The sequence below is a fragment of the Brachionichthys hirsutus genome, chromosome 21 (genome assembly GCF_040956055.1).
Source record: "Brachionichthys hirsutus isolate HB-005 chromosome 21, CSIRO-AGI_Bhir_v1, whole genome shotgun sequence".
Taxonomy (NCBI): Eukaryota; Metazoa; Chordata; class Actinopteri; order Lophiiformes; family Brachionichthyidae; genus Brachionichthys; species Brachionichthys hirsutus.
The window spans coordinates 4,028,207-4,316,564 of NC_090917.1; the positions used below are offsets into that span (position 1 = coordinate 4,028,207).

The 288,358-nt window shown below is 39.9% G+C and overlaps 1 protein-coding gene across 1 annotated transcript; it reads left to right on the forward strand.

The window, feature by feature from the left end:
• The first annotated feature begins 9,121 nt into the window (after nucleotides 1–9,121).
• On the forward strand, nucleotides 9,122–227,996 carry LOC137909924 (glutamate receptor ionotropic, delta-1-like). Its single transcript, XM_068754354.1, has 18 exons — nucleotides 9,122–9,203; nucleotides 21,560–21,715; nucleotides 122,114–122,398; nucleotides 154,579–154,784; nucleotides 183,108–183,161; nucleotides 187,564–187,737; nucleotides 189,546–189,707; nucleotides 192,594–192,713; nucleotides 202,017–202,115; nucleotides 203,617–203,739; nucleotides 204,361–204,435; nucleotides 204,574–204,916; nucleotides 206,794–206,932; nucleotides 212,835–213,030; nucleotides 216,563–216,729; nucleotides 220,863–221,103; nucleotides 222,886–223,024; nucleotides 227,551–227,996. The coding sequence occupies exons 1-18, from the start codon at nucleotides 9,122–9,124 to the stop codon at nucleotides 227,994–227,996; spliced, it is 3,207 nt and encodes a 1,068-aa protein (XP_068610455.1).
• Nucleotides 227,997–288,358: the final 60,362 nt, after the last annotated feature.

A 288,358-nucleotide genomic window follows, 5' to 3' on the forward strand; every position in this document is an offset into this window, starting at 1 on the left:
CATGTCTTGTAGCTGTTGTTTTAAGTCCATGGGTGAAGATGAAATCCTCTCCCTCCCCGACTGTGTTTGAAGTACCCCTCCATTCCCTGGTAAATTCCTCTAATGAATAGTGAATGCTGTTGTCAGGGCTGATCAGAAAGAGCAGCAGGGAGACGGTTCAGGAGCAGGGGGGTGAGAGAGTTTGGATCAGATGCTCAGGAGGAACAAAAAAGTTTTTGGTTTCTTATCTATCCGTTTCTGCAGTTCTTTGCCAGAGTCTCAACAGCAAAGGTAAACACACACTGACACAATCGGGCAAAACACCTGCAGTTCTGATGAAACTGCTGCATTCGGTTGACAACACCTATTCCACAGCATGTTGTTTATTTGTGTGCTGGTAAGCTATACAGGTTATCAAGCAACAATAGCTACAATTGCACTATGCTGACAAAGCTCGGACCTCCACAACAAAAATGAGACTATACTTTTGATTTTTGCTCGTAGGGGTGCAGATGAGCTGGTATCTCCCTGCACTCTTTGATGTCCATTGTCTATTTTTTTGTGTGTGCGTTTCAATCAATAGTGGTCGGTGACTACTGATACCGTGTGCATCTACAAACAAAGAAGTCACTAAAAATGTTGTTGGTGATAATAATGATGTCGGTGGTCAAAGGTTTGACCAGGCCATGAGAAAAAAAATTCAACACTGTTCTACAGCATCAATCTAATGGTCTGTATATCCACAAGTGTGCTGCAAAAAAAAAAAAAAAAGATGTCTTCATGTTTCAAATTAGCAAACAGGCCAACATTTAATTAGAGACTGAGCTAATAAAAAGAACAAGAGGAAATCGAAGGACAGGCAGCACTTCATCATCGGTGTCAGAGATTCCCTTTAAAAGGCAAGGATCTCCTTTTGGATGGCAATTAAATTTTAGGAAATAAATTCATAATTATTGAGGGGTTGGAAAATAATACCAACACATTTCCCAAGTTATATGGAAAGTCCAGTGTGTAGGACTTGTGGGGATTAAGTGGTAGAAATGTAATATATTTTTTTCATAATTCTGTTTTATTTATTCACCTCAGCCTATTTAGTCCTTAATCACTAAAACCAAGAAATGCTGTGTGGTCATTACCTTTTTATAATTGACCCTTTACTGATTGTCCTCCCTATATAGATATAAAGTTGCACCACTCTAGTTTTTAATAGCCAAACTTTGGGGAGTTGGTTCGGAACCTCACAGCCAGGTGAAATTAAATTCTACACAATGGACAAATAAAATTACCCAACCACCATGAAGGAGAGAAGCAGAGTCTGACTAAATAAAAAGTGACCATGCTCATATCTGTACGATAAATGTGTAGCTGAAGGCAGCAGCTGCTTTGCAGGTATGTCGCCTTTCACTTCTGAAGTGAACTCATTGATATGCGCACGCATGCATACACTTGTACAGACAAAGTCCAAACTATTAGTCACCATGGCAACCAGTCTGCAAAAAGCCGAATAACTGTCCAGGCATAAACCAGTGGGAGGCAGCTTTGTGTTGAGGGGCACCTGAAATGGACCTCAGCTGAATCGGTCCTCCAGGTTTCAATTGATTATCGATCTTTTCTCCCCATCATTTAGTTCCGCTTCTTCTCAGCCTGTTTGTGCTTCAGCTGTCCACAGCAGCCACGCTTGCTTTAGAAACGAGTCACAGGTGAAAAGACCAGAATTCACAGCCAAAGGAGAGATTTGCTTGGAAGATGAACTCGAGAGAATCTTTTCTTTAAAGCTGGCGATCAGTTAGTTTTCATCTATAACGATTTCAAATTCGAATCTTAAAAACAAGCTTACACAAAAATAAAGATGAGAATAATTTGATTTGACCAGAATGCAATACGAATATTTTGAGGTGTTTTTAGAGTGTAAAAAATCTTTGTACGAAAATCCACTTTGTTTTATCGTTCCTTCATTCATTAATTCATTTTATTAACCGGTTAATCCAAAATTCATGTCATGGGATCTGCTGGAGCCTATCCCAGCAGTCCAGTGGTGAATTTGTATTCAGGGTTAGGGTTAAGGTATTTGTATTCACCACTGCTTACATTTTGGGTTGATCTGACCCCACCTTGTGAATGTTGTATGTTTGCTTGACTTTTCACGTCTGTGTTGCATTCAGTCGGCCAACATTGCACCAGCTCATTTTCTCTTCTTTGCCTGACAGACTTCTTGAAACGCCACTAAAGAATGCTGTCTGCGTGGCTCTTCCTCTGTATGTGTATTCATATGGGATAGACGGCATGCTGAAATAATATGCAGTCTGGACCATGGCTTGAAAACTATCCAGTTTTCTATCCACTCCCCCACCATGCTCTAATAGTAAGACCACGAAGCTCTCATTGACACGTATTCTGTTCCTCCTTATATTTTGCGGAGTTGTAAAGTTGTATCTGCCCTAACAAAATACATTTATATTAATACAAAATCTTTAAGATGGGCGTACGTGTCTTTCCACAGCCCCGTCTGTTCTCTCTGTTGCGCACCTTCCTTCCTTCCTCTTTGGCACGTCTGTTCCTTTTTCCATCTTGATGTTCAGAGCTGTGCTGCGACGTTGTAGCAAACACGATGCCTCATGGTGCAGAAACAGAAAATTCAAACAGCAAAACATGACCCAACAGTGGGGTGGACGAGGTGGCGTGTGCTCTACAATCACGGTGTTGCGTGTTGTGCGCGTACAAAGCAAAAATAAGTCCAGTCCAATTCTCTGAGCTTTGTGCGTGGCGTCCCCGCATCCCTGGCAGCAGGCGCGTAACGCAGAAGTGGTGCGCGTTCAAACACACACGCTTGTTGTGATCCTTGTTTTCTTTGACGGAAGACGGAGAGATCAGCGCGGCCGAACACTTGGGGGGGGGGGAATCTGTGTGCAGAATACATTCTTAGATGAGGCTTTCTGCGAGAACTGCTTTTTTGAAACTGAGTTAACATTTGACTCACGTCCCTCTCAAACACAAATGCAGGAGAACTTTATTTGGAACCTCGTCTTCTGCCGTATTCGTTTAACACTGCACAGATGCGGATCCTGGAAAGGGACGTTTTAGCACCCCAGAAATCAGTGCGTCCATCAGTGTTGTTACAACGCAATCCTCGCCCCACGCCGGCACCGTCTCTGTTTGCGAGGAGCCACTGAGGCAGAAAATGGGTCGCATCCAAGAGGAGTCCACTATGCAGAGTCGTGTGAGTGGAATGGGAATGAGGCCGAGACACAGAAGGAAGAGAGTCAGTTAGAAGAAGAAACCGAATCAAGGAGATAGAGGGAGCCAGAGTGATAGAAGCGCGTCCTGCGATCATCCATGGAATTAAAAATTATGATGGGATCTTTAAAAGAAAGAAACCGAACCTGTATTTGACCTTTTTGTGTTCCTTGTTAATCCAAATTTTGTATTAACAAGAGAACACAATTGCAAATGGAAATGGTGAGTCTGACAAACAGAAGAGGCAAAAGCGCAGAAGAAATGTGTGCCAATTTGTAGTTGAGACTAACAGAAGAAGAGAAATGGGGTGATAAGTAGTTGCAGCGTTGTCAATATCTGACCCCCCCCCCCCCCCCCCCCCTGGCTAGCTCATTGAGCTCTGGTAATTCATTAGACGATTCACACGTTTTGGTTCGTGTGCAAAAAAGACTCAGAGGGAGACATAGTGAAAGTTTTTCGTTTTGTATATATTGTGAGTGTTAATCTCAGGAAACACGTTTTCACAATTATTTCACCCAGCAGCGTTAATATGGCCAGGAATATTGAAAAGAATTGTGGCACAGGGTGATCATTTTATTCAATGGCCTTCTACTAAACTCAGGAGCAAAAAAATCTGTCTCTGCAATTATTGTGATGCAGGACATTAAGGCTGTGCTAAATCGAGTAGCCTCGTCTAAAGTAAGGCTGCTTATAATGTGCTATTGTCTCCAAATGTCCCTTCAGCCGAAGACAATCAACAAAAAGTAGTGCAACTGGTCATTGATTTCTCAAGCCATCTTTCTTGGGTAGCCGGGTTGGGACAGCATGTCTGGTGAATGGAAACTCTCCTCCACCAAAGAAATCCAATAAGTATTCCATCCTGGGTTTTCTTTATCTTTGTTATTGTCTTTGTTTGTTTGTTTGTTTCTTTTTTCTGTCTGTCTGTCTTTCCTTCCGTTCAGCTGATCTATATTAGGCTGAACGTGTGGAGAGCCAGATGTTTTTAATCAGCATGTTGAACTGTCTCATGTCGATCTGCTGAATTTGTGGGGGGGTAAGTCTGTTGTCTTCAACGGTTGTTTTAAATTCAGGTTGTGCTTATGTGCTTATGGGTGAACTCTTTGAAAACACTGAAACTTAATATTTTAATTATTGTATTATAAATTACTATCGTTGCACTGTACTCATTCTCTAACTTTTGTTGTTGTTTGTGCTCAAATTTTCTATATTTATTTATTTTAAACTTTATTGTTGTTTTATTTTAAAATTTCAACTTTTGTTTAATGTAATGCACAATGAGCTGCTGCCATGTATGAAATGCGCTATACAAATAAAAATGCCTTGCCTTGCCTTACAAGACTCAAGAAACCCATTCAACAAGTAGCCTCAGACACATCACTTCTCTATCTTCAAAGAAGTCAACAACAGACTACTTGTTTGAAAAGTGGTGACCTTTCTATGTCTGAAGATCTGGCTCTATCACTTTTACCAAATAGTTGATTTTTATATTTCATTGTTTGCCTCGCATTGTGGAAGTTTGAAGGTCTACATGGGAGCCCAGCTGAATGCTTTGAGTTACCTTCAGCCTAGCCGATTCATCCTTCCATTCCATTGAGGACAAATCTTCTCTGCTGGATGTTGAAGCTTATCTTGAATCCCACTTGATGGAGAAAAGCATTTAATTTAGTTGAATTTAATTTAATAAATGACCTCACCTGCATGCTGTGCATAATTGTCTCAAAATGTAAAATGAAATCCAAATTTATTTATTTAGTTACCGGTACCATTTAAACTTGAACAGGATGTGTCACAAACATTTTTTTAGATGCGAGTATCTACTGAAAAGGTCACTTCTAATGTCAAACATAAACCACACTGCATACGTCACTTCATTCTGAATCCAAATACTCACTGCCAGTATTAACATATGCGGTGGGCAAAGTGAATTATTTAAATCTCATCCCCCTACTTTTAAAATGGTTTGAAAATAAGTGAAGTTAGGTCTTCAAATATATGATATTTTTCAGTGGCAGATCATCCTCAAAGGGAAATAAACTTCTTCAAAGTCAAGCAAAATGAAAAAAACATTCCTGAGTGACAGGTAACATCAGAACAATGCACTGGCCTCTGATTCTTTCTTTCCGAAAATAGACGAGCTCAGAGCGTCATCAAAAATCTCCTGATGTGAAAGGGAAGTTATTTATTTAAGATTTTACTTAGAATACATGAAAAAGCTTCTCAGTTACATTGACAAGAGTATTTATAGTTACTTTTTAGCCCTGCTCTCACACAGATGTACAATCCCGCACATTTCTGATGTGGTTTCCTGCACTGAAGTCTTATTGCTTTCTGCTTCAGACAGTCGTATCGCCGCTGATGGATGCCGTCTGAGCTGTCTCCTGTTCCCCCCCATGGCTCAGCATGATCTGCACAACATTATTGCTTTGCTTGGGAAGTTGATTACCCCTCCTCTACTCGTGGTTGACGAAGCAACGTGGTGTAGTTTGGATTTGCATTAAATGCTGAAAGCTTCATACACTAAACATAACTTTTGTGTATACATTTTCGACTAATCGCTCCAAATTTTTACGGCTTTCTATTCTATTGATCCTAACAAATGGCTCTGGGAATGTGATGTCCATGCACTTTTACTTTGAGCTGCATGGTCACCACTGTTGAGTTGTGACCATGTCTCTCACACAACCCTTGTCAGTTATTATAGCCGAGCAGGGAAGCAATGAAAGTGTGCAATGATGCCACCTGACAGCCCATTAAAGCGGAGAGAGATGAGGATGCAATTAGATTGTCATCCATGCTGGAGTTACCGCTGATGAACCAGATGGAAGGGGGAAAAAAAAGAAGCAATGATTTGTTTTTTCAGAGCGATTAATCCTTTCAGGGTGAGAGGATGCTTGGTTTGCAGACACTTGACACCAAATCAAAAAAGAGAGATGATAATTATTGCCGTGAACAGTGGTGTTTCTTCTATCTGGTGGCTCTGGGTTGATTCAGTTAATTGCTGAGCTTAAAAGATAATGCTTCCGTTGTGAATAGGTAAAGTTGATTCTATGTTCATGTCACTTCATCGTATAAAATATAACCTATGTGCTTTCACTGCATCACTGCATGTGTATACTTCTGTTATTTACCCTTTATGAAGTGAAATTAACAGAGTTAATTGATACTTGAATTTAATTGACATTTGTGTCTCTCCAATTTGTATTAACCTGTTATTGATGTACTTTACATTCCCATTATATCTCCTCTTTTCCTTCTTCTCTTTCAGCATAAAAGGCTCGCAGTGGCAGTTTCTTGCCAGTGGGAGGTGTGATGTTCCACCAATAACCGATAATTGATCCCTTTCAACCGTTCGGCTCCACGTGTGTGAACAATTCAAGTATATTCAGTTTTATGCCTGTATAGCAGCAAATCGTTCCGAAAAGAGGATTTACCCAGCAGCAAAGTAATATGTATACAAATTAATTATAAAAGTAATCCAACATGTGTTTTACGTTATTTAATATGATAATATTGTAAGATCATTCCTGTATTTCCGTGTTTCTGTATTTTGGAATTCTGGTTTCGTATATGAATAATTATATTGAACCATTATGAGAAATTACATCGTGAACTGCAATCCATGCGTGGGGGAGGAGGAGGAGATCATTCAAGGCAAGGATTGGAATCTAAGTGCTGAGACAGATGATTATTGACTTTTGACAAGAATCAAGAAGAGACTGGTGACAGGCATGCGAGTGAACGGATGGATGCTGAGGATACAGATTAGTACTCAATACTTGTTCTTCTAATTGGTGCTGAAATGAAATGCACTGATTTTAGTGGAGAAGATAATCCCTGCGTCGCAAAAATCACTTTGTAAGTGAAATAATACGTGTGGCCATCCATTCAGAGTCAACACCGACTGAACACACTCATCACGCTCCGTCACTAAGTTCACAGATCGTTTATTAAGACACAGAGTTAAAGAGAAATCAGTTCTTCCTGACGACGCCATTGGAGCTGTCCATTCTGGCCTGGTGCTGAAACGGTGAAGCTCAAGCAGGCGGGCACATGCTGAAGTTCTGCGAAGGTTTATTTCAAGATATTGGCCGGACTAAACTTGGCCAAACAATTAAAAGACATTTCTGAGTTACATTCATTCGCAAGAAATATCCTTTAATTGTAAAGTCAAGTGTAGAAAATGATCCTCGTTCCTTTGGATGGAAACCGGCCGTTTCCAACAGGTCCGTCACTCTCTCCACACGAGCCGAAGAAACACCTGCAATGACATCACAACAGAGATAAGTGACGTCACGCAACACGTCGGATGTCTCTGCGAAGCCGTCAGACGCACTCCACAGCAGACACACACATATACTGCGGGCTTCATTAAGCCTGCATTGTCAGATGCAGATCACCGTATAGTGGTCTAATGAAATACCTGAAGGCAGCACATTGTTCCAGGTGCCGCTGCTGACTTGTTGAAAACTCCCATGGCTCCATCCTGTCGTGAACTCATCTCCCTCCTCCTCTGCGCTGTGACGCCAGCGTGTCCGAGCCTCGTCGAATCGGCTCTTCGCTGGAGGATGAGAAGTCAGAGTCCCTTTCGCTGTCATTTATTCATTCCCTAAAATCCGCCACTGGCACGGCTCGCTGCCCCCCTCTGGCTTTTTGACCCGTCACACGATTATACAGCGCTGAGAAGGTTTTACGCACGCAATAATGGCAATAGCCTCTACTCACCCGGTATCAAGGCAACAGCCGGGCTGAATATTTTACGCATGTCGGAGCCGGTGGCTCCGAGACACCGCCATCAAAAAAAGTGGAAGCACGCTCCCGTCGTCGGGATCTCCTATTCGTGCGCAGCGCGTCATTCACAAACTCTGCCAGGGGGGGACATACCCCCTTACGAGGTTGTCAACTTGTCATCCATGGCCCGGTATTCTTCCGGAACTCGAAACATCAACATAATCACCCGTAGCCGGTCGGTTGTTTGTCTGTTGTTGAACTACCACGTCTTCCGCTTCACCTTTGAAACAGAAAAGAACGAGGCAAAACCAACATTGTTTTGTTTTTTACGCATGGGTACGGAAGTCGCAAGCACGAAAGTAAAAGCAGCTCATGCAACGTCTTTTTTTTTTCTTTCTGTGCGGCAATACAGCGGCGAAGGGTCCGAACTTCAGCCGGATGGGAGATCGCGCTCAACGGGTCAAACCTGAAGTCGGAATGTTGCACGTTCACTACCGGCACCTCATATCCTATCCCGGCATCCGTGTCATCCCGTAAAACTTACCGAGTAAGTGGGATCCCTTCCGGGACGCGAGTACCTCTGCACCTCACCACGTTTTCTCCGCGGTGCGCACCGGCTCCATCCATCCGTCCATCTCTCTCCATCTTCATCCCTCGCCTCTCTTTTCTCCGATCGGGCTTCCAGTGCCGTAGATAGAGGCTCTGCAGTCACGTGGGTGTTAGAGAATAAAGAGAGAGAGAGAGAGAGAGAGAGACGCAGACAGAGAGTGCGTCCCTCCTCCTCCTCCTCCTCCTCCTCCTCCGCAGTTTGCAGTGCGTTATGTCTCAGACTCGGAGGTAGAGAGTCAGAGCTGCTCGCCTGGCGGATCTCAACCTCTGAAACCAAACCCCCGGTGTCTTCTCTCATCCTCGGTTTGTTTCTGTCTGGAGCCCTGGAAGCTTATATTATTTCTTTGTTATTCTACAAGTCTTTCTTCATCTCGACTCCGACCAACAGTTTGGTCCTTGGGATTAAAAAAAAAAAAAAAAAAAAAAGATACTGTTCAGTGGTGATTTAATCAGTTTCTTGCTGCTGCCGGTTTTACGCACCGAAGCTTATTTTTGATTTCCTCATCGCTGGAGGAAACACAGAAATCAACGAGGTGGATCCCTGGATGTGCCTTTTTGGCTCTAACTGGAAATGGAAATGCTGACATTGTTATTTCATTCCTTGTGGATATTGCAATGCAACACAGTGAGCGCCGACTCCATCATTCATATTGGTAAGACATCAACTATAGGGCTTCTTTTCCGGGCTTTGTGCCGGGCTCTGGCTGAAGAGAGACAGAGAGAGAGAGACAGGCTGGTGGCTGCATTCAGGGACGGGTTTAAAACTGCGAGCAGAAAAGCAGTTTATGATTGGCTTGTGAAATATGGACAGGTTCATGTTCAACTTGTGTTATAGATTGATTTGAATAATCCATGCATGAGTTCATTTACAAATATCACCCCCCCCTCGCTGGCAAAGAAGACCCGACCTCACACCTAATTATCATTCCGATGCGTGCCAGGATACGGAATGAGTGGTGCTGCAACCAGGCTCAGACTCAGCAGCGCAGCTTGGTAGAAGAGCCCACAAAGTGTTGCGCCACGCCACCCCTCTAACCACCTCTCCATCCTCCCCTCCTTTCCAAGCAGGGAGAGCTCACGTCGATGCAAATTCACCTTCACAAGCAGAAGAATAGCCGAGGCTAGCAGGAGGAACTGTCCCGATGTGAGGGTTTCGTTTAATCCATCCATCCTCCCATTCTCCCTCCCATTCTTCCTCCGTGCCTCCCGCCTCCCCTCCTTACTTTCTCTCCCAATCTCTCTCTCTCTCTCTCTCTCTCTCTCTCTCTCTCTCTCTCTCTCGCCTCCTCTCATCTATAAGCCTGAACTTTGAATTGGACGTGAGTGAAATGTTAATCGAGCCTGCCAGGGGACGAGATGACAAAGGGGACAAACGCCGACTGTTTGGGCTCTGGAATAATGTTGGCATCCAAAAAGCAGTTGACGTGCTATAGGGGCAAACATCGCTTTCTGTTAGAGTCTGTTTCCCCCCCATTTAATCTCAGTTAAGTTACTTTGTTTTTCTCATATAAGCGAGAGTTGATGAAAAATACAATCCGGAAATACCAGAAGAAACTTTGAGAGATAAGTAGATTGAATACACAGAATCACGCTTTTGGACAGGAACTTTAAAAGTTGCACTAATTCAATTTAAAGGGTTTTATTGGCAGTGAGACCAGATGTAATTGGTAGAGTTACCCTGTTTGAAAAATGAGGATTAAAAACTTTATTAATCCAAACATTTGCTCATTTCTGATCTCTGCAGCAGTTTAGAGCATCAGCCCCAGCCGGTAGTACCACTGTGGTGTCCTGTGTGGTTTAGTCAAGAGAGGGGAAGTGATAGGAGGAGGAGGTAGACAACAGAGTAGGATGGATGGATGGAGGGAGGGAATGATGGGGGTGGGGGGAGGGAGCCACTCAGTTTGTAAGAATACATTTCTCACCTTCGCCAATTTTTTAAAGGAGACAGTGACAGATCGCCTCTAAAAAGGTTGCATCCCCATCATAAAAAGATGCAAGGTGATTGAAAATGAATTGGCCACAACATGGAGTAATGACAAACTGCTGTTACATGATTGGACTTTTGACTTCAGCACCAAAAATGAATTGGATAATCTGAATATTGGTGCATTTGAGCATTCTTCTCATGAATAATGGCTGTCTAATCACAGAATAATGCCCACGATGTTCCCCCAAAATACTGCCAACAGTAAAGCCGTTGCAAGTATTTTTTGGTCAATTTAGAGTACATTTCTAAAAATTGTATAATGGATGGAGTGCTAAATGGATGGACAGATGGACGGACACTTTGCTGTCTGTGTTCAGAGCAGCCATGGAAACAAGACAGACCATATTTAGAACAGAATAAAGCAAATACAACAAATAAGGGATGGCAACAAATTGTGAGACCAGACTGGACACAGTCAAGAAGCGACACGGACATTATTAGATTTTATGACTGCATGCTTCAGAAAAGAAAGTCGGGGGCTGTGTTGGATGTCCAATAATGAATCAGTTGTGTGTTCAGAAATTTGACTCAAGTGCATCTTGACAAATGTTGGAGCCTAACTGTTTTAGTATTTCTCTTCCTGCACACATCTGCATTGAAAACGCATCTCATCACTCTCAACTTATTTCTGTAAACATCAGTCTCTGATAGAAACCCGTTATCCTGCTTCCAAACAAACAATAAAAAAAAAGTGGCTGAAATGTGCTTAAAATAAGGAGGCGCTTAATATCAATGGACTGAAACACAAGCAGGTGAGAGTGAGTATACTGGTCAGGCGGCGGCTCCCCTGCTGGTTTCCGCGGTAGAAATCTCAGTAGCTTTGAGACTCGCTCCAGCAGTGCAGCGGCAGGAGAGCTTCCAGTCAGGTTCAGGAACAGCGATTCATTCGTTTGAGTTTTATCCAAACACAATGTTTCTCTGTGTTTTTATTTCTTTATTTTAAACTATTTGATGCAAACAATTGAGACACTCTTTTAATTTATGATAGACCTGATGATTCGCTTGTTTTTTGCAGTGCACCAATTTGTTTGCAGAATATTAATGAAGCACCAGCTGCTTCCCAGAAGCCGCTTGACTAAACATGTTTATCATCTGCTTGAGCTTGTGACTCCTAAAGTGACACACATTCATGTTAACATTTTATTACATTCTGATTGGTTTTATCCTAATCTAGTTACTTTTATCCTAATCTACTTTATGTTCAGTGAAACCACAGCATACCCTTCTAAAGTATACATTTATAGTAGTAGTTCGTTTTCCTTTTATTCCTTAATTCATTCATTTTCTTAATTGCTTAATCCGAAATCTGGATCGTGGAATCTACTGGAGCCTATCCCAGCAGTCTCTGGGCAAAAATCGGGGTACATCCTGGACAAGCCGCCAGTTCATTGCACGGCCTCACACAGATGATCATTCATGCACACACTCATGCCTACGGACAATTTAGTGTAGTCAATTCACCTAAGATGCATGTTTTTAGAGGTCGGAGGAACCCGGAAAGGACCCACGCAGCCACGGGGAGAACATGCAAACTCCTCACTGAAAGGACCCAAGTTGTATTTGAACCTGCAACCTTCTTGCAGTGACGCAACAGCGCTACACACTTTTTTTACTCTTAGTATTTCTAAAATTATCGTGTGACCTCTAAGAATTTCACCATTAGGCCTGATTCAGGAACCACTGGAAAAAGGTAACTTTAAGAAAAAGGGACATTTTGCATCAAATCATCTCCCAATGTTTTTCCTTCTTAAGTCCGATAATTATTAATTAAGAATATTATTAAAAATTATAATAACAATCTTGGTAACTTTTCTTAATGACAATCTTTACTTAAGTCATACTTTTACCAAATCGAATTTCAATAATGCTCAGAAAATCAAAATGCAACGCGGCATAAACTGCTTTTGATGCACATAATGTGATCTATGGTTGGCTAGCTGCCTTCAGAACCGCCAATGTTTCCCTGAACCAACTGACAGTCGGACTCTGACTGACTTGGCAGCGCAACAAGATGCCCAATCAGATGTGACAGTGTTCCAAACCTCAGCCCCGGAACTCCTGCCCGAGCATCTGTCTCATCCATCCGCATGGCTTTATCATGGGTGACATATCCTGGCTTGTTTGTCTCTTCCTCTTTTGGGTTCCTTGTAATGGATCAGTGGCAGGCATGGTGGGGGGAGTCTGATCAACAAAAGAGCTGATGCCAATGAGAACGTGGAGCTTGGACCTTCAGCTGACCTTCTTGAACATCCAACCGATTTGCTTTTATTTTCACACATCGGTATTGGAACAAAATCTGTGGAGGTTCAAGAATGTGCAGGTTTTTATTTCATCAATCTCAAACAGCAGCTGGTTTCACTAATTAGTCCCACCCCTACTGTTCGTTGGTTGAATGTGTACAAATCAGAGATAACAGCTGCTACAGGGCTTGGTTACGACTGGAAGAAGCCAGTGGATGAGCAGCGGTAGTTTTTATGCTTGAAGCTCAGAACCTGGAGCAGAAAACAGGGGGAAACAATTAATTATGGCCTTAATTACATCTCAGCTCTCAAGCTATCCATTAGGTCCACTCTGCATATGATGTGTGGTCTATTGGGACTAACAAGAACAGTTCTCTTTGCAGAAAAAGAGCAACAGAGTGCAGGTAGAATTCCCCCTACGCTCTACACAGCCTTGATCCAATACCATTGGAAAAACTGGGAAATTGTGTGTGTTCAAAAACAGAAATAATTTGTATACTGAATTACTTCATACACTGATCTGATTAGGTGCTAATCATGTTTGTGTCTATTTTTTTATTTTTTTTAATCTCTGGTTTTGCTCTCCACTACCTGTAGCTCTTTAGCTACCAGATGGTCCACATGGCTCATTGAATTTGTTTTGTTGCAGAATGTTTCTCAAATCTCGCATTTAACTGTTGCAGAAAACACATTTTATGTGAATGCTTAGATGGAACAAACGGCAAATGCTCTGTATGGTAAAAACAAAGAGCTAAAATTGCCTAAACTTACTTGGCTGTGCTAATTCTCGGTGGGTTCTGGACTTTTATATATCACCCAGCTCTATCTTCATACATTGCAGCTTTAAATAACCTCTACTATGGAGGGTATTTTATAAAGTTTCAGAGAAGTATTTTAAGGTCCAACCAAAAGTAATTGAGTAAGATACGGAATATTAATGAAGAAATGTATTTTTAAAGTGTAAATGTGAACACTGTGAACTTTGTTGGTATCAGCCTTGTGGATCTGATATTAAACTTGGTTTATTGCACTTTCTGTCCCCTTTGGGCAGTTTTCCAGGTCTCAGGGTTCTCTAAGTGCCCCTAAGGTCAAGCAGATAACAAGACACTTTTCATAAGGAGGCCTGAGGAGGAGCGATTACCCAATCCCATGAGCCAGGCAGCTGACAAGAGATGATTTACAGCACTGGTGCAGCAGCTATCAGTGGCTGTGTGAAGTAAAGGCAACTTGAAACTGCAGGAATCCAATCTTTTGAGGCCTGGCAAAGCAAATGAACAGCTGTGGTCTTTTCTGGCTCCATCACTAAATAAGATGAACTAACCTTGTTGGGAAACAACACAAAAGGCTTCCCGCACTGTCTCAATGAAGGCTTAGCCAGGCCATTTACCGCCCACCACACACACGCACATGCACACGCACACGCACACGCACACGCACACACACACGCATGCACACACACACACACACACACGGTCCAGATGCAAGCACCGGTGGCTGCAAAGTCATCTCTATAGCATATTGCAGCAGCCTCATTTGTTGGATTGAATAAAGATGACAGGTTTAACCTTACAAGGCCATTCACTTATTCTGTGAATGACTGTTTGTGTCCTTAAGATTCACAAACAGGAAATGTGAAGACTATGTGGGCACAGGGAGGAAAAGGCCTGACAAATATCAGCATCCAGAAAGATGATGGTGGTATGGATGGTATTACTCTCTTATATTGCAAAGCTGCCAAGACTCTGCTTTACGCTGATGCTGAATATCTTTCAGATGGATTTATTCAAGGCAAAAAAAGAAAAGAAAAAAGTGACAATGATGATTGATGTACTTGTCAGAAAAAAGTTTCTAAAAAGCTTAGTTTGGGAAACAGAAACATTCTCTTTTGTAACTATTTCCATTCACATTTGTTGTCGACCTAATCTGATCAGCCCAAGTTATTGTTGTTGTTGTGGTTCTTCTTTATTTCCGGCAATATGGACGCCGCCAGGCACATTACTGCCCTCCACTGGTCGGTTTGCTTCTCTGACCCTGTTTTTCCATGTCTTGCCATGTGGGCGTGGCCACGGGCGACACACCTGCCATTCATTTGCCACTTAGACTGGTTTGCTCTTTAGACACTGCCCTGCTGATACTTGAGCATCAGTTAATGAGTGTTCTCCCTCAAGTCCATGTGTGTTTCTCCAGCGTGTTTTGCCTTCTCTTCCGTCAATGTAAGATTTTGAGATTTTGCTTTGGCAGTGGTTTTGATTTCCATCTGTTATTCTGTATTTACCTTTTTGAGTCTATGAGTAAAGTGTTTTTTTACTCTTATCTTCTTGGTATTCTTGTCCTGTGATGCAATGGGTGAACGTTGCTGTCAAATAGCGGTAGGCTATTCAGCAGCCCTGTTCCCTGCAGTGTGATGTGTGATTTTATAATAATAGTAACTCAAAAGATGTAATGATTTTAATACACGTTAGTCCATTTTTAGATACTTAAAAACAAAAAAGTAACCAAATAAGTACTAATTGAAAAAAGGGCAAACATTAAAACCAGTTCTTGAATTTAATGAGATTTGTTGCAGAGAGTTTCAGAATTAAGTCCTCATCTTGGATGGTTTGGGTAGGAGGCAGCACTTTTGGAAAGACATTTCTTGTTGTGTGTTTAAGGAGAATATTGTTGCGTGGGTTACGTGGAGCTTTGTTGAAGACAACAATTTAAAACTGAATCTGCTTTGAGGCAAGGCAGCAGAAAGAATGTGTGAAGGAATTTGTTGGATGTACTCTAAGCAGCACTCAAGTCTGAAAGGCAATAAAGCCATGGATCAGAAGATCAGGGAAGAGAGACGGGCAAAGACAAGTTTTTTTTTGTTAAAGGTTTCGGAGGTATGATTGATGTGCTGTTTTAAGAGAAATTTGTAAGAAGGCCCGAAATCGGGTAAACGTATATTTGGGTGAACATCCATTTTCATCTTCACCTGATTACAACATGTCTAGATATGATTCTGTTGTTGCCCCATATTTCATATTGTTGGACTTTGCTGACCTTCTGGCAAAGCTACCCAGTTTTTATGGCAACAGCCTGAGTACCTTTACTTGGAGTATAAATCAGCAGCGGAGAGACAAACATCACATTGTCAGCAGATGCTGGGACTGCAGCAACGTTCATGTTGCCAAAACCATAAAGCATGATCTTTACCTGCATGGTTGCTATGCCTGAATCATTAATTATAGCTTTGATTTGTAGCATCATCCATTACCTTGATCATTCAGACTTCTCTGATATTTAACGAACAACCATAAGTTTTCATAACCAATTTTCAGACTTGATATTCAGCCAAATAATTTTGGATTTACACAAAGTGATGAAATTACCAGACACCAGTGTCACTGTCTCATGCGTGTCAATGCTTTGTGGTTTAATTTCATCTGTTGCGTTAATGTAGTTTTTCTGTCTAATAGATTCTAATTTCTGTGTTCAGTTGCTTTTATTTTTCTAATTTATGCAATCTGTCATATGCCCACACACACTATTCGGCTACACTGCTAAGAGAAATGCATTAGTGAATCTCGTAAGTCACCGACTTGAGCCAAGACTTGCTTGCCAGCTGGAGCTGTTTGAATTATAAGCATGGCCTAATTCACGATTCCTTTCACACTAGAAACTAGGGATTTATGTGGAGTTTTTACACCCTGCTAAAGTACTGTACATATGCAGTTTACAAAAGTTTATTCTATTTGTGTTGTAAAACATTGTGCCCCTGGCTTATTTAAAGGTTTTCAGCTTTTACTCGAGGTAAACTTTGTGTTTCAGATGTTGCTTGATGCTAATGGTTTACAATCTAGCAGCTGCAGCGGTTTGAGTCTTTTTGTCGATCGCATTACGGTACTTCCCCTGCAGAATTAGCATTTCCCATAATTGTTGGTTGTACGTGCCAAAGTGGCCAAATCATCTCGGAATATGCATTTAATTTCTCTCAACTTGTGATTATTGACTATCCAATAGGAACAGGATGTGTGAAAGCCTTTGAGGCAGCTAAATAAAAATGCTAAGAACGGAGTTCAGCCTCCAGCAGGTTCCTCTTTATTTCTGTAGCATTCAATCTATCTCTTGCTCTGCACAGCTGATGATGTTTGACAGTTAGGAAGCATATTTTGTGTTTATATGGAAGCAATCCATAAATAATCAGCTTGCTGTGGTGGTGATTTGTTCTTTTTCTCATTGTTTTGCAGCAGGTCACAGGACTGTAACATCACTTATTTGGATGTTTAATTATGATAATAGCTGTGCTGTATCCACCACTGCTTTTGGCATCTCAGTGTTATAAATCTTGCTTTTGGCCCTTTCATTTTGCAGCATTTTAAAGCTTCGCATTATTTCTTTCTTGTTTTTTGAATCATTGCTGGCTCTGGATCACCATAATTGAGCGCGTTTGAACACAGTGCCTATGAAGTCTAATTTCTCCCAATATCTTTCTCTGTTTGGTGGATAGCAGTTTCTTTGTTTCCGTTTTACTTTAGTAAGTAGAAAGCTAATTCTAAATCACAATATATTCTGTAGCCAGAGTTTTTGTCTCTATAATTGACCAAAGGAATGCTTAATATTACCCATTTGTTATTAGTTATAAAACTTTCGTAAGATCTAAAAGATGCTGCTTCAAAGAATGTAATAAAATGAACATATTAAAAATGAATCACTCTTTTCACAACCCTCCCAGTTGGAATTAACACGACATGTGATCAAGATCGATAAATTGTGAATTAGTAATCTACTCAATAACCTGCCGCCAAGGCTGAAAAGCCTTCATACATCTGCCTAGCACTTATAATGCTCGAATTCTCCCCTTGATCCGTGCTTTCCACTAATTCTTCACAAATGGTTGGTTTGATTTTGATTGAAAGGGATCTTCTCTGCCACAGTAAGACATGTCTCCCCACGGAGTTCACGCAGAGGTGGTGGTGGTGGCTGATGCCTCGGCTAAAACTAATGAGGCTGATGAAGTAGGTGAATTTATATAATCTCTGGTGATCGATGAACACGACATCTACATGCATGAACTAAAGTTAGAGAATCATATCTATTAATACAGCGGTGAGATAATGGGCTAATAATGGTGTGTCACACTGTAGTAGTCAAGGTTTTCTTTAGTACGAGCCTAATGGTTAATCAGTATAGACTACGTGAATGAGCTCATTCTCTACCATTAGTGTTCACTTCAAGTTTCCAGGTCAGTGCATCTCTGACAGGAAGGTTCATTCAGTGCTAGGGTGAAGTTAAACAGGAGGAAAAAGAATTCATATTCTTGCGTATAATTCGACCCCAAGAATCTGCAAAGTGTGTTTTATTCCCGTTATGGTTTTGCCTTCCAGTGATTTGCCTCATGCCTTTGCTTAAAGGTTTGATGGATTTCCCCTGTATGAGTGAGTGTGATGAAAAGATGAGTATGAGACTCGCAGTGGCTGTATGAGTGAAAATCAATTGACTAAAGGCTTCTGAGTGATCAGTCAAATTTGTCCTGCGCTAGATTTCCTCTTCTGAAAAAAAAAAATCGTATTTGTCAGGCTCTCCAGCAGCCGTCATGATGAGCACGTTTTTGTATACTCTGTAATGAAGATGACTGACGCTCTCTTTTATTTATTTTTTCTTCCCTACGTGTAAAACGAGGATGAGAATCCATCTTCCTTACAGAACGGCAAATTCCTCTATCCTCGTAGCCTGTCAAAATGAAAATCATTGAGAATAATATTGTTGTAAAAATGTATTCATATGTCAGCAAATCTCATCTGTGGAGCTTGACTGAAACCAGACCGAATGAGCAGGAGCTGCCATTGTGTTGCTGTTCTTGGTGCTAAGATGGAGCACACAACAGCGTGGGATGCGATTTTATTTTTTCTAAACAAAATACAATTAACACCAAAATATGACACACACAAAGATATGTATAAGTAGTGTATGTTATATTTGAGTTCCCAACAATATTTGGTTTCAGGAAAATGATAACCTTTATGCAAAGTAGTAGCACTTGCCTTTTAATTTAGTTGATTCTTAGAGATGGCTCGGAGGTCAGTGAATGCAACGTTTCTGTGACCATTTAAGTCATAATTTCATCAGCAATATTTTTTCTTACAAGGAAGGCATTAACTCTCACAATACCAAGTGTATTTTTGTTCTTATTGTTTACCACTCAATCAAATTACATACAGGAAATTTTTTGGGTGCTTCATCGGAACAACAAGTTGCATCAAGTTGAATGGGAAGCTAAATCCAATCAACTAGATCTTCTGCTATTTTAGATTAAAATATTATTCAATTTTAAGGAAATATAATCCTTTATTATTCCCGCATACATTTTCAAGTGGCAGCTTGTTGTCATAATGAAGGCTGAGGCTGCTGTCATCCAGTAAGGGGTCATTGCTTTCATGAAGCTTATGTAAGATTAGCAGATCCAGCAAGAAGCCAGGGGAGAAGAGTTCATGGTCCCAGATCAGAAAAGCTGCTAGAAGAAAACTTGCATGCATTTTCTGATTTTACAGCCTGAGAGGTTTCGCTCCCAAAGCTTCAGAACAGAGAGATGAGGAGGTTGAGTTAATACATTGTTTCTGCATCAGTTACAAACGTAATGCTTTTTGCGGCTGGCTGGCTGCAATGTTCCCACCCTGCATGTAGGTTAAAAAATTCTGCAAATATGCTTTAAAGGCCACAGACTGCGAGTCGCATATTTATTTTACGACTTCAATCGGCTAACTCTGTTTCTATGGCATTCATTAACCATTCAGGTCAGCTTAAAATTCTATGATTTGAACTCGAGCCCTTACAGCATTTTCAAGAATGTGAAATGAGTGAAAAATGTTTGAGTAAAGTGCCATTTACATGAATATATGTCCATTCGTGTTTCCTTTCTGTATAGACTACTGTGTGGCCTCGAGTTTGTATCGCTATATGCACATTTTTATATTCTTAAAGAAAAATACAAATGTGTATATAAAAACACCATTTACACACTCAGGCCCTTTGTTTTTCATATTTGTTTGCATATGTATTCACAAATGCTCACGTACGCACATCTGTATGTTGTACTGTAGTCGGGATGGTATTTCAAATGGCAGAAACCGAGATTCGCGACTAAAACCACGCGCTGGTGCAGGGGGAACAACATGCTGTAGCAGAATGGGTTGAATTTCGTTGGAAGGCAGTTTGATGAAGGCATTCAATTTGAAAGCTGCGACTGTTTGGGAAGCAAATTCTCTACTCGATGATTCAGCTGCTCACTAATAGCAAATCTTATTGGCATCAAAGAGGAGCTTTGTGTGAAAGTGGTGACTTTTTTCCTTTTGATTCCATTAAAACCAAAAACTGCTCTTTCAACCCGAAAACAAATGAGAGAATGGACCTGAACTACCTGATAATGCATTAAATTAAGATGTTCCATCCATCTTCCAACCGCTTATCCGGGGCCGGGTCGCGGGGGCAGCAGCCCACGCGAGGAGGTCCAGACTTCCCTCTCCCCGGCCACTTCTTCCGGGGGGTTCCCGAGGCCAGCCGCGATGGTCTCTCCAGCGTGTCATGCGTCTTCCCTGTGGTCTCCTACCGGTGGGACGTGCCCTGAACACCTCCCCAGGGAGGTGAGGTGTTCCTGAGCTGGAAAAAAAATCCTTCGAAGATCTTGACAATCAGTTACAAACTTTCTATAATTGACACAAAGTACCTCTTACCTTTTTGTTTTTGGTTAATGCTTTCACGGCAGTAAATTGGAGGGTTGCGTTAGCTTCAATCACCTATTGGGACGAGGTGGAGGCAGAACTCTCAAAGGTAGATATCTCAAAACCTTGAGAAATGAAACCCACACGATCTGCGGGGATAGATGCCACGAGTGGGAAGTGAGAAAATGTGTTTTTGTAAAATTGGTTAAACTAATTTAGTTGCCTTTTCTCAGTAGAAGACAGACGGAGGGAATTCATGAAAGTTGGATCCGGAGTGCGCAGAGGTGCCCGAGTCAGCCCACTCCTCTCTCAGCTGTCATCAATAATTAAACTGGTGGAAGTTTGAGGCTTCCCAGTCGGCTGCTGTGCGAAAAAATATAAACCTCACATCAATCCCCTCACCGAGCCTGTGACAGGTGCAACAAGATTCATTCGTGGACTGGATGATTGATTGATCAAGCCCGGAGCTTAGACAGCACCCCCCGCCCGCCCCCCACCTGCAAGGAAATCGGTGCAAAGGATTTTGGTGCCGCCCACAGTTAATTTGTTATTCAGGTGCACAAGCAGTCTGGATAATTTGATTCTCGTAAGCAAGGTTTCTTTAATCGAGCGAGACAAATTGCATTCACCGATTAGTTATTAATAATCAATGAATCGATTAATTATACAAATTTTCCATCTCTAAAAAAGATTCTCTAACTGGAAGCCAATCAAAAGATTCTTTATTAATGTTGAGGTTATATGCCTTGCGTATTTCAGTTTCTTCAGCAACTATGTCTCAGTGAGGTTGCTGCTGTGGTGCAGTTTAGGAATGATAATTATTCACTCTATTAATTGCTTGTGCACCGTCTTTGTTATAATTGCAATTTATACATAATTCTATGAGATAGAAAAATGTAAATCAAATTGCGTCAGTCTGTTCAAACGGAGCTAAATAAACACTTGGAAAAAGAAGACGGAAACTGTAACTACGGCTCGAAGAATTGATATTAATGCTCCTCTGGCAACCGGAGTCTCCTGCTGTTGTCGTCTGTCAATATCCGCCTGTGCCTCCTGCTATCCAACTGATCGGTTTCCTCTCTCTGTTTCCACCTGTCCAGGTGCAATATTTGAAGAGAACGCAGTGCGGGACGATGAGGTGTTCCAGCTTGCCGTGTCTGACCTGAGTCTGAGTGACGACGTCCTGCAGAGCGAGAAGATCACACACTCTATTAAACTCATCGAGCCCAATAACCCCTTCCAAGCGGTGCAGGAAGGTAAGGACACTGTCTGAAGCATGTTTACGTTCTGTGGCTTTTTATTGACTGCAGAACTTTTTGCAAATGTGTTGCTGTTGCTCGAATGTGTGTGTGTGTGGATTTCATACCCACTCACTTCCGATTGTTAATCTTTAGGTATAGCTGGTTCTGTCTCTCGGTGAAATATCCTCACGGTTAATGACCCAGGTATATCGACCTTCTAAATGCTGCTTAAATCCTCCATGCTGCTGTATTTATACTCTCGGAGGATGCTGTTGGCCTTTGATGCTGCACCAGAGTCTCTTCCCTCGCCATCTCATTCTGTCTTATCTCCTCTGAGACTGATTCTGCAAATCGCTCACTTTCCCTTTCCCCCCTCTATCCCTTCCTTTCTCTTTTTGCTGGCCCCTGGTTTTCTTCTGTGTAGAGGAAGCTAGGGGGAAGCACTGAGTTGTTCTGCACTGAGTTTAGCTTTTCATTTTCCTGCATAATTGCCTGCAGAATGGCTTGTAGTCATTTTAAGATGTGAAACAGGCTAATCTATTAGAGTGGATGCATTTTGTGCCAGAACAAAGAACGATGATTTTGCGGGTGGGGGGACATTATGCTATATGATGGTGAGAAAATAATTTGTTTTGCTCCACAAAATGAGGATAATGGCTGATTGTGAAGATGGATATTGATATTGATAATTATGCTGATTATGATGTTGAAGCTGAAGACCATCACGGTGATTAAAATCAAGACATCAATTCTGACGATAAAGAGTTAAGGCTTATTAATGCCGATTGTGATGAAGATGTTGCTGATAAAGACAGACGATGATTAAAGCTGTGGATGGAGATACTCATACGCTCTGACAGCTGTGCTGTTGAAGATGTTGCTGCTGATGAGGGATTGGTAAAGACTGAGTAAAATGATGATGTAATTAAGTAGAGACGAGCATATCAATGTTATTCACTGCCATTGTGTTTGTTTTAACTTTAAAATTGTTGTCCCTGGAATCAGGAAGAAATGGGAAGTAATCACAGGGACAGAGAAAATGCCACTGATGAACTAATTTTGATGGCACTTTTCAATCCTTAAGATACACATTTTGCCACAAGTTAATGCAGTTCCCAGACACTAATTATCTGAAAAAAGTAGGCTTGACTTCCGAACACTAAAACAGACGCACATGCTACCTGATGTTGATGAGGTATAATGGCTGATGTTCTGCAGAAAACACTAACGCCATTTAATCCAACTTTCTGTCCTGGCTGTGGTTCCTGTATTGACAACTTACTGACGTAATGAGCCATTAAAATCTATTAACTAAGTTGGCCTTTGTTTCAGGTGCACACAATTAAAATTAATTTCAAAACCATCCTTTGGAATTAAAGAGACTTTGAAAGTGAATACAGTCAGTTGGATGGGGGGGGGGGGGGCTTAATGATGCTGAAAGGTAAATTGAGAGAGAAGAGGGAAGGAGAGAGAAGGAGAGAAATGCTTAGAAATATGACAGGAGAGCAATTAGGTTGGTGGTGAGGAGAGAGAGAGAGAGAGGGTGTGTGTGTGTGTGTGTGTGTGTGTGTGCGCGCACACATCCACCCAGCTGGTTCCTCTCTCACCCTGACCTTTTCTGAGAGCTGCCATGATTCTTGGTCTTCGGAGACTCCAGTGACAGCCTGGGTCGGATTATGTGTTATGAGAGAGATTCACATTGCGCCCGTGTGTGTGTGTGTGAATAAAAAAAAACTAGCTTTTTAAAGTCACAATTGTCACATTATTCATCCAGCTTTGTTGTCTGGGCTGGCAGGAACATCCCACTGCTAAATAAAATGAATAATGAGCCGTGACTGTTAATGTTTAAAAGTGCTAAATTGTTTACACCATTTAAATTCAGCCGTCTGTCAGTTTATTTTGAGTTTTGAACTCTGCAAATATGACCTCCCTAAACAATCAATCCTTTCACCGTGAGGGCAGCTGCGGCAATCAACCTGAGTGATAAAATGAAATGAAGGTAACCTTTCTGTAAATTAAAACTGGGAGGAAAGGCTTCACATTTTGTCTGAGATAAAAATTGGTTCCAGGTTCTGTCCGCCAAATTTCGCCCTGTCGGCCCGTTCTCCTGCGAGCCACAGCGGGGATTTTCTTCAGCCACTCTGATGCACTTCTGTCACTTTGAATTTAACTTTTTTTTGTATTTTGCTTTTGAGTAAGTGTACTTGGAGGTGATGCAGAGCAAGACTCATCTGTTGAGTGTTGAATGGGCCAACACGTGTGTGGGTGTGTGTGTGTGTGTGTGTATGCGACCTTATGTGTAAAGTCGGATTCAAAAAAGCAATCATAACTATGGGACATGTTTCTACAAAAATCATAACCAGAGGTGTAAAAAAGGTTTTCTGTCTGGTTCCCAAAGAAACATCTGAGAAAGTTGCTTTGGTGCTTGTCTTTGCTATGAATCTAAATTTGAATTGCACGTCTCTTGTCTCCGTGAAAAACGTCTCATTTCACAAATGCATTGCTATTCTAGCCACGTTGTATTTAATAATGGCCTTTTTGCACCCCTTTCTGTACATAAAATGTTCATAACCACAACGGGGAAAGTAAATGCTTTAAAGTACAATACAGGAGGATGCACAATAGAATCCCTGATCACCACCATGTATGTCTTGCAATTTTCAAACAACCCTGTTGTAAAATTTGTTTGAGTATTACGTAATTGTCATGATACTTAAACGGAAATCAGTTTTCCTATTAATCATTGTTATCAACAGACTAAAACAAAATCGAGACCATCCGGCTGTGGGTCGGATGTGCACGTGCACACCGATCGACAGTGAAGCTGCTGGCTCCTCGTGGCTCTGCGGTTCATACGGTTGTTTCCACAAGAGATTCCTTAGTCATAATGGAGGCTGTTTATATTGATATAGGACCAGCTCTTCGTCCACAGAGGCAGATACGCTCCACTTCAGCCTCCAAAGGAATCTCTCTGAAACCATCTGTCAAACCAATCCGCTCACATTTCATGCTTGGAGTTTTCAACAAAGACGCTGAGACAGAAAGCTGCTCCTTTTGCCGCTCTAATCCCTTTTAACGTATCGGCTGAGTTTCCAATAAAGTCGTCCTTTCATCCCCGTGCTTGTTTCCCCGTCACTGAAGATGCACTTTGGTTTGACAGCCTCAACTCGCTGACCTGGCCGTCTGTGATACGGTTATAATCTGATGGACTTTCAGTCTGATTACTTATTCTTTAATTGGCTTTTCAATTCAAACAAATTAGGCTTATTATCTTATTATAATCGTGTTCGGCTCAGCTCAATTACTGTGTCATTAGAGGAGAAATGACTCGGCCCAGGAAATGAGCAGTGGAATGTCATGTTCTTCATTTTAATCTCCACTCCTCTCTTCCTCTCCTCTATGGCCATGTTTGTGTCCTTCCTATATCTTCGTCACACCATGGCTTTCACCTCCTCTTTTTCCACCTGCTTCATGTTTCTCTGCAGCCACACACAATTTCTGTTCCCTCGTTTCTTAATTGCTTTCATTTTCATTTGGTCGATTCTTTGCATCTCATTTCGGCTTCCCCTCCTTCTGATTATTTTTGATTTTCTGCCCAATTCGGTTGATTATTTCTTCTATGAACTGTTCTCGTTTTTAACGTGAGAAATTAGCAAAGCAAATGGGGAAAAAAAGAGAATTATACTGTAACATTTGACTGATTGTGCACAATAGTTGATAACCTTAAAGTCACAGCAGTACAAGCTATAAACATTGTCAATAAATGTCAACGCAGCCAAATGCTTCTCTAATACAACAAAGGCGGTAACTTCTCTATTGTGTGTATTGCATACACTTTTGGGATGAGACTGAACTTCATTAGTACTGTGAGAAAATTAATCCATCCATCTTCTTGGAGGGTCTGCTGGAGCCTGTCCCACTTTGCTACTGGCAAAAGGTGGGGTACACCCCGGATAAGACGCCAGCTCATCGTGGGGTTGTGACAAATATTTTTTGCAAAAGCGTACAAAATACAGATGATGCCAAAAACATAACGGTGTAAGGATCATTCAAATTATTCTATAAACAAACTCACTAAAGGACGGTTTGAACACAAGTACGTACTGACAAAATGGACACACGCGCGTGCACACACACTCAAAAAGCCCAAAATGATCAAATTAGCATACATTTTTCAGCTCTTATCTCGGTGTCTGCCTGGGAGGACGAGTTCATTTATAATGCATGTTAAATGCTGAACAACGTGTGTGTGTGTGTCTTGCCTGTCTGTCTGTATTTATGTGAGAGACGGCTCCTGCTGTTAGATTCCAGCATACAAATTGGCCTCATCTGTCCCAGGGCAGCAGGTTTACACACAAAGCTGACCAGCATCAGTGTTGTATGTGCATTAGACAAATGTTGATGTGTGAATAACCTCAGTGATATTGGATGAAATGCCATTTTTTTTCCATGTTTCACTCGAATCAGTAAAGAGTGATCATCACTAAATTCCATTAAAGCAAACTCGAAGTTTGGATTATATTTTGTTATGGCTGCGTTTACTCATGAGCATTGTTATTAAGTCAGTTTCTGTATCCACTTCAATAAATCTGTGTTGAGTGCGTGCTGTTCCTGATAAATACAGATAAGAATGACAGAAAACTGCAGACATTGTTCCTGCTCTAACTCGACTAATAACTATCAAGTGACTGAGATTGTTCATCAGCTCTTTGTTGACAGTTCTCTCCTGCATACAGCCTCTTGAATTCACTTCACCCTCTATTACCCAGCTGTTATTAGTGATTCAATGATATCAGTATTTGAAGGCTGTTTTTGGTTCTATAAAAAAGAAAACACGTTTGCTGTGCTGTTTATAGATGACTATTTATTCATCCATTTTCTTGCCGCTTATCTGGATCTGTTTGACAGGAGCCTCTCATCTGACATTAGGTGGGAGGCGGGGCACACCTTGGATAAGTCGGCAGTTTATCACGGCAATCCAAAACATGTGCATACTTTAATTTAATTTTAAATAAAGTAGCACAACATTAATGCTTAAAGCTTTAGAAGCATCCAGCCTACACAGAGTGAAGCAGGCACAACGTAAACGTTAGCACGCACTGTGTCCGTAAGTCAACGCGAGTGCTGCTTGAGATGAAGGCCAGTACGTTAATTACGGCTATATGAAACGGCTAGTGAAGAACAGTAACTCACTGTGGGGGCTCATTGGGATGTCCCCCCATAACCAGAAATGATCACAGAAAATAAAATGCTGCTGTCAGTTTGTGAAAATCTGAACATCATTCATTTTATCATCCCTATAAAACGGCAAAACATCAGGCTGTGTGCTTGGCAACGGGAGCTGTAATTTCACCAATCCAGTCCAGCAGGTTGAGATATTTTATTAGAGCCCTTACACATCGTAAATACTTTCACTTTAGACACTCTCATTAACTTGGAACCCTTTAGTGAGAAAAAAAAAATGCAACACTTAACCAATGACTCAAGGAAGGAACATTTCATAGAATACTCTATTAAAATACCTTAGTAGCTGTAATCATATGACAGTTGTCTGGTTTGAATGCACGGATCTGATGTGCAGGCATCTGAGCCTCCAATAGTGCAGCATTTTGTGGGAAGGCAGCCCAAGTTTGAAAGCTGGCATCACGTTTACGGCGAGGCAGTGTTCAAAGTGAAGAGCCATTTCAGCGCTTTATTTTGTCGAGAAACACACTTGGAGCTGCCAAGACGTTCTGGAAGGACACAGAAGTGTTTAATTAGCGTTTTGTTGTTTCTTCACAGCACAATTATTCAACATTAGCTGTTTTTATGTAATTTGTCAATGACACAATGTAATATCCGCTAAATTGTCATCAATTCAAAAGTCCATTATTCTTTTTTTTCTGCAATTGAGGCATTTAGTCCTCGCTACTAATCAGAAAGCCACCTCTCCGATCATTCTCTATCTGCAGAGTTGTATGTTCTATCTGGGTTCTCCGTTTTCCTCCCACCTCCCAAAAACATGCAATTTAGGTGAATTGGTTACGCCGAATTGTCTGTAGTGTATGAGTGTGTACGTGAGTGGCTGCCACACACAGGGCCAGGCTGGCAGGGCAGCAACAGGGGAAGCAGGCACAACTGGAGGGGAAAAGGATACGGTAGTTAGATACAGGGGAAAAAACAACAAGAGAAACGGCTGGAGATTCGGCCTGGGGTCACAAGAGGAAAAGCGGAACTCCCTGGCGGCGAGTTGAGTGAATGAGCTGGGTCTGCAGGAGATAGAACGATGAGGAAGAGGGATGTACCAAAACTCCAGGACAGAGCCCCGCCTCTGTCATCTGGAAGCACACATGGGAGGAGACGAGACAAACTGGGAAATTCAGGGAGTCACAGCTGGCACTTTCCCTGGTCTATTTAGTAGACTCAAAAAATCCATAATGGTACACAATTGATGGAATATACCAGCTCAACCACCCCAAAGAATGGCTGGAGAACAATCAAAAGTAATTTAAGGTGAGTTCATTTATTTGCCTGCAGGGCTCAAAAGTAAGCATTTTAGAGAAAGTTGTGAAACTGTGGAATAATATCAGACAAGCTTTTCGATGCACAGATGATTTAAATGACATTTTATTAAAATTTAAAGGACAAAATAACCTTAAATGCAAGTGCCAAGTCTTAGACAATTGTTTCCTGGAATTAGATTTCATGTATTCCAGATGTGCCTTTTTTGCCAAAAAAGGATTTAGATTTTTGGAATGAGTCCCTGCCTTTGAATTAAAGAGTCTTGACGCTCCCCAAAACATTTCCCTAATGACTAATCTCAGACGGAGTACTCCAGTGTACACTGGTCCATATCCTACTTCTGTTCCCATCTTTAGCCGAATACTTATGACTACATAAATCCTGCTCTGTCAATACCAAAAGCCATTATGAACCATCCTGAACTACCATTCATGTGTTAGGAATTTACATCATGCTACTGCAGGAGCAGCAATGGGCCAACGTTTCCACTTTATCATAGCTAAGTGGAGATGAGCCGACAGCAGTAAGCGCTTCATTGTTATGATAGATCAACAGTGGGCCACGGGTGCCTGAAAACACTCAGACGGAAAAGGTATCGTTCATACAGAGGCGAGGAAAGAAAAATGCTGCTGGACGCCAACCAAATTCCTGCTTGACTCTTGACTTGAAACACACTCGGCTAAAATTTTCACAGGAGGGCTTATTATTGTGATGGCCCAAGGCAGCTTGAAATGTTAATAACCCAGCATCAAATCCACAATTACCTTTATTTAAAACTGCAGTCACCCAGCTGGCAAATAATGTCTGTAGACGATGAAACACATGAGAGGGCCGCAGCAGCGAATGGCCTCCTAGATGAAGCGTGCTGGTATTAACTGCACAGGCAGTGGAGGCAGTTATTGGCGGTGCTGGCAGCAAGGAGGTCTGTTAAAACCTAATGAGCAGAATGGTTTGTCCATAGATCTAATTTATGAGTTACTGATATCTTAAAGCTCTTTCTCAGCTGACTGTATAGCTGGAAACCAGTGCATTCGGGCTGCAATCAATAGAATGTTTAAGTTTGAATAAATTACCGTTAGAATCAACTCGAAACATTATCATCTGGTAATGCATTTGTACGAGCTTTAATAGGAGTAGTGTTGTTTTGTGGTGCATTAATAGAAACCTGTTTACCTAAAAGCACTTGAAAAACACATTTCATTTTAATTTCTAGTTTTGCTTCTGTATTGTTAACTCCGCCTTGCCAAATGGATTTCAGGTGAGTTTTTATTTTATTTTTTTAAGAACACTCAATTTAGAAAAGGAAAATCATATCTGCGATACTATTTTGATTCCATGTGGATTTGCATCATGTCTTTGACATGATGCTAAGCTGGTGGACAGATGAGGTGTGAGGTAATTTCCTACCTCTATGGGTTGACATGGGGCAGGCACCTGCATGTCAAACTGATTATGAACCTTAAAATACCAGCCTAAGTCACATCTGCCTGCGCAAAGCACGATAATGCGATTATATATATTATAAATTAACAACTGTTAAAGGTCCTGAGAATTTATTTTGGGGGGGGGCTTATAAATCATAAATTGGACGGGAAAGCTAGACAGATGGTGAAGAGGCGGTAGGCCACCAGGGTGCTCTCTCAAACTTTTAAAACAAGAGTTCATCTTGGTAATGTTATTGTGTTTGCTTTCACTCCGTCAATAAAACAGAAATTGTGGACAAAACTTCAAAAGATTTATTTGATTTTTTTTTTCAGTAATAAGGATTGCTGTCAAGTCGTTCTGCTCGGTCCGTGTTTCCAACCGAGACACCACATGAGGCAATATGAATAATCTGCTTATTGTTGGCGCTGAAAAGAATAAATAGGAGGGCAAATGAGAAAGTATGAGCTGTTGGGAAAACAAATCAAAGGGCAGACCAGAATGAAATGTGGCTGGGAGATGGTTCGGGGTTTTATGTGGGCAACTTGGGAAGAAATGTTCTCTTTTTGGATGCATGATGTCATTAAGTTAAGCAGCTGAGGAACATTAAAAGAGGTGCAACATTCATTACTTTACCGACTGACATACCCCCCCCCCCCTCCACCTACACAGTTACTGAGGGAGGCAATTTGTAGATTTAGATTTGAATCCCAGAATTAATTATTTTTCCCCTCAATTCTGCAAACTCTTCCTCTTTGTAAAGAGGATCAGGATATGGCCGGGATGGGATTTTATGCTGGGATAATAAAGTGTGCTTTCTGACATTTGGAGTCCCAATGACTTGCTGGAATCAAAGCTGAGGCCAAACAAACAAGATGATCCCACCAGGACTGCCGTCTGGAGAAGATAAACCAATACGTCCTCTTAGATTTGGCCCAAAGCACATTCACTTGTATTTACTTGCTCCTCTGAGAGAACAACAAACCAACGTGCTCACCTCCAGAAAATGAGATGAAAGTGATTACACCTCCAAAAAATACATTGCAAGAATTACCCCTAGCGCTTAACCACTGTCACTTAGCAAGCAAGCAAGCGCCTCCAATTATCCAGAACATGCCCCCCCCCCCCCCCCCTGGTTAAAATGTTCCATTATCAGCTCAATAGAGTCATCACCGCAGCCAGGCTCGCAGGGCGCGGCCGTCGTCCTCCCGTGCGTCTCCTGATTTACTAACCTCTCCGAGGCAGTCTGAGCAAACAATGGAGGGTGACGTTCATGAATCATTTCTGTTAGGAGTCTTGGAAGAGCAGGAGCGTCAACACCACACAATGCCATTAAAAACAAACACAACCTGCAGGAATGGCTCCTCTCAGCAGAAGCAGCATGACATAACCTGGAAACATTTTTAGAAAGACTGAAAGACTAACAATAAAAAAAAAATATTGATATTCGACTCTTATTGATTCTTTTGGCATTTAAAAATCATTCAATCATTTTCTTGACCCCCTTTTCCAAAGTACGGGTTGCAGGTGTTGCTGAAGCATATCCCAGCAGTCTGTGGGTCAGAGGCGGGGTACACCTTGAACATGTGACCTTCCCGCTGTGAGGCAATATTGGCAAGCCTACTAAAAAGCAATTTCGATTAATACAGATTGAACAGACGGTTCTGGATCATCTCTAGAAGGACGATGATGCCAAATGACGGATGTGGTTTAAAGTGACGAAAGGAGGTGAACCTAAAATCTTCTCACACACTCTTGGTGTGTTTCCCCTGCAGCCTGTGACCCACAGTGATCTTTCTATTTATGGTAAGCGGTAACTTCTGTCCTCGTAATGGCTACAGACAACAAAGGTGCTGGTGTTGGATCTGTGTCATCACAGTGTACAGCGCAGTTTCTGTCTTGCACACAGCGCCTCTGGTGCTCTGTGAAGTCAACGGCTCACCCACACACCTGGGCTGTGCAGAGAAATGCTTCGGCTCTGCTGGCGGGTCACACAGCCATCAAGGCCTTGGACCTCCGAGACTTTGTGACTGTAGCCGAATCCTTGGTTATGATACGTCTCACCCAATCACCCAGCTAGCTAAATCTTAATTCTCACTCAGTTTTTGGTCTTCAGTCCACCCCAAGATTATTTTTTTTTCCACATCTAGAATGTATCTAGCTCCCAAGGTGGATAAATATGAAAAGTCTGGGATCTCAGTGGGAAGTTACGGGGCTATCAAAATAAGAGCAAGCGGTCAACTTGATAAACTGCAGGTTCAATTTTACAGATGATATCTGTTAATATTAATATTTTGTGCATATATTAATGTTAATAAATATAAGTTGATTTTACGAGCTTTGAAAAGTCTGATTCAGAAAACATTATTAATCCCAAAGGGAAATTCATTAAAATAAACCTAAGTAGCACCAAAAAAGATGAAGAATTTTAGCTATTTAGGTCTATTAATCTGTCATTATGCTTTATTTATGCTGTAGTTACTGGTGCCCACAGATCAGTGCACAATGCAGTCCATTCATCCATTATCCTTTTGTGATGTTTGCCTTAGTGCTTCTGTCAGAGTTGTTGAGTATCCGGCAGCAGAGTTCTGCCAGAGTAAACTTTTTGCAATTTCTAGAAAACAATATTCATTTCTGTTTGTCTCCATGCACTAATATGTCTCTGCTCATCTTATTATTAGATAGATGGAGTACGCCTGAGACAAGTCGCCAGTTTATCGCAATGCCACAGCGAAAGACAAACTCCACTCGTTTTTTAACTGCTTCCTGGTCAATATGATATAATACCAACTTTCATCCGCTACTGCAGCAGAAGCAAAAATGTATAATTAGTATGATCAGAAAACACTATTAATGGACTGCTAATGATTTAAAGGCTTTCGCTGATTTCCATATATAGTAAACGTTTGGCCTCTTCCTTTTAGGCTGAGTTGTATCAACTTGTCTTGTGTTTCCATACAGCTATCTTTATCATCCTCCCCTCACCATTTTCATCCCTCTATATTTTTTTTCAATGAGCCGTTTGCTTCATTTAAATGAACTGCTCATTATCAAAGCAATGAGACAATCAGCCTGCAGTCGGAGATGCTCTTGGGTCTTTCACTCTTTCTAATTCTCAATCCCCCCTAGCTTTCTTTCCCCACTTCTATCTCAAGTTATTTGGTTTGAGACTGCATTTGGGATGCTGAAGCACCTTCGTGTAATTTTAAGAGTAGGATGTGGAAAAAACAACCCACCACCCAGTATGAAGTACTGTACTTGGAGTTGATTTTACAGTATCAGTTTCACATTGTGTCCCCAAATCAGTTATGATTGTCGAAAATTAAAGTCAGTATTGAGGAAAAAATAAAGCAGTTGCTTCATTTAGCCTCATTGTCACAAAGACTAACCCAAAGATTTCACTGGCACAAAGTTCCTCAGTCGGAGTCCAAAGTTTGACAATGAAACGATGGTTGAGGCCGAAATTCCTACAAATGTCCAACCTGAGAATGTCACAAGCTAACAAATGTTGTCAATTCCTTTTGATTGTTTGATTGCAATGAAAGGAGGGAAACAGTCGTTTCATGCAGAAAATGTTAGTCAGTTATTCAGATGATATTTTCTAAGTCATGTTGCTAATTCTTCCGAACTAGAATCTAAATTGCATGGGAAGCAAGGAAGAGAAAGGAGACAATAAGATGTCTAGACTTTTGCAGCTGGAGATGGAAAAACAAAGAACAACAAATCATTTATTCTTGACTTATAACTTATGCAGGCCATTTAGCATTCAGTGTTTGACCATGTATTGGTTAAACATTGGTATCAGGGGAAAAACAACCACAACATAAATTGGTATTGACATTTGCTGTCGGCCTAATTTTTATTTTAAACATCAACCCAGATTTTCATTATTTGAACATCCCCATTTTAGGATAAAAAGTCTTCCTGAGGCCAAAACTGAAGGTGAGGACTTCCCGTGGTCATTAGAAGAATGCCGCTTCATGGAACAAAACCATTACATGTCAGAGCTGGCGGCATGGCCTCTCATTACCAAGATGGCTGCTGGTTGTTCCGTGAAGGATAAGAAGCCTTCAGAGCTGGATTACTGCAGAGAATCCCAATTATAGCCAAGAGCATCTAATGCGCACTGAGAAAAGGAGCATTTTTATCTTTTTTTTTTTAAATTCCTCTGAAGACAATACTTTACTCCCCTCATTCTCAGAGTGGCTGTTGTGTCACGTATCGCACGGAGATGAACGGGAAGGAAACTGAGCCACTGTGGTGTACTGGGCTGGCGAGGTTGTTTAAAATAGAGAGAAGAGGAAAATTCATTCGTCATATATTTATTAGAAGCTAAACTTTTTTTCTGGCACGTAAGAAAAAATCTATTAAAAAATAATCACAATGGAATGCAGAAGTTCTGTGTGTGTTTGTGTGTTTTTCTCCAACTACATTTTATGTCAAGAAGTCCTCATTAGTGCAGCTCCAGAGTATAGTGACCTTTTCCTATTTCTATGCAATAAAATAAACATGATACAATATCCACTTAAGAAATGTTCCATAGTTGTTGTTGGGAATACAACTGCCACCAAAGGTACTGAATCCTAGGCTGGATCATTAGTATTATTTTTAATGACGAATTGCTACCCCCCCCCCCCTCCTCATTTAATCTATAAGTCTGCAAAAGTCATATGATGAAAGTTCTTAGAGCACAATGTGACATTTTGTAGTGGGTTGCAAGAGCTCAATCTCATACGTTGAACAGCTATTCAGTGTATCTACAGCTTCACGTTTTTTTAGTCTGGTCATTCATTTAACACGAGAAAATTTGCCTGCAGCTCACATTTGTATTAAGAAACATGACACAAGGTATGGTTTTGTATAGTAGAAGTCTGTTAACGAAGTTGAGACATTTTGAAAAGAACCCAAACTTCTTGTTCAGATAATAAGACAATTATATTCCTGCAGTCGGATCTGATCTGAGTTGGTCACCGGAGGGTTAACCTTCCGCCCTCTCGGTTATTCTGCCCATTTATCGCCTCACAGCTTTAATTAGCCATTCGCTCAGAAGCTGAGAGCTTCAAACTCTTTTATTTTGGTCTCAAACTCAATGTCAGGTTCCACTTTTAAATTTGTCTTTACACCTGGAGGAAAAAAAAGCCCCAAACCCTATCATCCTTTCTTTCTTTAATTCTCCGTCACCATCCTCAAACCCTTTATCATTATCCCCAAACCATCCCGTCTTCTCTGACCGCTTCTTACCTCTGTCTGCTGCTCATCCTCTTCTTCAATCCCATTCATTTAACGCCAGATCTACCTTGAAATCATCTTTCCTTTTTTCCACATCAGTCATTCCTTCAGTAATTCCAGAGGTCTTTTGGTGTCGGTATTCATTGAGTGCGTGTGAGTAGCGGACTGGAAATGACTGGATAGGAAGAGACCGTGTCTGTATTAGAATATCTAACTTTTTACTGACAAGATAGTCCTGAAATAATGAGAGCAAGTGCTCTAGGTGTGTGCAGACGTGCGTGAACTCTACTCCCATTGTGTGTCATGAAGTAAAAACTCTTGATGAGACTTCGGTGCAATTGTTTGGATATGGATTTTGTATGGATGCTAAAAATCATCTGTTCTAACACTTTAGCATCCACTATTCTGCCATTTTGACAGCTAAAGTGCAGTTTTTCCAGTAATTACTTTATGATATGTGAAAGAGTACTTAATCCTCACATAACATACATATACATGACTATACATATTTTTAACCTGTATATTTCTGTACAGGTTAAACTTGAAACCTGAAGCAAAAGTATATACACCAAAAAATTACAAACTCATTAAAGTCAAGTTTAATATGTTAGTACTGGTGGCAAAAGAATAATACATTAATCTGACTACCAAATGAATATTAATCGTAACAATTCTGGACGAAATGTCTTTCCTTTTAGCCTCTGTAATTTCATGCGTAGCTCTAAAGTGGGATTGTTGCATTACGTGTTTCAACGCATGCATTCAGGAGATTTTCTCACAATCATCATCATCCCTCTTCTGCAAAGCTGAAACAGCATTTTTTTACAACCTTGAAAGTGGTTCCAACAGTGTGCCAACATTACTTAATGCCTCACCATTTAACAGAAGGACAATCAGCGAGGGTGCACAGCGGCATCAGCATGGCCAAAATGGTACCTGGCGTCTTCGGAGTTCGACTCCTTCTCTCTCTGTTGGCCGAGTCCAACTTTGTTTTTTGGCTCAAGTGTATATTTTTGGCAAGAAAATCAATGAGTGTCAGCATGTTGTTCCATCTCCTCCCTGTCTACTTTATAGACCTGCAGACTAATAAAACAAAGAGGAGGATGAAGAACGGTGAAATGAAGCCCGACCCAGTAGCCACACTCTGCTGCAATTCTCTGACAGCTGAGCAGCGGGGAATGATCAGTTTTTTTTTTTTTTTCCAAAATCAGATTTGGATAATTTTGATACAGTAGACAGAACATGACTGATAAATGACACCAATATGACAAGACAAATGGGCATCAACCTGCTGCTAAAACAATCCTCACCCATCTAGACCATTGCAAATCTGTGTTTTCCATTATCCACAAGTCTAGGCAACTTCTGTGTCGCAATTCAGCAAACATGTTTTTATATATATATATAAGTAAAATAACATGTATTTTGCCAGAATAACTCATGAACAATATTCTAATACGAGCTGAGTGATGTTTACATTTTAAGCGCACAGCTGCTTTACACCTAACAAGTTAAAGACACAGCTCTTTATTGGTCGATAGAATTCTATTAAAACTGCAACATGACAACATTTATTTTAGAAGAAACTCAGAATTGGAATTTGCTTTATAGTCATCTTCCCAGAATGGGCCCAAATGAGGCCAAATAAGGTCTTGTTCAGAACCTGAATGCATGTGATGGAAGGAGCTGAGGTGTAGGTCTGTCACACACAGGGCAGAGAGGGTGGCCACGAACTGTCCCGACCAATCACGGGCCTCGCTTGGTGGAAGCGACAAGCCTCTCTCGTGTGAGCAAACCTGAGCGAGTCATTAGTTAGATGTCTCGAACGATCAATCAAAACCTGTCCCACAGAGGAGACAGCAATACACTCATATACACACACACACCAGCATGGGCACATTTTGCACTAGAAACCAGAAGAGGAAGATAAAAGTGACAGAAGGATGGATAAAAGAGCAGGAGCCAAGAAAAGGACTGGATAACGAGAATAGAGATGGTACATTGTCACTTACTGTCTTTCATGGTAGCTCATCATTGGCTGTTTTTAAGTATTCTTGCTCCTCCCTCCTCCATATCTTCCTCTTGTATCATCTATCATGTAATAAAAGGTTGCACCTGCAACCACACACTAATAAATTAACCCACATGCACACACACACGCACACACGTGCAGAGGTCTGGCCGTTGATGGTGTCCCATCATAAGGTCATAAAGCCTAAGTGGGTGATAAATATCAGCTGAGTGATGCTTAACCACAACGCCTCGCGGTTTAGCCTGTTACCGTGGAGATGGACTCTCTTGTACTAGGATGAAGAGGAAAAGGTGGAGGAGGAAGCAACGTTTCTGCAGGGAATTATGCTCTCTGTCAGTACAGTTTATATTTTATTGACACTTCGAACCCCTGTTTGAAGTAATTACATGACACTGCTATCAATATGACACTTCCCCTGCTGTTGTATTTAAAGTACCACAGCAGGTGTTTGGTGTGTTGGTGCAGACATTTTTAAGATATTTTCTTCCTTAACATGCTCTTTTATCAAAAATACAGTGGTTTTCAAGTTGATTTCTTTTTTCTTTGTGATAAATTGCGGTGCAAAGATACAAGGGTCCTCTGGGAGAAGTATTTGTGCACGTGGATGGACGACTGCGCTTGTGCGGCAGTGCCAGACACTGATGTGTCGTTTCGTTGGCGTGGAGTCGCATGCTTTGTTTGGCAAATCAATTCACTTCTGAAAGGTCAGCGCCAATTGCAAAAACAGCAGAAGGTATAAAGGTCTGATAAATGCTCAGAGCTTCATCATGCATCATAGCTGATATATATCAAACCACAGCACGCCAAGGGCCGTCATATGTGGAAGAGGTGTAAAAGTAATTAAATGTAAAAAAACAAACAACTGCTGTTTTTAAATGTTTCAATAAAGTTGAGAGAGATTTCCTCACTGGTGGAAAAGTCAAGGGGTGTAATTTCACTAATAGCCAGCAACAAAAATTTGTTGAGTAAAGAGGGATAAATTGCTCCTGCTGTACAGACGGAGAAGCCATGACGTGTTTTCGTAGTATGAACCATAGTTCAGTTTATTAAAATGCAACTAGCAGTGTACTAATACTACAAAGAAACGTGAGAATACTATGTCAATAGGGGAGTGTTCCCTTGCCCTGTTAGAAATGTGTGAGTATGCATGTGTGACCAAGTACATTATAGCGTGTAAGAGTATTATACGTTTCTCTCTGCTTTCTGCAGGCACTCTTATTCTGTGCATTGAGTGTTAGTTTCACCTCATTCCTGAGCAGCGAGGAGTGAAATAAATCACTAAACTGTAAATGAAACAGAAAATTACCCCCCTAGAATTACCCTCAGAACTGAGACGCTGATCTCAGTCGAAGTGTTCAGAGCATTCGCCCTGAAAGCAAGGGTTCAGTGTGAGGCGTTGCACTTGTAAAACAAAAAAGTAAAGTCCTGATAATCCAGCCCTTGAAGTTTGGTGTTAAAGCCGTCAAGTGCAATTGGGTTTCGAATGCTGTGTAGATGCAAATACAATCAGCGAGAACTGGGGGAAGTTTGTCTGCATTTGTAATTGACTTTATCTTGTCAGAGATAAAACTCAGCTGAAAACTTATTAAAAATAATATGTGGTAGAAATTTACTCTGAACTTAAATGAAGTTTTGAGCAAATGGGAAATTAAATACTTCATTCTGGGAGACCTTACTGAGAGACTATCTTACAGATTCAATGCATTTTAAGAACACCACATTAAAAAAACCCTTGAACTATGTTTGGCAAATTTGATAAGGATTTTAGTATTTCCCCTGTCCATATCAAATACTGCAAACCTTCAGTGACGGGTTTAGCTCTGTACCAAGGCAGTGTCATTTCACACACTAAGCCCTTCTAGTTGTTTTTCAGTCTTTATCCTGAAGTACATCATCTTTCACTGTGATCTGCTGATAAAACTGTAAGAATATATTGTGTGTGTGTGTGTGGGGGGGGGGGGGGGGGGGAGAGAGAGAGCTGCTACCATTTTTCTGCAAGCCTCAGCAGCGCCAGTCAATGCTAATGAACAACATCACCACTCTTAAGTGTGATTGGGTAAGGGATGTGGCAAGAGAGAGGATGTGTACTTCACCCTTTATGTGTGCGCGTGATATACTCAGTCAAGACTGGGTTAGTGCTAAAACTTCATTTAACACACACACACACACACACACACACACACACAAAGAGCTTCTTCTCCAAACCCTTTAAAGAGTTGTGCTGTGGGAGGCTGGAGACTGAGGCTGTGTTGGTATATTAAAACTCTGGTATAGAAACGGAAACATTCCTCCTTCCTTCAATAATAGAAGCTGTGGTTGCTGAACATTTTCAAGGCCTATGGAGACACGAGAGCTTTAAGTGCAACAGCTGCTCTGTCGAGGGGGATCCACAAGCATTATCCAAAGTTCTTGGCTTGCAAGACAACGCAGCAGCTGGTTCAGTGATAAAAAAAAAAAAGTGGATTTGCAGTGACTTTGTTGTGGACCCTTGTGGAGATAAACGTGTTTCTGTGGTATATAAAATATTTCATATTTTTTGTGTCTGAACTTATTAGACCATTGCAGATAATTTGTAATTTATTTATTTTAAAGGATAAAACCCCATGAGATGAAAGATAGATAGAGATAATTATACTAAGTGCAATCTCTAAACACTGCATGTCTTCTCTCGTAGTTTGTTTATGATTTTGTTTGGGCAGGAAACACATATTGAATATTAAATAAAATGTTGAATATTGATGTGGCCCAGAGGCTTGCAGGCCTGCTGCTGCAGATCTGGAGTCACTTTCTTGACTGACTCATCAGCAGTCACAAGGTTTATGTAAAAGCATGCATTATCACATGACTATCTCCGCTTACAGATGCAGAGAGGGCGAGTGATTGGGTTTGCTCAGCTTGACCCTGAAGCCCAGGGGTGACCATACCTGTCCCTTCCGAGTGATCCCTCACAGCGCCGCAATTATCCTCCATGGCTGAAAGTAGTTTATACATCTCTGAGATGAGGAGTGGACATCTACTAGTGAGGTTATGGAAGTAGAGAGGATGGAAGGAAGCAAGTATGAGGAAGTGGCTAGTGAAATAATAAGGGGGGGTGGAAGCAAAGATGGAGGATGGACGTCAGATGCAGAGGACAGCGGTGGGTGTGAACAACATTATCTTTAATTTATGATGGTCATAACAGAAAATCATTTTGATATCCACTCTAAGATGTTACAGGTCATTTTAAAAGGAATCCAAAATCGGTTATTTTATTGTATTCATAGTGTCAGCTGAGTTAGTTATTATCCCTTTGATGCCGCAGAATTTCCTCCATTTTCATGTCAGTTAGTGAATGCAGTTTCCGCTATTTGTCTATTAATGGCAAAAGTTCTCCTTTCCTGATTCCAAAGATGACTTTTAATAGAACCTAATAGCATTCAAGCTTGGAATCTGTCAAAGGCTTGCATGCAAATATGAAATTTAATCTCAACAGAGAACTGCAGGGTCAGAGTAGAGATGGTAAGAACCCATCATTGATCTGCAAGGGGCTGCCACTATTACTTACTTTAAAGTGTATCTATTTTCCTTGAAAATGAATATTAAGCGCAGAGATCAAATACATTTCGTTGATAAAAAAAATTGTTTTCTGTAGCTAAACATATAGATAAATTATTCAGAGAGAAAGATGAACAGTAATAAAATTGAGTAATTATCAGTTTTACACCTGATTGACTTGGAGCATCTCCCTTTTATATAAAATAAAAAATAAATCCTTTTTTTTTTCCAGTGAGCACTGATCCGATAAATTGGAGGGGAAGATGTCTCAATTTTAAAATCGAATCGGCAGTTTGTAAATCAGTTTCGGCAACTTTAGTTAGAATTTATGTGCGACGACAGTGATAGCTACCCTGCCTTCTGACAATGGCAACACATAATCTGAGTGTGTAAAACATCTAAAACTGTCAATTCACCTATAATAAGTATTTAGTACAGATGATGTCTAAGGTAAACACACAATGAACAAAAACGGTTGCGAAGCAACCTGTCGCCAACATTCAAATACCGCCTCAGCATTATTTAGATGGGTTAACTCGGTATAGTTTCTTCAGGCAGATGGCGCCCTGTTCCATGTCTCACTTAATGTCAGCAAGTTGGATGAAGGACGGCATGCTGAGTCAGGAAAAACCTAGTTCAAACCAAGTTCACCTGAGCAGAGGGAATAATATGTGAGGCTAATGGAGCGAGATGATGGCTACTTACCGGCCATAAATATGCAACTCAAGACAAAACATGTACTTTGTCAGTTTTCCCAGATGAGAAAAGCAGCTGTGTAAAAAGAAGAGCAACTTTGATGTTGTTTTCTTTTACACTCTTTTTTTTCAGCACAAGGTTGATTTGAATTGATTTCCGTTGCCGCACATGTTTTTATGTATATACTTCACCTTATAAGTAATTCAAATGGATTTTTGCTTGTTAAAGTAATGCTGCATTGACACCACCAGGTCAGCCCCCCCTGTTAAAAATGGATAACATCAAGTTGTATACCGAGAGTGAATGAGTCATGAGGATCTACAGCAAAGACATTGAGGTGTCGTTTGGCCTGGAAAAATGTGGCCATATGGTGGTAAGGAGAGGGAAGGTGATCAGTACTGAGGGGATGGAGCTACAGAAGGCAGGGTAGCAGACATAAAGGACAGCTCTAAGTACCTTGGTATCCCACCAAGACAAGGAGGCAAGGACGTCAGCAACAGCCCCCCCAGAAAGGCAGCAGCATCTCTGAAGTCAATCCCAATATGTAGGAACGGAAAGTACTTGGTAGAGATTGATCTAAAAAAAATAAACTAATCCGTAGATTTAACAATGACAGAATCCTGGAACATTTTCTTCTGACAAACATCTGTAAAAAGAAGTTTTTCCAAACTCTCTGCTCCTCGCTGAGATCACATAGTCACAAGAAGAAGACTGAGTCAGATGATATGTGTCACAAATCACTGCAATAATCGGCCGTTATTTTGCACCATCCCATCTCTGCCCCCCCCCCCCCCATCACACGCACACACACACCCGCACAGTCGGGTCTCTCAAGGATAGGATTTATGAGCAGCGGGAGCAACGTGCCAGAACATTGAATTATGAAGGCTAACTTTCAAATTGCTGCCCCCCCCCAACACACACACACACAGTGGAATTAAAATATTACAAAATCTAGCATAGTTTATGCTGCTACAAATCCTCCTACATACAGTCAGCTGTACAAATTCACACACACATGCATGAACACACCCACACACCCTGCGAGCTAGTTGTGGAGAAAGACAAGGAGGTTTTATTTGACTCTGGAGGGCTGTTTGATAGAAGTCATTATCTGATTCCTGCTCGAACCTGATAAAACTGGATATTATAGTGTGTGTGGTGTGTGTTCCTCTGGCGGCGCTCTGCAGTGTATCTATATGTGCAGCCTTGCAGTTCCAAATTGCCATATAAGTACACATTTCCAGTCCTCTACGAACTTCCAAGGGTTGACGGCAGCACCTCACAGCAAAAAGGTCCTTGGTTCAATTCCCATTGGGACCTTTCTGTACAGAATTTGCATGTTCTCCATGTGTCTGGGTGGGTTCCCGCCGGGTTCTCCGGCTTCCTGCACCAACTGGTCACTTTAAATTGACCGTAGGTATGAGTGCATGTGTGAATGGGTGTTTATCTATGTGTGGCCTTGTGATAACTCGGCGACTTGTCCGGGGTGTGCCCCGCTTCCCGTTCCTAGTTAGCTCAGATAGGCTCCAGCCTAAACCAGTGACCCGGATTCGGGTTGAAGACGAGACAATCACTCATTGTTTCATCTTCATGAAAATGAATTCATAAGTTTGTATTTTTATTTTTAGTTAGAGAATATGATCACATTGTAGTTTTAAAACACAAGTGAATTCAGTCTAAGAAAAATTAGGGAAGCATCTTCAAAGTTTTGTCATTTAAATTATCTGTATAATTTTGAGGTAAATGTCTTTCTGTGTAATTTATTCATTGTTTTTTATGTAAAACCCTACACTATTTTGCATATTGTTTATGCTACAGTTATATAGTTCAATATTATACAGTGATATGCGCATATCATTGTATATTAAAATCTTTAAAAAAAAATCTGCATACTTGAAATGAATGCTGCAGGTATCCAAATTGTGTACGGGGGTGGACCAGACATTCTACAAACTTGCTAAAGGACTGTGTTGCTGTGAATGTTTCATACCACCGAGCTGAATTCAGTGGGGAGCAGCCAATCCTGCCGTTCTGACATTGGACAGGTTATTTCCTGGAGGGTGCCGCTGGACATTATGATGCCCGATAGAAGATGACAGATGTTTCTGTCTGAATTCTTAAAGGCTTTGCTGTTACAAGCAACAAAGAGGAAAATGACTGGATAAACAAAACAAAGATAAGTCATCATAGTAGCTTACTTGCAGTCACTTTCATATTTGTGCTATGGGCATCATGTATCAGGATTGACATGGGGGGGGGGGAGGATCTGCAGAAATACTTTAAATCTGGGTCAGCTGTTGGATGGAAACATGGTGTCGTACCCAATTAGTGCTGTCTTTTTTATTGCATAATTTTTTGACATTACCATTTAATTTGAGTAGTTTAGGGAGTTGGATACTGCTATCTTTCCTCATTCAGCCTGATTTAATTTAGATTAAACTTAAAAAAAAACCTTTATTTCTGTTGGCGATAATTTGAGGTTGAAAAAGGCCATCAGTGGAATTTATAAGATAATGGTGCAACTATGTTCAAGTATCAACCCTGATTAAATCAACCTCTTTGAATCTCGTTTAAATTAATATCAATGTCTCTCTGTCACTCGCTCTCTCTGTCTCAAGTGTGTCTGTAAGTTCTCAGGGAGAAACTGAAGATGGGCTGAAATTATTTAATATTCTGGCAGCGCCAACAATCAGATAACAAAATATAGACGATGACTTTTAGAGGTCTGGAGGAAATGCCTCAATAGAGAAATGCAATGAAGTCTCCCTTTTTGTAATATTTGATCAGTTTCAGGGCAGATTTGAATTTTTTTTTCCAGAACTTGCGCAGCCTTCAGCTACCATGCCGGGGGTTTCATGTCATCTGAACTGACAAAATGACACATCACCATAGTAACTGCGCATCACTCACATTGCTCAATATTATTTCAATATCTAGCAAGGATTAAAATCTGTCTCTAATGCTTCAGTGCCATTTTTACTATGTTTTGAGTGCAGGGTAGTTCCCCAATGGTGTGTTCTACACTATGTCTGCAAAGTGTTTGCAGCAGGCGCAGCGCTCGGTCTCTCTTTAAAAGTACTTGCTTGTTGAAACCAGCGGTGTGTGACGGGCACACTTTAAAAGTATAAGGACATAAATGACTTCCTTTATCGAGTTATGATTAATTCATGTTAACATTTGTGTTTTTTTTTTCAGGTTTATGAACATTAATATTCATACAAAATAGAAACACACATTCACCCTGACTTTATCGTAAATAACGACGGCACATTCTCTCAGTCTTATCTTTTAATTAGTTTCCTTTTGATCCCTGACAGTTGAGCGCAAACTTGGGTGCCTAAGAAGTTGCAGTTACTGTAACCTTTCCTGTATCCATCAGGAGAGGCAAACCAAGCCGATGCAGATTTAAAAACAAAATAATGAAAAGGGAGTCCTCAAATAGCCGTATTAGAACTCCATCAACCCCCTTAAACAGCTGACACTGTCGGAGCCTTTTCAGTTCAGTTTTACATTTTTGTTTTATTCTGGAAGCAGAATTCTCCACCAGGTCCTCGAAGATTGAGGCCATTTTCACCCTTCATGGTTTTATTGTTTCTGATCCTTCAAAATGCAATCAGAAGCAGGCACTCCTCTTTAAACTGATATGTTGGCAGGGAAGGAGGTAAAAAAAAAACGAGTTTTTTTTTGTGTGTGTGTGTGGGGGGGGAGGTTAATACAGATGACTAAAATTCAAACATGGTAAAAAAAATAAAAAATAAAGCAGGCATATTACGTTTTTCATATAGTTGGCCCATGTATTTTGAAAAGTGTTATTTGTAACAAGTCACAAGCTGCATCGTGCCTTTACCCCCAGTCTGACTGCTGCATTCCACAGAATGAAGGGAACAAAACAAGATATGACATCCAAATTCTAAGTAAGTAAAAAAAACATTTGTAAGTTTTCAACTTTAACCAGTGCTGAAGGAGATGGAAGATAATGTTTGGCACAAAACGGAGCAAAAAACTAGATATTTTTTGACGCTTTCTTTCCTCCACCTCCATCATCCTCAGATGCTGTTATATCTGGCTTTATTCCTCCATCACTGCCCAGTTTGTTAGGTCGCAGGTACGAGTGTACCTCTATTCAGAGCGAGAGACTAATTAAATCTGATCATTCCACTCTGAGACAGCCGAGCTCTATTCTAATCGCAAACAGCATTATCCTGGGATAATCACATTCATGCTGGGCCTGCGGGGGCGCATACGCCACCGTCAGTCACCAGCTCCTATTCATCTTTCATAACTCCTCGCTCTCACCTACACCTCTGCTTGTTCCCACAGCTATAATCTCCCCATTTATTTATTTATTTTTTGGCAGGTTTTAGGGGATTTTAGATGTTGAATTTATGTACTGGAAGGAAGGATCTACCCGAAACACTTCTCAACGAGGAAAGTGTCGCACCAGAAGTCCTTCAATAAGTCTCGGTGTTTTTATGTTGTCAGTCATTTTACATTTCAAACGGCAACTAGACACAGAACAAAGCTTGTTTATTTAGAATAGTATATTTATTCAGCAGCCTTGGACAGAAATAGAATCGATGCTTTCAGTGTTAAATCATCATCTCAGGAGCCTGTCAGTCTGAACTTCGGAGCGTCGGACCCCTGAGCCTTCAGTCTGCAGCTCTTCAAATTAGTCTTTTGTTCTTGTGGATGGCCCCTCTCCTCCATGCTGCCCTCCTCTTCTTATCTTTTGTTCCTCCTTCTCCTCCTCCCTCTTATCTGGTCTCCTCAGTACTTTTCTGTCTTTATTAGAGAACTACTTCTCCTCACCAGATTAGTGCTCGCCCTGCATGTGTGTGCGTGTCTGTTGGACTCGAGTATTCCCGAGTATATTTCTCTTGTTGACTGTTTTCTTTTTTTCTTTTCTTAAGCTTCAAATGCATTAAATTCCACAACATTTAGTTTCTTAAGTCTCCTAAACCAGTGGTCCCCAACCACCGATTCTTTTTTTTAAAATTTAATTACCCCCCCGGTCCACAAAAATTTTGCCCGGCATTAAACCGGCCCTTGGCAGGAAAAAGTTTGGTGACCACTGTCCTAAACCGACCAGCGCCCCCTAAAGGCCTCAATGTTCATGGCACCAATGACTGTGAATGTTGGTCTAAGAGTATAATGATTACAATTTTTTTTTTCTTGAAACTGGCTTAAGTGAATGAAAGTAACCAATTTACAAAATGTTATTCCTTAAAAAAATGTAATGGTATCCTTGAGTTTGAGGAATTCTTAGTGGGGGGAAAACACTGAATTAAAAGTTCAAAGTAGGATGAAAGATGGCTCCTAATGTATGAAGCAGTTCTGGGACCCCCTTCCACCTCATTGCCTGGCTGTAGGTATAATGCTCGTTTACTCCTGATATAATGGGATCCCTGTCTCCCAAGTACATCAGCTTTCATCTCATCAGTCTTTAGAATATTCCCAAAGGCTCTGAATGCCATCATAATTTGTTGTGACAGAATCCAGATAAGCCTTGATGATCTACTGGGCTAGCAGTTTCTCTCCTCACCGCTCTCCCATGGATACCATTATTATCCTGTGTCTTTTGATGAGTTGAGCCATGAACACTGACCTTTACAGATGCAAGAAAGGTCTGCAGTTCCCTTGGTATTTCTATGGGTCTATTATAACTTCCTGAAAGGGCCTTCACTGTGCTCTTGGAAGAATTTGAGAAGGTCGGCCACTTCTGGGAAGGTTCACTATTATTCCAAGTCTTCTCCTGCTTTTTAGGTAATGCGTCTGTGGGGCCCAATAGCCTTAGAAATAGCTTTAATGCCCTTTTACTGATGTACTTTGATCTTTGATTTTCTCCTCAGCGATTATTTATAATTTTGACAATGCGTGCCTACTGGTGAGAACAACTGGTAAATCACTTGACAATGTTCTATTTAAGAGATGCTTTCAATGAACAGAGATATATTTAGCCTGAGTCTAAACCAGCTGCAACCACTTCTTAACATTTGTGGTGTTTGAAAATAGTTTCTAATTACTTGTAAATTCACACAGTGACTTAGGTAGTGGATTACTTCCCCCCTCTCCCTTATTAAAAATATTATTTTATAAATGTTATACTTATGTTTGCTTAGGAGAAATTATTTTATGTTTCAACATCCAACACATAAAATACATACAGACAAATTCAGGATGAGGTCCAACGCTTTTGGCACCGCTGTGTATTCCCTGGGGTGGGAATTAATTCTGCCCTTATGTGTATCTATTATCACCAAATTGAACTTCCGTCCTTTCTTCCTCACTCTCTCTTGGTCAAAGATGACACAGCCTCTGGATGTTTGTGTGTCTTTTTTTCCATTTCATTCAATCTGTTCTGCTTTATTGATTTTAATTATTTTCTAAATGATTAACTCACCAAGCTCAGCACACTGTGATTGCAGATGCAGCATTGTGTGTGTGTGTGCGTGCGTTTGTGAAGTCAACCCTAGGTGCAGTGGGCGTGTTGAACTGTCACGAGCAGTAAATGAACACATTGGCTATACTCTGTTAAAGCCACACGGTTATACAACTGTATGAATGTCGTGTCAATTTAACATGTGTTATATTTTTGTTTGGGGCTCTGTGCTCAACTGATAATGTACTGAAAAAGTTTCATTTATCAATTAAATGTCTAAAAGGGTACAATAAATTGCTAAAATTAAATTTAAAATGTTAATTGCATTAATTGGGGATGCTCTGATGCCTTTTTTGTGGTGGATCATTGAAGTTATGGATTAGAAAAGACCCACTAAATGAAGCCAAAATCCAATCAATATTACCAGCTGACACTTGAAATGAGTATAACATCAATATGATGACATTATTAAAGGATTAGAGTAAGTAATTATTGGATCCAGCTAGGTTTAATCATGAGTGTTTTGAGCCTGAATTACCGTATGTGATACATTAAGGAGGGGATTATCATTACTTTATTGAAAGTGCTTCAATCTAATCTAATAATTCTAACTCCATATTGGTGTGTTTTGGCTCAGTGTGTACATTTGAAAGTGCTTGTTCTTCCAGTCTCCCCCCACGTCAAACTCCATTTTTGGATCTGTTTCATTTTACTGTCAAACTTAATCCCGCCGTTATATCAACTATATTCAGACAGACAAATGAGGTAAAGATAAGTCATTGCAGAATATGTTTTGTGATTAAAAAAGTGTTTCAGAAAGTCTTTGACTCCGAGATTCCTCGTGAAGTATGTGATCAAAGAGCATCAGCCCTGAGCGCCACCAAGATAATTCCCCCACAGATCCAGTAACTGGCGGTGGCTGGATGAGGACTGGGTTGCTAATGAGGCCGATAAGATGATGACGTTGGCTGGGTGCAGAGAGCGAATGATGATGGGTGGATATAAGAGGCAGGAAGAAAGGTATGGAGAGAATCATCTTTATCTGGAGCATGATGGCTACGATAACATTGTGCCACTCTGCTATTGGATGGATGTGACCAGCTGATATTGCAATACACAGTGACCGCAAGAAATGAAGTGCAAGCATACTTGTTGGTTATGAAACATTGTCCACATTGTCTACAAAAAAAATCATCTTGACCGAACATTGGCAAAAGCTTCATATAATCTCTATTCCTCCATTTTCTTTCTCCTTCCTTCTCTGTGTGTTCTTTCTCGCTCTGTTCGCTTCCCTCTTCGGCGCTTCGTGTCCTCCTCATTAGTGGGATTTGTAACGTGTTCTTACGCGCGGGGCGCCACAGAACAAATTAAGCACTCAAGCAGCAGCGTGTTTCTTTATCCTTCCTCCCTTTGCAATAATGTCCAGTATAATCTGTCTTTGGGCTGCCGGAGTTCCCAACTGGTCCCTATAATCCTCCTCGTAACAAGATGGCAATTAGAAGTCCTCTGCACGGAACCTGAGTTTGGGCATTTGAGGATGTAATGTGAGTGGAAGGTATCTGGGGGGGGGGGCACTTGGCTTAGGTCAGGATGATAATTACCTCTCAAAGGTGATGCTACTTGAAAGGTTGGTTGGCTGTCGCAATAAGTGCCTCTGTTCAGATTTGGTGACATTTCTAGTCAACAAAGGCTGAACGAACAGATGACCATGCATGTCTGCAAAGAATTGTGTGTTCAGTTTCATTTTTTTTGTTTTTGAATCTCCACGATTTTGATTGCATAAAAATAACCCGTTCTCTCGTCAGATCTTCTGAATATGATGCGATGTTCATAAAACTATATGGATAATGAATCCAGAAAGCCAAACATTTCTTGATGCATAACATATCGCCAAATTGCTAATATATATCCTCTATTCGTTTTCTTCTGCTTTTTGGCTTTGCAAGTCACGGGAGTTGCTGGAGTCCATCCCAGCTTGCTATTTGTGTACACCCCAAATGCGTCGCCAGCACATTGCGGCGCCCACACGGAGACAAACAACCATCCACGCACACACTCATGCACTAGGGACAAATTGAAGTAACTAATACACCTAAATTTTTGGTCTGCTATACCTGGTGTTACACCATGCATTTATCTACTACAGTATTATACAAGCTAGAAGGAAGGGTGCATCATGCACACCGGTGACGGTGATACGATGACAGCTTATCGATACAGGTCCTGACCTTCATATTGGGCCTGTCTGTTAACAGCAGCGTGATTAAAACCGTACCTGAGGAGGTGTGTGTTCAAACGCGTCCTCCTTTTTGACTGGTCGGGCAGCCTCGCAGTGTTGTCTCTCCTGTTCCCGCTGTCAAGCAGGAGCAGCGCAGCCGCAACCCTCAAGCAGCGGGCGGCGTCTTGGGAACCCGCGATAAAAGCTGTAACTTTTCTAAAAGAAAATGTGCACTCTGCCTTCAGCCTTAATTATGGTCTGTGTTTAGAACTGGCTCAATGTTGACTCGTCTTCCTGTGTATATTGCTGTCTCGTCCCATCACTTTATGAGTACAGGGGAATATAGAGAACTTATGAAGTAAAGTCACTGTGAATTGCTTTTATAATTTGTTATTTCCCCAAGGCTGGTCACAAGAACATTGAAATGGATCCCTAAATTATTTGTGAGAACGAATCAATACCAAAAGTTAACGGCTCTGTTATTGTTTCCTGGGTTGCTGTAGTGTGGATTAAGTTTAGAGTCAACAGTAGATGAAATGAGTTTTAGGCCATGAGGAATATTGCTTTCCTGCACTGGTTTCCAAACTTCATTTTTAGCTCCATTACTAGGGAGACTCTACAAACTGCTATACAATATGTATTCTCCAGTCTAGCATCATGCACATGACCTGCACACAGGAAAATTCGGGCATTAACCGTCCACTGCTTTCCAAACACACACACAGACAAATAAAAGAAAACTCATCCCCCTCCCGGCCAATCAAAAGCGATTTCTGGAAGTGCAACTCGTCACGTCGAAAAAATCTCTTCTGGCTTTGTGTCCTTCCATGTTGCTGCGTATAAAAATCACTCTGTATGATAGCAGGCTGTAATCAAGATAATAGCCTTCTGGTGCCAGATATAGTCATCATCATCCTCAGCTCTCATCGTGCTCTGGTTCTGATGCTGACGATATTCACACGAAGATGACGGGCTCATCCCGAACATTTTGACAAAGCAGATTTGGGATAAAAGTGAATGGACGGATTTACCGTACCTGGACACAGGGAAATCCGATTTCCTCATTCTCCTGTCGATGGAGATCAGAGCTGGTTTGTGTGTGTGTGGAAACAGCCATAAACCCCCGAGAGAGGTATTTGTGCCATTTAGGTTGCGACAAAAAGAGCCAGTGTGTGCCACATAGGGTTTCAGATCAGATTTGTTCACCTTGTGTAGATGCAGCTTGAAACAATTTGTGTAGTGCAGCCAGAGACACCAGCTTTCAGCTGTTTTGTTTTCCTGTTTTTGCATAGTATTTGCCACACTCTGCTTCTCATGCGATAACAGTTTTCTCTGTGCTTTGCATTTTTTTCCATCGGCTATTTTTCCATCAATCAATTTACCGCTCTCTATCCCCGCTTAAATCAATATTGAATGACACTATTGGGTTAAGACATGTCCAGATTAATTTGAAGAGTGCTCTTATTTGTAGCTGTTGTGAATAATCTTAGTCTCTGGGGCTGCGGTGGACCCGCAGCTTTGTGCCATTTCTTCCTCTATTTATTCACTTCAGCTTGAACTTCTTTCCTTTCAATAATTTCCTGCTGTGGGCAGTGAATGGTAATGGCGATGTGGAAAAGATCAGGATTTAATGTTTTTTTGGCCCATTTTAAAACATTGAATTGTCAGCCTTGGAGCGTTTGAAGTCCCTGCAGCCTGTCGCTGCTCTGCAGGATTCAGTTTAAATCTGTTAGAATGACGGCAATGGCTGAAATAGAAAGCAGTAGTAATGTTTCTGTTATCGTTCCAAAGCCCATGTGTTTTTTGTTGCTATCTGTTGTTCCATCGATCTATCTATCTGCAAGGTCATGAAATAATAACATTTTAAGAAGGAAAAAAAAGCATTCTCTGTAAATTACATGCAAACACTTCAGCATTTACCACATTGAAATTTTTTTTTTTTTTTTTTTTTTATCAGTAAATGGTCTTTCAATCATCATGTGAAAACTTCTCCTGAAATGGGAAAAAGAAAAACAGGACAAGTTCAGATATAAATAAATCAACTAAAATCCACAAATAGACCCGATTGTTTATGATTAGGAGCTTACAATAAAGATAAGGAATGCAATAAAAGAGACTGGCCCAGAAATGGGATCTATTTTATATTTCGGCAGGGAGGAAGCGACAGTGGCATGCTGGCATAAATAGCACTAACGAGATGCATAGAACAAGGGAAGAAACCAGATGAAGTAATCTCTGATCTGACGTGATGACAGTACAATATCCACTAAGCCAGAAATAACCTGAAAACCCTGAAAGATTAGTGATATATGGAATCAAGTAATGCATGCATTAGAACAAAAAGAGAAAGGAGGATGCAATTAAGAGGATATATAAAATAAAAATGAAGTTCAATGATATCAGAGTGACACACAGTCCTCGGTCAAGGCCAAATAGTCCTGCACACCCAACTGTTTTATTACAGAAATGAAAAATGGAAGTACAATGATTTCAAAGATGATTTACAAATGAATACATTACCATGATTTATTATGGATTACAGCCGTGCTCGTGCCGTGATGTTATTTATCGTTAGTTGCATGGATGTTTGAGCACTTTTCTCTATCTCAAGCATAGGTGTGTATGTTAAAACATTGAGGTCCTTCACAAGAGGGAATGGCTCAATATGTTCTTCACTGAAAGGCTAAGTTAATTTTAAGTATGGAAAAAAAACCCAGCTGCAGATAAACTATGTAAAGGAGGCTGCTGATAAGAGGAGGAAAATGGAAGTCATCTTCAAGAACCCTTAGCACCCTCACAATGATGAACTGATGTGTGGAAGAATACATTGAACCCCGAACTTGTACCGTCTTGGCCCATTACTAAGCTCCTTGGCCAGACTGCAGCACCAGCAACCATTAGACTCCACAGCAGACTGGTCCACCCACCTGTGAGACCTGACAGGATGCTTATACCTCCGCCAAGGCAGAGGTTATGTAATTACGGGCATTGGTTTGTTTGTCTGTCTGTCTCTTAGCAACAGAGATCCTGCATTCTGTATACATTTTTGTTAACATTGCAGTCAATGGAGCTTCAGAATGTGTTCCTCAATATTTCGATTGATTACCAATTTGACACAGTCATGTAGGGTGGGGATCTCTATTTTATCACCGAACTTCATCTGGATCGGACCAGAATTGCGGATACTGTCACATCCCTTCACAGATCACAAATTAAGATAAAAGATAAAAGCCCACAGGCAACCCATTTCGTTTTTCTATCAAACAAATCAGTAACAAGTTGTAATATTTTCTTGTCTGATGCATCACTAACCAACCAAATTTTTGAAAATTGGTGGGATAATTGATAGTAATTTCTCTGATACTATGGAATTATTATTCTCACAATTTTATGGTACTCGTAAAGAAACTGATGTGGCAACCGAGAAAGGAAAACGGAAGGGAGAGTAAGCTGCAACACTCTGTGGGACAAATAGTATTTACTGGGAAGTGACCATAAAGAAAAGAGAGAGAGAGGGATCTCCCATCAGCTCTAAATGCGAGTGGTCTGCTCGCTGTCTCCAAATGAGCTACATAAAAGTTTCATCAAATAAATTGTAGCTGCTTGCTGCTTGTTGGGAATGCGCTATTCATTCTCAAAGGCATGACATCCTTCATGATAAAGTGTCCTTCTTTCTTTCGCCTTTGTCTCTGGTCTGGGGTCATGCAGTGTGATGTGGTGGCTCTAACTGTGGAATCTCATTCCTACTTTATAACGCAAGACACTGCAATGATACGGCAACGAAGATGAAGACAAAAGATAAAAGCCCCCAGGCAGACCCATTTTGTTTTTCTATCAAACAATGCCGTTATTTGGAAATGCTTAGATGGGATATCTGTGTCCAGACTTTACCATCCTAAACGCATGCGTCTCTATGGTGATGACAGGATGTCCAGCTGATCTGGTGTTCTTACATCACTCTGGAAAAGGCGTTTCCTTTTTAATTGTCTCTTGAGTCATAAACTGATTTGCGTAAATGGCATCTGTATGAAATACAGATTTAAAACCTTTGCGTTTAGGTCGTCTCTTTAAATATTTTTAAAATCAGAAGTAGCATTTCCATTTTTATGAACTCACAACTGGATGAGTGAAATGTGCAAATATTACAAAACTTACAACTCCACTTATTTACCATTGACTGGAGAACAGATCTTTTTCAAAGTAAATGTTTTATTCTATGCCAGTGAAGAAGTGAAAATAAATAGAAATGATAAATCATTTAGTTAGAATTTAGAAAAAGAAATACAATCAATTTACTGGAGTAATGGAAACTGACAGCAAGGGAGAAATTAAGCAACAAAGGGAGTAAGAGCGTAGTAAAATGGCATCAGCTCGTCCTGATTTTCATGATTCATAAGATGGCCTGTAGCAGACGGGGATGATGGAGAGACAGAGAATGAAAGGGTGAAGTGGTTGTGTTTAAAGGCGTAGTCTTTAATCATTCCGCAGGTCTGATGCAGCAGGTGGCTGCAATCAGACGAGAGAGAAAGAGAATAAAAAGCTCTCTGAAACCCTTTTCATCCAAGACTTGATGAAATAAAACGAGGCAAGTCTGTTCATATTCATATGGAGAAGCTGGGATATTACAGCCGAACAAGATCCAGCAGGATCGACACAGGACTGGAGTAATGGAGAACTTCATAACAAAACAATCGCAGCCTGGAAAATAACATTTAAATTTTAGAGGAGCTCATTAGCTGCTGTTCCTGGCTCAAAGCCAAACAAATGTAGGTTTATATAAAAAGTGACTGCAAATGCCATTTATTTCTAAAAATAGTTTTATTTCTTAAGCAAATCACAAACTTTTAATAATGCAGGGTAATAACTGTTCTATCAGTTGTATTATCTTAGAAGTAAAACAAATAAAAACAAAACAATGCATAACGATGAAAATAAAACTTTTTTCTTTTTCTTTTTTGTAATGTCTCCATTTGTGGTTGTGGTGGAAAGTAGCCCGTAAAACATTCTCAAGTGAGATTTAGCTGATAATTCTTTAAAAGTAGACTTTTAATGGTTTTATTAATACACATGCATAAACTAATCAGGATCTGGCAACACTGATTCAATTTACAGAAGAGACAGTTGCCATTGATGTTGTTCTTGATTCTTGTCAATGGGCATCTAGGAATAAAGTTATATATTCAAAACAAAAACAATTAATTAAATAAATACAGACAAATAAATAATTACATTTCAGTTATTCCCAACATATCAACTAGCACCTCTCCAGCACATGGGAGATGTGAACATAATCTCCTGAAAAATTAATTAATAACAAATTAGCATTAAATTCAACTTGGAAATGGGGAAATAAAACAGATAGGTGGACTGATCTCAGGACAAACAAAGAGGATGGACATAATTAATTATTCTATATCCGTCTTCACTCCAGGAAGGAAGGAGGCACAATTCCAAACACATTTTCTAGTCGCTGCAAATCAATCAATCAATCCAACTATATGAAGCACCTTTCATACACTTTGCAAGCTATTCAAGCTGATGCACAAGCGGCTGCTCATAAAAAAGTTGAAAGGATGCAAAGATTGTTGATGCACAACGTTCACAGTTTGTGATTTAATAATAAAAAAAACTAGCGAAGTTGGCAAAGACCTGAATAAACGCTCCATTGATTTGATAAAACTCTAACAATTTCCTACATTAGAATATTTTGGTGATTTGGGCAAAAGTGCATTTGCTGTGTGTGTGTGTGTCACACAGAGAGTTGTTAAATGATGGACCTCTTCCAATGCTGTGATGGATTTCATGAATATATCTGCATTCATCTGCTTGAGGCAACGTAGCGCACACAAGCTCTTGCGGAAATGAAAATATACACACAATAGCCAATAAGCATTCACAGGGAGATGGATAATGTTTCCCAAAGAGTGTTTACTGCTTGAGGTCGACAAAAGCAGTTACTCCTTTATCAGGGCGGTAACTGGACAAAGTAGGACAAACACACACACACACACACACACACACCCCACGCACCGACAGCACCTGTCATTGTTAAACTCCAAGTCTACTGCAGTACTTTCAAACAGCAACATGAAATCCCTGAGGGGTCTCTGTCTGTCTGTCTGTCTGTCTCTCTCCGTGTGTGTGTTAGTATGTATCTTCACATTTAATAACACTCAACACAAGCACACAGTCACAGCCATTATTATATTTGTGATAAAACTCAATACCGTGTTTGTGCATTGTGTGTGTGCTACAGTTTTGGAGGAAGTATTTTTTTTTTGTAAAAACAAAAGGATAATGGTTGGGAAGCAGAGTAGCACGAGGGAAAAGAGGGAGTAAGTAGAAGTAATCTTAAGTTGTTTGCAGTTGCAGCGACTGTTAAATATTTAAACTCGGCTTGACCTGCAGATTGACTGACAGACACACACACACACACACACACACACACAGATAAGCAACCAGATGGATGAGGAGAATTATATTTTCAGTATAACTGCAAGTTAAGTTTTGAAGTCAGCACATTGGCTCCTCCTTATCGTTTCAATCATTCCAGCTCACAAGCTACTCTTAGCAATCACTCGAGCTGCTGTCTCCTTGGGTAATTTTGTGCTTTGCATGTGTCCACAAGGACATTTTTCAAAGCACTAAAGCATTTTTTTTCAGCGTGATGTCTGCAATCGAATAGAAACAAACGCTTACATTTCTTCTTATCCCCTCAGAACTCACATTTGCTTTTTCAAATGATTCGTAAGTGGAGCATTTAAAGTGGTGGAGGCACAAGTTGCCTGTTGGTCAGTGTATTTTTTTTTCACATTAGCATAAATGTAGAAAAATCAAAATCACAAGTAGTTTTGGTGGCCCGTTACTCTTTTCATGCTAGTAGAGAATGACATGACAACTGATGAGTGCTTCTATGGGACAAAATGATGCAGTCATTGCGGATTACTGCTGAAGACAGCCGTGATAAAAATGGGCATTTTGTCAGTCCAAACTTGTCCAGAGACGCATGTTTTTCATTCTCATCCCTACGTTGAACAATTTATTCCTTCACTTACGTGTATCCTCCATCCACCTCTGATTATTAAATGGGGTGGTGATTTTCTCATTATGCTGTAATGAGTCTTAGCCACCTGCTATGCCGGGGAGATGAAGGTGGCGCAAAGTAGGGACGGACGGATAAGGGCAAAATGAGATGCGCTGATGTGGTTAAGAAAAACATAGTAACTGTGATTGGAGAAATAAATATGATGGTGTCCTTATTCAATAAGTAGATACTTATACAATGTATTAATCCTCTTGAATAAATAGTGAATATCTGGACTGATTTAGAGCCCTATATAAACTGACCTAGTCTTCTCTTGCTGCGTATTTTAGGGTGGTCTGTTAATCCCACCATCCTTCCTTCTAACCTAGAGTTTATTGTTTGCCCCCCCCCCCCCCCCAAAACAAAAGTTCACAGACGTTTTTTTGGTCTTAATTAATCTTAATTATCAATCCATCTGAAATTTATGACACGGTAAAAGGTCACAATATATATTTTCCCTCCTCCACCACCGACGACTCTCTCTGAGCCACCCTCTCTTTTCTCCTCCCTGGCAGGGCAACCTGTTTGAAGCTCAGAAATAACCCAGCAAAAGGATAAAAGGCCAGATTATTAATGAAGCAGTGGTGAGGCTCTGGCCTTTAACACTTTCACTGCTGACAGGAGAACACAGAGTTTCATTGTAGACCCAGGAAAACAGGCCTGCCTCCACATTTAAATAAAGTTGTGTTGTTGCTTTTTTCCTCCTCCTTAAATCTCTTAATTTCAAGAGTAGCGTGGAAATGGTTGATTATCTAAGCACTGATAGCAAGAGGTATTTGAAAGATCTCCGCAAGAGACAAAAATAACCTGCTCTAACTTCTGCTGTCATCGGGAAGATGAAGACGGCACTTTAGCAGATTGTTGTGGAAGTCGGAAAAAAGGAAAAGGGTTAGAGAAAGTAGGTTGTTTTGAATTTCTTTTATCACTTTTTTTTTCTTTCTTGTAGACAGGCACAGATGAGCATGTGGAGCAAGTGAAGTGTTGTGATGTTGCTCTAAGAATGGAAAAAGGAAGACATCGTGATGCCTTTGGGTCAGCTCTTCTCCTTGCTCGCGATGACATGAAAGCAGATCATTCAGGTTCAGTTTGTTTTATATATAGCAGCTCAACAAAACACACAAGGTGGAGGATTCGGCGCCGGGGGGGTGGAGGGAATGAAGGTGTGTGTTTTGTGAAAGTCTTAATGTAGTCTAAATGGTAATCAGAGAAGCACAGTGCTGGCACCAACAACCTGGATCAGCGGCAGCTCCGTCTGCAGGGACTTGGCTTGTGTGGCCAGCCAGCTCAAGACCAGCATGGACCACAGTATGGATTGTGGACTGGTAGCTGCAGGATCCACTGCTGAGGCGTCCTTGAGCAAGGTACTGAACCCCAAACTACTCCCAGGATGCCACCTGGTCTGTCTAATCTCTTAAACACACCATGACTAAGCGATGAGGTATAATTCGCCAGTTGCCAATACTCTGATTTGATTGGTCGGCATTCCGCCACAATCCAACCGTTGCCACATGTGCCATGTTCACAAAAACTGTTGACTGCGGCTTTATGAAAAAAATGAAACAAAGGAGTGACTTTTTTTTAAACGACAACTCTGACTTTGTCAAAGTCGAGTATTTCCATATCATTAACTTTCCATCTCGGCAGAGAATGAAACATAATTGAACAAGAAAAGAAAAAAAACTACCGTACATTCAGTTACTTCCGACCTTAACGTGCGTCTCTCAACCAATTAATTGAACTGCAGCAAATGAAATCTTCGATCCAGTTACTGGTGTCCTCCTGAAATGTGACTTAAGACCAGTGTGTGGAACAGATGGAAGACAGAGCAGAGCTGGTGAAGGGAGCGCTTGTCAGGTGTTTAATGGTGCATATATGCTTTGGGTTTAGAATCTTATGCGTGTATTCTAAAACAAAATGTAAAGACGTATTTAGGACAAAACCGTAATATCATCACAGTGACCATATATTTTCCATTTGGATCCACTGAAAAGAGGTGATGTTAAGCACACGTGAGCACCGCTCTCTGATCCTTGTATTATGCTCAGGTCAGCAGTAACTGCGTGTTGCAATACCTTCTAATTAGCCCCACAGTCCCTGTTCTGGTGCTACAAACTCACTAGAGGGTCAAATGTGTTTCAAACCACCACTTTATTCATTTAGCTTCTACATCTGGTGGAGCTCAAGCTAAATAATTGGAAGTCCACATTTTCCATTTGTTAGTGGACACCAGGATCCAAGTAGAACAACTCTTTAATTGAATTACTTTGTCCACCTCAGACTACACACATACAAGGGGAGAGGTTGAGAATTTTTCCCAGAGGGTTATGTTATTATCAGCCGCCTGTGATCAGGTTATCAAAGTCTCCTGCAGATGGCCAGGAGACCATAAATCGGACACTGTCGCTATCAAACACACTCTTGTTTGAGTGTGTGTCTGTGTGTCTTTGTGTGTGCTTGGCTTCCAGTTAGCCTGTGGAGGATTAAACAGAATTGTATCTTTGATGTGGATTAGACAGAACCCAGGATGATGATTTCATTGTCACCGTGAGATTACGTGGAAGAGTGGGTACACTGTTAAAAGTAGTGCGTGTGCATGTGTGTGTGTGCCTGCGCTTATGACAATCTTCTCTATGTAAGTGTTTGTCCTCTTGTATCAATCATAATCAAATGACAATCATCCCTGTTTTGCATTAATTAGTGGAGTGATGGCACTGAGTGCGTGTGTGGACAAGTGTGGAGAGAATATATGTAACTGCTCTGATATATTTATGGCAGCAGTATCTGAAAAACAGAAAAAAGGAAAAACAAATCTCTATTTCTGAGAGATTCAGGTTTGGTTTTGATTTTGCATGGAAATGTGATGTTGGGTCTGTGCAAATATTTTACAGTGCCTTTTTTAAAAATAAATAAATAACCACTAGTCGCTGCACTTGACTCAGCAAGGATTCATTTTGAGTCCGTAAATGAGAATGTAGAAGCCTACCATCCATCAAACATGAAATATTTAGTCAGATTTCACTCGGTGGGATGCTATCGGCAGAATGACCAGAAAAAGTGATGCATGGAAGTACTGAGACACAATTAACCTAGACGACGGGATTCATCAGTCACAAGGAGAAAACGGTGTAGATTGATTCTCATAAATAAATTTGCTTGCAAATTTTGCATACGGTTTTTTGATACCACCAGGGCAAAGAAGATTATCTACCTCATGATTTCAAAACAATTTTTGTATTGTTTGTTTATTGTTTATTTTAAGATATGTGGAAGGAGGAGATGATGTGTTTTCTAATTACCTGTCGATTAAATGTGGTGGATCTGCACATCGCTGAATAGTTGCCTGCCTACAGCCGACTGCGGTTTCAGACGTGTCAGACTTTCATTGTGGATGAAGTTGATCATCTGGAAGCTTTTCCCTCTTGCACAGAACAATGTGTTCACTTCTTCTGCAACAACATTTGCCTTGTGTTTGAAACATGTCAATTGGACCGTAAGAAACCAGATTTTGTACATGCCGGTATTTGTCACACGTCAGGTTGGAGGAACAATCTCTAAGTGAATACGGCAGGGTTTTGGGTATAAAAAGGAAAAGAAAAACATTACACCACAAAAGCAAAAATTACCTAAAATTCCCAAAAATCTTTCAAGAGCAGACAAAATTTCATTCAACAGAAAGTTTTGGATTGCCTCAACAGAGCTGGCACACCAGCTGTTGATCCTCGCAGCGATACAAACGCACACACTGCACACTAAGCATGTTGTCCATTTTATCAGGTAATAAGAATGAGGACTGATCTGGTGTCAGCTCAGTTACAGTTTACAAGTGGATACTGACAGACTGCTGATGGTGGAGCTTCTAAAACATGCCAACACGGCATTCTCTGTGTGTGTGTGTGCGTGTGTGTGTTGTGGATTCTGGGATTTCACATTGCTTCCTGTTTGCCACTCTCCCTGCCAGCGAGCCATTTCAACAAACATCTGTCACTGCTGTTTTCTAGACTTCTACAATAAATATAAGCGACACCACAAATTCCAGTTATAGGGCACGAGCATGTCAACGTGGTCTTCAGGATTGCAGATGAAGATATTAAAATGCAAATGAGGAAGATGGATTTCAGGAAGTTGTCTATGAACATTAACCTAAAATGCGTCAGTTGAGGAGATTTACTTCTGAGATGAGATCTGAAAGATTTCATATAGTCACACCTGTGCTTCCGTTGCTGATGAGGTCAAATGTGCTTCAGACATCAGAAAGGCAAAATAATAAACACACTGTAAATACGGAGGAGGTCTCGGGTCAAAATTAAGCCGGTCCACTTAGCATTCCCCTTCCGTTATGTTGACGAAGTGTGCAATGTTTGTTTTCAGGGTCTCTGTTGACTTTGCATAATTTTCATATTAATGTGTTTTTATGTGTTAGCTTTCTGAAGCATGTCTCTCCCATGGAATTTAACGGTGGTGAATCAAATATCTTGATTACATCATAATGAGAACAATAAATGCTTATTAATCCATTCTAAGTTCAGAAAAGAAAATATTTTTTTTACCCCACTGACTCTCAAAAAGGGAGGCAGGTTCAGAATTGAAAGAATTACAAAAAAAAAATCCTTATCTCTTTATCTGGTTCCGCTACAAAATTGATCTCTAATCCTCACATTTCCTTAAAACCCATGAAGACTTTCTTGTGTAATCCTGCTAACGGAAAGACAAAGAAACAGAAATGATCAAAGCGCCATGGTAATTGTAACAAGGCACCGAAAATGATTGAGAATCAAAACATTACATCACGGATTACTCAGATTTCAAGGTTTGAAAACAAGCGAGCAAAATTGTGCAATTCCAGTTCAGTCTCTGCTGACACATCTGCCTGAACAAATCTGTTTATCACTCCTCCTTCATTCGCTCTCTGTGTGTGTGTGTGTGTGTGTGTGTGCTAAGCATGACTGATGTGGTTTTGAATAACGGCAACAGATTTGTCTCGTACATCGGAGCTGGTGTTTGTGTTAATTTGAAGACCTGATGTAGGTCCAGCAGCAGCAGAGACTAGAGGAGTCCATATCAGCCTCATTTCCCAAACCTCGTGAATCATTTATCAGAGCCAAGCTACTAGAGTCTTGGAGACAGTCAAAGGCCAAGGTGCATATATTAATACATGTCTATGTCCACGTGTACAACTTGGAAATGTTATGCTCATTCTACATAGTTTTGCCATTGTTGTGTTAATAACTGAATATATTTACATATTGGAAGGCATTGAGATATTTATATTGTATTTCTGAATTGAGACATACCTAAACTGTTGGTGTCACAATCAATGAAGTAACATCCATAATTTCAAAACTTGTTTCTTGGTCTGTGGCAAAGTTCTATCCCCTTTATTAAAATGTAGACGTAACATAGAAAATGCATGTCATATGATGAATTCATTAGATGTTAATGTATTTTTTTAATAAGTTTAATGTCAATATAATATGTTTAATGGCATGGGAAAAATATTTCTTTGTAATCATTTCATAAAAATGCATATGTTTTAAGCTGCATCTCAAACTTGAACATCTTGAAATAATAAATAATCCATCAATAGCAGGGATAAATGGCAAGTGAAACAGTATGCGTTTCATTTGTGCTTGGAAAAAAAGCCTTTTAGGTCAGGCCCACATGCACACATGCAAGTGCACATACATTCAAGCAAGCCTGTGTGGATGAATAAACTGAAGGGATGACCGACCAAACAAAGGAATTAATCACTCATGCTGACTGAACTATTCTTATCTACTACTCTGAGCCCTGATCAATACTATCTTATAGAGAGGCTTCCCACAGAAAGTGATTCATCAATAGATTATAAAAGTTTTCAAACTCAAAAGATTGTTTGTGCCAACAGACTGAATAAAACATGTCCTCTGACAATCTGCTGTGTTTGCATGATGTAGAGTTGTTGTATTTAAAGGCTACAAGATGAATATGTTTATTATTATGTCCAAACAGCACAATTCCAGAATCTGTCAGAAATGATGAAAAAGTTCAATCAATTCTCCCCTGGAAGCCAATTTATTCACTTCAGCCCAGCTGATGGAAACAGAATTCCTTTGGTTTTGGTTCAATTTTTTTTTTCCCTGCAGTTTGGAGAGGGAGAAATAGAGTGGGACAAAGAAACGTCCCATCTAGACGTCACTGCGGCTCTTCTACTAAATATATGAATTGCTTTACGACGCATCATTCAAAATGCCCTCTCCATTGTTCTTAACCCTATCATCATCATAAAGAACCTGTCCCCTGCTCTGGTTATCTGTATTAAAACTGTAAATAGTGAAAGAGCACTATTTAAGAGGTGGGTCAGGGTCAGTGGAACAAATCGTTAGTAAAATATAGAAAAAACAAAAACACACAGACACGCCTCAACAGCCTGAGGAAGACCAAACTAGCAGGTGAAAAATGAGTTTGTGAGGAGGTGAGAGTCTAAGATGGTAGAGTCTAGCTGCAATAATAGCCTCTGTCTCTCCAGAGTCATTGTGTTTTTGTGTGTGGTTGTATGTGTTTAAGCGCTTGCATATATGTGTTTCGCTTCATCTCCTCCTTATCGTGGCCGTCCAGGCCTCGGTTTGGTTGCTGCCCAGGGAGCAGAGCCCTAACAGAGAGAGAGAGAGAGCGAGCGAGCATCGGGCCGAGGCAGGGACAGCAGTATGCACTCATTGTTTAAAGCCCTGTGTGATGGACAGCAACAAATGTTATTTCTATATAATGGACTTTTCAGACCAAGGTTCTCCATTGTTGACGTTGTGAGCCATCAGCTGCACAGAAAACAATCCCTGGATGCGAAGGCTAGTGGGAATAATTAGGCTGCTTGGTGTCCTTTTGGAAACTGCCATCCTTTCTTGTATTCCAGGATTTTTGGAGATTGGTAGCAAGCTTTCTCTGAACAATTAATGTTCATTTTAAATCTAGAAAAGGTGTTTATTTGTGTGCATTTTTACGTGGGTGACAATTTCCCCCTCACCATTGGGTGAGGGAGAAATTAAACTGCGCTTTTAATGGAAAGGACAAGAAGAGAAGGAAATAATCCTCTCATTCCATGTTTGTGTGTCTCCACACTCGCTCTATTTGCTATGTTCATCCTTTCTCTGCCTCACCCGGCCTGTTGGTAATTTCCCTCTGGGCTTCAATGACTGTTTCTTTGCATATCTGTGTGAGTGGAGAGGTCATAAAAACATCATTCGGATACCTGGAGCTTCAATGAATGAAATCGCTGCAGTGTATAGACCATTAAACATTTCTTGCTTAATGGAAGAATTGCTCCGCTGACCTTGGAGTTGTTTGTGACACATTTTCTTTTCTGGAATAGCAGTTACAGTATGACAGTGGTTTCTATTTATTTTTGTTTTATTTGACTGCATACTGGGGGGGGGGGGGGGAGTGCAATTTTCTTACTGTAAAACTTACCAAGGCTTTCACTTGATCTGTGCATCTTATTATGGTTATTTTTCCTATACATATCAAATAATCAAATTAATGCATTTCAAGCAAAGCCAATTGATGGTACTTCTTCATGCTGTGAAGGTCCTGTTGTTGAAACAGAAATTGGGCTGACTGGGAAACGACACACAACTTTGAAGACAGGATTATTTAATTCACTCATAGGAAGGAAGATAACTTTTTACACTGACAAAAACACAATCAGAATTCTGCAAATTCAGCTCTGGATATACTGGTGTTGTCTCTCATTCTTTGCTGAATGTTTGTGTTAGTTGGGAATTACTAGGTAGCTTGGCTTAAATGATGATAAGGACGGTGAGCAAAATCCAAAAGGCTCCCCCACGAAACCACAGTTGGACTGGTATGCTATTTCCAAGCAATCCACGAGCATTATCAGATTTTGGGTCTGGAAAAAAAATAAGGTCATTGCATGGATCATCTGCTCAGAATGATAGATACATAATGCATGGAGGGTAGAAGGAGGGGTTGGTTCATTGAGGACAAATGGTAATTTTGTCCCCTGAACAGCCCTCAGTGATAAAATGTGGCCACATTCACTGAAGAAGCCTCGATTGAGATTGTTATCCTAACCTCACTTTGATGCTGTTTCATTATGAAATGTCACATGCTATCTACTTTTTACCATTTCCTGTGTGGCATTGTAACTAAAGTGTCAGTTTGCCCCCATGTCGGTAGATGCTTTCAGAATCAAAGCAGCTGATTCAATAACAAAGATTAAGCGCAGTCATATTTTAGGTTCTATACAAATGTGTAATTTAATCTAGGCCCTGCATATCAACTCCCCCAATACTGCTGAATTAATTTCAGGAAAAATACTCTGCTTTAAAAAAAAACACACACACACACACACTCTGTATTATATGCATTTTATGACGCCATCAAAAAGTGCTTTGGTTACCTGTGATCCTGCAGACGTCTGACATTCACTGAAAATGGTTTCCCTCACAGGAGATAATGGTGACTGCACTTTGTCTGAAAAGTGTAAATGAAGGTGAGCTATGAGGAGACTCCAAACGTGCCGGTAGAGAGCTGATGTTTGTCTAATGTTGGGTTGATATTTCCTTTCCTGTTTCGGTACTGCCTGTCACATGAATAAAAACAACATACAGCCAATGCTATTGCTATAGTTGTACTTTAAAACAACAAGTGCATGCATGGAAAGTATCTGTTTATTTTTTATTAATTAACTTATTTATGTTTTTAACTGCAGTTGTTTTTCTGATCCACACCATTTGGGATCTTTGATTTTCCCTCCATGAGGTTGCGTTCGGGTAAAGCAGCCCTCTGCAGCAAAGAACTGAGACAAATACAGTGAATGCATGCAAATGCACAATGTTAGAACAATCATGCCATGTTTTGACTTTGTACGTAAGTCTGTGTTGATTTTAATCTGCCTACTTGCAAAAAGCAGAGACTAAGACAACCACAAAATTGCTTTGTAACGGCTATAACTGCTGGAGGAGTATGACCAGGTATTTCCATCTCCATTGTTGTGGCAGCTCTTTGTCCAGAATCAACTCATCTAAATCACAGACATCTTTTGTTTCAACAATGAACACAAGCACCAAATACATGCAGGAAGGGAGAGGTCACCTTCTGGATGAAATAGTTTGTGTGGCTTTGAAAAGATGACAATGATGAAGATTGGGCAGCTTCACACACCTGCAAATATTAGGACACATTTTGCTGCCCGTATCATTCACACAAGTTTAAAACACATGACAGGTGTCAGTGACAGCTCCTCTCTGAGAGTGATTGCTCGATAGACCGGATTGCCTGACATTAGTCCCTTTGAGAGGTATCAACATTCTTGTCTTCATAGGGCTATTTGCTTGTTTTTGTATTCAAGCAGTGAGATTTGCACGAGTGTGTGTCCTAGCTTTTGTGCGTTTCCACGGTGTGTGCGTATGTGAGTGTGTGTCCCAGGCCTGAAATTGGTATGTTGATGGTTGACAGCTTTCTGATGTTTCCTCCGTGTGTTGAAGGGTCTCTAAGAGGTCTGCGGATAAAGATTGTCAACCAGGATTAGAGAGGGGGATGGGGAGTGAGTGTGTGTGTGTGTGTGTGTGTGTGTGTGTGTGTGTTTGTAGTCGATCAAGCTGCCTGTCACTCTGTCAGTGGTACTCAGTCTCTTTTCTCTGCCTGCTGGGGTTTATATATAGATCAAAATAAAAAAATGGCAGTGCATTCATTAAAAAGCAACTACAAAATACCATTTTATGGTTTTATTCTTTGCTCAAGAGATGGAAAAGAAAAAGATTGTTTTTAGAGCCTTTTGACTGATTGATAACGTAAATCTGCATGAGATTACAATGAGTGGGAACACAAAAGAACAACAGTATACAAAGTCAGGACCGAAATCTGTTGTTTGACAATGTGGAGGAATAAACAATATTGGAACCACGGAGCGCAAAACCCGAAGAATCAACTGCACTTGTTTAAATTTGATTTAAGACGTTTCACCTCTCATCCAAGAGGCTTCTTCAGTTCCGTGATCTTTATCGACTTTGTGATTTACCATGACCTGGATAACTGAAAACCTACAGAGAAACAATATTGGAACATATTTTAATTAATCCCAGGGATTAACAGAGAGCATAAACATTAATGTAGACCAATAATCTTCAAGGTATTACTGTGTGTTCAGGATCTTTTCGGAAGTCAGTAGTTTACGGATTCTCATTGAATGATGAATCACATTATTGATTATGAGAGCCGCACAACATTACCGAGATATATTGTAATTTATTCACTGCAATGCTCAAGTAGACATACTATCTTCTCAGGTATGGCATGCAGAAAGGTTTTGTATTACAACAGAGTACCATGCATAATACACAATAATACAAGTCCTAAGCATACTCAGTTTCTGACTCTTTTCACATATCTGTTTTCTGTACACACATTATCACTAACTCATTCAGAGTATTTTCTCTCTCTCTCTCTCTCTCTCTCCCCCAATTCCCCAAACCCACCCTTCCTTTTGCCGATCCGAGGATGTAGGATCTATTGTAATAGGCTTACAGTACATTTCTGACAGCCTTATAACTGAGCTGTTGGTTGGTGTAATTGGATTAGGTTTTGAGATAAGCTTAGTGCCAGTAATACTCTTGAAGTCTCAATCCATAGTCCATAGTTATGTCTGACCATTTATATGTTTCCCTTCTATTTGAAATGAAGCCTCTGTAAGCTGCTGTGGGTGAGTTAAGTAGTCCGTTTGTGTGAGTCTGACATGATGGAGCTGCGACCATTCGGACTGGCATAGTTCAAGGCTTCCATTCAAATGTGAAGCCATTCTAGACCCCAGAAGAAAAAGCCAGAAAAACTCAGAGTTAACAGTTAAATTGTGAAATGTCACGATTTGTATAACCTTGAAAAAGTAATGGCCTGTAATGAGAAGTTTTTATTGAGTGTTTCTGTCTGTCACTGATGCTCGGCTTATCTCAGTGACTGCTTTTGATATTGTTTTCAATGTGGTTGTGTTGGATGTCAGTTTATTCTATTAATTTTATTAAAATAAATGTTATATAAAATATTCATATTTGATATAAATATTCATTGCTGCCGCTAATTCCTTTATCATCTCATGACAAGGTGAGGCTCACTGGAAAGAGCAAAGCACTCAGACGCCCACATCAAATGGCCTTGTCGTGATATTATTAAATAGTTTATGGCATTAACATTCCCTCGGTTAAGTGTTTGATTTCTGCTGTTAGCCCCTGCAGTGTAAACACTTTGCCTCCTGCTGCTCCCAGTGATTGGGATTAAAAGGCATGCGCTGAGAAGGGAATCATACCAGAGCTTTATATTGGGAATCTCATGTCCAAATCCCACAGCATGAATGAAACGATTAACGTTCCCTTGGCCTGGGGTGGGATGAGCGATTGGAACATCAATCACCGACTCAGGCTTTATTGAATTTTACCAGCTTCAATAGGAATAATGTCTCAAGCAAATCACATTCAGGTTATAACGGAGCGTGATTAATTATATGAACAACCCTAATGTGATTATTAGTGTGAGGAATTATTCAATGCAGCAGTAACAGCTGATTGGTAGGTGAACATACACAGATGTTAGCAACATATTGTGACAGCAGTGAGGGGTGTATTGGTTTGGACATCTGCATTCACTCCTCTGGCTAAACTTTGTACATTTCTTTTTTCCCCTCAACATTCAACAAGGCTGCCACTTAAGATGTTAAGGCCCATTTATGAAGAGACTCACTCAGACTAGTAACCAAAAAGAATGACGTTTAATATAAGTTGTTTAGAGGGGAGAAGACACAGCACAATGAAATAACTTCCCCAAGTCTCAAGCAACCAGTGCAACAGAATGGCTGAGCTCCTTCAGAATGGTACTCGAATGATATTTTTGTAGATGTGTTTTTTTTTTTCCTCCATCGTGGAGCATTCAGAAACTTGCATTTACATAAGGCTATTTGGCAGATTTATTACCAGATCAGCATATTGTTGCTGGGAGCTACAATGACTGGATATAATGGCATTTTATGCTTCATGAATAACTGTAAAAACGGATTAGCTGCAGAGAAAAATGTGTCCATGTGAGTCAGCTTTTTGTGGGCTGACAATATCAAAATATAACGACTGGCCTCTTCCCAAAGCTGGAACAACAGATGGAGCAATGAACCCAACCAGCTTTACTTATAACCTCGTCCCCACAAAAAAATACAAATAAAATAAAGTGTTTTCCTAAGATAATCACAAATATTTTCCAGCATTCCGCATATTAAGCAGCAATTTGTAGCAGCCATCTGTCTTTATGAAGGTTGCTCAAATTACTATTGGTGGAAGATTAATTTCAGCAAATGTTGTTTAAAGTTTTTAAAATATTGCTTCAGATAATTTATTATGGAAGAGTGAGTCAGACTTTTATTATATTTTGCCATCTCCCATCTTACTTCCTCTTCAGTAAATTTTATGTTACCTAATTACTTAATTAAGTGTAATCCAAGCCTTGATTTTCCCAGATATCATGTATCCCCTTCCTCTGAAGGACATGTGGAGGTCACAGTGGCTCCCTGATGGCTGCTGTACTCCTGATACCACTTTTGTTGAGGCATTTAGAGGAAGGCTGAGCACTCATGTCAGCGGCGCTCAAGATCTAGAAAAACCTCCCTGGATTCTTTCTTATGTTTGAAATTGATGGAACTAAAATGCATTCAAATTTTGACGTCTCTAAATTTTCTTTTGTGCATTTTTCCTTTCTGCTCGTTTTCAGCTCTGTCGCCTGTCTTATTGCCGCTCTATTGGCCTCACTCAGTTTCTCTTGAACAAGACATTAATCTCGGTAGGACGAGTCAATTAAATAAAGCAAATGTGTAATGTGCCCTTGGTGACATCTTTAACCATTAAGTCTAAATGGAGAATCAGCAACTCCTTAGCTCCTCCTCCTCCTCATGGGCTTGTTGTATTTAAAGTGCTGCTCATAGGCCAGCAAAGCTCCAACACCGTGGCAGCGCAGCGACTCTCTTAAGGGACGTTCAGGATCATTTTACTGTGTAATTAAAACTAAAGCGACGTCCCCTTCCTCAGGCACAGTCTCTCTCTTCTGGCTCCAATTAGACTGGCAGCAGCTAGAGCGGCCCTCTGCAGAAGTCGCTGGTCAATATAGCCCCTAATTGTAACCCCTATTGACTTCAACAGCATTAGGTCTGGAACGTTACAGAACTAGGGCGATTGGGACACAATAACATAAAATTATTAAATGTGCTTTAACCATAACCAGTGAAGGCTGATGGTTAACATAATTTAATATTATAAATGTATTTATTATGTCTTACTCTTATTTAACAGACTATTTTGCAACATTAGGGCTTTTAGATTTTGTAAATCATACTTTAATGACATTTAATTGACTTTATTTAACATTCCTTGACACTATATTTGGCACTGGTAGTTGACCATTAGCGTGGCCAATCATATCCTACTGGTTTTTCTTCTCACTCGGCTCTGCAGTCATCTCCACCCCTGTTCCGTGTGGAAAAACTCTGAAAGCTGCTGATGCAGAGTTATGGCAGCAATGTGCTCACAACATAGCACAGTGTGTGACTGAGATATTGGAAATCTCTAAATCAGACTTCTTGCTTCAGCAGCTGACGCGAAGCGCTGCGGTGGCAGTCGTCCAACGGTGGCACTGCTACAGCTCTCGAGGACACAGTGACCTTTTGATGGCCAGTTTTGACACTGGCACCATTTAATACCCATTGATTTCAACAGTTATGCCATTATATTAAGGATAAGTGGGAAACTGAATGGAAAAAATATATATACTTCTGATAAAATATAGATAATTGATAATACTACTGATGCTGCTGAGTAATTATATTAGTGTTTTCTGTTGTGGGGGTTTATGTTCAGTGTCTCTAGTGACTCAACACTGGTGGCTTCTCATTTAAAACCCTCCAACACAAATCAATAGGGCACAATCAGGCCTGAGAGCATTATTTTTCTCCATTACCAATTACCTGGCCAGTCTGCTTGTGAGAAACAAAACAGCCCACAGACCGTTTGTGATACCTTGAGATGCGTGTTGTCTCTGCCACGCAGAGGATATCATTTTCTCCTTAATGATAAGGGATGTCTGGGATCACAACAGTAAATACTTTTTTTCTTCTCTTGTATCATCCACAACACTGAAACCATTTTACCAGGCAGGTATGTCTTTGGGCAGTAATGGACCCTCAAGTTATGAACAACTTCCTGCCAGAGTGCTGCTGGAACTGAATCCAATTTACACTTGTCATTCAACACTCTACAATATGCACTGCGATTTCAAAGTATTTTGGAAGGTAATTGTTTCAAACCTTTTCATCTTTCTGCAGACTAAAACAAGTATTATATGTTCTGGATTTAGTCAAACTAATTAATATAATATAATATATCTTTATTGTCATTCCAAGAAGTGGAACAAAATTACAAAGCCCCCAATCAGTCCTGTATTTCAGGATCTATAAACTCACGATGTTGTTTAGTGACTAATGAATGACTTGATTATTTATTTCTTAAAATTATCCCTCCAAAGATTAAACAATTAAGCTTGTGTATAATACAAACACACTAGCCAAACACTCCAGGGACAGTTTGATCAGAAGACAAGCTTTGACTTTGGATTTCTATAAAAGTTCTGAATACACAGAGCATTATGGCAGGCTCTGCAGCTCCCCAGAGATTCCCAGCCTTATTTAGCTTCACACTGCGATTTTAAAAGCATTGACTGTCTTGTTCAGTTTCAGCTCTTTCCACCCCCTTTTTTGCAGCAGCATCAGGCAGCTGTTTTCATCAAACATGATCGGATAAACCCACAGCACACAACACCTCCCAGCACCAAACAGCAGATATGGTAAGGAAGTGGCTTCTGAAGAGAGTGGAATATTTGGCAGCGCAATAAACAGATATTTTTCTCATCTCAAGTGGCAATAGACCTATGATAAATAGCTGGACTTAACTCGCGATTTTATCCAAAGTGCATCACATGTTGACTCTTATTTACATATTACACACCCACACAGACTAACACTAAAACACATTTATTTCTTGGCACTTGTGCTGTAAGTGGATGATTTCTTTTTTTATGAAATTGATATTAGTTTATCAGAAGTTGCTGTATTCATTACCTTTTTAACTTTGTTCTAATAGTAGATCTATTTATTACATTTTTGTGGTTGGGATGATATTTTACCTCTAGACAAGCACAGTTAATTAAAGGGGATACATGTGCAAGTTATCTAACAGTTCAATATTTCAATCCATAATTGATTAAAGCTTATACATAATTTACCCTTTGCATGCTTTTATTACACTACTGTATTTTTCATTTACATGAGCTATAGGTAAAGTGAAAAGGGATGTTCGATCTTAACTGGTTCTTTATTCCTCCCCCATTCAAATGGAACTGACACTGTGAAGATAATTCATGCACACGGTGTTGTGGAACATGGAAATATTTATTCAGCAATTCAACTGGATCTTTGTCAAAAGCACGGCGGTGAGTGAGGACAGCGTTAGAACGGAGCTGATCTGCTGTAAGAACTGATGAAAGCAGCAATTTGTGAAGAAAGTATAAAGTTCTCCCAGTGACGAGGCTGAAGATATTCTTCAAACGGAGGTTGTGTGCATGCTGGCTCAGGATTTTTCATGTCTAAATGCAGTCATTCCTCATGTGGATAAGCGCCATCGGTGGCCATGCACCCACCAAGCATTGATTGTGCAGAATTCGTTTTTGAGCAACACTGACAGCTGCATAGTGGCATTAATTTTTTGTCTTTTGTTAGTCCTGTTCTCTGCTCATCTTCAGCTGTGACAATCGTTCTAATTATTTCAGGCACTGATGCAGCTTTTTCAGTTTCATTCATGACAATAACACACAGTTTGCTTTTGCACCTCTTGGATGACACATTCTGCCTATTCCAGTAACTTCGCTTTTATGTGCTCAGCCTCCATTTAATTATGAGCTTCAGAGTTTTTGATCAAATGAAAACTCAACTGAACTGGTAGAATGCTGCAGCGCAGACGCTCGGGGAAGTATTTTGTCTGTCTTCCTGTCTCAGTCGACTGACTGCTGCTTTGTGATGAACGCTGGCGCCCTGCCAGCTCAGTGTACATCCTTTTTCCAGGGTAAATGAACCATGGCGCCACGGTCAAACAATTAATTTCTCATCCTAGTTCTCCTCCTCATCTTGTTCGCCTTCCCCGCTCCTTTGCTTTGAATTCTTATGGAATTCACAGTTCGGGCGACATTGCTGAGGGAAATGAAACTGTAACGGGTCTCTTGTTGCAGCTCCCAGAATAATGGAATAAAAATGTAATCATAAAGTAAACAGCATCTGCCGCTCCTCTCAACCTTCCTATGCCTTTATTTTTTATTTTTTCCCCACAATCCCTCTCCGTCAGTCTTGCATGGCATAGGTGGTGGGTGGTAAGTCAGCCGGCTTTGCTCATTAGTCATGACAACATGCAGCTGACTATTAACCGGTATTATATAAACCACCTGGCATGATATTACACTCACTCAAACTGACAAACTAACCCGCCAATTTGAGAGATTATAGCAATAAGAATTATTTATAGAAGAAAAAAGAAACAGACTGAATTTGTGGCTCTGTGACGAGTTGGACGCTGTGAAAACTGTCTGGAAATGCAATGATCTGGGTAAATAGAACATCATGTCAGAAATATTTGACAATTGTAAACAAATATTACTGAAGCATGAATCACTAGATCTGCAAAGTTAAAGTGAAGAATCTGTATGTAATGTAACAGCTAGCTAGCTCTTCCACCTACTCGAACGTTAAGGTTGACAGTGCGGTCCGACTAAAGGGAAGTTGAACTTCCTTCTGCCAGCATGAGAGCCAATAGAGTTTAGAGTGCTGTGAGGAATGGGCTGACCGTTGCGCTCTACAATGAAGTGTGTATGCCCGGAACTCAAACTGTAATAGAACAAATGATATCAGGATCCACCTCTAATGAATAAAATCGATCACACAGCAGAATATCTTGGCACACCCAGCTTCCTATTCCTTCCTATTTTAACATTGAAACCCCCATTTACGGATTCAAAATTCTGTTAAAAATAAACAACTCTGATTCACTTTTACTTTTCAGGGTTGGTGTGATACCAATAACAATTTAGAACCTTTTGATGATGATCCAGATGTGGATGGTGTAAATCCAATTATGAGGGGAATGAGCTGCTCGGCGGAGGCTTGCCCTCCAAGTGCTTTTCTAGTTCAATAATATTTTTACAAGACGTGTTTGTATACAGTAAGCTTTTTAATTGCCAACAATCAATGATGATAAAGAAACATAAAAATATATAGAAGCTGCAGTTTCTCTTTTTGTTTCTTTTCTGCTTTGTATTAGAAAGGTGGACAAATCTCTGTAGCTTTGTGACTCAGGTGAAATGATGTGAGTTTTAGACTGCTGCTCAGCTGCCGACTGTCAGTGGCATGCCTCTGGGATATGAAGCCCAAATAAGCGATTCAAATTAGCATGTCAAGCCCTTGATTTATTTTTTACATGTATTTGTTTTCTTTGCTTAAAATGAATCGTTGATCCTCTCACAGCCACTGGATCAAGATTTTTGACGAGTTAATGGGAAACCTTTTTATTTTGTTTTTCTTTTGGACATGACTAAATGGCATTGAAAGCACATTTCAGAAAATGTTGATGGAAATAATTATTTCCACTCATTTCTAACTTCAATTTTCCTGTTATTTCATAACACTGAAACTTATTGTTTTGAAAGTCATGGCCTGTCAGGAAAGGGAGGAATTATATCCACTGAGTTTACGGATTCAGAATTCTGTTAAAAATAAACATCAACTCCGATTCACTAACTTTTCATGGTTGGTGTATAAAGATACCAAGAAAAGTTTAGGACCTTTTGATGATGATCCAGATCACCATGGTGATGGAGTAAATCCAGTTACGAGGGAAATAAGCAGCTTGTCAGAGGTCTGCGCTCTCAGAGTGCGTTTCTAGTTCTTTTATCTATACAGTGTCAAAACAACATTATTTGCTGTGCATTCACTCACTCACACGCGCACACACACACACACAACATTGAACGCACTAACAGACACATACTTGTATTTTCCTCTTCACATCCATTCTTCTCTCTGTAGTAGAGTATAATGTCTCTGAACTGAACGCTGAGTCGAGACAGCTTGAAACACCAGAATGAATGTCTGATCTGCTCAGGGATTACAGTTCAGGGTTTATTTACTTGCGAATAAAAATGACAAACCAAGTGGGAAATACAGAGAGAACAGCAAATAGAAATGGTGTGTTTGAGATTAAGAGATGGCAGACCTTCTGAGGCACCTAACCTCAGAAGAAACAAAATCACGATGACAAAACTGCAGATTATTTATTAATAAAAGCTCTTAAGAAGTGTAGAAAAGTCCGATTTAGGGAGTGCCTTCTATTAAGGAAGGTAAAAAAAAACATATCTTCACCATTTTTAAATATCCTAACATCCAAGTTTTAAAACTAAAATCCATTTAAATTTCCATTAAGGCCCTGCCTGATAATAACACAAAGAAATTATGTGTGCAGTAGAAACTGAATAAGATCAGGCTCTTGCCTGAAAAAGTCTTCAAAGGCCTTTGGTGTGTCCAACATTTATGTGTTTAACATTTATAAAGAGTCAAGGAGAAGAACAGATCAGCTGGTTAGGGTTCATATCTAAGAAAAAAAAATATTGGTCTCCTTATTTTAAATATTTATTAGCTCATTTCACCCAAGGCATATCGCAGTGTAATGAGGGCTGTCAAAGGTCCTTGAATAGGATTAATCTTTCTCTACTGAACTGAATATATATTATGAAGTAGTTCAATGGTGGAAAAGGAGGTTTCATCATGTCCTTTCCCAAACATTGCTGTTTAACTTTAAGAAAATAAAAGAATACACAATAAGGATGAATGTGTTATGACTTTTATTATTTTAATTTGATGTATAAGATTTTATAGTAGTAGTGTGACACACGTAGTTAATCTTTGTTTGACCCTTGAGCTCCCTGATGTTGCGATTTCAAGTAAAAATGCAACTCATCTCATCGCTTCAAAGTAAATATCAGCACAAAACTTTTCCAGAGAGTTTTGTCTTGCTTGTTTCCATAACCTGCAGATGCCTCACATCCAATTAGCCAAAGACCAACCGTGATATGCCATCGGTGTCGCCTGTTAACTTCAGCTTCTACTTTCTTTAGCGCATCCTGTCTACCCATCGTCGCTAACTGTGAAATCGAATATGTTTTTGAAGCAGCACGCCTGAGAATAAGAGCGATTGTGACATTTCAGATCATGCGTGGAATATTTTCGCTTTTCCAGCTGGCTTTTCTTTTGCAGGATTGCTTCAGCATTTTGTTATTATATCACGGACTATCTATTCTGAAGAGATTATTAAAACCAACTGTTTTCACTCATCTTCTGCTGGTTAAGAAGCTTAGCTGACCAATGTATGCTGTCAGGATAAAAAATGAGAAGAGAAAAAAAACAACGGTTTCCTTCTTCCATTTGTGTTTACCAGCAGACTAACATATATATGTATATTCTATCCTGTCAGATCCAGAAAAAAAAATATTTTTATATTTATAGTAAAGCAGGAAAATCCTTAAATGCTTTCAGAATTTGTGTCAACCTTGCAACAAAGCATCAGTTCTAATGACAAACTTTGTTTTGACATTAAGATGAAGTTACTCTGGGTTTTTTCTTTCATTCTTCGAGACGATTTATGATTTGCATTCTTATTTTGACTTTTGTTGTGTACATTGGCTTATCTTGGCTCGTGTTTCTTTTGTACTGATTTGCAGATAGTACTCTATTCAAAAACCACAACAGCTTGACCATTTGCATCATTGTCCTGCGTGACAGTCAATGATCCTGCTGGCTTTAAGTGCTTGTTGACACCCATTATCTGTCACAGAACCCGGGTAATTGGGTTTTTTGTTCGAGTGATTTAGTTGCGGCTTTGTAGTGTTTGGGACCAGACGTCTTTTAATTCTTTGTGAATTTGTGTTTTCCTTAGTGTGGCCTTGAATGAATATGAGTCATCGGTAGACTGCAAAGATAATCACTCTTTTAGGAACACGGAGAGATTGTTACCCTTCTTCCTCATGAATGCCAAGTTCCCATTTTCCTGCATTTCAAATAAAAACACAAAGGAGCGCTCTGTTTATGTCTTTCCTTTGTCTCTATTGCTCTCTTCTTGATTCTCTCTTTTTTGCCTTTATCACTGTCTTTTTCACAATCCCTCCCCTGCTGGAAGATGCTACATCTCATGTGGAGAGTAAATTCATTGTCAGCCATTATCTGCCACCTATCATCAACCTTCCATTCTTTCCCTGAAGCCAAACATGCATTTTGCCCGACTGCATCACTGAGGAAACGACAATCTGTTTACCTGCTGTTTTTTCCCAGGAGACTTCTAGTCTCCTGGGAAAAATAACAATACTGAATAATTGCTTCCTCATTGGTCAGTCGATGCAAGGTTTAGACAATTTTGACTTCAATAAAGTTGCACAGCATTAATTCCACATCTAGAGCTCCATCATCTACACTTTTGTTTTTTTAGTTTTTTTCAGTTTTTTTAATCTGGTGTGATCTATCCATTAGGCATCAATTAAAAAAGAGAAATATACGTCCATCATAAATACTATACAAAGGGCAGCAAACGAAACAACAGCTGAACGTTAACAAAAGCTTCAGCCATTCAGTATAATGGAAACATCTGTTATTCTACTCGCCCAAATATATGTTACCTGATTGATTGACACGCAGTAGCAAAAGATCATTCCGGCATTAAGGTGTGTAGTTTGTTAAAAAGTTTAAATTCCACTCCAGTGGCTTGAACTGATCACCTCTGGAGAGCACATTGTTCAAATTTGTGTTTTGTCCTTAGCTCTGATTCCCCAGCCGTTTACTTTCTGTTCTTTGACCCTGGTGTAAACAGACCATTACTTTGTACTCACAGCTCTTCCTCTCGGGTTAATACAAGTCTGATGCATAGCCGAGCGTTTTCCTGCTGACTGTACATGCACTTTGGCAGTGCACCTGACTCTGATTGTTTGTGCAGGAAGTGAAGTATGTGTTTTGGTGGCCTGGGCCGGTGTGACAGATGTGACCTGGTTGACTGCTGACTCAGTCTTATAGCTCCCCGGTTTGTTCTGTTGCTCTGTCAACCACACACAGTACTTTTTGAACCTGTTCTTGTTATCGAATGTTTCGAGGCTCTACAGTGAGATGAGTGCATTTGAATGCAATTCTGTTCATGCTGAGATAGTGCGGAGGATCATCCGTATGAGGAACACAATTCAAATCCTGAGCCCACTGATGGCTCTTCAGAGAGAATTTAGATTAATTTAATTTAATTTTTCAACGCTGGTTGTCGAGTTTTTGTCTCCGCCGGCCCATCACTGTCCTGCCTTTGGCAGTCTCACAGCTCCACCACACTACAATCCCACTGTAAGCAGGATTAATATTACAAGTTCATCCATTATTCATTCCTGACGTAAGCAACTCACAATCTGGTAAACATGTTTCTCCTCAGCAGACGGCACAATCGCAGCTCCAACCTTCCTCTAAGACCTCACTGACTCATCCATATTTGGTGGTTTTCAGAACAGTAAATTAATGAATAGCAATATGAAAAAAAGTGACCAATGACCTCCAGTTCGAGACTAACAGAGTGGAACCATGTTTTATAGCTGCTATTTTACAGTACATTAATGTACGGAATACACAAGAACACCACACGTCTCATAACCTCCCCACATGCTGTGGTCATCAAATAATCATACTTGCATATGGGATAGCGTTTTTTTTTTCTTCCCCCCCCTCAGTGTAGAGTGAACGACCTTCACAGTGATGCATAAAGGCTAAAAGTTAGCTCAGCACCTTTTAGAATGAAGAGCCTCATCTCTGATCCGTAGCGCAGAACAAAGCAAACTTCCCTGCCCCTCTCTCCACTAGCTCGTGGACCACCCTGGGCCAACATAACACTCCTGAAGAGTACAGATTACGCACGACAAACACTGGAGTGCACCTCTATAGAGGATGGCTGCAAGTGTAGGAGGCAGGAAGTGTCTTTACTCCCACATTGCATTGTCTGTCATGGGACTTGAGCCTCCAGAGAATATCATAAATGATGTTTGATAGCCATTGCAGGGCTGTAATGAGTGACAGGAATTGCTTCAGGACGTTTATAACCAGTTGTCACATGGTTTCATCTCAACTTGGTGGAATAAGAGAGGTGAAGATAGCATTTCATTAATTTACTTTAGCTGCAGGTTCAGAGTAACCAAAGGTAGAGCTTAACTTAACTTAATTAAAGAAAAAAAAAAGAACAATTCGGAATCCGAATATTGTTGAAAACATTTGGGATAATCGACAATATTTAACAAAGCATATGACAACGGTCTTGCCTCTTCAAGACATTTTCATCCCAAAATGTTGCTTAATCTATTTTTGAACAGGCAATTCCTAATTGGATCAGCACATAAACCACAACACATTAAAAGTAGTACTCAATATAGAATACTTCATACATAACTGTTGCCAGTAAGGCCGACTATCAGATCATTAAACTTTGTGCTGCAACCCTAATGAGTTCCTTCCGACTGACCTGAGGTCTGTGTGTGAAGCAGCAACATATTTCAGTTAAATTCATCCGTTATTTAAGCCAAGTTAATGTGTGCGCTGGCCTGAATTTGATTTAAGGAGCATACCCTTGGTTGGTTTCTGCTTGTATAATATATGCATGTAGCACTCATGAGAGCGTTTGTCTTAAATATATAACTCGCATCAAGTTTCTTCCCACTATCCTTAGATAATCTCAAAGAGCAAGACTTTAGGTTCTTGAAACTACCTTGTTCCTAACTGAACTGATCTGGCCTAGCATGATTCATATTTGCATATTTGGATAAAATAATAATAAAATAATAAAATAACAAAATGCACCACAGGTGGCAGTGATCCGCCGGCGCTTGGCTCGGTGACTGAAGTGGATGGAAAGCCAATTATCACCACATTCTCAACAGAGCCAGCACTCAGGGCGGCCTGCTTCTTCCTGCTCTGCTTGGAGGATGCCACAAGACAGAGTTAAAACTCTGCTCTCAGCTGATCTGTTTCCTCAAATGGGAAGTCAGGTAGTCAGTCTATTGTCAGCAATTTGAGGTGCAAAAGTAAAACAAATACAAAAAAAGATCTTTAAGCTTCTTAATGAAGATTTACTGTTTATCTGTTCTTGTTATCCTTAAATTTAACATACTTTTTTTCTGCTGATGTCTTTATAGCTTCTTTCATGCAATGCTTTATTACTTCCCTAGACTGTATTTTCTTTCAGACTGTAGTCAGGAATTAAAAAAATAAGTAACGTATAGTGTGTAATAGCAACAGCCCAGGGCTGACTAATTGACCACAGTGTAGATTACATTTCTCACTTAAATACATCAATTATGTTACAATAAGAAACATATCAGCTACCTTTAATATGGGAATAAGGGATATCACCCAGGGCAGATATTATCCCATGTTTAAAAACATTTTAGACAGTTTATTTTTCTCCAAATATTCCAATACACATTTCTTACCGTTCCTCACAAACATGTTGTTCACAGTATTTTATTCAACAAAAGTCGAGTGCTACTCTTGAAACAGTCAGTCATGCATGTATCTGATAGCACAGATGAGAGCAGGAGACAGACAAATTGTGGGAGCAATAAATGACAAGAAAATTGGCGAAAGGAGAAACCATTGCTTTATCACAGTTGAGTATTTTCCACACTCCAGCAAAACACCCAGAACAGCATAAATTCAACTCTTTAAACTCCTCTGCCATTCTCCGTTAGAGTTGAGCTGGGAAACACTCTTTGCCCATTGGGGAGGATATCACTGATAAACGAGAGGTCAGCGTCACCACAGGGGGTTGTGCAATGCTGAACAGACCACAGGGGAGGGAGCCGATGGCTTGCAGCATCCTGCCACTGTGAATTAATGTTTCATCAGAACGGAAATACCAACAAGCCAGACCGACTCTTCTGACCTTAAATGCAGAAGAATGGCATCAGGTGTCTTTGCAGTTCAGGCAGGTGATGATTCTAGTATGTCTGCGTCATCTGCAGAGAGGAGAAACAATCAATTGCGGTTTTCTGCCTTCAGCAGATGGAGTGGCATTTATCCGAAAGTAATGTCTTCTGTGAGCTGTTCTTAAAAGAAAGTTTTAAAACGCTTACGGACACAAAGCTGTCCAACTTCCCCATGAAAAATGGCACGTTACTTTCTTTTTCGCCTTGTGGTTTCTGTAAGTGCTGGAAGAGTTTCTTTCAACTGGCAGCTCACAAATAATGATGTTTAATGGAAGGGCCTTAAATGAATGAGTGTAGATAAAACTTCTAAACACTATAATAAGTATAGATATTGTTATGACATGTTTGGTAAATACAACCAGATTTTAAAAAATCATGTGTTTTTTTTTTTACACAAAATCATGAAGTGAAAAATATTGCAATTTGTTGTATCATTTATATCTTTATATTTATATTCTAACTGATATTTTTAAGGTTGCTTAACCTTAAGATGGCAACAGATCTGTTGGTCCATTATGGAATTGATGTTGATAGCATTATGTAAGAATAATGAAAGCATCACCTTTTAAATTGGATCTCTATAAACATTGCTTTCACTTCGTAATTCTATTTACCCCCCAATCACAACATTTGGAAAATTAAGGCTAACTACTGATCCAATCTGTCGGATCTGTCAAGTTCCACAGTCCCTCAATATAACCGTCTCACCAGGAGATCCATTTAGTCACTGTTTCAAGCTTTCAGTCATGTCATATTATATGATTCAGATATGGGGATATATATTTCAAGTTTCAAATGATTAATATCTAAAAGTGCATGTGTGCATGCTATGGCGGCGTTCAGTGTGAAGCCTGTTTGCTCTGAAATAAGTGAGAAACATATTAACATATTGTTTTATCTTATTTTCCTTTAAAAAATATAGAGTAAATGTATCAATTTGACATGAAACTATTAGTATAGCATATACAATTATTTAATATTATGGATTCAGAATGCAACAACATATCTAATATTAACAATGCAACTACCTGAACCTCAGCAAACATCATTTTTACTGACGTCAGAATGCAGTTACACAAATACCAACAGTCACGTGAATCAGTATTGTTGGTTTTAAAAAGGTACTGAAAAATGGCAATATAAATGTTAAAAGAGGTAGACAAGCAAATGAATACATTTTAAATGTAATACTGACAAAATAATGTTGTAATTTATTTATAAGGTCAACCCAAGCAATTGCATGGTCAACTCTGAGTGCAGGTTCTTTGTCTATTTGAAGTGGCAACTTGCCTTGAGGAATGATAGTACAAAAAAAAATAAAAAAATGTGGTAAAAGGTTTTTGAAAAGTATGATTGAGTAGATAAAACATGGCAAATTACTGTATCTATTGTAACATCTAGAAAAGAAGCTATCGCAAATGTGTATTTTTCAGGATGCAGCAATGTGAGATATCCACTGAAGAAACAGACACAAACAAGCATGCAGATTGACTAGATTAAGGTTTGAGAGATATTATTCAGAGGTTTACCAAGCATATGTCAGACTGACCGTAGCGACATCTTGGCTAGATGAAATACAACTTTTTTTTAAAACAGAGTTCCTTTAAATAGCGTTCCATGCATGTCCACTCTCTCTTGCTCTCTCTTTCCCCCTTTCTTCTGTCCAACCGTGTTCATCATCCCTCTGCTCTTTCAGCCAAGGCTGTTGACAGTAAAAGGCATTAATAAACCCAGCAGCTGTACGGCAGTATGCTGTGCAGTATGCAGTTTCTCTCAAAGAAACTGCATGGCAGCAAATCATTGTGATCGAGGTGGGAGGGGGAGAGCAGGATGAAAGAATCATGATGAGAGGTGAGGAAGAGTAAGGATGGTTCATGGGGATACTGTGGGACAGTGAGGTTTGATTTCACTCATACCGTATAAAGAATATAATGTATAATATATATATAATTAAGAGCCTTTGTCTTACCGGTATTTTTTCCCTTTCTTTGTAAATACAAATGGTTTCCCGGACTACACCGATATCTTTCATCTCTAGAAAACAGTCACAGGTTAGTGTTGCAACCTTTTAGCCACCTTTATACAGTATAAACGTTTGCATTCAGGCTGGCAATGGAGATGTACAGGGAAGGTCAGAAGGAGCTGCATTGTCTTTTTAGATCTAGAGAAAGCCCAGAGAGGAACTGTGGTACTGCATGAGGAAGTCTGGAGAGGCAGAGAAATATGCCAGAGTAGTTCAGGACTTGCATGAGAGTTGTATGACGGCAGTAAAGTGCAGTAGGAGTAACGGGAGTTTAGTGTAGAGGTGGGATGCACCAGGGCTCAGCTCTGAGCCCCTTTTTGTTTGCCATGGTGATGGATAGACTGACAGATGAGATGCGACAGGAAGCCCCTTGGAATATTATGTTTGCAGATGACATTGTGATCTGCAGTGAGAGTGGGTAGAGGATAATTTAGAGATGCGGAGGTTGAAAAGAGGAATGGAGGTGAGCAGGAGTAAAAAAGAGCACATATGTAAAAATGAGAAGGTCCCAGGGAGAACAGTGAGGTTACAAGAAATAGATGTAAGGAAGTTAGAGGACTTCAAGTACCTCGGGTCAACAGTGCAGAGTGATCAAGAATGCTCAATCACAATGTATCTCACAATGTCTCTCTCATCTGTACTACATGGCACAGTGCCTATATATTTCAATATGGAATTGTATTTAATTTAGAATTTATGAATATCTGATATATAGCCCAGTTAAAAAAATTACAGAGCAGAAAAACACCTTTACAAAAATGTCCATGGGGGGACAGGGACAGGGGAAGGGGATGAAAGATGGGAAAGAGGGGGTGGGCAGACAGCAGATCCGGATTCCAGTTCTTTTAAGAGGAGAAGACTAGTGGAACGCTGCTGAGGATTGAAAAATTAGAGGATGAGGAGAAAAGAAAACTGAAAGGACAACACTCAGGACAGTTTGTAGACAGGGAATGCTTCAAAGGAGGACAGTGGAGGAATGATATGAATATAGAATGTGATTTCATAAATTTAATTAAACAGAAATGGAGTGGGTAAAAGGATTATTAACGTTTCCTCTGGCAGCTTGTAGACGAGTGAGAAATAAACAGATGCAGAGTCGAAGGTTCATCTCCCCTATATTTGATTATAACAGCTGACCTTGTACACACATTTACATTCATTGGGATCTTGGCATAATTAAACAGAGCCAATTAAATCCAATCTAAATTGCCAGCTGACTGTTTGACTGCTGTCAAATATTAGAACACCTTTGCAATGCGCTTAGCCTGACAATCAGAGTGCTCAGGTTTAAGTGGCGCTCACATTATCGCATTACAGTCTGTGTGAGGCAATAAACACATCTATGTATAGATGGTTAGGTTAAAAAACTGGCTTTAATGCCAGTTCAGTTAAACTAGGAACAAAGGTTATGAGGTCCAACACTTTTAAAACCTTCTATACTGGGCATTTCAAAAGAGTCACATACTTCTGTTCTTCCTCTAAATGTGTACGTTCAACCACGGCCCAGTTTCAGATAGATTAAGAAAATGAATGAATGAATGACTGGTTCATTTTTTGTCTGTCTGCAAGATGCAAATTTTCACATCGGATGCCTAATATGTTGTTTATGAGAATTTGTTAAGTTGTACATTGACATAGTTTTGGAGGGGAAATGTCATTAAATTCAGATACATGAATGAATGAATGAATGAATGAATGATTCGTTTATTTAACAGGGACAGCGCACATTAATAAACATTTCTGTCAATGTGCCAGAATTAGCCAAAAGGCTATTTTTCATCTGTTGTCCCTGGACAGAAATTCCATGGCCTCAAAATATAAATACATATGAAATAAAATTAATAAAAATACAGATATACAATAACCACATAATTAAAAACTATATCAACTAAAACAATTTCAAGTAACAGTAAAACTTAATGTCTATTAACTAAAATTTTATAAAGCAACTAAAATCATAAAAACAGCTAAAGTGAGGACTTTGAGGTCTTGGATGGAAATTACAGTTCACATGGTGAGACAATGTTGCATGCATTCTACATTAAGGTTTTGTCCAGCCTGCACAGAAATGCAGCTTATCACAGGAAACAATATATTTTATAACTGCAAAATAAAAACTCAAGAATGTTGTTCCACACACACACACACAGTAGCAGCTACAGGAGGCCAATCACACCTGGACCTGTGGCTGCAAGTTTTAGAAAGTCGTGTTATGGTTGCTGTGTGAATACATTTATGGGATTCAAAAAAACAGGATTTAAACATGATTTAAAATCCTGTGGCCTTGACTCCTGGAGCATCGCCTGCAAACATTCCCTCACTACCAGGACCAAAGCCTGGTCCTTGGCCCCTCGAGCTGCCCACACGTGGTTTGTTCGAGTGGGGGTGTGTGCTTCTACAGTTTGTTAGAGATGAAATACACACAGATGAAGTGCTGTGCTGGAGAATGACAAAATTGACCTTGGTTATGGCTGGACATTGTTCTCGCCGACCGTCTGTGATGTTTCTCCTGTGTGGGCGGACGGTCTGCTTCGGGGCAAAGTATCGCCCTGGTATAATTTATTACCACAAGGCAACATGTCCACCTCAGGCTTCCACAAAATACAGACATTTCCACAGCTGCAGACCTTAAGCTCTGCACTGAGGGATTCTGTTTTACCACTTTGCTAAAAATTAGATGTGGGAGGTCAAAAGACTCAAACCAGCTATGAGCATGCCTGAATCCATTACAATTGACTTATCATTATTTTCATCTTCTCCTAATAATCACTTAAATCAAGATATGGAAAAGCTTTGAGTCATGAGCTGGATGGGCAAACTAGTGTTACCTTTTGTTTGCAAAGACGCAGCCTATACAGCTGCCAGGATTCAACTTAGCATTTTTTTTTTTATCTTTTAGCTCTTTCATTGATTGAAGTAGTAGAAAATCACATTGAAATGCGATGACTGACTCTGTATTTAGAAACTTCTGTCCTTACTTATTTGATTTGCATGGATAAGCCAAGAGACGGAGTGAAGGAACAGGTTTTTGAAGGTAAACATCAACTACCGCTGTTCTTTATAATCTTATCACCTGCAGAATGGGATGCACTGCCCTCATTCTCACATAATTGTATTTCTGAATGCCTAGTTTGCTAAGTAAACCTCATTGGATATTGACCTTTTCAAACATTTGGATTCTTCTTGTTTATTGAACCCTATTAGGAAAGTAAAGTTCAGCAAAGAACCTCCAGATTGCCTTTACAGCAGCTGCCTGAACTTCCAAACTGAACTGAATCAATTAGTAATAATGGTTATTTACATCTGTAGTGAAGGTTTATCACTTAACAGTGCAATGTCATACATTTTAGCGACAAGTTTAAATCACTCTATAAAGCATTATTGCAAAAAGTTCAAGCTTCCTTATTCAGCATAGAATTTAAAGATACAATTGCATTCTTCCATTTTTGTAATGGTCATGTTTGAAATGAATAATTTCTGTTCTGAGGGATGTATATTTAAAGAAATGTCATCACGCTGCTCAAAGCAAAGCACACAATGACAGGCTCTCTTTAATTTTTACACAAGCAATGCACTCAGAAGGGTTGCACAGGCCAATTACTCAAAAAACACTTAGCAAAACAGTTGGCAGAGCATATGACTCCAATCAGGATCTAACTGATAGCGATCCAGATCTGTACCTCGATCGGCCCTTTACCTCCATTAGATTCAATTTAAATGAGTTCTGTGAACAGACAAACAAACAGATCACAGACAGATAAAACCATCCTTGTTGGAAGTCATAATAAAACGACAAATTTAAAATGTAACAAAGTGTCTCACTGGCGTTTTGTGTTTCACAGCCACACACACCAATCTTTCTGCATATTACTCACTTGACTTTGCCGAAGCTCGACGGCCGACAGAAACTTGACAAACAATGGATGATTTCTGCAAAAAGGGCCTTGTTGGCTTGTTGGCTTGCCGATTGCTGCGGCAACCTGCTCTTATGAAGCGTTTACTGGCACTAAAGTTAAACTCACTGGGGAGTTATCAGCAAATCATCTATCCTGAAAAAAGAAAATCATCAGTGGGAGATGCTTGTCTCTGTAATTTGGGAATAATTGAAAATTAAAGAGAGTGTGACACATCCTCCCCTGCAGAGACTGTGAATCATTTTTGAGTTTGTGCTATCTTCTTGTGCAGCCCACAAACAAGCTGTTTCACTTTGCCTTTTGTGAATGCCAGGTGAGGTGGGTGGCCAGTGCCTTGAGTTTGAAGAGAACAAGGCTCATAGTCCAAATGTTTGTTGGCTTAAATCCCAGCGTATGGGTTTTTTTTTATTGTTGCTTCTGCATTGTCTCCAATGTGGCAGTCAGACTGGTATTGCTGGATTAAATAACATCCCAGTTGCATCTCAAGATGATGTCCCAAACACAGTCAGTGAGGTGGTCCCATTGTCAGTTTGAATTGTTTTTTTACAAAGTTAAAAATGATTTATGAACAAGCCTGCAGCACAGGAACGGAAAAGCCACTAAGTGACATTAAAGCCCGATTCCCAACATTTTCTTAAAATTATATCAAGCTTAATGTACGTTAAATATGTGTCCCTTCTCCCATGTTGTCCTACTGTACTGCAGTTGATTAAATAAACCATAAGTATACTGAAAGAGAAGCCTGTAAATATGCTGACTGGGTGGCCTTATGAATTTTTAAGCTGTATAAATGCATCATATCTATTTTATTGAACAGGACCTAGAATTCAAAAAATGTTTTTATTTTCAATTTTTTTGAGTAACCTCACACGAGTTTCTCCAAAGAAGCATAATTCCTGAAACTTAACAGAAATATTGCCATCAAAAATGAATACATTTAACAATACCACACAAAAAACAATTTTCTGTTCCTATAATTTCTGTTGTAATGTTGAGTTTCAATCTAATGGTGTTTTGAGCAATGTGCAACTAGCTGATCATGCCCGATGGAGAGGCAAAACATTATTTTTCAGTCACATCTGCGTGAAATAGAAATTGCCATTCCCAGACACAAATATTATTGCTCATGGGAGATTACATTTTTTTTTTAAGGCATCTGTGTGGATTCGATAATGATAAAACATCACATCATTATCTTTTAATTAGTCTGCATGGGTCATCTGAAAACATTTTCTGAAAGATGACAGTCTGGTTTTGTCACTTGACAATGATCTCTCCTGAGACCTGGCTGCTCAGAGACCGATGAGTTTTGTTGAACTTCAGTGCAGTAAAGGGATGCGTCTTTTCCGTATAGAATCCGAACACGGTGAGGATCACACAGAAGAGCCGTTTAATCCACAATACAATCCATCAGGAGAAAAGAAGCTGGGACAAGAGGTGTACACACTCGTTTTGTTTGTCTCCCATCAGCAGCAACGTCTCCTCTCATTATTAACAAGCAAACAGCGGTGTGACCTTTGGTGTCACCAGCCAAGCAGGCCGAGGCGATCCATTAAAGTGACAGCAGCTGAGACATAGACAGGCAGGAATCATTAGCTCTGACAAATGGCGGTTATTATGTCACCTCTACTTACACAGGTTATTATGGTGCGACTGCGTAACGCAGTTATCAAATACATCATGATGAATGGGTCTGAGTGTGTGTGCATGAATTGCTAGCACTGCAGTATGCACCATATGTACTGTATGCTAATCTACCTGCATCCTCACATTCACAGCTAAAAGTTTTGCCAAGATGACGACAAACTTTATGTCCGTACTTCAACTCTCTAAAATTAAATTGAACTAGAAAAGCCTTCAGAGAGTGCAGACCTCCGCCAAGCAGCTCATTCCCCTCGCAATGGTACCTTTATACACCTGGTGATGCTGGTGCTGAAGTCTGGCCAAGGAGCTTAGTAATGGGCAAGGAAGGCAACTTCTGTTTTTACTCCACAGAAGCCATTTGATACAGAGATAACGCTGACTTGTCTGATGTAATGGCTTGCAAACAGGCATCTCCTTTATTGGTTGTAATTATTTCTGTCCACACATGTATTTTAAATTAACTTTTTTTTTTTTGCTAAATTATTAATGAACATGTTTGATGTGGGCTACACTGATTTAATGTTTGTTGATTGACGAAAAGCTAATCCATCCTTGTCAGTGGATGAAAAGCATCCATATTTGTTTGATGCTGTTCAATGTTTGAAACGTAAGAAGTGACATTGAAAGACACACACACACACACACACACACACACACACACACACACAATAATAATAAAATGTCTGTGGAGGCTGAATATGTTTCATCTTCCTTCGGACTTTCCTCAACACAGAGAATTATAATGGATGTTTGATTTCTTGTTTCACCATGAATTTTGTTTGCTTAGCATCCATAATTGAGAACTGGCAGTATGAACATGGCATTTAGAGCTTTGTTGGGTTCTCCACAGCTCATCTACAAGTGCATGTGTGTTGCACCAACAGTTGTTGGCTGAACTATACTGGAGTCATGGTGCTTCATTGCCCCAGGGAGCCAGTCATCCTCCCTGTGCCCTGGTGCTCACATTTCACTGAGTCAAATGATGATGACAACCATAACATTAATCGGCTCAAACCCCCAGCCTCCCGACTCCTCACATTTTAAGGTCCGCATTACCCAGAGCCATATGGTCACATTTCGGCACATTATCGCTGGCATCCAGACGCTCAATCCACAGATATATCTCAGTTTTCATAACTTGTCCGTGAGTTTTTTCTTTTCTTTTTTTTATCTCAGTTTTACCTTAGCGCTACTCACACTTTAATCAGCAAGCTTGAATAATATACAGGTCTTTATTTCCATGACACTGAAGACAAGGAGCCTCCAGTGTGTAGTGGATGTAACAGACAGCAGGAGGTTGGAGTGAACAAAACTACTGTGCAGTTTCTGCTGGAGCCACATTGGTCTATTCTCATGTCCGGAAACACTTTGTGCTTATTCAAATTCTAAAAAATATAAATCTTTCTTTCTCTTTTCGGTGGCGTCCTGCTGTGCTCTCAATCATGTTTCATCTCCGGTGACCCCCTCCCCTCATCCTGCATTGGCAACGCTAAAGGTAAGGACGTAAACACCTTTTTTTTCCACAATGATTTTAAGGCACACACGTTATACTGCTAAAGAAACAACATTGCATTGCCTCTAAGTATGTGTGTGTGTGTGTGTGTGTGTGTGTTCATGAAAATGGTATAGGTGTTGGTTCAAAGCTAGGGTGATTGGATAACCTTTTAAACCACCATTCATGTTATTCCTCTCCTCGGGTTGGTCAATTCACAAGGACGTATCTACTAATACTGAGCACATGTCATCCTTGACCGAGGTGAAGAGGAAAGATGAGTAAATCTTTCCTGTATTAGATCCAAGTTTGTAGCCTGAGTTGTTGTTCAAAGTGCTCTGTCCTTGACATGCCTGAGGCCTGATGGTAATATTTTGAATTTCAATATGTATGCTTTCAATATAGCAATATTTCACAATGAGTAATTGTTGCAGGAGGAAACAAAGGTGATTGTAATGAATATGTTTCTGTTATAAATGACTTAAATGCATCTTGAATCACTCATATTTTAATGCAAGGTTACTTTTGTGGTTGTTACATTCTGTCAGACAATCCTGATTTAGGAGCTCAACTTAAATCATTGTATCACACAAATGGCTGGAGCAGAGATGCTGAAATGAACTCATTCCTTCAACTCATTTCCATCTCCCTCTTTCCTATTAGCTGGAGGTGATTGTTTCTGCGTGAATCATCCTCAAACCCGCTTAATAGCATGAAAATTGATTAAGCAATTAGTGGCAATCCAGTGTATTTAGATCAAAGCTGATCATCACATTAAGTTGGGAGATATCAACACCACCTGGGGCAGAAATGGGAACTCAGAGCGCAAACGTCCGCCAAGCAGCTCATTCCCCTCAGGACTTTACGCAGAAGTAAAAAAAAAAAAATGCAAGAAGCAATTGTTGGAAAAGCAAATAGAAGATGATGTATTGATGCTGTTGAAGTTTACATTAATGAAAAGAAAAGTCTGATCTGGAGAAAAGTTTAACACAAGATATTGCAGAGGGACAAAATAAAAATAAAAATGAATTGGGTATACTTTTGTATTTGGTGGTTCAAAAGAAGCATTTCCATGCTCAAGACAAGGTCAAGGGAATTTAGAGCAGTGATGGGAAACCCTTTAAGTTTAAATTTATTGTCCCTGTCTATTAGAATCAAATGCTAGTAGTTTTTTCCTTTGTTCTGTTTGGCTTTGCACCATGACAAATTGTATCACCTTCCTCCAGCGTAATTCCTTGTCTTCAGGTGTCAGCATGCAGTAGGATGGGATTACATTCTCTACCACTCTGAAATAAAAGGCATAACAAGACAGGATTCAGATTTATGTGCACCTTAAATCTTTCTTTGAGTTGCCTGCCTGCTTCAGCTTCACTCCATCCAACAAGATTTGGACTGACATTAAGATTAAGAGCTCTTTATTGTCGTATGTATAATCACACATCAGTGCACGCACACAACATGTAATTTAGTCCCTACTACTATTGGGCCCATTTAACAATCCACACACATGTATATAGTATGTATGGACAACTTCTTTTTTTTATTGCGTGCACACTTAGTGATGTGCCCAGTCAAATATGACCCACGACTGCTCAAGTAATAAAAAGATGATTTGAAATACATGATATTCATGAATCTCATCCAGATGGAAGACTTCATTCGTTTTTAATCACTTTGATATTTGGCTTCCTTCTCCTTCCATCTATAAAAATATAGATACCAGATTAGTTGACCACCAACTATTTGTTTCAAGACGAGTATAGAGACAGATGGATTAGGTCAGCAATTTAAGAAGATAAAATATGTACATGAAATGCATTGGCTAGAATAGCCATAATTAATTTATATATTTAGCTCATTTCTGTCAACCAGAAGCACAAAACATCTGTTTACTGTGACATGTAAATAATGTGACAATGTGGTGATCCCCTGGATTATATATATATATATATATATTTATACTCGAATGCATTTTTCATAAAATATATCCAAGTTGTAAACATGAGGATGGGAATAATTAGAAAAATATCCCTATCACCTTTCTTCACAGTGTTGATGGGGATGTTTGTTGTTATCATGTTGATACCTACCAATGGAAGTGCCGAAAAACAGAGAATAATATAAACAATAAAATAGAGATAGAATATCAGACAAAGCAATTTTGTGTTTGAGCGAGGTGGGTAGTATTCCCTGTTCACCTGCTGCACGGTGTGATATCCTACCAAAAAAATCAGAGTGGAAATATAATTTTCCACTCATCAGTCATGCAGGATTAAACACAGCACCCTGCCCTTTACAAACACACACATACAGCACTAACACTGTGTGTTGGTGGCCAGTTATGGAAGAGCACCTTCGCATTAGGAGCTTTCTGCAGAAATCTATTCACTGACTGCCAGCTGGGGCATTTCTCATACAAATATCATCCCATACAATGAAGTCAGACAACAGAAAAACAATAGGCAGCACCCAGAGGAGACTCGATGCATCAGTGACACCCGTTAGGACGTGATTAGAAACCTTTGTGTGGGGATATGGGACAATACCTCCAGTCTGGTTGCTATTCAGAGTGAATTCAAATAGCAGGTAAAATCCGGTAACATTCTTCAGCACCTCACGTAACTTTAATTATTGTGTCTTTAGGATGATGGTTATTTATAAAGAAATATCCTTAAATATTCATAAATCATACAATTGTTAATTATGTCATGCATTTAGACTGTTTTATGGTAAAGGCAATGAACCCACAGTAATCTAAATATGAGTCTTTCTTTTTTATGTGAGTAAAGGTTATATTTTCCAGCTTGGTCGTCTTCGAGCCATTTTTTAAACTCCTGTGTGAGTTTTTTAATGATGTGTTTAAGCTGCCGTACAGCAGTAGACCAAAGGCCTGACAATAACAATAAAAAATACAAATAAAAAAAACACACTTGAAGAAATAAGAAAGAGAAAATAAAATGTATAAACTTTTCCTCCCAAGTTTAGCAATATCTCTGTGGCAACTGCCACCTGGCAAGATTTCAGAAAAGTGTGTTACCCATGTGACAAAACGATTAACAGCATCCATTTAAACTGTGAATGCACAGTGGGAGAGCTCTTCCCTGCCTGAATCATGTTGCATATAATGCATTGTATTTCTGGGTTTCTTGCATTTGATCTCTTTCCACTTGCTGTTCATCGTACTACGGTACCTTAAGAACCTTTTCATGCATGGCGGTTTAACGTGTCATAGAGGGAGAGCCACATTAAACATTCATAATGGCTCATCTCCATGCAAGTGAAGTGAAGCCCTATCAATGAAACAGATGTGCCTATTATCCACATCTTTAATTACAATATGCACTTTTCATACTCTGTCATGATTAAACGCCTGCAATGAAAAGCCTGCCATCATGTCCTGAAAGCACACAAGCCAAAATAATAAGTGTGGTGTAATAAAAAAAAATAAAAATTAAAAGAGCATCACAATTCAGAAACTGGATCAACTAATTATAGCGCTTCTTGTCTTTGTGATATTAGAGATTTATACTTCAGACTAGCCATGGCGCATTAACCTCAGCTATCAATATATTGATTTTGGACTTGTCATATTCCCTGTTTATTCTCTTCACTTTGAGTTCAATTGCACAGCAAGCACACTCCGCCTGACCTGGCAGAGCAGCAGCAGCACCATTCGTCTCAATTAGTTGATCAATAAGAGTCTTATTGCAAAACAATCAATATTGCAGGTTGCTGGCCCTCTGTTAACCTGCAGGACGATGAGCACCTGACCTTATCTGCACGACCATACGTGCACACACTCGTAACCATTCACCGAGTTCAAGTAGTGTCGGTAAGCAAACATACACACAAAATTTCAAAACAAAGAACCCTATTACTGCCTGCACGAGTGCACACAAACACAAACACACACACACTTGTCGCATGCACCTTGAATTGACAAAGCTTTTCAGAATAAATGTAAATCCTGCAAGGCTTTAACATTTCCTATACTGACTGATAGGAACATGCTATTGAGAGTCCCACTAGCATGCTGATGCAGTTATATGTGTAGCTGTAGGATAGTTGTCAAAGGAAAATCCCATTATATTAGGCAGACATGGTGGAAAATTTAAAAAGAAATGAAGAGATCGTTCAATGCTCGGAAACTAACAACTTAGTTTTTGATTGGCTTGTTAAACGGTCAACAGCTGAGCAAACCAGGACAGCTAAGACTCAATCTGACTGATGTCAAGCACAGCCATGACCCATTCCACTCAACTGTGTGGGGGAAATACAGGCAGACAAACCCACAAAAATGCAAATACATGGCGCAATACATTTGCTCAATGGCTGATGGCACTTTCCTTCTTTAGGAAGAGAAAAAAAAAAGAAACACGTGAAAGTGGAGCTGTTCTGGGTGTTCCTCGTCTCTCACCCATTGCCAGCTGGGATAGGCTCCAAAGCCCCCCAAGAACTATTTTCAGTAGTGGATGAATCTACTTTTTGTTGCTCTAGTAAGGGATTCGGATCTAAATGAGACTGGAATCATTTATTTGTGTTAGGAAACATTCAGCTTAAATTGAATATTGTCTTCCTAAGTGAACAAAAAAAACCATGACTAAATATATTGAAAAAAATACTGACTTGTTATTTAACAGAAAAAAAAAAAGAAACAACAGTAAATCTGGCATGTCTGTCAGCGGTTTTGGAGCTTAAGAAAAAATATTTTATTTGTGCAGAGGAGAGCAGATAGATTATTGAGGCCTCGGCCCCCATATACCATCATATTTAGTTCTGGATTGAGTGTCCCCTGAGTCTCCAAGTCATAATTTACATGATTACCTGGAAAAAATGCTTTACCGAGGCAGAAAATCATGATTGTGCTAAGAAGTATTCATGTGAAATCAGATTTTTTTTTTTTAAAGCCTCATTAGCAACTCCCATATAGACCCACTGCAGCATCGATCCTTCTTGCAGCCAGCAGGTTGTCATCAGTCACATTAAAGTCAGGAGGTGAAGCACTCTGATTGGCTAATATCGGATATTCAATAAAAGGCCCCCCATGCTGTGATCATCTCAGCTACTGTGTTAGTAACCGGTAGGTCAAGGTTACTGCTCCTCAATTATACATGAGTTTAACCTTGGAATTCCATCACTAGCCTACTAGCTGAGAGAGAGAGAAATTACTGATAACTGATGTAAAGTAGGGAACTGTAATTCTGTGTTCTTAAAGCATAGTCCCTAATGAAAAGGATGAAAAGTCACAAAACTGTTGTATATGATTGCAGCTGCACCATCCACAAAGCACACAAGGCTGAATTGATACAATTAATATTCTATTGTGTCAAATCAGAAGATATTTTGTGCATGCATTTGATCATCACATTATTCACATATATTTACTTGTGATGTCATGATTTATACAGAACACTTTCAGAAATAAAAACTAAAGTTACAGCCTTTACTTACACATTTGCGACGGTGTCTGTGTGACAAGAATCTTAAAAAGTAGTGTCAAAAAGTATGCACAAAGCAGCATTAAAAGAAACGGACTGTGCTGCACGCACAAAGCATGAACAATCATGTCATGCATTTAAATTTCTGTTCAGATCTGCCTCCGGCTCCAAGGCGACCATGACACCTGTGTCCCTTCACGGCTCAGTTAAGTTCACTGTGTGCAATTTTAGATTTATCCTCTCGCTATTGCAATGTACTTCTTCAAGTTAATACTTTGTGAGTGTGGCCAAAGGCATTTGACACATGCTGGTGTGATGCTAGTTTTTGGAGAGATTATTGGAAACATGTTGATTTCTGGGCATTTCAAAAACACTTCCTGTGATGTAAGGAATAATTACATTGTGTTCACATATCAAACTTCATTTTTCAAATGAAATCTCAAAAAGACTGGTCTCATACTGTTAACGAAAGGATTAATAATGCTACTGACTTCTAGCAAATATTTTGATCAGTCTGCCATGATATAATGTTATCACAATGGAAATGATAGAATACAATTGTCTGCTGGAATTGACAATGAAATGGAATAACTCCACTGGCCAAATCCCATCTGTCAGTATTTCAGACAGATGACTCAGTTGACTGACATTTGCAGTTAGGGTCATGTTCATATCTCTATGTTTCATGTACCTATTTGCCCCTCATGCAAGGTGTGTGTGAACTGTGTGTGTGTGTGTGTTTGACCTTGGTGTGCGAGAGATTTGGTCGGGATCAGATATGTTGTGTGGTGCTTCGATGGAATAGCTCAAAATGATTGACGGGTCTGAGACGAGTATTGGGCTAATACCAACCCTGGTCATATCTACCTGCCTCTGGGTGTGTGTGTGTGTGAAGAGAGAGATCATGATCAGAATCTTTTAGTATTTAAATAGAGACAGTAACTTCTTACTCACATCACCTTGGAATGTGTCTGTTAGATACGTTTACAAATCATGATGAATTTGTGTATAACATGCCATTATTATTATTATTATTAATAATAATAATTGAGGTATTCATCCATGACCTGTGAAAAAAGACAGTAGACTTTCAGAGTGAATTTGGATCACTAAGTCAAGAGCCATTTTATCACTGGCCAACGTTCCTGCTGGGAAACAAAAGATAGAATGTTACACATGTGGCATAGCCCTTCTGTGTTTGTGTGTCACTGCTGGTCAGCTCGTCAGTCCCAGTGTCCCACATGGCTGCTATCGTGGGGAATGGAACTGACACCATGCTGGCATGGTGGGGCTATGACCTCCTTAGTGTGTGTGTGTGTGCGCAAGCAAAGTCTGAATAATCTGCAGTCAGGACAGGAAACCAACATTTTTGACCAAAGGCACCAAACCCCCAGATCTCAGAGCAGCCAACCAGAATCAGTCATGGCTGATTCGCTGCCAAACTAACTGCTGCACAGGGGTAGCGCACCAGCTGCTCTCACTACTGTAACAGCCAGTTCGCGTGGTTCCGGATGCTGATTGGTCAGCTTTCGTCTAGATTCAAATATTTTGCCGGGTTTGGCTGGGAGTAGGTTATTTGATGGTTATTTTCATGTTACACACTAATTTCTTCCTTTATGTATGATAAAACTTTTTCTTTTTTTTTCGGTGCTGCCTTGCTGTGCTGGCTGTTGCTGCTGCTTTGCTTCCTCTTCCTCTTCCTCTACCTCCCGTGACCCCGAAGGTAAGCAAACATCGCACCCTTCCTACCCTGAAATTATTTGTTTGTACTTGTGGTAAACTGTTTGTTTTATGTTATCGATTGTGTTTAACTGAAACAAATGATCTGAGCTTTCTAAAACTTTGTTGCATCAGTTTGGGGACAATAGTGTTGAATACAACTGGAACACCAGCTTTTGTTGTGTGTTTTCTATAAACTATTCTAAAACACTTCAGGCAAACAATGTTTAATTGGTGAGGAGTACTGACTCGATGTATCTTTGTGCTAATGGTTGTCAATAGGTTAACAAGCAGGTTAATATACTGGAATAAGTCTAATCAAGTGATCATCTCAGAATGTTCAAGGACAAACAAACTGCATTCCAGACAAAGCTACACATCTTACATCTGATATGTTTTCTGAATACAAATATATCAATGAAAGTCTACATGTGTGAATCTACAATATGTGCACTGAAAAAAATTTAGTGCACATATTTGTGCTTGTTGTGCTTTTCTTTCTTGAACTGCCTCACCTCTACCAAAACATATGAATATATATCTTCCTGTTTAGCACACACACACAAACACACACACTTTGTCTCTCCATCAATATTTCCTGAAATTTCAATCTCGCTGTTATCTAATTTTAGTTCTGTCATGTCCTCTCTCTCTGGTTTTAGTTATTATTTAGTTAGTGTATTCTGACTGACGTATCCTTTTATGGAGAGGATGAGTAAATAAAAAATGACTTAAAGAGCCTTCACACGGCTTGAAACACATATGACATGCACTTTAAATCTCTGTCCCTCTCTTTATGGAAGTTTTTTGATGTTAATATCGGTCAGTTCTGTTTTTTTGTTTTTCATGATATTATGCAACTAAATTACATTAATTTTAAGCTAAGGTTTTCTAAAACCATTGTCAGGGCAAAAACATCTTACAAAAAGAAAAGCCACCTCCAAGTCCAAATAGAACAACATGCAACGCACATGTGCCATAACAAAATACGTCAGCTGCTAATGGTCATTATGATAATGTCGACACCACATTTGATCATCATTTTGATTAATTTGATAATAATAGTTATGCTTGCTTAAATTAATTCCGTCCTTAAAGGAGAAAGTGAATATTACCACAATACAGATTACTGTTAGCTGCAGTGACTTTAAGGGCACACTATAAATCAATGCAGCTCCCTTGACCCCAAATATCATCCCTCTGTCTGCTAAATAAACGGAAGCACAGTGTCCATCTTCCAGCCGGCCGGCCGAATCATTCACAAGGTTAATAGGGACTTTGGCTGCTCACCCATGGTCCGTTCGTCTTTTTGCCTTTTCGTCTCTGCTTTCGTTCTGGCTCGTTAGGAATGTCGGGACTTGTTACAGAGTCTTTACAAAGTTCTATCAATGAGGAGAGAAAGTAGTAGACCCGGGCATTCTAGACAGATAGAGAGAGTTTACATGCAGATATCCCCGCAACAAAACAGCACGACAGCCTCTGTGTGTGCATTGAATCTATTACTGTTTAATATCAATTGACAAGAAATAAGATGGATGAGGAATGGCGCCAATTCACACTGGAGGAACATAATGAGATATTCTACAGTGTTGTAGCTTGTTTTCAGGTCTACATCCTTAGTCAGCTGATTAATGTTGTCTTGCAGAGACGCATGTTTTGGTCTAAGAATATGTCATGGGTTAATATTGTTGCCTGCATGTTGCAGAGAGAGCTGGAGAGGATCATGTGCATCTGGATTATGAGGCAGCAAATGGTGCATTACAATTGAATGAGCTGATTTAAATCTACTCTTGCCCTGAATCAATGTTTGAAACATCAGGAATTGTGAACATGAAAAAAGAGCAAGTGGTGTATGTGCTCCTGTGTGATGCACATGTTCTTTTACTTGTATATATATATACTTGTGTACTGTATCTCTGCAGGGTACATGTGTCTATGTTATGTGTAAATTCCTTTATGGAATTCAGTTAAGTCACATGTATCCATACGTGTGCTCACAGGCTGTGTCTGTATACTATTGGATGCCACAGGGTGTGATGAGCCTCATGGCAACTCAATGTGAGAATAATGCATGTGGAAATTTACCCTTTCACTTGCCAGTGGGTGTCTGCTTCTTCCTGAGGCTCCTTGCTATGAAATAAATATGAGAGTATGGGGGGGGGGGGGGGGGGGGGGGATAATGCATCCTCAGCACCAGTGCACATGGACTGAGTGATGCTGAGGAGATGAAGGTAGAAAATGAAGAAATGGACAAGATAGGAGCGGCCAGAAGAGGAAACATGATTGAGAAGCAAGTGAAAGAGTTGGCAAAGGCAGCTGAAAGACAGCTGAAAGGTAGATATATGACTTACTAATGGATAATGGGGGGGTCGAAATGCTGTAAAGATGAAGAAGAAGAATATGGCATGGGAGGATGGAAGGATATTTGACACAATACTGCCTCAATGGCAACACATTTCAACAATAATTTAATGGTAATGTATATCCCTGACTTTTGTCTATGAACGTAACCCTTTGATTTACAGACACAGAAAAACTGGTTGCATTTTCACAAAATGTATCTTGTATTAAAATACCAGCAACGCCTCTCTACAAAACAATTCCAGAAATGTTGGTTTGCACCAACTTGATATATCTAATATGTATCTTCTCTTTGACAGTGAACACATTTTAAGTGGAATGGATTAGTGTCGGCTCTGCGTTCAGAGGCATCGAGCAGGGAAATGTCACTGCATGGCGCACGATGATTTCTCGCCTGCGAGAAGTGCTTCTGACTTCCGTTTAATTTTATGAATGTATGCGTGTCTGATTATGTGTATGCTATGTGGCCAAATCAGACAGTGGTTAATATGTCTCTATATGAGCTAATATTTCAAACCTACAAGCACAAAAAAAACATGCTTGTTTCTCAAGCACACACACACACATGTTCAAATGTCACGTAATGATCTTTGATTCATCACACATCTTGTTACAGTTAATTATAGTAAACTCAGGTCAATTTCTACTGCTATGGCAAGAAATTAAAACAAATTTTACCTCATGGCATTTTGCAAAAGGGTAATGAGACATCCTATATCGTGGCCTTCTAAGCTCACAGCAGCATTATTAGGAGATAGTCTAAGCCAGCCTTAACCCTAAACTTTATTAAAAAGAAAAGGATTAAGTCAATGTTTAAATGTAGAGGTTGTTGGATCCAGACTGGAAGATGGTTGCATAGGATCGGGTATTGATTACTATGGGCTCTGGCCTCAATTCTACTCTTGGATACCCTAAAACAGACCCCATATCCTAGGATTATTGTTTCCTAATCAGTTTTTTTCATATATATATTGGAAGGAAAATTAAAAATATTATATGCTGTATTTTACAGGGAGTCAATGTGAGAGAGTAATAATCTCTTATTAGTGGCAAGCCAGTAGCATTTTTTAATAGCTGGAACATTTTTAGAGATGTTCAGCGGTGTTTTAATGATATTACATAGGTGAATAAAGTCAGACGGAGAAATTCATTTTATGTGGAAGCTCAAGGAAAGATGATAAAAGGTAACTCCATTCCTCACAGTGAAGCTGGAGGCCAAGGAAATGCCACCCAGAGTAGTTATCGTAATAAATAAGGCTTTTCTGAGATGTTTGGGGTCCCAGAATCTACTACTGTACTTTCGGCTTGTCCCGTGAGGGGTCGCCACAGCAAATCAACGTCTCTCCACTTCACCCTGTCCTTTGCATCGTCCTCCCCAACACCAGCCACTCTCATGTCCTCCCTCACTACATCCATGCATCTTCTCCTAGGTCGACCTCTAGCCCTGTTCCCTGGCAGTCCCATCCTCAGCATCCTTCTACCGATATTGCTTCTCTGGACATGTCCAAACGATCAAAGTCGTGTCTCTCTGACGTTATCTCCAGAATGTCTAACCTTCACTGTCCCTCTTCTTGTCTTGAATGAAAACACCAATATTGTTTTGGTTTTACACTTAACTTTCAGACACATTTTCCGAGAAAGACAGCTTACACAGTTCTAGCAATTCTCCCACTACAGGTCCACGATCAGGTCCTCACTGATATAATCAATGCAAATTGGAAGAGCTCTTTGTCAAAGGTCATGCAGAAAAGGCTCGGTCAATAACTATCTTGCATAACAGCTCATCTTGACAGATGAGCAGCCTCTCACTTTCCAGATTACCTCCCCTTTCTTTCAATCTTAAATTTCCTCCCCTCTGCTCTATCACAAGCATTATGGGAATAGAAAAGCACTGGCCTAGCCAAAAACCAAGATTAAGTGAACACGTGCAAGAAGAATGTGGGTAAAGTTAAGAGTGTGTATATGCGTGTTTCTATGCAGGACTCAGTGTGATATGAAGGTAGCTTTGAAGATAATGTAAAAAGACTGAAATACCCACAATCCTGTATGCTGTTCTCTTAATGCAATTTTTCCTCCTTTCATCTCCTGACATGGCCTTTTCCTCCTTCCATTCCTCACCACTTCCCCCCTTTTTATTTTCACTATCTGTGCCCTTTCCTAACTTCTCCTGTCACTTGTTTCATCTCTACACTTCTCCAATTTCAACTGAATTGATTCTTCTTCTTCTTTTTTTCTTCTCTCTCTTTGATATCTTCTCCTCTTTTCCTCCCTTTCTGATCACCCTCTGTATTTTTCTTCTTTTCTATCATCTCCGTTTCTCATTTCCTCCCACTTTGACTTGTCCTTATCTTTCCCCTTACAGTACCTCTCGTTGTGTGTACTTGCTTATTATTAAATGTTGAGGACATGGTACTTAAAAACAAAACACAAAAAAACGAATTCAGACTGAAGCAGGATATCTTGTTCGATTCAAGCAATTGTAAATTGTAATCTTAATCTCTAGTCGGATGAGGAGTCACATGTTGACACCATTATCTCAAACAAAATCACATTAGTAAAACAGGCTTCATGTAATCTTCTACGCACACATCTACACGCCAACACACTTGCAGTGAAATTAAGCTGATGTGATTGCTCTCTCTCTGTTTGTCTTTGTCAGACTGACAGCATAGTCTGTTATTATCTATGTGTTGCAAGATGTGTAAAAGACCCATTGTATGCATCCAACACTAAATTATACTTCCAAGTATTGTAAAACCATCAAGTACTGAATTTTAGAGCTAATGCGTCATTGGAGAGCTGTGATATTTTCTTTTTTGGATTGTTTAACCATATAAATAATTATTTAAATAATTTATTCTAACATGTTTTATGGTATTTAGAAAAAAAAACAATTTTAACATCGGCCCATGAGATGGATGCATGATGATCCAATGCCATCTTTTTAGAGTTATTTGAAATCACACCTGAATCATTATTGTATCACAGTCAGGAATGCTTTGACATGTTGAATTAGATGTCAACTACATGCATAGTTATGATAAAAAAACATCCAAAACTGCAAAACATCTACTGGTAAATGCAATTTATTCAAAGGCAAGTCTCGAACACTGTTCACCCATCCACTTCCTGCTTCAACTTTGGCCTACTGTGCTTGATGAGATTCTTGAGTTCTTCTCACACAGTTGACTGAGCACGAGGACTGGTATTTTAGGTTCATGCACTTTCAGTTTGACATTCATGCAAAGTTATTAAATTCAGTTATTTTCAACTTATTGAAGTTGAAAGCAAACCAAAGCTAAAATCTCAAGGCTGCCTGTATTCCTATCCAAGACAGATTGACCTGTAGATCACTCACTACCATCACTTTCTCTGAATGTTTACATTTATTTATAAAGGTCACATGACGTTTACATTCCGCAGGGCCATATTCCTTATTAAACATTAATTGATAAAATACGTTTCAAAAATGCACAAGTTTGTCATTTTGATTTACAAAGCAGCAGCTAATCCATTTGAACCAGAAAAGTCACAAATAAAATATGTAAATTATTTTCAGTATATTTCAGTATTTTCAGTATATAACAAGAAGCAACTGTGGTCTGACTATTCTATTATGTCTTTCTTGAGATCGTATTTATGACTTTCTGGGGTGCGTGTTCTCTTAGCTGACAAAAATGACCAGAAGTTTTAAGAAAGTTGAATTTTCCTATAATAATCCAGCACAGGTGTTAAATAATTGATTTTCAGTCATCACTCATTCGGTCACTTTATCTTTTAAATTGAGTGGATTATAAAGTTTTGATGTAAAATGTCTGAAATGTAGCACTTAGCTTCCCACATTACCTAATGGAGCCCATCACAAAGTTAGATACCAAAGTTGGACTTTATTCAGGGAAGTAACTTCCAATGTCAATCACAGGCTGAAAACTCTTCAAAAAGTACAAGTGCTGTACCTTAATTCTCCTTCTCCCAACTGAGTCACCCGCCCCATGTGTCTATCCTCCACATCAAGTCCCTAACTTGGTCTCATCATTTAAAAATTCCCTCGACTTTTCATACAACATGTTTCAATTCTCTTCCCACTGGCTCTTCCTTTGTTTGATCGTCCCAGGGAAATGGCAGTGTGGCTGTTTGAAATGTTCTCCAAGGATGTGGAGCACAACGATCACTCGTTCCAAGTCGGGCTGGAAATAAGAACCAGCTAAATGGTTCAAATGGAGAAAAGAAAATCAGGTTGCTTGTGCCTCTGAGGAGAATAAACACTTTTTTAAAAGTTCTGAGCCGGAGTATTCTCACTTTGGAGAATTTAAGTAACACCTTTGTTGCTAAGTGCTGGTCTTTTCACTTCGACCCAATTTGAGATGTTCACAGTTGGTGAGACTCATTCATCGGAAATAAGCATGGATGGCATGTTAAAAAATAAATAAAATAAGATAAAATAAAGTAAAACATTTCCAAAATTGACCATTTCCATCTTGTTGTAATGACACCATTTTGAGTTTGTTTTGGAGCTATGAATTTGCGACCTCACTGGGTTCCAAACAGAGCAAATTAGGATTTTTCTTTTTCAATTTGTGCAATTATCCATCAAAATAAATAAACCAAATGATACTTGATATTAATGTTATCCTGCTGTGAATGCACAGCAACTGTCACTCACTGTCCACTGGATGGCTGACAGCCAGCCCCGGGACATTGGCTCTTCGCAGGCAGCCTCTATTTCTCACGCAGACTCACACAATGCACTATTTATATCCTTGAGGGGTTTAATGTGCAGAGATGGAAAGGATATCCAAGGTTGAGTGTCTGTATTTCAGTTGGAGCTACTCATGCGTTGTTGTATATATGCACACACTCCCACACACACACAAGTACCGGTACATTTGTGCATCAGTGCACCCATCACAAATGTGTGAAGTGGGGATATTATTGTCACATTGCTAGCAGGCTGGCAGCGCCTGTCCTAATAACTCTCCTGCTCAGGCTCCAGGCGTTCCTGTTTCATCCGAGAGAGTTCTGGCAAACCGAGGTCTGCCAGAACTTTCTTCGGCTTCAAACTTTCACTCAGCTGCATGACACTCCAAGGAAACCTAGCTTGGTTTCCAAGTGCAAGTCTGGGATAATAAAGCCTTTCAGCAAGATGGCTTGACAAACAGCTGGAATGGCAGACAGGATTTTTTGGAAAGCCATAAACTTTCACTAATGGGTTTTCAGCGGGTAGAGCGGCCATCCACATAGTGTCCAAGTGTCTGAGCAAGTCAATGGGGAATTTAACTGACAGATTTGGCATCTTTCAGCTTTTAACACACAAGGTCCAGACACTGTATCCAGGAGAGGGTGAAATTACTTATGAAAACTACACCCTTGTCTTGAGATGGTGATGAACAGGTTAATATATTTCAGTTATCATGAAAAAAAAGAGCACATCTTGCTGAGCAAAATATATGCAGGAAGTTAAATACATGTAAGATTGGAGTAGAATGTTTTCTACTCACAATCCAAAAAGTAGTAGTACATAGTACAGAGAGAGATAAATAAAAAGTTTATCCATGTTAAGTGCAAGGCCTATATTTTCTGCATTCATCCACTGCTGGCACAGGTGGAAATACATATCAAAAATATACTTTTGGAGTGGCTCTATCATTAAAGGCCCTAAAGCAAAAGCAGAGGATGTAGTCTTATTCAACTCAGTTGCCTAAAGGTGTTTAATGTCTGGCTTTGCCTCAGCTGTCTGAGCACCCAGATCTACTCCTGCGTGTGTCTATTTCAGGAGTTCGAGTGCTTCGGGGGTAAAACCACTTAATTCGACTACTTGGTTCTGTTATTAGCCTGAGAGATACTGCTGAGTCAGGACCAATGGAACTGAAATGGGGGAACTGGAACAAGGACAGTCAGAAAATAGGCAAAAATTAAGAATATGAGAGATAGTATGGTCTGTAGTGGGCATTATCTGAGTATTAATCCCTTGACTCTTGGTGGTCAGTCACCTTACTCACCTGCGTTTCATTTTCGTAACATAAGACAGGGTTGCCCGTTCCGTAAACATTGACTGCTCCGTTGTGTGAGTCAGAAAGCATTACCTGAAGACATCCTCACTGCATCTGCATTTAGTTTGTGTATTTCTAATTTTACTTGATCTGGAGACGATAAAAATAAATTGAGATATGAGGGGCCTCTCAAGGAACTAACATTTAAATCAAGGAAAGCAGGGTTTGCCCATTGTGTTTTTGGGTGGAGCATTTTGTTGCTGGCTGTATGAGGGTTACATGTTGATCAAAATGCTAATGCTGAAATGATAATAATTAAATATGTCATGATCAATATTCCATTTGTACTCAGCAAATGACTGCAGCCTTGGTTTTAAAAATTAGATAAAAGATAAGAGATTTTAAAAGACAACAAAGAAAAAATATAATCAATCAAACCACAAAAATTGCCATCACTTCTTATAAAGTTCCTGAGCTACTAGTGCAAGGCTGAGTGCAGGTTCATGATTAAAGAAACACCGGTGGTTTACTTGACCCACTGCTGGTATCAAAAATAGATCATCCAGCAGGGTTTGAGCATTAATTTCTAGAAATTATCTCGCTCATGTCTTTGAAATATATACATCCGTTCTCCCTCTCGACTGACGACCCTTGAAGTCAAATTTAGTAAACAGGCTTTTTATCACTGGACTGAAGTACATTAAAATTGTCGTTTCAAGAAAATAATATACCTCTGGGTCTTTTTGGGTTGTAGCATAAATTTATGGAAGCAAAAAAAAGAAAAAAATCAATGTATGGACCTATAACGATGCATAAACTTTATGAATCCTAGCCTACCAGTTCGATTTGTACTTAAAAAAATAAAAACAACACTGTGAAATGCAGACATATCTGAACAAACTGTCAAATATATGATATTCCTTGACTTGCATCGCACTCCTGCACACTGCCTTGATATTCCAGAGTTTCGCTCCCAGGAGAAAAGCTACAAATGCTGGCCTCAGAATGTGCCTCAGAAAACAAACACAGACAGTTTTGACGGCTTTCTGCAAACATCATCTCCCCGTTAGCAGCTGGATGTGAAAGTTTCACCCTTTTCTTCCCATCACACTGTTTTTATTCCTCTATTCATCCATTTTTTCACACATATGATTACTGTCATTGCTTCGAAGCAATAGTGAGGGTAGGATTTTCCAAAGGTGGGAAGGGAGATTTGGGGAAAATCTTTACTTGGGTTGAACAAATGAGTGATGACTTATTATTGAGAAAAAAAAATATTTTAATATGTTTTTTGTTCATTGTTTGTCGTTTTCCTCTTGTCTATATATTTGACCATATTAGACTTGGATTTGGTTTCCCTTCAACTTACTCTTTATGTGCTTTACTATTACTTCAAGGTCAAACCAACAGAATCGACGTGGACTGAAATATGTAATGAGGGAGATGAAAAATGAAGAGGGGGCGAAAGTAGATGGAGAAAGTGGGAGACACAATGTGTACATTGAGCATTTTCTTCTGTCTCATTGTTAAGGATTTTGTTTCCTCCAATCCTTGTGAGATTTACAACACAACAGACAGATATGGATTTGCTTCACTCTGTGCAGCTAAATAGTTGCCGACTCTGCATTGGACACATTTTATTTATAGCACCATGAAATTAAAAATCAACCAGCATTTCTCCAGCAGCATCCAGATCAGCAGAAAAAAAGATGGAAATATTGTGTGGCTGGCGCAGTGGCATGAACGATAGCCAAATTCAGTGATTAAATGGTTTTTGTGTTGCACCCATTAATGGCCAAAAACAATGGAAGCAGTTTGAGCCATCACATATTACCATTCGTATTTGATAATTTATTAAGTCATAAGAATCTATGTCAATAACACTGAAACCAAGGAATTTGGTCTATTGCTGCCCCATGTAAGTGTGTATATGAGAGGATTACAAATCACCTGATTTGCTTATCTGTACATCTGGAAAACGTAAGATCAATGGAATTGAAGAGGGAGTTCATAATATAAAATTATAATTTACAGAAAGGAAGAGATGGGACAACAAAATATCTGAGAAACAGGGAAATGTGAGAGTAGAAAGACAGAGAAGGAAAAGTACAGCAATTGAAGAGAGCAGTAAGCCGTGAGACAGAAGTATGCAGAAAATGTAGGAAAGAGGCTGGAGTGTAATAATAGAGGAGATGAAGGAGAACAGTGGAAACAGCAATTAAGGAGGTAGAGAACAGAATAAAGATGGAAACATAAATAAAACTATGAAATGTGTGAAAAAGGTTGTGAGAATAATATATAAATCTGAGAAGAAATAGATGTACATGAAGTCCCTAAGCATTAGAGGTAAATTTAAATCAAATTAACATGAATAATAACTAAAACTATCAGCTAAATGACAGCATTCCATTGCATTGCAGCTTTCAGTGGTTTGAGTGACACTCCTGTTACTTTGGGTCTTCGGGAGTAGCCTTGGTTTCATTACTTCATGAACTTTGGTGGATTTGTCAACAGCTCATTACAGCACTTCAGGCGAGAAGCACTTTTTTAATCATGTATAAAAAAAAATCTGAAAGAGCAATCGGGACTGTGATCTTCTGTCCTCATTTAATTTATTCTTATCGGCTGTCAAGCCCAAAGGAAACAGTTTTTTTGATTGATTCCTTAAATTAAATATTTAAAAGTGTGACAAAGCTCTGGCAAAAGGGTGGATACAAAAAAAAAATGGAGTCCAGGTGGTGGTTGTGGCTGATAATACCGTCAAGACTGATGAAGAAAAAAAAAAATACAGATAAAAAGAAAATCATAAATACATTGCAGATTAGGACATGAACAATGTGATCGGTGTGATGTCTATTGTCCTGTCTGAACTTTTTGGAGAGCTTTATAACATGTGTGAGTGAGAGATGGTTGAAAATGACTGATGGCAGGATAAAATAGGTGACAGAAGGGTAAGAGGGGCCGCGTTCAGTGTTCAGGGGATGATAGAGGTTGAAATGGATTATAGAATTGTACAAGGACTTTTTTAACTGCTTAATTTGGTAGAAGGTTATGGATGGGAACTTCAAAGGAATCAACTGAAGGGTCAGATAGATGGAAGAGGGATATGAAGATGGCATAATGGTTGAGATGATGATGATAAAAAACCTTTAGACAGGTTAAGGGGGAACTTGAAAGAGGCCGAATGGAGGACAGAGGAGTGAAGAATGGCGAGAGATCCAAATGATGATCATAAAGAAGGAAATGGTGAATCTGTGGTGGAATTCTACAACAAGGGTAACGTGAGTAAAGGGAGGTACAGGCTGAGAGAGGACAAGAGGTTGAAGGGGTTTTGTTGCAGTGAGTGTTGATGTGATATTGTCTTGCATGTATTGTGTCTGAAACATTCTACTTACATGCACACAAATCTAAATAAAGCTAAATAATAATAACGTTTGGGAAGATAAGTGTTCAATTCTAACCTTACAGCCATAGACATCCTGCCTGTGTTTAACTAAATGTGTTTCTGTGTGTCTTCTCACCTCTCCCGAAACACAAGTTTATCACCACTTACCTCTTGGAACCGCTCTCTCTATCGCTCTCTCTCTCTCTCCGTGTGGATTTGTGTGTGTTTGGTGAAAATGAGCCCATGTGCAATGATAGCTCATTACGTTTTTGCCTCACATTGCGATTCAGCAGGATGGCTGTTCATTTACAGAGAGAGGGATAGCAAGAAACGAGTAAGCTCATTAAAAACACTGACGGAGGAGAGAGAGCAGAAGGCAGGCAAGGTAGAGCAAGAGCAGCAAAGTGTGAGAATTAAAAGGAGAGTGAGATGGAGTGAGAGAGTGCAGCAGAGGAGGAAAGAAAAGACTGAAAAAGACAGACAATGAAGAGAGGATAGAGGGAGGGAAAGGATAATGAGGAATAGATGTTGCCTGAGGTAGAAAGAATGTGGAACAAGGAGGAAAGAAGAAAGTTGCACATTTCACGGTGCTTGGTTTCAAATGGGTGGTTATCCCATTTCTTACAATCTCGGTTTGTATTTTCCTTCGAGTAGAATTGCTTCAAGTTTAGGTTTGAATATTGTTACTCAGATTCTCGTGGCAGTGCGTTCAGTTCTTTTGATATGTTAAAGGAACTTTATCTTTAAAGGACCTTTAATTTTGTTTTACTCTGTTGTCAAAACATCAACTGGATGTTTTCATGCTAGAAGACGACAATTTCTTGTGGGTATTCATGGTCCCAGGACAACCAACTTCAGAATCATTCACACGTAAAAAAAAAAGAAAGAAAAGAAAATCCTCCTGACTACTTCACTTTTAACCATTTCTGACTTCTCGTCAGCAGCAAACAATTCTGTCGCTGGTATTAATTTGTGTCAAGATTAAGCATAAAATATGTGCTGGGACTTTTGTGTCTCTTAGATGTTATTGAGGTTGAGGAATGTTTATGCCACCAGATCAACATTTTGCACACCTCATATTCTTCTTGATTTGAGCGTCCTCTTTTACTTCTGCTTCTCCTCGCATTTCATCTTCTTTGCATATTTTTCTTCTTCTACCTCAAGCTGAAGTTGTTCATTTATCCAAAGATCTAACATTTATTAACTGCCAGATTTTCAAAATCCTGCTTCGTAGATCATGTGGAAACCGAAGCGAGTCTCTTTGTCTTCTTTGTGTTTGTGTATTAATAGGGACAAGTCACATGTTTCCAAGTGAGCAAACACAAATATCCCATTTTCATTTTCCCTTCCCCTGTCACCGACATCTGATATGATAAGCATCTTCAATGTGGCCTTGCTGAGGTCCTCTTCATCACCCAAAAAAATAGCAAAAAAGAAAACACGGTGGCACGCAGATAAGGATGGAATCAACTCTCAGACCTCAGCTGAACCGCTTCCAGCCTGTTAGCATTTCTCAATGTCATTTTTCCTTGAAGTTAAACATATCCAGAGGAGGATGATAAATGTGAGCATCACTGGCAAGGAGCACAAAGAACAATTCACAGTCAGATCAGTTTAAAAAAAGTCCCTGTTGTACTTATCTCTCTTGAGTTGCTGCAAGAGTATATTTAAAACACAGCCAGTTGCGTCTCACTGGTTGATGTCTGATAAGATGAAGCTTTTAATGTCACTGTGGAGTAACGCACTTCGGTTTAATTAACAATATACCAATAAAAACCTTTTCACTAATATAGTGCAGAACAATTTGAAGAAAAACAGTTAACGTCATTAGAATAGAATGAAATACTTGTGTTATTATTTTAAATTTAAAATAAAATTTGCTGTGCAGTTCTTAATAAAAATATAAATGAATTAACAAAGAAAAACAAAAGTAACATTGATATCTAGACTCACATAAAATGCTTGACATTCTATCACTCACTCTTTATTTTTTTTATCCATCAATCTGCTTACTCACTACCCGTTATTTATAATATAATATTTACTGACTGGTTTAATCGGTTGCTTGCTCACCGTTCAAGTTGTTCACTTTCTTCTTCATTCTTTCACTTCATATTTCACTAATTTGAGAATAATTCAACTGACTCACGTACCAATAACTTAGATCACGGCCTTTAGCTTTCATTTGATAGTTGTGTAATTTGCTAAATCATTAACGCAATCTCTGACTTACGCATCCACTCTTTCATTTATTAATGCATGTATCTGCGTAATTATTCATGCATTCAGTCCCTTACTCAATAATTGACATGCCCTCATTTTCATGCACTCCCTCAATCATTAGGTCATCATTAATTAATTCAGTGGGTCACTGTCTTTTTTATTCTTTACCTCATTAATTTATACATTTATTTATGAACGCCCAGCCTCTATTAATATGTTTTTTTGTCCTCCGGTTTGGACTGTTTTATCACCTGACTCTTAGTGTCTCCAATTTGAAATCCGTTCCATCTGTCAGCTCATCATCATTAGAATTTGTGTTGGTTTGTTGGGGAATGTGGCTGACTTTCATCCTTTCATTCTGCGATAACTAATTTGATGAATGATGCTGGATCGTGGATTGATTTCGGAGTTGTGATTGGATGAAGCACGCCAACCTGTAATGGAGGCAAATTAGATTTCTGAGCCTCGTACGCAGTAATGGATGGAAATGAGACGGAAAGGCGAGAGTAGCCCAGAACTCATCTGACCATCCAACACCTCAGCCAAGACCTATAACTCTGCTAATAGCTCTCTCACTTTGTGTGTGCATGTGTCTGTGAAAAATCTAAAATAATTGATCTATCCAAATTGTGCTTTTTTTTTTGACATATGACCATTTTTCTGTTTCAGTAAATTTGTATTTATAAGATGAAGCAATAAGTATGTGTTTCGAGAAGGGAGATTGAATGATGATAGTCCTACCACGTCTTCAACAGACATGAAATGCTCCACGCTGAACCGCAAACAACCATAAGAGGCAGTCTGTCATGTCCTGTGTGATTGCCAGACACAGACATCTGCTATCAGCAATAGCAACATGCTTTGTCTTTAGATTGGCACGGAGTAGAGGTCACATGGTTTGAAATTTCAGAAAACGCTTCAGAGCAGATGGAACTTATTTGCATAAATTAATTTATGGTCTAAACTGGGTATCATCCATCTAGACCCAACTTATAAAACATCAAATGCACCCAAATAGAGACAGAGCTTGAAGCAGCAATACAAGTCCGAAAATTAGATGCCTTATTGAACACGAACAATTTAATGTTTGCCAAACTTAAACAAATAGTCATTTCCAAATTCAGTAAAAATGATAATTTCACCGCCTACATCCAGAAGGAAATATCAGATGGCTGAGATGAATAAAATGCTGTATGTGATCACACCTGATGGAGAGACTGTTTGGATCCGATGGAAACCGACCGGCGATCAACAGCAAAGTAAGCGTGACTCAAATGTAATTAATCCAAACCACTGAAGTGGTCCAACATGAACTCTTTGACTGTCGCTAAGGAGACAGACGGATGGCAAAAATACCAAAAGGTGCAACTTTTTCATTTAATGATAAAAAAATAATAAAAAAATACTGAGTTAGAATAGAAAAAGCTAAATGAAATAATAATAAAAAACAGAGTTCCTGAAATAATGTTCAGATGTTCTGTCCCAAACCACATTTATTACATGCATATATTCACCTTCCAAACCGCTCTGTCCATTGCTGGATCGCCGGCTGTGCTGGAGCCTATCCTAGCAGTCAACGGGTGAGAGGCTGGGTTACACCCTGGCCAAGACACCATTTCATCACAGTACCGGTACATACATATGTTCCGCTAAATATCGCACCTGCTTTAAATAATCAGTGACTATTATCTCCCTATAACTCTCGGGGTATCTCATAGACTGTCATCGTTCCGCTTTTTAATAACTCAGTTCAATGGCCAATGAGAGAAGGCATGTTGGAGCAGCTGGGGCAAAACGACAGAAAACACTCTAGTCATTGGCGCTAACGAACACAAACACACTACTGCTGACAGATATTTAAGCAGTTCAAACATGACCTGCGGTTCTCGTTAAAGGACAGAGAAACTGTATCGACTGCGACTTCCCATCCGTCTCCTCACCTACACTCCTGTTTACTTGTTTTCTCTCTGCGATGAAGACCAATCCGTCACTTTGTTTACGTTGCACAGTTGATTCTCCAGACATCTCATGTGGCGGTGCGTTCATGGCACCCCGTGGCCCGAGTATCTCAGTGAACTCCTGCAGTGAGTGATGACACATTATTTTCAAATTTGTTTGAGATTTCAGGGGAAGATATTCTGGAGACTTTCGCTCTGTGTTTGACCTGATTTCGAAAATGTTTAGGATTTTAGTGTGTGAACCCGGCGGTTGCCTGCTTTGATTTTTTTCTTATTTTTCTCTCTGGAATTTTAAAATCAGCAATTGAAACTCAATGACATTTCTGGTCTAATATTCTCTTGTCATGTGCTTAACTGAACAATTTGTCATTGAGCTCTGACTCTTTTTGAAATACTGCTAACCTTGACTTTGCTGCAAGCTTTAAACACACGGAATCTCTTCTCATATATTATTTTTCTCAAACACACGGACAAGATGAGGTGGCTGTAAGATTTCCCACCACTGAAACAGAGTATCTTTTGTCTGAACCACTTCCACAGTTATTTCCATTAACCTTTGATCTTCATGCTGTAGATTTGAATAATACAGAAGGACAGTTGCATCATATGTAAAACAATCTGGCGCGCTCTCAGCCCTCTGCTCCGCTCAACTCCATCCTTTCGTGCTGCGATATTACGATGTGATGACCTGTGGGAGTGTTGATGGCTTCACCATCACTCTGGAGGATCTGCTCAAGCTGCTCAAACACTGTTTTATTCTCTCCTCTTTGGAGTTCACACTCCTCTTATCAAAAATAGATGGAGAGCTAGTTCCCTCTTCTCTGCATGGTAAAATAGTGGCTGCTCCTTTCTCAAGCACAAATCCTCTGGGACGTTCACATATACCGGTACTTGACTTTACCTTGTTTTCTCCTCCTGCCTTCTTTTTCCTTATCTCCTCCCTTTCCTCATTCTTTCCTCCTGTTTTCTATTTCCTCTCATATGTTGCCTCCCTCCCTCCTTTTCTTGCCTTTGGTCATCTCCATTAGTTTTTCTTTGCTTTTTTGTTTTGTTTTTCTTTATACAAATGTTATCTGTTTTTCCTTCTGTCCTTCTCCTCTTTTTTCTCATCACCACACACTGTCATCTTCTTCTCATTCTATAATTTTTCTTTTTATTTTGAGCTGATGCTTTTTGCACCATTCTTCTTGATTTTGCTCATTCCTCTTCTCTTCTTCCTTCTTTCCTCTTATGAAGTCATTGTCTCCTTTTCCTTCACTGTTCTCCTTGGGTATTCTCTTAATTTTTCTTCTTTTTTTTAAACTCTTTGTATACCCATTTTCATTCTGGTTTATTAACACCTTATTGTTATTTATTGTGTTTGATTTTTTCTTTTTCTTCTCACTGTCCAACTCTTCAAACTTTTTTCTTTCTCCTCCCTCTCTTTTCTGTCATGGATAAATGAGTATGTCCTTGTTCTGCAGGCTGTCCACTGGGCCATGCTATCCCAGACGGTGATCTTTTTCTGGGATGAGATGCTGACCTCTCACCCTCCTTATGGCTGCTTGTGAAATCTGACAGGAACCACCGGGCTGCTCTGCTCCTCTTGGAGTTCAGAAAGAAAGACTTGTTCTCACAACATTTTACTTTCCAATACAAATGGAAATTTTTACATGGCTATTCTCATAGCGAGCTCTACAGAAAAGAGCTTGATAGCTAAGCAGCTACTCACCAACAAACCCCTGTAAGTGGCTAAGATTTTATGAGACTTCTATAACCAAATATTTCACAAAGATGAATTCCTCTTGTTGCCTTTAGCGGTTTTACTGTGTGGGATTGTTTTGTTTGGGTTCAAGTGATTTATTGGCCAGACGAATCAGGAGTAGATAGGAATGTTTTCCAATTTATCATCCCATTTTGTCAGTCCCACCCTCCCTGTCTCAGAGTTGTCTTACGGCTCTGCATTTAATAAACCTGCACAACAAACTTTGCCTGTAGATAAGCTTCGCCACAGTTCTTTTTTTTATTTGTTAATTCAAACCTATAAGTGTCGTTTCTCAGTGATAGCACACTGTGTCCCTTGTGATATTATACCAGTGTCCTGAGGCGAGGTGGGCTCAGTTGTGTTTATTCCTGTGCAGCAGAATCGCACATTAAATCCAACAGCGGCCTAAATGCAAACTTCTAGACTCCTGTTGGGCTGGTCTGTGTCCTTTTTTTTATTGTGCATTGTGCCATGGTATCCACATTACACAGAAACACATTCTCAGCATAATGCCTTGCACCTCTTTGATGGAGGATTGAAAACTTCAGAAAACATTTCAAATAACTTTCTCTCCTCGTGAATTGTTTATTTTTTGGGGGGGGGGGGCTGATTCCGTCATACCCGACGCTTCCTTAAGGCATCCAAATCACGAAAATAAATTTGATAATGAAGACAAATGCCAAAATAAAAGAGGTGTTTATTATGCATTGAACCAAGTCGTGTTGCACCTCTCAGCAGACATGTCCTTCATTCTCTCAGCCTGCTTCCATATCTGCTTGTTTGTCTTTCCATTAATTCGACTTGTACCCCCTTCGCATCTCTACCTGATCTGAATGTGTCATTTACTCTTCTATTGAGCCACCTTACAGCCTGTTTGTCAGCGGCCTGATTTCCTTTGGGTCTCTATCTAGCTGCCTTTCTATTGCATGTCTCTCTGTCGGTTGTTATTTGTACCTGAGCAGGAATAATGGCTTTCTACTTTAGCTGTCCTGCATTGAGGAATTACCCCCCAGAGACCAGGCTGTTCTCACTATAACATCATTACTTCTTGCCTGAAAATGCTCCATTATACATTGTGATCTATACACATTCATAAATGCACACACTCCTGTCGAACTTTAGGCATCGGAAAAAGTGACACTGTTTCTATAGTCTTACAAAAAAAAATAAGTGTTTTATTTTTCTAGACTTCTGTCTGCTGCCCTGATCTATATACGTGTAAATCTGTCACGACCATGGATCCTCTAATGATATGTAACTGCCTCAATCCATTGTTACATCAGCAGTGCAGTAAATTACATTTAATCATGCAGAATGTGCAGCTCATATTGATAAAATTGCAGGGAATTATTACTGACTCATTAGGCATTTAAAGTAATTTGGAGCTTCTAGTTTTGTTGGAGCATTTAGCTGTTAGGGGAGCAGTTGGTGTTGTTCTGTTATAAATTGAGGAATGCCCTCCAAAGCTTCGGCTGCAGATGGCGGCAGGTTGAGATCAGACCATTTTACCTGGTGGCACGGTGGCGAAATTAGCAGAGATGGTGTTGAGGAATCCTGCTTTGCACTTTAAAAGCAATTGGACTGTTATAACTCGCTAATGTGTGCGCACGCATTAACACGCTCAGACAATCAGAGCTTTTCATCAATAATCCTGATCCAGAATAAATCAGCCAAGCTCTTTGCACTGCTGTTCAGAGTCTGAAGAGAATGACTTTAACATCCCCGTTAAACAGAGGCATCCAGTGGACAGAAGAGAAATGCACAGATAGAGATGAAATGAGAAGGAGCTCCTCTACAGCTAATGGCTTTGTTTTGTTTTGCACAGATTAACACTGTCCAGGCCTGAAAGTCATTACTGAGCACAACGTGTTCAATCGATAGTGTTGTTTCAGTCTCTGCTTGGGCTGACACAGCTGATATGTATGAACTAAAATGGAGCTGATATATATATATGTCCACCCTCTACCAGAGGCCTTGGAGCTTGAGGGTTCTACACAGGAGCTCAGCTGTCCCTAGGACTGCACTCTTCTGGACGGAGATGCCGGACGTTGTTGCTGGTATCTGCTGGAGCCAATCACCCAACTTGGGGGTTACTGGCCCTCATGCCCCCATCACTACTGGCACCAAGGTTACCTTCATTCCCCACATTTTCTCCAGCTCTTCCTTTAGCGCTTGGTATTTCTCGAGTTTTTCGTGTTCTGTCCTCCTGATCTCGCTCTCCCGTGATTGCTAGATCCATCACTACCGCTGTCGTCTGACCTTCTGTCTATGACTTCTGTGCGGATGAACAACTTTTTTTTGTTTGTTTGTTTGTTTATCACATTATAAGTCTTTGTACTGTTGTTTTGTAAAATGTTAAGACCAACACTGTGTCTTTTCCTATTATAAAAGACACATCACTGGTCTTTTCTCCACACCGTGTCCAGTGGGCATTAGCTTGTTGGAGGCTGGAGGTTGGTGGCCATAATAACACCTGGGTGTGTGGCATTATTAGCTTCCAAGGTCATCCATTTGATCCCCTCATTAAGAGAGACATTGCTGAGCAGCAGCTCAGCACTGAGAACAGTGAGAGGGTGTTGTGGTGGTGTTATGGGTAATGGGGGCTACAGATCCACGGAGATATATACTGTAATTAAGGATGAGAGAATTTAAGAAGGTGAAAAATGAGCTCTGTGGGTGGAGGGAGCCACGTTGAACATGGGAACAGGGGAAGTATGAGTGTGTGAAAGTATTTATTGCTGTTTGAGGGTTTGGTTTTTCTTTGAAATTGTACTTTCATATAATCTAATTTCCTCAGCTCATTCACCAGAGCAAGGCACTACTTCTGCAAGCACCAGGGTTGAGTTCCTCTTGGAGCCACTGCTGCTAAATACCCAATGCAGTTATGCTATTAAAAACAATTATACTGAAAGTATTGAGCTGAAATGAAACAAACAAGGACTAAGAGAGACATTAAGTTCAGTGGGATGGATGGAACAAGGAGCAGAGACTGGGGAGATGGGGGGAGGTTTTGGATAATGAGAAATAGAGGGTTTGGAGTAAGAGGGACGAGAGGATGATATGCGCTGATGGAGAAATTTACTTTAGAGACGGATAAAAATAAATACAGTAGGAATCAAGAAAGATGAGGAGGGGAGGGAGGGGAGGAGAAAAGGACAGGGACACCAAGATGATGAAATGGTAGAAAACTGTCAGAAAAAGAGAATATAGTCTCAGGAAGGAACAATGGAATGCACTTCAGGAACGGTATGAAGGGATGTGATGTTGATCCATTGAGGCATTTGCGACTCACGCTCACTACACACCTCCTGAGATTCATTAGAGGGCGGGTTATAAATTCATGTAAAGCTAGCTTTTACTTCCCTTTGCAAAAATAGCTCCAGTGAAATGAAGGCTGACTAGTAATCCCGTCAGGTTGGAAGAGAAGCAGCATTTTTGCTCATCTGCTTTTCCTCCATCGTCAACTAAATGAATGAACTCACACTTTATCCTTGGTTGCTGTTGCCTACCGTTGCTACTCTAAGGCGACATATATCTTTGCAACAGCGGTGACAAAAATAATTCCATGTAGTGGAGTGCTAGTACAATGTCTCCTAAAATGAAAACACTTGATGGGAAGAATACATGTTTTTCCACTCTTGCATTAGCTGCAGGCGATCATAGAAATATATTTTCAAAGTATTGTAAGCTAAAATTAACTGAGGTTCTGAGCCTCTGAAATTGTCTTTTTTAGAGACACAGGAAAGAGACACATAAAAAGGGCAAATATTGATCGAATTCCTTTTCCCATCAAAGACACCAGTCATCTGACAGCCCTCAAAAATCATCAAAAATAGTCTAAATATAGCCTTAATTTTATTGAATATTACTTACACTAGATTGTTCCATCATCCAGATCTTCAAATGATAACTTCTGCAAGTGGAGCTCAATGGTCATATTACCAACATTACAAATGCACAATCCATGGAGACTTTCAAAATAATTTTGTTTTAATGTTAGATGTTTAGTTGGAGCTCATTGTGAGAATTCAGTTTGAGTGAGGGAAATATTGTGTCAGCGTTGCATTTCTATGAAAAAATAGATTCATTTTTGCAAAAGAAGATACATTTTGGTTGAAATAAGACTTCACTTGTGACCACCTCCTGTCCTCAAATCACACGAGAGCAAATTAGATTGAAGAATGGGAAGACTGAGCTACAGGATGTGAAGACTGGAGCAAGTGGAAGTGATTGACAAAATAGAGCGGGAAGCATTTTTCTCAGCATTTTAACTTCTTTTCTATTTTCATTGCAAAATGCAACTTTGGTTCATCAAACATTTGCCAAATTTGCCAGTGTTCCGGAACAGGATGCACGGTGGCGCAGTGGATAGTGCTGTTCAGAAATTGAAAAATGTTGAACTCCTGTCAGTTGGCAGTTTGTCAGTGTTTATTGCATCTCTTGTGCTACTTCTTTTGAATCGGCAGTAACTGCAACACTCATCCTAATTAAGATATCCATTGTCTAAAACAAAAACAAGATACATTTGTGTAAGTGATAGGTTGAAGATATATTGCCGAGTAGGACAAGGACTGATTAAGGAATCCAGAATCTCTTTGTAAGCCTGCTTTGTCTTATGGCAGTGATCAGTTCAATAAGGCTGTGTACAGTCCAACTAATCCTTTGGTTTTTTTTTTGTTCCAATCTTGCAATCAATTCCCACTTCTTATCAATTAACTGTGCCTCCCCGGCCTCTGCGAGATGCATGACTAAATCTCATTTCCTCTGATTGCGGTGCAGTAACTTCAAAACAATCCAGCCGTTGTCTCTATGCATGGTTCCGTGAGCCGTAAAAAGGTCCAGGTGAGATAAAAACAAAGTTGCTGCAGGATATTTATGCAAATTGTTGGATGCCATCTTACATTGATTTAAAAAAAGGGTGTTTTTCAACATGTTGGCTCATCAACAGAGAGGACATCTTGTGTTATCTGCTGACTGTGGACAGTGTTGTCTCCACAACAACAACAAACAATTATATCTAAACTTTTTTTTAATAATTGGACATTAACTCTAAGTGGCTACTTGGCAAAGTCAGACCTGCAAATAGTAATTGTCCTTTCAAAAGTCACTATCAGAGGCAGTCTGGCAGCTCCATCTTCACTGTGGTAACTTGATGTAATATATCGGTGGATGCTTCATCTTCTGCCTTGGCACACAGACAGGTTAATAGTAGGTCAACGCTTTCTTGATTCACGGCGACTACTAATGGAGGTCGCTGCCATACGGAATGTGTTTTTGGCACTGGACAGCCTGGTGAGGTTTGGGATGCTGGCTCTGATCCAATCAGGGTCTTAGCTGCAAGTCACCTTTCATTTCCTGTCAGCGTTCTACTGCTGTCTGTCACAAGAAGTGATGTTATTATGTCGGCAATTTCTACATGTGTGTATTGGGTTTCACACACAAAGAAGGAAAAGAGGAGTAAGTGTATTACAAATGCTTTTTTCCACCAATGAAACCACTGTCAGAAGTTGATTGATACTTTTTTTTTTAGATAAAAATACAATCCATAGATTGTGCTTTACTCTGAAAATGCTTACACAGAGGGCATCAACACTGTATGTGATGCATGAACTGCAACTATGCCACCAAGAAGTTGACTGTGTGATGACATTTGTTGGAATATTCAAATTATACAAAATATGTTTGCATAACCACCTCTCTGATTTGGCATTTTTTGGAAAGTATCTGTTGACTTGCAAGCAGCTGTACAATCATTCTAGATACAGATTGAGTTTTCCTGAGTCTGATATTTAGACATCATGTCAAAGCGCGTCTCTCCTGCTGTAATACATTTAGACACAGTGCACCGAGGATAACAAGCAAACCCCACACCCCCTCCTCCTCGAGCTGTGTGTGTTTTCTGTGAGGTGATTACACTAAGATATTGATACAGATCACACTGATGAGGAGGAGCAGCATGAAGGAGGAAGATATTTGTCTTGCTCCGACTAATGCTTTGTGTCTCCCGCCGTCTGGTCGGAGTCACTCTGTGAGTGCTATTAGGATGCACAGGGAGTCGCTTCAGCTAAATATTGCGCAGGCTTCATTTAACACGGATGAAACCATGACTCACTACGGACTCATAGAGCAAGTGAGTCACGTCGCAAGCCTAAATCATTTTAGCTCGCTGCTGATCCCAGAAGCTACTGGCGTTGTGTTTCAGAAGCCTCCAAACGTATTAGTCCCATTTTGGTATATTATGCTAATTGGTCCTCAGTGATTTCAGTGCAGCTGGACTGACTGCAAATGTCTTGGATGTGCCAATGATCATTAAACATAGTATTGTTTGTGTCTTGTGGCGAGACATCAGCAAGGCAGGTGACTTGATTTATTGTAAATTTTTCATGTTTTTTGGGGGTGGGAGGAGGCCAGAGAACTGTGACCCTGTGACCAGACAGATGTTCTGCCACTGAATTCACTTTTCCCCCTCTTCTTTCTTGGAAGTCTACCTGACGATACTTTATGCTTCCCTGCCTCAGCGTGTGTGTGTGTGTATATATATATAGCTTGTGTGTGTTCCTTCTTCTCTCTGGGGTATCTCTTGACCTTTTAGTCTGGACACATCTTTTCCTGGAGAAAAAGTCAGCCTCTAACCGCGGATGAAAGGCTGTTGAGAGGCTTAAACTGTGGCTGCCTGCATGGAAAGGGTGAACACAGGAGGGGGGGCTCTCCTTATGGCTTTGCAAATGTTGGATGTGTTGTGAAGAAAAACTTATTTGAAAGGCGATGTCCGGCATAGTTTTTCACATTAAAGAGGACACAAGCTGATGGTTTACCTTGCATTCCTGTGTCGGTTTAGAAGAATGAAGACGTGGGGATAGAATTCAGATTACTTAGTTTCTTAATTTGCCACAACTGCAGTGCAATGTAAAGTCTTCAAACCTATATTACTCCCAATCTTGGTCAAAAGAGGACTTTTCCAGTAAATGGGAGTGGTAAATTATGTTTTATATTTAGAAATACTTGTGTTTTTTATACCAAAATATATTGTACTACTCAGCATTGTATAAAACCGTGAGCCTCTATGTTAAATATGCACAGGCTGTGAAAACAGATACAGACTATTAACTGCTCCCAACCTTTACCAAAATGATTTATTTCATAAACCTATCCTCACAGGGGATATAGGATGTATTGAACTCCCGAGCTCTGTGTACATTGAATCTTGCATGCAAACACTAAGTGTGAAAATTATCCACACAGCAATTATGCAATAACCCACATTATCCCCACTCTGTTATACAAACCTTAACTTAAGTCTGTACCTTCTTTCCTTCTCCCTCCAGCATGTGAGCTGATGAACCAGGGCATATTGGCATTGGTTACCTCGACTGGCTGTGCGTCGGCCAGCGCGTTGCAGTCACTGACGGATGCCATGCACATCCCTCACCTATACATCCAGCGGAGCAGCGAGGGATCGCCACGGACCGCCTGCCATTTCAACCCGAGTCCCAGCGGACAGCGCTACACGCTGGCGGCCCGGCCCCCTGTCCGCCTCAACGATGTCATGTTGACTCTGGTGGAGGAGCTGCGCTGGCAGAAATTCATTGTCTTTTATGATATTGAGTATGGTAAGTGCAGTTGCTTTGCTGGATTTACAAATTTTATGTCTTGATGAATACCAGGAAGTAAGATTATCTTTGAAATATAGCCATCTTTAATTTATACGCGACGGTAAGATGTTGTGAAATCAACTTGAGATAGTTGGGGTGTGATTATGAATGTTTTTTTCTCATATACTGACATGAAGAGATTTAGAGATTTAAGATTAGCTTTCACCTGCTCAATTGAATTGAAAGGGTTTCATGATGCCCTGTTTAAACACAGACATGAATGCAGGTATTTCATTATTGTCCAATTTGCATAAAGCCATATCCTATGTGTGTATCAGTCTTTCTAACTTTAGCTGAAAAGCATTCGTCTTTTGATGCAGGCCTTTTCATAGCTTTCAATCTCTTCATGTTGAGTTGGTTTGAGAGCCACAAATAATATTTCTGAGAGAATTAACAAAGGTCACAACATGACTGCCATAACTGTAAGACATTTAACTCAAGCATGCAATTAAGCACCACTGCCACATGTTTAAATCCAGAACGAGCTTTTCCTTTTTTGCTTGTGGAAAGCACAGTTTGACCTCGTGTCCTAAAAGCATGCTGAATACATGTTGACAAATAATTTGTTTTTAAACTCTGCATGAGCGGGTGTTTCAGATCGACTCTCCTGTCGCTTGCATTTTTTGTTTTGGAATAGCTTACTTTGACCGTATCTTAATGAAATCGCATTATGCTCAATGGATTTTTGACCATAATCAATACAGGATGGTGGCAATTACAATATAAAGATATGGACAAAGGCAGGCATTTAGCCTCCAGAGTGATTGAGATTAAGTGCATCAGTAGCTGTTGGCCAGAATCTGAATCCTTTAATAACAAACCAGGGACTCTGTGAATATTAAGACCAAAGAACAACAGTGAGGTTGCAGAGGGTAACTTGTCTTCTCCTGCTTCACATCATTTGACTGTGGGTATACTTGCATATTAATTTGAAAATACCTCTGTGCTGTTAACTCAAATAATAATCAAACTCTTTCTTGAGTGACGGATTGGATTTCTTTAGTCACGGCCTCGTCTCCCTGCTGCACATTTCCCATCTCAGAGAGGGGGACACTTGTCGCTTGCCTATTAAAAATGCAGTGTTAGAGATTTGCACTTCCAATAGCAGGCATTTAGGGACATTCAGGGAATTTCTACAGCACAGTCTTTAAGTTTGATCCAGTATGCACAAAGTGGTCATTCTCAACAGTCTTTGATTGCATTGAAATACAAACACTCTCAAAATGAACTCAGACATATCTCTGTTCTTTGGCAATCAATTCCTCGTTATGCCCAGTAACAAGGAATTGTCCGATCAGTTAATTAATTGCTCCAGCTTTGCAAATATATCCTTAGTTAAAAAAAAAAAAATGCTCTGTTGCAGTAATAGTTCTTTTGTAGTTTTCCTTCTTGGTTCTTCGCTATCACAATAATATTTGCAATAGAGTGACCACGTTACCAAGATTGCTCTGCTACATAAGCACTGCCCTCACTCTGTATGTAATGAGCACATGCTTAAATAGCGATGTAACAATCATCTTTTCAGCCCGTGAGCTGCCTCCTAATTTTATAGCTTCCATAGCAGAGCAAAGTGTTGCACTATTAAACAAAATTAAAGACTGTGCAGTAGAAATCTGTGAAGACGTAGTGCCCTTGCTGTGGTCATTATTCCACTTACCCTGCTGTGTTCTTTCTTTCTTTGCTCCCTCTGCAGTACCTTTATCATGGCCCCCATGTCTTGTCCAGTTGTTGCCGAAGTCGTGTGAGTGCTGTAGGCACATAATGGAATTACATACTCAGAATAAATTACTGATATAGTATCTTGTATTAGACTGATCTGGTGATGCTGTCTTTTATGCAAAATAAGATATAAATATAATGTGAAACACCACAGCTGCTTTTCAGCACTGGTGTGTTTACAGAGATTATTTTAGATCTTTTTTTTTTTGAGTATTGACAAGCCAATCTTTTGAGAAAACAGATGCTGTGCTTTGCCAAGCTTCCCTCTAACTATGATATGAGCAAGTGTCAAGAGGAGAGACGAGAGCTGAGAGTAGACCCCTGAACTACCTTATAGCAGAAAACTCCCACAGATAACACCACTGTTAGGGGTGGACGGTGTGGTTGTGGCTGACGAGGGTGAATAAACAGACCGGACCCTCGAGAATCACGCCAGCAGTGCACATTAAACCCGTCAAAATGGAATGGAAAAATCGCAGAGAGGATTTTTTGAAACCTGAAATAATGCAAAGGTGTCAGTACGTTCTCTCTCTCTCTCTTAAGGCATCATGTCGGACGGTAATTTTCTGGAAGAAACTGATGGATTTTTGTTGCCAACTTAACTGACCGCAGGTGAAATCGACACCATTTGGGCTCGTTCAGTGCATGGCGGAGCGTTAATGATTTCACTTTTTTTACTTCTTTTCAAAGTATTGACTCGCATGCTGTTAAAGTTTTATGATGTTTTGACATATAAACCCGCCTGAAACCTTAAGAGAAATAAAGTACTGGAGGAAAAAGGTTATACAAGGTTGGTTCAGAAATACAAGAAATGCATGGCCTCTTCTTCTTCTAGTGGTATTTAGCCATTGCCCACATTTTACGATATACTGCCTATATATGCAATTTTATTTGTAGAATTAACAGCTGATAGGTTTAAACGGCTTTCGACTGATTACTGATAGTCTTCTTTTTTAATACAGATGAAAGAATGTAATGTGTGTATTACAAATAAATTCCCATTCACATGGAAGACGTGCAAACTCATTAAGTCATGAAGCATATTAGTGCAGCAGGCAGTATTCATGAAAAAAGGGATAAAGTCTTCCCTGTCATGGATAACGGCAGGATACATTTCATCAATGACCATTGAGTTTGTGCAGCTACGATACAGTTATATCATATATTGTTGTTTCATCAATGTAAAATATTTAAAAAATGCATATTGACATTAATATGGGGCAATAACAGTAGTGGGAATAGTAGTCTGTGATGTTGGTTCAATCCATGTTCTCACTCGTAATAGAAAACATGAGGTGGCAGTTCGAATAATGTTAAACTTAATCATACAACACTATCCACTACTTATTTTCCTTATTTCTATCCTCTCAACCATTTACATATTGTTTCTCATTAATCTATCCTGCTCTTCAAATGCTGTTAATAGCTATCTTAGAATATTCATGTTCTAAATCCGACTTTCCTTTCATGTAGCACGAAATGCTAGGCCATGACACATTTAGTGACACTGTCTTTAGTGTTGGTGAAAGTTTCCTGAAGAAGCCACACAATGTCAACCAAGTTCTAACGCACGGACACTCATCCCATCGTCTTTATCCCCTCACGCTTCTCTTCATCTTCATCCATTTCTCCACGGCCCTTGTGATGAGCGACACCATTATAAGTGCGAAGCGAGCAGGAAGCTCATTTATTCATCTTACAGGCTCATTGTTGAGGGATACAAGAAGCAGATGGGCCTTTTCGCTTGGCTGTCTGGCTGTTAGGCCGAGTCTGTGCAGACTGACCGGGACTGTCATCCGGCTGTGATGATGATTAAAAGAGCTCTCTGGATCCTAGCCTCCTTCCTCCTCTCGTCCCTGTTCGTGACCTTCTTTTCTCCATTTTTAAAGGGCGATGAGTAAGATGTGTTCTCCCTCATGGGATGAAATGACTGTAATAAATCGATGGGAAAATGCTGCTGATCACTAATAGAGCACAGATACTGACCATCTAGTGCTTTGTTTTTTTTTTTTAAGGTTTTGTTACAAGGCCAGACATAAGACAGCACCACTGGGATTGTTCATGTTGTGTTATCAATAGAGTTTTCCTTCCAGGGTGAGGGATCCAATACATACACAAAGGGTGGTAGAGCTGAATAAAGGTTAAGAAAGGTCAATAAAGGTTACTGCTTCCCTCATGGCCTATTAATAATGTATCTGTTTTCAGACAATATTTTTTTTCTTGCTCTCCTGTTGCTGCCCCCGCACGATTTGTTTCCATTTTCTTCTGTTCTTCTTTCTCCTCCACCTTGTTTTGTTCACATTTGCTGTTTCTCAAGTTCCTCCTCTCTCACATTCAGTTTCCTTCACCCTTACCTCAAACAGTCTCCAGCATGTCCTTTTTGTCAGCCTTGTCTACTGACCCATTCAGTTGAGACCCAAATGTCTTTTGAACTTGAAGTGACACCACTCGGGAGTTGGGACAGTCACTTTTTGAAAAGGTGCCACGGCAAAAAAAGTTTTGCCGTGGCAGAATAAGAGAATTATTTTAGTTTTGAATCCATGCATGCTGAACACTTTGACTTTTTCTTACTGGCCACACTCATTTTTTTTTTTTCAATTTCCTGCTCTATAGGAGACTGCATCTCGCCCAATGATGTGAAGAGCCAAATTGATTCAGAATTGGAATATATCCTCTAGAAGCCTCCTCATATTACAATATATTTAAATCTAATGTGTAGTTCGCCAAGGTGAAATGCAACTCTTCAATCCTTCTGGTAAAAAGCCTTAGTCACAAATATACTTTTATAGTACAGTATAATTTCTTTTTTTATGTTCCTGTCAGTAACCCAAAGCTCCCAGTAGACTAATGGCTGAATCACCTATTCCATCTCACAATTGAAAACTGTTAGCAGGAACAATCAAGAGTAATGACTTGCTAATTTTAGTGTCTCAGCGTTGGGTCATAACAATTAAAAGTGTTTCTTCCCTCCGGAGAATCAATACACTGATTCAATTTAAAAGCAATCTTCATTTTTAAAATGTTTTTTTTGTCAGCGAGTAAAGCCTGAAGGAAAACAAAATGTAAATAAAATCATCCTCAAGCATGCATCAACACCCTCAACATATTTAGTAGCAATCGAGCCCTGTCAATAAGTCCATGTAGCATTTTCTTCTTAATTTAACTAAGGGTTAAATTAAAATGTATTAGTTTATTTTCAAGATTAGAATGCCCCGCAGCTAAATATATACTGCTGGAGTTTAGTAAGTTAAATGTGTTGGTGTAAAAACCCTTCATTCGGACAAACCAAAACACTTATTTACTAAGTGTTAGGGGTTGCACCAAATAACAAACTATCATTATTTTGCAGGGCTATTAGTAAAAGAGATAAAAGAGAGAGTGCGGGTGTGCGCGAGCACACACACACACACACACACACACAGGGGATGGATATCTACCTTTCAGGGTAGTTTTCAATATGACTGCACTGCTTGGCTACACTGAGCATGACGCAGCAACTCAGCTGCATCAAATATGCAGACCCCATATCTCACCCTGGCTGCACAACGCCCAGCCGACCGTATGGGTGGATAGACAAGCTGCAGCGAGTGTTGGGGAAACTGAAACTGAAACTTTTTCATCAAAACCCAATCAGAGGCAGCTATCAACCAGAACTGAATTCCATCCTGGGGAGAATTGTGGATAAAGACATTGACATGGAGACTGGAGTGTGTGTCCTGGGGGTAAACAAACACCCTCACAAAAAAGCTAAACCCGTGTTGTTGTGTATAACACACACTAGGGCATCTTATAATTTATTGTGCATGCAAATGTGGAAACTTCAGGAGGAGATGCATGTGAGCCACTGTCTTAACCTGATGTATTCTGAGAGGGAGGAAAAGGGAAACGCATTTTTCATATCACTCATCAACGTATGAAAAAAAAGAAAAGCGGCCATTTCATTAATTCCAGTGAGATCAGTGCTGTTCAAACCACACCCAGTCCTTTGTACAGCTGACTACTGAACTGTTTACATCTGATATTGATTGTAATTCCTAACCTGAGGATGTAAATTCTGTTTTTTAAACTGTGCCTTACATTATCTGGATTATAATTTAGCTATAAAACTACTGAACTTTGATGGACAGTGTCCGTAAATGCTTCTACCAGCCTCTAAAAACCTTAGTTTAATCAGTGTATGTCACTTTAAATAATAAGCTGTGACTTAGTGCCAAAGTTATTGCTGTATATATTTTACACCTAAGAACTTTAGTGCCTGTCATGTATTATTTAAATATTCCAGTCCCTGCTCTTCAGCCCTCCTCTGCCTCTTCTTTATCCTAACACAATGTGGCCAAGCTGAAGACCTGCTTGACAATTTTCTCCTGCCAATTCTCTGAACTGTACAATTATTTACACAAGATGCTTTGCCATCTCCTGAGAAATACACTCCTCTCATTTTGACATGAGCAAATTCTGAGCCGCTTTTCCTAAACTCTCCCTGAGGAGGAGAGAATATACCAAAGCAAAGATCAATCATATGGAAGCGATTCGGGGGGTAAAGGGGTAGGGCAGAGAGGCAGGAGAGAAAACGGAAATTGTAGAGGGGTTGGAAGTGAATTGTAGTCGGGTCTCTGTTGCCTTTCATTTGTGAACCTCACGTGCTGCTGAATTTATGTCCATACCTGTGGGAAAATTGTTCGGAATCACCTCAGTGTGGGAGTTCCGACCTGAGAGGAAACACGGCGTGTTCGGCTTCATATCAGTGGTTTAAAGGAGACACCTTCAGGAGGATAGTTGTATTTAGTTCAGAAAAAAAGTCTCTGATAGTGAATATGGTTCAAATTTGAAAGACATTGTGTAATTGGCTTGCTGCTCAGGTATGGGAATAAATATAAATGCATATACTTTAAAAGAAAATACAGCATGATGTGATCTCTCCTCAACAACGCATGTTGCAACACTACTTTTCAACACAACAATGCATTTCACACAACGACGACAACCATGCAAATACGTTGAAATGTTTAATGTTCACGTGTTTGTCTACGTTTCCACATAATTACTTTTCTCCAGGTGGAATCTTTTCTGAGGTCAGCAGAAATACTCACAATTTGTATACCTAAAAGCAGGAGAGAACATCCACTGTTTGAAAGAAAAATCAGGTAGCTGTAAAAACAGAAGAAATTATACATAGCAGTCTCAATATTATGCATAAAAGTGGACTTTGGTTCAATTTGGATGTCGATGGGATAATTTAAAGCATCGACATTAAGGTATAGTATATATACATTTAAATGAGTACATATATTCATAATATTAATGTATTGATTATGAAGTCGACAACTTGGCCAAACTCACTAATCACTAATTATGAACTTCTTTGGACTTCTCTTAAGCAAAGAGGGTCCAGCTGCAGTCCTCAGGGGAGCTGATCTATTCTTGCAGGCGAGCATGAACCAACCTGCCTGAGGGTTTCATGCATCTTTAAGCCGTTGTGTAAAGTGAAATAATTAATTCAGGGCATCAGACTTTTTTGAATCCATCTCCCTTTCTTATTGCATTTGCTCCCGTCCTCCATATTTTCCTTTTAATTACAGAGGACGAGTCTGAATGCTTCTCCGTCAATTGAACTTCTGTCAGACCCTGTTCACCCCTCATTGGGCTAAACTCCCCGAGAGGATTAACCCAGTCTTAAAGCCATTTAGAGAACCTCGTGTTGCTTCATGCATATTTAAGGAAGCACAAGGCAAGACAGAAACTCGCTACACAACGGCTCATTGGTTCGTAGCTCATTACCTATGTTTGTTGTGTCTCCGTAGGAAATTGCAAAAGCACGGATCCCTGACTTCAAGCCTTTCATTGCCACTTTCATTTCTGTGAACTTCACTCAATATTTTGAAATCTTAAGCTAAACCAACTTAAAAACAGTAAAGTAAAACCTTTTGCACAGCTGTTCTTGAATACAACAACTAGAAAATGTGTTTAAACACCTGACTAAGAGTCGTTACAGAGGGAGAAAACAGCTGGCAGCAATTATAATGTCAAGGCTATGACAAAATAGTCCTTTATAAATGAAAACCAGAATGCCACATACATGCAGTGTTGCTTTTTCTCTCTCATCATCATCATTTTAGTTTGCCCCCTTGGCATCCTTATGTGGTGCACACCGTACGCTTTAACATCTGCGCGTGTTGTGCATGTAGTTCTTTTAGAAAGCTTTCCTAATACATTGTAACCTTTAAGGCACAAGAATAATGTTGCATTTAGAAAAAGTTCTATCGAGTTTGAAACCGATCATATCGGTGATTATCCATGCCGCTGGGGTTTTGTGATAGAGGTGGAACAGTTCTTCTGTTTGTCTTTGCTCAAATAGGATGGTTTTTACTTGATGATGTATCTCATACTGACACTCGGGGATACCCTCTGCCTCTGGGGTAGATGAGGAGGGATGTGGCAAGTTGCCAAATGTCCCACTAGCAATGAGACAGGACTGTTGTTGTTGTTGTTCCTCGGTGTTATTAATACGTGTCAATGTGTGTAATGATTCTGGCTGTATTGTCATAAATTAATAAGACATTCAGCTGTTTGAGTTGAATGCAGTCATATTGTGTGGACAGCTGCTGTCTCCGTATGTAGTCCAGCTCTGTCTTTCTCTGTCTTCCTCCCTTTGATCAGTTCTTAAGATGCTTTCGAATTGCCCTGTCGATGGCAGCACCACAGGGGCGGAAAGCGGAGGTCAAAGGGGTTTTGCAAACCCAACACTCTCTGAAACTGGAGGCAGCCATCTCAGCGACTCGTATTCATCAAATTTCAGACTGCAATTTAGACACTATTTTAATACCTTCTCTCCATATTAAACAGCCCGAAGCAAATTGAAGCCAGTTTTACATTTGAAAACCATTGAAAGAACTGCAAATACCTTTTTTTTTTTGTGAGTTACATTTTTAGATATGATTTGATGTCTCAAAGCACTTTCTCTTCCAAACTGTTCAATTTGTTACGTTTTGCCAAGTGCAAAGGTGACATTTGTAATTGCAGTATACCATACTCGGAGCATGTGGTGAAAGATGACATAGCCTTTTTTGTTTTACTCTGCTGTACTTACAGCTCTCTTTCTCAGTCTATAATATGTTGTGTCTCTAAGGCCATTTGTAGAAAGCTTGAATGCACATAATGCTTTTTTGCCAAATTTTCTTTCAAGGATATTTTCACACCATCAATTGCACATTTTTATTCAGGCCATTCATTAAAGGATGCCGTCTGTCACTGCTGTTAAGAGTCAATGGTGTAGAAAATTGTTGTAATAAACCCAAAGATATTAGAGGCATCACTGTTTCCTTTCGTGAAAATTCTTGGGATTGTTTTTTTTATGATTTGATCAAGGTCCTTTTCATAATGATGGAGGACCTTAATATCAACAAGCAACTTCAGTTCAATAAGTTACAAATATATTCACTTGTGTCTATTTAGAGGCTAATGCTTTCAGTAGCATCAGTTAAAAATGAGAGAATACATTTCCATGAAACGTGATGGGGCAGCAAGGTAACTAAGATAAATTGGTGTATAATGAGGAGCAGATCCAAAATTTACATTTTTTTTAATCACGATGATTATGGTAACTTGTTATCTAAATCAGGCATCTTCTTGCATTTCACTCTAGTTGGTATTAATAGAGCCTATCAGAAAATACTGGGAAAACTAGAACTATCATATTTTATAAGAACACTAAGCACTTACCCTTTAGGATTATAATCCTAAATGTAATTGTAAACAATTAACACACAAGTAATTTGAACATTCAAATGGCTTTTACAGTGATAGTTTATTCAAACATGGCACATAGTCAAAGGCATCTCTGTCCAAAGTTCAAGAAAAGAGCTGGAATAAAACCTGAAGTCATGAAAAGCAAGAAACCAAGACTGAACCTTGAATCAAATGTGTTGATGATGACTGCCGTTCTTTGAGCACGGTGTTGAGTTTAAACAATTATTTGGGGTTCTAAAGCAAAGAACAATTTCAAACTATAGTAATATCTTTTAACTACCTCACATTTTCTCTGGCATGGTCTATATTGGACTATATCTGCAGTATTGCATTGCATTGCATGATCCTCATCAACATGTCATGGGACTACTGATATCATATTTTTAGTAACTTAATTCTTGTTGGGCTAAACTGAAACTGAAGTCAATGTGTTTGAAGATTATTGGTGTGATCGGATGAGTGACTTAACGGTGGCGAGATTGATTGCTTTGTAAGGTTCCGTCTTTGCAAAATATGAATATTATTTCAGGATATTGTGGTTCCCAAAGTGAGAGCCCCACAGATCCTCTTCTGGATGAGCGGATGCAGCTCCCCAACAGCGTGACGTAGATTCAGATGGACAAGATGATGGAGTGAACAAGACCAGAACAAGGAAGCAGAGAGAAATGGCAAGAGCGCTTTCATGCTTGATTTTGCTCTCTCGCGCTCTCTCTCTTCCTTATTTACACAGTGACAGGAAGAAGACTCCGCTGTGGATAGTGGATCATATTACAGTGTCCACGCTCAAGTCTTGCATCAGCTTTGATGTAAATTAGTAGAAATTAGAGCAGATTTAGATTGACACAACATAGACGTAGAAGAAATATCTACTACGCCACCATGCTCTCAACTAATTAACTGAATTCTAACAATGAAACACAGACACACAAACATTGAATTACAGAACGTTTGTATTATTTAACAATGACACAAACACTCAAATAACTTGATGTGAAGTAGGTAAATGTATCAATGCGCGTGAAGTAGAACTTGTTTTTGGAAAGATGCCATATAAAACTTCTAATACAGGTTCAAAAGTCCAATCTGACACAGAGAAAAGGCGGCGGCATCGAAAAAATGCCCACAATTCCCTGGACGCAAGGAGTCCATCATGGTACCATTACCCACTATAGCCATTATCTACAGCCAGCCAAGAGCAGAACAAATAGAACAAAATTTAGAAACCAATCGTTTTTTTATTATTATTTGAAAACTGGACCGTCTCCAGACGGCAGCAACAACTAGAGAATGTAATCAGGGGGGCAATCTTTGTGTGTGCTTTCAAGGATGGAATCTGCTACATTTAACTTTGATCCTCTACTGTGTATTTATTTATTTTCGATGTTTTTCACTCCAGGAATTAATCTAATACAGAATAATTCTGGGTCATAATCTGGCCCCAACCCTAACAATTTGGAGTAATACATTTACATTCACATAAATTTCATGTTTTTGGAGGTGGGAGGAAACCAGAGAACCCGGAGAAAACCCACACAGACACGAGGAGACCAAACAAACGGCGCACAGATGGGATATAAGACTCTCACTTTCTCTTAGTTGCTCTGACACTAAATGATTCGTGGTGGAATGCACTGTAAAGCAAGATGGCATACTCTCTCTAAGGGTACGTGGGTGGGCTATTAAATATGCTTTTTCTTTTGGCATGGACACCGTTTATAAGACAGTCCGTGACCTGTCTCATGGTGTTAGGTTCACTATTGCAGCCTCCATGAAAAATGAAATCTGACAAATACTCCAACATTTGTGTTCATTAAGAGTACTCTGTCTCTCTTTACATAAATTTGCATGAATATATGTAAATGTCGACTTGGTCTGATGGGAGTCCAGTGTTACACCTTCTGTTCTGCTTGGGATAAAAAAAAAAAAAAACTGAATTATTTCTTTACTTTCTACCTGACAGCTCATAAACAATCTTCTCCTCAACCTCTGTCTTTACATTTGTTCAGTTCAGTTTACATAGACAGGATGCATGTAATAAAACAAATATTTTTCTAATTCGTTTAGTAAAACTTACAATTTGTGTTTCTGCGCTGATCTTTTTTAAATAACAGCACACTGCAGTGTAGCCAAACTTTTTGTTAGATTAATTAAGTCGTCCTCATTTATCGCCTGTGTGAAGCTTGAGAATTGTCCTCCCTAGAGAACCACAGCATCTATTAATTCACCTACTGCCTTGGGAGCAAAGAAGGAGGCGTTCATACAGAACAGAAGGGAGTCCACAGAAGGCAGCGAGTGGCAAGATGGCGCCATCACATGGCAGCTCCTTACGAGCTCCTCTCCTCGGGCTTTTTCCATGTCACTTGTCAGTTATGTGGTTCAGCAAGCAGCAGCGAGTGTCACAAGTCACAGGCATCACTGGATGTACAACAGGACAAAGGCTGTGTTGGGCAAGCTACTTGGAAAGTGTAGTGAGCAAAGCTCTGCTTTAAATAAATTTCACTCCACTGAAGAGAAATGGAGCAAGCAAGCTAAGCTAGAGTGATGTGGGGAAGGTTCTTTACGCCACTGCAGCTATTGTTGTTTTTGTGGTTCGAGCTGAGGGGGTGAGGATAGACTGATTGGATATCTTTATGGAAATTAAAACCTAATCCTCTCCGGACTGGAAATCAACTCCGGAGCTTTTCAAACAGTGATTCTTCCAATTATATTTTTTAACAGAGGCACATGTGAATACGATCGAATCATCAAATCTCTGTATCTCGCTGACAGAGCCCCTGACACGGTCGTCTTGTAGCATCCTTCCATTGTCATGTAGAAGTGAGCCGCTTATCCACCTTGTGGATCACGGGTCTGCTGGAGCCAATCTTAGCTTGCTCCCCGCCAAGAGGCGGGGCCAAACGTAAGACGAACAAACACCCACGAGCAATTTTGATATGACCAATTCACCTAAACTGAGCCTATTCCAGCTTGCAATAGGCGAGAAGCGGGGTACACTTCGGATGCGTCGCCGGGCCACATAGAGACAGACAACCATCAACACACACTCCCACCTGTGCACGAGTGTGTGCTCAGGTGGGAGGAAACCAGAGAGCCCAGCGAAAGCCACACAGACATGAGGAAAACATAACAACTCTGAACAGAAGGGAATCGAACCCCGGAACTTTCTTGCTGTGAGGCAATCACTGTGCTGTCCAATCTTGTAACATAGATTATTTATTATTAAATTCGAGTTTTTGTGCTGAATTAATGTATTTTCCTTTAGTTACAAATAGCCTCGAAGAAACTGCAGCTTGTAAAAAAACAAACAAGCATCCCCTCGTTCCCAACTGCAAAGGATGACCAATACCACACAGTATAGCTTCTAATGTCTACTTAATTAAAATAAATAAAATGAAAGAACGCACATAAAATGTAACTTTCAAACATGATGATTGAGTTTATTACAGCAATCATGGTATCTAATCACTAATAAATGCAAGGCATTAAGGTACTGAGAGGCACAGCCTCCACCTGCCACTCAGAAAGGCCATGGAACATGACAGCATCACCCCCCAGGTAGGGAGGGAGAATGACATGAAGGACACAAACGCAAATGCAAATTATGTCTCAGGGTCAAAACACTTGTAAATTCTATGTGTTATTACTACGCATGATTATCCCATTTACCCACTTCATTTTGTACACTGAGGGCTTCTATATTTGTCTTACCATTTGTTCTCTGTACTATTCCCTTTTCTTATTTGGAGTGTCAGATGTTTAGATGTGCATTTTACAATGCCACTATTGTGATTGCATGGCTGTCTCTACTCTACACTTCCTTTTACCTGAACCTGACTTCCCGCCTTTGTCACAAATCGATGCCGAGTGACTGGCCAGGACAAGGAGGTGGAGAGAAATTGATCTCATTGAAGGCTTCTAAAGAGCAAAGTCAAGGTTTCTGTGAAGATAAGATATTTGAAAAAAAAAAAAAGGAACTGGATTAGAAGGCTTGAATTCGAGTTTGTCGCAGCTAAAACACCTTTCAAGAAGACATTTCACACTGACATATAGTTTGATATAATATTAAAATGATTCAGGAAATGGAACCTTTATCTGCTCATTTTAACTATTCAGTAGTAATATATGTTGTTTTTTTTGTTTTGTGAAAGCAAGTAGTTTGCCTGGTCTGTGGAGGATGGAGGAGGATGTAGTCGGTGGAGGATGTAGCAAAGGCACGGACCTTCTTAATTCAGTCATGTGTGGAATCAGAATATTAGCAACAACCTGCTGTACAGAGAAACATACAGTATCTAGCTAAGATCTGATTTACACTTTAACATAGTTTGAAATGTCTAGAATGGCGAAACATGCCATCATTGTCAATAAGCGAGAGAGAAAGATGAGTATAAAAGGTTGTTTTGGTGTCACTAACAGCTCATCTTGGCACAGTGGGTAGCGCTGTTTCCTCACAGCAAGAAGGTCCTTAGTTAGATTCCACATGGGGCCTTCCTGTGGGGAGTTTGCATGTCCCCCCCCATGATGATTACGAACACCTCGCCTTAAGTGAGATTCATGAATTTCTTAGAATGTTAGATGGATTGATTTAAAAAAGAATTCCATCTGTGAACAATTATATTTTGGTGTTTAAGTAGGAAGCGGAATTCCTGTCATGCTTAGGGTGGAAAGTTGGTGATTATGATCACTGAGATCCTTGTTGCTGCAGTTGTACTAATAAATTAAGCAGGAACTTGCAGAGGAGAGGAGAACCGATAGAGGGCATTTTCTTCGGCGTACTTGTGCAAAGTGGAATGAACTTAGTTACAAGCTGAGCAGAATACAAAATAGCCAATCAATGAAAGACAAATCACTCTAGCCACTGTCCATAAATTCTACCACAGAAATCATTGCCGAATAGGAATGGTTGCTGCTTGTCTCCCCTGTAGTGGTTCTTCATCGGAGAAGCCATAAAAACGTTGCGTGCTGAAGAGACCAACAAACCTTCATTATACACATTGAAGCCTTTTGTCAGCCCTGACGCTGTGGGGGTAATAATGGTGTGCAAAGGTGGTCTTCAGAATAACATGGAATTATTCCATTGCATTGCGTTACCCCACATGTGGTGACAATCTGCGATAGGAAGGTTGTCTTCTATGGTCTGTGCGGCATGTTGTATCACCACCAGTGATACAGATTTCAGGTCACGGTCAGCGTATTCTCAGATAACTTGTTTTCCTTTTCCATTTGGCATCAAAGAGGAAGAAGAAAAAAAAAAGTAACTTTAGCAGCGATACAGAGAGGGAGCGAGATAAGATAACCCACTGCAGTCAACAAACCAGAACTGAAGTTCTGTTTTTGTTCTCTTATCCACTCTTATCCATTTGCACTCAGCTGCTAATTCAAATGTTCAAGTCAAGCTTTGTTTCTATCCATCGTGGTATTTACAATTATTAAAACATACTGCAGCCATACAATAGATAAACAAAATCAATGTTTCACCTTTAAAAATTCTGACATTACATAATTGGATATCAAAGTTATAAGAATAAATGGTGAATTTTCTGGAAACTGTAGACTTACCCGTCAACACATCTGCATCTTGGAGATAGTTATTGTGTCATAATAATGTGTGACTGTAGTGGAAGCGTTATTCAGAGCTAACAAAGCATTACCCAGCTTATGGTATTAGACCATGTAATGGACATTCATATGATCATTTAAACAAATGAGGGCCATTCATTAAATGTAATGTTGATGCAGCAAAACGGAGCTATTATTTGAAATTGCTACATTGCTTTTGTATTACAGTGGATGTACTGTCACAATACACGATAATGACATCCCCAAATCACCAGACAGCACATGCACTCATTGAAGCGATGCCAATTTTGGTCTAAAACAACCTTAGTGCTGCAAATCAGGAAGTGCATTTTGATTGGTGGATGGCCATGCAGCTATTCAATATGTCTGTATATACGAGGAATAATCAGGAGACGTCACTACTTTATATTTTGACAACGAAATGTCATTTAGTTGCCCCAGATTTGATACCTGTAGAAAATGTACCACATTATTTATGATGCTCAATAAGTAATTTTTAACAGCAACATCATATCACACAAAACATTCACTAATACTGTAAGCTGATGATCTCTATTTGATTGTGAATACAAATGAAAAGGTCCTATGGATTTCACAATGATTTGAAGAAAACACTAATGTCTTTGCTTTATTATTGTAGGCAAGCAAGCACAAGCACCCCCCCCCCCCCCTCTCTCCCTCCCTCCCTTGAGGAGACAAACAAGAAACAAGCTGGGTGCAAAAACTAAATCATACACTTGTTGGTTTATTAATATCAATGAGCCTGCCCACAAAACTTGCAGAAAAGTTTCCCATAAATTATAAGCCTATCGGGCTTTAGGCCATTTTCTCCATATGTATGCATCTTAAATTCATAAGTTTAAAGCATTTGCATAGAGAGCAAGTACTGCCTGAGAAGTGACAAGTCCAACTGTCTCTGTAGATATTTAAACCAGATTTCAACACTTTTTTTTTGGTGGTAGAGATACGAACAAATATATTAAAATGGGCACATCAGCATTTTCAAAGAGCCGGTGCTGTTAAAATGATTTTTTTTTGTTTTTTATTAAACAGGTTGAAACAGTTCCGAAAATATTTTACAGCTTTGACCTTCAATTGAAGCTTGTTTTTATGTGCCATCTGTTTTCATTTCAAAAACAAGGATGCAGCTAAAGTTCATGCTGTTAATTAGTCATTATATGTGTTTCTTGCGTGAAGACTGATTGGCTCTGGTGGGGCAGCAATGAAGGCCACCAGAAGAATTGATACTTCATATGTCAATATGGCTGCTGTGTGATAAAGTGGGGAACAGTTATCAGTGTCTGGCTGTGAGGCCTTTGGGTACGCATCGTAAATATGTCACCCACCATACAAAGTGGGATGCTTCTTTTGCAAATCACCTGTAATGTGTTTTTCTCTCACTGCCTGCTCCGGCAGAATTTATTTAATAAAGATGACAGTGATGTTTATTTATGTATGTGTACATTAAGTTTATTAACTCCACCAGTGAGGTTATGTTCTTGCTTCAGTTTATTTGACAGTTTGTAGAACATCTACTGGCCTAAAAATGTGCAACATTGTGCAGCATGAACCAAAGAAGAACTTGAGATTCTGACCCTGGTTACACAACTACCATTCATCTGAATGGTCTCATGAAATGTAATGTAAATTGTTCAATCATATCCATTGGTATCTGAGATATACAACACAATCCATTTGCAAAAATATACAGGACGCTTTTATGAAGAGCTGGTTTAATGAGAGAACACATTTGCATCTCCCATTTCTTTTAAAATAGTCATATCATGCTCCTTAATCCATAATATGTTAATTATATAGAATGAACTCCACCAGAAGTATTATGGAAAAATATTCTTGCTTTATTTTTCTTAAACTTTCTGCTTGCAGTTTTGTATTTCACAGTAGAGTGGATTATTGGTCACATCAATGACCATCACTCTCTGAATGGCCTTCTGGTTTTATTTATAACATATGTATTTCTCTATTTCTGATACCTGCCACTGCTTTATAATTTCGTTTTTTAATTTAATTGTCTTACTTTCATTTTTTAAGACTTTCACTCAACATTTACTCAGTTTTTCTCTGTATTTTAGACTCCACACGTTTTAATATAAAGTTTGTACAGTACTTTTCCCATAATGCAGTTTTGCCCACTTGAAGTCAGCACTGCTTGTGACATCATGTTGGGATTCGCTGTTGTTGGTGCCGCAGTCAGGCACTGCTTCCAGGCTTGCACAAAAAGGTTGTGTGAGAGTTAATAAAGATGTTTGTTAAACATCTCTCTGTGGCACAGAGTGCAATTTATCTCCCTCTGCCTCCACCTTCCAAACACATGTGCGCACACGCACCTACACACGCACACACACACTCAGAGATGTTACACACAAATATATGAAGATGGTGAGCCATCATTGTTGTGTTTAAAGGATTCTGGACAGATCTTTAGGAAATGTTGGGAATGTTACATTTTGGTTTTGATCCAGAAGAGTTGATGTGTCTGAAGAAGAATTATGTGCGTATGAAACAGCCACGTGACAGTTCCCTGAGAACAGTTTCGGGAGTGTGGTGCCTTGCTTAAGGACGCTTCATCATTTGTCGGTTAGTTAGTCTGTCAGCTGTCTGCATTGGTTGGTAATTAGCTGATCCATGAACTTTTAGCTGAAAATAACCGACAGGATCAACCCCAACTCTTATTTAGATGCATAGTAACATGATCTTTGTTACAGGCCATGAATAATAAAGGAAACTTCTTTGTTCTGCTTTATCTTTGTGTATTCAAGACTTACGTTTTAATTCATCAAACATGTCAGCTCTATTCAGCGTCACCCAGCGAGTACACGCTGCAGTTTTAACCCTCTGTGTTAAACTGGTTGAGCTGTCATAGGTGTGATTACACTGTCAGTCTCTAGTAGGAAATGTCATCTTATTGTCTCTTTATTCCTAAAACCTTTGGGTCACCCTGAAGAGTCCTGTCAGCTGTGTTTAAGAAAGATCCTTCTCTCCCTGATCATCTGTCAGGGAAACTTTTATTTTAAGAACTGCAGGTCTACGCCTTTTCTACTCCGAAGGTGTTGAAGGAAAAGTTGGGGCACGCTGAGTGATGTAGCATACAAATATAATTACTTTTCAAGGCATCTCTCCATTTTGTGTCATTGTTCAGAACTTAAAACCGTTTTTGAAGCCGGGCAAAAACTCCAGAACATTTTATTTATAGAGCATACTTTATTTGTTCCTTTAAGATCTAATTGCTTAGCATTTTCCTTAATTAGCATTTCAGGATCTGGATGAGTGTCTCGATTTGTCTTTGCATTTATTAGAAATAGGGCTGTTTCAAATTCCTCACTGAAATTTGAAGTCTGAACTTTAAAGGGCATTGAATTTATTCACCCAGATAATTGTTTGAGTTTAAGTGTTGCCCAACTCCATGAAAGTTAACAGATTTAAATATTTTATATGGTGGAACTTGCACCCAAAAGACACAATTTAAATATTTATTTTGAGATTTTTTTTTTTAATGGATTCTATACATTTTCTGCCAGAATGTTGGGTCACAGTCCGGTACCTCGGTTTAAAAAGACGTTGCATTCAAATTGCAAGTAGCAATTAACTACTAAGAAGGTATCAGCTGTCAAACTGATTTGAGATGTATTTTTTGATTGATGGAAGATACAGAAGACAGGAGCGATGAATCTTCCATCCGCTTAAATGTTTCTCTTCCCTTCTGTCTTCAGTTTTCTGCCCTGTCCTGGGTGAATGCCTTAGCATGAGAGCTGATTGATGGGTGTAATGGGCTGTCTATAGACACAGCAGCCAACCAGTCCATTCCTGCTACTCTGAACCGGTTAGAGCAATGCCTGCCTGCATGGCGAATAAATCTGATATTGGAGAAGAACATGGGAAAGAAGGGGAGATGGATGGAAAAGAGAACTGTGGGAGGGAAAGGTACAGCACAATGCGTGTCAAGTTACTTTTAGTTCTAATTAAACCAAACTTCCGGTTTCTTCTTGCATTTATTTTGCTTCTATTGACTTTGAGCGGCCTTTCGGGTACAGCAGATAGAGGTAGATGCATTACACATGGGAATCAGTGAGCCAGGCTGAGCTCCACAGGATGGATTTTCAGGGCCATTCAGAATGTGATTTTTTTAACCACGTCTTATGCCTGCACACATCTCCTTAGTTTGCATTTTTAACACATGTATTTTTATCCACAGATTCTGTATCAGCTATATATGAACTACTTTGTTGTACACTTAGAGTGTACTCTCTAAAAAACATACAATTTAGGTGAAGTGGTTACTCCAAACTATCCATAGTGTATAAGTGTGTGTGTGAGTTGTTGTCTGTCTCTGTGTGGCCCCATGATGCGTTGGCGACGCGTCCAAGGTGTATCCTGCCTCTCACCCATAGCAAGCTGGGATAGGCTCCCACAGACCCGTCAGCAGATAAGCAAAAGTGGATGGATGGATGGATCTTACCGGGTAGGATCACTGAGTCTTACATCTTACAAATTTTACATATATCGCAATAGTACATGTATCAAAAGACCTGTAGTCATAGTAACCTACCTGCCATCGATTTCAAGGACACACTCAAGACGACAGAGAATTTTACTGTTGCGTCAAACTTCCATCAATGTCTCTGGAAACAGCAGCAAATAGCTATTCAAGCCTGGCTGTTAATTTGCATGATCATTACAAAACAGGAAGAAGCAGTCTGCTGCGTTCAAGTCCAAGGACACAGATTACGAGAAAGGCATATTATTTTCAAATGCTCCAAATAGAACAGATGATGAAAGTGTGACAGTATCTTCCCAGGACAGTTCATGTGTGACCTTGTTGTTGTGTATCAGCCCGTTACTGTTTAACTGTGTCTTTCTGCATCTCTGCCCATGATGTTGAGATTTAGCTATTGTATTTCCTAGAGTATTCAGCCACAAAACAAAAGCATTCACTTTTCCAAAGACCAATACAGGCCGATTGTTGGCATCAAAAGCTCTTCTGGCCTGCTTTCTCCATCTTTTACTTGATTTGTTTTTTTTTATATTCTATCCCATCTCATTCTGAGACCCTTCTTTTGGCAGGAAGCAAACAGATCGATGAAGCGTCTCAGCATTGCCTTTAAAAGATTGAAAATGTCTTTGCGATTTTTACGGGGGGGGCTGTCTTGCTTCATTTTTAATCATATTTTTAAACACACGCCCAGCGTCCAATTAATGACACAGTTGGTCACTCAACAACAAAAAAAAAACAGGGAGGAAGTGAAATTAGATATTGCCAACCCATCATCATCATCATCATAAGCTTCATTACTGAAAACTCCGTTTTACCGGCCGATGGCTGTGTCATCTCATTGAGTGTTCATCCTACTTCTTTCAGAGCTTGTGCTAATAAGTTGGCATGTAGATTTGCCTTTTGCATCTCTAAATTAATAAAGAAAGTCCAGCCATGGAGGAGAACTGCAAATGTGTCAACTGGAGCTACAGTATTGCCTTAAAAGGTCAGCTGACCCCCCCACATTTTCTTTTCAGTTGTTTGCTCTGATATAAAAACATCTCAGTGTATGGTGGCTGTAACGATTACAGCGTGAATATCTCAAACATATTTCATGCAAAATCATTAGCTGGAAGATACTTTGTGATTTGACAATGTCCAATAAAAGTGTTCAATAAAAAGAAATATTTTAGTGAGATTATGATGAGAAGTTACCTCCAGCCCCCACATGGAGGTGGTTTGTGTGTGCTCCCAGAGCTCGGATTATTTTACGACACAGAATCATCGGTAGGACTGCCCTCTTCTAAATCAGGACCTCGTGGAGTTACAGCCCTTTAGTGCTGCTATTAGCACTGGGGCCACTTTAGCGTTCACCTTCCACATCTGTTCCAGCTGTTCCTTCAACCTCTGGTACTGATTGCTTATTTCCTCAACTACTTTGGTGGTACCTCCCAGCGGGACTTGATGACTTTTAATCCATGCTCAGCACAGATGTTCCTTGACACTCCCAGCTACTTGTATATATCTGCTGTGTCAGTTTGCATCTCGCATCTGTGTTGGGCTGTTGCAGAGGCATATTGGCACATCCTACACCTTGGTTCTTGTCTATTATGTTATGCACCTATGGATCCGCTGACAAACAAGTTTTAGTTTTAGAATTTTTGGGTGTGAAGAGTTTAAATGTCTCACCATAACTGTCATCTAACTCATTTTGTACTCTCATTCCCTTTGGCTTGGTGCCAGGCACTGTCCTTTGTCTGCTAGTAGATCCATCTCTTCCCATATGCTTCTGCACAGAAGTCCCATCTCACTGTCTATTTTTCCTCCCAATGCATTATGAGCCTCATGTACGGTTAGGTATATTGTTGTACTCATCCCATATCGCATTACCAGCCTCATATCACTGTCATCTAGTGTATCTGGGTATCATTATTTACACTATACTTATCTTGACTCAGGCAAGTGAACTGATCCATGGATTCAAGCCCCTGGTAACAACATTCCCAAAACTATCCAGCTGCTGCCATAGATATGGTGCATACATATATGCATATCTGGTGATAAGATTATCAGGTTTTGCATGTTCTACACTTCTAATTGGGTTCCAGCATCAATCTTATTCTGCACCAACAAAATGTCTTATTTTTTTCCTCTTATTTATTTTGCCAGAATCGTTATGTACTGACGGTGATAGAAACAAACATGGCTGTGTTCAGTGTGTGTTTTTCTTTGACTGTATTTTCTAATGAAGATACAATTTTGAATTGCTGATTCTTCAGAGAATTCATATTATCTACTCTGAAAAGACTAGAAAAAGAAGATCGGAACACACAATGTGCTCCTCCAACAAGAATTATATTTCTGTCTCTGCCTGGCAAATGTTTCGCTGTGGACACTACAAGGGGCACTTAATATTAGTGTGTGTGTGTGTGTGTATGTGTGTGTGTGTGTGTGTGTGTGTGTGTGTGCCTTGAGAAGGGAGAAAAATAACACACACAAATTGTTTGGCCTTATCCGCCCACCAGTGATGTTGGAACAGTCTAGCAGACAACAGTGGTTTTGCTATAGTTAGAAAAAAGAGCACAAATCCTTTTGGAGGAACAGCTGCACCAGGTCCACGTGACCATGATTCACTTTATTTTCCATTTCCAATGAAGTTCTGGGACATAATGACTCAGTTTTCTTTCTATCTATTCTGATCAGAGTATTTATTTTAATACTTTATTATATAGTATAATACTACAACATATTAGCACAGAAGTGGTTGCAACGTATTACTACACGATATAAGGTAGTGTATTTATTCATATCGTATTAAATAGTGTGGGAATTTGTTCTACACAATTAGTCATACCGGTAACAAATAAAGTGTCTATGATGCGTGGTCGCATGTTTGTATACTGTGTATACGCTGGTACTTTTTATCAATTACAGCAGTGGTCCCCAACAACCGGGCCGCGGCCCGGTAACGGTCCGTGAGGCATTTGTTACCGGGCCGCACAGAAAGAATAACTAATTTATTCAATTTCTGTTGTATCGATTATTAGCGTCTAAAAGGTGTTATATTTTGATTTACTCCAACGCAACAATCGCCTGTGAATTTTCATGCGTGATACGTAAACAGACGTGAACTTTCCAACTGAGGAGGAAGAAGAGGAGGAAGAAAAAAAAACTTATTTTAACGGACAAACCGGTAGTCAGACTTAAAACTCGGGCTTATCTACAACAGCTGACTGGCTTCGTTAACGAGGTAGCGAAGGGGTCAAAACGGCTTCTGCACATAGAAATCAAGAACCCTGGATTAAAACACAAGAATGTGGAATTTATGAAAGTAAAAAACATGAACATGAAGGGCAGAAGTTTATTGGTAAAATCATATCCCCCCCCCCCCCCCCCCCCCAAAAGAATTGCTCGCCGTGGCTGGCAGGAGAAAGGTTGGAGACCACTGCATTACAGTATAAGATGGGTGGGAGTATATCAGTTTTACTTCTCACTCCTTTTATGTTCTATGATTTGCTTCATTTTGCCAGATTTATTCTATCATTTTGATTGTCTTTATGTGTTTTGCATAATTGCTATGTTAACATATTCAAAATAAACAAACAAACACTAACCGGGGTTAATAATTATGTAATTGCCAGCATCTGTCTGTCCGTTTGTTAGCAATATAACGCAAATATTTCTGGACGGATCTTGATTAAATTTTCAGGAAATGTTGGGAATGTTACCGGGAACATTTTACTAAATTCTTGTGATAATCCAGAAGAGATCCTGAATTCTGGATTACTTTGATTTATTTGTTAGCGTTACAGTCAATGGAGCTTCAAAATTTGTTCCTCAATATCTCAGTTGATTATTGACCGATGTTTATAGAATTTTACACAGATGCAATTTAGTGGGAAGATAGTTCCTCACCCTTACATGCCTGTGTAAAATTCCATAAACATCGGTCAATAATCAACTGAGATAATATTGAGGAACACATTTTGAAGCTCCATTGACTGTAATGCAAACAAATAAATCAAAGTAATCCAGAATTAAGGATCTCTTCTGGATTGTCACCTGAGAAAATTCCCAACATTTCCTGAACATTTCATCAAGATCCGTCCAGAAAATGTTGAGTTATATTGCTAACAGACAGACAGACAGACATAATTATTAACCATTTTGTGTTTGTTTGTTTTTTTCGATATGTTAACATAACAATTCTGCAAAACACAGAAAGACAATCAAAATGAATATCAGCATAAATCTGTCAAACTGGAGAAACCATCAACAGAGGAGGAGAATTAAGACGATCTATTAGCAACATACAATGCAGTATTGCCTCTGTCACCTGGATGCATCTCGACAAAACGCTCACCTGAGTCTGGTGGTGATGTTTTGGTCCCGGATCTGGTGGTGGGGACCAGAGTAGAAGGAAACTCCATTGTCAGGCTGGAGAACCCATCCCTGAACAGAGGAGGAGGATTAAGACACCGTCTATCAGCAACATACAATGCAGTATTGACATCTGTCCCCTAGGGGGATGCATCTCGACAAAACAGCTCACCTGGGTCTGGGGGGATGTTTTGGGCCCGGTCTGGTCTGGTGACCAGAGTGGAAGTAAACTGTTTCAAAATGTCTGATCAAACTTGAAATTTTTTGCTCTTGACTATTTTCTATTATTGTCTGCGTCTCTGCATCTTGAGGTCCACCTCTTAATCTGAGCTCTGACAATCACCTGAGGACATGATCAGATCAAAGAGCTTGTGCAATGCTATGAATAAAAGTGTTGCACGGGGAAGTGTAATATGTAATAATGAGTCAAATTAAAATAACCCCATGATGAAGTATGAGGTCTGTGGGAGGTTTGCTATGCAGATGGGCTTCGGATCTAGAAGTAAGCCCAGGTCATTCTGGAGCTTTACGAGTGTAGCTTCAAGAGAAGCTTTATAGGACATTGATTTCATGCTGTCAGAGAATAACGAGATACCCCTAAATTCACAATTCACCTCATTCCACCTCTGAATTAATTTCTGCAGGACAGCTTCTCGCTGCTCACCAGACATGTATTTCTTTGCCTCTATGTCACTCAGTCTTTTTATATGATTATCATGATCTTCTTTAGCTTTCTGAATTCCACGGAGGCGTTTCTTCAGGTACTCTGGTAGTGCGCCATAATCCCTTTTTTTTGTATATTTGGGGACAAGACCAGAATCCTCATAGATCTCTTTGTGTCCTGTAATATCCCTATATGCTGGCTCTGGCATTATTGTAATGAAAGGCTCCTCTATTGCTTGTTTCACAAAATTCTGTTCCCTGTGAATTATAGGAGGATTGTCCGTCCTGCTAGGAATAGGGGCTTTCCTCATGCGACAGGGACGGTCAAATTCCGAAAGCTGCTGTGGTAATACTGGTTCTTTAGAATGCTTCTTGAGGAAATTTTGTGGGCATGGCTTCTCTACTGTCAGCGGCCCCATCATCCTCATTGCATGCACTTTTTGGTTGACTGTTTGATTGTCAGATTTAGGACGATGCTGAGTGGGCTGATGGACCTCAACCTCGGTAGTCTCTTTTGTTGTTTTTTCCTCTTTTGCAGATTCACTGCATAATAACTGAATAATACTGTCAGATTCAACGGGCGTGTTCTGTTCGGTTGCAGGTGAATCGCTCAAGATGGGTGGTTGGTGCACATCCACATGTTTTGGATATTTGGAAAGCACTTCATAAAAATGGTGTGCTTTAATCAGTGACCCCGTTGATTCCCGTGGAGGCTGTGGTGGAATAGGGCGTCGGCCTGCATGCTTTTTCTTTGTAATTTGCTTTTGCATTTTCTTTTTGTGCAGCATGTTACATGAACTTTTACTCCACATAACTACTGATTGCTGCAGCGGCTGTCTATTTTTCTACATTTGCATGCTACTAACATCAAAGAGCTTTGATCTTTACATCAAAGGGGCTTTGAAGTGAATAAATCATTAGAGGCAGACGATTATATTCACATCATATATTTGTATATATTTATATGGTACTAGTTGTGATTGGTCATAATTGTTCACTTGTCATTTCTCTTTTGTACTTCCAACAGTTAAATGAGCTAACTTTTGTGGATTAATTTGGTCAAGGTGAAATCATGCTCTGTTTGCATAAATTCCACATATTCAGTCAACAGGACGTACTCTCATACGTGCCTTAGATGGGGCTTGACATTTTTTTGGCACCTCAAAGAATTTTGATTGGGTTAATTTAGATAGAACCCTGGCATGCAGGCCTGCAGCGGAGTGGAGGCAAAGCAGCAAGGGGCATTCAAAAGAACACGATTTGCATTTTATAGCGCCCCATGTATCACCACCATATTCTGATCATGATCTGCATCCCAGCAGTTAAATCATAGTGGCCTTGTATAATATAAGATGTGTTGCTGTAGTCTGATCAGTTGCTGAGAGGCAGAAGACAACAAATGGAAGTAGGGGCTGCACATACTGAAATTATATGGGAAGTGAATACAGGGAAGAAGAGAATAAATAAATAAATTATTCAGCACTTCGATGTATCCTTTGTTGTTCTCAGCAATATAATGAAGAAAGCACTCAATTCTTACAGGATCAATTGTAATATTAGGCCATAAAACTGAACATAAATTGCATTACTGTCATCTCTTTCATATGATGCTTTACAGTGAGCTCTTTAGAATAAAATAACCAAAGTAAAAGATGGACTTCTTGCTGCAGTTTTGATCATTTTAATCATTAAAACAATTCTGATATCCAGTCAAACATTTAAAGGAACATTGCATTAACTGCACAGTTGAGTGTTTAGTTTTTTTTGTAATACAAATGCTTATAAAGCTTAAAATACTGGATTGAGTGCAGGAATGTGAGTATTTTCACCTTATCTGATAGCACATGATCTATTAGCATTGAAGTGAGACTCTTGATTGGAAGATACAGTATATTCATGAAAAAAATAATATTTTATAAAGAAGAGTATAAAGCACACACACACACATGTGATTAAGAGCAAAAACATTTTGGAGAGGGGGAAAGATTGTGGTGCCATATGGACGGCAATTGCAATTCCGAACTGAGGTATAACAATATTCTGGGCATTGTTTACTATGTTACACACCTATTGCGCAACATATAGATGAAAACCCTAATATTTCAGGTTGGTTTGAATCTATATCTAAGCACTGGAGACACCATCAGATGTTGTAAAAGGTGGTCTAGGTGTCAGTCAGTAGTTAGATTGAACATTGAGATCACAGTGGCTCTGTGGGTGTGAGTGCAGCGTACAAAGACAAACATGAAAGTTGTGTTGTTGGCATACTGATTATGCTCCAGTCCCCAACCCTGTCCAATCCCTACCAATTAGGGAGCACGTTGACAGTGGCATGAAGTCTTGTGTTTTGAAGTAAATTTGCAGTTCAGGGGATGAACTGTCCACGGGCTCATTTGCTGTTCTAAACAGTGTTTTTGTTTTTTGTCCCGTTCGTTCCCTGCATTGGGACAGATTTTGCTACTTCCACAAAAACATTATTTGGTCCAAAAGAACATGAAAGGGAGAGAAATACAAATGTAGACAGGCACTGTTTTGATATGTTGAGTGAACACAAACATCTGTTGAAGCAAGTCAAGGTACAAGCCAATAGATGTGCTCTAGGCCAAAAGCTCGTCGGAAAGCTGCTGTAGAAGACTTCAGACTGTGAAGTGGCTTCACACTGCTTAAGAACAAAGCTGAGCTAATGAGATATTGGGAACCTTTAAAGGTTTAATTAAACAAGAATCAAATAATATGACAGCTCCAAATGAATGCATTCATGTTCTCTCTGCATGAAGGAGTTGAGGCTTGCTGGGAAATATCTCTGGCATGTCCATAAATCTAATTTTGATGCCATTTCCAGGATAAAATTAAATCCTATACAAAACAGTAAGCACATTTGTAAGAAGTTGTTCCATTTCGTCAATATAAATGTGTGTGTGTGTCTGTGTGTGTGTTTCTCCTGCCCATTAGTTAAAAAACTGTAAAAGGTTAGTGCAGGTGTGTTTTATGTTCAATAGAGAGAAGCCACTCATCCACACAGATGCATGTACAGAGCAGTAAGTGTGTGTTCCAAAGCTAAATGTCACACCTGCCTTCGGTGAAGTGGATGAAAAGACTCAATTATCTTGCCTCACAAACACACTCGGTCATCCCTCTGCATCTTTTCTTTTGTGCAGCTATGTTTTCCTCTGTTTTCTTTTGCATCTTCCAACATTTGCCTCTTCCTCTCTAATCTTTCCATTTTCCCTCTGTTTCAGGATGTGTAGGTAATTAAAATGTCCGTTCCAGGAGTCTGGTGATAAATGAACTCAGTCGTCTGGGAAGCGCATCCCACTATAGATTTGCCTTTTTTTGTTTGTTTGGTATTTTGTATGTGGGGTTGAGGGAATCTGCTTCATTAGTGTTCACACTCGCTCAGTATGCTCAATGGAAATCGAACGCCAAATAAAAGAGGACACATCGAGGCATTTCCACACTCCAGAGGACAGCTGATATAAATCAGGTCTCAGCAAATAGGGTAGACGTGCTCCTTTGAATTATTGTGGCGGTGGAGTTCCCTCTTCAATTAAGATTCATCCTCATGTTCAATGCTACGTATGCATTGAAGCTTAAACAAGTGTTCTTTAGAATGATTTCTTTTCCAGCTCCTGTCACATCATCGTTTAGTTTTTTCCTATTGAATTTAAATCAACAGGAATACATGATTCATTTGATGAGAAATAAAGAGTCAGTATGTCACTTGGCAGCGTCATGGTTATTTTATTCAATAAATGCTATAGAATGGGTGGCACAGTGGTGTAGTGATTAGCGCTGTAGCCTCACAGCAAGAAAGTACCAGGTTCAATTCCTATCTGTGTGAAGTTTGAATGTTTTCACTATGTCTGCGTGGGTTTTCTCTGGGTTCTCCGGTTTCCTCCCAACTCCAAAAACGTGCAATTTCAGTGTTGATTACTCCATATTGTCCGTAGTGTTTGTCTGTTCCTGTGTGGCCCTGCGATGGGCTGGCAACATATTTGGGGTGTACCTCACCTCTCGCCCATAGCAAGCTGGGATAGGCTCCAGCAACTCCCGTGACCCGAAAAGCAGAATAAAATGGATGGATGGACAGATGGATGTATCGATACTCTGATTGACCTTCAAATTGATGTGTGGGTTTTCTCACATACAACACATAAGTTGCCTCAAACTTGGTGACTACATTATCCATGATGCATCTCTTCGCCTGAGTCTCCATCTAACATCATTTAAGAAATATGAAATTGCACCCTCTGGAGACACAAAATAATGTGTACTACTTTTTTTGAAAATGTTATTTTGAAATATTTACTGATGTTACAAAATGGAAATGGAGAAATGGAGACTGAGAAACATTCAGGAATTGTGCATCTTGCTATTACCTGATGGAATAATAAATGATCATTCCTCCTCAGTATGAGAATCCTCAATGTCATAGGAGTGTGAAATGTATCGTGCCTAGTTTTTAGTCACAACTTTTGTCTCATGAACTAAGGAGTACTTTCAGCCTGTAGGCTTCCTCCTGTAATTAATCCACACTCATAGGAGAGGCAGCAATCCATCCATCCATCCGGTTTTCTGCTTTGCAGGTCACAGGCGTTGCTGGAATGTATCCCAGCTTCCTTTCTGCGAGGGGTGGGGTACACCCCAAATGCATCGCCATCACATTGCGGGGCATGAGGCAGCCAGTTGTTGCTTAGTTCCACTAATCAATATGTACAAGCACAGCCAAATTGAAAGGCTTCCCTGCCCCCCCCCCCCCCCCCATTATTTACATATGCAAATAATATGTAAATGACCCCTGCACTTGAGAGTTCCATGGCTGGGCGACCAGAAAATTAAAACAAAAGGATGAGTAAACCCGGGAATAAGAGAAACTTCAGCGAGACCGAGTTGGAGACGCTTTTAACTGAAGTGGAGGTGCGCAAAAATATACGGTTTGGTTCGCTGTCCTCCGGTATAAGCAGTAAGCGCGAGAGGAGTGAGTAGCGTGTGTGAGGCTGGTTAAGAACTTTCACACTTTACACGCGGGGCTATCAACGAGTTATCTGCACACAGAGACAATCATAGGCTTGTTAGAAAGATCTGAAGCTGTACTTTAACCACAAAAAACAGGAAGTCACTAAATTTAACCACTGACTAGTAGTGATGCTGTGAAGACGGGATATTATTTGAATGAATGAATATATTGATGCAGTCGATAGAACAGATTACTTTAGGAACACCGGGCTTCGCTGCAAATCGTGCTTTAATGTTGGCCTGTTTAGCTGCATTGTATGGGAATGTGATATAGCGGGCGGACACACGGATGATCCCATCCCACACGGCTGGCATGGCTCGGCTCAGTATCGGTCTGCCAGCTCCCCCCGGTTACGAGGAGACTCCCAGTGTGCTCAGCACCTGTATCGGTACTGGCAGCGCATGGTTTCTCGCTGTGTCACGCACAGTTCCGGCAGGATTACCCGCGGGACCCTGACGCGGCTGTTGAGCCAGTCGTCATCATGTGCCGGTACATCCGCGCTCTTCTAATTGCACCATTTGCGTTTAGAAGAGAGCAATTATTTTGTTAGTATCATACGTTCAGTTCTTTGACGCAGTACTTTGATCCAACACAACTCAACAATCATGTTTTGTTGTTTTTTTGACATTACTAAAGGCAGGAAGGAATTTGCGATAACAGATGAGCAGCTAACTGAAAAGTCTGCTTTTAGTTAATATATTTTTTTAATGTGGCGATGTCGGGTGTATCCTTCTCTACTTGTGATTCCTTGATGATTCATATCACCACTGGCTGTTTTTGAATCATTATGTTATACCTTTGTTTTGCTTTCTTTTTGTATTGGTTTGCATAACTTTTTTCTCATTAAGGAATCCATCAGTTTAACATTTATAGAAGCAGCTAATAAATAATCTGCATGGTTGAGTTAAACAGCATACCGGAGGACACCTAAATCTCTGGTTCTTATAAGTTAGGAGATACTGATTTAAAAATCATAGAGGCTCAGACGCACCAGGAAAATTTGGATGGACTTCCACATTATTAATGTTTTCTTTGTATATATTACAATAGTGGAAAACATTAAACCTCTTAGCGGCATAGATATGCAGTGTAAACGTTAAGGCGATTTGCCTGAGCTGCACCACAAACATTTCCAAATCATGTGAATCTAAATTAAATGTGGCCAGCATTCCACCTGCCAATTTCTTTTACCGACTGAAAGAGCAGAGATTAGTGTGGCTTTGATGGATAGAGATAAATGTTGGCATCTCTGTCCCCCACAGTGCCTTGCTCAATGTGGCTCTGGAAAAAAATGGAAGCCTAACTGCAGTTGAAGAGGAGTTCAGCAAATGGCTTTCAAGTTGTTCCACTTCTGTTGTTCCAGTGCTTGAGCTGGAAAAAAAAGCTCCCCTCAGATATCTTGAGGGGGAGTAATGACAGATGAGATGAAAGCAGGAGGGATGAAAATAAAATAAAAACACAGACAGGTTGAGATTGTACGTGCATACAAAATTATGGCCATAACATTGAAGTACAATTTAATAGTATAAGTTAATGTCTACCCCTTCATTGAGGGCTGTGCTGCAAAACACTGTGGCAGAATCAAATTAGTGTGCAACGTATTTCAACAGATATTCAACTATGCACTACTTTAACCCCTTTCCAAAGCAGATTGAAGACTCCTTGTCTTGAAGTCAGTTGGAAAATGTTAATAACTGAACCCTGACTTTGACATTTCAGGTCCGTGGTTAGATTCTTCCAACACTGACTGTTCTTTTTGACTCAAATTAACTGAAGATGGGCGGCAGACTAACATAGAAAATGAAATCCAGAACAAAAAAATCATTAATGTTAGGGTTGGTGGGGAAAAAATAAATACATATTTGAATGAGGAAAAAAAAAAAAAAAAGGATTGCTGGAGTAGAGGGTGGCAGTCAGGACGGGGTACAAGCCAGCTGTCAGTGCTAATAGACAGAAGAGGAATGAGAGAAGGAATATAGGCTGAGATATTCAGGCTAAACAACATGTCACCAGCTATAACAAAACGCAATGCAGCACAGCTGCCTTGTCTGGATGTGAGAAAGAGAAACTTCTTTAACAGTTTGGCGAAGAGCCTGCGAGACTCCGAACTAATACTCTTGCATGGATGTTTGCTGTCAGGTTCAGTGGCGGCGTTACCGAACAGAGACGTGATCGCCGTCAACTCTTAGCTCTGATTGTGGCATTTGAAAAACACGCCATTGACACTTTGATACACTTATTTTCCTCCTTCTACATCTATACGTGGTTGTTCTTGATGGTTGATGGATCACAATCATATGCCAGCGTGATGCTGAAACATATGTGAAGATGAAAACAACTTCAGTGTTGCAAGAAATCAAGACTTGCCAAATATGAAGGTCGACATCAAGTTGCTTCTACATGTGTGAAAAATCTGCCAGCATGTGGGCGTCTCTGCGCTAGAAAGGACATCCATAGTAATAGGAGATGTGTTTCTGTCACTTCACTTCACAAACACAGATATATTTGACGGTTGCTCTTTCTTTCTTCTCCCTGCTTCTCCAGATATTCGCGGCCTGCAAGGTTTTCTGGACCAAACATCCCGTCAGGGTGTGGATGTGGCCTTGCAGAAAGTGGACAGAAACATCAGTAAAGTCTTCACCAACCTCTTCACGACCATGAGGACTGAGGAGCTGAACCGGTACAGGGACACACTGCGCAGAGCAATCCTCCTGCTCAGCCCCCAAGGCGCACACACATTCATCCAGCAGGTCAGTCGTTATTTCGCTGCGTTAAAGTGATGTCTGCTAAAATAAGTGTGTGGTAAACTGATCAATTGAAAGTTAGCAGGAATAGAGAGGCGATGGTTTGCGACTAGGCTGAATATGTTTTCATTCAAGATTGCAAGTTTGTAAAGGGAACAAAAGAGAAAAGAGAAATAATCCCGTTGACGAGGTGCCGGCAGAAAGCTTGTTTGTGTATGGTGACGGTTGATCTTATGTGTCTGTGCACACACACCTTATACTTTATTCAGCTGCTATATGGTAGCTGGTGAGTCTCTGCCTCTGCTGTGGCGAGTGATGCATGACCTCGCACACACTTATATTGATGAACTGGAGCAACTTCTTACAAATCTTTACCTGCCAGAAGCGTGTGTGTTTTCCTCGTCCTTACAGACGTGTGTCTCTGGCTTTTCATTCCTATTAAGTGTTCCAGTCAGGCTGCACTGCAGTGGCAGCAGGGCTGAGTATTAGTGTGGCTTCCTATCACTGTTTATCTGGCTTCCATGAACAGACACAGTTGTTTTTAGATCGTAATTTGCATGTACACACACACACACGCATGGATGAATAAAGAGCAGAAGCATTAAAAACATTTTTTTTTTTACTTTTAGATTAAAAGAGCTGCTGCCAAACATAATTTTATTCAATATCAGAAATTTCAGCTCAGTTATAATTTCCGTGTTTCATTAAATTTTTGTAGATGTTTTTTTTTCTTTGCTCAAGTCTCCCATATGCTTTAGAATTTATTCATTAACATGTATTACATTTTACAATAACAGATGGTGCACTTGAAGGCTGGATAGTTCACAGCTTGTCAACATCTCATTCTACTTTGTGTCTGAAGTGAATTTAAACTCTTTTAATCTCTCTGCACACAATTTTCTTTTATTTCCACGTAAATTCATTAATTGTAAACACCCTATTTCTCTCATGCACACCGGACTAATGTCTGCTATTGCTGGTACTCATAGGGAGGAAGTCACCCTGTGTTTTCAGCAAAGGTCGTCTGCTGTTGTCTCAGTGGCTAATCAGTGCTCCATCTCTTGTGCAACAGCAGGTGGTGGAGGGCTTCACAACCTCCTATCACTGATCTGATGAGAGAGGTAGGGGCAAAAGGGAAGACATGAAACAGTGAAAACATGGGTTTAATGGGTTTGGGTTAATACACACACAAACAAACATGACAGCAAAAAACACACTGGTTATAAATCTTTCTACCAGATAGTTTTTGTTTTTCCTTGCTTCCACTGTTGGCATCTTAAAAACGTGGTTTTGTGGTGTTGCTGGCCCCACTTCATCTTTCTGCTCAGCTGATCGTGAGGAGATCAAATCATTAACACGCTGACATAACACTGCTGTGTGTTATCCCGCGACTCTTTTAGCTGTAGAACTTTCATCACTTCATTCACTAATAAAGCGAGATATTCCACATTCTATTACGTTACTTTCCTAGTAAGCAACGGCCTGGTGAATTATTTGAAAGCCGTTAAAGACAAGGTTACCGTTACCCACATGGTTCCATCATACTATTTCAACGTGTTTCATTATCATTGTTAATCACCCAGAATTGTCTCCCATCATTGTAGTCCTTGTGGAGTGCTAAAAGGACAGCGTCACTAATGAAGCGAGGGGCAGGAGTGGAGGCGAGAGGACAAAATGAGAAATCAAAGATGATAAAGAAGAACCCTTCATCCTGGGGAGGAAACGTGAAAAAATGGGAAGAAACAAATAATTAAAAAGCTGATGATTGTGTATTCCACCAGAGAGAGAAGATGAGCCTGAAGACGAATGAGTTTAATCTCAACCACATCACATCTCATTGCATCGCATTATATTGCATCATTTCGTCTTATTTTATTTATTTTGTTATTGAGGCTTGTTGTTGAGTTTTTCAGCATTCCTAAGTGAAACATCTGGGTCCTTCTATTTTGACTGATTGATCCAACTTTACCAGATATTTTGAATTTTATATTGAGGATAATGTTCTACAACAACTGAAATGTAATTTAATGTGTTTAGGTTTAGGTCCTTGTCCGTGGGCCTAAATAAAGTTTTTTTTCTTAAGGGGAAAGGAACAGAGCATGAAGGTAGGCATTGAAATTTTGTAAAAGCAAGTTGTCATGATCCTTGCAGAATCATAATTGATTTCACCCACAGCACCTCTCTCCCATAATTGCAGCACTAATTTTAAATGCCATGGCTGCTAGCTAATTGCCTGGAAGCAGGTGTCGGTGGAGAATTCTTGACAAGCATTAACGCTGATTGGAGATCAGCACCGGTGACATCGCCTCTGACTCAGGTCACAACCTTACGAACAGATTACAGATCACATATTGGCAATTTTAGCATGTGCATGGACATTTTTGATCAATGTATTATTTTGTACCTTCAGAACTCAGACGAGCAGACAGTTGATTTACAGAGAGACTAAGAACCTAAAATAGTACCTAACATAAAACATAGGCTGCACCATTCATTTCATCTTAGAACACATTATGTCCTTTGGATCTCCAGAATTATCACACTTAATTAAAAAAAAAAAAAAACCTGCTGAGGCAGCAAACCAGTTGCCGCTTATTCACGGTTGGCGGTCGTTGTAAGGGCATTTGTGTGACAGTCTACCTTTTGGCAGCAATATGAGATGGATGAGAGAAATGGCTAGGAGATGGGCTGACGTGTCGTTTGTCACAGAGAGAGGTGGCGGTGGGCGTGGAGGCCTGCTGTCGTTTGTTTGGCTGGCGGACAGCGTGGCTGATAAAGCAGCAGTCTGACGGGGCTAATCTGATATCAGCCCAGAGAGCCGTGGAAACACAGCACTGAGAGCCCAGGGCGAGTGACGCACGGGAGAGATATCAAATCATTGTTCAGTGCATTAACTGTGAAACCACACCTGTGCAGCTATGGCAGCAGAATGTTAAAACCAGCAGAAGTGCTGGACACCAGAGGATCTGGGCCACGGCAGCACTGACAGGTCACAGGACACGGTGATGTCTGTGTTGCACTCTGTCCATCCAGATAATCACATCTCTCAGAAAACTTTAACCCAGTCACAAACGTGTACATTGCAAATCAGTTTAAGTAAATTCTGAGGATTTTATGCAGGTTCAGCTATTTTACCTCCTTTTCACAGTGAAACTCAGACAAATATGGAGAAATATGTTTGCCTTGGTCAGCTTGCTGTATTGTCAGGTACTCGTCTGAATCCTAACATATAAGAGTCTGCTGCAAAATCAGGCTGATTTATTCATTCATGCCTTTGAAAGCTTCCCACAGTCCAAAAACACACAATATAACTGTAGGTGAAATGGTGACTAAATTCACACCCATGGGTGTGAATGTGAGCAAGAATGGTTATAATGTGCTGGCCTTGTGAGGAACTTAAGCTCTGTACACCATGTCTCTCACCCTGTGTCAGCTTGGGTAGCATAGTCATAGTTATATACTGTAAATAGTTAGTGTTGTTATGTCACACTGGTACACAACTCGGTAAACAAAACCCCAAAACCAATGCATGCATTCTGGTGGACATTAAAATGTTTGTGTGACACTGGCTAATTGAACTGATCGTCCAGTGTGTGCTCACGTATTGTTTAAAGATCAACAAATGCAACATTTGGCTCAATTACACAAGCCAACATTACTAAATGAAGAGCAGCAGGGAGCTAAAACAGCCGACTGTCTTTGCTGAGCTGAGCCAAATGATCTGGCTCAGTGTGAAGAGCTGCAATTTATATCGCTAAAAAGAAATAAAAAAAAGTCATGATCGCGTGAGGCGGTGTCTCCGAACGTCATTGTCAGATTGATGTTAAAAAGCATTGCTCTGTGTTTCCTCCACCTGCTGTTGCATACCTGTATTAGATCAGTAAGGACATTTTCTTCATATGCTTAAGTCTATTTACATTGCTATGAGTTTTATCTTAGAATCAGGGATAAAACTCTATCAGTCTATTGATAGAACTCAGGGGAAAAAAAGGTGGTGTACTGTATTTCCGGAGAACGGGAATGATCTGCTCCCAGATTTAATTTACGAATAGATTCTCATTACCAACTTGTCAAATTCAGTGACCACAAGATTCAAATGACGCTGTCAATATTCTCACTGTCAAGTTAACAATAATCAATTTAAACATACCGGTAATAAATAGTAAGGATCCAGTACAATTTTTACATGAGACCCAACCGTGACCATCTTATAACCTCTTCATTTTGGGTTCCCTCTCTGCTTCTCCCCGATCTCCCACTCTCTCTTACACCACTTTGTTTTTAGCCTTGTCCCGAGGGTCGGTGGCTCTCAATGTTACTCTCACCAGCCTTGCCACCCTCAATCTCTCTGTCTCTCTCTCTTTCTTGCACAGAAACATTTCGTTCAATGTTCTCTATGCTTTGTCATAATGCTTTGTGTGCACACAAGTACTGTTTTTTTTTATAAACTACCCAAACACAAAAATGTTATAATGTAATATTTTTTCCTAACCTCATTCTGGATCTGATCCAGAAATTATTTTGCATGATAGTTCATAGGAGACACCTTTATGACTCTGATTTTTGGTGAGTGAATTTAATTCATATTTTGCAAGATTATTTTTGTATTGCGGATGGCATGCCGAATACAGAATGATTACAATCGTCTGGTCTACAAGGAGATGAATGAATGAATAAAAGTGAAACTATGATTTAATTCTAATATTAAACATATGGTTATTAGGCCCTTGAAAAATCATTTCCTATTAAATTCATACTTATTCTACTGCATTGAAACCTGTGCTAAACTTTTACTATCGTATAATAAAATGTTGACGCACCATCCTTATATCACTCCTGACTTCTTTATATTTTTTGGCAGCCATGTGCTTCCATATTTTCCATCAACTACGAGCTGTCCCTGCATGGTCCCGTAAAAGAGATTGTATACTAAATCAATTACATAATAATAAAATGACCTACAGGATAAAATGACCACATCATAGCATTGTGATAAAAAGATTTGAAACTTGCTGTGTCACCAGCCTGTCGTTTGAAAGAGCCCCTCTTGCACCCTGACTCAACATTGTAAATGCGACCTCAATCGTTCGTCTTGAGGAGGGCCTCCGCCATCTGTTCTGTCAGAGCAATTTTTCCTAACAATGTTTCTCTCCTGCAAAAGAGCAGTTGCATCGAATAAAGCATGGTATTGTGGAACACTTCTTGAGAGCAGATGTTTCCTTAAAGATTTGCAGGGCCGTAACTGTTATTTTTTGTGTATTTCTGTCATGCTGGTGATGGGAGAATTACATCTCACTTTGGTTTTGTAGTTTTTGTAGATGGCAGCCTATGCTGATTATTCCGAGATGTAATAATGCGAATGCAATTTGTCATGGAGGAGTTTGCACGAGTGGAGAAATGACAGTGGCAAAATATTAGGTGGGAGAGGGAGAGGATGGGGGGGGTGGGGTGAAGAAATAAAATTATACTTCCCTCATTTATACTAAAATGAGGGAAGAGGTGATCGGTCATGTTGTTAGAGAGGTGTGTGTCAGCCAGGCTGCGTTTCCTGTTGCTGCTGTCATCCCGAAAGGCTCCGTTTTGTCTGTTGGCACGTGTGGTATGTGTGGTTATGGTAATGGTAAAGCTTGACTCCAGTTTCATAATAGGCGACATTATAAATGAATTTCCTGTTGTTGAAAGACTGTAATAAAATTAAATTCTTTATATGAAACATGGAGAAATGGATCCTGGATTTTGGCTCTTGCTCGATTGAAGAACACTTGGAGATTAAATGCATGACCGAAACTTATTTTCGGTCTACGTTCCTGAAGTTCAGTTCATTTTAGTGTCACCTTGACATGGTCAGCAGTCAGCGATCATCGCGTCAGGCATCAGACTCTGTTCATTCATGTCTGCCACACTGGTATTGATCGGAGTCCAACCCCATTATCTATATTCCCAGAGAAAGCCAGAGCCCATTATACCTTTTTCTTCTGCCAGTTGTCTGTCATATGATGCTCTCTTGCTGTGTGAAAATAAATTGCTATTGCTTTATAGAGAGCTGAATTTTGGCTGTCGGAGATTCTTTCTGATTATTGATTCTGACTATACTGTAGCACTCACAGCCGACACTAAAATCCCCAAACACACACACACATACAACACATACAACACATACTCAGAAGTCAGCTTCTTAAACATTATGAGTTTTCAGAGTCTTATGTAATTCCATTAATGATCCTGGATAAGGCTGTAAAGGCAGAAGGTTAAGCGTGGTATTTCCAGCTCATCCTGGGGAACCCTAAGGCCTTCCCAGGCCAGTTATGATATGAAGTCCCTCTAAGGAGTTTTGGTTTTACCCCAGGGGGTATGTCCCAGTTGGACGTGTCCCGGAAAGTGTCCTGGAGGCATCCTAATCAGATGCCTGAACCACGTCAACTGGCTCCTTCCGGACCTCCCTGCGGATGCCTGAGCTCCTCACCCTATCGCTAAGGCAGAGCTCAGCCACCCTTGAAAGGAAGCTAATTTCAGCTGCTTTTATCTGCCATAATATTATTTTAGCCACAACGTGGAGCTCATGACCGGTCATGGTAAGTATTGGAAAATACATCAGTTGGATTTTTTTTTGTCTTATGGTTCAGCTCATTATTCACTACAGCTTCCCAACCCAATAGATGCATTGTTGATACCGCAAATGAATTAATGTTTATCTTACTCATGAATTAGACCACACATTTCTTATTCTGTCTGAAAATAATTTATCATCATTCCAAATAATGAATTTGCATGAATTTGAAGGGGAAAAAAATGAATCTTAGCGGCTGCCAACTCCTATTTTTGGATTCCGTCACATTATTATAATCAAAGACTTTATGTAAAGTACAATTTCATATGACAAAGGGGGAAAAAAGTCAGCCATTGTACACATTTTCAACGGCATTGTGTCATTTGATGTGCAGAACATGAGAGAAGGGCAGTGCACCTGGCAATCTGGTGCTAACGTGTTTTCGCATTCACTTTGCATCCTTTCCATCAGGCTGTTTGGGCCTGTGATCATCTCTTAGCACGTCGTACCGTCGACAAACAATGCCCTGCAGGCGCAACAGCTGTTCTCTGACAGGTCGCTGTCTGTTGTGTGTGTCTCTTTATGCGTGGAGCCACACGGGGATCAACAAACCGATTTTTTAACCCATCAGCTCTGCTTCTGTTTGCACTATTTAAGGACTGAAGTCAGGAGGGTAAACTTTGCTCACAAGGAGTCCAAGGTTCTGTTTGTATTTTTTTTATTTTTTAAAGCAATGAATTACTGGGATTGGGTTTACCAGTAAATCCCCAGAAGGCCAATTATGGAGTGTACATTTCTCATTTTCAGGCCTTTTTTAATTCCTTATTTCATTCCAGTTGCATCATTTTTGTTGGTCTTTTGTTCCTTCTGCTGTTAAAATCCATCTTTACTTGCATAATTCATACAGAAAGATGAACAGGTAAGGGAGGGAAACATCTGCACAGAAAAGGTTGAGTTTTATTACTATTTTAAAACCAGTCATGAAGTGAAAAAGTGTAACTAAGTATAGTTTTGTTTTGATTTGTTGTGTTTGTGACATTTACATGAAAAAAAAGGATGCCGTGTAATAAAACACAAATACTACTTTCCGATGCACCTTACCAACCCCCTTAAAGATATTATAGATCGGGCTAATGATGAATTAGAAATTTAAGGATCTAATGGATGCTCTTGACAAGGTGTAACACATGTAAATATATATATATATATATGGCCCCGAACCCCAAACCAACCTTTTAACAATTTCAATCGGGACCGCAGCATCTTCAAAACCAAAAAATAAATAAAAAATGGAAAGAAAAATGCTATCCCCAGCAAAATTGGTAAAAGGCAGCATTATGCAAATTAATCTGAGTGGCTCAGCTGAGGCTGGATTGCTATTTCCCTTTATTCCATCAGAGGGTATCAGACATCTCATTTTGGTTAAGCTCCATATTCAGTATGAAAGGAACAAAACTATTCACATCAAATGCATTTTTATTATACTGCAGTGCATTAGAACACGTATATCTGTGTCATACAATATTATAGTGCATTATATAGAATGATGCTTAACGCACACTCAATGTGGACCTGTGTCTCTCAGTTGAGTGTGAGAAATGCTGACCTGCACAGAGCCCTGCGTTCACCCAATCTGAAATGAACTGGAACCCTAACTCCGAGCCAGACCTTATCACCCATCAGCAGTGCTGGATCTCACTAATACTGTTGTGGATGAGCAAATCCCTTTGGTCTGTTCAAAGCCTGGAGTGACTATAGAATTGCCCGTTAAACTATCACGTGTAGCTAGGATGTAAAAATGCACTCAAACATTACGTGTGGCGTTCTTTTTCTGACCTTGACAATCATTCATCACACCATTTCAGGAATTCCCCAATTGTCTAAAATATTATTTTATGTAATTAATTCAAGGAATAACAGCTAATTTACGTCATATACTGCACATAGCATCTTTTGACTAACTTTTATGAAACAACATTTTTGTCAGGAGATTAATAAATTAATAGAATCAACTGCGTGTGAAATCCATCTTTAATCAGTTTTCAATAGCCTAAAACATAAAGAATTTGGAGCACTGTGTAGTATGACAGCAGAATAAATGCCTGGGGGTTCTGGATGAAACAATGGGGTTTGTATTTCCTATCGATTTGCAGCAAAAACGATGCTGCACTCCCCAAGGAGCGAGAGGTGCTTCAGTATTCATGCAGCGATGCTTAAGATTTAAAAGGCTGTGGTTTACCCGCTTTCCAAAGGCTTGTCATAGTATTTGTTTACACGAGCCGTTGGCAGATTTGTGGCAGCATATGGAAAAATAAATAGGCCTTTTAAACAGTCGTTTCCCCTTCAACGGAGGCAACAAATGACAGTGTGAAAAGCCTTGTATCCTTTTGCTGAGTGGAAGGGAGAGAGAGACAGAGGAACAAAAAGCAACGACAGAGGTATGATCCAAGCCCTGTGAGCCAATCCTGCTTCTTAATTGCTGCACAGCCATCTTTTACTTCTTTCACCGACCTTCGTAATGTGGCGTCGAACGTCAGAAAAATGTTATCATGTCCAAAATCGTATTCACAGCAGAGGGACAAGCAAAAAACTGTTGCATCATTGCAACACTTTTGTATTTGATAAGACCCGGTATGCTGTGTCAAGGTGTCCCGTCACACCGCAGCATCACTGTCATGCTCCTGCCTCGCACTCTCAGCGTTTTGCTGCTATATTTTACAGTATTGTTTCAATAAAACAATGACAACTGACTTAATCCAAAGTAGTTTCACATAATTTGGTGTTAAGAGATTTATCTCATTCCATGTAAATATGCAGCCACTAAAAAGGCCACTGAGTTTAATAATTAAAAATTGTTTGTTGTTTGTTTTCAAACCTCTCCTGCATGCAACACTGCAGAAGGAGAGTTCACGGGAATCGGAAAGTAGGACACTCTAATTAACAAAGCAGTTATCACGAATGCAGTGTTGCATGTGGGAGGCAGCCAGGTTTTACAGTACCAGCAGGGGATGGGTGGAAGTTGAGGCAATCGAATCAACTTTTCATTCACTAAAGTTGTCCTTGAGCACATCAGCCCGTCTGCACCTGGAGAACGCCACTCCATCTGAACTTTGACCTTAATTCATGGTGAGGGGATGACGGTTTCCCCAGTGGGGATTAGTAAAATGTCACATTGTTATCAAAGGGCTCAAGCTTACTCAGCAGGCAAGAAGTAGAATAGTTCAGTGAAAGGTCTTGATGGAAATTTGGTGTCCTGTACAAACCAGATCTGATCACTGTAAAATTTTATGAATTCAAATAAATTTCCCTTTTTTTTTTTTGCTATAGCTTTAAATTAATTGTAACATGACTGAGAATATTCAGCAACATTGTGATATTTTTCTACGTCGGTTCTGAACTTACGTGGCATCCAACATGTTTGCTGGTTGTTAATGCATCAATCACAGAAAACAAGTTTAGAGGAAGATAATTGGTCGCTGAGTCTTTCTCCCAGGTGATCTGGCCCCAGCCCAGAAGAAAGTAACAGTGTTTGACAAGTTGGTAATAAACTTGACTATCTCTCTCTGGAATCGCTGACACCCAGAAATAACCTTAGCACAGCAAAATAGTCAGAGAATAAGAAAATAAGGCAGAGGGCAGGATCTCTGAAGATGCCGGCACATCCCCACATTATAGTCCCTGTTCATTGATGGTTGAGGGGATTACTTTTTAATAAGTCTTAAATTGTTCTTCAAATCTCACATAGTGTTCCTTGAACTAAACTCCACATTACTTTTTTAATTGGTTTATGTTTTGTGGAGTACTGTGTTTAATACTGAGGTACTTTTAGCATTGTGATAATTATTATCATACTTTTAATCGACTATAGTAAAGAGGTTAATATTTGACTTATTACAGTTACCTAACTAGCTCAGTTACTTTTCAGATTCTGAAAGAAATTGGGGAAATAAATTATGTCAATTTTATTGATCATGGGTCAAATGATTGTATTTTTGGGGGGCTTAGACTTTGATAGCTACTAATAGCTGTACTTTTGTATGTTGTATTACTTAAGTCAACATTCTGAGAACTTCCTTCATTACCACTCAGCGAACCTTAAATGACCTTGAGGCTTTGGAATACTTTGAAGTAAACTTGTTGCAAGTGTTGATCGATCATGTGCAATGGTAAAAAAAAAAGTGTTTATAGCCGTTCAGAGCAGCCACAGTGGCAGGCCGGGCCTCCCCACTGGCTGCACCCGGCTGCATTTGTGTCTCAGCATGATGAATTGGAGAGCCAGGGGATAATGCCCCACACTTTCAGACAGGAACATCTTACAAGTTGTACGTTGTTGACATTGAAAAGTGAAGACTATAGGTGTGCGGAGAAGGACAAATCTTCAAGTTTGACATATTTTCACAGTTGCCGGTCAAATGCAGTGTTAAGTGGGCTCAAGTGGGCACTCGCTCATAAGAAGGTGTCGATCTTTGAAGTTGCTTTAAATGCTGGATCAACTACAACTGAGGGGTTTCAGAAGCTGACTATCAGACCACAGTTTCATTTGCACCAGAGGACGTGAACTCTAAGATCCTCCTGACTGAGATACAGCTGCAATAAAAAATTACAAAATTCTAACAACATGACCTCTGATGCATCTTGAGCTACCACTGATCGATAAAATTAAGCCTTATGCTTGCATACATTTCTAGTGCAAGATGTGTGCTTTGTTGGATTTGAAGGATTCATTTTAACAAGAGTCTGGTGCACAGTTAGACGCAAGGAATTTCCACAACCATGTTTAAATTTGCTCTGTTTAATCTATATAAATGAACTTTATTGTTTCCAGACTGCAGAAACTCTTTAAAATATCATCAATAATTGAACAATTATTACATTTATGATCCAAATAACATATGAATACTTTATTACTGAGAGTAAAGATTTGTCATCGCTTCACAAGAAACTCTGCCAAATTCTGAAGGTAAGGACAGACAGACGCAACAGGGACCTGACAAAATACATTATTTAACATGACAAAAAGCTTCTGTGCCCCTCCTTGAATTTATCTGGAAGGGACTTAAAAAGTCACATTGTCACATATTGGACAGACTTCCTTTTGGACAGGCAACTCATTTATTTTTTTTATTCTTAATTGGGCCATTGGAGTCCAAAGCATCACTTACAAAACTCTGAAGTGTTATATTTGGTACCATTAACATACATCATCATGTAATTATGTCTGATCTTTTTTTGAAACTCTAGGATCTGTACTATAATTTAAAATGCCTTGTCATTCCTCAGTTTGTTTCATTATTTAGAGGAGCTGAAATGTTAAAATTGTTCTGATCTAAGTTAGACCAAGACCCATTTTCAGATTTTTTCATCCAGCAGTTTTTCTGTAATCCTGCTAGGAAACAGACAAACAAATAGACAAACACTGTCAAAAACAAAACCTCCTTCACATAATAACATAACTTGATTTAACCAATAATACCATCATTCACAGATTACATGTAACAAGCTGGCCCCGAATGCGTCGCCAGCACATCACAGATACCATTTAATAATACATCATTCAAGCATTATCATCACCTGGATGAAATCTGCCTGTTAAATGTGACACCTTCTCATTCAGCCCTTCATAATCAGCTCAACTGCTGTCAGCTAAGAGGTGGAACAGCAATGAACCCCCCATTATGGTGAGGTGCACTAAAGGCCTTGAACATGCTTTGTAAAAGGGTCTTTTACCCCCTTTACTTTTTTCTTCAAATACTATTATTCTGCTGCACTTCAACAGCAGCATTTTTCACAGACTCCTGACCGGCTGAAATGTCACGGAGGACCTCAACTGATGACCCCTGATTGTGTCCAGTGACCCAGCTGACAGGACGGCAGTGCAGTCGTGACATCACTCTTCATCTCCATCAACATAGTAGTGACACATTGCTTCTTCATCCAATCTGACTGGGCCAGCAACTCGGTAACAAGACAGACCTTTTGGATCCTTTCTTAAAAATGCAAAGCTTTGACTCAGATGTATCTATTGGTCCTCGGAATTATTTTTTGACAATCTCCTGTTTCATAAAAAAAAGGGAATTTGATAGTGAATCACTAAGTCAGGTTTTATCATGGTGTAAACACGGATGCTGCTTTCTGCACCCTTATCGTCCTTGTGATTGCTCGAACATTTCCAATGCACCAGGCACTGATTATATAATGTTGACCTCCTGAACATTTCTCTCACACACACTGTGGATGGTCAGATGGGCATCTTTATTTTGCTGTCAGTGAATATGATTTATGTAGATTGTCAGCAATTAGGGCCTTGACTTTGGAGCATCAGTGAACTCAGCTTGCTGCTCACAGTAATCGGTAAAACCAAAACGCTCTCGCTCTCTCTCTCTCTCTCTCTCACACACTCACACACACACACACAAACACACACAGGGTGATATGCTGTATAGGCTGAAAACAGCCTGAGGCATTGAGTTGAATGACAAATATTTACCATAGAGTTGACGCACACTGAGGGCAGACCCACCTCAACCTCTTACTGTCAGTGTGTGTGTGTGTGTGATTTCACAATCAATGACATTTTGACACAGTCAATGTGCATGTTTACATGCATTTTGGCATTATATTATAGCTGCTTTGCATCTGTTTACATACTATGTTTGTTTATGGAAACGCTGAATCCTGGTTACACCTGATAAATCTGTGTCCCAGTGCAGAGAGGCCAGAGGTTTCAGTTGGTTTAATTGTAGTGCACTAGACCTGTAGCAGATCCATCTTCATAGCTCGGCCAGCCCACTGAACGAAGCAGTCCATCGCTGGAATTGGGAACTACTTCCAACATTGTCTGTAATTTTGCAAAACCAACAGTCGAACACTCATCCCCACTCTCGGGCAGTATATTTGGTCAGCTGTGCAGAGTGGTTTTTGTTTGGCACTTTCCTTACTTGTGAGAACAAAGCTATGAATTCCCTCTTGGAGAGACTGTCATCCTATTTTAGTGGCACCGAGTTTTCTACATCCCCAATATCTGCAAAGCCACAAGCAAATGTTTATAGAGCTCAATAAAGACTTCCAAGACAAAATAAGAAATTGTCACGTAGAAATAACTTGAATTTGTATGTTTTCTCTGAAACGGATAAACAAAAGCAAAGCATAGATCATTTTGCACATACAAAGACATTCAAAATCTATAACTTATAATGTTTATAAAGTTTTGGACTAATCCTCCAGGCATTGGCTATGGCTTTTCCCCCAGCTGTATAAAATATACACCCCCACTTGTGAATATAGCCAATAAGCTAAATGACCGACATGTTTGTTCTGTATGCAATCACGGAGGCAAACTGTCACTGCGCATTACCTCTGCTCGGTAACCTAGCTCCTTTTATACTACAAAGTCTTATTAGTATTGTATGTACAAGCAGATTATTAGTATTCTATGTACATGCAGATTATTAGTATTCTATGTACATGCAGAATATTAGTATTCTATGTACAAGCAGATTATTAGTATTCTATGTACATGCAGAGTATTAGTATTCTATGTACATGCACACTATTTTGGGAGACCTCTTTATTCAAGACTTTGTGTATGCATTTTATGCATTACTTTCTGTTGCTTGTCATGCTAATGGCGGATATCATTCTGCTATCTATGTTGACTTGTTAACTGGTTTACCTTAAACAGAACAAACGTGTATAGGAGAAAATGTATTCACACAGTAATTGGTCAAAGGAAACAGCCAGGCAGGCAGATGCATGACAAACCTTGACCTGTGCCGATCGACATGTTTTTGGGCGATTTTATCGTTCCTCATCAGGATTCAACAAGAGTCAGCAGGCATATTTAGTTCTATGGCATTTCTGTGCGGAGCATGTATAGCACACACACAGAGATGCTGTTATTTTGATGTGTGGCAGCATGGCCCATTCCTGGTAGTAAAGTAGCGACGCTGAATAATGCTAATAGCTCATGACTCATACCAATAGAGGCCGATGTCAATGGATGAGTGTGATGGGTGCCTCTTAAATATCATGGACGCAGTCTATTAAGAATGCAGAATGCATTACGTATTGGCATCCTCTCTTTTTAGAACCTGGAATCGACTTCATCTTTAAGTGACTGGATTTAATATTTGATTGGGAGGTGAATCAGAAGGGAAGGTGAAAATGTGAAATAAGAAAAAACCTGTACACAAATCCAGCATTGATCAATACTCAGTGAACTTTATCTTTCAATACTTAAAACATATTTTCATTGACATTCTATTCGTGAAATATGAGGAAGAAAATACAAACGCATTAAACAAAACTACTCTGACTCTTGAGCTGTGTTTGTTTGAATGGATAATACTGCTGCAAAGCAACCCTTAGTATAAAACCTCTCTGATGCAGCACCGTAGTAGGTGTTTTAATTATTGATGGAAGTTCAACTTGTGCAACTCTATGTGTGTTTCTTTGACTAGGTTCAGTGCTTTATTCTGAGTTCTGATTGATCTTTTCTGGCTCAATTAAATGCATTTGATCCCCACCCAACACAGCCTGGTCCCCTGCCAAGGCTAAAGGAAACGCACTAGTGCAATCAAGGTAATTAAAGCGTTTTGAGTGGATGAGTGGATGGCCCAATTTCCTTGGAGTCTAAAATGCTCAGACTTTTTCTTATTATTTTCTTTCAACTTGTTCCTATTAGGTCACTCATCAGATAAATCCTCTCACGTTATTTCAGTCTAATCTGTTTCCTCATCTCTTGATCTGCTCACACTGCCACTTATAGGGCTCAACACGCTCTTGATGGTGTATATTTTGTCTCCATGTATCTTTCAACATGGTCTGAGTTGTATTTAACTCCAGGTCTGGTGTTCAAAATTACACTATAAGAAGAGATCAAAAGATCATTCTGAAAGATCTCCGTGTCTTAAAACAGAACAAAATTTAGAAATGGTATGTATCTATAATAGCATAGATGCATGATTTGTGTTTGTTGAAATATGAAAGTAATTTGCAGCAGACTTTTTTTACTTGACAAATTAGGGCTGTTTTCTACAAGAAAAAGATAACAGAAGACTGAAACCCTTTGAAGTAATTTTGATGATCTGTCAGAGCATTAGTAGAAAGGAACTGGTTATATTCTTGGATGACGAAGGGTGCAAAGGTGTGGAAGGCCAGTTAGCTACAGGGAAAGAGGTATTGCAGGGCAGATATCTGAGGCTGCATGCGGCAGTGAGGTGACTGAGACAGGAAACAGAAGAAAAAAGGCAGGGCATATGCCGAGAGAGAGGGTAGAGTAGTGAATGTGTTTTTGAGGAAGAGAGAACGAGGCTGGAGGGAGGGCCAGAGAGGTTGAATCCAAAGTCCCATATCTTCTTCTGTGTCATAGATTACCACACACACACACACACTGTCTTTGTTCCCCATATACTTGCCACAGAAACTAATATGTATTAATAACCCCTTGAAAATAGTCATTTACAAATGTTCTATTTTGTGCCCAGGCTCATTCCCAAGATATGAAATAGTGTAATTTTGATAAATACCTCTGTGACCTATTCAGATACAGAGGGCAGTGTGTGTGCGTGTGTGTCAGGTACACTGGACTTTTAAAAAACCTTCATTCTAAGTCCATCCAAGTCAGGAGGGAATCAAGAGAGCAATGCACGGTAGTGTAAAAGAGGTCCCAAGATAGGTGGAGGTTGGTTGGTATGGTTGATCCAAAGCCCATCTTCATCTAAAATACAATGACCAACGTCTATGGTGGAATTATATAAACAGTTTTACATTGCAACCTGTTTTAATGACCTACTTTTTTCACTATTAGGCTTGTAGTTGAGAGCCACAGATGGGAAGTCAGAAAGTCTTAGATGACACGAGATGAGATTAGATATTTTTAGTTTTGCTTTCTTGGTGTGTATTGAGAAAAACAAAAATATGTCTCATCCTGGGTCTTGTTTTCTCTTAAAACGTTATGCTGTGTTACGAATGCAGGATTGATGGGGAGATGAATTCACCTAAAGATGGATTCAATATATCGCTTGGGTAGCAAAACTAGATAAAAAAACTAAGAAATATTCAGCTCCAAACTCCAAAGTGATTTTTAGAAGTTCAACAGTGATAGCCCAGCACTAAAAATAACGTCAGTGGCACATATGAAATAAAATAAAAAGCCCAGTGCTTGTTTCTGTTTTTTCTCCTTTTTTTTTCGTCCTCTCTGAATGCTTTAGGGTGCAGGAACGCCTCTCTGTCTTCTCAGACTACAACTATGGTTATCTGCCCTCCAGCCAGTTGAAACATCTGCAAGCCTCGCCGTTCTCCTTTCCCGCCTCTGCCGCTGAAGCCTTCAGCACAAACAACTAGCACAGAGGTGCAGATGTGAGACAGGCGGGTTTGTGGTGTCAAAAACAGACAGACATGGGTGGGCGATGGAAAGATACAGTAGAGAAGGCCCTGGGAGAGATGAGAGTGTGCAAATAAGATGCAGCCATCAGAGCCCTACAAGGTCATGAAAAGAAAAGGAAAGGGAAGGAGAGGTCATATTGTGGAATATATTGAATGGCTGCATCTATTTCTAATGTGAGTCGACAACACTGCTGGGATATGATCCAGCACAAGTCGCGACCTGGTAACGGACAAAGGGGTTCAGAAGATAAATGAATGGATGATTTTTAACCCAGTACAATCTGAGAAACCTTTATTAATAATGGGATAAGAAAGAAAAATGTAAATTATTGTTCTATTACGTAGAAATTATGCATTTATTTTTTGGACTATCGCAATAGTGATGAATATAATTTGCTATATATATATATAATATAATTTGCATACCAGGTAGACATAACATTTGGTGCATCCATTCTTTTCATGCAACACTTCTGAATGTGACCTTGATGCCCTGTTTGAGGGAAAATGTAGTAGAGGTGATGATGAGACCAATCTTGTTGAGTGCTACAAGCTCAGCTTGTATTACTTTAATGCCCCCCCTTTGTCTTCTCTGCTTTTGCTTCTCTGGACAGCCAGCATCGTTTCAAGAAGCTTTATTTTCCCCCAAGGACATCGTATAGTTATAAGAGGTGACAGGAGCAGATTTATTTGGATGATCATTTCCATATGAACATTCAGCTACCAGCCGTTGTGTTGCTGATTTGGGCCAACAAAATTACACCTGAAATAGTTCTTGTTTTCAATGCAATTGTATTTATCATTGTATATATTTGTTCTGCCACCATCATGATGGCACACAAAAGCACGTCTAAACTATCATTTGCCATATATAACAAGAGGGAAACGTAAAAAAAAAAAAAAAACTGATGATTGAAAATGTTTAATCCGTGTCAAACAACACAGGAACAACCTTGTGTCCTCTGCAGAATTTATGTGTGCATTTATTTATATCCGGTGCATGAACGTGGTCTGGGTTACTTTTTCTCACATAGAAACTCTGTACTATGTCAACTTTTGATTTTTTGATGCATAATGTGTGTGACTGATAACACAGTGAAGTCTTGTGTGTGTGTTTGTGCATGCTGTCCTCATTGGGGGCTCCTTTAAATCATATAGTCAGTGATTTAAAAAGGTGTCTAACTGCAGGAAAGTAGTTCAGAGTGTCGTTCTCCCACAAATATAATGAGCGTCATGACCCCACACACGTAAATTCACACCTTTATTTTCACAGCTTCTGAAGCTTCTTGCAAACCAGCAAAGTTTTTGGTGTCCTGTTTGAATAACATTTCTGTGTCTTTGAACCCAACAGAAGTAAATTTATGTACACAGATAAATACTATTAAAGAGCAAGGTGAAACAAGTGAAGAGTAATAATATGTAACATACTGCCTTCTATGTAGTAAACGCTTAATAAACACAGTAAAGACAAATCACTTCCCCTTGAGGTGGTATCAAGTAAACAAGGTCAAAACACTACTAAAGCCACAGTAATTATTTGATCAACATTCACCGCCTGTCTTGTTCAATTCATTCATTTAACGACTTACACTAATGCATTGATATTCAGGAAAAATATACTGCATGCACCGCCAATGAAAATATGACTGTACTTTGCGAGTTCCCTACTAACGGCTATGTAAACAATGTATACTGATATAAAGTGAACACAGTTTAAAGTAGTAGACTGTATAATTTAACATTTCACCAAACTAAGCAAGCAACAAAGGCGTGAACAATGCGTGCTGTGGGTGTGTGCGGTCCTTAATAATAGTGTGTGCACTCTTTGTGTCCTAGGCAGTGTAAATGTCCTCTAGTGTCGGGTGGGCTTTCCGGCAGATGAACTGTGCCGTTTTGATGGCACACCGGAGAGAACCTCCTCTCCTGGCTGCTGCAGCAGCCGGTCCACACCGTGATGGAATGTGCCAGGAGGCTCTCCGCCACGCATCTGTGAAAGATGCTGAGGAGTTTTTTGAGTTTAAACCAAATTTACTCAGCTTCCTTAAGAAGAAGAGTCTCTGTTGGGCCTTCTTGATGATGCCCCCCCCCCAAAGACCAGAATTAAAATAAAACTGGGTAAAAGTAAAGTAGATCCAGCCTTGGGGAGTTTGTCCAGATGCAGGCTGGCATGTCCTTGCCTCTAACCTGATCTTGGAGGGCCTCGCCTGGGAGACATGGCTGACAGGAGCCAGTGTTTATGCTGATGGTGACAGACTTGTTTTCATGTAGACACTTCTTCTTTATTTACATTGATTCTCTTACTGCACTCCCTTCTTATCCAGCTCTGTCCGACCTTGCCTTTTGTTCAAATGAGCATGGGCTGAAAATTTGACTTCCCAAAAGTAATTGATTAAAAATGCTTCAGGAGTGTGTTCACTACTTCTTCTGTGTCTACAATCATGTTTTCCTCATCATTTTTATCCCTCTATGACATGAGGATCATTGTGTAGTTTAATTTCTGAAAGAAATTAGACGTCTGCGCTTTCATTTCAAATCTGTGTATCTATCTCACGTCCACATAACTTTTGTCAGTTTTCCATGTCACTCAGGAAAGTTTTGTTGGAGCTTTTTTTTTTTTTTTACATCTGTAAAGTTACTAGCAGTGAAAGCTTTGACACATGTGCCGTCTGAGCAGATGTTTAGTTTGAATCCATTTTTGTTAATTGTCGTCAAATTTTGGCAGCAAGTCAAAAAGATCAATATCCTGTGCTATGGTACATTATTATTTTTGTGGGGAAAAAAATAGGGTGGTTTGGTAATTGGCCTTCCTCGTGTTTTGTCTATCTGGTTTGAGTGTGTATGTGGATGATTTAATCAAGGATGAGATAAGATTGTCCATCTGCCTTCCCATCTATTACATCTGAGCTAGAGTGTGCTAGAGTGATTCACCTGCCTCATCTCCTGCTCTCTTGAAAACATGAAAAGCTTGAACTAGTCAGTTTCAGGAAGCAGAGGAGTGGCAGTCCGAAAGACGTGTTGCCCCTGTTTGACTGTACTGCAGACTCTTAGCGAACACAGCAAGGAAAAGAGACATACTTTCTCTATAGTCAGTGTGGTCCTGCCCAACTGGGGCTGACTTCCATCACTGACAGACTGAATGTCCATGAAATCTATATTACATGGAGATGTTGGAGGAAGTTTGGAAGAAAAGAGTGTTTAAAGCCATAAGTGTGGGATATTGTGCACTGAACATTCTCATGTTGTGAAGCTACATTAGCAGCCATGACCCGTTTCCATTGCAGTCAGTATATTAAGGAGGTAAAAATGTTCTTGTCTGAAACTACTGATGAGCGGGATCACAAGAGGTGGTCAAGCAATGTTTGTCACATTCTAAATCTTTGCAGTTACTATATATTCAAAAGTTTGCCTGATCCTGGAACACAATATCTCATAACTTATCAAGTTGAAGATAAAAGGAATGGCTTTATGCTTTACCCACATCTGTGTGCCCTCTCCAAGAGCGATTTAATTACATATTCTCTCTCTATCTTCATATTCCCATGCATCTAGATGGGAGAGAGTGAGTGGTAATCCCTTCATCTGCCGTAGTTTAAAAAGAAAAGTTTAATTCAGATGCACACCCAAGAGCTCCAGCTGTTTTTATTTCCCTCTCCATCTTATAATCCTCTCTGTCTATTTATTTTCATTCGTCCCAATGTGCAGCTGGTCCAGCAGCAGGTATTAAAACTAGTATTGCATGAAACCAGTGAAAATCCGTGTTGCTCAGTGGTCGTTACATTGCCGACAGCTGTGGGTATTTCTTTTAATTATGCGTGATGTTAGAATGGAGGTTTTTTTTTCCTTCAGTTTACACTGTTGAAACTGATAAACAAAAAAAAATTACATTTGGAGAAAGGGTAAAGGGCTAAGAAAAGAAGAACGTGTATATTTTAGGGGGATAGACATGACACTTTAAAATGTCTCCAAGAAGAATGCTATTCTATTCATCTCATCAATTTTTTTTATTGCACCTTCTTCACTTTTATACTGGCATATTTCTTTCTTCACATTATTGCAGAATCTAAGGTATTAAAATCTCACATTAAGAAATGCATGCACACACACACACACCAGTGATGCGTTTTGGAGTTAGTAGTGATGCTAACAGGACCCTGCCAACTGCCAATCACTCGAACTTGCAATGCAACCCTCAGGAGGTCTCATCCTATTGCTTATATTTTACACACTGCTATACTATATGCCAATACTAATGCATCAAACTTATGTAGAACCACAGCCTGATGTAATTAATCTTTTAAATGTATAAATATCCCCAAAGATCCCCTGAAAATTCCGGAATTCTTTAGTTTTGCCATTTGTAAAAGAGCTGCCACCGTCCTGACCACTGGGAGTGCTGCCTCCTTCAGCTTTCCTTCAGTTTCCTTACCCAACCACTTTTCCTCAGCCTTCAGGAGTCCATTAACAGTTTGGATAAAGTGACCGTAACAGCAAACTCAACGTCCTGCTCTTGCTTTCTCCTGCACCTCCTCGCTCCATTTTAAATTTGCAGTCACACTCACTTCACTGATTTCAATCTTACAGACATTTGCTGCGTGACGTTCTGCACTGTGAAAACATGTTAAATGCATGTGTGAATTATAGTTGTGATAACGTCACATTGAGAGATCGGAATGTAACCACTGTGTGAGTTTGTGTCTGCTTATATATGAGTGTGTGTGTGTGTGCACATTGTTGCTTCTTCTTCCTACGCTCTTCTCCTCTATTATTATCATTGCGTTTTACCCGATAACTTTCCTTTGCTCTTATTCTCTTTTCCATTACATCAGCCTTCTGTGCCCTGCTTTTTCATGTTAATATATTTTCACCGTTATTACCATATTGTATTTTTTTTTTTATACCCAGCACTTTTTTTTTTTCATTTGATAATTCAATAAGTAGAACACAGTTTTCAGTTTATTTTCTGCGGCTTGAGAACATCCTTAATATTTTAATCTGTTCACACTGAATAAAGCATGCGCTATTAATTCGTGTGGATGGAGAACACAGCTTCTGCTGCTGCAGTCTGACGGCTGGATGGAGGCCAATTTTTAAAAGCCGACCTTGTCGTGTGTTTATCAGTAAATATTTTGTCAGTCTGATAATGAGCTGACCTGCAGAACATGACCACATGTTCCCTTGTATTCATGTTTTCAAAGCATGACAAGCCATTTGCAACAAGGACACGTACACAACCAGATATTGTTTCCTCTGTGCCCATGTGTTAAGTTTTTGCATGCATGTACATGTTGAGGGAAGATTATATATCTTATATATGTATTAAAAGATAAATACATATAAACAAACCATCAAATTATAGTTCAAAATATATATTATAATAACTCTCCAATGGGCAAGTAAAACTTGCTTTGTTCAATCAAGATAGACTAGAGAATGATATGAGTATTACATCAGATGAATATGTTAATTAGAGAGCCATCTACCTATCCTTTCACTGGAGCCTTGTAAAGTGAAGACACTTTAGTGATTTTTCACGTCACCAAAAAACAAATCTGTTTGGATCCATGGCTGCAAGCAGGACTCAAAACAATCAAAAATGTATTTGTTTGGCTTTGCTTCTTCTGTAAATGATGTTTATGGCAATTGATTCTCATTAACAAGCATGGCAAGATCAAACAGTGGAAAAAAAGATAAGAAATAGTGATGAAATAGTATAGTTCTGTATCATTCAGTTGTTTTAGTGCAGATCAGTGAAATTTATAATAATAATAATATAATATATAATATAATAATCTTCATATGTAAATTATGGAATGGTGTGTTTGATCTATTAGCTACGTGCCAACTCAATGTCTAACAAATAACTGTTACAATGAAAATAACACAAATCTAATTCTACTTTTAGCCCTAAATACAAAGTTGAAACATTCAACACCATTAAATCTCCAAAAGAAAAAAATATATACTTTTCTCCCTCTGAAAACCCAAAAACTAATTAGTTCTTACACAGATATATGTGTAAATATTTGCATACAAATATCCGTCAACCTGCGATTGACATACTCTACTCTGCCCACCCACAAGTAAGGCAAACGTACACACACCTGACATGCGTTGACAAGTACAAACGCACACTCACAGCAACAAAGTACACCAATCAGCTCTGCAGCAGAAAGATAAGTGACTAGTATACCAAGAGGAGTTTTTAAAACACACACACTTACACACCTTTTTCATCCCAAATAGGTAATAGGGTCATTTTTCACAGTGGAGCCGGCATCCCCGGCCTGCACAACCCTCATTAATCTCCCTAATGGAGAAGTAAGTGATGGGAAATACAGGCTTTAATCACGTCTGCTCTGCCTTCTCGTCCACAGTTGACGGGTCTGGGCTCAACACTCTTAGCGTTGTTTGTCTGTTAAAATACTTGATTGACAGTGACAGATATAGGAAATGTTAGTGTGTGGAGAAGGGACATTAAACTCACTCCAAAAAGTCACAGGTTTCATTCTCAGCAGCCAAATGCAGTGTCCAACATGTCCAACGTGTAAATGCAGATTTCCCCCCCATGATTTAGATTTTAGAAGATATTGTCCACCCACATTCTTCCCTCCTGATCCATTGTCACTGTCCTTTTCATTGCTTTCTTATCTGTATTGTATAATTGATGCCGAAAGCCTTCTCTCTCTCTCTGTATAATCTGTTTGCTCTGCTATTGTGACCCTCCACTTGTTGTCGTTATGCACCACTCTAACTTTTTCTGTATGCAAACTGGATGGCAGCTGGGGTCTCGGATGCCCACAGGCCAATTGAGGCCAAGTGTCGATGGTGAGGCGAAGCTTTACCGAGGCTTCTGGAGACGGATCAATAGCACAAGTGATGCCTGTGATGTCTCTTTGACATGTTTGGTAATAATCCTCGCTAGCACAGCATCTATCTCTCTCTCTCTCCATGCAGCTGTCTCCACAGTCCGATGAATAAATCGAGCCTGATGAATGCCGAAGTGGCTTAAAGGTGGTGACTGGACTATTGGTAGTTTGTCTGCTGCCTGCTTGATATTTTGCATTCATTAGGACTATGTTTATGCTTTACTTGATTATTTGAGTGCAGTAACAGTTAGCTTTATTTTTTAATGTGTGTCTTGTGGTGTTGGATGGATGTTCAGCACACTTTGACTTGATCAACAGAGAGTTGTGTGCACATCCCATTTTCTACCAAGAGCATGCATGTCCTGTAGATTGCAAAATGGCAATGTAGGCAGAATCACTGTGGTTACGCGGACAGAGTGGAAACATTACTGCATGAATACTTCAGTTCCATAAACACACACACACAAACTGTCCAATGTTTAGATGATAATGATGTGTAATGCTATTATACTATTAATAAAGACAGCCTCTTTCTCTGGCTCTCTTTGTCACATACAAATTCTACATCGGACAAAGAACCTTATTGCTATGCAATGAGGTACCTTTAGCTGCTCTATATAATGCAGCACTCCAGTCCCTCTTCAATCTCTATCTCCTCTCCCTGATGCTCACCCACTTGCTTGCCAATTTCCTCTTTGGGAAAAAAGGTATGGTGGAGCGGTGAGTGACAGCCGCAGACGGCAAAGAAAAAAGAGTCAGCGAGAGACAAAGAGAGAGAGTCTTAGGGAAGCTCTGAGGCAAGCTCGTTCTACCAGGAAGTACATGCCTTAAAGAAGTGGGACCCGGGAGAGATAATGCAAGAAAAGTTGAATATGATGCTGCAGATTAAAGGTTATCATTACCAATAATGTGGAAAAATGCAAAAATCTGTTGATAAAAACTCAAATTTTATCTTGTGTGTACGTCTTGTGTAAATATTTGGGCCATCTGCCCACTTCCCTTTATCATGAGCATATCACAGTTTGTCCCACACTTTTCAATTATCACGTACCCCCTGAGACAGTCTAAAGTCCCACCAGCCCCATTGATATCTTTTTCTAATGTTTGCAATTCTGCTTCATAGACAAAAATGAAACAAATACACATATAATATCAACAATGTGTAAATATATTACAGGGATAAACATAGCCCAAGTTTAAATATGAGATCTGCACTAGTATATTTTACTTTTCCCATCTCAGATTGAGATTTTCCCACTGGTTGCCTTTTTCTTTTTTCTTTAAAGTTAAAAAATCAGAAAAATGGAAGAGAAAATTAAGAATGAAACAGATGAGTACATCCTCATATCACAGCAACAACAAACTGGCCCATTTCTTTAGCCACAGGGACAAATTCCCCCAACAAGCATCATCCTCACGGTTTCAATTCCAATCTGTTCCATTAACATTGTGTTAAAAGCAGCCTCTCCCTCGTGGAACGTCCATACATGCTGCTGCTTTTGCTGCCTGTTAATGCTCATTGTCGGAATTAAGCCCGCTGAGAGATGGAAGGAGTTGGGAAGGCAGTAAAGCATGGTATGAAAGAGCCAACTCCATAATCCCTCCTGCACGGGCCCACCTTCATTCACTGAGCTCTGACACTGGCTGCAAACGTGAAAAATAAACACTCACAACTAAACTAGACTAAACAACTAAAATTCTCACGGTTCTCACAACATGTCCAAACAAAACATCGTTTTCATATGGCATCAAAATATTTGAACCATGCCAAAAACGTTAACTTGCCATCTGTCTCAGTATAGTCTCTAAATGTAAATCACTAATACCAGTTCAGAGTTATATTATTTCGTTTCAGTATTTTTCATCAAACATTTATGAGGAAATAATGAATGTATTAGAAACGATATACGACAACTGATGAATTTGTATTAAGCTCAAGTCAGTAATTGTGGCAGCAGGACGTTGTATATGTGGGCGTGAACATTAAATAGTGCCATGTTCCTGTTAATGAAAGAACAAGTCACCAAATGCAACATTGTGACTAAGTGGTGGGTTTTAATAATTTTTTTGACAACAACTGAGCTCTGAGGCAGAGGAAGACGATATATTAGGATTTAATACGAACACAGTAGCTGCTAGTGGATACATCCACTGTCCCTCTGGGTCGTGTTCTGTCTAACATGATGATGAAAACACATTGTTGTAACTGTGTTGTATGTGAAATAATGGAAACCACACAATTTAGCTTACCAACCTAGGTAATCTCAAATCGTCCATCAGTCCAGTATCGAGCAGTGTAGCCTGCTTTCTGTCAAACAGAGATCCTGTTTTTAGCCATGGCAAATCAATATGTCATTAGCGCCTCGTGAGGTTGATGTGCTGCGACAGGAATATAACACACGGATAAAATGGCAGCTGAGAATAGCAACATGCAAAGATCTAAGCAATATGATGCTGCCATTTAAAATCTGGAATGTCTTCTGTCAGTGTTTGAGTAAATATATTTGCAAACTACTGGGAGCACGATAAATCGTACGTAGATAAATAAACATTCGAATCACATCTGTTTGGAGTTTGTATGTTTGCCCCATATCCGCATGGCTTTTCTCTGGTTTCATCCCACCTTCAAAAACATACAATTTAGGTGAATTGGTTACTCCAACCTGTCCGTAGTGTGTGTGCATGAATGGTTGTCTGTTTCTGTGTGGCCCTGGGATGTTCTGGCAACACGTTCGGGGTGTACCTCACCTCTCGCCCATAGCAAGCTGGGATAGGCTTCAGCAAAGTGGAAAAAAGGAAAAAATTGGATGGGTGGATGGATTATTATTATTATAAATGCATCCATCCATTTTCTTCCTTTATTCTGCTTATTATTATTATTATTATTATTATTAGTTCTTCTTTCTACTGGTTTGGGCTGGATCGTAACCTGACATGAGGTATCTTTCTGCACTTTGGACATGTTTGGACCATGACTGGATGGCTTGGCTTGCAATCAAGGTGGATTGATGCAAACTCGCACATAAATCCCAGACTGAAGGGAAGCTCAGAGAAACTTTAGTCCTGCAAAAAAGTATAAAGCCATCAGTTGCAACTGGTAATATGTAGACAATGTCTCCTGCAATGACACGTGTCAGGATTCTGTCTTCATTCCTCTGACAGATGAAGAGATAAAAGGGCTGACCCATGCCCTGTCATGTCTCACGGAAAAGAAAAAGGCTAACTCTCTTAAGTCGAGAGGATCCTCGGTTTGTAGCCGCGTCTTTATCCTCAGGCCACCTGTTGGCATGATTCTCTCTGCATGTTGTCTGGTTTCTTGCTCTCACTCACATCAAGTTTCTCACATTTGTGTATTTGTCAGTCACACAAGTCTGTCTTCATCATCATCATCCTCGCTCTAAATGCCCAGGGCCGACTGCTGCAGCGCGACGGGTCGCAAGCATGTTGTGACCCAGCGAGCAATGGAAGCTTGCAGCTTGTGGGTCACTGCTGAACTTGTTGCGTCACCTTTCAGAAAACATTCCAGTTTGTTTCCCATGGCCCGAAAGATGGTGATATCTCTGCATGCATCTATCCACATAAAGTTTTATTTGGATATTCATGACATCCGGACCTTTTTTCTGTGGAGCCACCATCCAACCGATATTTTCAAGTCCGTTCATGAAAATCCAACGTTTAAAACTCTCATTGGGATGGAAATGTAAAATTGTAATAACTTTCATTCACAAAATGCTTGTCTTCCTTTGGTGCTTGTGTGTATGTGTGTGTATGTATTTCCATGCGACCATGTGTGCGCTATAGCAGCGACAGTCCGTCTAAAGCCCCAGTAAAGGTTATGATGACAGGTGTAATAGCTCCAAGTGAGATTTGAAATGAAAGCAAGGCTGTGTCCTTTACAATAGGTTAACCTGATCGCTGAAAACATAATCGCTACACACTCACACACACACACACGCCCACACACACCCTCACACACGCCCTCACATATTCATGCACACTTCAAGAGGTGGCCTTCCCTCAAATTTGTATTGTTTTTACTTGGAACATAAATATTCTGGGTTCTCCAGTGCCAACCGCAGGACATGTGTGGAGTTTTCAGGTTCTACTTGTGTTTGGATGGGTACATCATTTTTGTCATAATTCATCATTAACCATATTAGCCATCATTGTTTTGAGTAGCCACAATTGACCTTTAAATAGTTGGATGCTTTGCTCTTTGATTTCATTTAAAGGAATATCTTATCTTCAGCTACAGGCTTTTGCTATCATTGGCAGAACGCTCCATCATATTAGGATCATCACACAGTGGTGCAGGGCCAAGCAAGCACTGAGTACTTTGAAAAGTGCAATACAATGGCCCCCTGAAAAGCTTCCGACAATCAAAGAAAGCACGGAGAATGGAGCTGTGGTTGGGTAGAACAGCAGCTCTTACATGTTGAGGCCATGCAGGAAGATGGACTGGAGGTGAAGCATGAATGCTACATTAGCTGCAGTCTGTGTTAATAACCCTGTCTCTTTCTCTGTTTGCAGGCAGTGGAAACAAATCTGGCCTCTAAAGACAGTCACTGGGTTTTTGTAAATGAGGTAAGATATCATGCACAAAGCCTTCCATTATGTTTCAGACATTTTACAATGACAGTTTTTTTTTAATGCTTTAAATTATAATCCTTTAATCATTCTAGCTCTTTTTGGAATGGCAGAAGCTGGGTTTTTTCAGCCAGCCACTAACTTTAACTAACTTTAAAAGCTTTCAACTTTAGTCAACCTGTGTTTATCCATTACATTAACATTTTCAACTGTATCTTCATGCTGTTTATTTAAAATATATCTAAGACTTTGTAGGAAATATTTACATATTTTTCAAATAGAAATCAATACATGTTCCTTTTTTATTTTTTTTAAGCTGTTAGAACTTAATAGTTATTAATACATTAGTTATTTATTTAAAAGCATTATCACCACAGGGCACTAAAAATACTGTACCAGTAAACTCAAGGTGATAGCTTTTGTGGAGTACTGTATATATTATTTGTTGAAATTCTGCTTGGAAATGTATCACTGACCTTGCATTATGTATGACATTGAAGGAAAGTCGAGGAGAAAAAAGGTTACATATTTTGGGTAAAAAGACTTACAAGCCAGATGAGTTCAAGATCATCTCTCTTTATGATTGTTGAGGATTATAAACAATATTATAAACTGTTGAGATATATCAAACAAGCTTCATGTGAGAGCCTGTATTGTGCAGCAGGCAATTGTGCACATTGCCATCCTTCACACTTCTCTACTCTCCATCCTCTGTTTTGCCTTTCTCTCCTTCTCCCTTTTTCCTTCACTGCATGACACTAATTTCGACAGCTAACAGTGAAATGTCACATCTTGTCATCAGGTAGAGAAATGCATACAAGCTGTTCTGAATGTCTGTCTCATTCTTGTATTCCTCCTTCAACTCATGTCGGTCCTTCTGTTCATTCCGGTGTTCGATGAGTATTTATTTAACACTTGTGTCATAACTCATAAAGTTGACTCAAAATGTGAAAAATAAATACATTGGAATGATATGGGAAAGAGAATAAAACAGAATATGATGTGAATTCAAACTAGTCAGAAAAGAGATTAAAGCCAATTATATGTAAATTACTTCAATCAAATAATTTGAGCTGTTCTATACACCATTAAGGGTTTTGTGCCAAGGATAAATATACCTCCTTATTTTTTTTTGTCCTCCGGTACTGTAATGTTTTCTTTGCTGTTCTGCCCAGAGAGCGCTGTTGTAGTCTGAAATGGCAATGCAGAACACAGTCAGGCAGGTTGTCAACTGCAGGAGGCTGTCCTTTTCACCCTCTGTCTGCTGGTGACACAAACAGCCGCAACCACCCCGGCTGCCAATTAAGCAGAGCCGGAGAAGATGAAGCAGAGAACGGAGACGAAGAGGAGCGAACTGAGAACAAACTGAGATGTAGGGAGAAGTGGTGTCACAGAAATCAAAGGGAAAGGTGAAGGAAGAAGAGGGCAGTAATTAATCAGAAGGGAGAAGGTGGAGAGGTGGAGAGAGATGAAAGAGAGACACTCAGTGGCCAGAAGTGAAGCCTGGTTGTTAGAATCAGTGAAGCAGCTACCAAGTATGAGAGCTACTTCACAGATTAGTATTGATGAGTCTCTTAGTTTATGATATCGCTAGATTACAAGTAAAAGGTCAACCAATGAGGCAGAATTATGGGGGCATTTATTTAACTGGATTTATATTCCTCACTTAGATCAACTTTTACTTCTATGCTAATGACGCTTCCATGGTCCATTCATAGACCTGTCCACTAGGAGATGGCGCCCATTAAAAACAAACAAAAGAAAAGGACATAAAGGGACCCATTCAACCATGACACACACATACCTTTCTAGCCGGGGTGTCTTTGTGATCCAAAACATCCATTTGTTTTAGAGTTGTATTACTTAAATGGATTATTGTCAAACAATGCATAATTGCCTTAAACAGCCATCGGGGACGGCATGAATGCATGTCTTAATGACACATGTACGTCTCTTTGAAATGCAAATCAGATGCTGTGAGAACAAATGCAACACCAGTCTACATACAGCGACTCCAGGTGTATCCACCCGTAATAGCAGCAAAATCCATCTGAGCGTTGTCCCTCTCCTCGTTATCTAATCTATCTTCATCATGCACACAACCACAAGCCTAATGACTTGTTGAACAGCTCTTCCAGTAAGGGATTAGAAGCGTGCAAATCTGTTTGAAAAATGGTCACATTGATAAACTCACAGATTGGAGTTTTTAATCTATTATTTCATTCATTGTGATAAAGAGCATCAGATTTGGTGACGCTGCACCTGATTTGCCTGTAAATTTCCATTATTGGTAACACAGTGTTGTTTGCATGACGCTCCGTATGAGACGCCAGCTCATTGCGAGTCCACACGAAGGACAAACTACTTGTTCATGCTCTCACCTACGGAAAATGTGTTCCAATTCACCTATAAGCTGCATGTTTTTGGTGGTGGGAGGAAGCCAGAGAACCTGGAGAGAACCCCGTGCAGACACGGGGAGAACACTGCAAACACTGCACGGAAAGGAACCGAATCCGGAACCTTCCTTGTGTCAGACAACAGCACTATCCACTGCACAGCATGTTTATAATAAATATCTCAATGTGCTGCATTTTCTATTATCCTAAGTGTTAAGATCCAGCCTTGCTGCTTCTGAATAAGCTGTGGTAAATTGTGCATGATGTCCTGTCTGAACGTTGTCTGTCAGGATCCAATCTTCCCTAACAGCACCATTACCTGCTTCTGGGAGTTGCATAACACTTGTTGTGTTTCTACAGAATAGTGCTGCCCTCCAAACCTCTTATCTGATTCTATCAGTGATTTCCATAATCTTCAGATCACTTCACAGCCGCTATTAAGTCTGTGCCTCGAATTCAGGTCATTACCATTCCACTGTAATATCACATCCATTCCACTTATTCCTCTGCCTCTATTTTTGCAGATTTAAGTGCCAGACAATATTTTGAATATTGATTGCATCATTACTATATCTCTCACTGAACCATCCACATGCTGCTGTGTCTTAAGCCATGACTGTAATCTTATGTAAATAGGGGTAAAATGAATAAAAGCAACCGGACATCTGCACTTCATCAAACCTGTGCTATGATTTTTCACGAGACTTTTCTCAATAGATTGTGTGTGATATGGAGACCCTTTTGTTTATTTACACTAAACAAATCAATAATTTACCTCGTCTTATGGCGCTTGACCTCCTCTGCAAATAGATTTAAAAACCAACTACTCGCTCATCTTGCCTGCTGGTACTGCCTCCCTGGGATACAGAACAACCATCCCCACACTATGTTGTAGTCTTCATATAGAATATTGAGGCACAATAAACAGGTAAACATATTGCCTTGAGCAAGTTGTATACAAGAGGCTCAGATCTGAAAGACCTAATTAGAAATTCTGTGTTATTTTCGCACTGTGATCAGGATACAACCGAGACCATTTTAATGAGCGATGAATCATAAATAATTTCTTATTAAGCATAAAGCCTCAGGTTACAGGAATACAGACTTTATATCCTCTCTGTGGGGAACTTCGGGACCTCACAATCACTTCTGCTGTGATAAAAGGCAGCTCCATTTTAAATGGAGTATCAAATTAGGTGTGAAAGAACTTGAGTCCTGACCGCAGAACAACTATACATTACCTGCAAGTCAGGCGTAAGAGCTCTATCTGCTCCATACCAACTTGTTGCAATGATTTGTGTGCAACCTTACAAATCTGGTTGCATCTAAGTAAGTTTGTGAATTAAGTTAGACTGTGATGTTAGCATTTCGGGTTGTATACCTTTGTCCTTCAGCACGGGATGTCCATCAATTTATTTATTTTTAATCCCAAAAAGTAAATAAATCAGGGCCTGAAATGAGGCTGAAATGTATTTCAACATGTTTCAGACTTAAATAATACTAAGGGATGACATATATTCTGGTCAATTTATAGCTTAAGGTTGAGAAGTCAATATTAGGAATTTTGTTAAGGCACAGGCTGTAATTATGTTAGTCTTATTAAGCATTAGAAACCTAATTATATTCAAAGAATATGTTTTATACTTTAGAGTCAAATTCAAGCTATTCTATAATTACACCACAAAGAAAATAATTGCTTTCCTCTATGAATCATCCTCCTTTGTTTGTCTGAAAAACCACCAATCACAGCTCTTAATTAATGAAGTGGAGGTGAATCAACATTGTTGTCTTCAAGAAATTCTCCATTTATAGTAGTCAGGGTTTGTCTTGATTTTATATACATGCACTTAGACTATTTTGTCACTTGAGAAATCTGCTGCAATCAAGGAAATGGTGTCAGAAATCTGAGAGAAAAGTAATCAGTGAAGCTGTTCAAGTTAATATTCTGAAATTACAGAGCATGTGAGGATAATAATGTATCCTTTGTCTGACCTACTTGGCAGGAAATCAGCGACACAGAGATCTTGGAGCTTACCCACAGTGCAATTGGACGCATAACGGTGATTCGGCAGATCTTTCCCATGTGGAGGGACAGCAGCACCCGCTGTATAAGACGCAACCACCGGATCTCCTCTCTGTTATGTGATCCACAGGAAGGATACATGCAGAATCTGGAGGTAATAGACTGATTGAATGTCTTCAATGGGATGTGATGCATATTGATTTTTGGATGTTAACTTCTGCATGACGTTTCAGCTCTATATTATGTCAGGGCAAATGGGTTTCCCATAGTTTGGTAATTCTTACTTCCTGGAAATAAATCACCTTGATATCTGACATTTTTTGAACTTCATATAATCTCAAATATCATGGAGCCCTCTGCGTATCTGTCCTCAGTCAATTCATGATAGATAGGTGTTGTGAAGTCCAATAAGATCCCATTAAACTGAAGAGGCAATGCTAATGTCCAGGCCCCTGTTTGCACCCATCTTTCATGAGTTTCATGAGTAAAAGATCTATGACTTTGCACTCAGAACACTCCTAATGAAATGTTGTTCACTAATTTGCTGAAATATGTTATTGAACATTTGCCCTCAATTGAGGTAATCCATTGCACAGCTGCTCATTTTAATGGTCACAGTAAATGGTCTAGTGTGTGTAGTTTTATCACACGGCACGGTGCCACAGATGTTGCAAATTGTAAAAAAAAAAGAGGTTATGCCCCCAATGCTCTTCAACACAAAGACATCCTTGATCCACTTGACAGGAGCCGCTCATCAAGGAGCGGCTTAAACAGCATGACATTTGCACAGGTGTGCCTCAGACTGCTTTACAGAAAAGGCCACTCTACAATGTAGAGTTTGAAAACAGACATTTAGAGGATGCTGTACTGGTGTGATCTCCGTTTGCACCTACTGCATCAAATGCTGTCATTAGATGTGTCACCAAACTGCAAATATATGGAAACTCCACAACTCAAAAGATACAATTTACACATTCAGATTTATAACCAGAGAGCTGGTTAAATCCAAGCAGCGTACAACTGACATACAATTCCTGCTGCCTCCTGATCCTCTTGTCGTCTGTCCTGACTTTGAGTCTCTGCAGATTTTTGCCTTGTCATGATAAAAAACGAAAAAAGTGTGTGTGTGTGTGTCATGGCCTTCATGCCAGTCAGCTGTACCCATCTGGACAGGGTAATGCTCATTTGTCACCCTACATTTGGTCTCAGCTGCTTCCTGTGGTGCGTGCGTTTGCGTGTGTGTGTCGTCCAGTCTTTTCACCACAATAAAACATATTTTGGTGTTGCTCTGCACATTTCTTTGAACTCTGAATTCTTCATATTTGCACATTCCATACTCACATGTTTGCAATTGTGTTAAAACTTGTTTTAATTTTATGTTAGTGGGAAATAACATCTGGTCTAAGAAGGAAAATGTTCTTTTTGAATTCTGACATTCAGGTAATTCATTTATGTGATGTGTTGCTTTACAATTGGTTGATTATCTTGGTAGTTATGAGCCAAATGTAATTGAACATTTACAATCAACCTCAAGCCTAGTTTTAATAATATCGACAAAGTTGCCAGAATAAAATGTATGTACATTTAAACATGGATACCACAGCTACCAAGCAAGATAAATGGCACCATCTCATTCTAAATTATGAAACCATGTTGTCCCGTTGTCCTGTAAATGAATATTAATTTAGAACCATCCTTTTGAAAAGAACTGTCGTTATTAACAAGGTTGAAACTCACAGGTAAATAACTCGACATTTCTCCTGGACACAAACCAGTATGACAGCTTGGATGGCAAATCCATGGAATTTATGTTATCTGAACAAGCAAAAAAATCATACAGTAAAATGTTGGTGCTAGAATCAACTTTTTGTATACTGAAGTACAGTATTCATGTAAATGTACTTTCTATACTCGTGAGGTGATGCATATTTTTCCCACTGCTTCTGTTCTCTCATCCTCTAGGTGTCTAACCTCTACCTGTACGACAGTGTGCTGATGCTGGCCAACGCCTTCTACAGGAAGTTGGAGGACAGGAAGTGGCACAGCATGGCCAGCCTCAATTGCATCAGGAAGTCCACTAAGCCATGGAATGGAGGCTGGTCAATGTTAGAAACAATTCAGAAGGTATCTATCAACCCACCAAACAACTTCCTTTTAGCCTCATGTTGCATGCAGGAGAGGACGGAATGTAATCTTGCAGTGATTTGCAGTGCTCGTCAGGGCTCTGTAGCCATTGTATTTGTTTAGTACCCACACACCTGATTGATTACCGGAATAGTTTGATTAAATCTGAGGCGGTCACATTCATTATGTTGTAGTCTTCTTACAATCATCTTTTCAAACCTGTTCATTAATTTATTAGCAGCTTGAGTCTCGGTGCTTTTCTAGCCTACCCAATATCCTTGCTCTATTCTGTAGATTTTTTGAGAAGACCTTCATTGAAGGTCTTATAAAACTTTGAAGATTGGGGAGACCATATGGATGATAACATTAGTAAGACTAGATTTATGCCAACATTAAATAAGAGAATAAACAGCTTCTTGTTACCAGAAGATAACTTAAACATGCTGTTGAATGATGACAAGAAAGCCATTCATCCAAAAACCCTGATGAGCGTCTAAATTACACTGAAGAACTGAAATGCATTTCTGCTGTGCTGATGAGTCCCTCGGAGCATTAGTAGCTCTGTTTTATTAAAAAAGATCCATCAACCTATGTGTTTGACTTCTCACGGCAACAAACAATCGAGCTTGTTATTGATCTTCCGTGTCCCGTCTCGTTCATTTATGTTATATATGTGAGCACTAAAGAGAACATTAAAGACGGCGCTGATGGACAAAGAATGAGACATTCACTAATAGCATGTTTATTGAAATGATACTGGCGGAACTGTCACGAATCCGAGTTTATCATTTCTACAGTGCTTTCTGTTAGTGGTTGTGAAAGCTGTGAGGATTTAGATTGGAGAAATCGGCTCTTTCCGTTGCACATTTTGAACCAGCGATGCACTGTAACACTTGTTGTGCATTTTTTCCAACGAGATTCCCGCCTCATATTTGCTGGATTAGTCAGAATAATAACGTGTGTGATGCCACAGTGATATAAAACTTTAAAAAAAAAAGATTAATTATTTTGGAGAAAATGTAAGTAGATATTTTAGACTGAAAACAGGCTTGTATTAATGTGGATTTTAATGACAGCATGAAGAACTGATCAGCCATGTTGCAGGAAGCTTTGACAGCCGTGAAGCATTAAGATATCAACAATAATACCATAAAAAAAAGAAAATTGTAACTGTTTGAAAATCATTACAGTAGCAATTTCATGCTGCTTTCCTGCAGACAACACGTCTCAAACAGGGAACCAATTTCCAGTGTTCTATTGCTTTTTCTTTCTTTAAACTTGAACATGTCTAATGGTTGTTATTTTTCTGACTACTATGCTGATGAGATGGAAAATGGCTTTTTGACAGTACAACAAACCCAGAGTTGAAATGGGCAAAGGAAACGCCTTTCACTCTGCTGTTTTTTTTTTAAATATACAACCTCCACACCATCATAAATGATAGGCTACTGCTAGCAATGGTCACAATGACAATCACTTTTGATTTGTTTTGCCCACCTGTGCGTCAATACCCTGCAACCACCTTAAGATTGTTGGTGAACATACACATATTTTTTTTTCTGAATTCAAAGACACCACTCCGCTTTATACAAATAGCTGAAATGGGGAGATGGAGGACTGGAAGCATCGCTGACTTTGTAGCAAGCAAACAGTATCAAACTTTATTTTCCTCCTAGGTGACAATGATGGCGACCTTTCTGGGTGACAGGTGAACTTTTAGCTCGCCGGCCTGCGCCAAAGGGTCTCCTCAGTCACGCTTAACGTCACATATGAGCTGATGGAAATCAGGAAGCTGCATTTTGTCAGTGGCCTTTCAGTGGAGTGCCACAAGCTGAATTCAGCTTACTTTGTCGGGCTCCAATATGTCATGTGATGTTTCATATATCGCGAAGCAGCGTTTGTCACTGTTTATTCTAATAAAAGCCTCTGAGACATCTGATTAACAGGGAAGCCAGACAACAGACGTCACTGACTATGATGTTGTTAGATGTTATAATCCAGGGGATTCAGTTTGTTTGTCTTTGACGTGTCTTGGACTTGAAAGTGCAGCAACTGCCACAACACAATGTTGTTTCTTGTGTAGATTGTCATTCATCCACATCCTGGTAAATCCTTGACATTGAGTCTGAAGCAACTGCGGTTCTTTTCATAGGTTGAAGACCTTATCCAAAGAGGCTCTTCAGCTCTATGCAAACTCCTCTGAGAACGCACTGACAGTTGTTAAAAATCACTGAAGACACTTGTGCCAGTGCTGATTTTAATGAGCCATGATACGTTTTGAATCAACTGTTAAGGTGTGACCTGACCAGCTGTCATGGTATTATGGTTATGGTGTCAGAGTATCTGTACTCCCCCACCAGCCAGTTAGAACTGAGGGAGCCACTTCGACGACAGGTGAAATGTCTTAAGAAACGCTAAGCAGAGGTGCAGTTGTTTCAGATTCAATCCAAATGCTTTTCTGACCTGTCTTTCCTCTCTTCTTGTCATCAACCATCCTTTCCTTGTCCACTAATTTCCCCTTTGTTATTCTATTTGACCCCTTTTTATTATCTGCCTTATTTCTTTCTCCCAACATCCATGTCTCCCTGTGTCTTATCTCCTTCTTACTGTTGCTAAATTATATATATTCCGCTTGAACATCAAAGTTAACAATACTGCCATGATCACTTTTCTAGTGGGAAGATGATGAAAATTAGTTTAACAAAGTTTATATTTAATTTTGCAGGTTTTTGGGGGGATTGTGTGTGTGTGTGTGGTTGTTTGTAAAGTGAATTAAGTCAATTATGAGCTCAAGATAAAGTAGAATTGTAGTAATTCAATTAACAAAAACATAAGACAGTCACAAAATATTCCGTCTGATCTCGACTTTCATCTTCACCCCTTCAGGGCAACATCACAGGTCTGACAGGTACGATGGATTTCAAGGACAGCGGCTCGAACTCGCACGTCCAATTTGAGATCCTTGGCTCCAGCTTCAGCGAGACCTTCGGCAAAGATTTCAAGAGGGTGAGTTTGCAGGGTTTCACTTTGTGGACTGGCAGTTTAACACCAGCGCAAAAATAACCAGGCAAATGGACCTGAGCTTGTTTTTGAATAAACTAAAGGAGCTCTCAGCAATCAGACTGCCTAAAATAACATTATAGTTTTGACTGAAACTTCCACTCCGGAACTTAAATCTGCCTGCAGCTCAGTCTGACACACATCACAAAGTCACACGCATATATGACTTTCTCTGGTAAAGAAATATAAAAAAACACTGTAACGGTAACATTCAGAGTATCACTCAGAAAATGTCGCATGCACACAATCATGAATACACGCTTGCATATCCTGACAAACACACACCTACGTACACGCATGCACACACACACAGACACTCCCCCTGTGTGATTGTTCAGTTCAGTTTCAACATTTATATTCCATTCAGTCACGGAAAGCAGAATCAATAAATAAGGAGTGATGTATTATTATAGATTAAGCTGTCACGCAGTATAAATGATGCATCATTACATACATGTTTTAATTATTTATAGGCTGGCGGATCATCCTTGAGAGGTTTATGTGTTGCTGGATTCAGCTGTCAGTCAGCTGACGTTGACCGACAGGCACATTATCAATAATCGATTTACATATGTATTACTCCAAAATTGATCTTTATGTCTTTTGTCTTGATGCTTGTACTTGTGCATATTTTTGCTTAAGAGTTTAAATGCAGTACTTTTTTGGAACACAGTTTTACTATTGTCATGTTTTCAATATCAATTGTTGCGCACTTTTGAGAAAATATCATACAACAAATCTGAGCCTTACTGAATGTGATGGTGAAGCCTTGAAAATGGGCAAACCTGTATAAGATTTGAGCAAAAGTCATTGTTACCCCATCAATGCTTCAGGAGCTGTAGTTGCTGAAGTGGGAGATTTACAGTACTTGTAAACCAGGAACCGAGGCAGCCATTATTTATATGAATGTGACCTCCAAAAGTTTCCAATTACCCCAAACATTTTTTGAACATTACAATTCTGATTACATTATTTATTATTATAATTATTTACAACTTGTAATGGAAGCAATCAATATATAACACGAATAATAATAACACAACACAAAGATGTTTTTTTAAAATTAAATGTATGCACTTTCACAGTAGATGAAGTGTAAGTACATAATATTCATGGTGTAATTTCCAAATCCCCTGAATCGGAGCGATGATTTGCTGTAGTGTTATATTTTCATTATTCCTGTGTCACAGTTGAAGCTCTTCATGACACAGAAGCTGGACTGATTCAATCCATTCAATTCCATTTTGTAATGTATCATTTTGCAGAGTATTACATGCGGCGGGATAATTCTGTATTTCAGGGCCATTTTATGCAACGCTCCATTGTGCCGTTAGAAAGGTTCTTGTCCAGTGGCTAAAATGCAAGATAAACCAGTGAGATGTGTTTAAAGACCTTTTTTTGTCTTCCTCTTGGGGGTTTGGTTACATCAAACATGCAAATGTGATTTATCTTGTTTATACTCTATCTTACAGACAATATATAGCAGTTTAGAAAGTTGCAGCCTTCATGTACGGTTGTTCATTTTTAAGGATAGGCAAACACACACACACAAACACTGAGCAGTTGCTGAAGTAATGAAGATTTAATCATCTGGCTTCTCATTCTGAGTTATGAGTCCCCCCTGTGTTACATAATGGCCACAGAACACAGGGTTATAGTTCTCTCTCTCTCACACACACACTGACATTACCTCCCACAAAATACCAGTTAATAATCATCTCGCGAAACACAAATGAGTATGAAGACATAGTATTATTAATAATATACTATACCTTTGGGATATTTTATGTGCAGTAAATTATCTTACACACACACACAGTACACAGACTATTAATCAACATATATCCATACACAGATCTATTCCTGCACATATCTGAGCAAACATTAATGCATGTGAGTATATGATACCAAAATGCTTGTTCTACTTCAGAAGTATCAGCTGCTTGTTAACATTCGATCCTGAATATAATGATGTGCCCCTGAAAATTGGACAGGAAATCAACTTTGTGGGGGGGCTCCAATGTCTATGACAATGTTTAGTGTTATTCATGGTAGATGTTGGAGCGGAAAGGACATCTGCTTGAACAAAAAAATATTTACAAGATAAAAAAGTAGGAACACCTGTTCTCAAATTCTGTTCTAATCTGAGCCACCTGTTTGTCTGAGCTGCCCGATACTTACCTGAGCCATAAAAGGGGAAGCTTCCTGTTTATCTCACATCGACTTCTTTTTGCCTGGGGAATGAGACTAGTGTAAGGAAAGTTCTGTGGAGTTTCTGATGTAAAGGTAGATGTTGTCTGCCTGCTGGTGAGATATCAGCTTCATGCTCTCACCAAGCACTCACACGCCATTAATGTTCCTCCTACACTGTTTGTGTTATCCAAGTCTCAATCTCCATCTTCACTTTTCTGTGCTGTCCACACCTCTCCTGTCTCATTCCAGGGTCATTTTTTAAAGTAAATGTTCCCCATGGATGAAAAAAACCACTCCTTGTTCCACCTCCACATCAGACTTGATAGAGACTGAAATGCTATTTCCCTCTTCCCCTGGAAACTTGTGCTGCAGCACTCTGGCCCTTCAGACCTTCCCATTATGTTATTCCATCTATCTCCTCACTTTTCTCAACTCATTGACTTTCGATGTGTCTTTGCAGCAATTTGTTGTTGCTAAATCAGCCTCACACACACAAAAATAAAATACCCTAGGAAAACGGGAAGGGTACATTTTCCATCTTCTTCGATTTGTGGCAGCAAGTAAGTGTCAGAAGACGTTACGCTCTCGCCCACGGTCCTACTATTCTTAGAGGGAGTGTTGGCGAGCTGCTGCCTTTAATCAGGGAGAAGATGACCACTGCAATGACTGCAGCAGACGTATGATCTCACAAACTTCAAAGATGACTCTGATTTTTGCGCCAGTGGTTTTCAACCAAAGGTCATCGGACCCTCAGAAGTCCTGCAGGGTGTCCTCATTGGTCAATGTCACAAAAAACAAAATCTGCAATCACACCTTTGTGCACATTGTTAGACATGTTCAGCTTCTTTGTATTTTATCTCCTTTTTGACTACCGTAACCAGCATCATTTGTGTCCCGTTTCGTCTCTCGCACGGAAACGCTGAATATGTTTGCTATTATTTTGTTAAGTATAGAAATGACCCACCTATTTGCCCATAAAGAGGCATGCATTGTTACCGGCCTTTCTAGATTCATTAGACATGTTGGAGAATGAAAATAAGCATCAGACGGTACTCATTTCAAATCCCTGAGGTAATTTGGAGTCGTTAACAACAATTTGTGCCTTTGAAAACTCAAAGCTTGCTAATTTCGGTGAATAATGCATAGGACAAGACCGATATTTTTATCCCTGCTCATTTTTGCCCAAAGCCAACAGGAGGGAGTATTTTGTTTTTTTCTATTAGGCATAGGCATTGATGGATGACCACTGAGCTCTTGGATGTCCCATAAAGAGACATCAAATTAGGCTTGGTCATAACTGCAGGCCTGAATATGAGAAAGCTGTAATAAAACTTAATTCTAATTCAAATCTAATGTTTGTATTTCAATAAGAGCTGCATATAAAGCCCTCATTCCTTTCACCATGACTATGTTCTGTTATCTATCATTGTGCATGAAGACATGACATATGAAAGGTGAGATGGTCCTTTAGCTGAGCGGAGCTGAGGTAAATTACACAAAAAAAAAAAATCAGACAACATAAAATACACCACATAACACAATACATTCAAGAGTTATTATATTATATTATAGATCCCAAACATTCAGTTTAGGATATTATAGTTTTGAAGATTTATTTATTTATTTCAGTTTTGTAATCCCCAGAAGGTTGAAAATGATGCACCGCTCTGTGACTTCCCTGCAGCATATACTAATTATCTAACCCCCACGGATAATCTTTTAGATGAACAAAAACAAAAGTGTAAATCAAAGGCTTGGGAACACATGCGTACACACCAATACATGTATGTACACTAATTGACATTCATATTGGCGTGTTTTTCTTTGAAAGGCCCCAGAGAGAGAGAGTAGCTTTGTGTAGATCAGAAACATCAAAGAGGTAACAGTAAACATTCATCAGATAATTTGCTGTAAGAAATAAAAGTGTAAAAATGTGCTTGTGTACTTTGACATTGATTCACCCAGGCTCAATCAGGTCTATAAATAACATTGCATGCATTGATTGATTTACTTTCAGCATGTATCAATATGACTATTTATATTTATTAATATTATTCATTCCATTAGCAAGGAACCTGAACATTTATTCCATTACTCCTCGATAAGAGTTCTTTTTCTGCAAAATTTGTTTAACGCATGATGACTTTTAACTACTCAAAATTACGTGTCATCAGATCAAAATAAAATCCAACAAACTGCCCACAAACTCGATCTCTGTAAAGAGAGAGTTCATTACAGCCGAAGCCCACGCTGTCAGATTGACAGGTGGTGCATGCTGCAGTGACAAGTGGGCACAGTTCTAACGCAGGCCGGTAAATCACACTCAAATCAAAGACAAAGATGAGGAGGAGGAGGAGGTGAAGGTGTGGGAATTATATATAAAACAAAAAAAAAAGGAGTTCTGTCAGAGTTGAGGTGGGGCGCGGTAGGAAGACGGGGTGGCAAGCACTGGCATTTGGCTCTGCTGTCCACAGGAGAGTGAGTTACATAAATGCAGTCAGCATAGCCTTTTGGATGACAAGATGGAAAAAGGGACCTGACATTTGAGGAAAAGGGGAAGAAGCACAGAGAATGAGAATAATGCATGAGCACGGCAAGTGAGGTTGAGATTTATTCGTCATGTTTGACTTCCGTTGGGAGAAGGGCAGGACATGAGCTAGATGTGAGAGCAGCACGGGAATAACCTCCACAGCAGATTGGGGCTGAGAATGTTTCGTTTACGAGTGGAATGAGCTGCTTGGTGGAGGTGCTCTCCGAGTGCTTTTCTAGTTTCTCATGATAGGTGGATTTTTGAGTTTAAATAAAATATCCAGCTTTTTTCTAGTTAGAAATGTTTGGCCAAGTTGTCATTAGGAGAGTCTTGTCCACAGGAGTGTGCCAAAAAAATACATTAAGGATAAATTATGCAATTGTAGACTGATTAAATTTGTTTAGCAATCTTTTGGAATTTCCTTTTAATAATACAATTAAATAAAATGATTGATATATACCCATTGAAATTGTTCCAATTTATTTTACAAATTACTTCTCATTTAAAAGTTAAATATAAATGTTCATGCAACTATACTAGGTTTGTGCAGTATTTTGCCTAATACAGGATTATTTGTATATTATTTCGGGTTTAAATCACACAAGGGGCATACATATTGATCAAACATGTAAAAAAAAAACAGCAGGTATTCTGTTTCTCTGTGCGTATTGTGAAATATTCTGATTTTTGTAATGACAGCAAAAGCCCCACAACATATTTATAGAGCATATCTCGTATTTGTGTCTCCTCTTCCTCTCATTACCTCTTTCTCTCAGAGCACAGAGCAACATAGCTGCCATAAGTCAGCAAAATGAGCAGCAGTTCCAAAGACTAGCCACTCTCCTGAGAATGTCTGGCATTTTGGAAAATCTATTTCTACTATTAATACTCTAATAATTGTCAGGAATAATAGGCAGTCCGTTCACTGTGATGTGACGCTCGGCCTCCGAGGTGCAGAACAGATTGCCATTACACTTTCATTACGGGGAAGTTTACTTACTAAAGTGAAGTTAAAAAGTGATATCTGAGCCAAACTGCATTCCAGTGATGAATTCTTCAATGGGTTCTTTCCTGTTTGCCAACAGGAAGACTTCTCGTGTTAAGATGGAATAAATCATACCACAATGGTGTGTGAACTAAAATGAAATGCAGTTAGAGCAGGTTGGCCGTGTCAGATGAGGAAGTAAATTAGCAGGATTGCACTAACGCACAGAATAGACGGGGGGCGATAGCACCATCAGTTTCACGGTAATGGCGGAGAATGAAAGAAGAGAAGGGCTAATGGAAATGTAACCTCCAACATGATTCATCTTCTTCATAGAGGGTTGAATAACCATCAGCCTCTGTCACTGTGTGTTTCATCAATGTCCCTTTTCGCTTCTCATTTTTCTTTATGTGATTGTAGCCATTTCAGACAATATGTATGTCTTTGTGTCAAGTGGTGGCTTCTCGTGGCTGCGTGATTCAAGAGGGGAACAGTGAGGAGTGTCATTCACACGCAGGACTGTCAGCCTGGAGAGCGACGCTCACGTCAAGCCCAAACCAGACTTGTCATGGAGTTATTTGAACCTAACCTTAATCATGTCACCTGCCTCTATGGAGATAAACTATTTGTATTTTTTTATTCACTTGCTTTTAGGCATAACTGATGTGAATGGGTGAAACCAGTTGTGCAAGGGAAACCAGGAAGAATTACTCAAGTCTTTAAAATCTAAGTATGAAAACAATTATTCTATCTTTCTAAGTAAATGAAAAATTCCTTTCCCCTCTGTAGAAATCATAGCATTCCTTTTTTTCCCCTATACCTTTGAAACACCTCTTACATTATTCATCTTCTGGAATGAGTCTTCGTGGCTTTGAAGGTTTTGAAAATCATCACCCCTTAAATGGGATATAAAATGCCTAAAGCCTTTCAAGCCATAACTCCAAACCTCCATATAGTGTATACAGTATAATATACTGTACACACTATGACACTATTGTATAAACACATCATGTATTTGTTGACAGGTTACGATTTGGTATAATAACCTGTTAAACCCAAATTGTTCCTTCAATTGACAACCAAACACCAGTCACAATTCACTATCAGTATTTTACTGTATTTCTACAACAGCCTTGTTTTTTATTATTCATTAACTGTGTGGTCAGGGACACTGAAGGAATCTTGAAAAATATAAAGCCTTATATCGGCCCTCCAGATAGCAGACACGCCCACCGTGATGTTTACTGTCACTCTGAAGCCTTATTCCATATCCACAGGGAACAAAAGGCGTTCATCACTCGTGCCTTGAACAGTTTATTCTATTTTCTTCTGTGTATTCAAATGGCCAGTCTGACAGTTCAACACTTCAAGAGAGACGGTAGAAAGACTGGAGAGGAGCTAATTTATCTATGTGTGCCTTAATGAGAAACACCCCCACTATGTAACTCACGCAAAGAAAAAAAAGCGAGGGATGGAGATCATCTAAAGGACAGCAGTGCTGAGAATAGCTTCTTTATTATTAAACAAGCGCTCCTTTTTCTTTCCTTCTCAGTTCTTCCCCGCCTCCTTTCTCTCATTTACATTTAGCCCTGTGCTCACTGACTCTCCATCATCTGCATCTCACTTAACACCTCTCTTTTTATTCTTTCCTCACCTCTCCTTTTTCAACACATACTGTCTTTCTATCAATCTTATCCAGTCAAATAATCTTTAGAGGCTTTAGAAGATGGCAACCAGAAATATTTCGATTTCAATTCCCGATCTGAAGTACTGCAGCCATCCCTTTTCCCAAACACAAACTCTTTGTCAGACGGTGTGATTGGTATTGTGTGTTGGACGCGTCTACCTTCCACTTGAAACTAGAATTTTCACCTTTTTTTCGCTCTCTTTTCTCCCCATCCACTCAGTGCACAAATTTCCCCAGACACTGGAGTTGTTCCATGTTTTATTCGGCTGGTACAACTAGAGTAAAACCTCACCTCCAAAACCAGAAGACAGGATCAGGACGCCCAGAACCAATATCACAGCCTCTGTCAGTATTAGCAAGGCCGTACAAGCATCAGGCGAACTAGGCAATAGCATGCAATTATGAGAGAACCTTGGTCAGCACACGGTTCGACTCACTCCACTGCCTCTTATCTAACAGTAGCGTCATCAATAGAGCAGCATTAACAGATCAATGTGTTTCAGGCATCCCAGCCATACTAGAGATGCAGTATTGTAGGATCCTGTCTGGTTGTTTACAGCTTTGCAGATAAGACACAAACTGCATGTTTAGCATATCAATGCTAACTAACACATTCTATCAGAGATTGTTGAGCATGGTCACATTAACTGTCAGCTAAAATAATCCAGTGCACGGATGATTACACTTTTCTATTAGTGACCTGTTTTTTGTCGTATTGATTTTCTCTTCTTCTTCTTCTTACATTGACACATTAAACTGTCCATAAACCGATTACTTTAATTACGTTAAATCAAAGCAGACAGTATTGCATTTTCATATCATCAAGCTCCGTGTGCTATTAAGAGCAGCTCTTGAGGAATGGAGCACTAGATGTGTGTGAAAGCTTAACTGATGTTGTGTGGATTAATGGTACAAAGAGCCGGGCACGAATGCGAAGCCTATTCAACCATTTCCCTCCCAGCTAATCAATAAACCATCTGCGTGTATGTGTGTTCCCTGTTAACACACTTCAGTATCAAACAGCATCTCCAGATAATGTTTAACAGAATCACCCCCACCCCCTCCAAGAAAAATATATATATATAAAAGAGAAGTCTGTATGTGTGCATGTGTGTGTCTGATGCTCATTTTCAGTGAAACACTTGTGCAAGGTCATGCACAAAGATAAGATCGCATAGATTGGGCCAAAGAACCCGGAGCGAATCCAACAACATATGGAGAGAATATTCATGTCCTCAGGAGGACATGAATATATGTACAAATAAATATAAATCCATCCTCCAGTGGTTTAGCTATGACATTTGATACAATTCATAACACTAAAAAATAAACACTAAGACTTTTTTTTGGTGTGTGTGGTTATTGTAAATGGTCAGCAGTGGCAGCATGTTTAGGAAGCCCAAATGTTTAATGATGAAGAAAACAATAACAATGGTGACTCAAAATTAGGAGATGCTATGTTAATATAATATAGTTTTTAAAATATAAGTAATCCTATTATTATTCAATGTAATAGTGGTAGAAGTATTTACTCTAATTCACTTTTCCCCTGCCTTTTCCACCATGGTCATGTCTTTGTTCATATCTAATTTGCAGATGGGTGCTCACCCGGAATCCGTTGACACCAGTGAATAAAACGTAATGCTGCAGAATGTTAGCCATGCTGCATTTGCTTAATTAACGGTTGTTCTGTCTGTTGTGCTCACCCCTCTCTCAAGACCTTTGCAGCACGTTCTCAATCCCAATAAATGTCCATAAACAATCACTTTAGGCAATCAAACTCAGTCACATGTCATTGATGCTTCTAAAATACTTTTTACTGACATGTTCTTTTGTCTTTCTCTTTTCCTGAAGCTTGCTACATGGGACGTGCATGGACTGAACGGCAGTCTGAAGGAGAGTCGAATAGAAAACGGAATGCAGGGAGTGACTATCAAAGTGGTCACTTTACTGGTAGGTCATAATTAAAATAATTCGAACTCAATTCACAGACATCACAAACCTGCAACTTGCTGATTCAAGAACACTGCAATTAAACATAGAAACTGCATGAAGAAAAAGTCGTATTTCATTCTCGGGGGGGGGGGGGGGGGGGGGGGGGAATATGTGACAATCTCCAGAATCCATAACAGAAAATCAATTTTAAGTCCAATTTAAGTAAAGCAAACTTTTTTAGTTTATTTTCTTCCTGATTCCTGATAAAGCAATCCGATGCTTCACAGAATTCAGATTCCACTCCAGTGAATCCGCTGAAATCCCTCAGTCAATAAAGGAAGATTTCTTGGTGCAGCTCAGTGTATTTCTGCGAGTTTCTAAACTCCATGGTTTGTTCATATTGACTCATTTTGCTTACTCAAGTTGCTGAACCCTTTAGTTTCCACCCCAACATATTAATATTTGAGAAGTTATTGGTCCGGGACCTTTGCTTATGATGTGCTTCTGAATACTGTGATTAGTTTAAGAGATACACAAAAAAAGGTGAGTGAAATTCACCCCGAAACAGCAACACTTTCTGCAAGTGCGTCCTCCTGTGCTGGCAGAGCATCGCGGAGATGCAGGTCTAACCATGCAAGACTAATACCTTCAAGCTGCGGTTGATCCCCTGCAGCTGCGTCGTTTCCAGCTCTGTGTGCTGCCAGCTTCTAACGGGAGCACAAGTCTGTGACTGCTGCAACTGGCAAAGATGCATGCCACCTGTCCAGGTTTCTAAACAGATACTCTTTGTACCTTAATGGACCAATTTTAACAGTAAACCTGATTATATAAGAAATCAGGAATTGATAGTTTTATTTAACTGAATAGCTTTGAACACTGAAACTTATGTTGACATTTTTATAAGGCTGGAAGTGTCACTAAAAGCCAAAAGAAAATATTGAAATAATGTTCAAAACTACTTCAAACCTTATTTTTATTTTTTTTAATAATCCATTTGATGAGACCAGGCTGGGTGATTTTTTAAAGATGATCCACCCAAGAAGCACAACGTAAAACCTATGAGCAATAAAGCAATGACCAAAATAAGTAAATCATTTTTTGTTTGATTTTTGCAATGAAGGTGCTCTATCATCATAAAATAATAAATTACAAAAACAGCAATCAAGAGAAATGAGGTGAGATGCAATAAATGCAGAAATTGATCCCCAGATATCCAATTCTTTAATTCTATTAAATTCTTAACTTGGCTAGCTTGTTGGAAAATTAAAACTGAAATTTGAGAGGAGCTGAAAAAACAACTTGTTCAATACAGATAAATGGACTGCACTTATATAGCGCTTTTTCCACCGCTTCGCGGAGAACTTGTAAGAACTTGTGTCATACTGACACAAACATTAAGCTCCAATAGCCTGGTCAACTTGTGTCATACTGACACAAGTTGATGATCTCCTCATCTGTATATGATGACCGAGTATTTAAAAATAATACTTATATTATATGCTAATATCTCTCTCTGCAGGAGGATCCTTTTGTCATGGTGGCTGAGAACATCCTTGGCCAGCCGAAGAGATATAAAGGGTTCTCCATCGACGTCCTGGACGCTCTCGCCAAGATCCTCGGTTTCAAATATGAGATCTACCAGGTGGGACAGAATGACTCAAAGTTAAAGAGTGTAAAATGATATTTAAATTATTTTGATTAAATAATGACTCCATTGACCGTACTGATCTGAACCAGCAGATGACGATGTAGTCCAGCATCTGTTTTTAATGCATAACTTTTTCTTTAATTCTATTTCATCATGTAGCTCAAAAATCCTTTTTACAATGTTGCACAGCTTATTTTAGCTTAGCATTTTTTTTCATCAACTTTGTGTTGGAAATTTAAGAACCATGCCATCACCTAGAATTAGCCAGCCGCAGCGCTCCCTTGTTGTTTTCTTAGTGCTTACTGCGGAGATTTGTGTCTTTGCAGCCATCGTATTTAATTCTGACGCTGTCATAATTTTAATTTTGGTCTCCAACGCTTCTGACTGACAGTCTTGAATTGATGGCGGTCTTGAATCAGCAATATTTCCCCATGTTTCTCTCAAGCCTCTTGACTTTAATCTATGACAGTACAAACCTCAGGCAGTGACATGTTTTGCTTGATAATTAAATTTTCCGCCAGAGGTTAAAACCTGTGAAATATTGTGCAGCTTTTTTTGGTTGAGCTGGACAACTACTGGCATAAATTCAGTTAATTTATATGAAGTTTCCTCCAGGTGACAGACAGTAAATATGGATCTCAACTTCCCAACGGCTCTTGGAATGGCATGATTGGTGACCTCATTAACAAGGTAAAACTAAAATCAGATCCACCAAATAAAACAGCCGAACAGAACCAGGCTATTGGAGCTTAATGTTTGACTTGGCTGGCCGCTACACAGGTCGAACCTGATCTCTTCTTCTTCTGCTTGGTTCTCCTTTCAATCCAGAGAGCTGACTTGGCAGTTTCAGCCATCACCATTACGCCAGAGAGGGAGAATGTGGTTGATTTCAGCAAGCGTTACCTGGATTACAGTGTTGGCATCCTGCTACGTAAACCTGAAGAAAAGATCAACATCTTCTCTCTGTTTGCGCCATTCGACCTGGCCGTCTGGGCGTGCATCGCTGCAGCCATCCCCGTGGTGGGAGTGCTCATCTTCCTGCTGAACAGGCTGCAAGCGCTGCGTTCCTCTTCCACCCAGAATGCACCACCGGGCCATCCAACAAATGGCGGAGAGCCAAGCACTTTGCACAGTGCCGTCTGGATTGTGTACGGAGCGTTCGTACATCAAGGTGAGGAAAACTAAAATAATCAGAAAAGAAAAAGACAAAGACAGCGAGGAATGTGACGGGAATTGATTCGTAGCATTTTGGCTTAGTATATATATTTTTTTCTTGCAGCCACCAGTTTCAAAAAGAGATTGCATGTAAACTAATGAGAAACTGACCCCCAACCTCCATAGACTGTTTTAAGCTTGTTCTTATTTAGGAGGATATTGGATGACTATGTGAGTAAGTGTTTGCTCATATATTACATCATGTATCATGTGGAGTTTGTCTGCTCTCAAGTGGCCAAACATTATTAGTATTGAAGTTTATTTCGTGAACTTTTGAACTGAAAGTTTTAGCTTTCTTCACAATTCACAGGTTTTTAATGCCTGTGTCTCATTAGGCTGTTGGGACACTGGCTTCCTGTTTCGCTGCTCGCCCACTGGGGATCTCTTTAGATGTAAACATTAGCCGAAAGGCACATGACAAAACTTTTGTTTTGAATATTCTCACAGTTTAGCTTGACTGTTTGGCTGAAATCAATCACGGCTGATCGCAAAGCAAAAGGAAGATTATCCGCCTTGTAAAGATGGATTTCAGTTTGAGGAGTTTTAATTTCGAGCTCTTACACAGATTACGCGGCAACAGAAGAGGGAAACAACAACCACATGAGGATTTGTAGCATCTGAAATATTTAGCAGAGAAGCAGATACACAAGCACATAAAACTTTAAAGGGCTTAAGTGAATTAGGGAGAGGCTTAGAATACAGGGCAGAGAGCTCTAGGAAATGAACAGTAAAATAATGGCCTTTGTTTTATGTGTGCGAGTGCTGGGTATTAATATAACGATTAAAATGTTGATTGTTACACAAACATAACATCATATAATATAATATCTGCAGGATTAAGCATGCCAGTGCAGTAAAGTTGATGTTACAAGAGTGATGACCTTCATTTCCATTATATTGTCCATAAACCTACAACCTTGTAAAAAAACACACAGCAAGAGAGCAAATGATCACAAATTCTCACATTCTAAAAATATAATTACCAAGTTACGCAATGTCCTCTTTTTCTGAATATATTCACTTTATCACAATGTCATTGCTAAAGAGTGACTTTCTTATTTGAGATGTCTATGGTGTTTTATTTATTATTCTTTCAATTTAAAGTTGCCCTAACCTAAACCAATTTTTCTTTAAAGAACTTAATAATGCCCATCAACTTTCGCCAAATTGCTGGACAAACACCTATGCAGTGAAATGTTCCCAAATTGTCCACACTTTACAAAAATGCCTTCCTTGTTTATAATCACCATCACTTTCCACAGAATGTCCTCATATATATTTTTTTTTTTCCAAAAACTCTAAAGCTCTTGTCACTGCATCAGCCCCTATAGTTAGATAAACATCTGCAAACATGCATACCCAAATAGACACACACTTACGCACGTGCACAAATGAATTCACTCTCATTTTAACAATCTCCACCATGAACATGCACACGCACACGCTCAGGCACTTTCCCATCACAGGACTCAGCTGCATCTATTATGGTCTGGCAGGTTGCCTGGGAAACCTTTTAAGCCTAACTGGTTGTGATTAGATGCAGCCACACAGCCACTCTGCCCACAGTGAAAAAGCACCACTTTCTCCTGCTATGGCAGTCAGGTGGCACGCATCCTTATTCATTGAGAGAAACCTGTAAATGACAGGTCAGATGTTCGATCCCCTCAGCATGTGCAACGTTAGCATCTGTGCAATTAAAAGCAACTACAGCCTCAAAACAAATGTGAAAATGTTCACAAATCCCTGCGTTGGAAGACTTTGAGTAATGACTTGGATGTAATAGCCCTGTGTGTGTGTGTGTGTGTGTGTGTGTGTGTGTGTGTGTGTCTGCAGGTGGAGATGGTTTGGTCAGCTCTGTGGCACTGAGGATCGTCATGGGAAGCTGGTGGCTCTTCACGCTCATTGTGTGTTCATCGTACACGGCCAACTTGGCAGCGTACCTCACTGTGTCACGCATGGACCATGCTATACGGTAAGGATCTCGCGTACACACACACCCTGACATGAAAGGATCACTGTGTTGCAGCAGCAACTGCAAAGGCATGATTCAAATGCAGATACTACAGTCTGGAGAGACACAAACAGCATCTGCATTTTGTAGGAGTATGTTTCCCTGTCCTGACATTATGCTACAAACTTCACTCGTTGTCAGTCATGTTCCTCGTCTAAAAAATACACATGTTGTAGCCAAAAGCTCTTATCTTGTTGTATTGCGCTCCACAATCATCACAGAAACCATGTTGTTTTACAGGTTTAACAAATCACACAGTCAAGCCGTACTCTGCTGTTATAAGTATTTTATCTGTGATCTAAATTACACGCGTATGCATAAACATTAGAGAACAGCCGAACACTGAAAATGAAGAGAACTAAGTTATTTACTTAAACGTTTTGAGAGACTTGCACACTTCTGGTGTAAATGTTTGTTATGTACTGCATACCCCTGACACGCCTTAAGTAGCGGATCTCAAAATCCATTAAAATGTCTAAATAATAAATAAAATGGTCCCACACACACACGCACACAGCTGAATCTGTTGGACTCTGCAGGCATCGAGATAATCAGACAAAAAATAATGAGCGAGCATTTTTATCTCTGAAGCTCACTCATCACCAGCTCAACCGAAGGTCATTTTTTCCTCTGATCTCTGTGGTCACTGTCACGCTAAGCACTAAATGATAGCAGGGGGGGGGGGGGGGGGGGGGATTCAAACAGTAAAGTTTATGGTGTTTAGGTTTTTGGTGACCCCTCAGTGGGCAGCAGTGACCTTGCTCCAGGATAAGGTGATGTTTCTTATTCATCCCTGTATAGATTGAAGGTCATCCTGATAATTTGGCCTTGTGTTTTCCCCAAAGGCCCATGGTGGCTTCTGTGTATGAAAGTACCCTTTCAAATTTGAGAGCCTATTAGGAGTAAATACAAATGCTTCTATTTTCCTGTGTGGGAGAAAGTTTAAGTTGCAAACACTGTTTTAAATATAGGCATATTCTCCCTTCATATTTGCTTTGACTGTTTCTATATAATCAAGATGGAAATCCTTCTGGAATGATTGTTTTATTGTCCACAAACTTTGAGAATAACAGATGCAAAAAACTCCCAAAAAAGTATCAAATTAGTATAATATGCATTAAAATGTCAGGATGTTTCGCAGATGCCACATCTTTTGTCAAAGTGCGGCTTTAGAATCAAGTATAATCTGCATAAATCATTCATTAGTTGAAGACGCTGCTTTCTGTTGACAGAAAGCTCAGACGACTCGTCTTTGGGGCTAATGAGATGACTGGCTCTCCTTAAAATGGCAGCCTCTTGGCAGCGGTGGCATGGAGTTGATTGCTCATTTAACTTCACACATTTATCTAAAGGAGATGCCTAAAAAAAGAATAATCATCTCAAATCAACGCCGTGAAACGGGAAGAGAAAAGCTTGCATATTGTGCCTAATTTAACGAACCCAGGAGTAGATTATGTGAAGTAGCAGAAGAGGCGCTGCATGATCTCGTTATATATTTAGAGGGTCAGTAGTTTTTGCTTAAAAATATCTCTTTTGAATAATCCTCCATATAGAATTGACACCACAGCTTCTGAGTTCAAGCATTGAATGCAGCCGAGAAAAAGCCGAAAGTCTGTCGCATAAGCGCTCTGCTCTCGATCTTTCGAACATTCAACCCATCCCTTGTTACTGAGGAGCACGCTGACCTTTGCTGTTGTTTAATGTGAAACTGCCGAGTATTTTAGCAGCTCTGTGAGTACGGGGGGAAAGGTGTCGTAAAATTAAAATATAATCTACATAACATGCTACTTACATTTTCAATGGCTGATCCTGCACTCAAAAATGTTAATCTTTACTGTGCTGATTTGATCTCCACTTAAACCAATGCTCATCTAGATTATTTTGTTTCAGTGCATAATCTGAAAGAAAAGATGGATATTTCTTCAGGTATGATTAGCTAGATCATTCAACCAATTTGCTTTCGAAATTATGAGACCCTCTGCTCTTAATACTTAATAATGTATATTCCCTTTGACAGTATAAACTAATGCACTAATATAACTGAGGTGGAGGATTACAGATAAACTCCAGGTTTGTAATATATCATCACTGTCCACATTTTGGGCCAGAAAAAAATTATCATTTAGATTAATAGCAGATGGGATGCATTAAATAATACATAGGCATCCATGCATATCAAAAATACATAGCAAATTTACTGCAGTAATCCCCTTGCAGTAGGAAAAAAATAAAAAAATATTTGTCAGTGAAACTATCTGGTTTTATTGCCTCAAGACAGCCATACACCAACAATATGCCTGACCACACCACATTAGCTATTTATGCAGTGTGGCTGCTGGCCAAAATCAAACAATGATGCTTCCCATTTTGCATCACAGATAAGCACAAAAATGTAGCCTTTACCTTCTGAAAACGTAGTCGGTGCTTTCACAACATCCTGTCCTTTCCTGATGAAACAGGAGCCGGATATTTGCTATGATGCTATAGAATCCAAAATGTATTTTTTTTTTTATATAGTTACAAGTGAAAGGTGAATTGGTTTTAAATGTCTACATAAACACTAAAAAGCTGGCTGTGTAAACTTTGACTGACAGCATCCCTTGGTGTTATCTATTTGAGTGTCTTTGTTATTCCGTGTTAGATTACAATATAAAAGTGTGGCTTGTCGTTGATTCTACACAGCGATTACAACACAGCAGCCATGACAAATATCACGTCTGATCACCAAGACCTTCCATAGCTCGTATTTAAACATTCCAAAAAGTAGCTTTGAAGGTGTTGCTACACAGTCTGAACAAAATATTTAATGCAATTGTATTCATCTGAGTTCTGCTTCATTTTATTTCCATGCATTTTAGGATGGTAGAGAGTTTGAGCTGAGACCTGAAGGGTTGGAAGGACAACTATGCCATATGTCACGAGGATCATTCACACACATCGGACATTTAACTTTACATCAACATGAAGCGGCAGAAACCCAAATGCTACCGACTCAAAATAGCCATCATGTACAGTGCATGTAATTCGCTGAAGTTGGCTGATGCATACACATATAATTCTAAATCATTAAATGCACCAACAGAGCTCTGCAATTGCATGAAAACTTCACATTACAACGTACTATTTAGAAGAAAAAAGCCAACCTGCTGCTTTAATAGTTTAGTTTTACCTCTTCAGTCCTCCACTTAATTATCCCGTCGTATTTTTTAGAAAATAATATAATTTAATAATACAATAGCAATCTATTCAGGTTCTATTTTTTTGTGCACATCTTCCAACAGAATATCCAGACTGGTAGACAGTGAAGATGTGGAGTCTTTCCATTTATTTGTTTGTTTGTTTTTTGTCTCCCCGTCCATTGGTGTGCACGAACCAGCAAAGGGGTAGAAGTTCAGTTACATTTTTTATGTCCCATCTTTTCTCTGCACTGCGTGAAAACTGGATTTTTGGCTCCATGCAGCAGGAACAGAAACCCTACCTGATTTTAGAGAATTGTTTTTCAATTTGCCATCTGACTGGAAAAATAATGCATTCGTCTTAGCTTTAATGTAAATGGCTAAATGCATACGATTGGTGTTTTAAAGAATTAGTAATTTCCCACCAAACAGTACAATGACAGGTGCTTCATATTCTCCCTCTATCTTTTGTCCCTTTGATAATCAAATCTAAAATGATTTTAGCTGACAAATTCCCAGCACTTTTCTCCATGAAGGATGATCTGTTTAAGAGTAGATGCTAAGTACAAGGCTTTGATTTTCTAGACATGCAATGAATGCTTAAGTGGAAATTTGCATGTGGTGCAGGCTCCCGAGGCAGTAGAGAACCATTTCCTCGCTTTACATTGCTACTGTTCTGCAACGTGATGCCTTTCCAACTCCTTTTTCTACTTTTTGTTGAGTTTAAAAATCAAATAGTATAATTTATTCCAAAGTGGGCTCCATTAAAAGGAGACATAGAGTGACTGCTGAAATATGACAATGAGAAAATGTAGGATCATTTTTTTCAGAATAAAGGTGACTAATTTATGGAATGGTTCCTCCTTTCAAGTTTGCGACAAATTAATGTCATTTAATTATTTAGTGGAGAAGATTTTAGAGAGTCCCACGAATCATAAATAAACAATAATGAATCAGAATCGATGGCCAGAAATTTAAGCTTAATGAATGGATCCAATGTTTGATTAACAAAACAATAAATATAATCATGTACAATAAAAGACACAAACAAGTTAAATGTGTGCCTGTAGACAAATAAGTTGTTCGGCTGTTTAACGGTGTGTATTTAATAATCATATTCAGTTTCCCTCGAGAGACGCAGTAGCTCTGAATAGTTTATCCATACATCTAAATTCAGCAAAATCCAATTAGCCTTCATCTCTCGCCTCCACAAGCACTGCAATTATATAATTAAACTCCAGCGTTATAAACGTTTCAGTCAACATTGTCTTGATGGCGGCCCGGCTGTGTTCATTCAGTTTCGCACAGTTAGGTTGAGTCAGCCAGGAATTCATTTGAACATTAAAAGAAAATTCAATTCCAGCATAATAAACGCAAATCACTGTTTGATTCGGGGTGTCAGCCACTCTCCACACAACACTTAGAACTGTAGCGCAAAGACAACACAAGGCAAAAAAGGACAGAAATATAGAGTGTACTGAAAAAAAACTAAAAAGGCAACTTATTCTGACTCAAGCCTAACCAAAAACTTTGTTGCCAACATTTGACCTAAGCCAACATAAAAATATCTGCTATTAATTATAGGTCATAGGACCTTTAATTCCTATGACAAAAATTACTTAAGGGTCACATATTATACCCTTTTTCCACACATTCATGCAGTTCCCAGACACTTATATGAAATAAATGTGACAGTCTTTGGTCAAAATAGCAAACAGATGCTGCAGGACAGTGTCCCTCTTTTCTGTCTCAAACAAATCTGTCAGAAAAGCCTCTGAAAACGAAAAGAAAAACCAATGTGCATGCATGTGAACACACATCTTGTGCATCTTCTAACAATATGATGTCACATTAACGAAGATTTCTGCCAGACGCGTTTCAGGAGGTGATTACAGAACTACGCAAACTACTCAGCATTGACTGGATGGTTTATTTACCATAATAATGTAGAAACATTGGAAAAGTGAGTTTTTCATAAGTATTATTACTTATAATTTATTACTTATTATTTGTGATCTTTGACATAACCGTTACTGTTAAAAAATAGAAACTTTTTGACGTTTAGAAATGGAGCTAAAATTAATCAGTTTCATTTCACCAGTAACTTTTATTTATCTGATGATGAATTATCATGCCTGCTGATTCTTTTAAGACATTCTAAAGCTGTTGTTGTTCCTACTAATAAAAATAAAAAAAAACCTTTAAATTGTTCAAACATCTCCAGGCGGTTGGAAACACTAATCAGTCGGATGGGCGAGCTGATTAAAAAACTTTGCCTCAAAAAAAGTTTATCTCCACAGCGACTGAACTTAATTCACTTTATTGTCTTGTTGAATCTGTGCTTTGAGAAGATGATAAAATATATTTGTTGTGTATTTATAACATCAAAATCAGACCAAGGAAACCTTTACATGTATTATGGGCTACATACAATACATGGTCTAAGACTCATGTGTCTTGTTGGAAATTGTTGAACATGCTGATGTAAAAGTTAAAATTGTTTTCTGCACCTGGCTCACCTTTCATCCTTTGGCGTCGGACTCGGAGCATGTGCTGGAATTCAACTGCAAGGCTCACATTTCTATGTAAATAGGTGAAGAAGATGCCAAATATGAAAGACATTCAAACAGTGTCAGGACTCCGTAAAAAACAAGCAGCTCATCTTTTTTTTATGTCACTTCTTTTAGGTCATTCCAGGACCTGGCACGGCAGATTGACGTGGACTACGGCACGGTGAGGGACTCGGCGGTGTACGACTATATCAGAAACAAAGGAACCAACCCTCTGGAACAGGATAGCACCTACGCAGAACTGTGGCGGACCATCAGCAAAAACAATGGCATGGCGTATTCTGTGTCCAGCCCATCTGAAGGCATACGCAAAGTAAGAGTACGTGTATGTTGTTGTAGTAGTGCGACTATAGAATTGACTACAGCATATGTTTTCATGACAATTAACCAGGCCAACCTGGACAGTATGGCTGATTGATGTATTTTATTTAGGTATGAGTTTATTAGCTGTCTGGACAATAATGGAGCTCTAAGGCTTAGATGAAGAGGAGTTGTTTTCGCTCACACATACATGCACACATAAACATCATATTTAAATTGTGAATTATACACATTTATTATACACATAAAGAACTTGTTGTACTTACAGGTGCTCTTGGGTTAGTGTGCATCAATAGAACACCCAAAATCTATGTTGTATTATTAGAGCTTATAAAGACAACATACACCCACACACTGATTGTCCCCCTCTTTTACTCACAACAACAAAACTGTGTTTTTCCATTACTTAATTGCACCAGCCATTCCACAATGTACCAATTAGTCAGACAGTGTTTGCGTGAAAATAGACGTCGGTTTTTGCCGTTGTACATTATTATGCTCATAGATCTCCCAAAAAAATCTGATGACAAATTAACTTCGGAGACCAATCTGCTTTGAGCGCATCCATTATTCAGCCATTTCCATGATAAACACCCCCCCCCACCCATTTTCCTTCACGTTTTCTCCCCGCAGTAAAGCCAAATATTTATGCACACACAAATTTGAATCAGTTTCATTGCTACTATCAAATGCATTTTCCAACACGCTGCTCGACTGCCCCCCCCCCCCCCCCTCCCCCCCGTCCTCCCACATGCCGGTAGAGAGAAAGGCACTCTCATGCAAGCCAGTGAAACCATCTCCTCTGGCTGCTGGGACACGCTCGCTGATTCTGGTTCATTTCTTCTCCACCACAGAAAACAGATGTGGTGCAAAGAAGCCCCTTAGAAAGCTGCTTCTTCCTCATTATCTGAGGGCTTTAACGACAGCAAAGCTTTTACACTGTTCGGTATTGACTTTAGAGAGGCACATGCCGCAGGGTCTGAGGGCGATTCTGCACCAAAATGTGAAGATTAAACTGAATGCTCACTGCCAAAAGAAGCCCATCGCCAGTAAATGTGTTCCCTTCTTACATTCAACAATGAAGTTACAAAGAGTTCTCTCTTGTAAGCAGCATCTGCCCAAACTACCCAGGTGTTGCATTAGGATTTAAATGTCAGACGGGACAAAGTCATCTTGGTTGGGTGTTTTAAATGCCATCATTACTGTTTCCCTTCCTTTGGTGTTTTCCAACAGCTCCAGTAAAATAGAAATTTACTGATATAAATCCACTTTTAATATTCCACTCTGAAATTCACCAATTCTGAGATGTTGTTATTCACCCACAACAGCGGGCATGCATTGTGTCTACAGTGTCTACCAATGTGTGCATTCATTTAGAATACTGACATTTTATTTTCATTTGAGGAAAATGTCATTTTGCTTATATGATTTTGTTGGATGTTTGAGTTGATTTCACAAGGAGAAACAAAGATTGACTTTGGGTTAACTGCATTATTTATAGAGTGGCAATCCTGTTTTGTAGTTTGAATCCACCTCAAAACCCATGTCTGATTGTTACCATGGTAACTTCAGGGTCAGAGATCATCGTTAATTGTCTTGTAATCTCAACCACCACCACAACCACGGTATACTTAGAGCCTGCCTCACTACACGAACACTTTCACTTCAATTACAAGAATATTAAGCAGATAAAAATGGGGTAGCTCTAATTTATTACCAGGTAGTTATGAACTTATGACCAACCTTCCCCGCAGGTACCCTACAATGACTTTAATTGTATGCTACATGCATTGTGAATTTAATAGAAATTCAACCAGAAAAATAGGAGGTCTTTGTTCACGTAAGCGGAACTATGTACAAACTGGATCTGAGCTTTCTATTCATCACGTCTGTATCCCTATTTGTTCATCGCACCCCAGTATCTTAGAATGTAACTTGACATCTTTGCACTGATTGCTAACACACTTTCTAGTGTGTTACATTGAGAGAAAACCTCTTCTTCGACGATGTATACATACAGACCTCAGCAGCTACAAGCCACCGGTGCATCAAAGAGACCTGATATTGTAATTCAGTTGTAACAGCATGAAAAGATGATGAAGACAACGTAGGCGGGTGCAAACACATGAACATTAAGCAGTGACTTCGAACAGATTCAAGTGAAGGCAGATGCTGCCGCTGCAGCCCTGCCGACACAGTGAAAACATGCACGGCCTCATCCACTTACTTTGGATCCCACCGCTGCTTTTAGATGTGTGTTGCTGTCGCCTCTTCACCCAGAGGAGAAGAGGACAAACTGCCTCTGCATATCAATCAAGTGTTGTAGAAAATTACACGCGTAGAAAATTACGACAGGAGATGTTTGACATCTTAAAGCACCTTGAACTTGTGTCTGGCAAACACTTTTATGGTCCAATTTATTTGATTTAGACACAAAATGAAGGACAGTGTAGTGCGATGATGTGTTTATGAGCACTTCCAGTGAAAGTCTGGATTGTTTGTTGGTTCGGCTGATTCTAAAAGTGGATCAACACCAAAGACATCAGTGTTAATAGTCTATGACATGCAAGTCCATCCCAAGGTTATCATTGAACAATACAAGTAATAAACACACCAAAACAAATTGTGCAAATAAAACAGTGTTACAAATATATGTATTTTCTTTCTTGATTGAATTCTGTGTTCAGATTTCAGTGTCCTTTTCTTGTCCGTATTTAAAATAAATTGTTACAGTGACACTTTCTTGTGTAAAGACACATTGTATTGGGAGACCTGCTGGTGATGTCACTGACAACATGTCTCATGTGCAGATATTTTTAGATTTGTCTGAAATCTCATTAACACACACTCAGATTGCAGTACATGTTTTAAGAATATGCATTAATCTGATTGCAGACATGACTTGAGACACACAACGTTTTTAATTGACCCATATTTTGATGTTTCCTGGTGCTCCACCAAACTGTTCATGTAAAACCAATTTATTCATCACATTATTTAAAGGCGTAAAGTACCTTTAAGTCAAAATACATCATTCCCAGGTCTACACTCATATTAACACTGAGATGCTATAATCAGAATAGGTAATGGGACTCTAATGGTTTCATGCTAACCATCCAATATAATGTAAGAACTTTCCAGATTTAAATAAGCAATTATGGCAACATCAGTCCAAAACAATGCAAAGGAGAGAAATCTATGGCTTGTTTGAGACTAATTTTCACTAAACTGAATCATCGATTACATCATTAAATATGTTTCATGTACATGTCTGATTTTGCATTTCATATACCAAGGCATTTCGTCACAGCCAACTATTTCATTGGTTTCCTATCACGTCTGATTGGAAGCCATGCTGCAGGGGACTAAAATTAATATTGATGAGCCACTTTTAAACCAGTCCAGTGTTTCCATAGAAACTAAAACCAAGTCTTGATAGTTGCTTTTTCATGGTCAGGGAGGGAGAAAATGAACTAACATCACAATGTAAATAAGTTTTGACTGATTCCATTTTATGTGTCCAGGCAAAGAAGAGCCCCTACGCTTTCCTGTGGGACATGGCGGTGCTGGAATATGCTGCCCTGACAGATGACGAATGCACCATCACTGTGTCAGGAAACAGCATGAGCAGCAGAGGCTACGGCATCGCCATGCAGCATGGCAGCCCCTACAGAGACCTCTTTTCTCAGAAGTAAGTAACTGCACAATCGGCAAACAGGACAAGAGAGGTGAAAAGAGCAGACAACTCGTCTCGTGTCACATTCTGTAAAGGTTTTTTTTTTTTACTGAGCATTTGTCTCTGAGACATGACGTCTAAATGCCAGAAAAAGAGACCGTTCTCTTTCGCATAATGTCTGATAAACCTCTTGCTGGACTGATAGGTAGCTGTGTGAGACACCACTTTAATTTAGACCCATACATGGTAATTAGACATATATTAGATATTAGACATATCAAGTCAGGTGATGTTATAAAGACGGGCAGAATATGCATGAAACATTATCCCAAAGACGCCGACAGCACAACCTGGCAGCGATGACTAAAAGGAATAGTGGATAGCTTTTAGGTCTTTCATTATGCTTAAATCAAGAGCTTGAAGGATAATACTGCTAGAATAAATGAATTGCTTAAAAAATAATTTCCAGTAGAGATGTCTTGAATGCTGGAATTTGTTTTGTTTGAGCATATTAATGCAATGTTTGGATGGAGCCTCCAGTGGCCATTTGAGGAACTGCAGCTTCTGGCTCATTCCAACAGATTCACTTTTCAGCTGCTTGGGTAAAATACAGGACTTTTACCCTGGCAACGTACGTTCCTTACCAATTTATCAAATTTAATTAATTATTATTAAATTACATGTGTAAGTTCACATTTAAAACGGCAATAATTAGATCATAGTAAGACCTTCTGGCTGTCTCAGATAGACACTTCAGGAACAAACTGACAAACTGTCAGCAAGCCTTAAATGAGAATGGTTTGAAGTAGTTTATTGTTTGGTGGTTTGTCTGGTGCTTCAGCTGTGATGGGTAATCAGACTCACAAAATGCTAATGCAGATAAAGTGTCACAGTTCTGCTGCTTCGGATAAGAGGTTTTTGTTTCTATCAGACAGCTTTATTTTTCAGCGAAACAAAGCCTGACAGAAAGTTAATGATCGAACCAGGATGCTTTGGGGGTGTTTGATTCTTATCTTTGACGTTAAGTCTTCATTATCACCATCTCAGTCCTTAAATGTGAGCAACACGCTTTAGAGAGGATACCTAAGGCAATTACAACAGACTGCATGGTCTTAAATTATATGACACATACACCAGTGATGAAAATTATCACAGTGACTTATTTCAGTTTTTAAGGAGCAGTGCAGGTGTTTTGCACACCTGCAAGTGTTAAAAGAGTGTTTAGTATGAGCTGCGAAACTCCTCCTGCAGGCAGGTTTTACCCTGCATTAAAATGATAACACCTCTTGGAAAAAGCCAACCAAGCTTATACAAAACAAGTTCATGCTATTGTGGAACGAAAAGGATTATTCATAGTATGATGTATAAACAGAGCTAATTACTTATTTGATTTTTTTTTTGTAAATTCAATTATCCCCTTCAGTCTGAGTGTAAGACGAAATCACTGAGCTGCGGAGTGAAAAACCTCTCCGCTTGCTTTCCAAAGTCAAATTGATCCCAGTGCGAGTTTCAAAATCGCAAAGATCATTTGGTGCATCGCCACGTAATTACATCATGAATTAACAGTGTGAAGAGTCACATAAGCTCCCAGAAATCGCAGAACTTTCTCATCCATCTCTTATTGATTGGCTCCCAGAAAGCCAACTGGAAGTTGGTGTAACAAGAAACATTGGTTGACAAACTTAAACTGCCAAACACAGAAAACTCAGTTCTACACTCATACTGAGTTAATTTACTTTTTTTTACTTTCCTTTCTTTTATACCGAGTTAGTTTATTATTTAGACTTTCCTTTCTTTCTTTTACATAGTAGTTATGGTATTTTGGGGGAGTATCGACTGTCTTCCTTCCATGTACCAAAAGGAAGTCCTTTACTGTTGTACCTGGGAGTGTTGCTCCCGGGGAAAACCTTCATTCTTAAGAATTTGAATTTGGGAAGAAAAAAATCAGCAACTGAAAAATCATTTTTTCCTAGGAAGTTAAATCTCGTCTTTGTGTTACGTGTGTCAGCAGGAGCCCACACCTGGCCAACTGAGGTGTGTGATTTGGTGCATTGAAATGAAAAGCGGCTCACGAACCTGACTAGCCGCTCTCAAAGCCTCTCAACTAACTGCATATTATAGAGCAGCTCCTAGCTGGAGACCTGGCTTTGATGTTGGCCACACCGGATCACCAGCTCCTCAACACATGCACTGCTGTGGAACTCGCTGTATAATTTCAGTGAGGAAGGAAAAAAACACAGTGATTGTGAGGTTTAAGCCCGAGAGCAGTGGCATTAATAGAGACGTTAACAGAAACCATTAGCAGCTGCACGACTGTGCTGTGGATTTTATCACCAGAGCAGCAGGGCAGACGTCAGATCATCGGTGTGTAGGGGAATTGGGCTCTCTGGGGATGCGTCTGTGCGCCTCGTGGCTGTGTGGGAGGGATGCCCGGGGCTTGAACTCCACACCAAAAATGTCATTTAAACCTCCTCCAACTGCATTCTTCTGACTCCCTCCCCCTACCCCATCGACTTCCATCTCGGTCTAACCACATGTGATCCTCTGCCGTCCTCTCGGGTTGACAGCAAGCAAATCCTATTTCTCAGACCTGGTCTTTAAAGTCGTGTCTGCTTTGTAAGTGGAAAGTCACTGGATCTCATGACCCGAGGGGAGGATGAGGCTGTAGCAGCGAAGGAGCACAAAGAGCTCAAATGCATCACAGTTTGTGTGTGTGCTCTGATTCTGGATGGTTCTATTTGAGATTTAATTTGTAAAAGTACAACTTCCTTTAGGGTTTACACTGTTTTTTTAACATCCATATGAATATCAAAAAAGGGCTTTCTGCTGGCTTTCATGATCCTCCTACTTCGTGCCGCTCTCCTTCTGTCTCCTGGTTGGGGGCAGATTGCAGCATTGATCGCCTTCATTGTTTGCCTATGGGACCATTTCTCAATCATGTCGTCTCCATTTCCTTCCCTTTCCTCTGCACCTTACACTTCCAATTTAATTAAGCGGTCCTGCGTTTATTTAGGGAGTAACTTGTGGCACTGAATGGAGACAAAAACCACTAGTTATTATAGAAGTTGTTGCACTGACTCTGGCTTTTACAGAAGGCATGCATGGGCTACTCGCTGCACAGCTCTCTGGGACGACCAAGAATAATGTGCCCTGCGTGTTAAATCGAGGGCAGAGCTATTGTTCAGCGCAAAAACCATTATCTCCGTGTTTCCAACCATCATTTTAATACCTAGTCCCATAACTGCTGTATTACCTCTATCCCTGGCTTTCCATTTGATAATCCTTCCATTAATAACCTTTGCAGAGTTTGTTGCCTCCGCTGCTCATTTGGGCTATAAAACTATTTTGTCCTCGGGGTATTTCTGGGAGGTGGAGGGGGGCTTGGTAGAAGATTGAAACTGCAGTGCACTGACCTTCAACATGTTCATGCTGAGTTGAGCATAATAAACAGCAAATTGGGCTCAGTTTTTTTTATTGCAGCTCAAAGAAGATTGTACTTGAGTGAATGTGGTAGAGTTTGCTTAATTAACTCCATAGCTCATCACAATGAGAACAGCAGGCGCGCTGGATGAAACCTACTGTCTGTCGCTAATTATTACGTTACTGTATCGGAAAGGTAGAGACGTTTCCGATATGTGTGACTAGAATCAACAGAGATGTTATCCCACTGCTTTGATTCTCCTTGATTGTGTTTAGCTCTGCTGTAAATATATACTTGCCATGACACCAGGAATAACAAGGAAACATTTATTTATTTGTTGCCTCAGCCAAACACGTGCTTCATGGCTTCCATTATGATTGTCAGATATTTTAAAGAAATGCGATGACACGAGTTATTGTTTCTATAAGGTTTCTTTTGTAGAAAAAAGAAAAAAAAATCATTATCTGGATCACCACTAACATCCGAGGGAATGTTAACATATCTCGCTCCTCAATAAATGCAAACAAGAATAGTTGATAACAAATAGAAAAACAAAAACAAATACGGACCCTTTCAAAAGGTAATGAAGTGATCTGGATTGAAAACGTGGATCGGAACTTTGGACTGCATTTAAAAGAAAGGCTATTTGATGCTTTGTTCTGGTTGGCTTGAACTCAGGAAGATCCTATATTTATAACTCATCTGTTCATCGTTTCCCCTTCCTCAGGATCTTGGAACTGCAAGAGAAAGGTGACCTGGACATTATGAAGCAGAAGTGGTGGCCCCGCACGGGTCGTTGCGACCTGAACAGCCACGGTAGTGCTCACCCTGATGGCCGCTCCCTGAAGCTGCACAGCTTCGCTGGCATCTTCTGCATCCTGGCTGCTGGCCTGCTGCTTGCCTGCCTGGTGGCCGGGCTGGAAGCTTGGTGGAATAGCAATCGCTGCCGCCAGGAGCAGCCGAAAGAGGTGACCGATCACAGGGTCCGGCGGACGGGCCAGCGGGGGGAAGACACTGCCACACTCTACTTTAAGGATCCAGCTGCAGACGCGAGCCCCGACTTAGTGGAGCTCCAGTATACCCAGCTGTAGAGGAGAGAGAGAGGTTTAGGTAGTGTTGGAGAGCTGGGGGACAAGCGGTTGGCGAGGCAGGACAGAATCGGTGGTCTGTGCCCCATCAGTCCAGGCCACTGATTGAAATCAAATTTGGTCTTTTATTATTAGCATCCCTCCATTTTACGTTTAGCCATCCATTACACCCCACCACTCCGTCCTAATCTGTTTTTTGTTTGGCACATTCTCTAAACCACATGAAGCACATAGCAAAGAACACTTGACCATTACTTTTTACTAATATGCTCATGAAACAGCTTCTTGATCCATTTGGGAGTTGTTCTTCTCTTGCCTTGCACACACACTTGAGGCCTTAGGCAAACATTGAATTGAAAATTAGCAAGTCAGGACTTGCCTGTTGGCACTTCCTGTATTTCCTCCCTTCAAATCCCCTGCTAAAAACAACAGCGCACACCCACAGACTTTAATGAGATATTCCCACAGTGATGGATACGTAACCATTCAAGTGCTCTGCATCGAATTATTGTTATAAGATCATTTTCTACAGTTTGCTTCACCCAGGGGTTCAGAAAGGAGATTATAATTAACAGGAGAGAGAGAGAGAAAGAAAGAAATCTCTAAGGCAGAGAATGTAACACGTTTGGATATTTCTTATTTCATTGTGAGATCCTCAGGAGAGAAGACACAAGAAGTTAATTGTCAAATCCAAGTGAGACAGCACAGGCGCCTCAGTCTGAGTTCTAACTTAAGTAATGCACAGTTTGCCCAAATTATCTGCTTTAAGCCTTGCTAAGTGCCTGCTGAATAAAGCCATACAGCAGTATTCACGTATTACTAAATTGCTCTCTTGTTAATACAAAACGCAAGTCGCCATAGCAGCCAAGCTAATAGTTAACCCTTTCCAGGTTTGGAGAGAAAAGAAAATATACAGGTGTTGTAATCAATAATAATGCTGAGGTTTGAAGAAATCATTTAATAATTGATAAATGTGCTGATAACTATCAGCCAACTCTATGGACAGTCATCTCACAGAGTAAATATATTTGGAATCCTTGTGTAGATAATTATGTCAATATCATTACATTGAGTTCGTACCCATCGGGAATAATCAGCAAATACATTCTACAGTTGAGATTTTTTTTTTGTTATCGAGTTGGTGTTAGTAGAAACCTGTTCATCATTAAGAAGGTAAAGAGAAAATAGGAAATGATAGTGATTCAGAAAGATAATGAAACCAGTAATCCATCCAGACCATTCTTACTCGTACAAGAAATATGCCTTGTAGAAATTAGATTACAAACTGCACACTTGCTCATTATTGAAAGACGACACTTGGACATAATGTGACCATAGACCTGTTTCATTAACCCAACACAGCATGCACAAAGGAAGCACCTGTTATTAGGAGGCAGATTTGTATCATGTACAAAGGGGACAAAATATAGTTTTGTCGTGGATCCATAAACTAAAGTGTGACAGTACACATTGGTGCAGATTTGTCTCCAGCACCCCCGTCCACGACTCGTAGTGCTATCACTCTGTCACATGTTATTGCAAATTATATGTCAATGTGGACACCGTATTATCTACCGTCCTCTCCTTCTCCTCATATATCCTTTTATTTTTTGTTTTTGTGTAGTTGTTTGTTTACACTTGACTGTCTATGATCTTGTGCAGGTTACTAAGGATTACAGACTGGCAAGGGTTTCTGGTCCATTGACATATAATGACATTACAACTGCTTCATCGGAGGGGAGAAGGGACATTTGGACGGACAGAGAGAGAGGCTGGGATGAAGCAGAAGCTATTGATACAGGTCAGAATAGACCTCCTATACAATTATGTGAAGCAAAGACAAAACAAATATCATCTGTTCCATCGCTAAAGGCCTTTTGTTTTGTGGAGGGTTACTATTTGGTCATTTGTTACTATCATATAACTGAGCAGAAACATGCTATAACAAGTGTTTTTTTTTGTGATTTACTTAATGTACAGTATATTTGACAAGTTTATATATATCGAGAAACTATATAGTAATGTAATATTTTTCCCCCTCCATAGAACCATTAACAAAATAATATAATGATGTGTTTATTATACAATTCTTTTTTCTTTCATTTTGACAAACATTTTAAAAGTTGGAGCTCTTTTGGGTTAGACAATAATTATCCAAGGTTTTTGTTAAAGAAGAAATTTAAAATTAGACATGTTTTCTGGTGGCTGATTAAACCCTCCACTGATCAAAGTGCCAAAGCTAATTATCAGCATCCTTATCACAAAATTGAACCGAAAAACTCTTACCAGAACTGGAGGTTTGACTCCTAGATGACGGAGGAAAAAGTGTCCCAAATTATTTTGATTGAAAAGGAGACTTGGATCCTAATTGCAATTGATTTGATTTTAGGCTTTTCCCGATTTGCAGATGACTCAATAATCAATTGACCTCTGTCAGACAGAGACTACAAGTTCGCTCACCTTTAACATTGCGTCTTCTGCCTTTAGAACCCTTCTTACTTCTTATAGTGCCTTGTCTTTCTACATTTTGTGTAATTTAGTCATCATTAACCGGTTGATGTGCTCAATAACCACTGACCTCAGCTTTACACTCACAAAAATCAAAAAAAAACATCTGAAAGCTCATTTTTATTTAATGAATGAATGAATTACCAACCTACCAAATAAAGTAATTATTCTTCTTCTGTAGCAAACAAAAAAAAGATTCAAGATTCAAGCATTGAGGATCAACCAATTCGTTCAATTTAAAAAATAAAAACATTATTACGGTCTGACCTTTACTTATGCATGAAGTCTGTGTGCAGCTGCATTCGATGTGCTAGCTGTAGATTGTAGCCAACTGTAACTTACTCTGTAGTCAATGTGTAACAAATGGAATCCGTGGGATCACAGTGCCTCACACCTCGAGGCATGAAAACTGCGTGCCTCACCTCATGCCTTCTTACTGCCATTTTATGATCAGCACAAGAAGCATGTTACACATATAGATGTCGACAAAAGAAAAACACTTCATTATGCATCATCTGAACTATGGGTAATCCAGTTGATATAGATAGTAAATAGCAAAATACAGAGAGACAGTTAGCCGGCTGATAAAATCCATGGTGAGGCACAACTGAAGGCTGGGTAATTGTGTTTTCAAAGTTGAAAAGCAGGAGTTAGTATTCTTAAATTGTGTTGTTCCTCATTTCAAACAAGATGAGGAAACTGTCGGAGAGAAGGTCTTGCGGAACTCTTGACATGTCTCAAGTTCCTGACATATCAGACTATTACATTGAGTCATTAAAGGAAATTTGAATGCAAACATGTGACCACCCTTGTTTTAGAGTAAGTCACAGAGCCAGAGCCTGACTTAGGGAAATGTCTTGATTAAGCCAAATATGCTAGACTGCATATCACAAACTTATATATTAGTTAGAAAGTGTTGAGTCAACTGAGGTGGCAGTTAAGGCCAAACAAACAAAAAATAATTCAAATGAAATTGATTCTTCCAAAACTCTCAACTCCTAATACTACAATTATTTATTAGAAACAGCTGACAGTTTTCATCCAGCATTTTTCTTTTTACTAGCATCCAAATTGAAAATCATAAACAGAATGCTGTGTCTAAAAAGAAGTTATTCATTTGCAAGAAGACAATTAGGTGGACAACAGCCTACTGTTCGCATGCTACTAAGAATCCCAAACAATATAATGTTTGGCTTTAGACAAAAAAAATGGAAAAAAGTTAGTTATGTCGGTTATTTCTTCTTTTTTGTATGTGTTTTTTTTTTTGTGTGTAAAGCGAACACATATCACTTAATATGTTATTTTATATCACTTACACATAAGACAACCACTGTGAAAAATGTCTACCTCTCAGAAATGTGCACACTTTTAGAGTGCTTCACATGTCCATAGAGAGGGTTGACGTCCACTTCAAAGGAGTAATTTCATACGGTTCAAATGTTTCTGTGGGCTACGTCAATCCAAACTTAACCCGTTCAACATTTGCAGGACCAGTGATTTCAAATCAACATGTAATACATACATATATAGTTTACTAAATTAACATGTTTTCAGAGAGCTGTTGTTTTCTTACTTCCATTTACAACACCAGTCAGTCTGTCTTTAACGACTGGCTGAGGTTTAATCCTGGGCATTTATTTATTTAGGCTAGCTGCCAATTTGACAGTGCTGCAGAAAACCTATTACATAATGAGACGCCTGTCTGCTGAAACAATAACTTGTACTGAGATGAGTAAATTGGCTTTGAAAGGAGCTCATTCAGACTGTGAACGGATTATTCAAACCTGCCCATGCTTCGTGCATTAACACATTAAAAGTGTATATGTGTTCCTTTAAAGTTTGAACAAAGGCTAAAGACAGATGTTTAGCCTGCAGCTGTACTCAACCACACCGAATAAAGATGCACTGCGACTCCTCGAGTGTGCTTTTACATGCGGCTTTCTGTGTTCACATTTTACAGTGTAAGAGGCTGGAGGAAGTGGTCTGGTAAACATGGTGGAATTTTTAAGGTTGATCATTTCTGATATTGTGGTACTCTCAATATATCATCTTCACAGAGTAGGAAAATAAACCAGTGAGCTAAAAATAGTCTTAAAGTATGAGTCAGCCATGGTGGACTGAAGAGCAGCTGCGTCACAAATGCAGTAAAGGACTAATAGCCTGCTTTTCTGTTTACAGCGTAGACAAACAATTCATACTTTATTTATTTGTAATTACATACCAAAGATTAATGGATATCAATTAGAAGAACAAATTGATTTGTTTGAATTGTATTACATACTCAGTCAGTGATAAAACTCAGAATACACTGAATATCCTGTGGCTGTCATCCTGTAGCTTATTGTTAATGCGAAGAATCATTAGGAAGTATTTGTTTTGCATTACTATTGCCATTACATAGCAGCATGTGCTAATGGGAGTGGTCACAAAGCAGTAATAGCGTAATGAATATAAAGGATGTGGGGGGAAAACTGGCGATCTAGACAATATTATGTGTTCATAAATTCAGAAGATTTTGCAAGTAAAATCCTTAAAAATTAAAGCATTTTTATTCTGGATTCCTATTTAACATGCAATGAAAATGAATAGGAGAAGGTTTAGGTGGAGTAGTATTATGAATATTTGTGTATATTAATATGCAGTTTAAATATGTCATGTGCATCATTATGAATATCAGTCATACCACTTCAGATGACTTACTGTCACTAATATTGTACTGCAGTGAATCCAATGCTGGAGTCAAGCCAGGCTGCATTTAGGGAAACTAAGTGAGTCTTCACATTTGATGTAAAACAAATGGTCACTTTGAAATTGCCACACGACATAACAAGCTGCACTGACTGTGGCTGCATTTACTCCGACACGTGCAGAGAATTTAGATTCAGACCCGCAGCGTCACTTGATACTTGAGTCACGCCTCCAATCTCTCCCTTTACCTCTCGTCCTTTATCTTCCCGCAGCCCAGTGTTACCGAAGCAGACCTGCGGTTCAACAAGGAAACACTCCAGTGCCTATTAATGCCTAACATGTATGCATGGCTGCAGTCAGCGGAATATGCAGCATCACGTGATGTTTTTGATTAAATTGTTGTGATGGAGAACAAATTCTCTGATTCTCCTCAGAGAGCGTACCATCTCAAGGGCAGCAGGAAGAAATCGCCACATCAGAAAGGGAGAAGGAAAACCCAATTACTATTTTCTGTTCCCATTCAACAAATGTAAAAGGCAAAACTTCACTAAACTAAACTTACTTTTAGACCACCGTTTTCTTTTGCCACTTGAATAAAATTTAAATTCTAACCATATCAACTTCTACGATATAGATTCAGTCTATTGTTTTGTTTTTTCTTTCTTAATGCTTCACTCCTCTGAATCTAACACTTCTTGTGACAACCTTAATACATTGTCCTTATGCACAGATATACCAAACACTACCTGTAACGGCTTTACAACAAACATATTATTTCGTTTGGCCCCAGGAGTGTACTGACATCAACCTCTAATTTTCACTGGCCAAGTTTGATTTCAAAGTGCACATTCAATCTGGTTTCTGTGGCCTGTTTCCACTGGGCTCCTCTCACCAAACAACATCAAAAAAGAAAGAAACGAGAGGCTGTCTGTCAACTGCCATGTGATAGCACGTCCATCAATTCAAAACAAAGGCCATGTCCAAATTCAGATTGAGAATGCATGGAGCACCAGCAGACCTGAAACAGTCTGAGAAACCGGCCCATTGCCAATCTCAGCAACTATGTCCCCTCCTCTCCTCCCTCCCCCTGTCTCTCCTCTTTCCTCCTCCACCCCAACTCCTCCTTTATAGGACAAGGAGGTGAATCTGGAACAGGTGCATCGTCGTATGAACAGTCTTTTGGACGAGGACTTGGCCCACAAGCAGATCCCCGGCCCCTCTATCGAGATCTCTGCGCTGGACATCGGCAGAATGCAGCCCAGCCAGGCGTCTCTGGTGACGGGGCCGGAGTCCGTACGGGACTACCTGCCCTCAGGCCTCGGTGTGACCACCTTCCTCCCAAGGGAGGGGGTGCCTCCTCTTCTCCACCCTCACCATGGGGGGACCTTGGGCAGGATGCTACCCACATCCCAAGTCCCTGGCAGCAACACATTGCCACTACACCACCCACTCAGCAACACCATGCAGTGCAAACACAGGGCTCCCAACGGGGGGCTCTTCCGTCAGAGCCCTGGCAAGACACCCATGCCACTGTCCTACCAGGCAGTCTCCGCAGGACCCATACCCGAAGCCATTGATGCCACCCACAGTACATCCATATAGCGATAGAAAGGGTCATGGGCGATGAGGGGATGAGGGGAGGCACAGGACAGGGTCAAGTTGCTCTCTGGATGTGTATGAGATTGTTAATTGAAAATTATTGTCGAAGGAAAAAACATATGTACAAAGTAAAAATAATTTTCTATCTCACTGCCTGTTCAAAAAAGCCAATGTTACAAAAAAGGCAAGTTTGGCGGGTGTAATTTTCCTCTTGTAGATATCTGTAAATACCAAGAGAATGAAGTGAGGTTAAAGTGTATTTTGAATATTCTCAATTTTTGAAGTTGAGTTATAATAAATAAAAAAAAGAAAAAAACCCCAAATATAAATATATATACTGAAGACAAGGTTATGACTGTTTGAATGGCTTTGTAAATTTTGTTCAATATGAAACTGACGCAAAATTCAATGTGATTGTTTTCTAAGTGCCGAAATTTAATGATGTCTCTCCACAACTCGATGTAAGCAACTACCCATGATGCACCACTGTAGAGAGATTTGATTCCTGGACACCTACTGTTATCCACCTCTTTACTGTCCCTATGTATATATATATCTTCAGCATCAGATGATAGATTACTTTTTGTTTGTAGTATACCTTTAATACTTGTTATTTTTAAATCAAAATTCCACATTATTTTTCTTAAGTTAACTGTAAATGGTGTATCATTCTACAATGGGTGAGGGGGGATTTTTTTATCTGGTTCATATTTTACACATATGAATGAGTGTTGTTTTTATAGTACCTTTATTATTGGGCATCATTTGCTTTGCAGGTGAGGGGCTTCAATCTAGACAGGGGGAACAGACAGAACAAGAAGAGCAGAAGGAGATACTGTCAGGCTGTGATCATGTATTTGGTTTTTAGTACCAAAATGACATAATATAACAATCTATCAAACGGATTGTCATGACACTGAGTCCAAACAAGTATTTTATCTGTTTGATGTGATCCAGTAGTTCCACAGTTTCCTCCCAGCACAATGTTCATCCGACTGGGGTGTTTTTTTGGATCGTTAATAAGTCGCATATTTGTTAGGCTAAGGTTTTTTCCTAAGTTGCCTGTGTAGCTACACATTCCAACATCACAATAATCTGCAAAAAAAGGTATACTCTTTCATTGGGTATACGCTTCCAGTACTTTTCATTTTTTCATTTTACCCAAAGTTCCAGGACAACACAGCAGAGGACCCTTTCTTCATTTTCCAAACAAATAATGGAAGAAACAAAAAATAAATGGTGTGATTTGAACACAGCCTCACAGTCCCTGACCTTCTTGTTTGATATATGTAACTAAAGAAAAAAAATAGAAAAATGTATCAGCTCTATAAATATGTTTTTATACTGAAGAGAATTTAATGTCAAAATGCGTCATAGAGGTTTTCAAAGCAGTGCAGTTGTTTTAATCACAATGAGTGAAGGAAGGCCTCCCCCAAGTCATTCCTAATGATCTCTACCATCACATGCAGGGATGACAGAGGACATCATTATCCAAAGTGTAATCAGAGGCTCATGACTGTGGAGCTTCTGCAGGCGCCATACCTCAACCACTTGTAATATAGAGGGAATCTGATTTTGTTTGCAAAATAATGGATTTTTTTCCCCCACTTTTTTTTTTTATATATGAAATAGGATGAACCTTTGTGGTAAAGTATTTTCAAGAGGACGTATAAAACCACACGTTCCACTCCTCCTTTTTGCTTTCATAAGAGCAATTAATGTGCATTTATGGGCCTGATGAGTTTTGCCTTTATTTTTATTAGCCAGACATCAGTTGTCTGGAAACATATTGATCACACACAGTGGACCTTTCAGTCCATGAGCAGCAATTTAAGAGTCAGTCTCTAGTGAGAAAGAAGCCAACTCATGATTACCGAAAGTTTAATGTTTCTATGTTTGCGGAAGAAACAATAAGGGCTTAATTCCTTTATTTTCTACACAGGACACTAAGGATTATTTACCACTTATCAAATAGACATTCCATGTATTGTTTGTTTGATTTGTCATTGCATTTCTTATCAATTCTTAATAAATCTACTCACATTAGTATCAACAAAGCAACACATTAAAAACTATGTCTAGACTAGACAACCTTACTGTTGTGTCATTCTTTGAAGCATATTCAAAGCAAGGATATACGGTCCCTATCCCAACTCAGCTCTCATCATTCAATAAATAATTCAATAATCATTCACTTCATAAATCAGGTCTCAAATAAGTTGTGAGAGGTCTTTGTTTCAAAAAACCAAAATGAATCCTCTTAAACACACAATGATATTGTCAAGAGGAATAACATCTAAAAAACTACAAATACACTGAGTCATGTTTACAAGAATCCTTAAACAACCCGTTTAGTAAAATGCATATCCTCAAATTGGACGACTTTGCTGTTCTCCCATTCATAATCCTGACCTCCACATGCTCTTTTGACGGATTTGCATGCAACAAAGTGTCGGTCACTCATGCACAATTTTCCACTATCAGACTTAATTCTTAGGGATACTTCACAAATGTATGCTCAAAATTAACTCAAGAAAGGCTCAATCAATTCAACACATAGGATCAACATAATATACTTTTCTGTTCTTCTAAAGAAATGGACTAACGTGTTTGTGTGGAAACGGATGTTTAACATGTGATCTTGCTCCCAAGTACAGTTTGCTCCTTATTTAATAGTCTCTGTTCAGAAAACCATACTTTTTTTTTTTTTCACCTGCCAAAGGAGGTTTGAAAAGCTAATTGTGTAAATGCAGATTCTCCAAGTACAAAATAAAATCCACAGTGTGTTTGACTCTGGAAAATGGACAAGCCGATGGGAAGCCAGACTTGATTAGTTCAGTCTTACTTGAACATTTGTTGGTTTGCTATCGATCGCGGGATCATCGCTCTCATCGGAACACGTGGATGTTTTCTTACCGTGTCAGTTGTTACTCTCGTGAACCCACCTGCTTTTTTACACTTTGCTCCACAACACGATGGACTGATGGATGGACAGCGTGAGAACCCTGACCACACGATTGGTCAGCAGAGAGGAAGTGAACGGGGATGTATGTGAGCTGCCTCACGCTTTTATGTTGAAACTGCCGCGCCCTGTCAGAAGAGGAAAATGTGCACTGTTAAAGCATATAGTCTGTCACAGTACATCAAAGGGAGACCCCTGATTTTATTTATGAATACGCTGCTTGGAGTTTCTTAAACTTTAATAAAGAAACATGGTTTACACATTTGTTCTTGGATGAAATCTGATTTTCAGGGGCGGGGGGGGGATTCCAGTTTTATCTCTGTTGGGTTTGTGTGGATTTCTTTGTTAGAAGTAACAGTAAACAGTATCAGCCTGATTTTAGTCTGTTGATTAACTGACAGAAAAAAATCAAATTAAACATTATTTCACTTTTGTAATATAATAAGTATTATACTTGTACAGTTTTGCCTGAATGAAGTTGAAAATGATTATGTATTATTCCCATTTACCTCCCATTCATTTAGGACTCTGGACTTAGCAATACCCCCCCACCATCCGGACAATTAATTTACTCAAATAGCATAATTCAGCTTCACAGCCTGTTGAGGAAAAATACTGGGCAGAATTTAATTTTGATTTTCTAGATCTAGCGGCCATCAGAGGAACTTCAGCTTGCTGCCATTTTTACGGCTGGGTGGGTATCAATAAATATAAGGTGAGGTTCATATTATTCTATACAGCTACAGTACAGCACTGAGTCAATGACAGTAGGACTGACAAGGGAGAATACACTTCTGCAGCACAGACGCTAGTCCTTCCACAGTTTCTCGTCTTCCCTCTTCCCTTCTCCTGCATCGTACCATCAGTGCGCCTGGCAGAAGCCATCATCGGCTCTGTCAATTAGGAGGAAGATTTAGTCTGACGCACCTGAAGGAGGATTTAAACTGACACACCAGGAATCGCAGGATGTCTGCTGTCCTCAGGCTCTACACTCATGTTTCCCTGTCATTACTCTGCCTGCTTGGATAGAAAGTTAGTTGGATGGCTGAATCCACCAAAGGGATACATGGTCGCCTGGTTAGCAGAGATACTGACAAGACATCAGATGTGATACCTGATTGGTTATTGGGCAAGGTGCCTGAATGGAGTGGTCGTTTGTCGCGTGTGGCGCAAATGACTGACTGGCTGATTCACAAAGAGACTGCTGACACCGGAGCCGAGAGGTGCGTTTGGATGAACATCTCATTTGCTAATGGATGGATGGCAGCAAGTAGTGCAGACCCCTCCTCTTTCCTTCTCCCTCGGAGTGCTTTACACATTTCATCATCGATTCCGCCCAAGCCTTTTGTCATCACATTGCAATTCTCGTCTTAAAATGCACATGGATTATCTACCTTTGTTGTCATGGTCATGTTTGAGACTACTTAAAGTTCTTAGTCGTTTAGGTGACGCATTTCTCTTCCCTGCTGCTGAGTTGTGCTTACTTGATAGAACACCTCATTACTCACTTTACCTCCAGCAGCTGGACGGAATAAAAGCCAATATGGATGCGAGGGTCCAGTTGTGCCGGGCATTTATGAGCCATTATATGGTTACAGGCTGAGGAGGGCCTGTCACACAGGGAGGTGGGGTCAGCATCTGTAAATCAAATGAAGGACAGCATGAAGCTGAAGGGTTATTTTAGCATAGCAGGGCTCTGAATGCACACAGGCATGAAATGGAACATTCTCACCATAAATATGCAAATCCACTGGAGTCTCCATCAATGCATGTGAAGCAGTCATTGATGACCTGCAAAGGAGGATGAATTAAACTTGTTCAATGAACTGTTGACAGGTTTTGCAACTTGTTTTCCCACAAGCCTCAGTTTGTGACTGTCGTGATGAATCGGCATATTTTACCTATATTCCATTTTACAGATACATCCTCTGCGTTCTTTCAAAGCCCACAAGGTGCTGCTATATTTGTGTTGGCCGATTTAGATAACTGTGAAAATTGTCCTCCCTCTTCCACGGGGAAGACCCAGGACATAGACTACGTCTCTCGGCTGGCCTGGGAACGCCTCTGATCTTAATCTCAGTTTTAAGCATGTAGGGCTACTAGTGTCAGAGCTTTAAACTCTGGGCTTTAATGCACATGTGTCTCCAATAAAATAATGATACATGAGAGCAACCCCCTGGCTTTGGCGCTGTTCTCATTGAATGAATGCCTACAATTGAGAATGTGTATTTTGAGCATTAATAACCCAAAAACAACAAGTATAAGCTTGAATATTAATGTTCTGACCGTACTTTAAACACTTACACTGATTTAGTTTGCCCTCTGTTGCTCTCTGGCTGCACAAATCTGCAATATTTTCTTTCATATTTCTACTAATGACTACCTGCAAATAATTAACCTATTAGATCTGCACTCTGGAAGTCCTTGAGCCACTCATTTCAGTGATTAACAGTAAGAGGAAAGCAGGTTTGGCCCTTTATGAATCTTGTTGCCTCAAATACATGCTCTGTGATAAGCACACACACACGCACAGACTCAAGCGTGAACATGATTTGGAGAGAACATTGCGATCCTGTTTTTCTCCCTCTGTCCACATTTGACCACCTCTTTTTCAGTTTTGTTTTTTTTTGCGCCTGCCTACATCGCTCATCACGCTCCTCTTTCTGTTCACAGCTGCTGTCAGTGCAGACTGATCTTGCACTCAGTTCGCACAGCAGTTGGCCAGGGAAGCTGTGGAAGTCGCACTGCCAGGGAAATCAGAAGCCACGATATTGTATTAATGACACTATGGAGAAACCTTTAGGTTGTACAGATCAAATATGCATCATGATTAGTGTTAAGGATTTTACAACTGCCAGTGGAAGACAGTACACCTTAGAGTTTGACAGTTGTTTGCTCATTGGCTGATTTATTGAACACTGCGCATATGCTACAATATGATTTACACAAAATGCTTCAAGATAAGATTTTGATTCAGGAAAAACTATATTTTTTTATTATTATTATTTGACCTTCCATCATTCATTTATGTCCTGTGTATGCAATTACACAACATGCACACAAACATTCAATCCAGTGTGTGTTGCTGCCAAAACATCATGTGGACCAGTCTGAGCTGTTTACAACCTGGATGTTCTCCTAAATCCTTTTCTTCAGGAGGATTACATCCTCCACACTGAGGAAAACACCTCCAACCAAACATATCCCCATTGGAGACATTCACTACACGCTGATGTAATTGCCAGATGCTATTGCACCAGTTGTCAGGCTGCACAACACTGCTAGGGGAACAAAACGCATGCCATGGAATACATATTAAGCAGTCTTTTTTTTTTTTTTTGCTGAATACAAAGATCTTTGACAAAATTGAAAACATCTGCAGAAGTGTATTGGCATCACTTATCTTTCAGCTTGAAAAACTGTTCAAAAAGATTAATTGAAGTATTTTGATGTATTGAAAAGAATAAAACATTATTGCTGACAGGCAATGCATTTCTTGCTGCTAAGTAGCTGCCAGTTGCATCTTCTCTACTCAAACAAATTACATCCTCCTGTCCTAAAAATCCACCATCATCAGTTTTGAATTTTTGAACATGTACAGTCTGGGTTCTGAGAAAAGTATTTTATAAAAACGACAGGGGAAACTTGTGTAAATTGTGCATTCTGGCTTTAGACTATGCCCCTTTTCTGATGAATAATAAATAAAGTCACCAACTTGCAGGTAGGCTTGATGACACTGATGTCACATCCAATGTTCCGTCTAATTTTTCAAACACAAACACAAACTCCTTAAAGCAGTCCCTTTGAGCAACATCATAATAATAAATGTTATTTTAAATACACTTTACATTTGAAAGTGCACAATAGTATAAAAAATAAATAACAGAAAAACAAGAGATAAAATCAACAAATAAAACAGATAAAATTAACAAGCAAAGGATGTGTGCACTGTGGTCACGTGACAGTCCTGGAACTCCTTGTCTGCACAATACAGTTTATAACCTAGTTTTTCCTGTGTCCTTCTCAGTCCTCCAGTGGTAGCACACTTTGTCCCGGTCAAAAACCCCTGCCTGCTTATTTCACAATGAGAAAGCCTTTTTACTTTGGCGTGGTGAGATGATGCGCCATCGCCCATTCCTTTTCTCATGATTATAAAGGGTCGACATAAGCAGCACTTCGTATCATAAGCGTGACTGTCTTCCCTCCACATCGGCCACACCGCTTTGTTAGCAAAAACACCTGTGGCGGCGGCACAAAAGGACGCCTGTCAACGACGTTGATTAGCTGCGTAAAAACGTATGTGAATATCATCATAGTTGGAGCAGCCAGTCGCCGGTCACTCGCTGACTCACATTGATAAATAGCACAGAATGCATTTTGACTTGTTTGTTATTTTCAGTTTTGTTTGATTTTTTTTGTGCGCAATGTAGATTTTCTTTGCGCGAAGACCGTATCAGCAGTGCGCAATTGCGCATTCGCGCAGCTTAGAGGGAACATTTCTGGAGTGTCGTCCTGTAATTATCTACCCTGCCATTCATTCCTCTTCAATACCAATTTTTCAAATGCAGATCTCCTTTCTCACTCAGTTAAAAACAAAAAAACCCATCCTGTTCTGCTGCTGACTGAGCTATTATGTAAAGATGTTAACAAGTAGTTGCATGGCAACAGAGGGAGAACCATGGTTAGTATTCAGTGGGATAAGTCGGACACAGTGCTTGCAACGCTCTTCCAAGCCTCTTAAGCCTCACTTACAAAGGCTGTTCACGGCAGGCCTGATGCATTCATTTTAACCTGAAGTCCTGAATAAAAAAAAAAAAGGCGTAATAGGGGGTTTGCGTTGTTCCACCTCTGACGGAAGTAGTGGTGCAGCAGTAACCATAGTTAGGAAAATTGGACATCTCTATATATGCAGTGCAGACAGGGACTTTTTTTGTGAGATTAAGACTCAAGAACAGTGAACACAATGAATAAATTGTGAAAAATATCACCCAATTGAGAAGATGGCATAAAGTCAAAGTTCTTGTAATTTTCCTCAAGCCATTGAATTTCTGCAACATTTTCTTTTTTGTAATTTCATAGAGAAACATAAAACACAATTGCCATTCTGATGATCAAATATCAGTGTTCCATTCGCTGGTATTATGGGCAGTATATTCAATTATTTTCTGTATGGGATTCATTATAATTGGCATGTGATTTCATTAATAATAGTCACCACAGCGGCCACACGGTCATCTCGAGAGTCAGAGAAAGTAGCCCTCTTCAGCAGCGATGGCCATTACATGGAGAAAAGCTACATATTGTCCTTCAGAATTTTAATGAACTCTATTATTCAGTGGTATCAGCGATTTGCAAGTGAAAAGGTCATGTTTTAAGAAGGGTTATGGTGTGGCATAAAGGAGAGAAGAGGAAGTATGAAGAGTCAGCCTCTTGAACCTTATAATTGCCTTTTTTGTGTGGATGATGGACCAAACCATAGAAAAATATATCTTTGTTTTTGGAGATACCCAGCTACGTGTGGACATGATCTTAATTTTGTATTTGTCAATTTCCAGATTGGGTGATTTGACATCAGCTGACCCTCTCTTCAGATTTTTCTGCAACTAACTACCCTTATCTTCTTCTCACCCCCCACCAGGATACCCTTCTTCTTACCCCACATCATCCAATACACAACATCCCACCAACTCTTCCGGCTCCTGAACATTCATCTCGGCCCTTGCGCTCGCCTTGCACATCAGGGCTTTCCAACTGCGCTCTTGGGTCAATAGCATCACCCTGAGCCTGCCGATTGTCCCTGTCTTGTTAAAGAAATCACTCCTTACTCCTGTCTGCAAGAAAAAGAAACCTGTCTGAGGGCTCATCAATGCTCAACAAGACAGTACCCTCTTATCTACACTCTGCATTCATTTTATACATGCATTTAGACATTTTCAGAGAGCATGCATATAGATCAGAATGCATTACCTAATCAAGGCAAATTAGTCCCGAAACAATGAAGAAGCCATTACCTCTACCTTCGCTGCTTTGTATTGACTAGGTACATTATGACAATATTGTCCCATCACCATCCATCTTTTGGATGAATGGTATAGATTTTATTACAACAGCTCTTTAAAATGTTTTTTTGTTTGTTATTTGTTTGCAGTGAACTGAGCAACTGCAACCTAATCAGATTACGTAATGAGCACAATCAGATAATGCATAGAGAACCGCTGATAATATCTGTTTGAAACTGGCCAAATATATACTGCCCCCTTGTGGTAGATTCCACAACCGATCATACCACCTGGAGACGTTTATCTGCCTCCACCTTTAAGCACTGCCATGTTCACATGACACCTGACATTTGTTTTGGCTGGGGTGGGCTGCCAGCCAATTACATGTGCTGACTTCATGAGGGAGAGGGGCTCATCAGGACACAGTACCAGTCATCACAGAGCTGCTGACAACCTTGAGATGTAATTTGGGTGGATCAATATTTGCAGGCCTGAGATCCGGGCATGACAAGATGGAAAGGAAAGGATGGAGGGAGGGAACGAGTAGTCAAAGCACACTGGAATCTGAAAAACAATTAAGGGATGAAAGACTGTTTGTGCGCTTATGCAATTTGAACATAGATGGAAGAAAGGAAAGTGGAGCGGTATATGGAGATGGATTTTTCTTCCCTAGCAGTTTGTTACTGAGAGGCGCTCACACCAAGAGAACACTGAACTCCAGTTCCATGTCAGCGTTAATGAGAATATTTACACATTTGGGATTTTCATCAGACATCAAACACTCACTTCTGCAAAAACAACCTTTATTCAACCAGTGGGTTAAAATGTGCTGAAAATATCAGAAGGAATGTTTTGTTCATGTAATATCACGGAGGAAGAGCTTCAAGATCTGTGAGAACAAACAGAATTGAAGGTAAAGTGTCTCACATTTCAGAACTCCCAAATTTCTCCTGAACACAATTATTGGGCCCTGTGTGACTTGTGTTAATGAAAATGAGAATACTAGTGATTTTGAAGAGGGTTTTTTTTCTGCAGGCTTCAGATCATTGAGCATGGAGTTCAATAGCTGTGGGGCTTTAACTGCAAATATCCAGTCATTTTTTTTCTTAAGGTAGGACTTCAAAACAGCAGTGTAGCCTTGGCCAAGGATCTGAGACTGCAGGTACACAGGGGATCTCCAGGTCAGTACTCTAGTTGGTAGGGCCATGGATGGAACCCTGGGGCTCGCAGCATGCTACTCATGGCTTGAGATAAAATCCTGTTACATAACTGGGTTTTTAACAATCGCAGTGCAACGATGCTGATGTCCAGCCATTTTTTGAGATCAAGAAGGATGAGAACTAGAAGGATTAAAATGGAGCACTATGTCACCCGCATCGATCTTGATGAACAAGTCTTTGTTACCTTGGTGACATAAGATTCAGAGTTATGATGAAGACAGAAATACAATGCCAAATATATTTAAAAAAAGAAATGCACAAACTGCAAAAAAAAAAAAAAAAAAAAAAAAAAAAGAACTTGCTTCTCTAAAAGTTGAAACAAAAAAGGGATTTAGAAGTGGGTAAAAAGTTCTAAAATATTAGTTGAGTTCAGTTTCTTTTGAAGTACTGTATGCTTGAGGCGGGAGAGAACACAGTACAAGTACAAAGAGCCATTGGTAATCGCCAAAATCGTGGGACCAACAATAGCAAAAACCATTCAGAAATCTGACAGGCATGCAATCTGAAAGGCTAGGTGCAGCGTTTAAATTGGCCATTGTGTCCTAGTGCACGCTCAAAGTGGCCGACAGTTACTGCGCAGAGCAGGCGGTTGCAGCGTGGAGACAGAGGGTCAACAGTGGCGTGGCCAATCGAAAGTTTCATTTCATCTCCTCTTATTGTGAAAAGGGACAGAAATTGTTCACATATCATATGTCTGCATTTTCATTTTTTTGCATAAATAGGGTTTGTCAAGATTTTTTTATATATGTAAACTAATTGCATCTACATCCATTTGTGTGCACCAAAATTCCTGCAGAGAAATTGTGATTTTATTTTTTTTATCTGTGAAAATTGTGTATTTCTCTATTTGTCCCCATCACCATGTTGACAAAACTAAAACCAATTGATTCGGATTCGTTATATTTTAAGGCAGTCAATTATCAAACATTGACAAAGCTACAATTCTTAATCCTTAGCTTATCCCCTGCATATCTTCCTTGTTGAGCCAGGAAGACTCTTCTGAAAGGATAGTCGCCCCCCCTCCCCTCGCTGATGTCTCTTTGCCCCCCTTCCATCTTCCCGAATTCACCTTTCAATGCCGTTATCTTTACCTGATCCATTAGAGGGCTCCTGCTGCTCTCAGCCCTCTGATTCTTCAAGCTTTAAGAGAGACATTGGCAGCACCAAAGGGAACAAACTGCATAAGAACGAGAGTTCCTTTTAGAGAATCAGAATCTGTGTGGGCTAGAACTTAGAAGATATGTTGATTGGAGTTGGAGTTCAAAACACCAGATCTGTGTCTGATACAGCAACAATTCTTTAATTAAAATGTTGTGTGCCGTTTTCCTGATGAACAACAGTCCAGTCTCTGCAGCAATATGAAGGAGTGGTTTCAGCTTGACTGAAGCCACTAAAGGGGTTAAATTATCTTGGCCTTCATTACAGAACACACATCCAATCATCTTGCAGGATAAATGCAATCTGCCAACACGTCAGAAAACATTTGTGTTGCTTTGTTTTCTGCGCGTTACACAAATGCAAATTTAGGAGGGTTTGTTCTTAGATTATTTATTTGTATGCCAGAAGAAGAGTATGAAAACTACCTGACAAGTGTTTATGGACTTTGATGAGAGGAATGGAAGTGCATCAACAAAAAGGTAGATAGAGGGAAGTTTAAAATGGAAAAAGGAACCAATGTCAGATTCTTTCTTTTTAATCTAAGGTGAACCTTGTGAGAAAGGAGTGTTTCGACTCTTTGTGGCAGTCATGTACAAACTACTTTAAGGATTGCCATTAAACTTGGTGGGAGAGTAAAGCATGCATTTGTGGAGTAGACATTTATAAAAGAGTAGATTCAGGATTTTTTTTCACTTTCATTCATGTTATGAGAATCTCAGGGGCATCTGTTTTGCCATCACATTTCCCATGCACCTTTTAGTGCATTAGTCTAGAACCTCCCCTTCCCACTATTACCATATTGAAAATGCATTTGCGTCCCCACTCTGTGCTCATCTCAGGGCGTTTAGTGAGAGAGAGGCTAATTGTCTTGCATGTGGCCCCACGATGCGCTCGGGATGTACACTGCCTCTCACCAGTAGCCAGCTGGGATAGACTCCAGCAACACCCGTGACCCGCAGCTGTGGACAAGACAATCGTCCAATCTACGAAAGGATGGATGGATTTTTCCAGATACAGACAGGCCGAGTTGTGGCCGAATGATGGAAATCACTCCAGGAAAAACGAAACTGACTATAAAAGTGTTGAACAGAATGACAATTTATAGATGAAGATTGAAAAAGAGAATAGGCATGAAACAAAAAGGAAAGTGAGGGAGTAATCAGCCAGTAGCTGGTACATCATTGTTTTTTTTGTTTCAAATTTCTTGTACCCCATTACTTTGGTTGCTAATTGAGGGCGCTCTCAAAAAAAAAGTATGATTTTAAAAGAGTTTTATACAAAGTCATAGCCTGTGCCGACCGGATTTCCTCAGGCAGCTTGTTCTATAGCTTCAGGGCTTTGACTACAAATGACCCGTCAGGTCAAGTTTATAGCCATGCCCGAGGACGGGTAAACAGACCGCCCCCCCAGATAGAACTAGGTTGAATATGGGTTTAGATCCTAATGATTCGCTGGTTTGGTTCATTCAGTATGATTTAACGGAAACAGGAGGATCACATTTCAACAGTGAGTCATCATGCACAGATATTTGGCACTTGTTCAGGTAAAATCAGTTCAGCTGCCAGACATTTCTACAGTTTTAGACTGAACTTGGTTGCTTTTTGGTCCAAATACTTCACTCTGGCTGCAAGCTCCACTGTCACATCCTCCAGTTTGCTCTCCACTCTCCTCCTACTCGCTCTTGTCACATCTCCTCTTCTCAGAGCTAACCTGACCACCTCTCCACTCCTTCAACATCTCACTTCCTCCCCCCCCCCCCCCATCTCATTTGGAGCAGCGAATCTACCCGACATTATTGCCGTGTTCCTCCTTTTGGTTTCAACCCTTCACCTCCTCGTCCAGCTTCAACCATCACTAGTGTTTCTCCTTCTCCATCTGATAGCGATGACCTTTTAGCAGTGAGTCATCTCTCACCGACAGCTCCTCCATGTTCTCCTTTGTCCCGCCGCTCCTCCTTTGCCCCCCATTTACCACGTTTCACCATCTCCTCATCCCAGCTCAGCAGTCTAACCTGATAATGTCACCTCCTTGCCCTGCTCCATTAGTCTCTCATCCGGTCACTTGTTCTCTCCTCCACCTCTGCCTGCGGTCACGAGGTTGTCCCCACCACCCACATGCCCACACTTGTCACTTTATTTAACTACAAATTGATATGCTGTGAGACGTGAGGACATCGTTGCACCAACAGACACACAACGGACAAGGATATGTCTTTCCACATGGACACCAGTTAAATCAAATAAAAGATTTATCATACACAAACCTGGTTTTAGTTGTTGGACCATTTTTCTTTCTTGTGCATATACATAGGATTTCCATTTGTTTTCAACCAGATCCATTTATTATTGTTTTCAACTTCACCATTGATTCAAAATTGGCTTTAATACAAACCTCAAGGCCTCTAAAAGAGGTCCATAAATCAGTATGTGGCATAACTGTGCATCTAACATCGATAACAAACTTGAGCAAATTGTGTGTGTGTGTGTGGGGGGGGGGGCATTTCAGTAACAAACCATCAAAATTAACGGTGCATGTGTTAGAATTTACCGAAGATCTTAAAATCACGGCTTTGACAGCGCTCTTGAAAACCTTTCCACCGTTTCCCTGCTGCGTGTGCTCTGAATCATACCAACTGTTCACACCAATTGGAAGTTGAAAACAAGACTCAGGGGTCAAAGCCATGAGGCAGAAACTCACGCTGGACGCCCGACCCTCTTGCTTTTCATCTCCCCCCCGCCCCCCAGGGTTTGACCTGTTATCACCTTTCAAAGCTGTCGGTGCCTCTTCTTGATCTTCTGAAACAACTACTAGGATCAAATTAATTCCCAGAGTGAAGCATTGCTTTTATCTAGCCATTACAATAGTTTTTTCCATTGTCATTAGTGTTGATTTGATTGTTTTTAGACGGCAGGAATGGATTAAATTGTCTTCAGGTGTTTATGGAAAAAGATTATTTGAGCTACGAGGTTGGTCCTGGAACAAATTATACTCAAGGTATTACTGTACCCTGCATTTTCTTTTGATTATCAGCTCAAAATATATTAGTCACCTCTCTCTCTCCAATATCCCCTTATCTTGTATCTGATGATGATGATGAATATTTATCAGATAGAATGTTAGAGTACAAGTACAGTCACACAGTTGCATGTATTACAGTAAAAATACAGTAAAACATCCTGTCTAAGAGGAGCATTTCAAAAAAGCCCTTGTGGTCTTGTTTCCGTTGAAAGTCCTTAGTACATAAATCATCGACATTTAACAATACAAATGAAACCAATACCTCCTCCTTTGCCTTGACCCGTCCTGTTACCCTGCCCTCCACAGTAGCAAGCTGACTGGATGGACCCTCACATGGTGCTAACCAGATAGATGCTGATGCCAGCAGTGATGAATGGGATGCCTCGCTGGCTACCCAGCATGCAACAGCAGAATGTTGGGAACTTGGGACATAGCGCCATTAAATATCATTCAGAGTCAAAGCCGTAAGGGGAGAGATTTGTCTCTTCTTTTTCACAAATGTTTTCAGCTCAGCCTTTACTGATTGCTTTCTGTCACAGAATGAGACGCAGAGAAGGCAGGACATCGCTTTGCATTGTTCTTCCTGCGTAAATGTTTATCTAACCTCATTGCAGAGTGGCAGCAAAATGGGTGCATTTCTAAAGCCGTCTTCAACGTGGTGACATTTCATGAGAAGGATCATGTGATGGCTTCAGTGTAAACATTGAAGAAATGCATTACCTGCATTCATCGTATTCTGTCATTTCTGTTCTTATTACACAAAAATAAATATGAATCTACATAGTTTAAGGACACAGAACAGAACCTGCAAGATTGATTTGTGTTCATCGGCAGGAGTATTAAGTTTGTATTATGAGTTTGAGCATGACTACCTTTGATCCCTGCTCCACTTGAATGAATAATGGGTATATAAACTGTGCTGGAGATTCAAGGTGGCGGTGGTGGTGGATGGTTAGGGAAATATATTTAAAGTTCATTGAACAGAAACTGATGAATTTAATCTTCATGTCATATGGACATGACATTTCCATACTAACTCTTGAAAAAATATTGATTCACTAACACGTACACAAACTCATTTATTGTTGTTAAATATTTTGTCACCATTTGACTGCTGTGATACCGCATATAGCAGTGTAGCATGTCATGAATGTTACACAAAGCAGTGAAGATTCCGCCTAATCTGCACGAGAACACAATCAATTAAATTGTATCACAGCAAAGTCTAAATAAATTCAGGAGAACAGAATGTGGCTTGATGAAATTTGATGTGAACAGCAATAAATGATCATTACGCATTTCACACTATGCTCCCAAAGATGCTGGATCCCAGCAGGGAAACTTTTCTATGCTAAAACACCCAGGAGGAGAATCTTCCTTCACATTTACCCAGACGATTACCCACACAATCACCTCCTAATCCTAATCAAACACAGCACAGGCTGAGATCGCCCTTTCCCCCTTCCTGATAATGAAACTCCTCGACACCCCCCTGCTGCGACGAAGCTGATTAAACTCCCATTCAGTCTTGTTTATTAGTCCATGCCTCCTTTGAATCCAGATTCTAAAGTGCTAGGGAACATCATGGGGGGTTCCTCCAAGATCCAATGAACCCAATAAGCACAACGGGACCGGGTGCATGAGAAGAGTCATTCCGGGTAAAAATAAATCTTGGCTATAGTCTCCTACAATGAGCGAGACAGCTGAAGTGACAGCTGAAGTGTGCACCAATTTCCACTTCAGACAAACACACACCCAGCAGAAATCAGGAAACAAATCAACAAAATAAGCTGGTGTTGGAACACAATTGTCTTTGTTATACGTTTTAGAATTAGGAAGCGTCAGTTAAAATACGGCAACAAGGTGTGAAAACTGTCAAGTGTGACCGTTCCAGGCGAGAATAAACCATCCTGACGGGACATTCTCAGACCTGGTTATGTACTGAAAAATAGAATCCATGGTTCTGATCTCTTCTTCTGTGTTTTTGTCCTCTGTTTTGGTTGGAACTCGTCCATTCATGCTGTGTGATGCAATGAGGAGTGTATTGTTACCATAGAGTCAACAGTATATCATGTTTGCAAGACAAAGTTATGTTCTATTAGTGACAAGCAATCTGGCTCACACTGTATCCATGGAGCAGAAGGCAGCTAAAATATTTTAATAGTTAATGATAAAATATGATCAAAAGGGAAGGTGATGTTATAATAAGCCTCTTTTGATATTGTGTATATGGCTTCCTCGTGTTGAGGCACGGTAGCTTCCAAAACCCTCCAAGCAAGACCAAGATTTCATCAGAATCAGACAGAGTTTCAAATATCACCCGAGGTATTTTTCAGATGAAATGTGGACGTGAACCTAAACCTCCTGCAACCATCAGTTTCCACAGATATCCCGATCAGGATGCAGGTCAACCGCCTGTCTGGATATCCTGCGTTTGATATAAGAGCTTGTAAAAAACACTTTGACTGTCACATGGAGAGCAAAGAAGACGAGTGACAAACACAGGAAAAGGGCTGGTGATCAATAATCTACAGGGAGGAGGTGGTTCAACACAACATGTTCAGACTGAGGCATTAAAATTGCAGGCGAGTCTCCGTGGGCTCCGGGCTAGAGGTGAAAAATCCGGCCCTGCACAGAGTTCTGTTTTTGTGTGTCTGAAACTCCCTGCATGTATTTACTTCAAGCACCCACAAGTTTATATTTCAACAGACTCACTGGCATTCTTTAAACATTCTCTATGCACAAGACTTGCAGATATCACAGTCGCAATGAATGGCATCGTCTTGTTTATCTCATCTGAATACTTTAATAATCCCATAGGGAAATTGCATCAGCAACAATGCTCCACTCAACAAAGACACAGAATAATTAACAGCATGCACATAAATATTGACATCAGAAATACTTTTCGGTTGTTTGATACTTAAAATTCTTAAAATACTGAAACTTGAATCTCTTGTGGCAATAAGCACATGCATGCTTTCTATATCTTAAACATTAGCTATGATTCGAGGCATCATATGTCCAGATAAGCTTGTTCACATCTAGCTTGTTAAAGAAAACTGCATGGACTTAACGGAGGCAGAAACATTGCGTTGTAATTTTCTAGCAGGAAACATGTGCCATCTGCTAACGCCTCACATGCATGTGAACTGTCGCAGAAAGTTAAAACATTAATATCTACATTCCAATTTAATCAAGAGCCTGGAGATGAATAATGATAACTGTCCCCCTACTCCCTAGTCGTTTCACAGGCAGACATAACAACACATTAAATTATACATTTTACACTGTTATAGATACTATTAATGGTTATGACAAATTCATGTCCGAAGGCAAGGATGCTTTTTAGCCTTCAAGATATTCAGTAAGACAGAGTAGCAGAGTCAGCCACATATGGAAAGACTGAAAGGTCTTCTGTTCCAAAAAATACAGAGCCATCTCTTAGAGCTATATAGGAAGCCCCTGGAAATTTCCATGTTAAGAGCCTGAGGGAATAAAACAAAATAGTAATTGCATCCCACCAAAACAGCAGTAAATGCACAGGTACTGAATGTGCACAGAATGAATGTTTCTCCTTCTTTGCCAATTGCCAGTTGTTATGAACCTTGTGGGATGAGCTGCACTACCCAAGTCATGTTTAAATTCATATTACTAGCCACGTTCACAAATGTGTATCCATATTTTATGGCGTGAACCTCAAGGCTCCCCCCCCTCTCAGATTCTAGTCAACCCCTGCAATAAGACACAAGTTGTTAAGTGCAAAGTAATGTTCTCTGTGTTTGTGCATTTTAGTTTAGGGGGGAGGTTCTCACCAACATGTCAAGTCGTGTTGGCGACGGACTTAAAAAAAATGTCTGACACAGCAACATTATCGCTTGCATCCAGAGGCATCTATTAAAAGGTAGCAATTGCAATCAAAATACTGCCGGGAAACAATAAAATGTTTTGCAGTTATTCATAAATACACATAATGTAAAGATTGCAAGAATTTGTGTAGCTGACATATTTGTAGCATTGATAAACAGGAAGGCGTTGACAGAAGTAGAGGTTAGTAGCCTTGGCTGTAAAAGAGGTAAATTAAGCTGCTCCCGTTATCATTTATGGGCCTGTAGATGAAACCTTCCACAGACAGATGTGTTGCCACAGTGAGGGAACGGTGCTTCAGAGGCAGCCGTTTGCCTCCTGGTGCTGTGAGAGGAAGAGAAAGTCCCTCCAGCTTCAAAAAGACACATGCTCATGAGTCACAAACGCATGCTCTCTGCCAGGACTCGCATGGAAACAAAGCTGTGTTTTATCATGATGAGACATCTGCAAGTATTGCACCGCAAACTTGCGTTGCAAATACATGAACTAATCGTCTAGTGAAAAACCCTCGTCACTTAATTTATTATAGTTCTTAATGGTGAAAAACCCGTCAGTGCAACTGTCGTTTGCTGGCGTTGTATCTCTTATTCTTCATTTTTTTTCCTAGAGGAAAATAAAATACAGAGACGGAGGATTGTGCGTCTTGTTTTACATAATGGCGCCGCAGTTTTTTAATTTCCATTCTAGTATTTGTTCTCGCTAAGAGCGACTTACTGACATTCATCATGAAGATTTGAAAAAAGAGACTATTTAATTTTGCAGTTGCTAAGCTGTAACTACGTAGCTTGATAATTAGACTGATTTGTATCCTGCATAATTACATTAATCAGTCTGTAGTTGTGTTCACGCCGATGGTTTTCTGCCTCGTCTCAAAGCGAACGGCCTGTTAGATCATCTAGCAGCACCTTAAACCCATTTCCTATTGGGGGCCTCCTGTGGAAATATGATATTTGGGAAGGCAATTATGTGTAACCTTTTTTTAACCCTTACAACTTTAACAGTGACTCACACACATTTAAACGACGCAGCATAAATGAGAAGGAATGAGAAGCAGACATCACAGACTCACATCATTCAAACATATGAATTGGAAAAGTGGCTTTATTTTTCACTCAATTATATTCTCTCAAGATCAATGATCCCATTTTAGAAGCTTTGCTTTAGAAGCAATTTTACTAATTGGCCAAATATATTCTTCAATCCACATTCGGTGGTCTTTAATTTGTCCTAACCAATCAGAACTGACGGACAATTGTTTCTTCATTTCAAATAATGCAGAAGGAATTGGAGAAGGATTCTCTAATCAAAGAAATAAAAGGTAATTCTGTAAATCTACTTTTATCAGTCACGAAAGCTGCATCAATTTGAACTCTGAAACATATTGTGTTTATTATTGATTGTGCATTTGGCAAAGAGAGATGCCACATTAGGGAGGAACTCCTCCTCCACTGCAGCTGAGAGGAGTCAGCTGCAGTGTCTGGTGGCATCTATTTTGGATGCCCCCTAGACACCTTCCTGGGGAGATGTTCCGTGCATGTCCCACTTGGAGGAGGCCTCGGGGAAGACCGAGGACACGCTGGAGAGACGCCGTGTTTGATTGCACAGGCAACATTGCATAGCCTCCATTTTTGTTTCTTTGTTTGCCTCGTTTTGCAAGTCAATAAAAACGTTTGGCGGGCCCTGATCCCTTCCTCCTGGTCCACAGTTAATGTAAATAAAAGCATACATGTCGTGTGTCTTGTCAAAAATGTGCATCATAGAATGGATGTATAAAATCAAAGCACTGATTACATGGTCTCTGGTTATGTGCTGTGAAATAACTTAAAGTATTTTGGGTCATGATGATAAGTGACGCTAGAATGGAGGCTGATATGGAGAGGAGTGGAGTGGCGTTAGCAGTGACATGTGTACTACAGTGAAGAGAGAAGTCAGTCAGAAAGCGACGCTTTCTATTTACTTGTCACTCTTAAATCCTCTGAAGTCATGGCCTGACAGAAGGAGATAGTGGAAGCAAGTAGCCAACATGACTGTCTTCCATAGATTATCTCTTAGGCTGAGTCAAGACAAAGAACTTCAATATCCAAAATGCCAACACAGATGCATCTGGCATCTGATCATGATGCCTTCTCTGCTGCCTTTGAAATATTTCTGGGCATGTCTAAAAGGGATGAGACCCTCAGGGAGACTCAGGACAAGCTGAAGCGGTTACTTATCTTGTCTGGTGCTGCTTAGGTTACCGTTATTGTAGCCCAAACTCAGACAAATATACGGGTGAATGGAGACCAACAGGCAATCAGAAAGTATTCAATTGAGGATTCATGACAAGGGGAAAATGAACTGCTCGCAAACGGTTAACACAAGGTGTTGGTTGGAAATGAGATATGCACAAGTACAAAGCGGCCGCCCACCTGCAGTGCAGTGTGATTTCTTATTTCATTCAGTGCATACCAGTGCTCTTTGTGTCACGACGAGGTTTGAGTTTATCAGTCTTTCGAAAATGGATAATTTTAACACGACCCACTGAGATCAGATTATTTTAAAACCTCGCACTATCCGACAGCGTTTCTCCTTTGTGCTGTGTAAGTGTGTGCGTGTGTGTGTGTGTGTGGTGGGGGTGTAAGTGTAGCTGAATTTAAGCCTACTATCCAGGAAGTGGAATTCATCATTGTGAGTAGTGCTGACTGAGCATTAGGGCAGGCTACGGGGGGGTTTTCTCCTCCTGCACAGGGTGCTGATAGAACCCATTTGTCATGCAAGGGGAGGTGGCTTGTTCTACTAACACACTCCCTGAATGTCAACTAATGAAAGTAGGCATGCATGCAGGATTGCAATCACAAGAAACTTCAGGTCAATGCAGCAGACTCTCAGCGCCACCACGGGAAAAAGAGTGGAGTGCAGTTTGGTGAGAAGTACCAGAGGCTGCAGTTGCACCGCCTTTGTCCGGATTCCTCTCCCCTCCAAACACATGCAATTTAGGTGAATTTATTTCTACAAAATGGCTGTAGTGTATGAATGTGTGCATGAGTGGTTGTCAGTCTCTGTGTGGCACCGTGATGCACTGGCGACAGGTCCAAGGTGTACCCCGCCTCTCACCCACAGGGAAAAGCGGCTGAGGACTAGATGATCATCTCGCCTACAAACAAATAGATGGATGGATGGATGCAATCCCAAGGAGGGTGAGATCACTTTTTAAAGTGTTTTCTGATTCTTAATTAACTGAAATGACTGACGTGTCCGTATGAAAGACTAATAAGCATCGAATCAGAAATAAGAAAGAAACTTATATCCGCTCGTCATTTTTCAGTGTTGTGACCACAAATGGAATTGTCTTCACCTCCCTTGATTGAGAGGGAGACACGAATTCAGAGGCAGATGTTTCATAACTTAAAATATGTGACAAGTTTTCAGATTTAGAATCTGAACCATTGATGTATAGATAGATTTATCTATGTCTATGACAATTCCACAATTAATGAAGCAAAAAATATCTCAATCACTGTCTGCTGGCTGGCCTCAGTCCAGGTCATAAACCATCCTCAGTGACTGTTAGCCGAAAGGGGAAGGGCTAAAGTAAGATATTAATGTCCTTTAAAGGTTTGGGGATATGGCGCCTGTCATTTCATGTAATTCTTATCATCTTGATGAATGTTTAAGTTAAATTACCAGATAGGTTTGGTTTTAAATAATTGTGAGGTGCTATAAAAATGGCACGTGGAGGCATGACTGATTGAGGAATGACTGGGGGGGTAATAGTGGTCAATACCCAATACTCTCAGTTTTTGAAAAGGGGAGATGTGTCATCACACTTTTGTTTTCATTTTCTGTTCGCGCAGCAATGGGAATCTCAGGTGCACCATGCAGGGGTCATTTAAATATGACCCCTGCATGATATGTAAATTGGGGCGTGGAGAGGGCGGGGTTGGCTACATCCACATGTGCGCTCAGTTCCACGTTGATTGGGATGTACGAAGGAATTGTAATTGGATTAATGCGTAAGCACTAAGCACGAATCCAAACACAACACGGAGGGATTGTGTCCTCTCATATTGTGCCGTTAACCTTTGGACAGACAGCAGAGGGTTCGGAGGGTCAACACTTCTGAGATCACAAATCTGGCGCTTCACATAATTAACGAACAGGGGATGTGACAATGTGAAACCAATGGGGGGCTAAAACATCATTATTTAGAGGAGATGAAACCTGAGTGATCCCCTTTGAGAAATTAGGCCCTTGCAGTATAAGGTAATGGGGCTCATCGGGGCAAAACGACAAATAGAATCCAGGCTCACAAACAGCGCATTAAAGAAGAAGCAATAAAAGGAGGAGGAGACAGAGCATTTAAAAACAATTTGGTGGCTGGAAAAACAGAAGGTGGTGCAAACGGTTTTAAAGAGATAAGGAATATTTTTTGAAGCGCCTTTTGATGCAGTTGAGTGATGCTGTGTGATGGGTTGCAGGGTTATCATGGTAACATTTTTACTTTGAATAGAAAAATAATACATTTTTTAGTTATTTATTATTGTATTGGTACTTATTCTGTCTCTTAAAGATTGTGTTTCAAGACATTTTATTAAACTTAAATTAAAATGTGTGAAAGAAAACCAAAACTAAATGACCATGCTAAGTACAGACATGGATCATCCAGTGGCGATTTATAATATTTCAAGATTAAACTAAATGCTCACATCACTCACCGCACCCTCAAACAAAGTCAAAGACCTGAACTCATAATTGGGCTCTCACCAAACGTCACCGTTTAATATTTGAATGTGGGGGATTGTAAATCAACAGCTGCCCTATGTGATGGAGTCCTTTAATGAGATATCAATACAAATGCAGGGAGCTGCTACCAGGCCAGTCATTCAGTATTATGCTCTCATTAATAACCATTAACGCCATGAATAAGATAAACATTGTATTAGGATTGTTTGCTCTGGAGAAGTGTTAATTATACTGCTGGTAAACAAAGTGAGCTTCCCCTGGGGAAAAAAAGCAAAAGTGTGTGTTGTAAGAAATGGATGTGTAGTAGTGAGAAAGTGAAACAAAGGGCAGCAGAATGTCATATATGCTGGAGATAATTAAAGTTGTGGAATTTAAATACATTTATTTACATCTCTCCATCACTTTCATTTTTCATCCATCCCTTATTTCTTGACTCGAATATTGACATTTCCCTCAACACATGTCAGAGCATATTTAAATTATTTTGCAACCTGCTTTCGCATGTACAAAATAAAATCTTCTGGTTCACTGTCTCACGTCCTGGTTTCAAAATGCTACTCAAACAATGACACAATTAAGTAATATTGCTTTAAGGCAGGTCTCAACCCAACCTGGTCAATGTTGTTGGACTTCTGCTGCTGTTGTGTCTTACACACATACTACGTCGTCCCAAAGTCCTAATCCCGTCCCGTCTCACTGCATTTCTGGCTCACCAATTTATACAAATGTCGCTGTTACTAAAATGCCTCCCATTGTACCTTTGTAACATGTCTAAACAATGCTCAGGCACATTAAATGCCACATTAAACAGTCCATCTTGAAGTGGCTGAAGTGTAATTAATGTGGAATTTTCATGTACTTGCTATTACGTTAGCCGCACAATAGTCATTCCCCTTGACGCCGATGCTAAAGGGCCATTTAAAGCAACAGGGGTGAAGTGATTAGATGATAAACTAAGTAGTCAATCAAAGGGGAATCAACCAATCACTGTTTTGTCATCAACATAATTATGGGACATATTTGCAACAAACCTATCATTACCTGGTTCCAGGATTTAATGAAAGCATTATTTGGCCTCCGGTCTCTAGTGGATATTTTTTACTTCATGCATATCAATAACACAGGCGAAGACCACACTTTGACCAGATGTCTGAGGATTTCAAGCAGTTCTGAATGCAGCTGCGGCTGTTTGCTGCCAAAGGCTTTGCATCAACACATTATTCTGTTTCCTAATGGGCCACAAATAATCTTGGATCCGTTTCCGCAAAGTTAAAGTGTCGGGGACAGGTTGATAAACTTGCCAATAAGTTAGCAGAATTACATTTTTGTGTTTTCCACCCACTTCCTCTGTCTTGCTATCCTTCATCTGATCCCCAGCAGATCGACGGATTGTGTCATTCCCAGTAGCTCATCATTAACTTCCACTGACTCTGTGAGGGGGGAATGGATAGCATCACTTCCCATGTCGTCACACTAGGGATGGGCTTTAATGGAGTGTGAAAGGAGATGGGGGGTGCATGTGTGTGTTTGTTTTTCTGTCTGGTTGTGTGAGAAAGAGAGTTTCCAGTTGCACATCCCCTTTGTCAAGTGTTTGTCATCAACACTTCCCAGTGACCTTTAAATGAAGATGATGGATTCTTCTTATATTCTCTTAAAAATGAAAAGCTTACCACCTACATGTCCCTGACGGATGCTGTGATATTTATAATTGGGTTTAGTTCATGACATCTGGAGAAGCATCGCCTGGATATATTTAATTTCTGAACATGTTCAAAGGAGGGAGATGAGCCTTTCTTTTAGGTTTATACATACACAGCCAAACACTGTTTAAAAAAATGACTGTCAAAAGGGGTTACAATGCATGTTTCCTTACAATGAGAGCAACTACCGAGAATTTAGAGATCTCAAAGGATTGCCTATGGTTTTCGAAAATGAGCAAGATTGGATTTGCATTTGGCACCAGACTCTGAATATGGCAGTACATAGAATAATAAGGCAAATAATGAGGCATTTAAATAAGACTCTGCCTCATGAATTAGCCGGTCAGGGACAGCTGGTACTTCACTTCTTTCCATCTAATAGGACACTTTGATATTTTCTTCCCAATGATAGGACGGAGTGTTTGGCCGTCTAAGCCCCCCCCCCCCCCCACTGGTGATTAAATATATTCAGTATCTCTTTTCACATACATGGGTTCTTTTTCTTCTTGGAGAAGGTTTTTATCCAAGGAAAATAAGAGTGTTGGTACAAAATAAAATGGGTAAATAAGGTCAGACAGTGCTTTCATCTCATAAGCACTAATACTACCTGCAAAGAAAATACAGAGAATTACCAGATCCCAACAATATATATCCTTCTTCAAACAAGACAGGAAAAAAAAGATTGTGAAATTTGTGTGCAGTACCATATGAATAAGCGAGGATATTCTTGCTGCTAAATTTCTGGGTTTCAAATGACAATTTTCTGTGATGTTTTGTTACAATCAGTTAATTATTGGAAAATATTAAATTTTTAATAGTTAAACTGTGCTTATTGCATTTACTGTCCAAGCAGTGGATCTCAATACACAACAGTCCATGCATGTGGATGAGGAGGCTTTAAGATGATTGAGTAAAGGTATGTGATCAACAATGGAACCCGAGGCCTTAATGTTAATTGAACTGGGATGGGTTTGAGGGATTGGCATGTGAGCGCAGAGTAGGGAATGGAGCAATAGGTGGAAGTCAATTTATTTTACTTGGATCATGCAGAAAAACTGTGGATCATGTTTTATCAGAAAGAGGACGAGGTTCTTAGGCAACAAAGGGGAAAAGAGGCTCGGAGTCTGCTTTCATAAATTAGAAATTGGAGGAGAAACAAGCAGTGAAAAAGATAGAGTAAGGACGACTAGGCAGGTAATGAAGTGAGTAGGTGGAGGAGAACAAGGGAGAGGGGAGGGGATGTTTGCTCCGTTGTTTCTTGCTAACCTCCAGCGGTCCATAATTCAGGCCTCAAGGGGGAAATTCAGGTTGTTGTATCGACAGAGGCAACGCTATTTTACATTAACCGGCTGGCTGGCTTGCCGCACTGCCTGGTTAGCTTCAGGACAGCTGTAGGACTAGTCCATTAGCTTGCTTCTGTGGTGTCCAGGGGCAAGAAACAACTGAGTGATGGAAAAGTTTGCTTGATTTACTAAAGAGCTTTCAGTTGAGTGACCAATGGATGATAAATGTGAAAGATCTGGATTGTTGCTTCCTGGAGAATAAACCGTATCAGCAGCTGGATGTTCGAGTCACCACACTGGGACATTGTCTGGCTGAGGGAATAATGAAATGGATAACAAACCGTTTCCATAACTGCTCGGCTGATGTGTCGAAAACAAACACAAACTAGATAGACGATCCGGCCTAATTACTGCAATAACATGCACCGCACTCATCGACAACAGCGAATTTGCTAAGATTTTGATGATGATTTTGTAATTTTTTTTTTACTTTTTCTTTCTTTTCAGTTCTGAAAAACCAAGTAAATTATAAATGTAATTGAAAATGCTTGGTCCTCACTTTGTACAGTATTGCAATTCATTTGTTGCTTTGATGCTGTATATTAATTATGGTTTACAGTATAAATACATAAATTAGTTAGTGGACCCTGAAGTTGAATTAGTAAAAGTTTGTCAAAATGTAATCAACTGGGTTTTTTAGGTTTTATATCATTTTACAATTTATCTGAAGGTGTTTCATTATTCGTATTACTATTATTAGGGAAATTAATATAGTGCTTTCATTTGCAAATAAAAAGTACAATTAATGCTTTACTCATATATATCTAGATATAGAGAGAGATATATGCATTAAGAAAGGCCAGAATATGCCTTGTGTTGTTTCTCAAATGCTGCCTCCACTTCCCAAGAGGCTGCTGCGCAGTCTGTGACCTGAAAACACTTTTGCGTACCAATCAACCAAGACTCAGCACTCAGTGTGAATCGCTGCCATCCACTGAAATGGGAAATGCAATGCTTTAACGGTCCCCACTGACATGATATTGCCTGCTCTCAGCTTCCTTTGAGAGATTCACTGTTATGTAGAATAGTGTCATGAGCATGGTGTCAGATTAGTGTTTGAAGTGTTAATGAGAATACTTGGATGTACAGCACAAGGTGACATGTAATGGCACAAAACGCATCATCTAACAAGTGAATTTTGTTTGGCGCAAGAACAAAATTATCTACAAACACAAAGGATTTCAGATACAAATAGGCATTTGTATCAACAAACAGTTGCCTGTGCCTTTTTCGAGACCTGGTTGGCTTGTAATTCCCACTGTGAAGCTAATACATTTATTAAACAAAGCACAATACACTTTCTGTTTCACCTTCTACACATCCTAATTATGAAATATTGTTCAGGAGTTCTTTTTCCACTCCGTTGGCTTATAGACGTAATGGATTTGGCATTTAAACTCTCATCTGGCTTCCATTTGAGATGAAGGAAACATTTATATTCTATTAAACCACATTAGCTGAGCAAAGGAAAGCCCAGAGGGTCAAAGACCGTTGAAGCTTCTTACTGTGAAAGAACATATGAGAGAACAGCTACAATGTTGCTTGTACAAATGTACTCCACAGAATTATTAGATCAAGCTAGAGTGGCTAGAGACACACACGAGTTGCTAGTTACACGTTAGTCACATGGAATTTGATGACTAGTTTATCAAAATGTTTTTGACATAGGAAAGTATTTAATGTCAAAGGGTCTTTGGTGTCAGAAGATCTGTGGCTCTTGGAATCTTCAGGGAGATTGAAGAGCATCAGCTCTCAGCAGTTCAAACAAATACTGTCCCCGGAGTGGTGGTGGTGCTGATATTTGTTTTTTAAAACCAAAGGACTAATTAAGAAACAATTAAACAAACAAAAATAACTAAGAGCAAATCATGTTTTCTCAGTCTCATTGGAGTCCATCTTTCTGAGATTGGTAGGCATTCAAACTACTCGCCTGTCCTAAGTGTGCATTAATTCAAATCTCATTTTATGCACTCCTTCTGGCAGTCAATCTCTGCAGGTTAACATTCCAAGCTGCAGGACAATACTCAGCTCGAAAGTGGCTACATACACTTAAAGAAACGCAAAGCTGCAATGAGGCCAATTTGTAAACTACTGAATGTGGTAAAGTCCATCATCTCTAGCAGTTTGTCTTGAGGGCGATCAGTGAGCAATTGTGTTTCTCTTTCTACACACACACACACACACACACACACACACACAATCAGCCGATGCGCATTTACTTTAATAACTTTTATGTCTCAAACGAGCTAAGCAGCAGCTCCAGTGGCATTCAGTGCCACGGGAAGAGGAGTGCAAAGTGTTAGAATCACAGTACTATTGATGGAGAAAATCTACTGCTTTGTTGCATTCTTCTCTGCTGAATCAATCCCAGCACCATCGCTAGGAAATTGACAACGTTGGACAAGAAAAAAATGGGAAAGAAAGAATGAGTTCGATGACAAGCAGTGTTCTGCTGTAGAGGAGCAGTCAAATGGTGTCCTCTGCTCCATCTATCCACTTTGGTCCAAACTGACTCTTTACTCTTGGATGCATTACAATATCAGTCTGTCTGGAAATGAATGCAGTTCCATCACGTATCACACATCGCATATAGTTTAAACATAATGCTGAATGCTATAAACATCCCATTTCTCGAGTGCAGACATGAAACTAAGTCTCAGTAATAAAGCAAAACATTTTGGGGAAAATGTCAAACTTCACCAAACGAGCTGTATTTAGGACTGGACATCAACAAATATATAATTAACTTTTTATGTTGTTGTTGTTGTTATTCCACTAATGGTATCTATAATCGATCATTCAGAAAAAAATAACTGGTGCACTTTCCCATGAAATTCTGAAAGTTTGAAAACGTCAAGCTAGAATCAGAAAAAAGGGTGTTTACCTGGTGAGTTGGAAAAGGAGAAATTTATGTGGAGGAACAAAAGTCACAGTGGTTGATAATTGCCAACACTGAGGTGAACCGTTTTAGCATCCTGCCGGTTTTCCAACCGACAGAAGCAGCAGAAGACTGGCGTTCCAGCTCAGCGGTAGTTCCTTCGGGGTCTTGGACTCTCAGAAACAACATCAGGACTGCAGCTAAACCAGTTTTATTCTGCAAGAACTTCACTTTCACAGCCTTTGACACTCAGCTGGGAGACGAAGCAGTGCCACTCTCACCAACTGAGTATCGGCGGCTCCTCCTCCTCATCATCTTCAGTTACTGCTGGGATTGCACGACATGCAGTAACACGAGCTCTGACTGTGTTCTGAATTCAGACGGGTTTCAACTTGATGTTTCCGTTCAAGAAGGCTTTCATTTCTAAGGAGCAGTAACTCCTGAGCAGTTTCATCTTTCTTCACCATTTGCATCCTTTGTGACACAAGCAGGTCATCAGAGTATGCAACCCTTTGTTGTTATGAAGTCTCCAAATCTCCAGAGTGTATGACTCATTTCATCTATCCAGCATCATGACGTGAAGCAGTATAACAAGAAGCAAAGAGATATCAAACCTCTCTCTCGCTCTCTGTCTATTTATGTCATGGTTTATAATGGACTTTAGATATTGAAGGCTTAAAGAAGACATCTTTCTGTCAAATGTCATTCATGTCAAGTGAGATGCAACTCCTATGGCCTTTTAACGGCTTGCTGTCAATTAGTGGGAGCCAGAGAGGAACTATTAGCGCATCGAGGAAAGATTGGGCAGGAATGGTCAAAGGAGGAGAGCAAGACAAAGTAGGGATAGAGAGATAATGGGAAGACAGGATGAGGTAGAAAAAGGAGGGATGTACTGAGGAGAGATAAATGAGGAATTAGAATAAAGACCAAGTGAATTACAACCAAAGGACTAATGTGCGACTACTTCTGGGGAGTAAACCCATCTTAACGTTCTGCTGTTCTCCTGTTCTGTCTGTGCACTCGGCGTCGCCGCCTGTTGGCCTATCGGGGTTATGATCGCACACAGGCAGACCTATTTATCTGTGGAATAACTTGAGTAACATGGTCATTTCTGGAAAGAAATGACCTTTTGCTTGTAAATTTGTAACTGGGATTTGTCCTTTACTTGACCCACAGGCAGTGAGGAAGAGGTCACAAATGGTGCAGGCCAAATTTGACCGAACCCCAGTAAATCCTCCAACTGCAACAGCCATATATATATAAATAAATAAAAAAAATCCAGCAATAATGAGGCAAGCTGTTGTTTTCTGGGATGTCAACTGTCCATCATTTCCGAGGCAGATTCCCAAAACAACAGCTGCAGCGGCATACACAGCTCCGAGTAATTACATACCCTTCCTACCTATAAAAATATCTTTCAATTAGCATGGCTAGGTGGTGTTATCATGCCCGTTATGATCAAATTCATTATGCAGTGAATTTTCCCCATGAATATCTCCCAATGAGGATATGCATCCTGCCTCATAATCAGTCTGCAGTTCTATCAAGAAATACAGACATTAAATCTCCCCCAGGGAATTAAATAAAATATCAATATTCACTGCCAGATAACCTTTCTCACCAGGCAACCCCATAACATTCACTGCTGAAGCATTTCATATCTCAATCAGAGGATACACACCTATAATACCTTTTAAAGTTTTCCGAGTTTGATGAGGTTTTTGCGGATTTGTAAGAAACCACACCCTAATCCATCAAACTAGAAGCGACCGTAAAACAAAATGTTTTAAAGATTTAAAGACAGGGCCCGCATGTCCCCAGATGACCTCCTTAATGTCATCCTCCTGATCGTGGTGGTGATGATTACAGATTATCTGCAGGAATTAACTTGCTGCTACAATAGTCTCCAACAACGTCAGCATCATTCACTGTACAATGTTCTCCGATGTGTATTTGAGTCATCTGTAGCAACACTGACCTTGAACAGCGGGCATAACACATATTGCCGGATTTACTGTATATAAGTACAAAGGCCTGCTTGATTGATTTGGTCTGAGGCTGAGCTTGGTTCGGCAGGTTTATCCTGAAGTTTGTACTTTGGAGAGAAGACAGAAGACATATTTTAGTCGTGTTGAGGATACCAACAGATGCTGATTGCCGTTAATGAATTGCTTTTGTTCGCCACACAGAATTTCTCATAGACAGATTGATTCTATTGACTGAAAAGCAAGGAACAGAGAGTCATATGGAAAACCCAATTATACTTTCTGTTTCTCTCGCTCCCTGTGTGTCTGTATTGTCAAAGCTCGTCAGATATAATTACCCATGCTGACGACCGGATCATTCAGAGTAAAGTTACATGATTATAAATCACACAAGTAATTGCAGTCCATTTTAATAAGAGCTCTTTGGGACAAGTCTATTAATCTCTTACATTCCTCCAGGCCAGACTCTTTTTTTCCCTCCTTTCACACTCTTTATGCTCACTGCACCATTGACTCCAGGAGGTCACGTCTCTGTATCACCTCTCAAGACAGACTGATATCGGCGAAAAGTGAGGCGAAGCAGCTGAAATGAAGTCAAACATTCACACGAGTCATTTTTCTATTAAGTGCAAACAGGTAAAGGTCACAATCGCTGGGAAAGAGAAGTTGATGACTGCAAATGCAAATTTATGAGTCATTAAGTTCAGTTCTGTCAGATTTTATATTTTCAAATAGGTGCCGTTTATTTGGCAACACACGCCCTCTCTGCCATTTAACCACACACTCCAGACCAGGGAAAGTTCAAGGGTCAGACCTTTTTTTTGGGGGGGGGGTTGTTCTGGCCCCAAAGGTAGGACAGATGTTTATGCATGCAAAACAATCAGGCAGGTGAAAAACACACATGACACCGAATTGTGCCGATAACATTCTGGAACATAAAACATTATTCGCTGCACATATTTGTTGTTAGTGCTGCACTGCAGGTTTTCTCTGCCAGGGTGACACTGTATTTTTTTTTTAACACAACCTATATGTATTACAGAATTTATCTAGTTCTGTTAGGATTAGAAACTTGCTGTAAGGGTAAATATTCCTCTTTCACTTGGGGTGGTGTGTGTGTGTGTGGGGGGGGGGTAATGTCAATCTCAGGGGGCTTCATCAGACATATGTTTTTTCATCTGCCTGCTCTCTGAAATCAATTTCCTTTTATTACTATATGGTAGCATTTCTCCAGGGAGTGCACACAGTGAGAGTGGGAGCTCCACTGGGGCTTCACAAAAGGGCCATTTTTGAGAAAATATTCATCAGATTCAATGATTGTGAATGTAATCTTTAGCTACCGCTTTACTGCTTCGCATTGCTTTACATTCTGACTGGGTAAAATCAAAACCCAACCAAACCTTGAACCAAATAGTCACACTGTACATTATTTCATCTTGTTAATGATTTCCCATTCTGCTGGGAGCACTCCTTAAGGAGCCCACTGTTTTAGCAGAAAAGCTAATTTGCTTATGACGTAACCAGTCAACTCACCGTCTCTTTACACTGTTGTTCTGATGGCAGCATGTCGAACTAAAAAACAACACTATATCCCTGCATGACAGACACTTAATTGGTTTGTTGCACAGAAAGCTAACCATTATATAGTTTCAACAAGGTCTGCAGTGCAGTCATTTCTATTTTTAATAGACTTTTCCTGGAACTCCAGCATTAATTTGGCTCCCTAATACAAATCTAAGATTTTTAATTTAACAATTAATGTCTTCTCTGATTTTCTTTGTGAAATAATCTGTGATGGCAACTTTAAAACAGATGATAGACATGCATTGAAGACTTTTGATCAAGTCTGTTTTACCACCAGAAGCTTTGTTCCCAATCGTTGATTCATTATAGATTACAAAACTGATTAACCAACCACAGACAGGCCAGCTTTTAGTAAAAATAAAAATAAAAGAAACAAGTATTTTGGTTCTCTTTGGACAGATCCATTAAAAAATAAAAAATACAAGAACCACAATTCCAAGGAGAGAACATAAAAAGTGAGAGCATCTGTGAGCTATACTATGAAGAAAAATATGGTGAAAAGAAAAATATGACCACAGCGACTGAGTAGACAAAAAAGGAGGACAGGATTAAAAGACAGAGGGCATGTCCAGACAGAGTGGAACAATAGAAACAGCAATCGAAGAAGAAAGAAAGAAAACCAGAAACGAGGCTGAAAGGGATGTCATTAAGGTTGCTGTGGTGATGCTCGCTGTAACTATGGCAACAGAGATTCTGCACTCTGGACCGCAGTCCATACTAATAACCAACATAGTGATTTTCTGCCTGGTCATAAGAAAACGAAAATCCTACATGAAGCTTAAATGAAGATGGAGTCCATGCCGTGGTAACGGCATGGAAATGTTGAATTTCGAGGGTGTTCGATGTTTTGCAGTCTGCTTTAAAAGATGGCATTATGGCAGCTCGTGCTGGCAGACCTTGTGAGAGAAAGGATGCGCCGCATCTGTTGAAGGAAGCTCAAAAGAAGCGGCACCGCTCTTTAAAAAACAGAAGCCTGAAAAAGGTGACCTTACCTATTGCGTCGTGTTGTGTTAGACAAACCAATCAATCAATGTCTATATATGTGTTATGTTGCATTTCATAAGCAGTCATTTGAAAATCCCAGCTTGTTTTCACATTGCATTTCATGCTCTGGAGGTACAACACATGCCCCTGGAGTTGCTTTGGCACTTTTGAAATGTCATTACAAATCTTCTAAACTCTCAGTGCAGATGTATTTTATGATTTACCTGTGGCACTTTGCATTCATGACAAGCCACACACTCGGTAATATTTGCTCTGATTTGTGTGGAAATTAAATAAAAGGCACTGCTTTGCGACGATCTTGTTAATTTCATGTTGTAAACTGGTACAGAAATGTCACATCTGGAGATTAGGAAACCAATTCCGCATCAGACGGCCTCCTAACAGTGACAACTGCCAGCACTTCAAAACAATAAGGATTATGGGAAGACGTGTGCGCGAGATGAAGCAGCAGAAAACTGACTCCGGACCCACTGCCTTTTCTGACAGGTATGAATGTTCTTAAAGATCCCTTTTTCCACAAGTTAACGCAGTTCCCAGACACTTATATGAAATATCTGTGACAGTCTTGGGTCAAAATAGCAAACTGATGCTTGCAGGACAGCGTCCCTCTTTTCTGTCTCAAACAGCTCCGCCAGAAATGCCTCTGAAAACAAACCAAAACTAAGTTCATTGCATGCACGCAATGAATGTGCACACACATCTTGTGCATGTGCACGTTTTCGTACTGTGGCGTCACAGTAAGAGAGATTTATTCCAGAAGTGTTTCTATACTTGATTACAGAACAATGCAAACAGCGCAGGAATGACTGAATGGTTTATTTAGCTGTTTTTGGGTTGATAATGACCCAAACCCTCCATAATAGTGTAGAAACATGGGCAAAGTGAGTTTTTCATAATATGGGACCTTTAAAGAACGGCAGTCTGAAACAAGAGGACAGGAAATTGAATCGATGAATGCAACACAGCAGGCGTACGGCCAGTTTGGGGGACTAGAATGGACGTTGCTCTGTCCAGCTTCTTTTTTTTCTTGCTAATGAAATGTTTTTAAATGAATTTTCTACCACTCACTATATAGAATTTAGTTACATTACATCATTCATTACACAAGTTAAAGTGCCAACAATTCTATGAAATACTTTCTATTCTGTATACTCAGCGTGTGTCTGTGTAGGCACTCGGCCATCCAGGTTGAGGTAAAGCATGAAGAGTGAAAACAAGGACTTGTTCAAGTTTGATTGAAGATGTTTCACTTCTCATCCAAGAGGCTCCTTCAGTTCTAAATGATGGGCAGATAATCCAGATACTACTACTGTTGGAGCAGCAAAGAAACAAAGGACTAAAACCACCAATGTAATAAGACTCCCCAGGAGTCATTAACAATCATAATGTGAAGCGTTGTTGTCCCCCCACCCTCAGGTGACCTATGTTAAGCTGCACTCAGGTGTTGATGGGGGTTGTGGATTTTGGAGACAGTGTATCATTGTAGTGCAACAGGGTCAAGGACAATCCATTCCATAATAAGATTAGATTTCGCTGTCACAAACACAAGAACGATGGCACCGGAAGCAAGGTCAGGACCTTCAAAAGGATCGATCATAATACCCCCACCCCCAGAGGTAGCCTCAGAACACTTCTACCTCCATTTTTAAAAAGCTCTACACCGTTTCTTCACTACCAGTTTTTCTTCAGGAACATCAAAGGTACATCATCAAATACATTTGTGAACGTCTGTTTCGGATTCATGTTTGACCCCTCAGATCTTCAGTCAGTCTAAAGAAAACTCACAGCTACCGGCTTTAAAGTCAGATATGGCTGCATCTCTGGAGGTAATCATATCAGATAATTGAATTTGCTTTATGCCACCGAGCCCACAGTATATGCTTTTGCAGCACTGCCCAGCCTCCTCCGAAGCACAAGCGTAAGTTCCAATTTCCACACACAAAAGTCTGGGCTGACAGTATCAAATGAGGAGATGGATGACCTGATATCTAAATACGTTTTAATGTAAGTTCAAAGAGACAGTATGCGGTCGAGGAAAGACTTTGCCTTATTGAAGCAGCTGCATCAGCTCACATAAGGATGCAAACCCTTTGTTTACAAGGGAATCAATTTCATGAAGCAGAAGTGAAAGTAAAAAGAAAGAAAAGAAATGTGTCATACAGACTGAATGTGAATGCTTTCTCTGTGCAGGGAGCTGGCGTGGAAATGATGTTGCACAGAACCAAGCTTTTCTGACTTTGCTTCGGTGATGTCACTGCAGCCTTTTGTGTTGTGCTATTTGAAACCTTTCTGAATGATAAATGAGGTAACAAATTGAGAACCTGAGCTGCATCAATACGCCACAAAGTATTAAAAACCACTACATGGACAAATCTAAAGATCTTACAGCAAAAAAACAGCAACGACATTTGACAAATTTCAAGTCACTTTGTGTATGATTTAATTCCTAAATTATAAACTAAAAGGATGATACATTTTGGATATTTAATAATAATAATAATGCATTGATTTTATATAGCGCTTTTCTAGGTACTCAAAGACGCTTTACATGGTATGTGCATTATTCATTCACTCCATACTTGGTGAGGTGACAGGGGCGAGGCCGCCAATCTCAGCCATCAGTCCTCCTGACCCCACCGACATTCACTCGCTCACTCATTCACATTCAAATTAATGCATAATATTCAAGAGGAATAAACATACTTAAAGTCAACATCAGTTTTCTGTGTCCATTGCTATATGTGTCTCACCAAGTCAGTGTTTATAAAATTTTAAATGTTAATTAAATGTTTAGGCGACACATGTGAATATTTTGCAAAGCATGAACCGTGCAAAAAATTGTGCAATAAAGAGTTCTTTCTAGTTCTGTGAAATACTTAGATATAAAAAAGAACAGTGATGGGATAACAATTCATCACTATTTTATTTTATTTTTTTCCTGGTTCCTTTGTTGGTGTGAAATTGAGGTGAAAGACATTTCCCAGAGAGACTATGAATAAGATTAAAAACTTAATCCGGTCAAGTTTCAGACAACAGCGGAGAATTGCTTCAAACTCATAAAACCAATATTAGACTGCGGTGAAGTTTTATAGTCTTGCAGTTGAGAAGAGGCTTTGGAATGGATCCTCTGCCTCCTGCTCTGAATTTTGGTCAGTACTTTCTAAAGGTTACAGAGACATTGTCATACACTATTCATGTTGAATTGAGCCATTGTCTGCCAGGCGGTTGCAATGAAAAGTATAAAATGTATGTTTTTTTTGTGGGGGGCTGTGACTAAGCGAGTAGCCACAGAGAAATATGCTTTAGGCATCAGCCGTTTGATGTCACCCTGATGTTCACACCTCAGCCAACACCCATAAATATTTCAAAAGGAGTCCTGATTCTTCCAGAGCAACAATCCTTTTTTCTGCTCCCATTTTCCATTTCATCTCATCTTACATTACAACCCGTTCCAATTTGTTCTTTGTGTTGTTCGATTTCATCTCGTCACTTTATTTGTTGCATTTTGTCTCTTTTTGTCATGTTTTTTTCACCTGCCCTCTCTTGTCCACAGTAACCAACCAACAGAGGAAGTACACATTAGCATTCATACAGAAGAGATGACACAAACAGGCACAAACTAAATATATCGGTCAGGGCTGATGGTTACTTACGCTTCCTGTTCTTCCTCTTCATCAGACAAACCTGTTACTTGGGACCTTCTTCCAAATTCCTGGATGCTCCCAGTTTCATTCTGAATGGTAAATCTGACTAGTCTGTCCCCCCTACATTACTTGTCTTTGGATGTAACCCCTATGCACTAACGTCTCAGCATCAGACATCAGTGGCATCTACATCCTCAGTCCTGCAAACTATTCCAGGCGTAACTAAATGCTTCCACGTAAACCAACACAGATTTAGATGGATTTGTGAACATTTTAGAGGAATAGTCATTTGTGTCTATAGAAAACATTTTAGATGTGAGCTGATTATACATATACCCACCCCATGTGTGCGTTCCGACGCAGATCTGACTGATTGGAATATGAAAATCAGAGATTAATCTGCAGGCATTTCAGAAAGTCAGCATGTCTGGGTTTGCTGGAGCTGGGAAGACAGGGATCCACTGCTGCCCCCTCTCCTCTCTGACAGCAGCACAGGCGAGACTCACAAACACAGAGGTATCTGATGAATAGAGAGCAGAAGCGCTGACGTCTGCAGAAAAACACAGGCTGGATCGATCGGTGGCGATTGGCAGCAGGATTTTAACTGATTTACTACTTCTGACTTCTTCCACAAAATCAGACACTAGGTCACCTTTCTGTGTCACCATCAGATGTTACACCCGATGGAATACATTTAATTCAATATGGAGTATTGAATTACTCCATAACCCTGCAGAGGCGGAGCTTATATAATCACCGATGTTGGTTTGTTAGTCTGTCTGTCTGCAACATAACTCAAAAGATTACAGATGGATCTTGATGACATTTTCAGGAAATGTTGGGAATGTTACCAGGAACAGATGATTACATTTTGGTGATGATCCAGAAGATAGTGGGATCTCTGACATTTTCATTAACATTGCAGTCAATGAAGCTTCAAAATCTGTTCCTCAATATCTCGGATGATTATGTACCAATGTTTGTGGAATTTGACAGTCATGTAGGGAGGGGGCCCCTATCTTACCACTGGCTACTGCTGGACCGCTGTGCCAAGGTGCCAGTGGCCCTGAAGTCTTCCCCTGAGACTGTGGCTCTTCTACGGAGCGAAGTATGTCGCCTCCCTGGCGGCAGCTGTACAGCATTGCCCGCTTGGAATACCACATGCCAACAGCGTGGCAAGTATACCATAGGTTAAAATGCTCTCAAAACACATTTACTTGAACCAACTCGAAAAATCCCTGAAATGTATTGATAAATGTGATTGAAATAGCATTAGTTATCTAAATTGACAGTTTATTTTATCAGCAGTATAATATAAAAGGAGGGGAAAACCTTGAATGTTTTCCATTGCATGTCAACTGAAGAGATGCTTCTAAAAAATCAGTATAGGGGACGACCTCTGCTCAAAAGCAGCTCTGTTGTAGGAGAAATTCTAATGGTCTTCAACGCTGTTTGCTCATTCAGGTTTACAGCTACAATCACTTCAATTTCTTTCACATTGTAAACAAAGTTTTATTATTTGCAGCTTTCTCATCTGAAATAAATGATTATTTCATGATTACACTCAGTTGAAGTTAGATTGAAAACCCGAAAGTGTTTCAGTATATCTGTCAAAAATAAAAATGAGGCTAGGAATAGCAGCGCTCTTTCAAAACTGTGGCTTTTCCATGAATCCACAAATCTATTGACCTCCCTTCCATCCAAACAGCCCCCAGGCTGGAACAAAGAAGCTTTGCACATTTGATATTCTCTGAAAACACCATATGCTGCTTTACAAGCTCAGGTACACACATCGACACCAAGGGCAGCGAGGCGATAGGAAATGCAGCTCTACATTTGGCAGCTGGCTGTCGTCATGAAAGTGATGATCAAGACAGAGTGTGAAGCATTTTAATGAACATTTTCCGTGGGGTGACAAAGGACAGACAGCAGGTAACAGTCAATCTTCAGATTTTGGTTCAGTTTTCACTGCCGAAAGTCACCACCCACTGGTCGCGGAGCATCGCATTTAACATAATGCGACTGATGCAGAGGTTTTCCCAACAAGCCGACACTATTTTAAGTTGAATTTCCTGTAAGAATTTGAAATGTTTATAAATTATGCATCCCACTTTGCCATCTGCTTCTGTAAAATAAAAAAAATAAAAAAGTGAGTTTATTATTTTTTTGGCTAGCTTTTCATTCCAAGGGTTTACTTTTTAGATCTACAGCAATTGTGATTTTAATTGAATTCCCCTGGTCTTATTTACTATGCGTGTGCATTTCAATACATTACACTTAGCCATTATGACGGATGAGATTATATTGCCATCATGACGTGTGCAGAACCCAACACAAAGGCAGCAAGCCGTCTTCTGCTTTGTCAGTTCCACTCTGACTTTTCCTTCAATCTAATCTGCCTGTAGCTCAGAATAATAAACCTTGTTGAAGAGTTATATGAGCTGACCTGCAGGCTGCAAACAAAACATCTATTCCTCTGCTGCTGTTTTAAGAACATTTATTGGCAGTTTTATCACTTTCCTTACTTGAAGTTTTTGAGTGAAATTACCTTTTGAGACTTGCTGAGAAATGCAAAAGTACACCTGTAAACATTAAGGACAAGCAGCCCATAATAAACTATCCCCCATGTTATAAAACAGGAATGTGTTGAGGGTTTCATTGGAAACCAACCAAAGCTTTATGGTCATTTTGGGACCAGCTCTGTCCCACTGGGGCTCGTCTGAACAGCTTTGGCAGTAAAAGCCCCTGGGCTCATCTGCAGATAATACTGAATGTTTTATGCTCCTGTCTTGTTTTTACCCCAATCCTCTTCAGCTCTTGTAGTTCCCGGCAGTGGACAGCTCAGATGATGTCTTTGATAAACATAATTGGGTTTAAAGTGCGCTAAATTATCCCACAAGGGACGTGGCTGTTCTCACACTGATGTTATAGGAGGATGTGAGGGGGGGGGGGGGGGGGGGGATCTAAGATGAATTTCTTCATTGTCAAAGACAAAGTGTTCATTATTGTACACTAATGACTTGGCAGGTAAGTACATGGATGTTTTTTTCACCTTGAAACCTGCTAAGACTCATTATTTTCAATTTATAGGAATAAGCTAACACATGAGGATAACTGTGGCTTAAGGTTGCCATGTCTGATGATGTGTTTTTCCACATGTAAGGAAGTTTTAAGCATATTTGCAAAGATACAAATAGTACATTCAAGTCCGTTCTCACAGCCATGTCTTGCACTGCAAGTTCAATAAATAATCCACTTGAAATGTGTTTATTTTCTACTATTTGCACATTTGTAGATTCTGAATATGAATAATTTCAGTTTGGCATGATAAGATCTCAGTTTTGATGCAATGGCATTCCATACATAAATCCAAGTCACACAGAAAAAAATGAAACAAGATATAATTAGACAAATGAGACAAAGCAGAAATCTGATGACTTATTATAATACCAATACTTTTAAGGTTTGAAGCTGATGCCATTTAAAAAATTTAATCTTAAACCTCATTACAGAGTTGTTATTCCTACAGAGTGATTAAAATGCCTCACAGACGTTCTGAGTGGGCCTCCAGAGAATCCGTCGTACATTTTTACATTGCCACCAAAGGGTGGAACAGCACGAAGGAGTGCTATAAAGATACCTCTGAAGGAATGTGTCGCATAATATCACCGTTGTTGAAACACCGACTAACCAAGGAAATTCTCTAATGAAGCCCTACTGATGGCCGTTATCCTGAAATGAGTTGGATTCAGGAGAAGAGATAACTTATTATCCTGACATTTTTGCCACTCTGAAGATAATTATAAACAAAGTCTGAAAACTTTGTTTTTGAAATTTAGGGTCAAACATCTGATGAAATAAATCTGAATGTTTTACAGCTTCCCGCTGCAACTGATCATAGCTGTCTATTTTCCACCTGTCCATTCTATTTAACTGAAGACAAGACAGTCACACAAGGACAATTTGACATGGACAATTCACCTAAGCTGCATGTTTTTGGAGGTGGAAAAAATCCAGAAAAACACATGCAGACATGCGAACACATAAACGCCGAACAGAAGGGTATCAAACCCAGAACCTTTTTCCTGTGAGGCAACAGCGCAACACACTGCACCACCGTGTAGTGTTAAGTTTTGTAACTGTGCAGCACTTTGTTTCAGCTTTTGTTTGTTTAAAGTGTTTTATAGCTGTTCTCGCTGACCTCTCATTGTTTTTGTAGGTTAGTATTATTATTATTCTTTGATTCTCTCACTATCATGACTTATCATAGTTATAGACCTGAAATAACTGAATAATTTATGTTAAAAATTATCACATTATACATAAATTATTGATATATTTTGATCCAGTATGCCATAAAGTAAGACCCAAAGTTAATAAATACAGTGTATGGACAATTGTATATTTCTACACATACTTTTGGGTCCGGGCGTCGTCCTCCAGATTCTCCCCCCCCCCCCCCCCCCCCCTTTTTTTTTAAGACTGCCTGTGTGTTTTTAGCCCATTTTTGCTTCATAATAAAATAAACCTTGGATCGTATTATTGTCAGTAAATCATTGAACATCGCCCATCTGCTTTCCTGGTTGTATTTTGGTCCAATTACTATATTTCTGCTCCCACCAGATGTGACTCAAGCTCCTTTCGAACACTAAGCGTCTGTGAATCACATTGATAAATGCAGCCTCTCGCTGTTCTCGCTGACCTCTCATCCTCGCACAACACCTGAGCATCAATCACTGTAGGAGCCTTAATCGTTTTCTTCTTTCAACTTCTAATAACTGTACAAAAAAGAAAAAAAAATCTATTAGACACACAAGTCAAAGATGAGGCCGGCTAACTTTGTGTAATTCAGTTCTCATTATTGGAAAACGTTAACTCATTCTGCCTGATGATGGGGCTGTCACTGGCTGCAGTTTAATCATCGTGAGCCGAGGACGGATCAGACGGCTCGTTTTAAAGCACCATTTTCCTCACAAAGCCGATGCACAAAATGCTTGTGTTGAAAACAATGTTGGTTTTAAGTTATTACATTTGTGAGCATTTTTGTCTGTGTTACACGAGCCGTCATAAACAACAGCAGTCACTGCACAATCCCATGGAACATATATATTTTATTATTGAGATGGAGTGCTCAGCTTTGTCGCCTATGTTCCCCGAATGTCTGTGATGTTCCAGACCTAAGACTAATTTTTTATATTGAATAGTGACAGCAAAGCAAAAACTGTCTAACTAAAATGCAATAGTTCCAGGTTGTATTTGAGAAGCATTGGGTTGTTGTTGACACACTTAAAGCCTGTTGCAGAAAAGGACGCAGTCTAAAATGCTTTGATGTCACTCTTTAAAATGAAGGCCAGTATGGCGTCGCTGCTGATGCTTCTTTACCGCCTGTCTGTGGAGGTTCACAGGCATCCAGGTCAAGGGAAATCACAAAGAGCAAAAACAAAAAATCAACTGGACTTGTTTAAGTTTGGTTGAAGACGTTTCACTTCTCATCCAAGAGGCGTCTTCAGTTCTAAATGACTGGTAGAGGGTCCAGATACTTCTACTACTGCAGGTTGGAGCAGAAAAAAAAAAGAGTCCAAAACCAGCGGGACAGTAAGACTCCTTGGGAGTCATTAGCATTCATAAGGTGCAGGGTCTTTGTCCCCCCACCCTCATGTGAGCTGTTATATTGAGCATCACCCAGGTGTGGATGGGTTTTAGTGGCTTCTTAACGACCATAACCTTAATGGGTAGCAGTAGCTCAGTGCACAAGGACTTGGCTTGGGGACTGGAGGGTGGCCTGTCCAAGTCCAGCATGGACCAAAGTATATATTATGAACTGGTAGCAGGATTGATGTCAGTTCATCTCCTGAGTGCTGCCAAGATGCCCTTGAGCAAGGCACTGAACCCCACAAGCTGATCCAACAGCGCCGCTACATGGCCCGTTTTTGTGTGCGCCGGCCTGTATGCGTTTCTATACATCGAATATCTCTACTGGAGATGAATAATGTTGATTAAATTATTAAAAGCTCATTCTTTGTGAAATGTAGCAGTCTGGCATTTCCTCCAGTGAGGGTCATCCAAACTCATGCATTAATGCAATGCAATGCTCCGTCCTCAAGGCCCCTATGCTTTTGGCTGCAAGGACCGCCTCAGTGAAATCACCATTGGCTCTGTTGAGTTGTAAAGGATGCATTGTTGTGTCACCTCTAACTTTATTTATGAGTTTATTCCTGTCTGTAAGAAGCATGTTTGACCCCCTTGGCTTTGTGTTGTGGCAGCGACTGCTTTCCTGGAGGTTTTAATTGTCCAGAGACCGCAGAGTCGGACTTTAATGACAGAACAGTACATTTAACAAGTCTATGAGCATAACTTGATTGAGTATCGTTAGAGTTTTCCTAACTCTCACGGTTATTTTCTGCCATTGAGAGGTGTCTAAATTATGTAGAATAAAGTGAGAGTTTGAAATCTTTATATTACATTTAAGGACTAGAATTTATGCAGTTTCATTGTTTGAATATGCTTCCACTGGTAAAGGTTTAGCTCTACCCATTATACCTGGGAAGAAAACATAATTCTTGGAAGAAACAGTCTTCTATTGCTTGACTTTCTTTCCAGCACAACACACAGAATGATGGCTTCCCATAACTCACACACACAAGATGATTAATCTGTGTTAAATACTGCACAACACAGAGATGACAATACATTTGCCGTCATCTCTTCAATGTAAATAGTCAGATAAAAAAACTTCAAAGGCTACAAGCTACAGAAAGGAAACACAGAAAATAAAGGAAGAACATTCATACTATGCAGATATTCATCATCTGGTTTGTGACTGCTACAGGGACAAAAAAGACATCTGCAATAAATTTGGACAGGAAGCATTGATGCAAAGACATGAAGGACACCTGATTGAAAAGAGAATAACAGACGGCAGGACGTTTCAGGACGCATAAAGTTGTAGGGAAGTCAGAAATGAGCCGGACTGACAACTTCTCTCCTATATTGGTTCTGCTGTGACATTCAGCATCAGTCAGCAGCACATTAATACGAGTTCGTAGCGGCCATACGTGTAAATGAAGTAATTGACAGCCCTGCGAATAACTGGCGGTTTGTCCAGGGTGTAACCCCGCCTCTTGCCCGTTGACTGCTGAGATAGGTTCCAGCACAACCCGCGACCCGGTAACGGACAAAGCAGTTAGGAAGACGAATGAATGAATCATATGACAGCCTGTACTTCTTTGCCAAATCTGCCCTCGAATGTACAGCGTGTTCCCTTCTGCTGCATGTCAAAACACAGTGTATTGTAGGTCTATGCACTTAGTTTTTTGTGTGGACTGCTGGAGAAGTAGTTTCACTTTAGTAGCAGCTAATATTGAGCCAATTAAATATGCAAATCAGCTAGGATAGCAAACTCAACACGGTCCAAATGATGAACATGGAATGATTGACACTTCTCATTTTCAATGACCGCCATCGTGGCTATGTATCAGAAGTCACGAGACTTTGAGCCGATGCCAAGATTGTCCGTTACCGGAGAGAATATCAACAACAAAAAATCAACTATTAGTAGCATTGGGCTTGAAAACAGGGAGCCGTTTAAACAATTTAATTAAAGGACCAAAGTCAGAAGAAAAATGTAATAAGGACACACCATTCATTGGCTGTCTAATATTGCAACCATCATTTCTGGTAATGGCAAAAATTCTACGAGGCACTACATATAGTACAGAACATTCAGTTAATGTTTTTTTTTTTATGTACCATCTAAAATGTGCAATTTGTGCAAATGTTTTATAATATTTGGCCAAATAGATTAAGCTTGTTATTATCTGTCAGGAATATCTATTGAATTAATGTTGATATTTAAGGTTTAGAATTTTTTTATTATTATCTCTGTTTCCAGTGTCTCTCCGATTCCTTTAATCGGACTGCGATTTTTGTCAGGCATTGCTGCAGGTGATCCTTATGCTCAAAAAGTAGAACTACTGTTTTTTGTTATATCTACCAGAGAACTACTGAAAGCATGCACGGAGGAAAAGAACTTGGACTTGGGGAGAGTTTCCAACTTTTCAAACTGGAAGCAGCTGCCAAAGCCGATGTCACACCACTCTCAATACAATGGATGTAGGGTGGCAATGGATAGAGGGAGGTCCGACTGGATGATGAGCAAATCATTCTGTAGAACTCCCTGGCTCTCGAGATGGAAAAGAAGCTCAATCCAGGTGGAAGCTTTGATCATTTATGCAAGTAAACGGAAGGAGAGGGAAGGACTTATAAAGCTCTGGGCAGAGTTAAGCAGGGAAAAAAGGTAAACGTAAAGTTAAAGCCAACTCAATTATGTTACTGGACGATTAAGGTCAATGGAAACTTGACAACTAGAGTAAATTATACATTTTAGTTGTACGCAGAGGCAATATCAAGGTCAACAACTAATGCCATATACATATTGTAGATGAATAAGCAGAAAATATGTGCAATTCATGCATGTGCAACTCTACTATAACATTAAAAATCTTTAAAGTGTCTGTTCTGAATTGAGTGGAATTATGCAAGAGATGATCCACTGTCCTCTTTATACAATGAAACTGATTCGGAGGCCATATGCAGACACAATATTTGCCCCAGAGCTACATAGAAATGGACATTGTCTATTCAAAACATGAGCAGATGCACAGATCTCTCAGAACTCATAGAAACACATGAAAAAAATGCATCAACACAAACAGCTCATGCATCTGTGAGAATGCGTATTTTGTTCAGTTGCATTAATAGATGAATCCCTGCCTCTGTATTAACTGAAGAAAGCCTGGCGTAGCTGCAGACAGCATGTGCATCCAACATTAATGTTGTTTTCAGCGCACTCAGCGGCTTTCCTCATCTGCTCTGCAATGCAAACCAGCTCCATTCAGGTATCGCTGCAGCCCTGCAGAGCAAAGGTTGACTTCTAACACACCATGTGAATGTTGTGCTAAGAGCACATGTCTGCCCTGCAGCAATAAGCCGCTCCCACCTGAGCTAAAAAATTAATCATGGCATTATGGGGAATAGCATAAAATATTTTTCCCTTTTTGTCTCCTCTCTTCAGTCTTTCTTGTGCATCTGTTGGCATGCAGATTATTCGTTCACCCTGGGGCTTGTGTTTGTCCTGTGCTTTGGATGGAAAAATATTACCTAACAAGCATCTCATAATTCTGTGTTTTTGAATGCATTGGGCTGGGGAGAGAATATTCAGCATTAATGATTTGGTCAGTCAGTTGGGGTTGGGTAACTTCTGGATAACTTGCTTAAACTCCATAACCTCAAACATACTGATTTGGAATACATCTACACCATTGGTACCATCCTCCTGAGACGACAATGTTCATTACACCCCCCCCGACAATGGAAAAATAGTCTCAAAGGATATTGAAAGTACTGCTCCCCCAATACCACCCGAGTTCCTCATCGTGAGTGAACCCCACCGCCCGTCAGCATTAACACAAGGACTGCATGTGCATAAATAAACTCACAGGCAACCTAGTTTACTGTGCCAAATCAGATCGGCGTACCTCAATGTCATGTTGGGCAAGGCTGCTGTGAGTGGTAGCAGCTGAAAAGAAAATATGAATCATGCACATCACTGGTTAATGATTGGTGATGACTCACTTCAGTGAAAACAGGAAGTGTTCAGGGCGGCCTCTGAACCAGGTCACCAAGTTTGTGTTCGAAGTTGGAACAGCCAATGTTCATGCGTGCAAAACTGGGAGCTCTTAAATGACTCATCCTCGCTAATAACTGCCACACAGTTCTCCGCTGTTCCATGCTTTCAACACTCTCTCTACTGACATCTAGAAAATGAATTGTTGGAATCTCATATAGCCTATATGGCTACGTCATTTTCCCCAGGATTTAACTTTGATCCTACCATGCACTGCAGGTTTAACAACACCGGTCCTCAGCGTATTTTCAAACAGCGGCGGTCTGATGTAAGCACCTCTCAACTTGCCATAATCCTTAGCGATAAGCTTCATAAGACAGAGGCCTTGAAGATGTTCCCCGCATTTCTCCATAATGAATGGCCTTGATGTTTTATTGAATGAGAAATTGTTGTGATTCGAGAGAGGACTGGCCAGGAGTGGAGTACCGGCTACACGATTTGATGATCAAAACCCAAAAGGATGAGGAGATTGAGAAAGAAAGAAATACAGTAACTCTAAACTAGAAAGCAGCAAAGTGAGGTAAAAAATAAAATAACTTGGAGTAATGAAAGACTGTTTTTCCTCCTGGGCAGGCAGCACTGTTTCCTCACAGCAAGAAGGTCATGGGTTCAGATCCACCTGAGGATCAAGGACTTCTCTATTTTGAGGTTTGCCAGTTCTTCCTGTGTCTGTGTGGGTTCCCTCCAGGTACTTTAGGTACTTTGTCCCACAACAAAGACATCAAACTCAAAGCAACCACCTGGCCTCGGACCAGTACCGGGCTGTGGACATGTTGTTGCCGGGTCGCAAGACTAAAAAATAACGTTGTTTAAATTCTATGTATTTTGATTGGTCACGGATTCTGGATTACGGTGAGAAGAGATCGGTGTGATGGTTATTAAATGGTGATTAGAAGTGTATAAAATAATGTTGAGCGGTTACATTTGCATTCCTCTATTTTTAAAATTAGGCTTTGAATGTGCTAAAACAATAATCAGAAGCTTCCAATTACCTCTTGTTTACCTTTAAGCAACAACTGATTGCAGGGAATAAATGTAATTGTATTTGAGTAAGAACAAAAACAATATTTGTGTTGATGTCCTCATTAAGTTATCCATCTGCTGTTGATGCTGGGTTGAAAACACAGTTTGATTACATTTTTAATTAGTATCTGAAATATAATACATGAAATACTTTTACTTTCAATGTTGTCAATTGAATAATGAAGTATAAGGGATTTTCAAATTTAATCCAAAATTAGCCTCGCTGAACTTTTGTTGGACACTTTTGAGAAAATAAATGGCCATTTTCTCATTGAAGGGTCATGGACAGACTAAATAATATTAAATCATAGATTTCCATCCTGAAAGTTTAGATGTGTCAAAAACAAACTTCCTTGAGGAGGGTGATTGACTCTGAGGGAGTTTTGAAATTCTGAAATGGACAGAAATGTCCAGAGGTAACACGAGTTGAAATGTGTATTAACATTTGTTAATAAGTGTTAAGTGTCTTGGTGAGACTTTTATGCTGACAATTACAAACTCACCTTCTGGAGACTATGTTGTCCAGAATTATGCGTTTTGTTGCTGAGGTTTGCAGTAAATATTTTTACTACCAAATTCACTGAGGAATACTAATCTCGAGTGAAAGGAGATTAGAGGATGCATGTCAGACTAAGGAGAACGACACACGGCAGTACGTCTGTGTGCCGACGAATTACAGCAGAGAACCCAAAACAAAGATGGTGACGATAAAAATTGGCAGCAGCGGCCCTTAAATCTGTCAGTCCATTTTACAACCACCTCGACTTTTACGGCCACATTGATGGATAGACAGGGCCAATGATTGCCTTCATGATTGGTTGCCACTGCAGTGCACATCCCAACACACACGTGCGCGCACAGAGAGAGAGAGAGGCAAAACGGGGACTCATACAGATGGTTGAAAATGAATAAGTCATAGAAACTACAAAATCATTACCCACACACACACAGAAAGAGGGTTAAAAATCACATATAAACACAATATCAGGGTAATGAAAAATATACATGTACACACTCGAGCAGCAACATACATAAATATTTTTCCGATGCACTGACTCAGTCAACCTTGCCTGAGGCAGTGACCGGCCACACACACACACACACACACACACACACACACACAGAGATCCCAGTAATTATTCAATCTAATTACTCACTCACATCAAAGCATCTCTCCTCTCTGTTGCACCATCTTGCAATCTAGAAGAAAAAAATGTTTGTTATATGTCAGATTTATAAAACGTCTTTCCTCAATGTCCCGTCCACTCTCATATCTAAACAGATGGATTGTGACTCATAATAAACAGAAACGGACATAGGCTTAGAAATCTTTTCATCAGCCCCTCAAAAAGTGTCTTGAATTTGGATGTTTTCGTAAAATTACTGCTATCTGAAGGATTGCCATGGTGCCATGACGATTGCTAGAAATGCAAGCAGTGTGCAGCAACAGTCATGTATACAATTGATGGGTAAAGTAAAGGTAAACTTCTTCTTTTAACTATTGTCAGCTCCACTGTGCTGATTTATAAAGATATTTTGCAAAGGTTTGTGCAAAAAAAAAGACAATTATGTTTGTTTTTGCACCAAAATACTAAAAACATATCCTTTTGTGGAGGAGGAGAAGGAGCAGTCCAATGTTAGACTGCTATGCAACCAACCTATACACCAATTGAAATGAAATGTATAACCTCAACCTCCTTTTGAGCCGTTTTACATTTATGTTATAGCTGTGTTATAAGAGTAAAGATGCCACACAGTTTGTAGGGGTGGAGTATTGATTTTATACCATTTAATCATGGATGCATTAAACCCGGAACATGCCAAGTTTATATTTTTTTCCAGCCCAATACAACCGCACAGCAATTCTTTGTACCTCCTCTCACGGTCAGTCCTCAAAATTCTGCCATTTTGGACATGAACTGCCAAAAAATTGTCATTTAATCAATATATACCGCTCACTTTCCTGGGGAAAAAAGCAACTCCTGCAGACAAATATACTAACGGGATGACCAGTGCACTTTTAATTAAATACCAAGGCTTTTCAGCAAGTAGGATTTCACTCGAACCCAGCATGAGAAAATCAATTTCAGGCGCAGAGATGAAAACACGCCGTGTTCCGAAAGCTGTTCAGAGGGTTTCTTCATCATTACTGAAAAGGCGGATTTGATTCCAGCTCACCGAACAGCAACGCAACAGAAAGCAGAACCATTTAAATGCAGAGCAGATGTAAATGGTGGACAGCGTGTTCACGTTAAACAGTTGTCTCAGCAGTGCGTCTGTTTCACGCACATGCAGAGAGAGGGAGATTCGCATCAGTGCGAGAGAATAAACAGAAAAAAACAACATCCCCAAAATAGCAGCTTTGCTCTTCATCAATCAATACAGAAAACATATCTTGAAACTTATTCACGCAAGCCAATGCACTCCCCATCGAGTAAATAAAAACAAGGCACTAACATTTCACGAATAATGAATTTTTAAAAATCCAACGCTGTAGTGTTTGAAAAATTGTTTTCTGCTGCAGTGAGAATTGACGGCGCTCTACTTTTTAAACATATTTTTTGGGCTTTTCAGGTTCAGCATCAGTTGTACATGTTTCCTTTGGTTAAGGATTTTCCGCAAGAAGGAAGATTGCCTTTAGTTACTGAAAAGTTAAAATCAGAGGTCAAAATAAAACCATTTTAGTGCCAAGCCAACTGGCCGAGGTGTTCATCGAGGGCAGAGCATTCACATGTGCATGTGCACTTTTCGACACCTGTGAATTAATGGATGAACTTTATCTTGTTTGTTCATTCAGAATTGTGAAAGCATCCTCTGCTTGGTCGGTGTCAGCGTCTCGACAAAAGAGTTGAATTTTCCTGCTTATGGAAAAGAGAAAAAAAAGAGAAAACGGAAGTGTATTTTTATTTTTCACTCTCATCTACTTTATTTCAAATCTCCAGATTTGTGACCCAGTCTCCGAATCAACGTTTCCTTCCTGCTCAGCTCAGCTCAGCTGATGACCAATCAAAGCAGATTTAACGATGCTGGAAGCGCTTCCTACCTCCTGTCTTAATTGTGAGCATGTTTGTGTAATGTTATAAGAGACCAAGCGAGCGAGCACTGATGGATGAGACGAGAACCATCACTCTGTGTTTATTAAAGGACATTATAACCATGCATCATGCTGTCCCCGGAGGCCACAGACTTCACCGTTCTGGCTTGATGGATTTTACCAAACTGTTCACAAGGTGCGCATCACAGATTTATTTGGCCGAGGGAATAGCGCGCTTTTGTTCTGACCTTGTGTTCTGAACTATTCTTTGCAAACATTAAACTCTTGAAAAAAATATATAATTTTAAGGGTTCAATTGTTATTCATTTTTCTTGTTTACCCTGGTGTGGGCTTTGAGAAATAGTTTCTGCTGGAATAATCTTTATAATAGAATAATTTCCGTTTTATTATATGTAGTTGAAAATTTATGATTGTCAGCTGAGCCCTGCTTTTGATTGGCTGTTCAGGAAATCCATCTGGTGGCCGTGTCCCTCTGCGGACGCCATATCGTTAATGTGGCGTCTCCACAATACTGATCCCTTTTTAACTCTGAACATGTTGAGGGGATTGCAGATCGCATCTGGCGTGGAAAGATTTTTCCTAAAGAAGAGCAGGAGGATGGATGGAAAACAACGTCTCCTCATTGTAACCACAAAATAGCTCAGCCAGCCGCATCATCCACGTCTTCCGAGCGACATCAGGTCTCACACAGAAGCAGAACAGATTAAACCTGAGCCCAACATCGGCTGATCAGAATCTTGATTATGAATATTACGCCTGACTCTCCAGCGCTTTATTTCAATCTGCACCCTGCAAATGTTATTCAGTCTCACAATCTCGGGACTCCCTTTTGACCTCATGTTAATATGAGGTCAAAATGGATGCTTACTGACTTTCACGTTAAATTTCTCTTCACTAATTTCCATTGAATATCTCCCCTTTTGTCGTCACTGGAGACCAACATCCCTTCCGGGGAGTTTATCTTGTTTCATCTGATCTGCTAGCACAGCTTCACCCTCTGTGACTCACAGCCAGCACAAGGCGGGTGGAAACGTCCAGATCCGTGGCGTTACACGGCACCGGCGGGCAGAAGGTCACGGCTCAGCCAGCGGTGCAGACTCAAAAGGACAAGCACCAAAAGAAAATCCTTTTTTTCCAGGGGTGGACGATGCAGAAGTATTTTAATCAATTTGAATGCGTGTTGCTTCACTGGGAAAGTGTGCAGTCGCTCGCTGGCTGGGAATGCAGTGACATATTAATCTGTTGAGCAAACACAGAAAATAAAGGATGGACTAACATCTTCATAAGAAAAACTAAATAGAATGGGTTTAAGCTTAGTTTCATTAGCACCCAGTGAGGACCCAAATTTCAAATTAGCTGTTTTCATTAATTAAAATGAAAAATTATTATTCAATCATAATTCAAAGTTGGTTAAATTCACATAATTCCTTGATCTGAAGTAAGACCATAACCACAGAGTTGTCTCATGATTTATATTTGACAGATTAATAACATTATCATTGACGCCTTTGAGCTGGAACCATTGGTTCTGTGACCTCAACCACACCTCCCTGGCTGCCGTTGATTGACGGAAGACGAATGAGAACTCATCTTCAGTAATTAGTTTTTATTCCCTTATAAATTAATTATCAGAAAGGGCAGCTGCTTCTGATTCAATGCCTTTTTTTAAACTGCAGGTCTCAAATGCCTGAAATCAATAAAAAATATATATAAAAAAAACATGATTTAAAGGGGAAACAGACAACAGCCTGACCTAGAATAATTAACAGAAATGGACAAGGCGGTGAAAGAGGAAGAATATACTAATTGACTAATCAAAAGATTAATTGCGTTAAAATTCTGGTTTCTGATAAAAAAGATTTTAAGAATGTACTGCTTTTCTAAGATCAAAATTAATATCTTGGGAATTTTGGTCAATATCAAAATTCATATTTTATTTAAATTAGTCGAAATGAATAATTCATTAATGTACAACAATACCTGCCATCCAAAAATGTTAATTGTAATCTAGAAATTAGACTATATTACTATAAAGCTTTCAGGAGCACCTACATGTTTTACATCTGAAACGGCTCAGGTACTTTCATCGACTTTTTCTCTGAACTCAAACTTAATTCATCATTGTTCTTTATTGCTGTCCTGAAGCTCATCGAATAAAACGATAAAGAGATCCTGGCTTCATTGATAATAAAAAGAAACAAACCACTCAATAAATATTTGCTTTGATTCTTTGCAACAACCTGCTGAGCACACACTAATCAATCTGAACTCCTGCTGAGCTGCAGCTGCTTGTTCAACCCCACAATATGCAAGAACAGCTAAATCTGATCCATTAAAAACACATTTGTTGCGGCACACATTTAATGCTACTGGACAGGATTATTACAATTCAGCGACTAGAGTGATGATGATGATTTGTCTGTTGCAACCCCAAACAATTGAGTTTCCTTTAGCTCCTCATAATCCATCCATCCATAAACACCTATTTGCAAGGCACACCCTGGACAGGTCAACAGTTCAGAGGACACAAAGAGACGAACAACCAGTGTTCACCTTAATAAAAACAGATAATTGTAATTGGATAATTTGCGAAAATGGCTGACGATGCACGAAATGTCGGAAAGGCTTATACGCTGTTTTATAATAGGTGGTCGGAGGAAATACTGATGAGATGAGAGTGTTTGTCTACCTGTCTTCATATGGCTCTATCTGACAGAAATAAACGGAAAAACAACATTACCCACAAGCCAGTACTCCCTCGTTTATGCCTTTTTCATGCAGGAGATAAGCAGGTCCAAACAATTATGTTGGAAGCAAATAAAGTATAATTATTACCGCCACCAAGGAGGTTATGTTTTTGCCGATATTTATCTGTTAGCAGGATTACGGAAACACTGCTGGATGGATCTAAAATATATATATTTATATGAAGGTGAGTCTTGGTCTAAATTAAATCCCAGAGTGATCCGGATACCCGTCTAGATAAAAAAAAAAAAATCTGGATTTTCCCATTGGCTTATAATGGAGGCTTAAAAAAAAAATCATATCTGGTAAAATATGTTAACCAACAATCACAGTCATAAAGTGGTCAGATATGCACTATCATTTAAAATGTCTTCTGGGTCTGATCCACGAGGAAAAAGCTGATTATTTGACCCATATAATATAGTTCAAACCAAACACATGCCTTTTATTCTATAAATGTACATACATGCAGACTACATTTGTCTCAAGTCAGAGTTCATCTCACAGTAACAAAATAGAGGGTTTTTCATCATCATAAAATATCAGAAGTGTGGAAGCGGGTGTTCACAAAGGCTCAACACGGGAGCGCAGCAGAGCGTTCAGCTCCAGGGCTGGAAAACACATCCACACATCCACACATTTCCCGGGAAGCATCCCAGAAATGCACGCCTCCTACGCCAACACACCTGACCAAACGTGAGAGCGGCTCATTCTCTGCACTTAAATGGTCTCAGGTGAAACCGTGTGTACAAAGCTCCAACGCAGGAAGCAGCTTGTTCTGCTCTGATCTGTCTGAATCAAAGTTACTCAGTGACTTTGAAATAACATAAAAAAGGAGCTTGCCGCCATTATTATGCATTTCAGATCGGTGGACAAAAGACAGATAGCTGATGTGAATAAAAGCAAATTAGCATCATTACTTTACACTTCCACACTCTAAAACGGAAACAACAAGACATCTTTCTCTATTTTTAAAATGATTGCACATCTTAAGACAGCGTTTAGGTCAACAACACAACGTGAACAACACAATATGAACAACGTTACGCATATCCTCTGCCCTCTTGACCCAAATGCTCCCTTCTTTGTTAATCTAGCGACCATGATCACGCCGTGGGCATGTTGGAGGCACGGCTGTCCACACAACAAGTAGCCCAGCAAGCGAATGCTCGCCATTCTACAACATGGCGCGCATAATGATGGGGTGCATGGCGTGCACCCCATCATTATGCAGGCTGAGGAACGAGGACACACTGCAGTGACCACGTGTAAAGACCTAGAATCGGGATTGACAAAAGGCAATGATCGGCCACGACAGCAGGGATTATCAACAGGAATAGGACTATCATTGCCAAAACAGTGAGAGGCATGTTACACTCTGAGCCCAGTCGGCGCTGTGCTGGCAGACGCCATCCCCAGGCCCGTGTGTGCATTGTTGTTCGAGGAGAATGAGGTCACCAGTGAGCAGAGAACCTAGAACCCATTTAAAGCCTGTAAGGTCGGTTGAGTGAATGAATGCAACAGCATCAACTCCACGGACTCAGCAAGTTGTGACTGGCTAAGGTCCCCTGTTAGGAGGAGTGCCACATGTGCTTACTTAAATCCTGTGAGCCCTTAAGAACTGCAGCAAACCAGAATCCTATAATGATTTATCAGCAAACCACACAAACAAAAGGTGAAAGCATACAATACAACAATAAGTGAAGCTGAACAGCTAAACTAGGTCAATTGAGGTCATGAGTCACAAGCCTGCGTACCTTCAGGGTGGGGGTGGGGCGGTATGCTGGAGTTGAATAGCAGATCCAAGAACGTGGCTCTCAACAGGCCCAAAGTGTGCTGCAGTCAAAATGAGCAAAGGAAAGAAAAAGGAAATAAAAGGGGGAGGTGAAGTTCTTCAGGTGATCCTTTCATACTTCCTGAATGTTCTCCGCCCTTCCAGACCCATCCAGATGATCCAGGAATCCTTGTCCTCTTCAGGCCCTTCCAAATGAGCCCTGATGTTCCAAGGATGATTGGCAGAAAACAACAATCCGTCACAAGGTTGCCATCTCAAACGATGACATCTGGAGAATCAAGTCAATCATCCGTTACATCAGTGGTGTCAAACCCGTCCAGTGGAGGGCCGAGACGCTCCAGGTTTTCCTTCCAGCCGGCTACTAAAGCAGGTGAGTGTAATTATCAACACCTCCGATTTGAGAGAAGGAACTCATTAGTGAGATCAGCTGCTGGAGAGAGGGTTGGAAAGAAAACCTGGAGTGTCTCGGCCCTCCACTGGACAGGTTTGACACATGTGCCTTACATTCATCCAATGGCAAATTAGCAGATACTCTCATTGGCAACACAAAAAGATGAGTAATTTAATATATGATGTGCTGATAAATTCCAGAAGTGACTGATACAACCTGAACCGTGTATTTTAATTGAAAAGAGTATGACAGTAACTAATTAACCTGGAAAATGTAATAGGTGTCTGATATATAAAATAAATAATTAGTCAAATGAATATTTACTTGAGTTAGAAGACAGCTATTGTTAAAACATTCTTATTCCAGAGAATATCCTTTCAATTATTATACGCATCTGTAAAAACAAAAACTATGTTTAAAGTTTATTTTAAAGTTATATAACTGCTTGCTTTTCATGCAAATATCTTTAGAAAATGTAGTTGTGTGTTTTCATTTTGCATTTAACTAATTAGCCAGAGCTTTAGATAGGACCGTCTGATATTCTCATACCTCGAGGCCATCATGAGAAAACCTTTTTTTTTCTCTTCACTCTTATTTACCTTGAAAACAAATTCCAACTCTGTGAGGACGATTCCTTGTAGTTTACAGGAGGACCTCCAGGCTGTCTCCGTGTCGCCGTCTCATCATCGCGACGGACCGACGTCTCAGCTGACCATCAGTCCTGCTGTGCTCAGGTTGTCAGCAGACAAATGGGAACATTTTTCAGCGTTACGCTGCCATCAGGCTCAGGTATTAAAGTCCTGCTGTGGACAGGAGCGTCTAGAGGACAGCCTGAGAGATGAGGACGCATATTGAGGTCAGGATGAGAAGGCTGTCAGGAGACACTCGATGTCTCGAGTGAATGACGGCTGGGAGGTCGAAGGTCGTACAGCCACGGGAGTCGATTTGCAAACGCATCACAACTTCTGGATCATTCATCGGCTCGTTAGCATCACAATAATCTGCTTTCTATCCTTGCTGGGTATGGAGATGTTTATCGCTCTGCTTAGGAGCTAACGACAGCGACCTCCTGTAAGAACAGGAATCACGATCCACATCAGCTGCGATGGAAAATGTCTCGTCTCCTCACGGCAACTTGAACATCCCTGCTCTAGGATATATATTGAACCATAAGATGAACGTGGAAAAGGCGCTGGTTGGGAGTAGAGATTTCCCTGGATCAATGACAGTGACTCAGACAGAAGAAAATGTTTTAAGGAGAGAAATGTCTAATAAAAATTGTATTTCCAAGAACATCCATCCTCTTTCTCCAGGGTCAGGTCGTTGCAGACACCCCTGAACCCATCGACACTTGCCCCTTCCTCCTGGGGAATCCCAAAGAAATGACCAAGTCCTGGGCCTACGGGGGCGGACAGGGAGGCATCGCAAACAGAACTTCAGACTGAAAGGTCCCGACTCCCGTGCTTAGATGCGTCTCCCGTTTGAAACACACAGTGGATTGGGACTCATTATTATTCGAGTGATGGTGGGAGGCCTTGAAGAGAAAACAAAAGCAAGACCTGCTTCAGTTGTAATTAATGAGACCTCGGAGAGACGTACCTGTAAATAAACAGCTTTACCTGCGGTTCACAGAGCTCTAGCGATCTCTGGTCGGTAATTTGCCATGATGTCTCGTGCATTTATTAGCTTAGAGTCGACAGGTGTTAGGCAGGGTAGAGAAACCAGCCTCATGAGAGTGTGGGAGGTGCATTTCCAGGACCAATCAGATTCTTTGCCCCTCTACTAACCCACAACAGGGTGGTCACATCATCCATCTTCACAGCCTCGTATCCGTCTTGCTGGTCATAGGTCTGCTGGAACCTATCCCGGCTTGCTACGGGCAAAAGGCAGGGTACGCCCTGGATGAGACGCCAGCTCATTTCAGGGCCTCATGAAAGACAAATACACCAACCATCGCAGACAATTTGGAGTGATCAATTTACTTAATATTGCACGTTATTTGAGTTGGTAGGAAGCCGGAGACAACCTATGCAGACACGAGGAGAACATGCAAAATCCGCACAGAAAGGAATCAAACCCGCAACCTTCTTGCTGTGAAGTAATAGCACAACCCACTGCACCACCGTGCCACCATGTGGTCACATCATCAAACTATGCATTTAATCTGGAGGTCAGAAACGTGTTTCTGAAATGATCTAATATTTTACAGTTTTGCCTCTGAGATGAAAGATGAGAAGAGCTCCCTGTTGAAAGTGTGACAGACAAGCTCTCTCTCTCCCTCTGTGTGTGTGTGTGTGTGTGTGAGAGAGAGACAGAGAGAGATACTCTCAGGATTTGTCTTTTTTATTTTAATCTTCAGCAGCAGGAAGTAACTGGATGAAAAACTAGACAGGAAGGGAATGAATCAGGATGGCTGCCAGAGAAACTTTACTACGTTTACCTGCACGCACACACACACACACACACACACAACAGTGTAGAACGAGGCTGGGCTGCGCTGTCTGGGGGGAGCTGACTGTAATTGAGTTCATCTCCTCTGCTGCAGTTCATTCAACGTCTAAACAGCAAAGCAGAGCAGTAAGTCAGTGTGTGTGTGGCATGCTGGTTCCAAAGCTCCAATACCACAGAAGAAATGAAGCAACAAACTGCTGTTCTCTTCACACCCTGTCTCACAGCATTTGTCCACAGTGAAACATTTCATATTATGATATATGATAGAATAGGAGCCGCCCACTGCTCCTCAGGGATGCATCAAACACAGGGAATGTATGTCACTGAGGGAACTTCCCAACGGGATCAATATAGTATGGAAAGAGTAATAAAAAATACATGTATGATTTATACATTTATTTCATGGAAGCTTAGAACAACGTTGATTTGTCTTGCTGCTTATTTGGTGCTAACTCGGGAATGGTAAACACACTTTCATTTGAGTTGCATGACTGTAATCAGGAATGTGGAGGTTCAAACCTTTTACCTCATCTGCCAGCGTGAATTTGTGATTAGCTTGATCTGTCCTGTAGATCCGGAGCAGAATCTATACATCTGAAATTATTTTACTTATTTTTTGGGCATTCGGCATTCAAACATCAAATTCGGGGGGGAAAAAAAAGAAGAGAAAAAAAAGGAACAATTCATCAAAACAGAAAACAGACTTTTGGAGTTGATTGTTTTTATCATAGATTTTAGCTTCACAGCAGTATCAGAGAAAGTTCAGCCAATAACAGAGGAGGACAAAAACATGTTGAAGTTTAGTCACGCCCAGCAGCTTAATAGAACGTGACATCACAAGCCCGATGTATGTCATCGGGATCGATTGAATGGAAATGATATGATCAATTCTGTTGTTGACTTCATTACAAATCTGTGTGTCAGAGTAAATATTAAACTGATGTCATCAGGATGCAATTAATTCGTTTTTACCTTCCCTATAAGATTAATATAAAATAAAACAGACTTTTTGTCCTTTAATAGCCGAGCCAACTGAACGCCTGCATTGTCATATTTCATGTAAAGCGCTTTTACTGCTTAAGATGATTTGCAAGCTTAATAATAATGATAATAATAACAGTAGGTAAGACTTTGTACAGTTTATATAAATAATTATGTAATAAAATGGAGTTATCCAGAGTTATTGCACACAAATAAATTTCAAGATTTCCAGCAGTTGACAGAGAATAGCAGAAGGTTTTTCAACATAAAATGCCCATTCAAGTTTACAAAATAAAAGCATTTTGCCAAAGAACAGCGATTACAGAAGGCATCAGACTGGATATACTTGAAGCATATTAAAGATATGAAGAGTATAACAGTTGAGTTGTTCGGATACAACATGAGAACAGCTCTTTATATACATTTAAATGCAGTGACTGAACTATTATCGACATCAAAGCGGCTTAATGTGGAAGCTCTGACCTTCTGAACGTTTGACCTTTTTTGTGTTCTACTTGGAATCATTTTTGTTAAAAACAGAAAATATGTGGTATAATCAACAAAATGAATGAACCAAACACAGATGACAGAAAAGGATTCCTTCAACAAGAAAACAAACATATCAGAGCAGGTGAAGGTTCGGCTCCAATATTTGGAAATAATATAAAGGGATGAATGTTTTATTCATCAGGCTGTTTGTGGTGACCTTCCCCCTTCAATTCAACAATTAAATCTTCATTTTTCTGAGGACCTTTCTGCGGGGGGATGTGCGAGACAACGTGGGAGTGAGTCGGTTTATGCGAGCATAGTCAATCACCGACTGACAACAACATCAGCAGCATTTTTGGGATGACAGAAAACCTGAGTCGAGCCCTTGGAAATTATTGACAGATGCCTCAGTACTCTCTTACAGCTCATCAGGAGGACTGACAGCGTTATGAGGCAAATATATCGGCCATGTTCTTCACCGTGACATTTTGCCCTCCGAACAGATCCAGAGAGGAGAAACGGCTCCGCTTCCAGAGCACTGTCATAAAGCACAGAGTTATATCATAGAAGCTGCTTGGGTGCCATCCTGTTGAATCATTACAGCAATTATTAAAATGTGTGACTAATGCTGCTTGAATTA

Coding starts and splice junctions, on each gene's coding strand:
- LOC137909924 (XM_068754354.1), top strand. CDS start 9,122: ATGGAAATGCTGACATTGTTATTTCATTCCTTGTGGATATTGCAATGC. Junction 189,708..192,593: donor TGTTAGAAACAATTCAGAAG/GTATCTATCAAC, acceptor TCACCCCTTCAG/GGCAACATCACAGGTCTGAC. Junction 221,104..222,885: donor GCCAGGAGCAGCCGAAAGAG/GTGACCGATCAC, acceptor GATCTTGTGCAG/GTTACTAAGGATTACAGACT.